Source organism: Saccopteryx bilineata, chromosome 1 (assembly GCF_036850765.1).
Source record: "Saccopteryx bilineata isolate mSacBil1 chromosome 1, mSacBil1_pri_phased_curated, whole genome shotgun sequence".
NCBI classification, from domain to species: domain Eukaryota; kingdom Metazoa; phylum Chordata; class Mammalia; order Chiroptera; family Emballonuridae; genus Saccopteryx; species Saccopteryx bilineata.
The window spans coordinates 141,746,358-142,030,678 of NC_089490.1; the positions used below are offsets into that span (position 1 = coordinate 141,746,358).

The window sequence follows — 284,321 nt, forward strand, 5'->3', positions numbered from 1 at the left end:
AAATCCATACAACAGGCCCTGGCTGGATGACTCCATGTATAGAGTGTCATCCCGGTGTGCCAAGGTCGCAGGTTTGATCCCCAGGGCACACGTGAGAAGCAGCCAATGAGTGCACAGCTAAGTGGGGCAATGAGCTTCTTTTCCTTCCCCCTTTCCCCCCCAACTTCCTGTCTTTCTCTTAAATCAGTGGAAAGTTAAAAAAATTTTTTATACAGCAGAACTGGAGCAAGCAGGCTTTCTAAATTGTCATGCTCATGCTTAAGTCACGGTGTCTTGACCTTGGCACTGTTGAGCTTTGGAACCAGACCATTCTTGGCTGTAGGTCCATCCTGTGCATGGGAGATGTTGAGCTGCATGCCTGGTCTTTACTCTCCAGATGCCAGCAGCTCTCCCCCACTAAAATGTGTCTAGACCTTGTCCGGGGACCGTGGGTGTTAGAATTGACCCCCAGGTGAGAACCCCTGTGATGCTTCAGGCCCATCTCTGGCTCCTGCCTCAGCCCCTCAGCCACTCCATCTTTCTCAGCTTCATTCATTGACTTCAACCCAATTTCTGGAGAAGGGGCTAGAATGCAGCTCTGTGTGGCTGCTTTCTCAACCATGCCTGGGCTGAGATTTAGTACCAACTGACAAAGAACCCAGGGTTGGCAAACAGACCTCAAGCCAAATCCAGCCTGTTTCCTATGTGTGTATATCGGTATACTGCCACACCCAGTCATGTACATGTGTTTGACTTCTTTCATGCTGCAAATGACAGAGTTGAATCTGGAGACTATTTCCTGCAAAGCCTAAAATCCTTACCATCCGGCTCAGAAGAGGTTTGCTAACCCTTGATCTGAACAATGAAGTCAGAAATCTAACTTGTAAGATAATATATTTAATATTTTCTTATGGGACTCAAAGCTGTCATCACTTTGAACAAGGGAGTGTGGGCTGAGAAACAGTTTTGCTCTTTGTGAATTGTACTGATGCCAAAGAAGAGCTGGGAGGTGGGCACGCAAGGCCCGGAGGAAGTGCTGCACTGGCAGGAGGCTTCATAGACTTAGAGTGGAACACGGACTAGTAAGGAGCACCAAATACACCAGCAGTGATGGTCTGAGTGGCAGAGTGTGGTAGCTTGCCCCCTCCCTTACATTTTCCTTTTTTTTTTCTTTTTTGGAGAATTTTTATGAGTTTATTTGAGCGAAACTGGCAACATATGCTGGGTGCAAGATCTCAAACACTCCCCACTTTCTTTTTTTTTTTTGTATTGAACAAATGTCACATCCACAATCAAAAAACTACTGTTTTCATGTCAGTTTGGTGACAGCTTCCAGGACAGGTTTGGGGAAGGCCACCACACAGGCCTTCCCCAAATGATGAGAAGATGCAACCAAGACTGCTTAGATCCTCCCTGAGATTCAGTGAGGAAACAGTCAAGACAGAACTGACGCCAAAAGGCAGTGCCATCACAGGTGACAGCTTTTGTCTGGAGCATGCGAGGAAGGAAGTTACCTGCTCTGTGTGGGCAGGTATTATAACCTTCTCCCCCTTTCCCACTATCCTCCCTCACACCCTGACACTCAAAATCTGCCATCACACCATGCCTGCCAACTCTCCTAACTCTCCCAATGAGAACGGAGTTGTAACCTCACACACCTGAACAAAATTTACCACCACACTCATTACTCACGAAATCAGAGCTGTTAGTGCCCTCTGTCATTATACCGTTGCAATTAATGACTAAGCATATTCCCAAAAGAATTGAAAACAGGTTGTCCTAGTCTATTCAGACTGCTCTAACCCAATTCCATAGACTGGATGGCTTATGAGGAGCAGAAACTTCTTACAGTTTTGGAGATGGGAAGGCCAAGAGCAAGGCATTGGCAGATTTGGTGTCTGATAAGAGCCTGGTTAATAGATGATCATTTCCTCAGTATTCTCACATGGCAGAAGAGGTGAGGAAGTGGTCTGGGGTCTCTTATATCGGCACTAAGCCCATTCATTAGGGCTCCACCATCATGACCTAATCCCCCAATGGCCCCACTTCCCAGTACATCACCTTGGAGGTTAGGGTTTTAACATGAGTTCTGTGAGGACACAAACGTTCAATTTATAGCCTAGGAACTCAAAAAGTTACGTGCAAGTGATTATAGCAGCACTATTTACAGTAGTCAAAAGGTAGAAACAATCCAAATGTCTATCGACAGAGGAGTAGATAAACAAAATGTGTTGTATCCACACAATGGAATGTTACCGGGCAGTAAATGTTATTGGAATGTAAATGGATTGGAATGTAAAGGAAATGTTATTGGGCCACAGCAAGGATGAAAAGTGTTGAGTGAAAGAAGCCAGACACTAAAGGACAAGTGTTGACTGTATGCTTCCACTTATATGAGGTCCCTAGGATAGGCGGATTTATGGAGACAGAAAGTAGAATAGAGGTTTCCAGGGGCTGACAGAGGGAGGGAAGTTACTGCTTAATGTTTCTGTTTGGGGTGAAGAGAACTTCTGGAACTAGAAAATGGTGATCGTGGCGGAAGGTCATAAATGAATTAAATGTCACTGAACTGTACAGTTAAAAAAAGGTTAAAGTGATAAATGTCACATATTTCTCAAAAATGCATAAAATATTAAGAGAGGTGTAGCCCTGGCCAGTTTTCTCGGTGGTAGAGCATCAGCCCAGTGTGTGAATGTCCTGGGACCGATTCCTGGCCAGGGCACACAGGAGAAGCGCTCATCTGCTTCTCCACCTTTCCCCCTCTCCTTTCTCTCTATCTCTCTCTTCCCTTCCTGCTGCTAAGGCTCCACTGGAACAAAGTTGGCCTGGGCACTGAGGATAGCTCCATGGCCTCCGCCTCAGGCACTAGAATGGATCAGGTTGCAACAGAGCAACGCCCCAGACGGGCAGAGCATCGCCCCCTAGTGGGTGTGCTGGTTGGATCCTGGTTGGGTGTATGCAGGAGTCTATCTGCCTCCCTGCTTCTCACTTCAGAAAAATACAACAGCCAAAAAAAAGGTGTGAGCAGTTAGCAGGGAACCCAGAACAGGCCCTGCAGGGCAGACTCGCACACAGGGACATGTTGAAAGGGCCGAGAAGCAGAGGGGGAAGGGAGGCAAGTGGAGGTACGTAGAGTTGGAGCCCAGCAGCCCTTTCTTGCCACTGCTGTGCAACCACCATGCCCTGGAACTCCTGCCACTGCTTTGGACACAGATAGGGTTTGAATGTCACCATAGTCTTTGGTTGTCAGCTTTCGCTGGGTCCGCTAGCAGAAACAGCGAAGAGTGGCTTCTCTCTCCCTTCTGCCTCCATTCACCTGCCTGTGCCTCCTGGGATCCTGCTGGAATGGGGGAAGGATCAGAGCTTCCAGACTCCTGCAGTGGGAGGAGCCAGAGGGGAACAGACGAGAAGGAATGTAGGTCAAGGCGAGGAGCCCTGGGCCTTTGCCCCTGGACTCTGCTGTCAGATGCCCATCTCTCCTGCTCTCCTACAAGAAACACAGCTCACCCGCTGTTCAAAGAAACATTTTTTTTTTTAAATTTATACAGGCAGCAGGCCTCAAAGCACAGGTTTATTAAGACCAGACCTGAAGAAGAACAGTGGCTCTGCTACCAGGAACAAGGGGTGTATGGTACACAGTGCTTCATTGTAAGTTTGACCTTCCCTTTAGGAGGTCATATCCACCACCTGAAACTTGATAAGATATTTCCATGATAGATGCAGGTCAAGGTCACACAGTCAAATCTGCCCAAACCGGCTTTTTGCTGAATCTGGGAGTCCCTAATCGAAGTGACTCTCGGGAAGATAGATCCCTGCTGGCCCTCTTCAGGGTAGCAGAATCAGGGCAGCACCATCGGAGCTACTAACTTCAGTGCCTGCACCCAGAAAGCAGGGCAGGACAACTGGCACGCTCCACTCAGGCTTCTAGTTGCTGTGAAAGGAAATCTTTCTTCTTGATTCCTAAATGTGAAAAAAAAAACAAGATCCTGTAGTTTGTGGTCTAACGGAGAAAACGTAGTAAATGCTGTAAGAGCTGCCACCTGGACCGTGTGAAGAACGCATAGATTTGCTGTGCTACTGGGCTCCAGTTCTTGGACGGAAGCATTACTTAGTTGCTGGATACTTGGGAACTTCTGAAGCAGAAGGGGAGCTTTGACTTTCCCAACTCCTGGGAACTGTTGCACAATTCAAAGTAGGGTCGCCTCAGAGATCACAGCCTGTTTCTTCCTGAGGAAAGGGTTCTTACTGGGCTTTTGGGTTTGTTCTTGAACTAACTGGATAATGAGGCAGGATGCTTCCACCTGGCTGGCCACTGGTAGCAGCACCATCCCAAGGTCCAGCACAGTAAACTTCTGTATGGCTGGGAAGTACTGTTCACTTGTCTGTGTTTTTTCAACTGCTACAATTCCTTGAAGATTCCTGGAGTTCCTAACGCGAACAGGTTTCTTTAGGTAGCTATTTCCTGCCACCAAATCAGCTTCCTTGATATAAAGAATGCAGGATCTGACAGACAAGTAAAAATCTACAGGTGCCAGGCCATCCTCAAAACAAGTGTAATTTTCCCTTGCATGCCCTGTGCCAGCAGCGACCCACGCCATTTCCCATTGGCAACAATGCGCCCAAAAGGCACGTGTGCAGGGCCTGCACCATCGGGGGGTTCCTTTCCATGGTGGCCTAAATCTGCAGAGGGAAATGCAAAACGGCATTTGAGCAGGCCGTTCTTCCTGCACACGGCCCAACATTCCACTCGAAGCTGGGCTTCTTGGCAGAAGCCGGTCTGCAGTGTCCTCTAAAAGTCTGAATGATTTATCAAAGTCTAAGAATGAGGAGATTTAGTCCCCTCATTTTCGTCACCTGCCGGTTCTGCCCCGTAGCTCCTCCTGTTCAAAGAAACTTATCAGTAAAGTCAAAAGTGGACATCCAGGGCTGACATCAGGGGTTCAGTTAAATAAGTCCACACCCTGAGCTGTGCAGCCTACAAGCTGCTCTTCCCACCCTGTTTCCAGGATGCCAGAAGTCAGCTTTCTGTCCTAATCTGAGGCTTCATTGTGGAGCATTTTTCCCTTGAGAAACTGACTCCAAAGTAGTCGTGACATGGGGCACTCTCACTGAGAATACCCATAAGCTCCATCGTGCCAAGCACCATCACCCTGCTTCGTGCCCGCACACACTCACATAGTATTTCATGTCTCATTCTCAAATATGGACTAACTGCCTCGGATTTCTGGGCATCTAAAAGCCCCATGAAAGTCAAATAGGGAATGGGAACAAAACTACTCTTAGAGACAGGAATGAATAAATGTTTGCATTTATAAAATAAGAACGAGGTACTATGAAAAAAATAGGACATCTTGGAAAGTAGAAAAAATATGATCCAAACAAAAAATCCAATAGTAGGGTTGGAAGATAAAACAGTAAAAAATCTTCCAGAAAGCAGAATAAAAAAGACATAAATGGAAAATAGAAGAGAGATTTTTTTAAAAATTAAGATTTCACCCAAGAGGTTCCTTATCTGATAAGTGGATGGGAAACAGAGGAGGAAAGTATAAAAGAAATAATAGTAAATTGCAGAGGACTGACCCACTGAGGGCACAGCCCAAAAAGTAAGGAAAGGCCCACATGGGGATGTATTAGCTAGTTATTACCACTTAACAAATTACCCCAAAATGTAGCAGAGCAAAACAATATACATTTATTACAGCCAGTGAGTCAGGAATCTGGGTGCAGCTCAGCTGGGTCTTTTTCTTCAGGGTCTCACGAAGCTGCAGTTAAGAAGCCCACCAGGGTCTTATCCAAAGGCTCGACTGGAATCATCTGTTTCCGAGCTCACCTGACTTCTTGTTGGGATTCAGTTCCTCCTTGAGGGCTGTTCCACTGAGGGCCACTGTCTTGCTCGTTGTTGCCAATGATATCCCTAGCTGGACATTATCCAAGGTTCTGTGCAAACATCTCCAACACTGAAGCTTATTTAATTAAAGTCAGTAGGAGATGGAGTCATATAGCAAGATGGAGTGACCATCTTTAGGACTCTGGTCACAAAAGTGACATCCCTTCACAAAGTGGCCATATTCTGTTACTTAGAAGACAGGAACTCCAGGAGAGGGGATAACACAAGGGTATGAGGACCAGAAAGTGGAATCAATGGGTGCTGCATTAGAAGCTGCCTGTCCTACGGGACAGATCAGCATACATTTCAGAACACTAGGAATGAAAGATTTTCAAACTTGCTGAAAAAAATAACAGAGGTGTTTGAATTCCCATCAGCGTCATTGGAGCTGGAAGGCGGTGGAACCAAGCTGTATGTGGGCAGTGCTCAGGTTTTTCAAAATCATAAAAATATTGTGAGGGTTCCCCAGACAGGTGCTGGAACTGACAGAAACACAAAAAACAACAACAAAATAACAGGACAATTGTCACACACAAACTTATGGTTACTTTTTTAGAAAGGAAGTTTCAGTGAGGGAGCAGCTGACTCCTTAATTTGGGTGGTGGGCATACAATAGTGGGTTTATTATTGCCTTTTGACCTTTACCTATGTGACAGTCCCAGGGGTCAGAGGGGTCCTCCGGTCTTTTGAGAGGTGAACAAGGGGACCAAAGTGGACAGTGCCTCTAACTGTAGCGGAGGGTGGGGGAGGAAAGCATCACTGAGAAACGACTGCTGGGCCAGATCTTCCAGGAGGAGATGAGGAAGGGGGGCTTTTAGAAATCAGGGCACTGCACAGAGGAGGTTTACCAGCACTTCTGTCTGGCTTTAAAGGGTCCATCTTCCCATCTCTGGTCCTGGTGCTGGGGATTCTCCTGAAGGCCTGTAGGGGGGCAGCAAAGTCCCCCGGCTCAAATTGTTCGTGTCTGCATAATTAAAAAAATAAAGTATAATTACTTATAGATTAAATTAGTGTTTTAATATTTCTTTTTTTTTTTTTTTTTTTGTATTTTTCTGAAGCTGGAAACGGGGAGAGACAGTCAGACAGACTCCTGCATGCACCCGACCGGGATCCACCTGGCACGCCCACCAGGGGCGATGCTCTGCCCACCAGGGGGCGATGCTCTGCCCCTCTGGGGCGTGGCTCTGCTGCGACCAGAGCCACTCTAGCGCCTGGGGCAGAGGCCAAGGAGCCATCCCCAGCGCTCGGGCCTGGGCCATCTTTGCTCCAATGGAGCCTTGGCTGCGGGAGGGGAAGAGAGAGACAGAGAGGAAGGGGGGGGGTGGAGAAGCAAATGGGCGCTTCTCCTATGTGCCCTGGCCGGGAATCGAACCTGGGTCCCCCGCACGCCAGGCTGACGCTCTACCGCTGAGCCAACCGGCCAGGGCTTAATATTTCTTTATTATATCTTGGCTCACTTCTTTTTACCAGTTCATTGTAGAAATTTGAGATAATCACAGGAGAGTTACAAATCATCCGGAACGGTTACCACTGAGCGATTGGTATGATTTGCACTTTGGAGCATTTTAATTCTAATAGAATTTCAGAAAAAGTGGACTGGAATTGTACATTTGTAACCTGACTCTTTTTCATCTTCAGTATTGTAGGCATCTTTTTGAGTCAAGTGTCCTAGAATGTCAAAGCTTCTAATGACTTAACACAATTGGTTTCATATTTAGGTGCTGGTCCAGCATCACCCGGGGCTGAGTGTGGGGCTCAACTCTCTCCAGGGGCTGCTCAGCTCGACACTCTGGACTGCCGCCCAGCCTTGTTAAGAATGCCCAGCTATGTCATGTAGAACATTTAAGCATCTGTTATCTGCGGTGGGGGCTACGATTCTGAGGTTGTTGGTCTTCCAAGAGAATTCCGCATCATGAGAAGGTTAGGTCTGCTTGGGGCGCTATCTGGACAGGAGATAAAGAAGACATGGTTTGCCCAGAGAACTGACAAGGTTCAGCCCAGCCTTCAAAGAGAATGTGCTTGGGTACTGTACCGGAGTGAATGGTGCCCCCTCTCCACACCACACACACAAGTTATAGCCATATGGAACTTGGACCTCTGGAACCTGTGACTGTAACCTTATTTGGAAAAGGGTCTTTGCAGATGTAATTACATAAAGGATTTTGAGATGAGCTCATCCTGAGTTATCTGATGGGCTCTAAATCCCATGACAAGTAGTCTTATAAGAGAAAGGCAGAGGAAGATTTGAGACAGAGAAGAGGAAAAGGCCAACTAAAGATAGTGGCAGAGATTGGGGTGATGTGGACACAAGTCAAGAAATGCTGGGAGCCCCCAGTAGCAGGAAGAGGAAGACAGGATCCTCCCCTAAAGCCTTCAGAGGGAGTGTGGCACTGTTGACACCTTGACTTCAGACGCCCAGCTTCCAGAACTGAGAGAATAAATTTCTGTTGTTTAAAGCTATTTGTTGCAGTTGCCTTAGGAAACTAATACAGTGTCCAATCAGAGACACAAACAGACTTCCCTGGGAAAAAGAGGGTGCTATGGCTTTGGTTTCAGGGACCACCCCTGCCTCCTAGATTGATTGCTCACTGCACAGATGGGGAGTTTCTTCTGGCCTAAGATTGTTTAGTAGGTTTGGACAAGAAGCAGCTTTCAAACTCCTCCCAGGCTGCCTTAATTCTAGGCAGGAGCCATGGCCACCATGTGCAGGTACGAGGACGATTTAGGGAAGACAGGACCCTACGTGTAAGAATGCCTTAACATGACCAGTGATAGCGGATCGGGCCACCATCAGAACAAGGTAGAAGGGATGATCTGGATAGACCATGTCACCTCCCATAAACTCAGGTTCAGACACATCTGGAGCACCTGCCACAGCAAGGGGACCAGGATAGGTACGTGCCAGCAAATCACAGACTCCACTTGACCCTGAGGAATGACTGTGAAGGTGGGTGGTGGTGAAGGACTGTGGCTCAAAACACTCCAGGTGACTGTAGATAAATGGCACAATCTTCCTGGACTGCACATCCATCACCTACAAACAGGGACAGTGACAACCACTTCCAAAGAAGCTGGTTTCTATACCGAAGTGCCAGTTTGTATTTTCATTTTCTTTTCCATTAAAAAAAATGCAATATGGCCCTGGTTGGGTAGCTCACATACAAGAATCAACCAATGAATGCATAAATAGGCAGAAAGCAAATTAATGTTTCTTTCTCTCTCTAATCAATAATTTAAAGAAATTTCTTTAAAGACTTTATTTATTGATTTTACAAGGAGAGGAGAAAGAGAGAGGGATGAGGTGTAGGAAGTTTCAACTCATAGTTGCTTTACTTTATTTGCTCATTGTTTGTTGTATGTGCCTTGACTGGGCAAGCTCAAGGTTTTAAACTGGCGAACTTAGCATTAGAGGTCGACCCTTTATCCCACAGGCCAGGCAATAATTAAAATTAAAAAAAAAGAATTCAGTATGATAGATTCTATACATAATATCATTCTTACCATTTCTAAGTGTTCAATATGTGGCATTAAATGTATTCACAGTGTTACGTAATGATCACCATCTGTACCCAAAGTTTTCACCATTCTCAACATAAACTTTCTATTCCTTAACACTAACTCCCTATTATTTCCCTCCTCAGACCACGGTAACCTCTGTTTCGCTTTCTGTCTCTGTGGATTTGCCTATTCTAGGAGCCTCATATGAGTGAAATCATGCAGTATTTGTCCTTCTTTCTCTGTCTGACCTACTGAAACATAGCTTTTGAATGATGCAATTAATTATAAAGGGTGGTATTGCTAAATCATGGCAGTTCTCACTGACCATGCGGCTGGGGATCCCTCTCTGCCTCCCAGTGCCCTGTTTCCATGGGACAGCCCAGGCTGGGCTTCCTCTCCTCTCCCCTCCCTGCTCCAGCCCCAGCTCATATTCCTGCCTTTTAGCTAATTGGAACTGATTGGGTTCTAGGCAGTTCCTGAAGTCTCTCCTTGGTGATTGCAGAGACCCCTGATGTTTGAAGATTAGTTCAGTGAACCCCTGACCCTGAACAATTTAGAGCAGGCGTCCTCAAACTACAGCCTGCGGGCTGGCCACATGCGGCCCCCTGAGGCCATTTATCCGGCAGGGGCACCTCTTTCATTGGTGGTCAGTGAGAGGAGCACTGTATGTGGCGGCCCTCCAACTGTCTGAGGGACAGTGAACTGGCCCCCTGTGTAAAAAGTGTGGGGACCCCTGATTTAGAGCATTTGTGGGCGCCGTGAGCACTGCCACTGTGCTGGGAAGGCAGGCCTGGGCACCCTTGCTGAGGGGTCAGACTGGATGTGGCTGTGCGTGCCAATGCCTGTGTTCAACTCATTCCATCACGAGACACCCACGCCCACCTTCATCTTTCCTCTCCCTTTGTGATCCCCCCCCATTGCCGAATGGCAAGGTTCTGGTGGGAAACCTCTAGGAGAGGGTCGTTTAGTTTTCCTCTCACTGTTAACATTTGGACAAAATAAGACACCTTGAGAATGCCACCTTCTCCCCGACAGCAGCTCCCCGAACAGCACTCTCCCTGCTCCATAGTCTTGCTTTCCGAGGTTTCAGTTTTCCCTGGTGTAATGCCAGTGGCTGAGGCCAGGCAGGGTCACACTGGATTGGGCAGTGGAGGGCAGTTGTGTTAGGCTTGTTTGTGTTAGGCTTGTTTGTGCTAGGCTTGTTTAATCAATCACTTTGCTTGATTAGTGTGTGAGCACATGGCAGAGGCACGTGTGCATAACCTGTATAAGGATATGAGTGTTTGTACTCGAGGGAGAGAGATGAGAGACTGGGGATTGCGGATGAGCCGATACGTGGATGCGTGGATTGCCTGCCGGCCACTGTGAGGGGCCATTTTGCTGCTTGCCTGAGATGCAGTTTCCCCTGCTTGTGTGCTTGTCCGCCATTATGAGACTTTATTAAATGGAATGGCCCAGCCCTTTCTGGCTCCGCAGTTTTTCTACCGTCTGCTTAAATCCAGTGTGAACCTGCCTGGCCTTGGCCACTGGCCTTACAGGCAGACGGTAGAAAAACTGCAGAGCCGGAAAGCATTGGGTCATACCCGTTTATTGGAGGCTCACAAGGACAGGTGAGCAAATAAACAACAAAAGGGAAAGAGCTAATAAACAAAGAAAAACCTGCTACTAGCAGTAAGGGCAAGGGAGCAAGGAGAACCACACCTCATGGTGGCAGGAGAGCGATCTGGGAGAATCAAGCCCAGGGGAAGCACCCATAGCCTTATACAGGCCTCGCACACGTGCCTCTGCCACGGGCTCATGCACTAATCAAGCACAGTGCTTGCAGCTGGTAACCTGTGAGCAAACCTAACACAGCTGCCCCACATTCCACCCCTTTAGGGTTGCTCACCTCACAATCTATGCAACAGGCTTCTTCCGCGATGGTCCCTGTGTGAGGAGTGAGGTACAGTACAAAAACCAAAGCAGTATAGTCTACAGCAAAGCACAGCTATGGGTGAAATGATAAAGTGGTCAGCGGCACCAAGCTCATCCTGGAGCTTTTGACCTCAGGCTGCCTCTTTCACAGAGCTCTCGGCTTCCTCTCACAGGGCTGTAAAAAACACCCAGCCTCTGGCCCCCAAAAAGGACAGCCATGGGAACCACACCCTGGAGAACAGTGACCACTCCTATGTCACCAGCCATCCCTTGTCACCTGGCATCTCCAATGGATTTTAGCTCCAGGGGACAGAACTCAGGGGTCACCCCCTGCTTCCTCTACCACTGCTTCCTTTCTTCCTTCTTCTCTCCCTCCCTCCCTCTTTCCCTTCCTTCTTCCTTCCTTCCTTCCTTCCTTCCTTCCTTCCTTCCTTCCTTCCTTCCTTCCTTCCTTCCTTTCCTTCCTTTCCTTCCTTCCTTCCTTCCTTCCTTCCTTCCTTCCTTCCTTCCTTCCTTCCTTCTTCCCTTCCCTTCCCTTTCTTTTCCTCCCTTCTTTCCTTCCTTCTCTCCTTCCCTTTTTTCAACTTTCTTTCTTTTTTAAAATAATTTTATCAAGATAAAATTTACTTCCTATGAAGCTCACTCACTTAAAATATACAATTCAACAGTTTTGCAATCATCACCATAACCTAATTCTAGAACATTTCTATCATCCCCAGAGGAGACCCTGTCCCCATTAGCAGTCACTCTCCATCCTCCTCCCCCAGCCCTGGCAACCATTAATCCACTTTCTGTCTCTAAGGATCTGTCTGTGCCTGGCATTTTGTAGAGATGGAATCTTGCATCATGTGGGCTTTGGGGACTGGCTTCTTTCACTCAGCATGACCTTTCAAGGTTCATTCCAGAGGCACTCTTCCCAGCTTATCAAACTTGGTGTAGAAAACCAACCGTGTTTCTGCTGAGGACAGGGGAAGGCCTCAAAGTCCCTGCCTGATGTGAAAAAGACTAACAACAACAGCATCAATAATAATAACAGTTGGCCTTTACAGAGTGAGCACCTTGAGCAAGGACAACTGTTGTCCCCAGTTCTCAGGACACTCACTGGCTACCCAGTGACAAAGCTGTGATCTCATTACCTCCTCACCCTCCCTCCCTATTTTCTGCCCCTGGCTTTGCACTGTCAGCCTGGAAAGCTATTCCCAGCAGCCTTTGCATGGCCCATTCCTTCCTGATGGGGTTGTGGCTAGCAGCCCCTCTGTACCTGTGGGTGGGAGAAGATTGCCCAAAATGGCAGCTTTGGGACTGGGCACCTGGCAAAGAATTTGGCCCCATCGTAAATGTTCTTATTCCTTGTGGAGCAGCTGTGTTAGGTTTGCTCACAGGTTACCAGCTGCAAGCACTTTGCCTGATTAGTGCATCAGCACGTGGCAGAGGCACATGTGCGTAGCCTATGTAAGGCTATGGGTGCTTGTGCTTGAGAAAGATGAGAGATGGGAATTACGGACGTGTAGATTGCCTGCCTGCCACTGTGAGGGGCCATTTTGCTGATTGTTTGCCTGAGAGGTGGTTTCCCCTGCCTGTGTGCTTGTCTACTATTGTGAGACTTTATTAAATGGAATGGCCCTTTCTGGCTCCACAGTTTTCTACCATCTATCCAAATCCAATGTGGATCTGCCTGGCCTTGGCCACTAGCATTAATACCACCCTTCTCCTCACCAAAAAAAAAAAAAAAAAAAAAAAGAAAGAAAGAAAGAAAAAGGTAAATAAGGCATAGTTTTTTCAGTCTGATTAATCTTTTTTTTTTAATTGTTTGATTTTAGTGAGAGAGGAAGGGAGAGAGAGAGAGAAATACTGATGTATTTCTGTATGTGCTCTGACCAGGGATCAAACTGCATTTTAGGATGATGCTCTAACGAGCTGAGTTATCTGACCAGGGCCTGATATATTAAGCTTTAAAAAAATTTTTTAATCTTATATTGGTATTATTGTACAAACTAAACTTTGCATTTCATATCATAATTTTTTTTTTTTTGCATTTTTCTAAAGCTGGAAACAGGGAGAGACAGACAGACTCCCGCATGCGCCTGACCGGGATCCACCTGGCACGCCCACCATGGGGCGACGCTCTGCCCACCAGGGGGCGATGCTCTGCCCATCCTGGGCGTCGCCATGTTGTGACCAGAGCCACTCTAGCGCCTGAGGCAGAGGCCACAGAGCCATCCCCAGCGCCCGGGCCATCTTTGCTCCAATGGAGCCTTGGCTGCGGGAGAGGAAGAGAGAGACAGTGAGGAAGGCGTGGCGGAGGGGTGGAGAAGCAAATGGGTGCTTCTCCTGTGTGCCCTGGCCGGGAATCGAACCCCGGTCCTCCGCACGCTAGGCCGATGCTCTACCGCTGAGCCAACCAGCCAGGGCTCATATCATAATTTAAGTCATCCACTGACTGTTTATTATGCCAGAATAGTACAACTGAGTTCTCAATTTAAATCTACACCCCTATTAAGAACCAAATCTCTAAGAATAAAAGTCTCTTCTTTACCGTTAAAAAGTCACAAATGATCTGTTTTATAATACTGAGATTAATTTGCTGTTATAAAGAATTTGTCAGTAAAAAATTAAGTGCTGTTAAAATTGGAGGAGGAGAGGTTGGCTTTTGTCATGAGCCGAAGTGTGTCTCTCCTCCCCCCTCAGATTTATGTCCAAGTCTTAATCCCTGTCTTGGAACCTGTGAATGTGACCTTAGTTGGAAATCGAGTCTTCAGCTCCCCCAGGCTTGTGGCTTCCTGGATGACACACTGTCACTGGCAACATGGGAGACGTGAGATGACAGGACACTGGGGGGCGGGGGTGGAGACAGATTGCAGGAAAGAGCTCAGAATGAGCATTCCCAAAATCACCCCTCAGTGTGTCTTCCCCCAGCGACAGGAGCACAGGCACTTAGAAAGCCCCATGTAAAGGTTTGTGTCTCTCTATTGAAGGAACACCATGGCATGTCACAAGTCATTTTGCATAAAACACCTTCAGAAATCTTTTTTTTTGAAAGTCTGCTTCATAATTGCAGGATAACTGTGAAGTGCTTTTGCTCGGCCACTGCCTGGGTCCGCCTCGGAACTGCACCTATCTACCCCCCCACCCTGAAGCCAATCTGTGGACAGTATTCCCTGCAGCCTCGTGTCCCCATGTCCCTTGAGGCAGCTCTGGGAGGGTGGTGCAGATGCTGCTGTGTGACTGCATGAATCGCCGGCCCACAGCCAGGTCAGATCTGGACCCAGAGGCCACAGGCTTCTAACTCTTCAGGGGAAAAGTGCAGTGCCGACAGGAAAATATGTGTTTGGTTTGTAAGTTGAGCTAACTCGCTGTGGAAGCGATTGAAGAGACAGTAAAATGGAAACCCATGTGGTCAGGATTTTGGCTATGCTCCTGATTTGGCTTTGCTTGACAGCAAGGCGGGCGCAGTCCTAGGGAGCTCTGCAGAGAGCTGACGGACGAACCTGCGACCCTTTCGCCTTCTGAAATCATCAAGCATCTGCTGAGTGAGCTGTTTAGGAATGGGTCCTGGGCCAAGGTCGTGGAGGGAGCTGGGCATGGAATGGGGGGCAGATAAGGCCCTTAACAACAGAAACACACGAGTCATTTTTAACCAATCAAAAAGAGGGAGACAGGCCAAATGCAGTTAATGAACGCTTGCACACCATGCTGTGAGAAACAGTTTTAGAAGTCAGGCTGGGCCACAGTGAAGCCTTAGAGACAACTGAAACATCCATCAGGAGAATGGTCCAGTAAACAAGGTAACCTTGGCATGAGGGACATCAGGCAGCTGACAGTAAAGGTGAAGGAGACACATATGCTGATGTGGAAAGATATATGATAGATTACATATGAAAGAAACTGTTGTAAAAACAGTATTAGTTTCCTATGGCTGCTGCAATAAATTATCATGAAACTTCTGGCTCAAAACAACAAAAATTATTCTTATATTTCTGGAAGCCAGAAATATGAAATCAGTATTACTGGGCTAAAATCAAGGTGTCAGCAGGGCTGGTTCCTTCTGGAGGCTCCAGAGGAGAATCCACATCCTTGCCTTTTCCAGCGTCTGAGAGGCCTCCTGAGTTCCTTGGCTCGTGACCCCTTCCTTCCTGCATCACTCCAACCTCTTGCTTCCATTGTCACACCTGCAACTTCTGTGGAAAACTGCCCTCTGCTTCCTTCTCATAAAGACACCTGGGATTACATTTAGGACCTACCTGCAAATACAGAATAATCTCCCCATCATATCAAGATCCTGAATATAATGATGTCTGCAAAGTCCCCTTTCCCATAACCATAACATTTGCAAGTTGATCTGATAACTGAGGCAGCTACTAAGTGACTACTGGTCAAGGAGCAGAAACAGTATGGAAACACTGAACTAAGGGACTACTCACATCCCAGGTGGGACAGAGCAGGATGATGCAAGATTTCATCATGCTACTCAGAGTGATATGCAATTGGGAACTTATTCGTTGTTTATTTTTTGAATTTTCTATCTAACATTTTCAAACCATGGTTGACCAGGTAGGTGTGGGTCAGTTTTGTTATGTTTGCTCGCGGGGTTACCAGCTGCAAGCATTTTGCCTGATTGGTGTATGGTTGCGTAGCAGTGCCACGTGTGCACAGCCTATGTAAGGCTATGGGTGCTTGCGCTAGAGAGAGATGGGGGATTGCGGATGGCAGATTGCCTGCCCACCACTGTGAGGGGCCATTCTTGCTGTTTGTTTGCCTGAGAAGCAGTTTTCTCCTGCCTGTGTGCTTGTCTGCTGTTGTGAGACTTTATTAAATGGAATGGCCCACCCCCCTTCTCTCTCTCTGTCTCTCCTCTCTCTCTCTCTCTGTCTCTCCCTCTCCTCTCTAAAAAAAAAAAAAAAAAAATGAATAAATAAATAAAAAAAATAAATAAAAATGTTCTCCACACTAAATGGAATGGCCCAGAGCTTTCTGGCTCTGCAGTTTTTCTACCATCTGCTCGAATCCAATGTGAACCTGCCTGGCCTTGACCACCAGCATTACACCTGGCGTAGTGGGCAGGGTTCAGAACAGATGGGTATGGAGCCGCTGACAGCCTTGAAGGGTGGGGCAGAGGAGTGGTTGCTGTTCTCCAGTGTGTGGTTCCCCGTGGCTGTCCTTTTGGGGGCCATAGGCTGGGTGTTTTTAAAGCCCTGTGAGAGTAAACTGAGAGCTCTGTGCGAGAGGTGGCCTGAGGTTGGAAACTCCAGGATGAGCTGTGGGCCAAATGGCAACAATGGCACAAGCTGGAACAGTCACTAGAGAAAAATCTGCAGATCCAAGAACTGCAAGTCAGACTGCAGGCTGAGAACCAGCCACAGTGTGAGTTGAAGCAAGCGCTGAAGAAGGAGGCCAAACGGGTTGGTGAGTTGCAGTTTCCCTGGAAGTTGAACGTTGGTAGTGGCAGCTGTTAGAGGAACAACTGTGGGTTCAACTTCAGGCTGAGAGACAGCAGCCACAGCAGTTGAAGATGGCTGTGCCAGTGGAGTGGCTCTGAGTTGGTGGGAGCAGGTGTTTCCAGCTCCTCTTTTGAGGATGAGGAGGCTCAGGCTGAAGCTGCCAACCACACACTCAGAGCTTGGCCAGAGGTTGTCCAGAAGGTAAAAACCCAGCAGCAAAGAGTACCTACTGAGCCCCTGGTAAGCTTGCTGTGACTGGGACACAAGGGTGGATGGCATCATCCTCTCTGGAGCAGAGTTGTAGAGGTTGGCCACTGTTGCCACTTGTTCCTCCTTGGGGCAGCATCTTCAGAGCTGCCATGATGGTAGGGATGAGGGGGGAGGCCTGAGGCCCCATGTGAACCTAGTTGCCTGTAATGGACCATTACCTTGGTGATTTGCAGACAGCTGGGTTGTCTATCGTGGACTGACTCTTGGACTGAGACCAAGGGGAGCACTGGCTCCCTTACTGGATGGACATGCCACTTGTGGACAGTACTCTGGATTTTGAATGAGAGACCTCAACAGGGGTGCCCAGCTTCAGTGGAGGCCCTCCTGCATCAGGCAGCTGCTCCCATCCAGTTGCAGATATGCACCAAGGACTCTGCTCAAGCCAGTCTTTGGGCTGCAGGGCAATGTGCTTTTGCCTACCCCCACAGCCCTCCTTAAAGGCCAACGGCTGCAATGGACATGGCTCCTGACTGTACAAGCCACCCATCTATGATGAGTGGCTTTGTTGGCACCATAGGGTAGGGGGATGGAGATGTACCTCCAGTTAACTCCCTGAACAACCAGCACCTAGCTGCCTAAGGTAGAAGTGTATTATCTCTCGAGTGTTCAGGGAGACAGCATTATGAAGGGCACCTTTGTAATTTCTTTATGGCCCATAATGACTTCTCCCATTTTGCTGCACATTGAACCAGCAGATCCTGGTGTGCAGGCCAATAAGGTTTGGTCTTCCCACCCTAGGCGGCCTCTGGTACTTGCTACTGTGCTGCCTGCAGACAGAACTCTGGCTTGTGTTCTGCCAGAAGGGAAAGATTTGCCTCTTTTGGTGCCAACCAGCCAAATATGCTTTTTGTTTCTGTTGAATCATGGGCACTTGCTGTGAACCAGCACAGCTAGTAATTCCAGGTCCTGTGGGAGAAGGATGTGGAATGAAGAAAATAGGCTTAAAGAGAAATAGGATGGGATCAGGAGGCCTTTGCAAGCTGATGGCAAGGCGGAACGAAATAGCTCCCAGTTTGCTTTCTTATACAGCCATGTGGCAATAAGGAAGCCTTTGATACAAAGTCACACATCTGAGGCAAAAACAGGAATTCTTTTAAGGCATAAACAGGAATCCATTTAAGGTGTAAACAGCAATCCCTCCCCCCAACATGCATAAGTGAAATCAGCCAACATCTGAACAAACAAAGGGTGAGAGGAAGGGCATGTAAATTGCTTCTAGCAACTTAAGCAAGCAAATGAAGTGGGGGCTATGGGATGAGTGCAAATACTCAGCTTCATAGCCAATATGGAGGAGTTGGGGGAGCACTTAGCCTTTTGCTAAGCCTTGAACTTACAAAGGCTTTTTGCCACTTGCAGTCTCCCACATATCCCCCTTTTCTTTTTTCTTTTTCATTTGTGTGCTGAGATTTGCACTCATCTGATTTCCTAGTTTCCCAGATTCTAATTCGAAGGCAGACTGAAACAATACAGATTAAACACAAAATTAGTATAGCCAATGCTAACAGATGTCCAAACAAGTATCCTATTAAAGGGATTAAAGCAAATTCTTAGTCAATACAGCAGGATCTATAATAGAGTCTTTGCTGTTTTGAATGTCCTTAGTATGTTAATGTATTTCACTAGGTCCATGCTGACACCGTCACCATTCCATATTCTCTGTAGATGCAACCCAACCCCACCCACTTCAGTCCCATTGAGAATTGTCACAAAGAGCAGGAAAAGTCCACATGGCACTGGAACTGTTGTCACTCTCTGCAGCTGGTTTCCAAGTTCTATGACCACTGCTTTCAGCACATGAAGCTTTTTTACCTTAAGCTTAATGGGCATTCTGGATCTCTGGAACCAGGTTGCTTTCTAGGGGCTTATGTCAATCTATGACGAGGCTTCATGTTCCTTGTTCCTCACTGCCATTCAAAGAGGGCCTGTTGATGGAACATACTCTCGCCCCTAAGTTAGTAATTTGATTCAATTTTGCCACTTAGGGCCAGTTACTATATTCTGGTATAACATGAGAGACTTAGGCCGTTGCTCAGCTGGTATAAAATGCCTCTCAGTTGCCTCAAGTCCTGAGGAGGGAATAATCAAAAAAAGTAATTGCTCTTGTGCAGTGAGTCTCTCCTCTTATTTCTTGCTCTCAAATCTTGTAATAGCCTCCAGTTTCCTGATTTCCTTTAATGACAGATATAGGCATATTCCATGGGCTATTAGAAGCTTCAGTATGCCCAAGCTGTAACTGCTCTTATACCAATCAAGCAGCTGCCTTAAGTTTCTCCTGAGAAAGAGGCCATTGGTCTACCCATACAAGATTATCTGATTTCCAAGTAATTGGGTCTGCACAATGCATTATTGGGGTAGCAGGAGCTACCAAGGCCCCTCTGCTAAATTTTGATACCCTAATCTATGCCTTCTGTTATTGGGTGTCACTTCTATGGGGGTGAGAATCCCCCGTGGTTCTTTCCCTGATCCCTTAGTGGGCAAAGATCCCTGATCAAGCATTTGAGCACTGACTAAATCATTAGGACTGATAAATAATGCTCCCATATTTTTCAAAACATCTTTACCCCACAAATTAACAGGCAATCCAAGGAGCACATAAGGCTGAAAAAGTCCAGTATGACCTTCTTTCTCTTCCTACTGTAAGAAACTTAAGAGCTTTGTTGGGGGGACTTACTTTTCCCTATGCCTTGCAGCTCAATGACTGCTGCATATGTGGACCAAGAAGAAGGCCAATGTTGCCTCTGAATTTACACATTTGTATTGTTCCATTTCAGGATATTAGAGGAGCCAAATTCTTGATTTCTTCAGGGCCTCTTTTGCAGGATGTGGCCTGACAAGTAGTCAACTGCCTGAAGTAGCTTAAGACAAATCCTTGAAATGACTTATCAGGGCCCTGCTTAATTTTGCTTAATTCCTTTGTTTCCTAGATCTGAGTAAAGCTTTACATACAAACAAGACAATTACAGTTCAGAAACACAAGTATAACACATAAATCTGATTAATATTTAAATCTAAATGAGTGCTCCTTACAAGTTCCAATTTTAAAGCAAAAATCTAAGGATGAAACTATTTTATTTTTTCAATATTTAAGCCAGCATTTCCAATTTTTGCATGCAAGAACTTAATTCAGGCCTTAAAAGTCTCATTTTAGACAACATCAAACAAAGACTAAACAGAAACTAGAATTAGACAAACCAGAGAGAAACCTGGGATTTCAAAGCACAATCAAACTAGAAAGATGCCTGCTTGATCTCAGTCAGGGCATTTTCTGACAGAGTGACTGATGATGGATGGGACTAAATAAAATTTCCCCAAGAAAATTTTCTTGGCAGCTGCTGGGATATTTTCTATAGTCAGATCCAACACAGGTCCCCTGCCTCAATTTCCAGGCAGAGAATAAGAAACAAAATGGTAATTCAGAAGATTGTAGTTAAAACATTAAAGAAAATCAGACCATAACAGGAAAAGCTGTAATTTTCCTAATACCTGAGTCTCCTATCCATTCTCAAATTCTATAGTTGCTGTAACCGGCAGTTCAGGTTGACTATGCTGAGATTTCAACTTCAGCTGAGCGGCAGACTAAGCAGCTGGAGAGAATCAGAGGCAGCCACACTGTCCTACATTCCTCAGCCCCCAAGCCGCAAAGTACAGCTCCAACTGCCAGAGAGACTGCTACTTTTATTCCTCCTACCATAGTCTCCTCACACCACTGCCTTCTCAGAACTTTACGTACTTGCTCCCCTGTAGCAGAAATAACCGTTCCCTCCTCCAGGAACCAGGGGCACACATCTTGAACATATCGCAAAAAGCATTCTAGCTGCATAACTATTGTTACAAAAAGGTCCCTAGCTTTTGACCTTAACTGTCCCATAATTTATTACTCCCGACTATACTCTCCCCAAAAACTTTACTTACTGTGCACACTTGGGGAATTCCATCATCTGCCTTTAGTTTTCTCATACTCAAGTCCCTGTTTGGGCACCACTTTCCATGAACCAGTATGGCTAGTAATTCCAGGTCCTGAGGGAGAATGATGCAGAATGAAGAAAATAGGTTTAAAGAGAAATAGGATGGGATCAGGAGGCCTTTGCAAGCTGATGGCAAGACAGAACAAAATAGCCCCCGATTTGCTTTATTATATAGCCATGTGGCAATAAGGAAGCCTTTGATAAGTCACACATCTGAGGCAAAAACAGGAATTCTTTTAAGGCATAAAAAGGAATCCATGTAAGGCGTAAACAGGAATCTCCCCACCATGCATAAGTGAAATCAGCCAAAGTCTGAACAAACAAAGGGTGAGAGGAAGGGCATGTAAATTGCTTCTAGCAACTTAAACAAGCAAGTGAAGTGGGGGGGTATGGGTGAGTGCAAATACTCAGCTTCATAGTCAATATGGAGGAGTTGGGGGAGAACAGCCTTTTGCTAAGCCTTGAACTTACAAAGGCTTTTTGCCAATTGTAGTCTGGCACAGACACTCTTTATATACACTGGATAGTAATCCCTCACTAGATACAGGACTTGCAAATATTTTGTTCCATCCTGTGAGTAGTCTAAAGTCCTATTGTTCAAGCCACCCAATTTATGATAATTTGTTACAGCAGGCACAGGAAATTCATCCTATGCTCTTCTTTCCATGCTCCTACCAGACTGGGAATGCACGTATGGTGTATACGTGCGCACACACACACACACACACACACGCACGCGTGCGCAAGATATTACAGCTATTGTTGGAGGAGAGCAAACATCACATGCATCAGTGAGAGTGCTGGGGAGATCCCTGCGTGGATTTTTCTCCGTCTGTAAAGGTGCCCTGGAAGGCACTTCTTGCCCCTAGGAGATTCCCAGCAGCCTTTGCACCTTTCTTCCAAGTGACATTTCCTGCTGGCTGTTGCTCTTTTCTGGATACATTGAAGTCCTTGAGAAGACATTGATGCTGGCTCCCTGGACCATTTGGGTTTGGGGAAAACCCAAAGCCTACCTACCTTCTGTGCTCTTTTCTGAGGTCAGGTAAAGCCAGAGGAGGATCCTCTCTCAAAGCCCACCCTGGACCCTAGGCCCTGGGAATGGGCTCATGCTGGCTGTGTGCAGAGGTCTGCTCCTCCATGGAGTCAGTAACCCTGGTCCTCACATGCTGGGCCAAGGGGACACAGCACACAGGAAGACCCCTGCAGTCCCCAGCCACCTGCTCCCTCAGCACCTGGACATGCCCCCAGGCAGAAGGAGATAGACTCCCTTGGGTCTTGTTTCAAATTACCTCCTTGCATTCTTCTTCCTTCTGTCCACCCTGCTTCCCACCCCCTGCACCTCACTCCCTGCTTTGAGGGGATTACACATGGCATCTGTTTCATCTGTTTGTCCCTTGTCCTGTGGATGGTCATGCAGGCTGCTTCTGGTTATTCACTGCCCCTAATGATGCAGCTGCTTGGCAATCACCTTGGTTACATCCCTTTCCTTTTGTGCTGGCTCAGAGGTCACATAAATTTTTAGCTTCATTAGTGTCACTGCTGATCCCAAGTGATATGGTAGCTGTGCCCTCTTGGGCAGTGAGCATCACACCCCACAGCTGTTTCTGCACACAGGTATGCACTGTTTCCTGTCTTTGAGGTATCTGGAGGGGCTGGGCTGGGTAGGGCAGATGTGAACTATGAGGGCTTTACTAGAAGATTCTGCTTGGTGACCCTGTGGACTATGCTTGTAGGCTGGCACTTCTCCCTGGTCTCTCAGCACTGCCTCTGCTGTCCCCACATCTACTCCAGTTCCCGTATTGCCCCTCCAGCATCTGCTATGGCAGATCCTCTGTGTCCTTAAGTCCCTACTGCCTGCCCAGGGCTTGGTCTAAAGCCTATGGGGAAGGCTGATGGAGGACACTGCCTAGAAAGCCCATGTGCCTGGGAGCAGAGAGGGCTGCAGGGAGGCTTCTGGAAGGAGCGAGTTGGGCAGGCACAGGAGGAAGGTGGAGGGGCAGAGCTTGAACAAAGGCAGGCACTGGGGTCAGCATGGGTTGCAGGAGGAACTAGGCCGAGGCTGGGCCATCAAGGCAGCCTCAGGGCAGCCCCAAGCTTGGACTTGGTTCCAATAAACACTAAAGAATCTCAGGCCAGTTGATGGGGGTTGATCCTGGAGGAGGACTTGAACATGACATTGAAAAGAGGTGCCCCCCTCAGAGGCAACTACAACAGGGGGGAAATCTTTGAGCTGGAGACAGTGGAAGGGGCTGGAGGGGACACCCTGCATTCAGGAAAGAAAGGGGTGCTAGTTCACTCCTGCTTTTTGCCAGAGGGGAATGGAGGCTCAAAGAACGGATACCTGAGGCCAGGCTATAAGGGGCCTGGAGGCGCTGTGGGTCTGAAAGGCTGGCCCACTAGCCAGTCTTAGCTTCTTCACAGGGCTCTGCTATTCAGGCTTCGTGCACTGCACCAGTCTCCAGGACCGGGGCCACGGTTGGGGTGTGTGTGGACACAGCGGACCCTGCATGGTGGGGAATGAAGAGGACCTGGAGACGCAGCACCCCTGTGCAGGGGCGGGATAGGTCCATGGAGGCGCTGTGGGTGGGCGGCTGGGAGGTGGACAGGCGGGATGGATGGAGGGACAGTACAGGGAGGGGATGGATTTGGAGAGGATAGTGGGCCAGGCTGGGAAAACAGAGGGGGCAGGTCAGGTTGATGTGGGGAAGCGGTTGGGTTGGGCCGAATCTGGGGGTGCATCCGGGCAAGGGGCGAGTCCTGGGAGGGAGTCGATGGAGGGGATGAGTTCAGTGGCGGAGCCCAAGCAGATCCGTGGATGGGGCGGGTCCCGCTGCCCCAATCTGGCTGCACGTGGAGTGGGGCGCACGGTGTGGGGGCTGTGAACAAAGGGCCCCCCGAAAGCGCAGCGAGGACACAGCCTCCGCGTTGGGTGGGACCTAGATTTTCGTCCCCCAATATTTGTGAGTTGGATTGGAGAAGGGGGCACTCTGAGGCTTCAGAAGTGGCCCCGTGGAGGAACGGGGACTCCCAGAGCTCAGGCTGCGAGTCCACCTACCCCAAGTCTCCTTCTTGGGCGACCGGGGCTGTCGTCCTGGTGATGATTTAAAGTTATCCGTGGCATCAAGGTAAGAGGTGCGCGTTTTGGCTGAGAAATGGGCAAGAGTTCGTTTTCCTAGAAAGGAGGTGTGTGTGTGTGTATGTGTGTGTGTGTGTGTGTGTGTGTGTGTGTGTGTGTTTGTCTTCCACATTTTTCTTGAAGTTTGCTTACAGAACTTCTGGTGGGTTGACAGTGAGAAGATGAATTAACTAGTTTCTAAGGAGAGTTTCCCGTGAGCTGGCTTCATAGGGAATTTTTCCAGACTTGCCAAGTTCTGGTGAGCCCTGCAAAGCGGTGGGTTCAGGGGGCTGCCTCCAACTGCCCAAGCTCAGCTGTTCAGTCTGGCTCAGCCTTTATGAGGTTGCTTGTTCACGCAGCCCTTATTTGGAAGTTCCCAGAAAACCAGTGGGACTGGATGGGCAGTGGCTCCTCCAGCCATAGCACTCCTTTGGCATTACAACTTGAAAAGTAAGATACCACACTATGTTTTGAGCAATGGGATTTTCCTCCCCTTGGTCTTGTGAAGCTGAAACCCAGAAAACTTGTTCTGATGGGACACCTTCTCAGCCAGGGGGCAATTTTTGTCCCCTTGGGGTCATTCAGCAGTGTCCACAGGCGTTTTGGGATTATAATATCCAGGGGGAGGCAATGCTACTGGAATCTGCTGGGTAGAGGCCAGGGATGCTGCTAAACATCCTACCACACACAGATTAGCTCCCAACACACAGTATGACACGACCCTAAATGACAGACCCTGCCTTATAAGGATCAAGTTCAGAATCCCTTTGTTGAAGAGTTTTAAACAGAGTGTTTGACTATGAAACTACCATGCTGGGAGACACAATGACTGATTTTAGGGTTCAAGATTAGCTGGCCTCTGGTCCTCAGTCCACCAGCCTGAAGGATCTCATTTTAGGAAAAGCCCTATATTGTGCCCTTGTGGTTTTTCATAAGAAATCCTGGCCGCAGAAAGCAACATGGATTTGCACACTGTTTCAGACCAACATGGTCTACACTTTACCAACACTAACTACCCTTTTCAGGTCCAAAGGATGAGAAGCCAGTGTCAGCCGAAATGCCAGGGTTGACAGTGATTGACTGGTGAGCCTACCACCAGCTGCAGCTCCTGAACCACGGGGAAAGTTTATCTGGTTCCAATGGGTCCTCTGGGATTTTGGGTGAAGATGCTAACTCAGACATGGGTAAGGGCTTTAAAGGCAACCAGGGAATGCAAACACATGGATTGTCTATTCCCCAGATGGTATTCTTCACTCAGCACATACTACTAGGTGGGAGGCCTCAGGGACAATTGGGAGCTGGATGGAAAGACTCTGTCCTAAATGAGATCACATTCCAGTGCAGCAATGAGACAGGCCACATAAGAGCTCAGGGTCACCGTACACCCAGGTTGGTACTTGAGTTAGATAGTAACAACACATCCCTAAGGTGACTGTGCTCTTGACAGAGTACTCAGAATCACTTCTGAGGCTAGCACTGCCTGCACAAGGGAGCTGACACTACACATCACATATGAAACAAAGTTCTTCTCATGCTCAAGATGGTACATGTACATTCCTAGCATTACTGCATGTTCGGTTGGATGCTGGAGTCAGAGAGGGCACATAGGATCCAGGGTCAGTGTACATTCTGGTCAGTTCTGGATCTGGACATCCACAAAATCCAGGGTCATTGCATGCTCCAGAATGTATAGTTACATTCTCAGTATCAGTGAATGCTCTTTGCATGGCTGGGGCCAAACACAGTGCATAGGAACCCAGTTTGTAGGCACTCAGTGCTGAAGTTGGAACATGGAACCCCAGGGTCACTACTCATTCCAGTCATTGTTGGATCTGCCCTGGGCACCTTTGAAATTAGGGTCTTTACTCACTCTCATTAGTGCTGGAGTCATATAGTAGATGGTCAGTCCCCGAGATCTTTGCAGGCTCTGGTCAGTCCACCATTTGGACAGTGCACGTAGGAATGCAGGGTGTGTGAACTCTGGTCATTTTGCATGCCAGACAGAGCACAGTGGACTCCCAGGGTCAGTGCTGCAGCCAGATTGTACTCAACAGAAACCTATTGTATCTTTTGAAATGCCAAACTTTTCATTAAGTTTTAATGAAATCTAGTTTATTAGTGATAAGTATCTTATTCATGGAATCTCTAACAAAAGTTCACAAAGCTTTTCTCCTATGTGCTTTTATAGTTTTACATTTAGATTGCTGACCCACATTGAATTGAGCTGAGTGTTCAATGTACAATAATGGACTGAATTCCACATAAAGTGCCCTGGACCTCCCCACCTGTTGTGGACTATAAATGGCAAAAGGCCATTTTAGATTCGATGCTTAGCAAAAGGTTAAGTTCTCCCCTCTCCATCTCCATATTTGGCTATGATGCTGAGTATTTGCACCCACTCTACTTGCTTCCTTGGGTTGCTGGAAGCAATATACATGCCCTTCCTCTGACTCTTTGTCTGTTTCAGATGTTGGTAGATTTCACTAATGTATCCTGTTTTTGCCTTGGGAGAGTTCCTGCCTTAGCCTTGGATGTGCAATTTTGTATCAAGGTCCTTGATTTGCATATGTCTATATAATAAAGCGAACTGGGGCTATGGGGCACTTGGATACTGCCAGGCATTTTGAAGAGTCCTCCCAGTCCCATCGTTTTTGTTTTGGTAAGTGTGTTTCCTTAATTCTGCACCGTTATTAGTAGCCCCGCTGGTCTGCGGCAAGTGGTGCCCGAACAGACAACTTGAGTACGAGGAAACTAAAACTGAAGGAAGGTGACGGAACTCCCCAAAGTGAAGTGCGCACAGTGAGTAAAGAAAGTTTTTGGGGAAAGTGTAGTCGGGAGTAAAAGATTATGGGACAGATAGGGTAAAAAATAAGGGACCTTTATGTAGAAATGTTTTCGTATGAAGACAAATCATTGAAGAGTATCAAGGTGAGCTGGAAACAGAGGGATGTGAATACGAGGATAACTTGGAGTCTGAGGATGACTCGGGGGATGAAAAATCCGTGGCTATGGCTGCCTTAGCCGTGGGGCCTCCACTGCCCTCAGCTCCTTCCTACATTCAACCCTCTGCTCCTCTATTCCCTTATCAGGCTGATTGCGGAGTCTATAGCTCAAAATCTGGGAAATCCCCTCTCCAACAATCTATAGACCAGGCTCAAAATGTAGGGGAAACAATAAATGGCTTTACCCATTTTTCTGTTGTAGAATGACAGGGTAGCCCTGGCCGGTTGGCTCAGCGGTAGAGCGTCGGCCTAGCGTGAGGAGGACCAGGGTTCGATTCCCGGCCAGGGCACATAGGAGAAGCGCCCATTTGCTTCTCCACCTCTCCGCCATGCCTTCCTCTCTGTCTCTCTCTTCCCCTCCCACAGCCAAGGCTCCATTGGAGCAAAGATGGCCCGGGCGCTGGGGATGGCTCTGTGGCCTCTGCCTCAGGCGCTAGAGTGGCTCTGGTCGCAACATGGCAACGCCCAGGATGGGCAGAGCATCGCCCCCTGGTGGGCAGAGTGTCGCCCCCTGGTGGGCGTGCCAGGTGGATCCCGGTCGGGCGCATGCGGGAGTCTGTCTGACTGTCTCTCCCTGTTTCCAGCTTCAGAAAAATGCAAAAAGAAAAAAAAAAAAAAAAAAAGACAGGATAAAACAGGGAGACTAGTGTGAGAACATGAACCTGTACCTTTTAGAACTCTGAAAGAGCTTAAACTTGTTTGTGTTCAGTATGGGCCTACTGCCCCTTTTTCACTTGGTTTATTAGATACTATTAGGGCAAAGGTTCTTCCCCCAAATGACTGGAAGGCGATTGCCTGTGCTTGTCTCTCCGGAGGTGATTATTTGCTGTGGAAGTTGGACTTTCATGAAGGGGCTGTTGAGATAGGGGAGAAATCTCAGCATAGTCAACCTGAGCCGCCAGTTACAGCAACTATAGAATTTGAGAATGGATAGGAGATTCAGGTATTAGGAAAGTTACAGCTTTTCCAGTCATGATCTGATTTTCTTTAATGTTTTAACTATGATCTTCTGAACTATCATTTTGTTTCTTTCTTATTCTTTGCATGGAAATTGAGGCAGGGACCTGTGTTGGATCTGACTATAGAAAATATCCCAGCAGCTGCCGAGAGCAAATTTTCTCGGGGAGATTTTGTTTAGTCACATCCTTCAGTCCCTCTGTCAGAAAATGCCCTGACTAATATCAGGCAGGCATCTTTCTAATCTGGATGTGCTCTGAAGTCCCGGGTTTCTCTCTGGTTTGTCTGGTTCGTCTAATTCTTGTTTCTGTTTAGTCTTTGTTTAATGTTGTCAAAATGTGTCTGTTTTTAAGGCCTGAATTAAGGGGGTTTTTTTGCATGCAAAAATTGGAAATGCTGGCTCTAATATTTAGAAAAAATAAAATGTTTTTAGAACTTGTAAGGAGTGCTCATTTAAATTTAAATAGAATAGAATGTAGATCCTTAAGACTTACTGATTTTGTTAGTGCATTGTGAGGTGTGTTCAGAGTTAGGAGCCAAATAGCAATTTAAGTATTAATCAAAGTTATATGTTATACTTGTGTTTTTTGTGCATAAATTGTCTTGTTTATGTGTAAGGTTATACTCAGGCAAAACAAAGGAATTGAGCAAAATTAACCTGGGCCCTAATAAGTCATTTCAAGAATTTGTCTCACGGCTAATTCAGGCACTTAGAAGTATAAGGATGCTAATTCTTCTCAGGCTACATCTTGCAAAGGAGGCTCCAAGGAAACTGGTGATTTGGCTTCTCTGATTTTGCCAATTGGATTAAAAAAAATAGGTCAGGAACGCCCTGAAATGGAACTAACAAAACAAGGACATAAATTTAAAGGACTATTAGATACTAAAGCTGATGTATCTGTTGTTGCTAAGCTACATTGGCCTCCTTCCTGGCCCACTCATGCAGTAGCCACAGAATTACAAGGTATAGGGCAGAGTAAATTCCCTCAACAAAGTTCTAGTTTTTTACAATGGGAAGATAAAGAAGGTCATTCTGGATTTTTTCAGCCTTATGTGCTCCTGGATTGCCAGTTAATTTGTGGGGTAGAGATGTTTTGAAAAATATGGGAGTGTGGCTTGTTAGTCCTAATAGTTTAGTTAGCACTCAAATGCTTGATCAGGGATTTTTTCCCCACTAAAGGTCTAGGGAAAAGAACAGCGGGGAATTCTCACCCTCATAGAAGTGGCATCCAATACCAGAAGGCATGGATTAGGATATCAAAATTTAGCATAGGGGCCTTGGTAGCCCCTGCTACCCCAATAATGCATTGTGCAGACCCAGTTACTTGGAAATCAGATAATTCTGTCTTGGTAGACCAATGGCCCCTTTCTCAGGAGAAACTTAAGGCAGCTGCTCAATTGGTACAAGAGCAGTTACAGCTTGGGCACATTGAACCATCTAATAGTCCATGGAATACGCCTATATTTGTCATTAAAAAGAAATCAAGGAAACTGGAGACTATTACAAGATTTGAGAGCAATAAATAAGACTGGAAATTATGGGTCCTCTTCTGCTAGGATTTCCTTCTACTGCCATTCCATGAAATTATCACCTTGTAATTATTGATTTGAAAGATTGCTTTTTTACTATTCCTTTAAGGCTTGCCCTCATGATTGCAAGCGTTTTGCATTCAGTGTTCCTTTACTTAATTTCCAGGCTCCCATGGAGCAATACCAGTGGAGAGTTTTGCCTCAAGGTCTGGCTAACAGTCCTACCTTGTGCCAAAAATACGTTTCTCAAGCTATCTCTCCAGTATGAAGGCAGCACCCTAAGATGTACATAATTCATTATATGGATAATATTCTTATTACTCATTCAGATAAAGACACTGTGTTGACCATTTTGCAACAATTAGAACATTCTCTGAAAGAATTAGGACTTTATATAGCTCCTGAAAAGGTACAGCAATCTTTACCTTTTTCTTATTTAGGACAAATTATTGAGGGACAACAAATTCGCCCACAGAAAATAGAAATCAGGACAGATCATTTGTGAACTTTAAACGATTTCCAGAAACTGTTAGGAGACATTAATTGGCTTAGACCTTCCTTGAAATTAACTACTGGAGAACTGAAGCCGCTTTTTGATATTCTTAGAGGCTCAGCTGAACCAGCTTCTCCTCGGCTACTTATACCTGCGGGACAACAAGCTTTAAAACTTGTAGAAAAAGCCTTGCAACAAGCACAACTAAAATGCATAAATCCTGAAGAATCAATTGCCTTACTAATTTGTTCCTCAAGTTACACTCCAGCGGAACTATTGTGGCAAGCTTCACATCCTATTGAATGGATTCATTTAGCTGTTCTCCATATTTTGATCTTGTCACCTCCTTGATTATCAAGGGATATAGGCGACCCTTACAGCTTATAAGTTTTAAGCCTCAAAGTTATTGTTGTTTCTTTTTTCAAAGGATCAACAACAATGGCTCTGGGAAACTTCCACTAAATGGCAAATTGCTTTTGCAAATTTTGCAGGCCAAATTGATTCTCACTATTTACTAATGGTTGTTTCCACTATAGAGACTGCTGTTTTAGGGACAACTGCTGATGAACTATTTCAGCAATTTCTCCTTCTTCAAAGACTTGTACGTCAACATAGAGCTCCGTGTTTTATAGGACATACTCGAGCTCACTCTATGCTCCCTGGAGCTTTAGCACAAGGGAATGCCCTTGTTGATCAAACTACCCAAAAGAGAATTATTGGAGCAACCATGACAGATCAAGCAATTCAGTCTCATACTATTTATCACCAAAACGCTGCAGCCCTACATAAATAGTTTCAACTTTCTCGGGAAGCAGCACAGCAGATTGGTAAATCCTGTCCGAGGTGTCCTATACTACAATCTGTCCCTTCATTTGGAGTTAACCCTCAAGGACTCCTACCAGGACAACTTTGGCAAATGGATGTTACTCATACATCTTCATTTGGCAAACAGTCCGTTGTCCATGTTACAGTGAATACCTATTCAGGATTTATAGTAACCTCTACTAGAATAGGAGAGGCTGCTATGCATGTTATAGCTCATTGTCTGTATGCATTTTCTATTATTGGACTTCCTGATGTGATTAAAGCTGACAATGCTCCTGAATATGTAGCAAAAGCATTTACTGTATTTTGTCAAACCTTTCAAATTACGGGTATTTCTTAAAATCTTTAAAGTCAAGGTATTATTAAAGTGTACCCAGCAAATGTTTAAGGTCAATTTTAAAAAAAATATAAAAGGGGGAGTCATATCCTGGAACTCCTGCAAATCTACCTTATCTTTAAAAAAAATTTTTTTTGAATGCTGATGAACAGGAGATGCCAAATCTTTTTCTCCTGCAAACTTCTACCCTCTTTTATTTGATCCAGCTAATAATACTGTTTTGTGTTTTTCCAAATAGCTCCAGATATACGGAAAAGGTTTATATAGGCGGATGGGGATCCTCAAACCCCTCAGCAAGATCTTCTGAGCATGGCTTTTAAGGTACCAAGAGGCAGAAAAAGCCCAAAAGAGATCAGGTGAAATACTAGCTCTTGGCATACACCCTCAAAAGGCTCCAATGCCCCAACGGGGCCTCATAGGACTCCATCTGGGCCCTGCTTTAATAGTGGAAAGGATGGTCATTTAAGCCAAAGCCTGCTAGGCTTACATGCCTTTGCTGTGAGGAAAAAGGGACACTGGAAGGTAAGCTGCCCCCTCACTCCTCTAAGGGAAGGTTCAGTCTCTTCCAGCCCTGCTCCAGCCACCTGTGACCTAACCTTGCCCAGAATGCTGGGGTTTGCCACTGAAAGCTAAAGGTGCCCAGGGCCGTTGGCCCCATCTATGACACTGTGGATGAGCCTAGGGTCTTTCTTCCAAGTAGCAGGTAAACTGATCTCATTTACAGAAGGGCCACTTAACTATGTCTTGCCTGAATATTCAGGTTTTTTATTCTTCCCTCGAAGATCTCTGTTGTGGGTGTTGATAGTCCTATTTTCTGCTGCTTTGTTTAATATATAGTGTTTCCTTTATTCCTCCTACCTCAATGCCCTACTCATATTTTAGGCTGGGACCTACTCCTAATTTAGAGCTCCTTTTTTCCTTTTTGCCAACTTACAAATTTACCTCTGCCACTCAGCTTAGTGTATCCCAAGGTTCTCCTTACCACCCCATGGCTGTAAAGCTCCAGTATAAGGCTCCCTGGATTCATCTTTCCAGTTTAAAGAAAACGGAAGCTCCGTCTTCATGTGTGCTGCGGATGGCTTTTCCAGTCTACCTGGGTCATTACCAGCTAGAAGCAGCGGTCTTTGGGACTTGGACACGAGCTGCAAAGTATAGAAGTGTGACAGCAATTCCAGTGCCATGTGGACTTTTCCTGGACTCCTGCTCCTGTGACAGCTTTTGATGGACTGAACTGGGGTTGGGTTGCATTTGCAGAAATTTGGAATGGTGTTGGTGCCAACTTGGACTTGGTGAACATGTTAAGGACACTACTCTTTTATGGATTCTTGTTGTATTGGCCAAGAGTTTGCTTAAAGGCTTTAATCACTGTAATGTATTAGAATGTTTGTTTGGGTATCTGTTAGCATTGACTATACTAATTTTGTGTTTGTTCTGTATTTTTTCAGTCTGCCTCCAAATTAGAATCTGGGAAACCAGGAAATCAGATGAGTGCAAATCTCAGCACACAAATTAAAAATAAAAAAGAAAAGGGGGATATGTTGTGGACCAAAATGGCAAAAAGCCATTTTAGATTTGGGGCTTAGCAAAAGGCTAAGTTCTCCCCCCTTCACCTCCATATTGGCTATGATGCTGAGTATTTGCACCCACGCCACTTGCTTCCTTGGGCGTGAGCTTCCTCTGACTGTTTGTTTCAGATGTTGGTAGATTTCACTAATGTATCCTGTTTTTGCCTTGGGAGAATTCCTGTCTTAGCCTTGGATGTGCAACTTTGTATCAAGGTCCTTGATTTGCATATGTCTATATAATAAAGCGAACTGGGGCTATGGGGCCCTTGGATACTGCCAGGCATTTTGAAGAGTCCTTCCGGTCCCATCGTTTTTGTTTTGATAAGTGTGTTTCCTTAATTCCGCACCGTTATTAGGAGCCGCACCGATCCGCGGCACCCACCCCAGCAAATGTACCAGCCTTAGATGTCAACAGTTGGGAAACCCTTAATAAATACAATAGAGTTGCCCTTGGCGGTTTCCTCTGAGCAGATCTACTTCCTTGTAATCAAAAAGCGGGCTGCCCAGGACAGGGGCTAAGATGTGCTGTCCTCAGCCATCACACACAAGAAAGCACTCTTCCCAGAATGGCTGCTGTCAGTCTGTATAGGAGACCAAGAAAGGTCTATATAATTCTGGGAGAAAGAGCTAACAGACCTTAACCTACTGGATGCCAGTAGCACCCTCATCACCAGCTATGACAACTGCCAGTGTCCCCGGGGTGGGGAAGGATTCTGCCCCCTCCACTTAACCCAAGTTGAGAAATGCTCATTTAGAGCTATTATATGTGTTCAGGATCCAAAACCCTTTGGGGAAGTCTCTAGTCTGTTGGGCAGCATCCCTGGCCTCCACCCACTAGATGCCCTTCAACCAGCTGTGACACCCAAAAATGTCTCCAGAAACTGGCAAGTATCCCCTGGGGGACACAGTCACTCTGGGATAACACCCACCCTAGACCTCCACACTACTTTCCCAACAGCTAGGTCCCTTCCAGAGTGACACTCCATTTCCAATGGTCCATGCTCTGCTGGCAGGTACCCACAGGTCTCTGGGCCAGGCCCTCCTGAAGGTGTGGGGCCAAAGCCAGTGGACAGAAGAGGGCCCCGTCTTCCACGACCAGACCTCAGTGACTGTGGTTGCCTGGGGAGCCTCAGTGTTCATCCAGACGGACAAGCCTGTGTACAGGCCCCAGCCCCGAGGTGGGTGGCCGGTGTGGGCTGGGGGAAGGGCTGGCCATGGCCTGCAGCTGCTACACGCCCTTCTCCTTTCTTCCATTGCTCATGAGCGTCATCATCATCACCCCAGACCTGAGGCCCATCAATGAGAAGGTGAGATTTGCTTCTCACCTAAATTGTGTTCCTAGAACACATCCACCTAAGACACCATGGCCATGGCCATCATCAGCAACTGGCCTTTCTCTCCTGTCCTCTTACAACTCCTGTCTGCAATACTGGTTCCTTTCTGGGGCTCCACTTTTCCTAGAAGGCCCAGGAGGAGGTCTGTGTGACAGAAATAGCCAAGAACGCTGGTTGAGTGCCCTGTTTTTCAGTAAGGGAACACCAGTGGTCCCAGAAGTGGCCAATGCTCTTCTGGGAAGGCTTAGGAAGGATTTAAGTAGCTATGTACTACCATTGGAAATTTTAGTAGCTCTGGGTTTATTTAACGTGTATTAGAAAGAAATATAACTGCACACCAAACCCGTCATTTCTCTTTTGAGATAAACATAGTCACAGAAAGAAGGCATTGATTTCTTTTAACCGTTTATTTGTAAATAACTACAAGCATACAAAAAAGGTGAAAGAACAGCACAGAGAGGTCCCATATGCTCTTCATTCAGCCCAGGGATTGGCAAAGGGCCAATTTCTTTAAAGGGCCAGGTAGTAAATATGTTTGGGTATGTGGGCCAGAAAGATTCTGGCACAACTCAGATCTGCTGCTGTCACACAAATTCAGCCACAGATGTAGGTGGATGAATGGATATGACTGGGTGTCAGTAAAGCTTTACACAAATAGGCAGTGAGCTGGGGCTGTAGTTGACCAAGTCCTTATCTAGAGCAGTGGTTCTCAAATTTGAATGTGTATCAGATTGCCCTGGGGAGCTTGTTATATTGCTGAGCCCTCCCCAAGTTATTGATTCAGCTGTTTCTCTGGAGGTGCTTGACGATCTGTATTTCTTTTTTTCTCTAAAAAAATTTTGATTTTAGAAAGAGAGAAGAGAGACAGAAACATCGATTTGTTGTTCCACTTATTTATGCATTCACTAGTGGATTCTTGTATGTGCCCTGACTGGGGATCAAACCTGCAACCCTGGTGTATGGGGATGATGCTCTAAAGGTTAGAGTCTAACCAACTGAGTTACCAGGCCAGGCTGGATCTGTGTTTCTAACAGGTTTCCAGTTGGTGCTGCTGCTGGGCTAGGGAACAGACTTTGAGAGCCATGATCTTGACTTACCAATTACAAACATTTTGCCACATTTCTGTGCTTTCACTCTCTTTCTATATATACACATATATACATGTATACTTATAAAATTATTTTAATGATAAATCATTTGAGAATAATTTGCAGTTATCACCCCTGAACACCTTTAGGACAAGAACATTCTTTTATACAACCAAAGTACAACCATCATATTTAGAATGTTTGACATAGATGCAATAGTGTTATCGAATATAGAATCCACATCGTTCCAATAATATCCTTTATAGCATATTACTTTGCTGGTCCAGCATATAACCCTGGACCACATGTTGGGCTTAATCATTGTGTCTCCTGGCATCCTTTAATCTGATTCAGTTCCTTAGCCTCTCTGTGTCTTTCATAATGTTGACATTTTGCGGGGGAGTCTCAGGAGTTGTTTCTTAGAATGCCCCCAGTGGGCTGGCCTGCTGGTTCTCTGTGACCAGGATGTGCATCTTGGGGCAGAATCAGCACGAAGGATGCTGGCCCTCCCTGTTTCATCATATTGGGAGGCACCTGACATTGGTTTGTCTCATTGCTGGTGGTGTTAAGTGCAGCCAGTGCTTCAGGTTGAGTCTGCTGTGCTGCTCCCACCAAAAGTCTGTACTTCACATTTGCAGTCAATGAATAATCTGTGGGGGACACTTGAGATTCTGTGCATACCCTGTTACCCATCAGAATCTCAGCTATCAGTTCAGCATTCAAAGATAATTCCAAAATTACGTGAAACAAAACTTTCTATGATGATTGCAAAGTGGTGATTTTTCCAGCTCCGTTATTTCCTCTGCATTTCTCAACTGGCATTCTGCTGCAAGGAGGATCTTTCAGAACAGCACTGATTGTGAAGAAAGAGAGTTAAAGACACTGCACAGGAACATAACAAAGATGCAAACATGGTCTGCAGGCGACCACGCAGGGTTTAGGGAACCCTGAGGGGACATGTTTAAGGCATGCGGGACACGCATGTTCTTGAGTATTGAGTGCATCACTGAGCCGAGCAGACCCCACCCCCACAGGGCTCTCATTCTGGAAAGTACTGCTGCAAAGTTCCTAGGGGTGGTGGCCAGCCCAGAAGAGGAGTCCTGTGGGTGCACACAGTTTTGCCTTAACTTCCAGCACCCCAAGTTTCTCCATTTTTCATTTAATATTCTAATGCACTTGCACATGTTTTGGAGGCAGCCTTGTAAATTCACCTCAGTGCCTGCATTCCTTCTGCCAAGGAAGGCTCTGTACCTAAACCCCTTCCTGGAGGATATTTGCTTGTTTCCACATTTTGGCCTTGATCAGAATTGCCGTCAGAGTTCTTTATGTGTGAACCTTCTTTTCCCCTGGTGCGTCCCTCAGGCTCTGCTGGACCCCAGGAGTGGGATTCTCAGGCCCCAGATGTGTATATTTTGTGCTTTCTGAGTGGGCAGTGCCAAACTCCTGTACCCAGATATCTGAGGGGACATGTGCCCACAGCTTTCCCTGGGGAGCGCTGGGGCTCGCTCACCTGTTAGCTCCTGCCCATGTGCAGTTCTAGCCAGGAAGGGCTTGACACACACCATAGAAGGGAAGAGCCCTGGCTGTGTGCGGCTGCCCGTTTTCCTCTGGAGGTTGGTCAAGGGCCCAAGCTGGCTGAGGTCCAAGGAGAAAAAATCACAAGAGATTGAATCTAAAGTGCAAAGTTTCCAGGTGTCTCTGGGCTCAACTAGGACACCCCTGGACACAATGGCAGCTCTGAGCCTATGGGAATGAGTCCACACGCCCAGGGTCAGCCCCACATGGGGATCAGGCGGGGCACACTGCCGTGGTCTGGAAACATAGCTGTGTAAGCCACGACCCCACCGGAGAGTTCTGTGTCTTGGTCAGAGTTGGCATCAACTGTTCAGATTAGCATTGATGTGCACCAGCTTGCTGCCAGGCTCCAGGCAGGTGCTCGGTGTTCCGACATGAATGCATATGTCCTGGGTATTCCAGGAAACTGGCAGAAGCTGCTTGAGAAAATCCATCAGTGTCAGTCTGTATGGGCTCCCTGGGCGAGCCAACCCTGATTAGAGGTGGAAGAAAATCTGGAAAGGAGGGCAGGACTGTGATGCGACAAAGGGAGCACAGAAAGCCCTGAGACAGGACTTGGTCACCCACTCTCATTGCTAATGGCAACTGTACAGGTTTGCTAGGGCAGCTGTAACTGAGATTGTAAATCGGGTGTCTTAACACAAGTTTATTCTCTTTCAGTTCTGGACGCTGGAAGGCCAAGATCAAGGTGTCAGCAGGGAAGGCTCTGTTCCAGGCCTCTGGCTGTCTTCTCCTCCTGTCTCCACATTGTCTTCCTTCTATGCCAGCAATTTGCAACCTTTTCATCTCCTGGCACACATAAACTAATTAGTAAAATTCTGCGGCACACCAAAAAACGTATGTTTTGCCTATCTGATAAAAAAAAGATTATTTTGATTTATCCACACTGGATGGCTATGTGTGTTGGCTGTTGTCAGTTTTCTATTTGGCAATCTAAGGGAAAAGAAGTCAGTGCCTCTGACTGAATAGTCAGGTATTACATGTTTTCGAATTTCTTGAGGCATACCAGTTGAAAATCGCTGCTCTATGCATGTCTGTGTCCAAATCACCACTTCTTATAAGGACACCTTATATGATTAGGACCCATTCTAATGACCTCATTTTAAGTTGATTATCTCTATGAAGAACTATCTCCAAATACAGTCACATTCTGAGTTTCTAAGAATCTAAGGATATCAACCTATGAATTTGGTGGGCTGAGGAGGCACAGTTCAATCCATAACAGTGGTTGTGCATATCCAAAGGGAACCGGGCCATGCATGGACAAACAGGCAACGTGCACAGAACCTGAGGTATTTTGGGGAGTGGGGATGATTTGCTCACTGCCTCTGTTGCAGTTGGAAGCCTACATCCTGGTGAGTGGCCTACCCTCCTCAGCTTTGGCTCAGCTTGGTTAGCCTATTCTCAGCAAGATCTGGTTTGTCTTCGCCCACTGCCCAGCCACTGCTCCCCCCACCCGGTGCCTCACAAGGATGGGACCTGATCCATCCCAGCTCCTGGGTCTACTGCGGCACAAGCCAGGCGTGTGTCTGCCTGTCTCTTGGTAGATTGCACAGATTCCTAAATGGTAGGAAGGCCCAGCTTGGCCCCTTTTACCCCCTTGTCTTCATATCCTGAGGACATGTCCCTGTCTTCTATACCTTGAGCTATTGTTTGCTCCCATGTAAACGGCTAATATGGGGGCCTGCCCTCCATGCTTGTTCTGCCCTAGAGGGCTCAGAGGGTCAACACACACCTGGGGCACCTGCCTTGAGCTCACTGTGTGTGTTCCCACACAGGACCCCGGGGGCTCCAGGATGATGGAGTGGAAACACTTGGAGCCGGTCTGCTGTGGTGATTCTTTCCCCATCCTCCCCCCTTCCTCCTTCTGTGGTTTGGGGACTGCACCTTAGGGTGGCAGACGTGATAAACCTTCAGGAAAACAGACTGTGCTCTCTCCGGGGACCCCTCTGCCTGTGTTTCTCTGTGCCTGGGATCCAGCTGGGGCACCTGCATGTAACTGAGGAGCTTTCCAGAACATCGGGACCTCATTTGTTGGCATCCCCCAGTGTCCACCCCCACCCATCACGGGATATCTCTTCCCCAGCTAAGAGGCAGAGGCTTTGCTTTGGCTGAGCAGCTGGCATTTTCTCCTCTATGACAATAAGGGCTGTGTAACTGATATCTCCCTTTTAGCTTTGACCCTAAGGGAAGTGGAGCCTCGGGAGATGGGTGATAGATGGGATTGGGGAGAGCAAGGAAAGCTGTGCACCCCCAGCCTGGAAAATGCACACATGTGACCAACCTTTTCAGGGGGCTCCTGGAACCCGTGAGCCAGACGTGGAGTGCGTGGTCTCTAGCAGGTGCATAGGCCATGGTGATTTATGCAATGTCATGCCTACTAGTCCCCTGGACTGGCCTTGACCCCTCCCCATGTCCACTCTTCTCTGCCTGATTCTGAGGGCTGCTGAGTAGGGACAGTGCATGTACAGTCTCCCTAAACAAAGGAACGCCTTGGGTGGGGAGCAGAGTGGACGAGCTGGGTGTCCTGTTTCCCTGACTTACCCAGCTCACAACCTGCAGCTCACCTTGGCTACAGGGTTCTTTCGGGATCCCAAGGTACCATCTCTCCCCGCTCTCCACCCCTTCCCCCAGCCTGCAGGAGTGATTCTTCTGCCTGGACCCCCAGCTTTGGTGAGTTTCAGGCTTCCTTGAGGGTCCACTTAGGGTAGGGGGAGACCCCTCTACCGTGCCCCCCCACACTGCTGGACGCAGGGCCCAGCCGGCTTTCTGCACACACACTTGCCCCAGGATGAGGGGGTGTCTTTCTTGACATAGGCATTATCAACGTGACCTTCCCATTGTCTGACCAGCTGGAGCTAGGAGAGTGGTTCGTTTTTGTTGAAATGCAAGGCCATGTATACAACAAATCCTTTGAAGTTCAGAAGTATGGTAAGTTGGAGAATCTAGGATCCTGGGATTTCAGATCTGAGAGAAGTCACCAATTCAGGGATGATGCAGATGATGAGGGGGAGGATGGCAGGAGCCGATACATTGAGGGCTTGGTATGACCAGGCACAGTGTGGGCGACTGGCCTTTGTCCCATCTTTTCTAAAAAAATGGTGGTAAAATATAAGTAACATAAAATGGCCACCTTAACCATTTCTAAGGAGACAATTTAGTGGGATTAAGTACATTCACATTGTGGTGCAGCCATCACTACCATTCATCTCCAGAACTTTCTTTCTTTCTTTTTTACATTCAGTGAGAATAGGGGAGGCAGAGACAGACTCCTGCATGTGCCCCTACTGGGATCCACCCGGTAAGTCCAACAGGGGGTGATGTTCTGCCCATCTGGGGCATTGCTCCATTGCTCAGCAACTGGGCTCTTCTTTTTTTTTTTAATAAATAAATTTTTATTTTAATGGGGTGACATCAATAAATCAGGGTACATATATTCAAACAAAACATGTCCAGGTTATCTTTTCATTCAATTCTGTTGCATACCCATCACCTAAAGAGAGATTGTCCTCCGTCACCTTCTATCTAGTTTTTTTTGTACCCCTCCCCCTCCCCCTCTCCCTCCTTCCCTCCCCCCGCTCCCCGTAACCACCACACTCTTGTCCATGTCTCTTAGTTTCTTTTTTATGTCCCACCAGTGTATGGAATCCTGCAGTTCTTGTTTTTTTTCTGGTTTATTTATTTCACTCCGTATAATGTTATCAAGATCCCACAGTTTTGTTGTAAGTGATCCAATGTCATCATGGCTGAATAGTATACCATGGTGTATATGTGCCACATCTTCTTTATCTAGTCTTCTATTTTTTTACAGTAATTAAAGCCTTTAAGCAAACTCTTGGTCAATATAGCAAGAATCTATAAAAGAGTAATGTCCTTAACATGTTCACCAAGTCCAAGTTGACCCAACACCATGCCAAATCCCTGAAAAATGCCACCCAACTCCAGTTCAGTCTGTTAGGAGCTGTTACAAAGAGCAGGAGTCCAGGAAAAGTCCACATCTAAGAAAAGTCCACATGGCACTGGTATTGTTGTCACAATTCTATACTTTGCAGCTCACGTCCAAGTCCCAATGACTGCTGCTTCTAGCTGGTAATGATTCAGGTAGACTGGAAAAGCCATCTGCAGCATGTGTGGATATGGAGCTTCTGTTCTCCTCTGCCTGGAGAGATGAGACCAGGTTGCTTTTCCCTGGAGCTCTGTGTCTGTGACTTAGTAAAGAGAACCTTGGGATACACTAAGCTGGGTGACAAAGGTAGATTCATAATAGAAGTTGGCAAAAGGGGGAAAGAGAGCTCTAAATTAGGAGTAGGTCCCAGCCTGAAATATGAGTGGGACATTGAGGTAGGAAGAATAAAGGAAACACTATATATTAAACAAAGCAGCAGAAAATAGGACTATCAACACCCACAACAGAGATCTTCGAGGGAAGAATAAAAAACCTGACTATTCCGGCAAGGCATAGTTAATTGGCCCTTGTGCAAATGAGATCAGTTTACCTGCTTCTTGGAAGAGATACCCTAGGCTCGTCCACAGTGTCATAGATGGGGCCAACGGCCCTGGGCACCTTCAGCCTTCAGTGGCAAACCCCAGCATTCTGGGCAAGGTTAGGTCACAGGTGGCTGGAGCAGGGCTGGAAGAGACTGAACCCTCCCTTAGAGGAGCGAGGGGGAAACCTACCTTCCAGTGTCCCTGTTTCCTCACAGCAGAGGCATGTAAGGCTTTAGCTCAATGACCTTCCTTTCCACTATTGAAGCAGGACCCAGATGACATCTTATGAGACCCCTTTGGGGCGTTGGAGCCTTTAAGGGCGTATCCTAAAAGCTGGTAGTTCCCCTGATCTCTATTGGGCTTTTTCTGCCTCTACGTATCTTAAAAGCCATGCTCAGAAGATCTCGCTGAGGGTTTTGAGGATCCCCATCTGCTCATATAAATCTTTTTTATATATCTGGAGCTATTTGGAAAAAGACAAAACAGTGTTATTAGCTGGATCAAATAAAGAAGGTAGTAGTTTGCAGGCAAAAAAGATTTGGCGTGTCCTCTTCATCAGCATTCAAAAGAAATTTAAATTTTTTTTTTTTTTTTTTTTTTTCTGAAGCTGGAAACAGGGAGAGACAGTCAGACAGACTCCCGCATGCGCCCGACCGGGATCCACCCGGCACGCCCACCATGGGGCGAGGCTCTTCCCACCAGGGGGCGATGCTCTGCCCATCCTGGGCGTCGCCATGTTGCGACTAGAGCCACTCTAGCGCCTGAGGCAGAGGCCACAGAGCCATCCCCAGCGCCCGGGCCATCTTTGCTCCAGTGGAGCCTTGGCTGCGGGAGGGGAAGAGAGAGACAGAGAGGAAAGTGCGGCGGAGGGGTGGAGAAGCAAATGGGCGCTTCTCCTGTGTGCCCTGGCCGGGAATCGAACCCTAAATTTTTTTTTTTAAGTAAAAAGCATGATATGGTAGACCCGTAGGAGTTTCAGGATATGACTACCCCCTTTTAAATTTTTTTAAATTGACCTTAAAATATTTGCTGGGTACACTTTAATAATACCTTAACTTTAAAGATGATAAGAATGACAAAATACAGTAAATGCTTTTGCTCCATATGCAGGAGCATTGTCAGTTTAACCAGTTTAGGAAATCCAATAATAGAACAATGCATACAGACAATGAGCTATAACATGCTTAGCAGCCTCTGCTGTTCTTACAGAGGTTACTATAAATCCAGAATATGTATCCACTGTAACGTGGACATGGGACTGTTTGCCAAATGAAGGTATATGAGTAACATCCATTTGCCAAAGTTGTCCTGGTAGGGGTCCTTGAGTTTTAACTCCAAATGAAGGGACAGATTGTAGTATAGGACCCCTTGGACAGGGTTTCCCAATCTGCCGTGCAACCAGGCTCTTCTTAGTGCCTGAGGTGGAGGCCATGGAACTATTCTCAGTGCCAGGGGCCAACTCGTTCCAATCATGCAGTGGCTGGACTGTCACTGTCTGGTACCTCTGGTACTCTTCTAAGTCCAACCTGTGGTAACATCCACCTGCCTCCTCCTCTGTGCTCTCTCCCTTTAGTGATGCTGAAGTTTGAGCTCTTTATCAACCCACCCTGCTATATCCAGGATGTGAATGCCTGTGAGACTGGCACCATGCAGGCCAGGTGAGAAGGGGGACCCCTACCCACCACAGGTGTGCCCCTCTCACCATGAGCCTCCCATGGGATGCCCCTCCTCCTTTGGGCATGCCCCACCTTTCAAGAGCATGCCCCTCTCCCTGCATACACCCTCCTCTCCTGTTACAGTCCCCTTCCCCCACAGGCGTGTTCCTCCCCCCTAGGGCATGCTCCTCCCCTGAGGGGGGCACCCTTCCCCAAACTAGACCCATCTCCATAGGCAGCATCATAGGATTTCTAGAGGGGTTTGCCCCACTAATGACTAGGCCTTTGACCAAGGCTGTAGTGCAGGGTGAATGAGAGGTTGTCAAGAGACGCTGCCCCTTTCTGGGGTTGCTGGAAGAGCCCTTTGAGGCCCTTACTCCCACCCCAGCTCTGCTGCCTGATGGAGGTTGTGGCTTGGCTGAGGCTGCTTCCCAGCCTGATTCCCCTCCAGCTGTCTTGTATGAAAATACAAGGATATCCTGGATACACACATGTTTTCTAGCCTAGAAAATATGGTTGAAATGCCCAGTTATTTTTTTATTCACTACAATCTTCCATTTTGTCTGTGCCCCGGTAAGCAAGTGTTGCCTCTGTATCGGGCATGACACAAATTCACATTTCACCAACATCCCTGAGATGACAGTTCATTCCGTTCTCTGGGTGCGGAATCAGGAGCTCAGAGAAGTCAGTCCCTGGTTCGAAGCTGAACCTCTTAGGGCAGATAGGACCAGGCATTCCTTGTACTCCAGGGCTGTCACCAGCCCCAGTGGTTGTCTCAGACATCCTGGTCCAGAGTTATTCTTTGACTCTGTCTCTTACTGTTAAATATGAGGCCTGGTACAGAGAATTGCAGGGCCCTGATGTTATCTGTCCTGACTCGGGCTGCAGGAAGGGCTCTAAGGTTGGAGTGTAGGCTGGGGTAGTGTCCCTGTGGGAAGGACATGATCCTGACAGACATCCTTGAGCACTTCCTGGTAATAGTCACTAGGAAGCCTTGGGCAACTCCACCTTCCTCCAGTGACCACACTTCTGCTTGTGAAATTAACCACCTTCGTCATTTTGTTCCAGGTATACCTTTGGGAAACCTGTCTCTGGAACCTTAACGATCAACATGACCGTGAATGGTGTGGGATACTACAGCCAGGAGGTGGGACGCCCCATCCTCAGAACCATGAAGGTGAGGAGCAGGAATCATGCTGTTGATCCAGTGGGACCCTTCCCGCAGGGTCTTCCCTCAGCTCCAGCTCTGTTATCATCCATTTTAGTTTAATTGCTAAACTAAAACTAGAAGGTGGGGATTTTCCTGATGATAAAATTCTTGTGGGCTGAACATAGAGACTTTAGAATATTTTCAAAAAGGAAAAAAATAAAGATGGCTTGTCCACTATTGATATTTTGATGTGTTTCCTACCAGTATATTGTATGTAAAGTTTTTAAAAATATGTTTTTTATTGAGATGTGATTGACATATCACACCATTTGAACACCCATATAGAGTGTACAATTCAGTGGCTTTTAGTGTAGTCACAGAGTTGTGCCCCCATCACCACTGGCTAGTTTTAGAATAGTTCCCCCATCCCCCCAGTCTCTCATGTCCTTCTGCAGTTAACCTCTGTTTCCATCTCCAGCCCCTGGCAGCCACTACTCTGCTTTCTATGTCTGTGGATATGCCTGTTTTGGACATTTCATAGAAATGGAATGATTGACTCTGCTGCCTTTTGTGTCTGGTTTCTCTCATTCCCTGTCACTTTTTCACGGTTCATCCATGTTGCAGAGTATCAGTGCCTCATTCCTTTTTAATGGCTGAATAATATTCCACTGAAAGGATGGACCACATTGTGTTTATCCATTATTTCACTGATGGACTTTGGGTGATTTTTTTTTTCTTTTGTATTTTTCTGAAGCCGGAAACAGGGAGAGACAGTCAGACAGACTCCCTCATGCGCACGACCGGGATCCACCCGGCACGCCCACCAGGGGGCGACACTCTGCCCACCAGGGGGTGATGCTCTGCCCCTCCGGGGCATCGCTCTGTTGCGACCAGAGCCACTCTAGCGCCTGGGGCAGAGGCCGAGGAGCCATCCCCAGCACCCGGGCCATCTTTGCTCCAGTGGAGCCTCGGCTGTGGGAGGGGAAGAGAGAGACAGAGAGGAAGGAGAGGGGAGGGGTGGAGAAGCAGATGGGTGCTTCTCCTGTGTGCCCTGGCCGGGAATCGAACCCAGGACTTCTGCACGCCAGGCCGACGCTCTACCACTGAGCCAACCGGCCAGGGCCGACTTTGGGTGATTTTTGACTAGTGCTGCTCTGAACCTGCTCTGATCTTTCATGTACAAGTTTTTTTGGGTAGCCAGATGTTTTCATTTCTCTTGGATATGGCATTCCTGGGTCCAGTGGTGTGCAATTAAATGAAACCCACCTAAATAAGAATGAACAAAGTTTGCTATAGCCAGGGAATCAGCCGTCCGTTGGCAGAGACTCAATGGCAGGTGGAGATTTACAGGAAATCTTTACAGTGAAAACAAGAGGTGCAGCTTCAGGTGTGCCCCATTGGAGGCTGGTGACCTGGAGAAGCTGTGAGCAGCTGACTAGACGCAGGCATCCAGTACAATGGGTTAGGGATGCACATTTGGCTTCCAAGTTGGTCCTAAATTGGAAGTGGGATTAAAAATCAGGGAAATTGTCAGTTATTAATCAAGTTCTGGCCTCTGGGGGCCAATTGTTACAGGTTATTGTTTAGTTGCTAGTGATAGGGGTCTGACTTCATGTAAGTCTGATCTGTAAAAGATGGGTTGGCTTCTTGTGCCAGTGACTACCAACTGTGGGTCAGTGTTCTTTTTTCCTACATGATCTGGCCGTGGCCCATTTGTCTATTCAGTCTCTCAATGGTGGCTCTGTGTTTAGCCACTTGAGAAACCCCAGACTTTTTCAAAGCAGCTGCAAGACTTCACATTCCTGTGTATGTCAAGTTTTTAATCTGGTTTTTGTTTTTCTTTACATTATGAGTGTGCTACAGTGTCCCTGCACACATATTCTGGAGAGTCCGTGCCTCTGTAGGGTCCTCGACCATTGAACCCTGCCGGCACTGGCTTCCCCTCAACCACCCATCCAAAACTTCTGTCACTTCTGTTCTCCCTGCTGCTGGTGGCCTCTCTCTTAGTTCTATCATTTACTGAATAATTTACTCCACAAATGTTTCTAGATGTGAATTTTCCAGGCACTGATGGGGTGGAGGGTTCTGTGCCCTGGGAGCAGGAGGGGAGTAAGTGCACCAGAGTGACGCTGACCAGATTCCAATCCCTGCCCTGCCATCTGGCTGGAAGGGAACTGTCTCACTTTCTGCCCAACAGTGCAGACAGAGACATGCATATCCAGCAGGGTCCATCCCCATGCAGGGATCCACAGCATGGACTGGGTATGTCACCGAATGTCCCCTGGCCCTCCCGGTGTCTGGAGAGTACCAGACTTGCCAGGTGTGTTTGCTAGCCCTTCCTCGAAGCCACTTCAATCCCCCAATGAGCACAGCTTATTGTCTCCTGCCTCTAGATTCATGGCTCCCAGGACTTTAACATCTGCGTGAGGGACATGATCCCAGCCTACATCCCTGAGCACTTCTGGGGCACAGTCAGCATCTGGGCCATGGTGACCATCATGGATTGGAACCAGCAAGTGGCTTTTGATGATTCCACCCCCATCCAGAAGGAGCTGGTGGATGTTCGGTACTCCAAGGTCACCAGGAAGCAGTTCAAGCCGCGTCTGTCTTATGTGGGGATGGTAAGCACTGAGGCCTCTGCCCATCAGGGGCTGTCTGAAGTCACAGCTCTGCGTTGCTATCCATCCCAGATCCTGCCTGAGGGCCACTGAAAAACCACTACAGTAGGGTCTCAATTGCAGCTGGGATGGGCGGAGCCAGCAGAGCCTGGTGTCACCTCAGGGGGAAGCTGGACACGCCCCTTAACCCCTGCCTCTCCCTACCACACACACCCCTGGCCCTCTTGCCTTCTATGGGTCACCCACAGGATTATGGTGGTCTGTCCTCACACTGTGTCCTTCTCTTGCTCCACTTTGGGACCTCCCTTCTCTCTTCATGCCAGGATCTCAGCCACCACTGTCCCATGCGTGGAGACATAGTTCACTGTCCCTTGATTTTAGGGTCCCAGCTGGCGTAGAAGCTAAAGTCCCACATGCAAGGTCAGGACATGTATGAAGAAGTGGCTTGGGACTTTCGATTCAGTGAAAGGGGAACATTTTGTGTGTATCTGAGGAGTCACCCATTGTCCACATTAAAGAACAGAACTGTTCAGGGGAATCAATAGGCTGAAGCCCCTGAAACCCCATCACCAAAAATCTGCACATTTTTAGGGCTGCTGCAGGGTCCTACAGGGCCCACTGACTATATATTTTTTCACAACACTCATGTTTTCTGAACCCCTCATTCTGACCATGTGTTCTACCCACCTGAACAAGTGAGGTCTAAAAGTCATGAGGAGCTATTGATTACACTGCATACGCCATTCATACTCTGGCACGGCATGAGGCTAACGACAGGCATGTGTTCATTTGTACATTGAGACTATTTTGTCAAGTCCAAAGTCCTGAGGGTTTTTTCCTGTTTTCTTCTAAGCATTTTATAGTTTTAGCTCTTACATTTAGGTCTGTGATCCATTTTGAGTAAATTTTTATATATGGTGTGAGTTAGGGGTCCTACTTCATTTTTTGCATGTGGAGATCCAATGGTCCCAGAACAATCTGTTGAAGAAACTATACTTTCCACCACTGAACAGTCTTGGGCACCCTTGTTGAAGATCAGTTGGCCATAAATATGTGGGTTTATTTATGGACTCTCAATTCTATCCCACTGCTCACAGTGTCTACCCTTATGCCAAAACGCACTGTCTTAGGTACTATAGCTTTGTAGTGTCTTTTGAATTGCAACAAGTGAATTTCTTTTGTTCTCTTTTTCAGGATTGCTTTGGCTACTTGAAGCCTTTTGTAATTCCTTGTGAATTTTTTCTCTTTCTGTAAAGAAGCTGGCTGGGGTTCCAATGGAAATCAGGTAGAGTCTAGATCATTTTAGGGAGTGTTGCCACCCTAGCCACCCTAACCATGTTGAATCCTTGATCACCTCTTCCAGGTGGAGTTGTTCTACTCAGATGGCAGCCCAGCCAATGGGGTGACAGTCCAGATCAGGGCAGAGCTAACACCGAAGGACAACATCCACACCACTGAATCTGTATCCCGGGAAGGGCTTGTGGGGTTTGAAATCCCCTCCATCCCCAAATCAGTTCAGCATGTGTGGCTGAAGGTGGGTGAGTCACCTGGACCATTGTCACTCAGCTAGCAGGCACGAACTTTTCCTCCTCTAAGGAAGTTCACAGTCTGATAGGGGAGCCTCCCAGGGGAACAGATAACTCAGCTATTCTAGGGCAAGGCTGGAGGGTGCTTTTGGGAGGGTGGAACAGAATGTGCAGAGGCCCATGATCATAGTGCAGTTTGGTCCTGCAAGTACCTAGCCGGGCTGAGCCATTTCAGGAAGATATGGAAGAGGGAGCCAGTGGGCTAACCCCCACCTCCCAGAGATGCTTGGAGTTTACCCAGAAGGTAGTGTCAGGGGACAGAGTGATTTGAATTTTGACACCTAGCAACTGCTCCAGTGCCCATAGTTGGTGGAGGGTAACTGGGGGACCACAGGTGGGCACACAGGAGATGATGATGGAGGGGACACCAAGCCTGGAGCTATTGAGGTAGAATTAGTAGGACTTGGTGTCTGATGTTAGGGGAAGGAGGAGCAGAAGTGATAGAAGAGGGGGTCCCAGCTCTGTGAGGAGCCCATGAACACTGGGATGGTGAGGACATGGGCAGCTGAGAATAATTATGTAGGTGGGAGCTGAGGACACTTGTGGTCTCTGTGTCCCCTGTGGGCAGCATGTCCTTAAAGATTTGTATCCACCAAAGCCATAAGCTTGGGGGTCCCAGCCCACTCACATTTTTTACCAACTGGCTACAAAACAAAACTGAGTGTTCCTGCTCCCCACTCTCTTATAACTAAAGTTTTTTTTTTTTAATGATTGAAAGACATTCTTTTATTTTCGTTAATCCTTTAGCAATTAAGTAGCAGCAAAGCCCCAAAATGACTCTAATATCATAATTAGCTGAATAATTTTCTCTGTTATAGATATATGTTTAAAAATTCGCTTTTTCCAAAAAGATGTCACTTTAATGCAGGGGTCTCAAACTCGCGGCCCGCCGGACAATTTTGTGCGGCCCGCAGACTAATTCCCTAGGCTTACTTAATTTTATCCAAAATATTTTGAACTTCGTGGATTAGTCTGCGGGCCGCACAAAATTGTTCGGCGGGCCGCATGCGGCCCGCAGGCCGCAAGTTTGAGACCCCTGCTTTAATGGAAAGATATTCTATTTCTATTACCAAATGCTGCTTAGGAAAAAATCTTTAATTTTTTTAAAAAAAGCAGAACCAATTTTAAACATTATCTAATTATTGTTTATTGAGATATAATTGACAAATAACATTATATTAGTTTCTGATGTGTAATCATGAAATGATTACTACAGTAAGTCTAGTTAACATTCATCACCATACTACGTACTTTCAGTTTTTTTCTTGTGATGAAAACTTTAAAAATTTTTTTTATTAATTTCAGTGAGAGAAGGGGTGAGAAAGAGAAGGAGAGAGAGAAAGAGGGGAACATTGAGTTGTTCCTATATGTAACCTGACTGGGGATCAAACCAGCATTCTCTGCCTAGGGACAATGCTCTAACCAACTGAGCTATCTGGCCAGGGTGTGATGAGAACCTTTAAAAAAAAATTTTTTTTAAGAGGAGGGGACATAGTGAGATAGACTTCTGCATGTGCCCCAACCGAGATCCACTTGGCAACCCCATCTGGGGCCAGTGCTTGAATCAACTGAGCTATTTTTAGTGCCTGAGGCTGACCTGCTATGACTAACTGAGCTATTCTCAGTTCTGGTGGCCCATGCTTGAACTAATGGAGCCACTGGCTGTGGGAGGGGAAGGGGGAGAGAAGAGGGAGAAGAAGGTGAGGGAGAGAAGCAGATGGTTGCTTTTCTTATGTGCTCTGGCTGGGAATCAACCCGGGGTGTCCATATGCCAGGCCGATGCTCTATCCACTGAGCCAACTGGCCAGAGCTGAGAACTTTTAAGATCTACTCTCTTAGCAACTTTTAAGTATATAATACACTATTATTAACTATAGTCACTATGCTATATATTAAATACCTAGGACTTATTATATAGCCAGAGTCATACATTTTGCAATTACAGGTTTTTTTTATTAATTTTAATGGGGTGACATTGATAAATCAGGGTACATATGTTCAGAGAAAACATCTCCAGGTAATTTTGACATTTGATTATGCTGCATTCCCATCACCCAAAGTCCAATTGTCTTCTGTCACCTTCTAACTGGTTTTCTTTGTGCCTCTCCCCTCCCCCAACACCTTCCCTCTTCTCCCCCAACCCTGTAACCCCCACACTCTTGTCCATGTCTCTGAGTCTCATTTTTATGTCCCACTATATATGGGATCATATAGTTCTTAGTTTTTTCTGATTTACTTATTTCGCTCAGTATAATGTTCTCAAGGTCCATCCATGTTGTTGTAAATGATCCGATGTCATCATTTCTTATGGCTGAGTAGTATTCCATAGTATATATGTACCAAAGCTTTTTAATCTACTCGTTTACTGATGGACACTTGGGCTATTTTCACATCTTCGCTATTGTGAACAATGCTGCCATAAACATGGGGGTGCATTTCTTCTTTTCAAACAGTGCTATGGTGTTCTTGGGGTATATTCCTAAAAGTGGGATGGCTGGGTCAAAAGGCAGTTCGATTTTTAATTTCTTGAGGAATCTCCATACTGGTTTCCACAGTGGCTGCACCAGTCTGCATTCCCACCAGCAGTGCAGGAGGGTTCCCTTTTCTCCACATCCTCGCCAGCACTTATTCTGTGTTGTTTTGTTGATGAGCGCCATTCTGACTGGTGTGAGGTGATATCTCATTGTGGTTTTAATTTGCATTTCTCTAATGATTAGTGATGTTGAGCATTTTTTCATATGCCTATTGGCCATCTGTATGTCCTCTTTGGAGAAGTGTCTACATTTCTTTCGCCCATTTTTTGATTGGATTTTTTGTCTTCCTGGTATTGAGTTTTACAAGTTCTTTATAAATTTTGGTTATTAACCCCTTATCAGACGTATTGTCGAATATGTTCTCCCATTGTGTAGTTTGTCTTTTTATTCTGTTCTTATTGTCTTTAGCTGTACAAAAGCTTTTTTTTTTTTTTTGTATTTTTCTGAAGCTGGAAACGGGGAGAGACAGTCAGACAGACTCCCGCATGCGCCCGACCGAGATCCACCCGGCACGCCCACCAGGGGGCGATGCTCTGCCTCTCTGGGGCGTCGCTCTGTTGTGACCAGAGCCACTCTAGCGCCTGGGGCAGAGGCCAAGGAGCCATCCCCAGCGCCCAGGCCATCTTTGCTCCAATGGAGCCTCGCTGCGGGAGGGGAAGAGAGAGACAGAGAGGAAGGAGAGGGGGAGGGGTGGAGAAGCAGATGGGCGCTTCTCCTGTGTGCCCTGGACGTGTGCAAAAGCTTTTTAGTTTTATAGTCCCATTTGTTTATCCTGTCTTTTATTTCACTTGCCCGTGGAGATAAATCGGCAAATATATTGCTGCGAGAGATGTCAGAGAGCTTACTGCCTACGTTTTCTTATAAGATGCTTATGGTTTTACGGTTTACATTTAAGTCTTTTATCTATTTTGAGTTTATTTTTGTGAATGGTGTAAGTTGGTGGTCTAGTTTCATTTTTTTGCAGGTAGCTGTCCAATTTTCCCAACACCATTTGTTGAAGAGGCTGTCTTTACTCCAATGTATGCTCTTACTTCCTTTGTCAAATATCAGTTGTCCATAAAAGTGTGGGTTTATTTCTGGGTTCTCAGTTCTGTTCCATTGATCTATATGCCTGTTCTTATGCCAGTACCAGGCTGTTTTCAGTACAATAGCCTTGTAGTATAACTTGATATCCAGAAGTGTGATACCTCCCACTTTATTCTTCCTTTTCAAGATTGCTGAGGCTATTCGTGTTCTCTTTTGATTCCATATAAATTTTTGGAATATGTGTTCTATATCTTTGAAGTAAGTCATTGGTATTTTATTTTTATTTTTTTTGTATTTTTCTGAAGTTGGTAATGGGGAGGCAGTCAGACAGACTCCCGCATGTGCCCAACCGGGATCCACCTTGAATGCCCACCAGGGGGCGATGCTATGCCCATCTGGGACATTGCTCTGTTGCAACCAGAGCCATTCTAGCGCCTGAGGCAGAGGCCATAGAGCCATCCTCAGCGTCTGGGCCAACTTTGCTCCAGTGGAGCCTTGGCTGCAGGAGGGGAAGAGAGAGACAGAGAGGAAGGAGAGGGGGAGGGGTGGAGAAGCAGATGGGCACTTCTCCTGTGTGCCCTGGCCGGGAATTGAACCTGGGACTCCTGCACACCAGGCTGATGCTCTACCACTGAGCCAACCAGCCAGGGCCAAGTCATTAGTATTTTAATCAGTATTGCATTGAATTTATAAATTGCTTTGAGTAATATAGACATTTTAATGATGTTTATTCTTCCTAATCATGAGCACGGTATCTGCTTCCACTTGTTTGTATCTTCCCTGATTTCTTTTATCAATGTTTTATAATTTTTTGAGTACAAGTCTTTAATCTCCCTGGTTAAATTTATTCCTAGGTACTTTATGTTTTTGGTTGCAATGGTGAAGGGAATTGCTTCCTTAATTTCTCTTTCTGACAGTTCATTATTAGTGTGTAAAAATGCCTCTGATTTCTGAGTATTCATTTTATATCCTGCCACCTTGCTGAATTCATTTATCAGGTCCAGTATATTTTTGACTGAGACTTTAGGGTTTTCTATATACAATATCATATCATCTGAAAATAATGATAGTTTTACTTCTTCTTTTCCAATTTGGATGCCTTTTATTTCTTTTTCTTGTCTGATTGCTGTGGCTAGGATTTCCAGAACTATTTTGAATAAGAGTGGTGAAAGGGGCACCCCTGCCTTCTTCCTGATCTTAAGGGGATTACTTTTAATTGAGTATGCTGTTGGCTGTGAGTTTGTCATAGATGGCCTTTATCATGTTGAGGTATGTTCCCTGTATTCCACTTTGCTTAGAGTTTGATCATGAATGGGTGCTGGATTTTATCAAATGCTTTTTCTGCATCTATTGAAATTATCATGTGGATTTTCTCCTTCTTTTTTTTATGTGATGAATCACATTGATTGATTTGTAAATATTGTACCAGCCTTGCCTCCCAAGAATAAAACCCACCTGATCATGGTGTATGATTTGTTTCATATATTGCTGGATTCGGTTTGATAATATTTTGTTGAGAATTTTAGCATCTAAATTCATCAGGGATATTGGCCTATAATTTTCTTTCTTTGTGTTATCTTTGCCTGATTTTGAAATCAGGATTATACTTGTCTCATAAAAGGAGCTTGGAAGTCTTCCTTCCTCATGAATTTTTTGAAATAGCTTGAGAAGGATAGGAGTTAGTTCTTCTTTGAATATTTGGTAGAATTCACTTGTGAAGCCATCAGGCCCAGGACTTTTCTTTTTGGGGAGTTTTTTGATAACTGTTTCAATCTCATTTGTTGTAATTGGTCTGTTTAGGTTTTCTGATTCTTCCAGATTAATTTTTGGAAGATTATATGTTTCAAGGAATTTGTCCATTTCATCTAGGTTGTGTAGTTTTCTGACATACAGTTTTCCATAGTATTTTCTTACAATATTTTGTATTTCTGTTGTGTCAGTTGTTATTTCTCCACTTTCATTTCTAATTTTATTTATTTGAGTCCTCTCTCTTTTTTTCTTGGTGAGTCTGGTTAAAGGTTCATCGATCTTGTTTACCTTTTCAAAGAACCAGCTCCTGGTTTCATTGATCCTCTGTATTGTTTCTTTAGCCTCTATGTCATTTATTTTGCTTTGATCTTTATTATTTCCTTCCTTCCACTACCTCTGGGCTTTACTTGCTGTTCTTTTTCTAGTTCTTTTAGATGCAGGGTCAAGTTGTTTATTTGAGCTTTTTCTAGCTTCTTAAGGTATGCCTGTAATGCTATGAACTTTCCTCTCAAGACTGCTTTTGCTGTGTCCCATAAATTTTGAGTTGATGTATGCTCTTTATCATCTGTTTCTAGGAATTTTTAAATTTCTTCTTTGATCTCATTGTTAACCCATTCATTATTTAATAACATACAATTTAGTTTCCAAGTGTTTGAGTATTTTTCAGTTTTTCTGTTGTGGTTGATTTCTAGTTTCATGCCATTGTGATCAGAAAACGTGCTTGATATGATTTCAATCTTCTTTGTTGAGAAGCTTTTGTGCCCTAACATGGTCTATCCTAAAGAATGTACCGTGGGCACTTGAAAAGAATGTATATTGTGCTGCTTTAGGGTGAAAGGTTCTGAAGATATATATCTGTTAAATCAAGTTGATCTAGTGTGTTCTTTAAGTCTACTGTTTCTTTGTTAATTCTCTTCTTTGAAGGTCTAACTATAGTCACCATGCTATACATTAAATACCTAGGACTTAGTTATTATATAACTATGGTTCATACCTTTTGCAATTAAAGTTTTATTATAGTAATATAATCCAAATTAGGACAAAGCAAAGAGAGAGATGATAGGCTAAAGGCTGAGAGTATCTCAAGTTTGAAGCTTCTTATACCATGCCTGTGGAGTCAGAACCCTGGCTCATTGTCGTGTAATAATAGACACACAGAACTGCCAACCAGGGATGCTCACTCATGCTCTCTCTGGTGCCCACAGATTTTATTGGGCTTCATCACATAGGTGCCATTGATTAAATCATGGGCCCTAAGACTGAACTAGGTCTCCAGCTACCTCCCCTCCCTGGAGCTAGGCTGATACAACATGGCTCAGATCCCCAACCCTTTAGTCACATGCTTGGTCTTTCCAGTGTGTCTGCTCCCAACCTGAGTCATCTCTTTTTCAGGACCCACCATGAATAACAAATGCACTGTCTTCATCTGGGAAATTCCAGGGCTTTAGAAGCTAACTCTTAGGAGCTGGACCAAAGCCCAGCCAACATCTTTTTTTTTTTATTTTTTTAATTCATTTTAGAGTGGAGAGGGAGAGACAGAGAGAGAGAGAGAGAGAGAGAGAGGGAGGAGAGAGAGAGAGAGAGAAGGGGGGGAGGAGCTGGAAGCATCAACTCCCATATGTGCCTTGACCAGGCAAGCCCAGGGTTTCAAACTGGCGACCTCAGCATTTCCAGGTCGACACTTTATCCACTGCGCCATCACAGGTCAGACATGGTCCAACATCTTTATACTTTACCACCCATAGGTCTTAGTCTGTCCCCTCTGATGTCTTCCCTTATGTCAGCTACATTCTTTTGGCAGCAAGTAAAGGCAACAAGTTAAAACCGTCAAAGGAGTGAAAGTAGTGTAACCACCAGGACCTAGGGCGTGCAGGAGGAGGGCCATGAGCTCCAGGCAGGTTTGAGTCCAGAGCCCCTGGGAGGCTCTCCTGCACAATTACTCCCTCTCCTACTGCCGTCTCCCCCATGTTCACTTCCCATGCAGATTATTCCCTTTGAGAAGTCACCTGGGCTATTGGCATGACTGGGAGAAGGGGGTGGGGATGTGCACAGAGGAGAAAGGTTTTCCCTAATATGTGATAGAACTGTCTCTCCCTGGCCATCTGGGCAGCCTGTCCCTCCCTAGCCAATCCAGACATCCTGTGACTAGTCTTGGACACTTGTTTCCCACTCTGCTGGGAAGAATAGCTAACCACACTGACTCTCACTGTCTGAGAATTGAGGGGGGTGCCCCAAAGGGAAATTAGATCCTGAGAGGGTCTTACTGCAAGGCAGGGCAGGCAGAAATATTTCCAAGTCCCGCTTCTTACACTAGATACCCAGGCCTTAACCAAGTACACTCTCTTTTTCAGACCAAGGTGACGGCTCTCAATGGAAAGCCTGCGGGAGCTCAGTACCTGCCAAGCTACCTGTCTCTCAGTAGCTGGTCCTCCTCGAGCCAGTGCTACCTGCAGCTGCAGCCACCCTCCTGCCCTCTGCAGGTAAGCCTTCTAGGTATGCCCATTCCCAGGCAAGATGGGGCCCAGGAAGCAGTGCACCCCCCTCCAGGGGACCTGAATGTTCTCCACCAGGCTGATGCTGATGCTGGAGCCCCATCCCTCCAGCAAGGGCGTATTCCTTGGAATGAATGCTTGTATTTTATTTGTGATGAATATTAAGGTCATGGCCTAAATTTACAGTGATAAACATGAGTCCTCCTTTTAGGTTGCTGCTGCTCTCAGGTTTGAGACGGGACCTCTGCTGTTGGTGCCTGTACCCTCCTGTCTGGAAACTTCCACTTCTTGTGCAAAAGCACCAAATGTTTCCCCACCCAGACAATTCCAGATACACTGGATGCAAAGATGAGTCAAACTTAGAGGTGGGTGTCACATTAGTTCTTTCTGAGTTTGTTATTTCATGATCCCAGTTAGGATGCACGGAGTGAGATGTGAACAGGATTTGTAAAACTAAGCAGAAGGGGCGGCTCTCTCTATGGAGCACACTGTACCATTCCCACCCCCCTTTTTTTCTCAGACGCGTTTTTCTTCTTGCCTAAGTTCTAAGGGTCCTTCTGCCTCTGTAGCTTGTTCCCTGAGCCCACGCAGCCCAGCTGGCTCACCTTTCCAACCTCTGTGTGACTTTCTAAATAAACTCCATCATGTGGCATGGATGACCTGTGATTTGTTAGTCCCTCACCTATTGAGTGACATATAGCTGTATGTTTATAAAGTGCTGCGTTCAGCCCTTCAACTAGAGCATTGAGGACTGAGCCTGGCTGCCATGGGTGGTGGCAAGCTCACCAGCATTGCTCCTAATGCAAACTCCTATCCATGAGCTCCCAGACCTTACCAGTCTCGTAAGCTTCTGTCAGTCCTGCCCAGATCCGAGGCTGCAAGGGGCCCCTGCGATGCAGCTCAGAGGAATCTTAGTGCTGTGTCTGTCTCCCAGGGTTGGTGGCCCTCTGTGGGGATTATGAGAATGAGAAACTCAGACAAGAGCTTGGCTGAACACACTGTTCTTGTCGTAATGCCGTTCAACCAGTGGTATGCTGTGGGTCCACTGGCGTTGGCCGCCTCCTAATGGGGGCAGAAAGGAGCCCTGTGTCCCCAGCTACCAGTACTGCTGTTCCCTGTAGGTGAGGACTTGGTTGAGTCACTCAGACTTTCCTCTTGGAGGGAACTCAGGCAGGACATCTCCATCCTGCCTGATTGGGATCCGCAGGCTCCAGCTCCCCTGCACCCCTAGACTGTCATCAAGGGATCCTGGGTGCAACTTCAGGGCATCAAGGCAAGAGTGGTCGAGCCTGGGCTCTGGTTCAGGGCTCTTTCCCCTTCCTCCACAGTGAGTCACATGCAAGGAAGAGCTGCTCTGTATATGCAGAATATCACCTCAGTCTTTTTAGGGTTGATGTGATGCCGCAGGGTTAGTGCAGGAGAAGAGGAGATAGCTGCGTGCTCTTTCCTACTTTCTATGCAGCTCTCAGACAGAAGGGGACTTATTTGGGTGTCTTTTTGTAAGGGAAGGGGGATAGTTATATATTTAGAGAAAAATATTTCAAGTATAATAAACAACCATATGCCTTTCACCTTGATTTATGAATTAATGTTTTGCTTCTATCCATCCATCCATCCATCCATCCATCCATCCATCCATCCATCCATCCATCCATCCATCCATCCATCCATCTATCCATCTATCTGCCCACCCACCCACCCACCCACTCACCCATCCGTCTATTTCTCTACACTTTTTTGGGAGGGGCTGCAGCATTTGAACGTAAGTTACACATGTCACGATGCTTCACTCTTAAATACTTGAGTATAATATATCCTAGAAATAAGGACATTCAACATGACCTCACGGCCATTGTCACATCTAAGAAAATGGCAGTATCTCAGTCAGATTGTTTAAATCTTAGGCAATATTCAGATTTTCAGAGGTGAGTCCTTAAGATATAACGATATTGTATGTAGTGTGTGTGTGCACAGTCGTGTTCACATGTGTGCACGAACCTTTTATTCAGGATTCATTTACATGTTGCATTTGGCCCTTCTGTGTTCATAGTCATTCATGATCTGGGACAGCTCGCTGCCTTTTTATCCCCAGAACTTCTGTGAAGAACACAGGCCTGTGGTTCCTATATTCTCACCTGAGCTATCCCACCAGGGCCTTAAATTGTTTTGTTTTTTATTATTGATTTTAGTGAGAGAGGGAATGAGAGAGAGATAGATAGATAGATAGATAGATAGAGAGAGAGAGAGAGAGAGAGAGAGAGAGAGAAAGAGGATAGGAACAATGATCCATTCTTGTATGTGCTGTGACCAGGGATCAAACCGGCAACCTCTGCACTTTGGGGCAATGCTCTAACCAGCCCTATATATCCGTTATCCAACTTCTAGTGCTTTTTTAAATTTTTTATTTTACTAGGATGACATCAATAAATCAGGGTACATATGTTTAAAGAAAACATGTCCAGGTTATCTTGTCGTTCAATTATGTTGCATACCCATCACTCAAAGTCAGATTGTCCTCCGTCACCTTCTATCTAGTTTTCTTTGTACCCTTCCCTCTCCCCCTTTCCCTCTCCCTCCCCCTACCCCGTAACCACTACACTCTTGTCAATGTCTCTTAGTCTTGTTTTTTATGTCCCACCTATGTATGGAATAATGCAGTTCTTGGTTTTTTCTGATTTACTTATTTCACTCCATATAATGTTATCAAGATCCCACCATTTTGTTGTAAATGATCCAATGTCATCATTTCTTATGGCTGAGTAGTATTCCATAGTGTATATGTGCCACATCTTCTTTATCTAGTCTTCTATTGAAGGGCTTTTTGGTTGTTTCCATGTCTTGGCCACTGTGAACAATGCTGCAATGAACATGGGGCTGCATGTGTCTTTACATATCAATGTTTCTGAGTTTTGGGGGTATATACCCAGTAGAGGGATTGCTGGGTCATAAGGTAGTTCTATTTTCAGTTTTTTGAGGAACCACCATACTTTCTTCCATAATGGTTGTACTACTTTACATTCTGACCAACAGTGAATGAGGTTCCTTTTTCTCCACAGCCTCTCCAACACTTGTTATTACCTGTCTTGTTAATAATCTTTATTATATGTGGCTTAAGTGTCTGTTTGTCGCCGATAGCTTATTGGTTGCTTGTGTAACTGTACTAGCCAATGGGGTGAAGTTGCCACGGCATTCAAATAGTCCCGCTTTCTGGCATGCCACCTCACAAATTGAGGTTAAAGATTGGAGCAATTATTATGCTGTTAAGAAATCTTAACACCAAAAGGGGTCTTTGCAATGGTACAAGACTAGAGGTTCTCCAATCGAAAAATAATGTCATAATAGCTAAGTCTTTGACTGGCTCCTCTAAAGGTGAAATACATATCATTCCAAGAATTGATTTGGCTCCATCTCAAACAGGGTTGCCGTTTCAATTGAGACGTAGACAATTTCCTGTAAAACTTGCCTTTGCTATGACCATCAATAAGTCTCAGGGCCAAACGCTTAAGCGTGTTGGCATTTTTTTACCTGAGCCTGCATTTGGACATGGTCAACTTTATGTTGCCTGTTCAAGAGTTCATGAAAGAACGGACATAAAATTAAAAATAATTGATGGTCCTCTGCAAGGCGAGCTTAAAAATGATGAAAAGATCTACACAAGAAATGTTGTGTACAAAGAGATCTTTGACATGTGAATTAACATTTTATTATTTAAATCACCTGTATTTATTGAGCTAGCGTTGGCTCTTAAGAAATGTACCGCCAGTGGTTTCCTTCATTGCACTCTACTTTAAGCAATTAAGCAAGTAGAAGGGGAAAACCCCATGGGGCAGTAAGCAAAGGGGCGTCCTCACTGCCTGCCCTGGGTAATTCAGTTTGAATTAGAAGATACCTTTGCACAAATCATTTTAATTACAATTTAAAATATCTAGAACAGCGGTCATTTCGTATGACCGCCAGGCTAATATAACAGGTGTGAGGTGGTATCTCATTGCAGTTTTGATTTGCATTTCTCTAATAACTAATGAAGATGAGCATCTTTTCATATATCTGTTGGCCATTTGTATTTCTTCCTGGGAGAAGTGTCTGTTCATATCTTCTTCCCATTTTTTTATTGGATTGTTTGTTTGTTTGTTGTTGAGTTTTATGAGTTCTTTGTATATTTTGGATATTAGGCCCTTATCTGAGCTGTTGTTTGAAAATATCATTTCCCATTTAGTTGGTTGTCTGTTTATTTTGTTGTCAGTTTCTCTTGCTGAGCAAAAACTTCTTAGTCTGATGTAGTCCCATTCATTTATCTTTGCCTTCATTTCCATTGCCTTTGGAGTCAAATTCATAAAATGCTCTTTAAAATCAAGGTCCATGAGTTTAGAACCTATGTCTTCTTCTATGTACTTTATTGTTTCAGGTCTTATATTTAGGTCTTTGATTCATTTTGAATTAATTTTAGTATAAGGGGACAAACTGTAGTCGAGTTTAATTCTTTTGCATGTGCTTTTCCAGTTTTCCCAGCATCATTTGTTGAAGAGGCTTTCTTTTCTCCATTGTGAGTTGTTGACCCCTTTATCAAAAATTATTTGACCATATATATGTGGTTTTATTTCTGGACTTTCTATTCTGCTCCATTGGTCTGAGTGTCTATTTTTTTTTTTTTTTTTTTTACCAATACCATGCTGTTTTGATTGTCGTGGCTCTATAATATAGTTTGAAGTCAGGTATTGTAATGCCCCAGCTTTGTTCTTTTTCTTTAGGATTGCTTTGACTATTCAGGGATTTTTATAGTTCCATATAAATCTGATAATTTTTTGTTCCATTTCTTTAAAAAATGAAATTGGAATTTTGATGGGAATTGCATTAAATTTGTATATTGCTTTGGGTAATATGGCCATCTTGATTATATTTATTCTTCCTATCCAAGAACAAGGAATATTTTTCCATCTCATTGTATCTTTTTTGATTTCCCTTAACAATGCTTTGCAGTTTTCATTATATAGGTCCTTTACATTCTTTGTTATGTTTATTCCTAGGTATTTTATTTTTTTTGTTGCAATCGTGAAGGGGATTATATTTTTGAGTTCATTCTCAAATGTTTTATTGTTGGCATATAGAAAGGCTATGGACTTTTGTATGTTAATTTTGTATCCTGCGACTTTACTATATTGGCTTATTGTTTTTAGTAGTCTTTTTGTAGATTCTTTGGGGTTTTTGATGTATAGGATCATATCATCTGCAAAAAGTGATACCTTTACTTCTTCTTTGCCGATATGGATGCCTTTTATTTCTTTGTCTTGTCTGATTGCTGTGGCAAGAACCTCTAGTACCACATTAAATAAGAGTGGAGAGAGTAGAAAACCCTGTCTTGTTTCTGATTTAAGGGGAAAAACCTTCAGTTTTGTGCTATTTAATATGATGTTAGCTGATGGTTTATCATATATGGCCTTTATCACGTTGAGATATTTTCCTTCTATACCCATTTTGTTGAGAGTCTTAAACATAAAATGATGTTGTATTTTATTGAATGCCTTTTCTGCATCTATTGATAAGATCATGTGGGTTTTTTTCTTTGTTTTGTTGATATGGTGTATTACGTTAACTGTTTTACGTATGTTGAACCATCCTTGAGATTCTGGGATGAATCCTACTTGATCATGATGTATTATTTTTTTGATATGTTGTTGTATTTGATTTGCTAGTATTTTATTTAGTATTTTAGCATCTGTATTCATTAGAGATATTGGTTTGTAGTTTTCTTTTTTTGTGTTGTCCTTGCCCGGTTTCGGTATGAGGGTTATGTTGGCCTCATAAAATGTGTTTAGAAGTATTGCTTCTTCTTCAATTTCTTGGAAGACTTTGAGTAGAATACGAACCAAGTCTTTTTTGAATGTTTGATAGAATTCACTAGTATAACCGTCTGGGCCTGGACTTTTATTTTTGGGGAGGTTTTTAATAGTTTTTTCTATTTCTTCCCTACTAATTGGTCTGTTTAGGCTTTCTGCTTCTTCTTGACTCAGTCTAGGAAGGTTGTATTGTTCTAGAAATTTATCCATTTCTTCTAGATTGTTGAATTTAGTGGCATAAAGTTTGTTATAGTATTCTACAATAATTCTTTGTATATCTATGATATTCGTGGTGATTTCTCCTCTTTCATTTTGGATTTTGTTTATATACGTCCTTTCTCTTTTTTCCTTGGTAAGTCTTGCCAAGGGTTTGTCAATTTTGTTGTTCTTTTCAAAGAACCAGCTCCTTGTTCTATTAATTTTTTCTATAGTTTTTCTGTTCTCTATTTTATTTATTTCTGCTCTGATTTTTATTATCTCCTTTCTTTGGCTGGTTTTGGGTTGTCTTTGTTCTTCTTTTTCCAGTTCCTTAAGGTGTGAAGTTAAGTGGTTCACTTGGGCTCTCTCTTGTTTGTTCATATAGACCTGAAGTGATATGAACTTCCCTCTTATCACTGCTTTTGCTGCATCCCAGAGATTCTGATATGTCGTATTGTCACTTTTATTTGTCTGTCTATATCTTTTGATCTCTGCGCTTATTTCTTTTTTGACCCATTCATTTTTTAAAAGTATGTTGTTTAGTTTCCACATTTTTGTGGTGTTTTTTCCTCTTTTTTGCAGTTGAATTCTAGTTTCAAGGCTTTATGATCAGAAAATATGCTTGGTACAACTTTGATTTTTCTGAATTTGCTGATGTTATTTTTGTGGCCCAACATATGGTCAATTCTTGAGAATGATCCATGTACACTCGAGAAAAATGTATACTCTGTCACTTTGGGATGAAATGTCCTGTAGATGTCTATCATATCCAGGTGCTCTAGTGTTTTGTTTAAGGCCAATATATCTTTATTGATTCTCTGTTTGGATGACTGATCTAGAGCCATTAGCGGTATATTGAGGTCTCCAAGTATGATTGTATTTTTGTCAGTTTTTGGTTTAAGGTCAATAAGTAGCTGTCTTATATATATTGGTGCTCCTTGGTTTGGTGCAAATATATTAAGAATTGTTATGTCCTCTTGATTCAGTGTCCCCTTAATCATTATGAAATGACCATGTTTGTCTCTGAGTACTTTTGCTGTCTTGTAGTCAGCATTATCAGATATGAGTATTGCTACGCCTGCTTTTTTTTGGATGTTATTTGCTTGGAGTATTGTTTTCCAGCCTTTCACTTTGAATTTGTTTTTATCCTTGTTGCTTAGATGAGTTTCTTGTAGGCAGCATACAGTTGGATTTTCTTTTTTAATCCATTCTGCTACTCTGTGCCTTTTTATTGGTGAGTTTAATCTGTTTACATTTAGTGTGATTATTTACACTTGTGGGTTCCCTATTGCCATTTTATACATTGCTTTCTGTTAGTTTTGTGTCTTGTTTGATTCTTCTCTTTCATTTTTCTATCCTTTGTTTTTGTTTCGTTGTATTCCATACATCTTTCCTCTGTTGCTATCTTTTTTAAATCATGTGCTTCTGTGGTGGTTTTTTCAATGGTGGTTACCATTAAGTAATGAAAAGGGTTCCTACCCTGTTCATTGTAGTGCACTATCTTGTCAGTACTTTTGCACTCCGTCGTCCTTTGCTACTGTTAATCTCCGTCCTCTTTCCCCCCTTTTCTTTGTTGTTGTCACAGTTTAAATTTGGTTTTATTGTGTTCTTGGTGGAGCTTTTACTTGTGGTTTTGTTTTTTTTATTCTTTGTATCTGGTTGGAAAACCTCCTTTAGTAATTCCTGGAGTGGGGGTTTTCTGATGCTAAATTTCCTCATCTTTTCTGTATCTGTGAATGTTTTTATTTCTCCTTTGTATTTGAAGGATAGCTTTGATGGGTATAGTATTCTTGGCTGAAAGTTACTCTCTTTCAGGACTTTAAATATTAGGGTCCACTTTCTTCTAGCTTGTAGAGTTTCTGTTGAGAAATCTGATGATAATCTAATGGGCCTTCCTTTATATGTTGTATTCTTCTTTTCCCTGGCTGACTTGAGAAGTTTTTCTTTGTCATTGGTTTGTGCCAATTTCATTATGATGTGCCTTGGAGTAGGTTTGTTGGGGTTAGGAAAACTTGGAGTTCTGTTTGCTTCTTGAATTTGAGGCTTTAGTTCTTTCCACAGGCTTGGGAAGTTCTCGTCTATTATTTGTTTGAATATGTTCTCCATTCCATTTTCTCTCTCTTCTCCCTCTGATATACCTATTATTCTTATGTTATTCTTTTTGATGGAGTCAGACAATTCCTGTAGGGCTTTCTCCTTTTTTTAATTTTTGAGTCTCTTTCTTCTTCTCTCTGTTGTGCCTCAAGTTGCTTGTCTTCTATATCACTAATCCTACCTTCTATCTGACCTGTTCTATTAGCTAAGCTTGTTACCTTGTTTTTCAGCTCATGAATTGAGTTTTTCCATCTCTGTTTGATTTGTTTTTATAGTTTCAATTTCCTTGGTAATATATTCTTTGTGTTCATTGAGTTGTTTTCTGAGCTCCCTAAATTGCCTTTCTGTGTTTTCTTGTATATCTCTGAGTATTTTTAGGATTTCTATTTTAAATTCTCTGTCATTTAGCTCCAAGGTTTCCAATATATTAAATTTTTTCTCCATAGATTTTTCCTCATCTATCTGTGCTACCTCTCTGTCTTTTCTATCTATGATATTTGATTTCCTTTTCCTTAATGGTATCTGAGGGTGGTTTTGTGGATAGTACTAATGAGAGTTAATAAAGAATAAAAAGTTAAAAAAATAAAAATAAAAAATGAAAAAATATTATCCCCCCCTTTTTTCCTCTCCTCTCCTCTCCCCTCCTTCTTGAGAAAATCTTGTGGTGAACTGTGAATTATATTGTGCTAAATAGAACAAAAACTACCTATAATGGAGGGCCTGAGTTGGGGAGAAGTGATAAAAGGGAAAAAAAGGGGGTATGGACTTACAAAATGCAAAAAAGGAAAAAATTTGGGTCAAGAATAAAATGATTTGCTTTTAGGTGATGGTTGACTAAGAGATATAATGAGAAGAATAAGAGGGAAACAGGAAAAAGGGGGAAAAATTTAAAAATTACTATTGTATTTAGTGGAGCAAAAACTAGATAAAATGGAGAACCAGGGTTGGGAGCACTGCTAATGAGTTAAAAAAAAGCAAAGTAAAAAACCCCCAAAGCACCACAAAGACAAATTTGAGTCCCAAATAAAATAATTTGTTTGTGATTGAGGATTGAATGAGAGGAAAAGTAAAGGAGAAAAGAATAAACTAATATAGAGGGAGAAAAAAAGAAAGAGGAAAACACAAAAAGAAGAAAAAAGAACAAAAGGAGAGAGAGAGAGAGAGTTAAGGGTTTTGGAGTGCAACGCTCATAGAGAGAAAGGAAGAAGAAAGGAAAGATAATGGGAGATGTAACACTTATGGGTAGTGTAGTTCCAGGAGAGGAGAGAGTAAGACCAGCAGAGAATTAAATGACCAAATTGGAAGAGGAAGAAAATAATCAAGAAAAGAAGATAAGAACAAACAAACAAATATAATAAAATGGGATAGGTTATAAAGTCTGTGGATTATTTTTGATTTTGAGAGGTTATCTTCTTGCTTTTTCTTTTCTCTCCCTCTTCCTGGTCGGTGACTCTGTACCCCAGGTTCTGCCCCTGTGGCACGCTTAGGTAGAGGTTTGCAGTTGATAAGTCTCTATGGCGATGTCATATATTTGGCTTCAGTCTCATTGGCAGTCGAGGCTCATTAGCATTTGCAGGCTCCAACAATGAGAGAGTCCATTTTCCCGGAGCCTCTCTCCTAGGCTTTCCTTCCTGAATTAGCAGCCTGATTATCCAGCTATGGGGTTGCTGCTGCCTCTTTCTGGAGAGTAAGAGGCTCAAAAAGCTGGCAAATCCCCACTCTATTCCCACTCAGCGCAGGGCTCTGGGTAAGGCTCAATCAGTCAGGGCCACTAGCATAATCAGGCGGGGCTGGGAGCCAATTGTTTTCAAGGTGCCTTTCTATGCACCTCTAGACATGTCTCGAATGCCTCAGCACTCTCTGGGACCACTTTCCCCAGGCTTTTGGCACTTTGTAACCTGTTTTGGCTGGGTAGAAGATGCCCTAGTCACTGTTTGCAAAGCATGAGGACTTACAAGCTGCCAAATCCCTCTTTTTAACATATAGCCCTGAGTATGCAAGTTCTGCCAATCAGAGGTTGCCCCCACCCCTATGTGCATAGCATAACAAGAGGTACCAAAAAATATCTCCCCTCTTGTCTTAGATCGCTGACCTTAGAGAGATCTTGTCAGTTAGGGTTGCATAAGTCAGTTGGGAGGCGAGCAGACTGTGGGTTAAGCTAATCCTTCATGGGTTTGTTAGCTTGTATGGCTGGGTGAGGCGCCCCACCCACCTGGAGAAGTTCAAGCGTAGAGAATCTTTCTTTTGCGCGCCGCTCTTCAGGGCACAGGGGTGACCCTGAGACTCTGGTTTCGGCCCACACAAAGGCCTCTGATTCTGCCCCTCTGTCCGGTAACATGGGCACCCACTCCCGAGGCTCTAGGAGGAATCTCTCGCCCACTATCTGTGCGTTCTGACCAGGAGATTGGGCCCGTGGCTGCCTCACTTGCTTGTCTTTGTCTGGATTTGGCACGAGCATTAGCTTGTGTTGACTGGGTTGCCACAAGCACAGTTTTTCCTCGGCTTAGATGTCCATGCCACAGCCTGGCTTGGACCTTTGTGCCACAGCCTGGTTCTGTTCACACCCTATGCCCACCTTAGTTTCTATACTCTCAATTCCCAGTGAAAGCAGCTCTTATTTAGGTTAGTGAGGAAGGCGGAGTGTTTCTTCCTCTGTCTTATTTCCTTTGGGGTTGATTATATATTTAGTCAATTTTTCACTCAATCATACCTTCGCGTTTAGTGTGGAAGTTCTGGAGGCTCCAAAGATAGATTTTTCTGTTTCTGGTTAAAGATCTCGTTGAATTTTTGGGGAGATTTATCGATATCGCTTCTTACGGCGCCATTTCTCTGACGTCTCTATGCTTTTAATACTTTAAATGCTGTTTGTCTTTTTGCTGTTGAATTGTGAGAGTGCTTTATATATTCCGGACAGTGGACCCTTATCAAGTATATGATTTACAAACATTTTCTTTCGTTCTCTGGGTTCTCTTTTCACCTTGCTGATAGCGTCCTTTGATGCAACTAAAGTGTTTAGTTTTGATGAAGTCCAGTTTATCTCTTCTTTTGTTGCTTCTGTTTCGGTGCCATATCTAAAAGAAACACTGCCTACTCCGATGTCATGAAGATTCACCCTTGTTTTCTTCTAAGAGTTTTATGGTTTTAGCTCTTGCATTTAAGTTTTTTTTTCTTTATCATATTACATTTTGAAGTATTTATTTATTTAGTTACATGTTAATTTTATTGCATTGGTAGGCCAATATACAGTCTTATTCACAAAACTATGTTTTTGTTTTCCATCACCTTTTATTTGGTTTTTTTGTGGCCCTCCCCTCCCCCACCCCCTCCCTCTCCTCCCTTCCCCTCCCCCTGGTAACCACTGCACTTTTGTCCATGTCCATGAGTCTCAATTTTGTGTCCCACCTATGTGTCCAATCATGCAGTTCTTAGTTTTTTCTGATTTACTTATTTCACTCAGTATAACGTTATCACAGTCCATCCATGTTGTAAATGATACTATGTCATCATTTCTTATGGCTGAGCAGTATTTCATAGTACATATGTACCACATCTTTTTTATCCAATCATCTATTAAAGGGCTTTTTGGTTGTTTCCATGTCTTGGCCACCATGAACAATGCTGCAATAAACATGGGGCTGCATGTGTCTTTACGTACCAGTGATTTTCGAGTTTTGGGGGTATATACCCAGTAGAGGTATTGCTGGGTCACATGGTAGTTCTATTCTTAATTTTTTGAGGAACCACCATACTTTCTTCCATAATGGTTGTACTACTTTACATTCTGACCAACAGTGAATGAGGGTTCCTTTTTCTCCACAGCCTCTCCAACACTTGTTATCTGTCTTGTTGATAATAGCTAATCTAACAGGCGAGAGGTAGTATCTCATTGTAGTTTTGATTTGCATTTCTCTAATAGCTAGTGAAGATGAGCACCTTTTCATATATCTATTGGCCGTTTGTATTTCTTTTTGGGAGAAGTGTCTGTTCATGTCCTCTTCCCATTTTTTTTTAAATCAGATTGTTTGCTTGTTTGTTGTTGAGTTTTGTGAGTTCTTTGTGTATTTTGGATATTAGGCCCTTATCTGAGCTGTTGTTTGAAAATATCATCTCCCATTTAGTTGGCTCTCTGTTTTGTTGTCAGTTTCTTTTGCTGTGCAAAAGCTTCTTAGTTTGATGAAGTCCCATTCATTTATCTTTGCTTTCACTTCCCTTGCCTTTGGAGTCAAATTCATAAAATGTTCTTTATGGCCGAGGTCCATGAGGTTAGTACCTATGTTTTCTTCTGTGTAATTTGTTGTTTCAGATATTATATTTAGGTCTTTGATCCCTTTTGAATTAATTTTGGTACAAGGGGACAAACTGTAGTTGAGTTTCATTCTTTTGCACGTGGCTCTCCAGTTTTCCCAGCACCATTTATTGAAGAGGCTTTCTTTTCTCCATTGTGTGTTTTTGGCTCCTCTATCAAAGATTATTTGAACCTATATATGTGGTTTTATTTCTGGGCTCTCTATTCTGTTCCATTGGTCTGAGAGTCTGTTTTTCTGCCAATACCATGCTATTTTGATTATTATGGCTCTGTAGTATAATTTGAAGTCAGGTATTGTAAAGCCCCCAGCTTTTCCTTAGGATTACTTCTTAAGTTCTTTTTCCTTAGGATTACTTTGGCTATTTGGGGTTTTTATAGTTCCATATAAACCTGATGATTTTTTGTTCCATTTCTTTAAAAAATGACATTGGAATTTTGATGGGAATTGCATTAAATTTGTACATTGCTTTGGGTAATATGGTCATTTTAACTATATTTATTCTTCCTATCCAAGAACAAGGAATATTTTTCCATTTCATTCTGTCTTTTTTGATTTTTTTTAACAATGTTTTGTAGTTTTCATTATATAGGTCCTTTACATTCTTTGTTATGTTTATTCCTAGATATTTTTGTTGTTGTTGCAACCGTAAAAGGGATAAATTTTTTTAGTTCATTTTCTGAAGTTTCATTGTTGGCATATAAGAAAGCAATAGACTTCTGTATATTAATTTTGTATCCTGCTACCTTACCGTGTTGGTTTATTGTTTCTAACAGTCTTTCTGTGGAGTCTTTGGGATTTTCTGTGTACAGGATCATGTCATCTGCAAAAAGTGAAACCTTTACTTCTTCTTTCCCAATATGAAAGGCTTTTATTTCTTTCTCTTGTCTGATTGCTCTGGCTAGAACTTCAAGCACTATGTTGAATAGGAGTGGACAGAGTAGGCAACCTTGTCTTGTTCCTGATTTTAGAGGAAAAGTTTTCAGTTTTTTGCCATTTAATATGATGTTAGCTGATGGTTTGTCATAAATGGCCTTTATTATGTTGAGATGTTTTCCTTCTATACCTATTTTTTTGAGTGTTTTAAACATAAAATGATGTCGTATTTTATCGAATGCCTTTTCTCAGGGGTAGTCAACCTTTTTATACCTACTGCCCACTTTTGTATCTTTGTTAGTAGTAAAATTTTCTAACCGCTCACCAGTTCCACAGTAATGGTGATTTATAAAATAGGGAAGTAACTTTATTTTAAAAAATTTATAAAGCAGAATTACAGCAAGTTAAAGCATATAATAATAATTACTTACCAAGTACTTTATGTTGGATTTCTGCTAAGTTTGGCAGAATAAATCTTTATAAAACAACTTACTATAGTTAAATCTATCTTTTTATTTATTTTTTGGTTGCTCTGCTACCACCCACCATGAAAGCTGGAACGCCCACTAGTGGGCGGTAGGGACCAGGTTGACTACCCCTGCCTTTTCTGAATCTATTGATAGGATCATGTGGTTTTTGTCCTTTATTTTATTGATATGGTGTATTATGTTAATTGTTTTACGTATGTTGAACCATCCTTGTGATTCAGGGATGAATCCCACTTGATCATAGTGAATTATTTTTTAATGTGTTGTTGTATGTATTTGATTTGCTAGTATTTTGTTTAGGATTTTTACATCTGTATTCATTAGAGATATTGGTCTGTAGTTTTCTTTTTTTGTGTTGTCCTTGTCAGATTTTGGTATGAGGATTATGTTGGCCTCATAAAATGTGTTTGGAAGTATTGCTTCTTCTTCAATTTTTTGGAAGATTTTGAGTAGAATAGGAACGAAGACTTCTTTGAATGTTTGATAGAATTCACTAGTGTAGCCATCTGGCCCTGAACTTTTATTTTTTGGGAGGTTTTGAGAGTTGTTTCTGTTTCCTCCCTGCTATGGGTTGTTTAGGCTTTCTACTTCTTTGTGATTCAGTCTAAGAAGATTGTATTGTTCTAGCAATTTATCCATTTCTTCTAAATTGTTAAATTTGGTGGCATATAGTTTTTCATAGTATTCTATGATAATTCTTTGTATATCTATGGTATCTGTGGTAATTTCTACTCTTTCATTTTGGATTTTGTTTATATGAGTCCTTTCTCTTTTTTTCTTTAGTGAGTCTTGCCAAGTGTTTGTCAATTTTGTTGATCTTTTTAAAGAACCAGTTTCCTGTTTTATTGATTTTTTCTATAGTTTTCTGTTCTCTATTTCATTTATTTCTGCTCTGATTTTTATTATTTTCTTTTTTCTGCTGGTTTTGGGTTGCCTTTGTTCTTCTTTTTCTAGTTCCTTAAGATGTAATGTTAAGTTGTTTACTAGGGCTCTCTCTTGTTTGTTAATATTGGCCTGTCGTGATATGAACTTCCCACTTATTACTGCTTTTGCTGCATCCCAGAGATTCTGATATGTCATGTTGTCATTTTTGTTTGTCTGTATATATCTTTTGATCTCTGCTGTTATTTCTTCTTTGACCCACTCATTTTTTAGAAGTATGTTATTTAATTTCCACATTTTTGTGGGTTTGTTTACTTCTTTTTTGCAGTTGAATTCTAGTTTTAAAGCTTTATGGTCAGAGAATATGCTTGGTATGATTTCAGTCTTTCTGAATTTGTTGATGTTAGTTTTGTGTCCCAACATATGGTCAATTCTTGAGAATGTTCCATGTACACTGGAGAAAAATGTATACTCTGACGTTTTAGGATGAAATGTCCTGTAGGTGTCTGTCATATCCAATTGTTCTAGTGTTTCATATAAAGGCCAATATTTTTTTATTGAATTTCTGTTTGGAAGAATGATCTAGATAGAGCCGTCAGTGGTGTATTGAGGTCTCCAAGTATGATTGTATTTTGTTGGTTTTAATTTTTAGATCAGTTAGTAGATGTCATATATACTTTGGTGCTCCTTGATTTGGTGAATATATATAAATATTAAGAAGTGTTATGTCTTCTTGATTCAGTGTCCCCTTTATCATTATGAAATGACTATCTTTGTTTCTGATTATCTTTGCTGTCTTATAGTCAGCATTGTTAGATATGAGTATGGCCACATCTGATTTTCTTTGGATATTATTTGCTTGGAGAGTCGTTTTTCAACCTTTCACTTTGAATTTGTTTTTATCCTTGTAGCTTAGATGCATTTCTTAAAGGCAGCATACAGTTGGATTTTCTTTTTTGATCCACTCTGCTACTCTGTGTCTTTTTATTGGTGAGTTCAATCCATTTACATTTAATGTAGTTATTGACACTTGAAGGTTTCCTATTACCATTTTATATATTGCTTTTTGATAGCTCTGTTTCTTATTTGGTTCTTCTTTTTTTTTTGTCATTTGTTTTTGTTTGGTTGTATTCTATACATCTTCCTCTGTTTCTTCTTTTTTTAAGCCATATGTTTCTTTAGTGGTTTTTTCAGAGGTGGTTACCATTAGGTAATTAAAATAATATGTATCATATTCATTGTAGTACATTATCTCATGAGTGCTTCTGCACTTCATCCTCCTTTGTTACTGCTAATCTTTATCCTCTCCCCTTTTTTGTTTTTGTTATCACAGATTATTCTTGTTTTTATTGTGATCTTGTTGGAGCTTTTACTTGTGATTTTGTTTTGTTTTGTTTTTTTGTAACTGATTGGATAACCCCCTTTATTATTTCCTGAAGTGGGAGTTTTCTGGTGATAAATTCCCTCATTGCTATATCTGTGAATGATTTTATTTCCCCTTCATATTTGAAGGATAACTTTGATGCATATAGTATTTTTGACTGGAAGTTCCTCTCTTTCAGTATTTTTAATATTGGGGTCCACTCTCTTCTGGCTTGTAGAGTTTCTGCTGAGAAATCTGATGATAGCATAATGAGCCTTCCTTTATATGTTGTATTCTTCTTTTCCCTGGTTGCCTTGAGGATTTTTTGTCATTGGTTTGTGATCATTTCATTGTGATGTGCCTTGGAGTAGGTCTGTTTGGGTTAAGGTAACTCAGTGTTCTGTTTGCTTCTTGGATTTGAGGCTCTAATTCTTTCCAAGGCTTGGGAAGTTCTCATTGATTATTTGTTTGAATATGTTCTCCATTCCTTTTTCCCTCTCTTCTCCTTATGATATACCCATTATTCTTATGTTGCTCTTTCTGATAGAGTCAGACAGTTCCTGCAGTGCTTTCTCATAATTTTTAATTTGTAAGTCTCTCTCCTATTCTCTCTGTAGTATTTCTAGTTGCCTGTCTTCTATATCACTAATTATCTCATCTGTCTGGCCTGTTCTATTAGCTAAGCTTGTTTTTCATCTCTGTTTGGTTCTTTTTTATAGTTTTAATTTTCTTGGTGAAGTATTTTTGTTCATTAAATTGTTTTTTGAGCTCTCTAAATTGCCTTTCCAAGCTTTCTTGTATTTCACTGAGTATTTTTATGACTTTAATTTTGAATTATCTGTCATTTAACTCCAAGGTTTCCATGTAGTTGAAATTTTTTTCTGGAGATTTTTTCATCATCTATCTGAGCTACATTTCTGTCTTTTGTATCCATGATGTTTGATTTCTTTTTCCTTAAAAAAAGGCATTTGAGAGTGGTATTGTTAATAACACTAATAAGAGATAATTAAAAAATAAAAATTGAAAAATACAGTGAAAAAATGAAAATTCTATAATGATAAGTGTAACAAAAATTATAGAGAACAAGGAGTAGGAACTGAGAAAAAATGACAAAAGAGAGAAAAAAATGAAGTAAAAAACAAGCAAGATGCCACAAAGAAAAATATGAGTCCAAAATATAATAATTTGATGATACATGATTATTGAATGAGAGGGGAAAAAAAGTGAAAAAAGAAGAAAAAAGAGAAGAAATGGGAGGAGAGAAAAAATAGGGAAAAAAAAGTTTTCTGAAATGAAACCCTCACCAAAAACAAAAGTGAAAAATGTAACAACTATGGATAATGAAATTCAAAAGGAAAAGGAAAGAAGATGAAATGACCAAAATGAAAAAAAAAGTTATAAAAATGTAATTTTTTTCCTAGTTTTGAGAAGTAACTTCTTCCTTTTTTTCGGCAGGTGGCGCTGTACTAGAAGTTTTGCTCCTGTGGGGCTCTTAGACAGAGGTCCCTTGGTGTGTCACTGTGGCAATGACATAGGCAGGCCCTCAGTCCCATTGGTAGGTGGGGCTTGTTAGGGCTTTAAGTCTCTAACAATGGCAGTCTCAGTTTTCCAGGTGCCTCTCCCCCATGTCCCTCCCACCTGAGCTAGCCGCCTGGGGACTTAGCTGTGAGGTTCGCCCCATCCACTGTCTGTAGAACAAGAGGTTCTAAGAGCAGCCAGGTCCTTCCTCCAGTACCATTCAAAGCACAGTTCTGGGTAAGGCAGTGGCAACCAGAGCTGCCAGCGAGAGCAGGCAGGGCTGGGAGCCAATTGCAGATCAAGCACCTTCCTATGGGCCCATGGGCAGGTCTAGCACACCTGAGCATGCCACGGGTCTAATCTCCACTGGCTTCTCCCTCATGGACAGTTTGGTAGCCTGCAGTAAGCCATGTGTATGCCCAGCTCCCAGGACTCCAGCAATGCACCTGCCCACTCAGGTGCTCAGCACCTGTGATCTCAGTCAGAGCTGGGAATGCACTGAGAAGCCTGCATCTGCCCTACAGAGGCACCCAGTCCCTGCAGTCTCAGGCCAAAGATTTTGGCCCATGCACGCACCCCGCGCTGGTGATGGTGGAGCGGAGCTGGGAATGCAAAAAGACGCTGGCAACAGCCCAGGCAAGTGCCTATCGCTGATAATCGCAGGCTAAGCCTCCAGCCTGTGTGCATGCATGCGCCCACACCAGTGATGCTAGGTAGAGCCACTTGCATATCGCTGGTGATCGTGGAGCCGGGAATGCACAAGATGCTGGCACTGGCTCATGTGGGCACCCTACACTGGTAATTTTAGGTGGAGCTCGCCACCTGTTTGCGCACCCTGCTTCTGTGATCCCAGGCAGAGCTGGTATATTCTTTCTTCTGTTTGAGCTCCTTCCCCTCTAACTCAGGCTCTCCACCTCGCACGGCTCCAAACAAAAGCACCCTTTCCTCAGATCAGTGAGGAAAGCGAAATATCTATTCTCTTATTTCCTTCAGAGTGGATTATATATTCAGCCAACTTTTTGCCCAATCATACCTTTGTCTGATGTATGTATATTTCAGGTGCTCCTGAGATTTTTTCCCCTCTGTGTTTAGCTGTTGAAATTTAAGGGGAAATATTGAGAGTGTTCCTCATGGTGTCATTTCTCGGACGTCACCCACAAAACTTACATTTAACTTTTTGTATTCTTTCCAGTTAATTTTTGTATATGATGTAAGTTAAGATCCAATTTCAGTTTTTTACATCATTTGTTGGAAAGACTGTTCTTTTCCTGTTGAGTGGCCTCAACACCTTCACTGAAAATCACTAGGGCCCTGGCTGGGTAGCTCAGTTGGTTATAGCATTGTCCCAATACACCAAGGTTACAGGTTCAATCCCCACTCAGGGCACATACAGGAATCAACCAATGAATGCATAAATATAAAGAACAACAAATCAATGTTCTTTCTCCTTTCCTCTCTCTCTCAAATTAATTAAAATTCTTTTAATTAAAAAGAAAAGAAAATCACTAAGCTATGGATATATAGGTTTATTTCTACACTCAGTTCTATCTCATTTATCTATCCATTTATCCTGATGCTATTACCACATTGTCTTGATTACTATAGCTCTGTACTAAGTTTTGAAATCATCAAGTGTGTATCTTCCAACTTTGTTCTTTTCGAGATTGTTTTGGTTGTCCTGGGTCCTTTCCATTTCCACGTGAACATTACAGTCAGCTTTTCCATTTTGGCAAAAAAGGCCATTGGCATTTTGATAGGCTTCCTGCTAATGTTAACATCTTATAAAACCATGATACATTTGTCAAAACTAAAAAATTAACGTTGGACATTATTGTTAACTAAACCAGTGTTTAAACTTTACTTGGATTTCTCTAATTTTTAAAAAAAAATTTTCCAGTTTTTCCATTCATGACCTTTTCTATGTCATTCAGGATCCCACATGTGTCTTGTCTCCTCCTGATGGCTTCTCAGGCTTTCTTCATCTATTTTTTTTAAGTGAGTGGAGGGGAGATAGAGAAATAAACTCCTCCTGCATGCATCTACCAGGAGCCACCTAGAAACCCCTGGGGCCAGTGCTCGAATCAACTAACCTATCCTCACCACCCAGGGCCAACACTCGAACCAATCGAGCCACTGGGTGCAGGAGGGGAAAGGGGAGAGAAGGGGGAGAGGAAGGGGGAGAGGAAGGGGAAGAGAAGCAGATGATCACTTCTCATGTGTTCCCTGAGTGGTGATTGAACCCGGGACACCCACATACTGGGCTGATGCTCTATCCACTGAGAAAACCAGCCAGGGCCTTTCCTTGTCTTTAATGACCTTTACACCTTTGAAGAGTTCACTCTTCTTTTTGCTGCACAAATTTCTCAGATTTGGCCATGGGAGTGCCTTTGGGCCAGCTCCGTAGACAGCCTATTCTCATCTTCAGGGGGAGGTAAAGTGATATTTGTTAACCACTTACAGTGACCAAATGTGGTGAGGAGCATAGCACCATTATTATCTCATTGGATCCTCGGGACTTTCTGTCCAGGAGATATGACCTTATTTTACACATGGGGGAATTGAAGCTCAGAAAGGTTAAATTACTTGCCCAAAGGCCACAATAAGAATGAGACTCACCAGCCAGCACAGGTTTCTCTCCCCTGGGAAATCAGATGTTTGAGGAGACTCATGGACTGCAAAACATGGGCACAGGAGAGAGCCTCTGGGGCAAAGGCCCAAGGGACGACTTCCCACACAGCCTGCGGCTTCAGTATTGGACATGGTTATGCTGCAAGCCACCAGGGAGGTCATAGTACCTGGGCAGTCTCAGCTGTAACACAAGGAAGAAGGGCAACTAGGTGATTAAGCAGGGGGTTCTGACATCAGCCTGCCTGGGTTAGAATCCTGCCCCTACCACCCACTGACACGGGGAAGGGATGGAGCCTCAGTTTCCTCTTCTGGAAACTTGGAGATAATGGGAGAACCCAATGTGTCAAGTGCATATTCAGTGAGAAGGGCTAGCTCACTACCAGCATTGGCACTTGCAAGACTACCATCCCTCCTGACACCAATTGTAGAGTTTGAGGGGCCCCAAACCATCCTCAGGTTTTTTAATTTCAAGGGGAAATTCACAGAATCACTGAAAGCTGTCATACTCACAGTCACAGTTTGTTACAGTAAAAGGTACAGATTAAAATCAGCCTAGGAAAGAAGCAGGGTCCAGGAAAGTTCTGAATGTGAACTTCAGATTGTCCTCTCTCTATGGAGTCATGGACTGTATTACTTTCCCAGCAATTATGTGTGACAGCATGCATGGTGTACTGCCAACTAGGATGCTCATCTGAACCTCAGTGCCAGCGGGGTTTTTTAAAATTATTTTTATTTATTTATTCATTTTAGAGGAGAGAGAGAGAGATTGAGAGAGAGAGAGAGACAGACAGACAGACAGACAGAAGGGGGGAGGAGCAGGAAGCTTCAACTCCCATATGTACCTTGACCAGGCAAGCCCAGGGTTTTGAACCGGCAACCTCAGCATTCCAAGTCAACGCTTTATCCACTGCGCCACCACAGGTCAGGCAGTGCCAGAGTTTTTACTGGGGGTAAGTTACATAGACATAGCTGACCACTACATGGCTGGCCTCAGTCCCAGCCCCTCCAGAGGTCAAACTGATAGAGCATGGCTCATAGCTGCCACCATAAATCATATTGTCACTATCTGGTATAGTCCAAGACCATAGATAAACGAAAGATACTTATTAGGAATGACATTTCAGTGGCTTAGAGATCACCTATTAGGAGCCAGGGGCAAAGGCCAGATCTCTCTCTGAACCACGTTCAATTCTTTACTACACAACACTTCACTGAGAGCTTCCATGATCATTTTTCATGTACAGTTAAACTCCATGTACAGAGCAGCAGCTGAGGCTGCCAAGGGAACCTGGACACAGCCAGGGCAGGACACCAGGTGACATGCCTTGAGGCCAGCACTCCTCCCTGAGCCTTTCCAGACTTCCTGTGGCCCTAAAGTGGCCATCTCTCTCGGTGGGCTGTGGCATTGGTACCAGACAGTGGGTACCAGGAAGGGCCTGCCATGCTGTGTTTTCTGCAGGTTGGGGAAGAAGCTCATTTTTCTGTGAAGTCCACATGTCCCTGCAATTTCACACTGTACTATGAGATGGTTGCACGGGGCACATTGTGCTCTCAGGCCAGCAACCCGCCCACATCACCCAGCAGAGGAGCTCGTGGGTGGCCCTGGAGAAACCGATTCACTTAACACACCTTTCTGAGACAGGTGAGCCAGGCTGCATGCTGAAGGTTCTGCTCTGTCTCTGAACCACTGAAACTGGGACAGGCATCCCAGAAAGGGGAGGTAAGCCAGACACAGCTAAGAAGGGAGCCTGCCTCAGGGCACATATCCCTGGTAAGAAGGGGCTGGGGCCAAGATGGCAGGAGTGACCAGCTGCTTAAGATGGAGAGGTCCTCTCAAGGCTATCCTTACTATGTACCTTCTGGGTACTGGGGCAGGCCAGAAACAGGCTGGGCTCCTGCACTGGCACACACTCTGCTATGTTGCCTTCTGCCAGCCCCTGACCTGCCTTTGCACAGGCTATTCCCCCACCTAGGTGTCCTTTTCCTCAGAGGCAGATTAAGGTCGGTTGAGGCCTAGGAGCAGAAGAAAATATTGGGCCCCTTAAAAAAAAGAGAAATAGGGATAAGAAAAATACATGTTAACCATGTTTTTTCCCATGTTAACCATATTTTAAAATAAATAAAATATTATGTACTATTAATGTTAAAATTGCACATATAAAACCAAACTTGGTGTCATTAGAAAAAAGTTTAAAGTTGGGGTTTTAGCCTGACCTGTGGTGGCGCAGTGGATAAAGTGTTGACCTGGAACAGTGAGGTCACCGGTTTGAAACCCTGGGCTTGCCTGGTCAAGGCACATATGGGAGTTGATGCTTCCTGCTCCTCCCCCCTTCTCTTTCTCTCTCTTTCTGTCTCTCCTCTCTGAAATGAATAAATAAATAAATAAATAAAAAGAGTCTGTGGAAGACCACTCAGTGGTTCTTTCTCAGCCTTATAAAAAATAATAAATAAATAAAATTGGGATTTGTGGGGCCCTTCAGAAGTCGGGACCCAGGGCAAGCGCCCAGTGCACCCACCATTAAATCTGCCTCTGGGGAGAAGACAAGATGGCGATGGAGTAGGTGGACGTACCAACTTCCACCTCCCAGAACCAAGGTGGATTACAAATTAATTTTAAGAATCATCATCTGGATAAACCAATTTTGGACTAAAGTAAGAGGACTCTTCAACCAAGGAACACTGAAGAAGCCACACTGAGACTGGTAGGAAAAGCGGAAACGTGGAGAGGGCTGCCCAGCTCCCCAGCACAAACGGCAGCTGGGAGAGACTCCCGTGGCAGGAAGTGAGTTTAGCAGAAAGAGGAAGGTCCTGAGCCCCAGGAACAAAGCCCCAGCCTGCAGCTCCAGAGCCTGAAGAGGTGTATGGACACTATTTAGCTAGAAACAAGACAGGATACTGTTTGTGAGAAAGATACTGATTTCTCAGACCCAGGATTCTTCTTAAAGGGACAGTGCAGAAAACCTTTCTCACAACCACTCACCTGGGGCTCTAGGGGACGGGGAGAGAGGAGAGGACCAGAGTAGCAGGAAGAGAATGTAATCTAGGAGGCACAGGGAGAAACATTTTGAGAGACAGCCACCCTAACCTCTGGGACGAGTCACTCCCCAAATCTGAAGTGAATATTTCCCCTGGAAACAGCAATACCAGCAAAGGGAAGCAGGACACCAGCCAAACAAGCTCTCCCATGGCACTCAGAGCAGAGTTGCTTAGAAGGAGGGAGCTTTCTGGACTACAGTAGTGAGTGTTAGAGTCTGAGCTGCAGCGCCTCCACCCACACGGCTGAGGGCTCACCCGAGGGTGGGCAGTGGCAGGATGCAGAAGTGCGGTTCTGTCAGCAAGGGCAGAAGCCGGCTGGCCACCACTGAGGCCCAGGTGTGAGCTCAGTCTTGCCCAGCTGAGGAGGAGGAGACATGCAAAGGTGGTCAAGCCCAGCTGTGGGCCACCTGCAACCCAGCCTGCGGGGGAAGGGCAGGAGCCTGGAAAGGGCAGAGACCCACCCTTGAGCAAGGGTGCAGGAGCACAGCCTTGCCCCGCCCATGGAACTGAGGCTTGTGGCCTGACTTGGGAGCTGGCTCAAAGGACCAGAACAGGTGGAGTCCCGCTACTGAGCGTGGGCATGTAGCCCTATCCGGCCTGTGGAGCCAAGGCTTGCAGCTGTCCCAGGGCAGGCTCCTCCTGCAAGGGCGGGGTGAAAGCCCAGAATCAGGTGGAAACCCGCAGCTGAGCAAAGGTGCTCACCCCTGCCCTCAGGGCCAAGCATAATGCCACCCGCAGGGGCGGGGCTAAGGCCAAGGCCACCGAGGCTTGTACACCCGAGCACGTGATCACAGCCACTCCCATGAAGGAGAGGCAGAAACCACAGCAACAGCCCCAGTGGGCAGGCACTAGCAACGCCCATACCTGAACACACTAGACAGCAACAGCAGAGGAGGTGGAGGGCCTGCAGACAGACCACACCTAGGGAATACAGAGACCACACCCAGTGGACTCCAGTGGCCAAACCTTCTTTTACACAGACAAAATAAGGAGGCAAAGAAATGCAACACAAATGAATCAAGAGAGATCCCCAGAAAAGGACCTGAATGAGTCAGATATAACCAAATTACCAGATGCAGAGTTTAAAATGATTGTTAGGATGCTCAAAGATATTAGAACAACAATAGATGGTCATTACAATCACCTAAATAAAGAGATCGCAAATATAAAAAAGGACATTGAAATAATAAAAAAGAATCAGTCAGAAATGACAAATATAATATCAGAAATGAAGAACACAATGGAAGGAATTAAAAGCAGGATGGATGAAGCTGAGAATCGAATCAGCAAGATAGAGGACAAGATAAATAAAGGCACAAAAGCAGAGCAGAAAAAAGAAAAGAGACTCAAAAAGTCTGAGGAATCTCTAAGAGAGCTCTGTGACAACATGAAGAGAAATAACATCTGCATCATAAGGGTTCCTGAAGAAAAAGAGAAAGAACAAGGGATAGAGACTTTGTTCAAACATATCATAGCTGAAAACCTCCCTCAATTAAGGCAAGAAAACATCTCACAAGTTCAAGAAGCACAGAGAACTCCATTAAAGAGAAACCCAAAGAAATCTTACACCAAGACCTATCATAATTACAACACCAAAGCAAAGTGATAAACAGAAAATATTAAAAGCTGCTAGAGGAAAAAAAGACTATCACCTACAAAGGAGCCCCCAGAAGGATGACTTCTGACTTTTCAACAGAAACACTTGAGGCCAGAAGGGAATGGCAAGAAATATTCAAAGTAATGCAGAACAAGAGCCTACAACCAAGACTACTTTATCCAGCAAAGCTATCGTTTAAAATTGAAGGAGAAATAGAAAGCTTTCTAGACAAAAAAAAACCTCAAGGAATTCAATACAACCAAACCAAGGCTGCAAGAAATGCTAAGGGGCCTGTTGTAAACAGATCAAAGGAGAAAAAGAATATAGCAAAAGAGGAATACAGTTTTAAAGAATAAAATGGCAATAAACAACTACATATCAATAATAACCTTAAATGTAAATGGTTTAAATGATCTGATCAAACAGCATAGGGTAGCTGCGTGGATAAGAAAACAGAACCCATACATATGCTGTCTACAGGAGACAGGTTAAAACAAAAGATGCACATAGACTGAAGGTAAAAGGATGGAAAAAAATATTTCACGCAAATAGAAATGAAAAAAAAGCTGGGGTAGCAATACTTATATCAGACAAAATGGACTGTAAAACAAAGTAAGAGATACAGAAGGTCACTACATAATGATAAAGGGAGCAATCCAACAGGAAGATATAACTGTTATAAATATCTATGCACCTAATATAGGAGCACCTAAATATATAAAGCAGACTTTGATGGATTTAAAGGGCGAGATAGCAATACTATAATAGTAGGGGATTTAAATACCCCACTACCATCACTAGATAGATCTTCAAGAAAGAAAATTAGCAAAGAAACAGCAGACTTAAAGAACATATTAGATCAACTCGATTTAATAGATATCTTCAGAACCTTTTACCCTAAAGCAGCAGAATATACATTCTTTTCAAGTGCTCATGGTACATTCTCTAGGATAGACCACATGTTAGGGCATAAAAGCGGTCTCAACAAATTTAAGAAGATTGAAATCATATCGAGCACTTTCTCTGATCACAATGGCATGAAACTAGAAAACAACCACAACAGAAAAACGGAAAAATAAGCAAACACTTGGAAACTAAATAGCATGTTATTAAATAACAAATGGGTTAACAATGAGATAAAAGAAGAGATAAAAAAAATTTCTAGAAACGAATGATAACGAGCATACATCAACTCAAAATTTATGGGACACAGCAAAAGCAGTCCTGAGAGGGAAGTTCATAGCACTACAGGCATACCTTAAGAAGCTAGAAAAAGCTCAAATAAACAACTTGACCGTGCATCTAAAAGAACTAGAAAAAGAAAGCAAGTAAAGCCCAGAGGTAGTAGAAGGAAGGAAATAATAAAGATCAGAGCAGAAATAAATGACATAGAGGCTAAAGAAGCAATACAGAGGATCAATGAAATCAGGAGCTGGTTCTTTGAAAAGGTAAACAAGATTGATGAACCTGTAACCAGACTCACCAAGAAAAAAAGAGAGAGGACTCAAATAAACAAAATTAGAAATGAGAGTGGAGAAATAACAACTGACACAACAGAATTACAAAATATTGTAAGAAAATACTATGAAGAACTGTATGCCAAAAACTAGACAACCTAGATGAAATGGACAAATTCCTTGAAACATATAATCTTCCAAAAATTAATCTGGAAGAATCAGAAAACCTAAACAGATCAACTACAACAAATAAGATTGAAACAGTTATAAAAAAACTCCCCAAAAAGAAAAGTCCGATGGATGACGTCAGAGTAATGGCGGGGTAGGAAGTGATACTGATAAATCTCCCCCAAAACTGAACAAGATCTTCAACCAGAAACAGAAAAACCTATCCTTGGAGCCTCCAGATGTTTCGCAATACACCCGAAGGTATGGTCGAGCAAAAAATTGGCTAAATATATAACCAAACCCCGATGGAAATAGGGAGTCAGAAATGCTCCGCCTTCCTCACTAACCTAAACAGGGCGGCTTTCTCTGGGAACTGTGAATATAGAAACTGAGGCGGGCAAAGGGGCTGAATAGATCCAGGCCGCAGCACAAACGGCCGAACCAGGCTGTGGCACGGAGATCCAAGCCGAGGAAAAACTATTCCTGTGGCAACCTGGGCAATACAAGCTAACACTCGTGCCAAACCCAGACAAAGAAAGACAAGCGGGGCAGCCATTTTACCGGATCTCCTGGTCGGTGCGCGCAGATAGTGGGCAAGAGATTTCTTCTAAAGCCCCGGGAGTGGGTGCCCGTGTTACCTCACAGAGAGGCAGAGTCAGAGGCCTTTGTGTGGGCTGAAAGCGGAATCTCTGGGCAGCCCCAGTGCCCTGGGAAAGCCGCACACGGGAGGGAGCGAGAACTAATTCCAACAGTGGAACTTTTCCATGCTGGTGGGGGTTTCACTGAGAGGGAAACATGGCCGGTCTGATATCCTGGTCTGTGCGCACAGATAGCGAGAGATTCCTCCAAGTGCCTCGGCAGCTCGCACCCGTGTTATCGCTCAGAGGGGCAGAGTCAGGGGCCTTTGTGTGGGCCAAAGCGGAATCTTGGGCCGCCCCAGCACCTTGCAAAAGCCACGCACGGGGACGGAACGAGAGCCAATTCCAACGCTGGAACTTTTCCATGCAGTTGGGGGTTTCACTCAGAGCGTGAGACTGCCGGCCGGATATCCTGGTCTGTGCGCGCAGATAGTGAGCAAGAGTTTCCTCCAAGCGCCCCGGGAGTGAGCGCCCGACTGTGTTACTGGACAGAGTGGCAGAGCCAGAGGTCTTTGAGTGGGCGGAAACCCCACCTGATTATGCTAGCAGCTCTGACTGACTAAGCCTTACCCAGAGCCCTGTGCTGAGTGGAAATAGAGTGGGGAGTTGCCAGCTCTTTGAGCCTCTTACTATCCAGGCAGAGGCAGCAGCAACCCCATAGCTGGATTATCAGGCTACTAATTGAGGAAGGAAAGACTAGGAGAAAGGCTCCAGGAACATGGACTCTCTCACTGTCGGAGCCTATAAATGCTAATGAGCCTCGACTGCCAATGAGACTCATTACATGAGTACAATACATGACATCGCCATAGAGACTTATCAACTGCAAACCTCTACCTGAGCGTGCCAAAGGGGCAGAACCCAGGGTACAGAGTCACCGACCAGGAAGAGGGAGAGAAAAGAAAAAGCAAGAAGATAACCTCTCAAAATCAAGAATAATCTGCAGACTTTATAACCTATCCCATTTTATTATATTTGTTCGTTTGTTTCTCTTATCTTCATTCTTGATATTTTTTTTCCTCCTCCAATTTGGCCGATTAACTCTCTGCCGGTCTTACTCTCTCCTCTCCTTGAACTACACTACCCATAAGTGTTACATCTCCCATTATCTTTTCTTTCCTCTTCCTTTCTCTCTATGAGGGTTGCACTCCAAAACCCTTAACTCTCTCTCTCTCTCTCTCTCCTCTTTTTTCTTTTTTCTTCTTTTAGTGGTTCCCTTTTTTTCTCTCTCTCTCTTTCTTTTCTCCCTCTATATTAGTTTCTTCCTTTCTCCTTTACATCTCCTCTCATTCAAACCTCAATAACAAACAAATTATCTTATCTGGGACTCAAACTTATGTTTGTGGCATTTTGGGGGGTTTTTACTTCACCTTTTTAACTCACTAGCAGTGCTCCCATCCCTGGCTCTCCATTTTATCTAGTTCTTGTTCCACTAAATACAATAGTAATTTTTTAATTTGTCCCCCCATTTTTCTGTTTCCCTCTTATTCCTCTCATCATAACTCTTAGTCAACCAACACCTAAAAGCAAATCATTTTATTCTTGACCCAAATTTTTTCCTTATTTGCTTTTTGTGGGTCTATACCCCCTTCTTTTTTCTTCCTTGCTTTCTTTCTTTTTTTTTTTGCCCCTTTATTACTTTTCCCCAATTCAGGCCCTCCATTACAGGCATTGTTTGTTATAATTCACAGTTCACCACAAGATTTTATCAAGAAAGAGGGGAGAGGAGAGGAGAAGAAAAAGGAGGGGGGGGAATAATTTCCTTTTTTTAAAATTTTGATTTTATTTTATCTTTATTTATTTCATTATTAATTTTTTTTAAAAAACCAACTCTTTTCGATTTTTTATTTTTTTAACTTTTTATTCTTTATTAAATCTCATTAACACTATCAACAAAACCACCCTCAGATGCCATCAAGGAAGAGAAAATCAAATATCATGGATACAAAAGAAAGAGAAGTAACACAGCTAGATAAGGAAAAATCTATGGAGAAAAAATTTAATATATTGGAAACCTTGGAGCTAAATGACAGAGAATTCAAGATAGAAATCCTAAAAATCCTCTGAGATATACAAGAAAACACAGAAAGGCAATTTAGGGAGCTCAGAAAACAACTCAATGAACACAAAGAATATATGTCCAAGGAAATTGAAACTATAAAACAAATCAAACAGAGATGAAAAACTCAATTCACGAGCTAAAAAACGAAGTAACAAGCTTAGCTAATAGAACAGGTCAGATAGAAGAGAGGATTAGTGAAATAGAAGACAAGCAACTTGAGGCACAACAGAGAGAAGAAGAAAGAGACTCAAAAATTAAAAAAATGAGATAGCCCTACAAGAATTATCTGACTCCATCAAAAAGAATAACATAAGAATAATAGGTATATCAGAGGGAGAAGAGAGAGAAAATGGAATGGAGAACATACTCAAACAAATAATAGATGAGAACTTCCCAAGCCTATGGAAAGAACTAAAGCCTCAAATTCAAGAAGCAAACAGAACTCTGAGTTTTCTTAACCCCAACAAACCTACTCCAAGGCATATCATAATGAAATTGGCACAAACCAACAACAACAACAAAAAAAATTCTCAAGGCAGCCAGGGAAAAGAAGAATACAACATATAAAGGAAGGCCCATTAGATTATCATCAGATTTCTCAGCAGAAACTCTACAAGCTAGAAGAGAGTGGACCCCAATATTTAAAGTCCTGAAAGAGAGGAACTTTCAGCCATGAATACTATACCCATCAAAGCTATCCTTCAAATATGAAGGAGAAATAAAAACATTCACAGATACAGAAAAGATGAGGAAATTTAGCATCAGAAAACCCCCACTCCAGGAATTACTAAAGGGGGTTCTCCAATCAGATACAAATAAAAAAAAACAAAGCCACAAGTAAAAGCTCCAAGAAGAACACAACAAAACCAAATTTAAACTGTGACAACAACAAAAAGAAAGGGGGGGAGAAGATGGAGATTAACAGTAGCAAAGGACGATGGAGTGCAAAAGTACTCACAAAATAGTGCGCTACAATGAACAGGGTAGGAACCCTTTTCATTACTTAATGGTAACCACCATTGAAAAAACCACCACAGAAGCACATGAGATAAAAAAGATAGCAACAGAGGAAAGATGTATGGAATACAACTAAATAAATACAAAAGATAGAAAAACGAAAGAGAAGGATCAAACAAGACACAAAACTAACAGAAAGTAAGATATAAAATGGCAATAGGGAACTCATAAGTGTCAATAATTACACTAAATGTAAACAGATTAAACTCACCAATAAAAAGGCACAGAGTAGCAGAATGGATTAAAAAAGAAAATCCAACTGTATGCTGCCTACAGGAAACTCATCTAAGTAACAAGGATAAAAACAAATTCAAAGTGAAAGGCTGGAAAACAGTACTCCAAGCAAATAACATCCAAAAAAAGCAGGTGTAGCAATACTCATATCTGATAATGCTGACTATAAGACAGCAAAAGCACTTAGAGACAAAAATGGCCATTTCATAATGGCTAAGGGGACACTGAATCAAGAAGACATAACAATTCTTAATATATATGCACCAAACCAAGGAGCACCAAAATATATAAGACAGCTACTTATTGACCTTAAAACAAAAACTGACAAAAATACAGTCATACTTGGAGACCTCAATACAACGCTGACGGCTGTAGATCAGTCATCCAAACAGAGAATCAACAAAGACATAGTGGCCTTAAACAAAACACTAGAGTAACGGGATATGATAGACATCTACAGGACATTTCATCCCAAAGTGACTGAGTATACATTTTTCTCGAGTGTACATGGATCATTCTCAACAATTGACCATATGTTGGGCCACAAAAACAACATTAGCAAATTCAGAAAAATCGAAGTTGTACCAAGCATATTTTCTGATCATAAAGCCTTGAAACTAGAATTCAACTGCAAAAAAGAGGAAAATATCCCACAAAAATGTGGAAACTAAACAACATACTTTTAAAAAATGAATGGGTCAAAGAAGAAATAAGTGCAGAGATCAAAAGATATATACAGACTAATGAAAATGACAATACGACATATCAGAATCTATGAGATGCAGCAAAAGCAGTGATAAGAGGGAAGTTCATATCACTTCAGGCCTATATGAACAAACAAGAGAGAGTCCAAGTGAACCACTTAACTTCACACCTTAAGGAACTAGAAAGAGAAGAATAAGGAAAACCCAAAACCAGCCGAAGAAAGGAGATAATAAAAATCAGAGCAGAAATAAATGAATTAGAGAACATAAAAACTATAGAAAAAATTAATAGAACAAGGAGCTGGTTCTTTGAAAAGATCAATAAAATTGACAAACCCTTGGCAAGACTTACCAAGGAAAAAAGAGAAAGAACTCATATAAACTGAAAGCTTTCCCCCTTAAATCAGGAACAAGACAGGGCTGTCCACTCTCTCCACAGTGGTACTAGAGGTTCTAGCCAGAGCAATCAGACAAGACAAAGAAATAAAAGGCATCCATATCAGAAAAGAAGAAGTAAAGGTATCACTTTTTGCAGATGATATGATCCTATACATCGAAAACCCCAAAGAATCCACAAAAAGACTACTAGAAACAATAAGCCAATACAGTAAGGTCGCAGGATACAAAATTAACATACAGAAGTCCATAGCCTTTCTATATGCCAACAATGAAACAATTGAGAACGAACTCAAAAGAATAATCCCCTTCACGATTGCAACAAAAAAAATAAAATACTTAGGAATAAACATAACAAAGAATGTAAAGGACTCATATAATGAAAACTATAAACCATTGTTAAGGGAAATCGAAAAAGATATAATGAGATGGAAGAATATACCTTGTTCTTGGTTAGGAAGAATAAATATAATCAAGATGGCTATATTACCCAAAGCAATATACAAACTTAATGCAATTCCCATCAAACTTCCAATGACATTTTTTAAAGAAATAGAGCAAAAAATCATCAGATTTATATGGAACTATAAAAAACCCCGAATAGCCAAAACAATCCTAAAGAAAAAGAATGAAGCTGGGGGCATTACAATACCTGACTTCAAACTCTATTATAGGGCCACGACAATCAAAACAGCATGGTATTGGCAGAAAAATAGATGCTCAGACCAATGGAACAGAATAGAAAGTCCAGAAATAAAACCACATATATATAGTCAAATAATTTTTGATAAAGGGGCCAACAACACACAATGGAGAAAAGAAAGCCTCTTTAATAAATGGTGCTGGGAAAACTGGAAAGCCACATACAAAAGAATGAAACTGGACTACAGTTTGTCCCCCTGTACTAAAATTAACTCAAAATAGATCAAAGATCTAAACATAAGACCTGAAACAATTAAGAACATAGAAGAAGACATAGGTACTTAACTCATGGACCTGGGTTTTAAAGAGCATTTTATGAATTTGACTCCAATGGCAAGAGAAGTGAAGGCAAAAATTAGTGAATGGGACTACATCAGACTAAGAAGTTTTTGCTCAGCAAGAGAAACTGATAACAAAATAAATAGAGAGCCAACTAAATTGGAAATGATATTTTCAAACAACAGCTCAGATAAGGGCCTAATATCCAAAATATACAAAGAACTCATAAAACTCAACAACAAACACACAAACAATCCAATAAAAATAATGGGAAGAGGATATGAACAGACACTTTTCCCAGGAAGAAATACAAATGGCCAACAGATATATGAAAAGATGCTCATCTTCTTTAGCTATTAGAGAAATGCAAATCAAAACTGCAATGAGATACCACCTCACACCTGTTTGATTAGCTATTATTAGCAAGACAGGTAATAGCAAATGTTGGAGAGGCTGTGGAGAAAAAGGAACCCTCATCCACTGTTGGTGGGAATGTAAAGTAGTACAACCATTATGGAAGAAAGTATGGTGGTTCCTCAAAAAACTGAAAATAGAACTACCTTATGACCCAGCAATCCCTCTACTGGGTATATACCCCCAAAACTCAGAAACATTGATACGTAAAGACACATGCAGCCCCATGTTTATTGCAGCATTGTTTACAGTGGCCAGGACATGGAAACAACCAAAAAGCCTGTCAATAGATGACTGGATAAAGAAGATGTGGCACATATACACCATGGAATACTACTCAGCCATAAGAAATGATGACATCAGATCATTTACAGCAAAATGGTGGGATCTTGATAACATGATACAAAGCGAAATAAGTAAATCAGAAAAAACCAAGAACTGCATTATTCGATACGTAGGTGGGACATAAAAGTGAAACTAAGAGACATTGATAAGAGTGTGGTGGTTATGGAGGGAAGGGGAGAAAGGGAGAGGAAAGGGGGAGGGGGAGGGGCACAAAGAAAACTAGATAGAAGGTGACAGAGGACAATCTGACTTTGAGTGATGGGTATGCAACATAATTGAACGACAAGATAACCTGGACTTGTTATCTTTGAATATATGTATCCTGATTTATTGATGTTGCCCCATTAAAAAAATAAAATTATAAAAAAAAAAAAAAAAAGAAAAGTCCTGGGCCTGATGGCTTCACAAGTGAATTCTACCAAATATTCAAAGAAGAACTAACTCCTATCCTTCTCAAGCTATTTCAAAAAATTCATGAGGAAGGAAGACTTCCAAGCTCCTTTTATGAGACAAGTATAATCCTGATTTCAAAACCAGGCAAAGACAACACAAAGAAAGAAAATTATAGGCCAATATCCCTGATGAATTTAGATGCTAAAATTCTCAACAAAATATTAGCAAACCAGATCCAGCAATATATGAAACAAATCATTCACCATGATCAAGTGGGATTTATTCTTGGGAGGCAAGGCTGGTATAATATTTACAAATCAATCAATATGATTCATCACATAAACAAAAGGAAGGAGAAAAACCACATGATAATTTCAATAGATGCAGAAAAAGCATTTGATAAAATCCAACACCCATTCATGATAAAAACTCTAAGCAAAGTGGGAATACAGGGAACATACCTCAACATGATAAAGGCCATCTATGACAAACTCACAGCCAACAACATACTCAATGGGCTAAAATTAAAAGCAATCTCCTTAATATCAGGAACAAGGCAGGGGTGTCCCCTTTCACCACTCTTATTCAACATAGTTCTGGAAGTCCTAGCCACAGCAATCAGACAAGAAAAAGAAATAAAAGGCATCCAAGTTGGAAAAGAAGAAGTAAAACTATCATTATTTTCAGATGATATGATATTGTATATAGAAAACCCTAAAGTCTCAGTCAGAAAACTCCTGGACCTGATAAATGGATTCAGCAAGGTGGCAGGATATAAAGTGAATACTCAGAAATCAGAGGCATTTTTATACATTAACAATGAACTGTCAGAAAGAGAAATTAAGGAAGCAATCCCCTTCACCATTACAACCAAAAACATAAAGTACCTAGGGATAAATTTAACCAGGGAGATTAAAGACTTGTACTCGGAAAATTATAAAACATTGATAAAAGAAATCGGGAAGATACAAACACGTGGAAGCATATACCGTGCTCATGGTTAGGAAGAATAAACATCATTAAAATGTTTATAATACCCAAAGCAATTTATAAATTCAATGCAATACCGATTAAAATACCAATGACTTACTTCAAAGATATAGAACACATATTCCAAAAATTTATATGGAACCAAAAGAGAACACAAATAGCCTCAGCAATCTTGAAAAGGAAGAATAAAGCGGGAGGTATTACACTTTTGGATATCAAGTTATACTACAAGGCCACTGTACTCAAAACAGCCTGATACTGGCATAAGAACAGGCATATAGATCAATGGAACAGAACAGAGAACCCAGAAATAAACCCACACTTTTATGGACAACTGATATTTGACAAAGGAGGTAAGAACATACATTGGAGTAAAGACAGCCTCTTCAACAAATGGTGTTGGGAAAATTGGACAGCTACCTGCAAAAAAATGAAACTAGACTACCAACTTACACCATTCACAAAAATAAACTCAAAATGGATAAAAGAATTAAATGTAAGCCATGAAACCATAAGCATCTTAGAAGAAAACGTAGGCAGTAAGCTCTCTGACATCTCTTGCAGCAATATATTTGCTGATTTATCTCCACGGGCAAGTGAAATAAAAGACAGGATAAACAAATGGGACTATATCAAACTAAAAAGCTTCTCCACAGCTAAAGACAATAAGAACAGAATAAAAAGACAAACTACACAATGGGAGAATATATTTGACAATACGTCTGATAAGGGGTTAATAACCAAAATTTATAAAGAACTTGTAAAATTCAATACCAGGAAGACAAACAATCCAATCAAAAAATGGACGAAAGAAATTAATAGACACTTCTCCAAAGAGGACATACAGATGGCCAATAGGGTTGCCCTGCCTTCAGGAGTCATTAGAACATAAGTTGCATCTTAGGTGGAGCTTCTCTAAAGTCACCCAGATGGGATTGCATTCATAACACACAGGGAAAAGCGATCAACTATTCTTTGTCCCTTCTGGGCCCCAGACCTAAGGGATACCTCCTATGTCCCCACCAGCAGGCTCAGTCCTGCTCACCCTTTCCCTGGACCCTTTGAAACTGGCTGCAGCATGTCCTCAGTAGCACCCATCTCCCCATCCCTCCTCTCCCATCTGTATAAAATGTTCCAGTTGCATGAACCTAGTTCCTATCATTCTTGTCCTCACCTGGCAAGGTCAGGGTCCTGGCTGAGCTAGCAAAAACCGGCTCTCCTTGGCAGGTGAAGAGGGGTGGGTGGGTGGTTTTGGAGGGTTTGACCAATTCCTGATTTCTCTGCTGTGTTTGGGTCCAGGTTTCACTGACATATTCAGTGAGTGAGACCCAACCCGGGAGTTGTTGACCTGCGGGTCAGGGCTGCAAGGGACAGCTGCGTGTGTGTCGCCTTGGTTGATAAGCATGTCTACATATTGAGGTCTGGTTTTCGGCTGACTCCTGCCCAGGTGAGTGGGGCCCTCGGGTGCCGTGTTTCAATATCTCTACAGGGTCTCTTGCTTTTTTTTTCTTTCTTTTTTTTTTTTACAGGGACAGAGAGAGAGTCAGAGAGAGGGATAGATAGGGACAGACAAACAGGAACAGAGAGAGATGAGAAGCATCAATCATCAGTTTTTTGTTGTGACACCTTAGTTCACTGTTTCCCAACCTTTTTTGTGCCATGCCCCACCTTAACCTTTCTAAAATTTTTATGTCCCCCCCTATGTAACATATATAATTTTTCACATTAAAAATTGATTTGTTCACTTAATAAACATAAATGATAGGTTCTAGGAAGAAATCACTATGAAATTGTTAACAAAACACAGTAAGTAAAATTTCAAAACATATAATGAAAAACAGAAATTTAAATTCCAAATAATTTTAATACAGATTTTTCTATATTAATTTATTATTTTAATTTAGTGTGATCCTTGCGCTTGATGCTTGCTGCACAGAGATTTTATATTAGGTTCCAATTTGGTTAGCTTTAGTCTCAAGTCTCCACGTTGTGTTATATCCAGCCGATTTCTTTTTTTTACCAGTAAATCATTTATAGCACTAAATCCACATTCAGCTAAAAATGAAGATGGAAACAGTAGCAATAGTTTTCTTGCACATTTGGTTGAATTTGGGTATTTGATTTCTGTTTCCTCACAAAGCCATGCCATTGCTCCTTTGATATTAAATAAAGCTTTAACTGACTCATCATTTTGCAATTCTGCGAGTTCTTCTTGATACTGCATATTTGATATATCAGACAAATCCACTAACATTGGCTGCATCATCCATGTTGGGAAATCAATTTGTTTTAAATCAGAAAATTTTTCTTTTAAATCAGCCGATAGAATATTCAAATGATTGACAATAACAAGTAAAGCGGTATCAGTTACTTCACATTTTTGGAGCCAATGAAACTGTTTAAAGTTTTTGTTGTTAATATGTTTCTGACATAACTCAATATTGGTAATGAAACCAAATATCTTTGCTTTTGCATCGACAAGAGTTTTATTTGTTCCTTGAAGTTGCTTATTTAGTATATTTAGTTTTTCAAAGATATCGGCTAAATAACTCACAAATGCTTTACCATCTATTGTTAACAGATACTTCATTTCAGGTTTGTCGCTTAAAAAATCACTAAGAGTATCAAACAGTTCCATAAATCTTTTCAGTTTCCTTTAGACAGTCATCTTACTTCAGTATGAAGTAAAAGTCTCACATGGTCTTCATTTTGTTCTTCACAAAATAGCTTGAAAAGACGCTCACATTTGGCACTAGCTTTAATAGCATTAACACACTTTATTACTGTATGTAATACTTCATTCAGAATAGGCGAGATGTTTTTAGCTACCAAGTTTTCCCTATGAATAACACAATGCACAAGAATCATTTCTGGATTCGCATCTTTCATCAATTTTAAGCAGCCATTTTTCTTGCCCATCATATTGGGAGCACCATCTGCAGCACAAGATGTTATATTTTTCATTGGTATATCATTGACATCTAAGTAGTTTTTTAGCTTATTATATATATCTTTGGAGGTAGTGGTGCTTTCTAATCTTTTACAGAACAACATTTCTTCAGCAAAATGTCCTTTATCAATATATCTTATGTAAGTTATCAATACTGCCTCACTGTCTCTCAAAGTTGATTCATCCATTTGCAAGGAGAATTTTCTTGTTTTCAGCTTTTCAATAAGTTGTTTTTCAATATCCTCACTCATTTCGTCTATTCTTCTGCTAACAGTATTGTCACTGAGTGGCATAGCTTTTACATCTTTGTCATCTTTTTCAAGAACCATTTTAAGAAATGCTGATATTGACGGTGTTATTAAATTCTCTCCTATAGTGTGATTTTCTCCAGTTTTAGCGATGAATAAAGAAATTTGATAACTAGCCTCAAGAAGACGATTATTAGTTGAAGTATGAGCAGTAAATAGAGACTTTAATGTTGTTCTTTTTTCAAAATTTTTCTTTAAAGTTTTAAAGTAACTCAAATCTGAATTAATATGAGCACTATGTTTCACCTTCAAATGCGCCTCAAGATGACCTCATTTCATTGATTTGTTGGTCAAGCATTGCTGGCATAAAAGACAAAAAGGAATCCGCTCATCGTGAACAGCAGGTATGAACCCAAATTTTAAATATTCCTCCAAATATTGATGAGTTTTTTTCTTGCTTGTACCACTCATTTTACTATGGGCTATAAGAAATAAAAATAAGATCAATTAAAAACTAATATTAAAATATGTGTTAAAATATATTCAATGTGACATAGAGTAAACGTATACTAAAAATTCATACTTATTTAAATGTATATAACACATTTACTACACTACCACCGCAAATCAAAAGGTATCTATATTTTTTCCACTTGACAAAATTTTCTGGAAAGTTATGCTTCTAAAATTAAAATTGTCATGCATGCACTATTATAGCCCCAATAATATTTATAAAATATTAGTGCTTTCTAGCCCCGATGCAAGAACTACTTAATAAAGAGTTTAATATTGATAAAAATAAAATCAAATACTTACCAATTATATCTATACAATATATATATGTATATTTATTAAATCAACGAGCTTTTACAACAGTTTTGACTGACACTTATTTCAAATTAACACCAACTGAATGATGTGAAACACTACAGAAGTTGCAATGGGCCAATTAGGTGAGAATAACTGCGTTGTTTAGCGAGTTTTTAAAACGTCCGGGGTTCCCCGCGGCAGATGGCACGCTCTGCGGTGAACCCAGGACGAAGTTTACTTGACAACGCCAGTCACCCAGTTGATATTTTGGTCTCGTCAAACAAAATTATACTTAATAATTATTTACCACAATTATTTAAGAATTGCATTTTTTGTTATTTTTTTTTTAATTTTATTTATTTATTTATTCATTTTTAGAGAGGGAGAGAGAGGAGAGAGAGACAGAGAGAGAGAAGGGAGGGAGGAGCTGGAAGCATCAACTCCCACATGTGCCTTGACCAGGCAAGCCCAGGGTTTCCTGCTTGCCCTTGACCAGGCAAGCATTGGGTTTATTTCTCAGTGAACCCTCTCCTTGTCGCTACTTTCGTGCACTTGGAGAAAGAGTAGTGGGCTTGGAGTCAAATTCAGAAGACCTTTGCAGCATGACTTTGTCTAGGTCCCACCTCTCCAGCTTCAGAACCGGCGACCTCAGCATTTCCAGGTCGATGCTTTATCCACTGCACCACCACAGGTCAGGCTGCATTTTTTGTTAAATTTGGCACCGATATCTAGCATTGCATTTAAATGGCCCGGGGCGAAAGAGTTAAAGTCGTGTCGAGTCCATTTTCAAATTACCCCCCTTAACTATCGAATTGCCCCCCTGTGGGGCGTGGGCCCCATGTTGGGAAACACCGCCTTAGTTGTTCATTGATTGCTTTCCTCACATGTGTCTTGACCATGGGCCTTCAGCAGACTGAGTAACTCCTTATTCAAGCCAATGACCTTGAGTCCAAGCTGATGAGTTTTTTGCTCAAACCAGATGAGCCCACGCTCAAGCTGGCGACCTTGGGGTCTCGAACCTGAGTCCTCCGCATCCCAGTCCAACGCTCTATCCACTGCGCCACTGCCTGGTCAGGCGTCTCTTGCTTTTCAACAAGTGATGAGCCTGGTGTGAATCCAGATACTCTCCCTCCATTGGGTTTATTTCTCAGTGAACCCTCTCCTTGTCGCTACTTTCGTGCACTTGGAGAAAGAGTAGTGGGCTTGGAGTCAAATTCAGAAGACCTTTGCAGCATGACTTTGTCTAGGTCCCACCTCTCCAGCTTCAGTCTTCCCGTATTCAAAATGGGATAATGCCACTGCTGACCTAAAAATGAAAGGAATTTCAAAATGAGAGGCAACAAGCATTTATTTGAGATAAATGAGAATAGCTATTTGGGATGTATTGATTCAGATGGAAGCCCACATAGTGTCCGATTAGGAGACAGAGGCAAAGGGTAATAATAAGGCGAGGAAGGGGAACAATGACATCAATAGAAAGAAGGCATTTCTGTTGGTGCAGATAACATGGTGATGCTAATTCTAAACAGTTTAAAAAATAAATTCAGTCTAGTAGTCATCAGTCTGGTAGTTATAATTGCTTTCTTGTTATCTTTGCAAACAGTTCTTTGGGGCACAGTGCTGCTCTAGGCCCAGTCCAAGGGTCATTGTGCCCTGTTTTAACGTTGCAAAGGTTTGAGGTGTAAGATGTGGAAGGCCATTCCTCTGACGTGGCAGCTCTGGCTCTGTTTATATTATTGTTAATACCACCAATGCCTGTCTCTTAAGGTTGTCTCCCAGTGATGTACGTGAAAGGAAGTTGAGTCAGGAGCATGCCCAACCCATAAGAGCCAGTTTGGGCTGAAAAGAAATCTCTAGCTGACTGATCCCCACTCCCTTCTTGCCTGTAGGTTTTCCAGGAATTGGAAGATTAGGATGTTTCTGATGCCTTCAGGGTGTCATGGGAGGATGGACCATTCTGGTGGGCTGGGCTGACCTCCTGAGGCTGGAGGTCTTCCTGTGGCCCTGGGGCATCACCAAGGACTCTGAGTTTGCCTTCACCATGAGGAGAGGTGGTCTTGGAGCCCACTACCCACTTCCACATTCCTCTCATTTTGAAACGAAGGCTGTCGGGATACAGAGATGGGTGAGGGTGGAAGCTTGCACACTTTGATTGCTGAAGAACTTGTTTTCGATTCTCCTCAATGAAAGTTCATAAGCGCACCCTCCCAAGGTGCAAAGCAAATGAGAATAGAGTGTTAGCAGCGTGGACTGACGACTTGAACCTGATAGGGAGCAGTGATGCTCAGGTGCTTTGCTGGCAGAAAACCCTTCACACTGGGAGCAGGTGGCTATGTTCCCAAGTGGCAGGTTCACTTGCTGTGACACTTTAGCTCCTGGCTGTCCCTGTCCTTCCTAGTTACAAGGGCAGGAGATTGTGCCAGCAGCTGCACATGCTCAGGTGTCAGTCTCAGCCATGCTGGGAGCCTGCATCTGCGTGCTGATGGTCTCCACTCAAGTGCATGGTCCTGCTAAACGTGCTTTCCATCCCCGTTTAAAATCATTTAAAAGACACCCCCCCCTCCCTGTTTTTACTGTGGCATTTTTTCACAGATATAGAAAAGTTGAACAAATTTATAAACACCTTTATCTACCACCTAGATCTCATAATTAACATTTTGCTATATTAGCTTAAAATAGAATATGTATATAAAACATACAGTATGTATTTGAACAAATGGCTTATTTTGCTATATTAGCTAAAAATATATTTACTACATATCTATATCTATATATCTATATTGGCTCAAAGGATGCTTCAGTTACGTGTTTATTGAACACCTGGCGATTTAAACCCCTGAATCCTTCCGGCTTTTGGAATTAAGAGATACTGTTTCTGAGTCAAAGTAACTTCGCTTAAATTCCTATTCACAAAGCAGTCAGCCAGTCTAGGATGGGGCTGCTTCTCAATCCACTTGTTCCCAATAATTAGCAGAATGATGAAGATGATTTTAAGAGTAATCAGGGCAGCCCACAGTCATGGGCCCTTGGTCTGGCTCAGGCACTGCAACAATTGATTTTTTAAAAAATTAGGTGAAATTCACACAACAGAAAATTAACCCATTTTAAAATAAACAATTCAGTGGCATTTAGTATAATTACAATATTGTGCAACCACCACCTCTGTCTAGTTCCAAAACATTCCCATCACCCCAAAAGGAAAGCCATCCCATTAGCAGTCACTCTCCATTCCTCTGGTCCCTTCCCCCAGTCTCTTCCCCCAGCCTCATTCCTCCAGTCCCTTCCTCCAATCACCTGTTCGCTTTTTGTCTCTATGGATTTGCCTGTTCTGGACATTTCATAAAAATGGAATCATACAACATGTGGCCTTTTGTGTCTGAGCCACAAATGTATTGGCTTTCCCTCTAGTCTGCCGTGGATGGTCACTGGGTGCTATGACCCCCTCAGTCTCTGTCACCAGACCCGCAGCAGAACCATCACTGTTGGACCAGTGATGTCAGGGTGATGAGAACTGTTGGGGACATCATAGCCACTTCCCCACCGTAGGTCTGGATGTTGTCTGCTGCCTAGGAAACAGGACTGGTGGTGATGACTGATCTGGTGAGTCTGAACCACCGGCAAGATAGCTGCCTATACACTGATGAGACTGTCCCTGCATTCCAGCCTCACACGGGGAGCCTGGTGGCAGTGGCATCCTCTGCCACCAGTGGTAATTCCAGGTAATTGCTGCTGCCTCAAGCAGGGTTTTCTAACTTCACCCTGTTGACATCTAAAGCTGGGGCCAGAGCATTCTCTGAGTCTGTCCTATGTACTGTAGGGTGTCAAACAGCATCCCTGGCCTCCACTCATCAAATGACAATAGCACCAATTTCCCCCTATATGACAAAAATGTCTTTAGACATTACTCAATGGGGACAAAATCATAGCTGACTAATGGGCTGGGGTACTGAGCACTAAGCCCCACCCTCCTAGCTCTTAGCCCTGCCTCGGTGCATAGGTTGGGGGTGTAGAGAGAGGAAGGTCCATCAAGGAGCAGATCCGCCTAGCAGCAGGGGGACCAGGGCAGGGAGGGAAGCTGGGGCTTGATCCTCCAGCTCCCAGAGACTCTGCTTAGAAAATTCTGTTACCTTTTTTCTTTCCTCCTGCTTTTCTTTCTGTCTTCCTCCTTCTCCTCCAACTCTCTGCCTTATCAAGTTGGACACCAATAATTACTTTCAGTCTTTCTTATTTTAACCCTGAATGTTTAAGCCTTTGAAGGCTGTGCATTTCTCTTAGAGCACTGCTTTGGCTGCACCTGAGTTGCACTGTGAAATGTTTCCATTATAGCTCAGGATATTCCCCTTCTGAGCTGTGACTTGTCTAGAAGTGTTCTAAAATTTCAGTGCTTTTTAAATGTGCTTTGTAATTTTGTTTCAAATGTGCTTTGTATCCAATGAGCATGGTCTCTTATTTTGGAGATTAACTATATGGCCAGTGTTTGTAAATGCTCATGTCTATTTGAACATCCAAACCCTCAGCATTGGGTACAGGGGTCTCTATGCATACTTTTGGTCAAGCCTACTGACGGTGGTACCCAGATCCTCCGTATCTTTACTCATTTTTTTTTAGTCAGTGAGAGGAAAGGAGGCAGAGAGACAGACTCCCTCATGCACCCTGACCGGGATCCACCCAGCAGGACCCCTACCAGGCAATGCTCTGCCCATCTGGGGCATTGCTTGGTTGCTCTGCAACCAAGCTCTTCTTAGCACCTGAGGCAGAGGCCATGGAGCCATCCTCAGCACCCAAGGCCAACTCACTCCAATTGAGCCATAACTGCAGGGGGGAGGAGAGAAAGAGAAGTGCCTTGTCTGGGAATCGAACCGGGGACATCCACACACCAGGCCTACCACTGAGCCAACTGGCCAGGGCCATCCTTACTCATTTTTGTTTGCTAACTTATCAACTACTGAGAGAGAAGTGTTCACATCTCCCCTTCAGAGTTGTGGCTTTGTCTCTGGATTCATGGAAACCTTTGTTTCACAGGAAGTGATGCTTTTGCCTCTCTCCGGTTTCTCCCTGTGTCCCCTCCCTTCTGCTCTCCTATTGCCTACCTTTTTTTCTCCCATAATTTTTATGTCTCTGCCTCTGCTACTAGCTTCTCAATCCCAGGGTTCAGCCAGCCAGCTTGGGAAGGGGAAGGGTGCTCTGGATTTAAGGCCATGTGATTTGGGACAGGGGAGGCCAGCCTTGGATGTCTTCTTTCCCACCTGCTCCTCTGAGAGAGCGCACAGAACCAAGGGGGGTGGGAATGGGGTCACTGTGGTTAGCAGTTCCTCAGTATCTGGGTCTTACAGACCTTGAGATGGGACCCAGACTTCTCAGTCTTTGCTCTGAACCAGAAGTGGCCCAGAGGACCTTCCACCCTTGTGGACCTGTCCATGACAGCCCTCTTCATCTTTCAAGCTTTCTCTGCCCAGAGTGAGAGCCTTCCCAAGCCCCCAGCCCCTCTGCAGTGGTTCCTGGGCACCTGCGTTCCCTGGGTTCTTCTTGCCTGGACCACACACTTAACAGGAATAGGGCAGGACCACCTGGGTCTTAATTTTCAAACTCCAAATCAGAGCGTGGGCAGGCCAAGCTCCTCCTATGGTAGTAGCACACAGAGGCATTTCAAGGATGTGGTTGGGTGAGGAAGGCAGCCACTGCCCCAGGAGCCTGGAGTGGGCACAGAACCCCAAAACCAGAAAGGCAACTGTAAAGCAATGCCTTAAAAAGCAGGTGTCTGTGCCCTTTTGTAATTGGATAACATCCTTATTCTGAGGACAAGATGTTTTTCTTAACTGTGTGCATATGGTTAAAATTTTTTCAAACAGTATGAAAGGTTATATAATGAAATAGAAGTCTCCCACCTCCAGAGCCTTCCTTTCCTTCTTAGAGGCAATTATGGTCAATAATTTCTTAGGTATCCTAGAAATTTTTTGGTGCATATATAAGAATTCTTACTTTTTTGTGTGCATTTACAAGGATTTTTTAAAAACATAAATGGGAGAAGACTATAATACTGTTTTGTACCTCCATTTTTTAAAGTCAACAATAAGTCCTGGAGGTATTCCATATCAGCACATATGGCATATGCCTACCTCACTCTTTTTCACTGATATATAATATTCCAGCATATGAATGTACTATCTTGGGATTAACTACTAATGGAGATCTTGGCTGTTTGCTAATTCTCCCAAGGCTGTCATGAACTACACCGTCTGTCTTTGAATAGGTGTCTGTGGGTATTTCCAGGAGAGGTGTTACAGGTTGAAAGAATGTGACCATTTTTAGTCTTGAGAAGTTTCACTAAATTTTGAGTTGGGCTTATTATTTTTTTAAGTCAAGGGACAGTCTCTAAGGAAGGTGGACTGTGAGGCTTCTGCGGATGGACCAAGAATGAAAGGCACCCCTTAGGGAATGGGAGGGGGTGGTGAAGAGCTCAAGGTAATGGTTCAGAAAAGCATGGCAAACCCAGGGAGGGAAATTAGCAAAGGGGAGTATGTGGGGCTGTCCCTGTGGCCCTTCTTACCTACTAAACTCAGGATATGAAACACCACTATCCTTTTAAGGTGACTCTGCCAAGCCTTTGATGCCTCAGTTCTAGCCCTAATCAAGTAGAATGTTAACCCTGCCAAGTAAAAGAATTAGCATGTTATATCCCAGTTGAGCCTGACCTGTGGTGGCGCAGTGGATAAAGCGTTGACCTGGAATGCTGAGGTCGCCGGTTTAAAACCCTAGAATTACCTGGTCAAGGCACATATGGGAGTTGATGCTTCCTGCTCCTCCCCTCTTCTCTCTCTCTCTCTCTCTCTCTCTCTCTCTCCTTCTCTCCTCTCTAAAATGAATAAATAAAGTCTTTAAAAAAATATCCCAGTTGAGTAGAATATTAACTGACAAGTGAATTAACATGTTATATCCTAATTAAGTAGAATGTTAACCTGCCAGGTAACAGAATTGTTATGTCAATAAAACTTTAATAATCACTTAAAAATTTTTTTTTTTAATTTTCCATAGAGCAGAGATGAGGAAAAGGACCTTCTTCCCAGAAACATGGATTTGGCACTGCCTCGACATCAGTTGCAGTAAGACTCCTTTCCTTTGCCATCTCTGTGAACTAACTCGGAGGCACACATGTAAGTCCGGATTGTTCCCAGTGGATTTGCCTGCAGATCCGACACCCACATCTGAGGAAGACACCGGACACTTTTTTCTAACACATAACACTCAAAGCTGTGAAGTCAATCCTGAATCCCACTGCAACTTCAGACATCCGCCAATGAAATATAAAATGCATGGGCTTTATGCCTCTTATGACTCCCTCTAGGGGTAACTCTTTCCATGGTGTTTGCATAACAAGCTCATTAAAACAATTACAGTTTGCCTGACCAGGCGGTGGCCCAGTGTATAGAGCGTTGGACTGGGATGTGGAGGACCCAGGTTCAAGACACCGAGGTCGCCAGCTTGAGCGTGGGCTCATCTGGTTTGAGCAAAAGCTCACCAGCTTGGACCCAAGGTCGCTGGCTTGAGCAAGGGATTACTCAGTCTGCTGTAGCCCCACGGTCAAGGCACATATGAGAAAGCAATCAATGAACAACTAAGGAACCGCAACGAAGAATTGATGTTTCTCATCTCTCTCCCTTCATGTCTGTCTGTCCCCATGAACTCAACCTCATCTACCTCCTCCTCACTCCTCAGGGGACTTGGACTCCTGCCCGAATACCAGGCTGCTTTTATCAGCACATTTCCTTCCCACATTTTTTCTCCTCTTAGCTCTCCTTGAAGCAGCAGTGTCCTGCCAAATTCCTGCCAGGCGCAGCTGGCTTTTTCTTTTGATGCTCAGGGTGAGAACACCAGTGGGAGCAGTAGAAAGAGGGGTGGCCTGCGCTGGGAAACCAGTGAGGCACGAAAGTTCTGACCCCCCGAACCAGGTCCCCCTTCAAGGCACGCGGTGCCACAGGGTACACAGCATGTGCTCAGCACAGAATGGAGCACACCGCTGGGGGTTCCTCAGGCGGCTTCACAGATGTGTGTGCCCACATTATGGGAAGGCTGAACCCCTGGTCACAAGAGATCCAGATGATTGCATTTTGCTCTGGACCCAGATTTAAAATGGCCTATCTGGCCATCATCATTCAAATGTATCTGCTTTCTGGGTGCCAGGTGATGGTTTTGGTGCAGGATGGTGTCTTGAATAAGGTGTGCAGGGTCCCCTGATTCACAGAATTTATGATTTATGCCCTAAGAAGTGTCATGGGGTTGGTGTTCTCATGGGGGGCCAGGCAAAGGGTGCGAGAAGCAGAAGAAGAACCCTTTGGACAAGCTAGGGGTCTCCCAGGGCAGATGGAGCCCAAGCTGAGCCCCACAAGGTGGATAAACAAGAAAGGGAAGGACATCCAGGTAGAAGAACCAGGATGGGCAAGAGCGGGAGCTGGGCGAGGCTGGTGGGTTTCCACAAGGTTGCAGTGAGCTGGCCAGGGCCGAGAAGAGGGTGTAGGGGTGTGAAGGCCCATGGCTGTGGTGGGGGTGTAGAGAGCCACAGAGGTCTGCAACCACGGATTTGAGACCTAATATTGGAGATGTCCCCTCCCTATCTGTTGACCGTGACCATATGAAACCATGAAAGTTCTGCCAAATGGGAAGAGGCTGAGCTTGAGCTGTAGAGGGGGTGGCAGCGTGTGACCCTCCCAGAGGGGACAACAGACACCACAGGCAATGTGGGGCCTGACAGGCAGTTTGGTCTCGGCATGCTGTAGCCCGTGGTGTCTGGCTGCCCAGGGGACAGAGGCGGAGCAGGCAGGTGAGGGGCAGCAGCCTGGCTCCCTGCCAGGTCAGGTGCGGTTCCAGCTTCGATTCTGGGGCTTCTCCTCAGGCTGAGGGTGTTTTTTAAATTTTTATTTATTGACTTTAGAGAGAGAGGAAGGGAAAGAGAAAGGAACAGAAACATTGATCTACTCCTGTCTGTGCCCTGACTGGGGATCAAACCGGCAACGTCTGTGGTTTGAGGGATGCTCTAACCAACCAAGCTGTCTAGCCAGGGCCGGGTTGTAGGTTTTATTTTCCAGTGATCATTTTTGCACCAAATACTAAGACAAATCTCAAAAAGAGATCCTGGAAATGCAAAGGAGACCACAGAGTTTGTCCCCAGAGCCAATCTAGAGGGATCGATGTGCCATTGGTGGGGGCAGGGAGAATCTGGTGTGCGTCTTTGTGTCATTTCAGATTTCCTAGTGTGATGTCAACAAAGGTAAACAGAAACAGGTGGAGTTCATTTGAATTATAATTTATGTGTGTCCAAAATATTGTTGTTTCATGTAATCAACTTAAGTTATGGATAGGACATTTTAGGGTTTTTTGGGGGGGGGTACTATAGCAATTTCCTCGGCCTGCCGTAACAAAATAGCACAACCTGGGAGACTTAAAATAATAGAAATCTATTTTCTCATGGTTACAGAGGCCAAAGTCCAAGGTCAAGGTGTGGGCGGAGTTGGCTCTTCTAGAAACTCTGAGGTAGAGTCTGATCCATGGCTCTCTGGCTTCTGGAGGTTGCTGACAACTCCTGGTATCCCCTTTGCTTGAGGCTGTGTTGCTCCTATTTCTGCCTCTGTTTTCATGTGGCCACTTTCCCTCTGAATGTCTGTGTCCAAAGTTTCTCTTACAAGGAAGGACCTTGTCATATTGGATTATGGTCTACCCTAAGACTTCATTGTAACTTGATGACTTTATTTCCAAATGTGTAAGGTCACATCTACAGGTAGTGGGGGTTAGAACTTCAACATTATCTTTGGGGGGACACAGCTCAACCCATAACAGCTCCCTTGGAGGAGGATGGCCCTGGAGGCTGGGTGGATTTCTCAGACCTGGTAATAGGGAGGGACGGTGGTTGAGGTGGAAGGACCCGTGAAGACCAAGATCAGGTGGGGCACAAGGAGGAAGCGGTGTTTGGGGGGCTGTGCTTTGGTGCAGCTTAGGGAGACCAGGGGCACCCATCCTCCATTACTTTTGTCATCTTTGAGCCCTATCTCAACCTGGATGTCAGCTGGTGGGTGAGAAGAAGGAAGAGGAGGGCTCCCCATGGTTCAAGGCAGTCCCCAGGGGCAGGGATTACAAATTGCGGCCGGGGCAGAGAGGTCAATGGGGCGCAGGGTCAGCGGTCCAGCAAGGAGCAAGCCGGCTGCTCTCTGCAGGTTGGCCCAGAGTGCCAGCCACAGGTCTCAGCCTCACTGTGGCCCGGCTGGGCACTGAGGTCACAGCTGTCCTCCTTCTAGCCCTGTCCACGTGCACAGGGACTCCCAAGGCCTCTGGCTTATTTCACACAGAGGACAGAAGATGTGAGCTGCAGCCCCAAACCAGAGAACTGTGGAAACCAAGGCATGGCTGAGGGTAGGTGGGGCAGCAGGTTAGGACCATCTTGAAGGACAACACAGAAGATGGGGAAGCAGGCCAGTGGGAATGGTCAAGAGATAGGCGAAGGCAGCTGCTAAGGGTGGGGCCTTACCTGCGATCGCCCGCTTCTTTTTTTTTTTTTTTATTTATTCATTTTTAGAGAGGAGAGAGAGGGGGAGAGAGAGAAACAGAGAGAGAGAAGTGGGGAGGATCTGGAAGCATCAACTCCCATATGTGCCTTGACCAGGCAAGCCCAGGGTTTCGAACCGGCGACCTCAGCATTTCCAGGTCGACACTTTATCCACTGCGCCACCACAGGTCAGGCGTTCGCCCGCTTCTTAAGGTGCCAAACCAATGTAGTACACACATGCACACACAAATGCACATGTACACACATGCACAGCATGCAAACATCACACATGCATGGATGTGTACACATGCACACCTGGTTCTAGGGGGCAGAACAGCTCCCTGTTCGGAGAGCAGCACCGAGCACTCAAATCTCTGCAGCCAAAGTCCTACCTTATGGAGAAACCAGCTGCTGCCAGGATGAGAAGTCTCTCAAACATGCAGAGGAGAATTACGTTGACAGAAGGGTCCTCACTGGGAGGGATCACATCAGGCGCAGCGTGATTGTTGAGATAAGCCCATGCCCCCACCCAGGGTACTTGGTCAGGGCTTGCTTCCCTAAGGAACTTCCAGTTTCTTTCAACGGTGGCCCAGCCTGAGTGTGTGGTCCCTGCCCAAGCCAGGGTCAGGGCAGCCCCCATGAGTCCCTTTGGGGCTTGGGGCAGATGAGGGGACTTCTTTGTCAGAGACTGCAGCATGCAGGCCATCTCCGTGGTGCAGAGCAGGCTGTAGTGCAGGGGTTGGGAAGATATGGCTCGCAAGCCAGATGTGGCTCTTTTGATGGCTGCATCTGGCTCACAGATAAATCTTTAATAAAAAAATAATAACTTTAAAAATATAAAACACTCTCGGCCCTGGCCGGTTGGCTCAGTGGTAGAGCTTCGGCCTGGTGTGCGGAAGTCCCGGATTTGATTCCCCGCCAGGGCACACAAGAGAGGCGCCCATCTGCTTCTCCACCCCTCCCCCTCTCCTTCTTCTCTGTCTCTCTCTTCCCCTCCCGCAGCCGAGGCTCCATTGGAGCAAAAAGATGGCCCGGGCACTGGGGATGGCTCCTTGGCCTCTGCCCCAGGCGCTAGAGTGGCTCTGGTTGCGACAGAGCGAAGCCCCGGATGGGCAGAGCATCGCCCCCTGGTGGGCGTGCCGGGTGGATCCCAGTCGGGCGTATGCGGGAGTCTGTCTGACTGCCTCCCCGTTTCCAGCTTCAGAAAAATGCAAAAAATAAAAATAAAATAAAATAAAATAAAGTAAAATAAATAAATAAATATAAAACACTCTCATGTATTACAATCCATTCATTTCCTACTGCTCATGTTCATGGTTGTGGGTGGCTGGAACCAATCACAGCTGTCCTCCGGGACAACACCAAATTTTTATTGGATAATGCATAACGTACACAGGTCGTTGTATGGCTTTCACGGAATTACATTTTAAAATATGTGGCGTTCATGGCTCGCTCAGACAAAAAGTTTCCCGACCCCTGCTGTAGTGCATCGGCCTGGGATTCTTGAGGACTGTAAGACACATGGCCCCAACTTACTAGTTTGCTGATATAAAGGAGATATTGAAAGTTGAGAGCCCCTCGGGGTTGTGCTGGTCACACCAAACTCTGAGAGACATATTAGGTTCCATTCTGGACACTTCTTTTTGTATTTTTCTGAAGTTAGAAGCAGGGAGGCAATCAGACAGACTCCCGCATGTGCCCAACCGGGATCCACCCGGCATGCCCACCAGGGGGCGATGCTCTGCCTATCTGGGGCGTTGCTCTGTCTGCCGGAGCCATTCTATCTAGCGCTTGAGGTGGAGGCCATTGAGCCATCCTCAGTGCCTGGGCCAACTTTGCTCCAATGGAGCAAAGCCTTCACTGCGGGAGGGGAAGAGAGAGACAGAGAGGAAGGAGAGGGGGAGGAGTGGAGAAGCAGATGGGTGCCTCTCCTGTGTGCCCTGGCCGGGAATCGAACCCAAGTCTTCCACACACCGGGGTGACACTCTACAGCTGAGCCAAATGGCCAGGGCTGAAACTTCCTTTTTTTTTTTTTTTTTTTTTTTTGTATTTTTCTGAAGCTGGAAATGGGGAGAGACAGTCAGACAGACTCCTGCATGCGCCCACCAGGGGCGAAGCTCTGCCCACCAGGGGGCCATGCTCTGCCCCTCCGGGGCGTCGCTCCGCCGCGACCAGAGCCACTCTAGCGCCTGGGGCAGAGGCCAAGGAGCCATCCCCAGCGCCCGGGCCATCTTTGCTCCAATGGAGCCTTGGCTGCGGGAGGGGAAGAGAGAGACAGAGAGGAAGGAGAGGGGAAGGGGTGGAGAAGCAAATGGACGCTTCTCCTATGTGCCCTGGCCGGGAATCGAACCCGAGTCCCCCGCACGCCGATGCTCTACCACTGAGCCAACCGGCCAGGGCCATGAAACTTCCTTTTAAGATAACAAGCCATCTGCCTTCTATTACTTAGGGCAGGGGTCCCCAAACTACGGCCCACGGGCCACATGCGGCCCCCTGAGGCCATTTATCCGGCCCCCGCCGCACTTCCAGAAGGGGCACCTCTTTCATTGGTGGTCAGTAAGAGGAGCACATTGACCATCTCATTAGCCCAAAAGCAGGCCCATAGTTCCCATTGAAATACTGGTCAGTTTGTTGATTTAAATTTACTTGTTCTAAGACAGGGTTGTCCACTCTCTCCACTCTTATTTAATGTGGTACTAGAGGTTCTTGCCACAGCAATCAGACAAGACAAAGAAATAAAAGGCATCCATATCGGAAAAGAAGAAGTAAAGGTATCACTTTTTGCAGATGATATGATCCTATACATCGAAAACCCCAAAGAATCCACAAAAAGACTTCTAGAAAAAATAAGCCAATACAGTAAGGTCGCAGGATACAAAATTAACATACAGAAGTCAATAGCCTTTCTATATGCCAACAATGAAACATCTGAGAATGAACTCAAAAGAATAATCCCCTTCACGATTGCAACAAAAAAAATAAAATACCTAGGAATAAACATAACAAAGAATGTAAAGGACTTATACAATGAAAACTATAAACCATTGTTAAGGGAAATTGAAAAAGACATTACAAGATGGAAGAATATACCTTGTTCTTGGTTAGGTAGAATAAATATAATCAAGATGGCCATATTACCCAAAGCTATATACAAATTTAATGCAATTCCCATCAAAATTCCAATGACATTTTTTAAAGAAATGGAGCAAAAAATAATCAGATTTATATGGAACTATAAAAAGCCCCGAATAGCCTGACCTGTGGTGGCGCAGTGGATAAGGCATCAACCTAGAAATGCTGAGGTCGCCGGTTCGAAACCCTGGGCTTGCCTGGTCAAGGCGCATATGGGAGTTGATGCTTCCAGCTCCTCCCCACCTTCTCTCTCTGTCTCTCTCTCCTCTCTGTCTCCCTCTCTGTCTCTCTCTCTCTCCCTTTCTCTCTCCTCTCTAAAATGAATAAATAAATAAATTTTAAAAAAAAATTAAAAAAAAAAAAAAAAAAAGCCCCGAATAGCCAAAGCAATCCTAAAGAAAAGGAATGAAGCTGGGGGCATTACAATACCTGACTTCAAACTCTATTATAGGGCCACGACAATCAAAACAACATGGTATTGGCAGAAAAATAGACACTCAGACCAATGGAACAGAATAGAAAGCCCAGAAATAAAACCACATATATATAGTCAAATAATTTTTGATAAAGGGGCCAACAACACTCAATGGAGAAAAGAAAGCCTCTTCAACAAATGGTGCTGGGAAAACTGGAAAGCCACATGCAAAAGAATGAAGCTGGACTACAGTTTGTCCCCCTGTACTAAAATTAACTCAAAATAGATCAAAGATCTAAACATAAGACCTGAAACAATAAAGTACATAGAAGAAGACATAGGTACCAAACTCATGGACCTGGGCTTTAAAGAGCATTTTATGAATTTGACTCCACAGGCAAGAGAAGTGAAAGCAAAAATTAATGAATGGGACTACATCAGACTAAGAAGTTTTTGTTCAGCAAGAGAAATTGATAACAAGATAAACAGACAGCCAACTAATTGGGAAATGATATTTTTAAACACCTGCTCAGATAAGGGCCTAATATCCAAAATATACAAAGAACTCATAAAACTCAACGACAAACAAACAAACAATCCAATAAAAAAATGGGAAGAAGATATGAACAGACACTTCTCCCAGGAAGAAATACAAATGGCCAACAGATATATGAAAAGATGCTCATCTTCTTTAGTTATTAGAGAAATGCAAATCAAAACTGCAATGAGATACCACCTCACACCTGTTAGACTAGCTATTATTAACAAGACAGGTAATAGCAAATGTTGGAGAGGTTGTGAAGAAAAAGGAACCCTCATCCACTGTTGGTGGGAATGTAAAGTAGTACAACCATTATGGAAGAAAGTATGGTGGTTCCTCAAAAAACTGAAAATAGAACTACCTTATGACCCAGCAATCCCTCTACTGGGTATAGACCCCCAAAACTCAGAAACATTGACTTGTAAAGACACATGCAGCCCCATGTTCATTGCAGCATTGTTCACAGTGGCCAGGACATGGAAACAACCAAAAAGCCCATCAATAGATGACTGGATAAAGAAGATGTGGCACATATACACTATGGAATACTACTCAGCCATAAGAAATGATGACATCGGATCATTTATAGCAAAATGGTGGGATCTTGACAACATTATACGTAGTGAAATAAGTAAATCAGAAAAAACCAGGAACTGCATTTTTCCATACGTAGATGGGACATAAAAGTGAGACCAAGAGACATTGATAAGAGTGTGGTGGTTACGGGGGGAGGGGGGAGAGGGAGAGGGAAGGGGGCGGGGGAGGGGCACAAAGAGAACTAGATAGAGGGTGACAGGACAATCTGACTTTGGGTGATGGGTATGCAACATAATTGAACTTTAAGATAACCTGGACATATTATCTTTGAATATATGTATCTTGATTTACTGATGTCACCCCATTAAAAATAAATACAATAAAACAATAAAATAAATAAATAAATAAATAAATAAAATAAAAGATTTAAAAAATAAATAAATAAATAAATAAATTTACTTGTTCTTTATTTTAAATATTGTATTTGTTCCTGTTTTGTTTTTTTACTTTAAAATAAAATATGTGCAGTGTGTATAGGGATTTGTTCATAGTTTTTTTTTATAGTCCGGCCCTCCAACGGTCTGAGAGACAGTGAACTGGCCCCCTGTGTAAGAAGTTTGGGGACCCCTGACTTAGGGGATGCTTGTGGAAGGGGCAGAAACAAGAACATGGATAGAAGAGATAGGAGACAAAGGATGCTTGGGACAGACAGTGGGATGGAGGACCTGTCCTTGGCAGACCCAAGCATCCTCTTCTTGGTGCTAAAGGACATCAGATGGAGCCTTAGGTCATAGCAGCCTTCATGTCATAGTGTTTCCTGCCCAGTGAGGGAAGCCCAGCCAGAGAAAGAGGGTGACTTGGGGGGAGGGGGTGTGTGGGGAACATGACAAGTCCAGAAGTGGTTGGTGAATTCATTTGACTGGAGTCTAGGGATGGGGAAAGGAGCCTCAGTTTTCCCACCTTAACCTGGGAAGTGGGCAACTCAGTCCTTTTCTATGTGCCTGTGAAGTTGCTATCACCTGCTATGTCCAGAGCTGGAGCCCCTGCCAAGGGAGGGTGGCCACCCCCTGTACTGACTGCCCCTTAAATTCAGTTTTTCCCATTTCTCTGTTTTAGTCCGAAGGCACCCCCTGCACGTACACCCACAGTGCTTTCTTCTACCCCAATGGGAGTCTCCAGGCCCACCCTGAGAATGTGCTCCTTACCCCTCAGTGTTTCAACTCTCCAGCCACTAAGTGGACACCCACCCTCCCTGGAGGCTGAGGACCCAGAAGCAGAGAGCTGAGATATTCTGCTTGGGGACAACCATGAGCCAGAGCGAGGGCTGGGCATCTGTCACACAGAAAGTGGAGACACACAATTGCAGAGAGTGGTCAGGAGTAGAGCTGTTGTCAGACCCTGGGGTGAGGAGGTCCAGGGAAGGGAAGACTTAGGGTGACATCAGGGGAATGAGGGAGACCCTGGCACAGCAGGAAGGAATGGGGAATTAAAGTGAGTTCCAGAAGGTGTGGGACCCTGGGTCTACTTTGACCCTCCCTTAAATGAACATTATACCTGCACATTGGTCCATGAGCAGAAAATGAGTACAGAGAGTGCCCCACGGTAGAGTAGTCAGAGAAGGGTCATCTCTCCTCTCCCCATCCAGATCCTGCCTGAGAAGCCATTCAGCTTAGAGCTTGGGCCAGGCTGGGCACTAGGCAGTCACCTGGGGACTTTGCCAGGAGGCAGAGCTGAGGACCTCGAATCCTTGGGTGATGTCCACCTTTCAGGTGAACCACCTCCCCATTGCCAAGGCATTTAGCGTGAATGTGTATTCTGAATACTACTCCTTAATTAGACTGGTGTTTTACAAAAACGTTTCTCCTAGGCAGTGGCTTGTCTTTTCATTCTCTTAATAGTGTCTTTCAAAGAGCAGAAGTTCTTTATTTTGATGGAGTCCAATTTATCAATTTTCCCTTTTATGAATTATTTTTTGTTGTATCTAAGAAATCTTTGCCAAATCTTCTCAAAGTTTAACAGTTTAGGTTTCACATTTATTGTATAAAATAGCTATGAGCCTTTTGGGTTAATCTTTGGAGACCATGCAAAGTATAGATCAAAGCTCATTTTTCTGCATTTAGATTCTCAGTGGTTCCAGCACCACTTCTTGAAAAGAGTTCTCTTTCTCTGTGGAATCGCCTTCACAGCTTGGTTGAAAGTCAGTGTTCACACATGTGTGGGTCCCTCTCTGGACTCCCTGCTCTGTTCCATTGAGTATTTGTCTATGTTGACACTAAAACTACACCATGTGATTCCTGTATCTTTAGAGTAAGTCTCAGTGTCAGATGGGGTATGTCCTCAACTTGACTCTTACCAAAGTTGTTTCTTCTAGGTCCTTGGCATTTCTAGGTAAATTTTAGAATCAGCTTTGCCATTTCTCCCAAGACCCTACTTGGATTTTGTTGGGGTTGTATCACATCCATAGATTAATATCTTGGCAATATTGTCTTCAGATCCAAAAACAGTCTGGCTCTCTACTGACTTAGGTCTTCCTTAGTTTCAGCAGCATTTTGCAGTTTCCAGGTCTTCTGCATCGTTCATAGGAATTATCCCTGTGAGCGTTTCATCTTTTCTGTGCTACTGGAAAAGTGTTGTTAAGCCAGCAGTTGTTAAGATGGAGGTGGACGAGAGCCACAGAGAGGCCTTCACCCTGGGGGTCTCGCACAGTGCCCTGGGGGTCTTCCTGCATTGCTGGCTGAGCCACAGTGAGACCCACTCACCATTGTCCCAACTCTGCTCCAGGAACAGGCACAGGGAGGTGGGTGCCTTCAGTTGCCCCACAATGCCCGTCTTCCTTTCTCCTGTCCAGAGAGAGTTCATATCTCCACGCCCAACAAGTATGAGTTCCAGGACGTGCAGCGGCCACAGCTCCTCACTTGTTTTGACCTGGCTGTGCAAGCCCACATTGATGCCCACATGGCCTTCCCCCAGGTCCCAAGACACAGCAGGGATGATTGCGATTGTCCTGGGGGGACACCAGAACACCAGGTCCTGGATATCCACCAGCTAGATGGGCGAGCCCATGGCCAGCACACACACGGCCAAGATCCTCTCCTGGGATGAGTTCAGAACATTTTGGATCAACTGGCATGGCAGACTTATCCAGGCACAGCTGGGCTGGCCTGGGCAGGCATGGGAACCTTGCGTTTCTCTGACATCTGCTGCTTCCTGCTCTGTGTCTGACTCTTGTGCGGGATGGGGAGGAGGGAGGGTGAACACAGGGTACCACCTCAAGTAGCTCACAGTCTTCTTGGAGTTGCTTACAAAAAAACCATGGTGAGACCTACGGCAGAGGACACACCTAGGGATCTGGGAGTTGAGGGGTGGGAAGGAGGTTAGAGAGAAAGGAAGTGCATATGAGCAGGTAAAATGGGGACTGGGGGCATTTTCTGAGCCAAGCAGAGGGGACATACTGAAGGAACAGCTAACACGACTTCCTAAGAGAGGGACATAGCCAGACTGGGCAAACCAGAGCAAAGGATGTTCCAGGCAAAGGGAACGACATATACAAAGGCCCAGAGGTTCCAGGGAGCCTGAACACTTTGGAACTGTACACACCATGTTTGTGTTTCTGTTGGCCATTTAATGGGTAGGGTGACCTTTAGTTTCTCTGACCATGGCCCTGTCGCCAGTGTCACTGCTGCCTGAGCACCACTGCATACTTCCAGTAGCCTTGACCTCTTTTTCTCCAGGTTGGTGATGGTCCGAACCATCCAATGAGAGTGTCATTGTGACCTGGGTCCTCCCCAAGGCACCAGAGGTCCAGTTCATTGGCTTCTCCATTGGCTGGGGATCCATGGGCAAGTTCCGCGTCTAGAGGAAGATGGAGGTGGATGAGAGCCACAGCGAGGCCTTCACTCTGGGGGTCTCGCACAGTGCCGTCCCTGGGTCTGCTTCCATCATAGGTGTGTCTGCTCCACAGCCTGGCTTGGGAGGACAGGGGCAAGTCCCAGAAGGCAAAGTGGTTACTTCAGGCTCAGTCGCACACTGGGAGTAGCTGGGAACCTGTGTCCCTGGGGCCCTTCGCAACACCACTCACCTGACAAGCAGTTTCTAGTGCCTCCATGCTGGGCTTTAGGGGAAGACTCAGAGATGACCCCAACCCTGCCCTTGAGGAGGACCCTGGCTAAGAAGTCAGGTCCCCAACTACTCAGTCATGGGGTGACCCCAAGGGGCAGGTGGTACACTCCAGGATCAAGGGGTCCAGGGCGATATGTAAAGAAGGCCAAAGGCCAGGAGGAGCCAGGTTAGTACAAGGCGGGAAGTGGAGGTCCTGGAGTTCCCAGTGAGAAGGGCAGACATTCAGAACATCGGTTAAGCAGGGTAAGAGGCTGTGACCAGCGGTCTCTTGGCCCTGGGCTGTCCTTCATAGCCTAGGCATGCGAGTGGAAAGTGAGGACTGTGGGATCAATCTAATGCTGGGAGTTAGAAGGGCAGAGAGAGGGTAAGAGGCCAGGAGGGGGCATATAGACCTGAATGAGGTCTCGGGTCTTTCTGATATCTGAAAGAGGGATCATGGGGCTCAGACAGGTTGGTGGTTGTGGCTGGTCAGAAGATATCGGAGGTTATGATTTCTGAAACATGAGGTCAAGCCGTGGTGGTTGAGATGTGAGTGGCCCAGAAGGAGGTGAGGGGCGTCTGTGTGGAGGCATACGACAGAGACGGAAAGGAGGTGAAGGCTGGACCGTGGGCCAGTGCCTTCAGCATAGCAGGGTGGAAGGGCGGAGAAGAAGCTGGGAAACCCAGAGGAAGTTGATGAGAAAGAAGCCATGGGAGGAGGCTGCAGGAGCAATGGCAGCCTCAGTGGGAAAGGCCAGAGAAGGAAAAGGAACAGTGGGGTTTCCAGAGGGCCCATCAGCAATTTGGGGGGCAGACAGAGTGCTGAAGGGATGGGAATACAGGAGACCAGAAACAAAAGAAAAAAAAGAACTTTAAAATGTACCAACGAACTACACAAGAATGAAAACTTTTATTAAAAATCTAAATACTTATGATTAAGGGGAAAATTGTATTTTGTATTAGAAGTTAGAAAAAATATTTAGAGTAATTTAGAATATAATGACTATTGATGCATTAATATTTGTGAGATGCAGCAAAGTCATACTTACAGGGAAATTCATATCCTTGAATGCACCTGTTTAAAAAGCCAGAAAGAGGCCTGACCTGTGGTGGCACAGTGGATTAAGTGTTGACCTAGACTGCTGAGGTCGCTGGTTTGAAACCCTGGGCTTGCCTGGTCAAGGCACATATGGGAGTTGATGCTTCGTGCTCCTCCCTCATCCTCTCCCTCTCTCTTCCCTCTCCTAAAATAAATAAAATGTAAAAAAATAAAAATAAAAGCCAGAAAGAAAAAAGCATTTAGCCTAATGAAGAGGCAGAGAGAGAGAGAGCCCCTGAGTTAAAACTAAGGCACACAGAGGGAGGTGTGCCGGAGATGGCCCCCAGAGCAAGGAGCCCCCAGAGCTGGAAGTCTGAGTGGGCTGAGTGGACATGGATGCAGTCCAGTCTCAAAGGGCAGCACTAGCAGTCAGAGGTGGGGTGGCCAGTGTTCAGCTGCAGATGGGCTCCCACCTCTGAGGAAAACTGTGCTCAGCCAGCCAGGGCAACAGGCAAGGCCAGCTCCCAGCTCAGCCTTCTTCTCCTTCTCACCAGGAGACATCGTGGGGCCCACCCTGAACCACCTCAGCGTCCTCCTGCACTGCCCTTTGGCTGTGGAGAGCAAAACATGGTCCACTTTGCACCCGGTGTCTTTGTCCTGAAGTACCTTCAGAAAACCCAGCCGCTCAGCCCCGAAGTGGAAAGAGAGACCACTGATTACCTGGTACAAGGTACTGGGGGAGCTGCCTAGGTTGAGGTGTGGGGAGGAAGGCAGCCACGACTGTTCTGGGAACAGCCTGCACTGGGTGGATAGGCTGGAGGGCAGGAAGTGCAGGAACGAGGCCTCCCTGGACATTGTCAGCGGAGCCTGGCATCCATAGCTATTAGGACAAGGCTCTGAGTGCTGGTAACCAGCCATGGGGAAAGGAACAGCAATTGTTTTTAAATGTTGATTTTTTTTAACAAGAGCAATTAAAATAACATTATAAGAAACATTCAGGATAGAAAAAAACTTGCCTATAATGCCCCCTGTCGGGCTTGGATCTGGGTTTGCTTTCCTGCCCCCAGCAGCACAGGTTGGGGGGGGAGGGTGCTTGGTATCACAGCATCCACAATGTGTCCCTGCCCTGTGCTGTGTGTGAGCTTCCCCTGGGGGAAGCTGTGGTTCTTTCTGTGCGTGTTGCTGTGTAGAGGGACCACAATCAGCGTGTCTGTTGACAGGCCCTGGAGCAGTTTCCAGGTCAGGACTTTTAGAATGATGCTGCTATGAATTGTCCCGTTTGTGGGCTAGGTAAAGACACATCTGAGTATCACTGGCATAGGTTTCAGGGTCTCAGGATCTGTTCAGTTTGTAATCACTTTTGAGGCTTACGCAGCCCATGCTCCCTGCTGCCCTCACAGTAAGACTGAAGTCCAGCTTGGGGCCCCAGTGGTTGCCTGGTTTCCCTCCCACCCTCCCGTCCCTCCTTGCTCTCCTGCTCTGGCTACTCTGGCGCCCTCTGTTCTCCTAGCACACCAAGCTCCGGCTCCATTGGGTAGAACAGTCCCCTCCCCACCCAACGGTGTCACCTTGAAATAGTGTACCTCACTGACTACCAGGCATGACTGGGGGCTGGTGTGTGACCAGGAGTCATAGAGGGGTGATGTCAGGAAAACCAAGAGAAATAAAGCAGACGTTTCAGCTACTTCTGAGGTGACATGGGACAGTTTCAGGGATCTCAGATGTGGCTGTGGCATTGTTCGAGGGTCCCGGAGCTGGGCATTGGCTGGTCTGAGCCGGGCCACTCAGCAGGATGTTGTCACCTGTGCTCATCCACAGGCTGCCAGCGGCAGCTGACCTGTAAACACGAGGATGGCTCCTGCAGTGCCTTCGGGGAGCGGGACACATCAGTGAGCATGTGGTGAGTCCCCTGTCAGAACTGCCGCAGAGGCTCCTCCCTCTGCAGCCCTGGCCTCGCATCCGGCACAGCCAGGTCAGGACACTCAGGGCGTGATTCCCTAGGTGACAGGGAGCCAGTCTGGGAAATGGAGACGGCATGGTCCCAGTTACAGAGTTCAGAGGGATGAATGCGGGAGGCTCTGCCTGACCTTGTGTGCGATGGGAGTGGTGGTGACAATTACTGTTACTCTTTTGGCTGTTGTCATTGTTGCCATAGCACCTGGACACTCTGGGCCTCCTCAGACAACAGGGATGACCCCCGAACATAAAGGGATGGGCTGGGAGAGGCCAGACCAGTGATTTTCAACCTTTGTTTCTCACGTACTCATAAACTAATTACTAAAGAAAAAGGGGCCCTGACCTCTTCTTCTTTAGTAACTAATTTATTTGTGCCATAAGATGAAAATGGTTGTATTCAGTCAGGGGCACTGACCTTAGTAATTAGTGTGTGTTTGTGCCATGAAAAAAAATGGTTGAAAATCACTGGGCCAGACCACACTGCCTTGAGGCCTGGGTCAGGATGTGCGGGAGGTGTGGCCTGGGATCCTGTTTCCCTTAAAAGCCGCTCCCTTGGACTTTTAGAGTGATTAGGGCAGGGAGAGCCCAGTGAGGAGCTGGACACACCTACGTCTTGTTTCCTGGGATCTGTGGACCATGACAGTTTGTGGCATCATCCTGTATTTGCTTCAGCTACTTTGGGGTTTACAGAGACTGTGGGGCACCCCCAACTGTCCCCAGGGGCCCTCCCTCTCCCAAAGCGCCAACCGGGAAGCACCTGCAGCAGCTGTGGGCGTGGAGACTGCCCTGTCCTTAAGCCAACGGTGTCCATTGCCAGCACAGTGCCTGGGACTGGAGGAGTGGGGACACACCTGGTTGAGCCCTGAAGTATGCAGCGTCACTCACTTGGCTCCCAGTTTTGGTCCCAGGTCCTACCTTGTTGACAGACCTTGATTCAAGACCACAGTAATACCCTGGCAAGCAGAGACCCCCTGCCTGGCACTGGATGGCCAAAGCCACTGACTCATTCTTTGAAAGCTGGCCGAGCTCCAGCAGCCCCTAGAGGCCTCCACAGTTAGAAACACTGGGGATACGCACACAGTATGAGCAAGATCAATTTCACCGTGGTTATGAAGATGTAACACCCTGAAGCTTCTCCCACTCCCCACCCCTTGTGAAAGGTCCCTTTATTGGGGTCCCCAAACTTTTTACACAGGGGGCCAGTTCACTGTCCCACAGACCGTTGGAGGGCCACCACATACAGTGCTCCTCTCACTGACCACCAATGAAAGAGGTGCCCCTTCCAGAAGTGCAGCGGGGGCCCGGATAAATGGCCTCAGGGAGCCACGTGCGGCCCGCGGGCCGTAGTTTGGGGATGTGGCTACAGAAAGCACAGGCAGTAGCAGCAGCGTCCACCCTGGAGCTGCGAAAAGCAGGTTGTGTCTCTTCTCAGTTGAGTGGCCTTAGATTACATGCCAAACTCTCTGAGCTTGTTTCCTTACCATACATCCCTCTCAAGACTGGGATTCAAGAAGCAATGGGATAAGGATGTGGGCATGCTCAGTGCAGTGCCAGGTATCCGTTAAGGTGGACACCCTGTTAGTGCCTCTACCTAAATACTTGGCTGGGAAGATCCAGCTTTGAAGCCTTAAAACTCAGCATCTGTTACAGATGGTTTCCCGTGCATCCAATGTTGATTTATTCACTCATTTGTTCATTCAACAAGTGCTGTGTGCCAGACCACACTCTTAGTTTTACAATTGATGGACCAATGTTCCTAGAGTTCACATTCAGGTTCACTCTTGGTGTTTTTGTACATTCTGTGGGTTTGGACAAATGTACAATGTCACAGAACTACCGTTACACGGTCGTTGGCAGTACTTCCACTGCTCCCGACATCCCCTGTGCTCTGCCTGTTTGTCCCTGCTGCTCCTGCCACCCCAGCCCTGGCAGCCACTGATCTTTTGACTATCTCCATAGTTTTGCCTTTTCCAGGATGTCATAGAGTTGGAACCAGACAGTCTGTGCCCTTTTCAGACTTGCTTCGTTTGCTTAGCAATATATATTCTGCCGTGTCGTCTCATGGCTCAATAGCTCATTTCTTTATGTTCCCTTATAGGGATGTACCAGCTTGTTCATCCCTGACTGTTTTAAAAGCGGAAAAGTAAAGAGAACCATGTAGCAGAATGTGGGAATTCCACAGATCTCAGCACGTGGGCAGCTGAATTCTGTCTTGGCCCCCATCCCTGCCGCTCACACGGATTTGGAACTTCCCTCTGGTGGCTGCATGCACTGCAAGCCGTGGGACAGGGCAGGGCAGAGCAGGCCTGGGAGATGGGAGCCAGGGAATGACCTAAAGCTAAGGAGAGATAACAGTGACAAAGGCAGGGCTGTAGAGGGTCCAGTAGGAATCCTGGAGGTCCAGAGGCACTCATCCCAGAGTGGGGTGTCTGGAAGGTTTACTTTGAGGAGAAACCCTGTGCTGAGCATTCAGAGACAAGGGGGACCTCATTCTGTGAGGAGGGATGGGGCATTCAGGGCTTGGATGGAGTAACTGAAGCTACTGGGTTGGTGGGTTGTTTTCGGTTGTAAGCAACAGAAAACTGGCTGAAAAGCAATTTTTTTTTAATCTTTATTAAAAAAATTTTATTGATTGATTTTAGCCAGAGAGGAAGGGAGAGAGAGAGAGACAGAGACAGAGACAGAGATAGGAACATCAAATTCTTCCTGTATGTGCCCTGACCAGGGATCAAACTGGTAACCTCTGCACTTTGGGTCGATACTCTAACAAATGGAACTATCCAGGCAGGGCAAAAAGCAATTCTGAATGTCAGTTTACCTCTCAGCACTGAGGAGGCTCCAGGGCTGGCCAGCCCCACAATGCGTCAGGACCCCTGGTTTTTCCTTCAGTTCCTGTGGACTCCTTCAGCATGGCAGCTGCTCCCTCGTGGTAGCAAAATGGCTGTAGCTGCTCCCAGCATCACTTCATGTGCCTGTTCCAAAACCATTAGCAGGCCTGGGGACTGGAATGTCCGTAAGCATGGCTGGATAGGTATCCAGCATCTAAGGCACCTGGCTGCCAGTTTCTAAGCAAGACCAGGGATCTCTTGGCAACACTGGGGATCTCTTGGGGAAAGGTTTTGGAGGTATAACAAGGAAGGTCTCCTGCACATGGCATGGGGAGGTGGGACTGGGCCAGTTCACAGAAAGGCCCGAGTGCCAGGCAAGGAGCAGACCTTGGTGCTGCTCGGGTGGGAGGGCCCAGTAAGGAGACTAGGCTCCCATCACTGGGCCAGCAGGGTGCCCACACACTTCCACCCAGTGTGCTCGACAGCCCTGCGAGGGCAGACTGGACCCACCTGTCTAACATGAGGAAGTGGAGGCCCAGGGAGATTTGAAGAGCATGCCACAGTCCCTCTGGGGGCATGTGGGAGATGACCCCAGCCCCTCTTGGTTCTGTTCCAGGCTCACAGCCTTTGTCCTGAAGTCCTTTGCCCAGGCACACAACTTCATCTTCACTGACCCATGGGAGCTGGCAGCTGCCAAGGGTTGGATTGTTAGACAGCAGCAGGCAGACGGCCCCTTCCCAGCTGTAGGCAAGATTTTAAATGAGGACATCCAGGTGAGTGACTTCTCAGGCCCCCATTTGCTGCCTTGGGCCTGCCCTGCCTGCTTCTGGTGCTGCCTGGGGCCTGTGCAGTGGGGGCTGTCCCCTCTGGCTTTGGGTAAAGCCTGTGAATCCTTTTGCAGGGTGGGATCCGCGGCATAGTCCCACTGACGGCCTGCGTGGCAGCTGCACTTCCGGAGGTGAACGTGGTCTCAGAGGTGAGCAGTGGGGCTGGGCGATCAGGCCTAAGAATTGAGCACATGATTTCCCCTGCAGGCCTTGTGTGGGTCAGGCCTAGAGTCTGGTTCGCCTGCTGTGTTGTCCCTGGACGTGCCCCAGGAGGGACATCTTGACACCACACCTTTGTAGCCGTTCCCATGCTTTGTCCTGGTCTAGAGGTGGAAAGCTGTGGGAGAGCCTGCTTTCTGCAGTTTTCATGACACCAAAGCAGAGTCATCTTAAGTCCTTGGCTCCACCGGTGCCCGCAGGAACACCATTGCTGCTCATTTGCTAAATTCATTAATGCTCCAATCACTCATTTTTTCCATTTAACCATTAGTATTGGGCAGTTTCCCTGAACCTAGCTCATCACTGGACAATGTTCTGGGTTTCTTCCCTCCAGCAGTTCACATTGCGCTGGGGTGAGTGTGAGCAGGGTTGGTGGACTTTCTGGAGGAGGCAGCAATGGAGTTGAGACCTTGAAGATGAGAAAAGCCTGAGTGGTGGGTCTTAGAAGCCAGCTTGGTGATAATGTGGGGTGGGGTGAGGCAGCCAGGGCTCTGCCTGTTTTGCCCAGAGCTTCTCTGGGTTGATCTGCTATGCTCAGACTTCATTTGGAAAAGGTTGATTCCAACATAAAAGAACGGAAGTGAGTTTTGAAAACTGGGGCTGCATATGACCAGAACTCCAGAAAGATGAAAGCAAGGGCTGGGAGCCATTCAGCATTCTCCTTCAGCACGCCAGGGAACCTACAGGCAGGGTGGTGGGCGGGGTGGGGGCAGAGTGGCCTCCCAGGGCTCTACTTTCCACCCACCCCCCAGGAGGAGGGGGCTGCCCTTGCCAGAGTGCAGCACTTCCTGGAGTTGAGTGTAGCCCTGACCTTGGACCCTTACAGCAGTGTTCTGACTGCCTACGTGCCTACGTGCTGACCCTGCTCCGCAGCCCAGCAGCCCCTGTGGCCCTGCAGTAGGTGTCTGTTCCCCCCCCCCCCCCCCGCCCTGCCCCTCGCCACCACTCTGTGGCCACAACGTGGGGCCTAGCCATTATGGGCCCCAGGAAGCAGTTCATGAACACATGTATGGAGTAAGGAGACATCTTTTGCTCTCTTTATTTTGTTTATTATATTATTCATTATTGCATCTCCTAGTGGCTTCATTTGATGACATGGTTTGAGCCTGAGTGTCACTTTCTTCCCCAACGAGATAAGGAACACTGATGCCACCAGCACCAGGGAAAACAGTGCTCAGGGATTCCCCAGCAGAGGGTCCTCCAGCCTTCCTTAAGCCATCCCTGGCAGGGTGCTGGGAGGCCTGGGAGGGCCGCTGCTGGTCCTCACCCTGCCCTGCCCCCATCACTGGGTGAGTTTCAGGAAGCCTTCCTGTCTTCAGGGTGTCCATCTCCCCAACTACAAAATGACTACCTATTGTGTTCAAGGAGCCCAGTCACAGAGGTGTGACTTCTCCGAATGCCCCAAGCGGAGCCCCGCCCCTGCCTTCCTACGCCACCTTAGACTTCCCCCATATCCCCAGCGGCTGCCCTGGGGCTGAGCTTCCATTCTGGCTTTTTTGTTTAAGACATCACCTAAAAAGTTGTTTTTACTACTTAAGGAAAGAAAAAGTTAAAAAGCAAAACTGAAACAACCAACCGGAGGGCGGTGTCTATTTGGGACTAAATGCTAGGGATGAAGAGTGGGGGTGGCTGGTTTTCTCCGAGTTTGAGGGCCTTTCACAGCTCACATGAGCTTTGCAAGTGGAGAGTGACTTCATGGGTGCTGAGTGGGGACACCGGGGACGTATCAGGGCTTAGCCGGGAGTGAGGCCATTGATAAGTGGTGTCTGCTAAGGATACAGGGAAGGCTGGTTCTGTCATGTAGTTGCAGATCTGAAACAGCCCTGAGGCCCTAGCCATCTCCACCTGGCATACTCCTCCCGCTGGGGCCCAGTCTGAGAGTTCCTTCTTTTTTATTTATTTATTTTTACTGATTGATTTTAGAGAGTTAGAGAGAGAAACATCAATTTGTTGTTCCACTCATTTATGCATTCATTAGTTGATTCTTATATGTGCCCTGACCGGGGATTAAACCTGGAACCTTAATATCTCAGGATGATGCTCCAGCCAATTGAGCTACCCAGCCAGGGGCGTGGGGTCTCTTCTTGAGACTTCGTGCTCCGATGCACACCATAGGATGCCAGGCTAAATAGTGAGGGCTGTGGCCCTCATGTCTCCTGGCCTTGCAGATGGGGTCACTCACTGGAGCTTGACGGATGTCCCAAGGACAACATACTGAGCTTCAATGACAGAGTCTCACAAGCAGGTATTGCCAGCCCTACCCCCACTGCCTGCCTTGGGCGCTGGGTTTTGAGTCCTGGTGTCAAAAGGGCCCCGGCCGCCTCTTTCGTTGCAAGTGGTCTCAGTGGAGGTGGAAATGATGCCTACTCCCTGCTGACCTACACTCTCCAAGGTGATGTGGCCACTGCCCTGCCTGTGGTGAAGTGGCTGTCCTAGCAGCGAATGCACTCGGGGGCTTTGCCTCCACTCAGGAGAGTTGGGCAGGGCCAGAGGGAAGGGCTGGGGTCTAAGCAGGGTCACTACTGTCCAGGCTCAGGGATCAGAGCTGGCCAGAAAGCTACTGATGCTTTAAGTCTCAGGAAGGTTCCTTGCCTGCAGTCCTTGGGGACATGGAGTCCAAGAGAAGGCCTGGGGGACAAATGTACTTGGCTGTGGGCCTTGGCTCTTGGCTCTGCTCTTGAGGATGCTCACTGTGCACGTTGTCTAGGTCCCCAGCTCCATGGGTGCCTGCACGAGATCCACTCTCCTCCATTCCAGGTGCTTGAGTCCCTGGCCGTCAGAGAGAATCCCCGGTGCCTCTAATTTGGGCCAGACCTCCCGGGATGGAGGGCAGAGGGACTGCTGGCCAACCTGGTCTTAGTGCTGAGGGCAGCCTCCTCTTCTGTCCCCAGGACACCTGTGTGGCTCTGCAGGCCTTGGCAGAGTATGCCACCTTGTTCTACGCTGGAGACGTCAACCTCACTGTTTCACTGACCTCCGCCAACCTGGCCTACCAGGAGACCTTCGAGCTGCACAGGGCCAACCCCATGTGTGTCTGCAGGGCATCGTGACGTCTTCTCTCCTCAGACCCCCAGCCTCCCCATGGGGCTGTTTGTGAGTGCCAAGGGTGAAGGCTGCTGCTTGGTGCAGGTGAGGTTGCAGGGAGAATGGGCACTCACAGTGGCATCTGGAACCCGGGACCCTGGGAGGGGCGGGAGGGGTGGGTTGGGGCTCTGAGCTCAGCATGCGGATGGATATGAGTGCTTGAGAGACCCCAGGACAGGCTGTCAGCATCCCATATGCAGCCCACTCTGCCCAAGGCAGGCTCAATGAAGGGGACCACGTGTTCCCTTGGGTGTGGGGTCCGTCCAGGAAGATCCATTTGACTGGCTTCAACCTGGCTCTACCTGTAGCCCCTGTGTCATCAGGTCCTGAGGTTTAGCTGAGCTCTGGGCCGGAGTAGGGCGGCCTCATGGGCTCTGGCGGATGGTGAAGGGCAAGTATGCCTGAAGACCTTTGCAGCCTCAGCCTTCCCATCTCTAGAGTGGGTGCCCAGATGGCATGGTGGGTAAAAGAGAGAGTCCTAGAAGTGGACAGACCTGGACTTGAGATGTGTGAAAATGGGCTGATGGTCTGCCTAACCAGCTTTGGCTCTTTCAGAGGTAAATGGTATGACAGTAGTCTCTGGAGCTGTTGCTGATGTCACTGTCACAGCCATTGGCCATCCCCTGCCTGGACCTGCCTTGCCTTCTCTTCCACCCTCAGGGCCCCTAAGACTCAGTCCTCCCACACTCCCCACATTGACATCACCTACGATGTGCCAGACCCAGTGGCCACGCCGTCCTTCCAGCTGCTTGTGAGCTTCTGGGAGCCCAAGGTGGAGTAGCCCTGGCACCCAGCACCAGCACCCCAACCAATGATGATGACCCAGCTACCGACCAGGAGTGCCAGGTGCCCTGGAAGTGTGCACCAGGTGAGGCCATCTTCCCTGTGCTCAGGGATGGTGTTTTGTGTCAGTCCCAGCCTATCAGGAGTGATGGTATTGGCTACAACCCCGTGGGGTGCTCACCTGGGCCCCCAACTACTTGCTGCCGGACCCCAGACATTTCTTCTGACAGGAGCCAATGCTGTGGTTCCACTGGTCCTTGTGGTTCTTTTTGTGACTGTAGGATGCACCTCAGCCATAACTGTCAGGAAACAATAAACAAAGTTCATTGCTCATAGGTCCTAGAGCAGGGGTCCCCAAACTTTTTACACAGGGGGCCGGTTCACTGTCCCTCAGACCATTGGAGGGCCTGACTATAAAAAAAAACTATGAACAAATCCCTATGCACACTGCACATATCTTATTTTAAAGTAAAGAAACAAAACGGAAACAAATACAATATTTAAAATAAAGAACAAGTAAATTTAAATCAACAAACTGACCAGTATTTCAATGGGAACAATGCTCCTCTCACTGACCACCAATGAAAGAGGTGCCCCTTCTGGAAGTGCGGCAGGGGCCGGATAAATGGCCTCAGGGGGCCACATGTGGCCTGCGGGCCGTAGTTTGGGGGCCCCTGTCCTAGAGGGTCCATGGCACACCCAGGACACACAGCAAAACTGCGGGTAGAAAGAAAGAGAGAAGCAAGGGGCTCTGCCTTCGTTGGGGTCCAAGGGTTGGGCATCTAAGGTTTCATAGATTCACTATTGGTAAATTTAAAATATGAGTAGGAATTAAGATGCAGAAAGGGAGAATTGGGGCCACTCAAGCAGTCAGTTATCTAGGTCAACCAAAGCTTTCTGCAAGGGGACCTTTTTGGGTGGGGCGGCTTAGCTTTTTACCTAGTTGTCTCTTTAGTAGCTCTGTCATACAGCTCATTTGAGAGCAATGTTTTTGAAATAGATGCCTCCACAATCAAAAACTTAGTCAGCCTCTTATGTGACAATCAAAAAGCTTAATGTTAGTCCGTCACACTACAGATGGGCTTTGAAATGAATGAAAGAAATGGATGCTTCTGAATGGATATAGCAGACCCAGTGACAGGCTGTGGGTGGGACGGCTATTTGCGGCCCATGCACAATGCACCCACTCTAGCCTTTAGGTTTCCCCCGGGTGGCCCCAGGATTGAGCCACAGTGGGTCCTCAGGAGGGTACATGCTTCTGCTCATGAGGATGCTCATTGCCATGGCAATGATTTGTGAGCCCTTTCAAGCACCTGCCCTGGACTTAACCCTTAGCCTGCTGGTGTTAGAATAAAATCTACTGTGTGTGCCACCTGGGTATGGGCTCACTCAGGCCTCCCCCAGCAGGAAGCCCCTCACCCACCCACCCTAGAGGCTGTGGCCACCTATCCCCTTGGGCCCACATTCCTTTCTGAATGTCATCCTCCCTCCTGTAACCAGGATCCAGCACAGGGAGGGCCTGGCATGTAGCAGGCCCCAGAAGCCAATTATCACATCCCATGTCAAAGAAGGGGAAACTGAGGTCTACCACTAGGGAGACTTGGTTTTCCTAGTCACCTGGCCTCCCATGCTGGGGGCACAGTGCGGGATTCAGGACAAAATGCAGCCCAGAGGCCATAGACCTGGCTCAGGCCCAGAACCCTCAGTAAGGCCCTGTCCTTACGACCTGTGTCTCAGCTGTGAAATGGGCTGACCATTGACCAGCCAGCTGTGGAACCGGAACTGTAGAGTGTGCAACCTTCTGAGATTGGCTTTCTCACTCAGTGGAGTTCCCTTTCTGTTCATCCTGTGGTTTTGTATATCACCAGTTCTTCCCTTTTCATAGTTAAGTTGAGGTCCACAGATAGTTTTTGATTTGTTTAATGGTCCCACACAGGTTACTCACCTCTTTACAGAAGTGCACATCTAATCTTTGTGGCCCAGTAGGTTTGGCCCCCCAGGCGAGGTTCTGCCGGCTCCGTGGGCTCAATGGGCTGGAGCAGCTAGGCTGAACCACACAGAGGCAGGCCCAAGGAAGAGTGCACAGGGGCCCATCAGCACCAGGCAGCCCCCAACATTCTTGTCCTTCTCTCCCCATCAGTCAGAGTGGCTTCTCTTCCTAATGCTCCAAGCAGGACTGGGTCTGGCTGCTTCCTGTTCCTATCTGCTTCATGGAGAGAGGCCACTGACTGTATTGCTCCCTAACTTCCGGGTGGACCCCACCCCAGGTGACCCCCACTTCCAAATGAACCTTACAAACAGAGACCGCAGAAACTTGCCCCGCCCCGATGGATGACTGGTGTCCTAGGAGCCAGCCCAGCCCCCACCTCCACAGGAGGGGATACTGTGGGGGTGGCTGCAGGCCCTTCCTCCCCACCCCCAACTCCCCAGCTACAGCCGGAGCTCTAGGCATCCCAGCCCCTATCCAATGCTGGTGTCCACTTTCTGTGGAGCAGCTCCCTGAGCTGGGCGTTCTGCGTCAGAGTGAAGGGATGTTTCTGGGAAGAACTCCAGGCCTGAGGGCTGTTTCTGAGAGGACATGACCCTGGACAAATCAAGGACAGCATCCATGCCTTGTCAGTACTTCCAAATGAAACAGGCCACCTTTTTCCAAAATGCAAAGCCCCAGTCTCTATTTTGGAGAAACGGGGCCAATGAGCATCCCCCCAGACCCCAAATTGTCCCAGGACTATTGCAGCCCCCACACACTCTGCCCCAGTCTTGCCCCAGGGGTGCCTGAATGTTTAGTCTTGGGAAGATGCACCTGTTCTTACTGCTGTCAAGGCCCCACCCCCTGAAACCCTGTTTCCCCAGCACCCCACCTAGAAGACCACCTCCCTCTGCAGCCCCATGGTGGGTGCCCCAGCTCCACAACTCACTGAAGCCACAAGTGCGGACCTGCTTTCTGCCAGGACCCTCCACCTATGATCTGGTTCCTTTTTGTAAACCTCACAGCTGCCTGTGTCCCCATCGCCACCCCCACCTCTGTGTGGTATTGATTTCAGACCAACACTGGGAGCAGCACAGAGACCCCTCTCCGAGGCCTGAGGTGGCCACCCTGACCCATGCGTGTGGTCTCTGTGGTACAGTGCCAGCCGTTTCCCATGCTCTACTCCTGCCAGTCAGTGAGGGATGAAGGAGGCCCCATCTTACAATCACTAGAGGCTGCTCGTATAATAAAAGCTCGTTTCTACAGAGTCACTGGCGTGCTTTGGCCTTGGAGAAGAGCAGCCCCACAAGTTACAGCCCCGTTCCCATCTGGCCCGCAGGCCTCTGCTCTTCATCCACAGCCCAAGCTTCCAGAACAGGGTGGGGAGGAGGGTGTTGCTTACCTGCACACTAAGAGAATCAGGTTCCTGTGCATTTGTAAGAAATGACACCAACACAGAGAGGTCCCAGAACCTCCCCCAGACTCCCCTAGTGGTAACGTTTTAGAAAACCAGTACATCATCACACCAGGGTACTAGCATTGAAACACTTCACTGATCTTACAGATCTTACACTTCCTCAGGTGTGTGTGTGTCCCAGGCCTGTCCACTCACCAGCTCATTTGTCCTCAGACCACAGACATGGACCCAATGTGGAGTCCGGTAATGACCCCCATTCCCCTCTGCCTCGGGAAGCTTGCTGACTCCCACAGTTGATGCCGCAGTGGGTCTTGACCAGCCATGCTGCTCTCTGAGGGGGCAGCTGCCTCTTCCCCACGCAGTGTCCCTCTCCCACTCAGTTCACAGCTGGGGTAGGGGGCAGAGACAGAACCTTCCCGCCCCCAGGCACAGAGCGTTTTCCCTTTATTTCCCCTCCCATCTGATCCTGGTGGTGGGGAGTTAACATCAAATGAGAAGAGATATCAAGCCAGGTTAAAGAAAAGGTGATATCTTGCAGCCAGAGGACAGCAGGAGACTGAGCCCTGTGGCTCCCAATGATGTTTTGCAGAGTGTTTGGGGGAGCAGAGTGGGGGTTTCCATAGTGATTGCTCAGGAGACACCCCGAACCCTGGAGTCAGAGCTGGGCATCTGAGGAGAACCACTGATCCAGTCCCCACTGCCTGGGCCACCTATGGGTGGGGGGCCCACGCCTTCTCCTGGGTGGGGTTCTCCAGTGGGCCATCTCATTCACTTCATCTCATCCTTACCTTGGGCACAAGGAAACTGGATGGGCCTGGGAATCTGCATGCAACCCCTCTCTTGGTTTTCCTGGGGCTACTGAAACCAAGCACCATAAGCCAAGTGACAAAACAAATTTACTGTCTCAATTCTGGAGATGAGAAGTCTAACATCAGGGTGTAGGTAAGGTAGTATCTTTCCGGAGGGCCTGAGGCAGAGGCCCTCCCAGGCTGCTCTCCCGGCTTCTGGTGGCTGCCAGCAACCCTGGTGTTCTTAGCTTGTGGCCATGATCTCTGACTCCATGGTTACATGGCCTTTTTCCTTGTGTCTCTGTTTCTTGTTATAAGGACATCAGTCATAGAAGGTTTAGGGCCGACCCTACCCCAATGTGACCTCATCTTAACTAATTACTCCTTCAAAGATCCTGTTTCTGAACAATCTCATTGGAAGTTCCTGATGGACATGAATTTGGGGAGGAGACCCTATTCAACCCAGCACAACCCCCTTTGTTCCCCTGCCTCCTCCTGAGGGGCCATCACACAAGTGATGAGCACAAGACGACTGTCCCCGGGCTGCCCCCCTCCCTGGAGGAGGAAGTGGAACCTGGCATCCGGCAGAGCAGCCCCTCTCGCACTTTGTCCCTGAATTCAGTCGACACGTAGTAGTAGACAAAGGGATCCACGCAGCTGTTGAGGGTGCTGAGCGCCAGGCTGGGCACATAGGCAGCATACAGGTTCCCCCAGGCCTCAGGGCTTGGGTCTGAGTAATGCAGAAGCAGCAGCACATTGCTGGGCATGAAGAAGGCCAGGGCCGAGGCCAGCACCAGCGCAGTCAGCCTCAGCGCGTGGGCGTAGCGCCGGCCTCCAGTGGCCAGCGAACACAGGGTGGCCCCACAGCAGAGCAGCATGGCCAGGAGGGGCAGGAGGCAGCCGAACACAGCCAGGCAGAGGAAGGTGGGTCTCCAGTAGGAGGCCTGCGTGCCCATGGGCAGCACATCATGACAGAGCACATGGTCTGAGCGTGACAGCTGGAAGGTCTGTCGCTGCAGCCCCAGGGGCAGGGCCAGGATGGCTGCCACCAGCCAGGCCACAGCACAGAGCCCAGTGGCGAGACGCTGGCCGCGCAGGGCGCGGGACCTGAGTGGGTGCACCACGGCCAGGTAGCGGTCCAGGCTGATGGCAGCCAGCAGCAGCACGGAGCAGTACATGTGGCCATAGAGTGCGGTCGTGTCCAGGCGACAGGCGGCTTCGCCAAAGGGCCAGCGCTGACCCCGAAGATGGTAGACAATGCGGGGTGGCAAGGTCAGGGCCAGTAGCAGGTCAGCAGCCGCTAGGTTCATGAGCAGCACTGTGGATGGCAGCCGAGGCACCCGTGTGGCCAGCACCCACAGTGCCAGGCTGTTGGTAGGCAGTCCCACCACGAGAGCCAGTCCGTAGAGAGCGGGCACCAGTCTCGTGGGCACCCAGCCCAGCAGCAGCACCCGAGAGCTGTCCCAAAGCTCCAGGGTATCGCTGTTGTTGGCACAGAACCAGCTGGGGAAGCTGCGGGGCCTGGGTGGGCAAAGGGTCACCATTTGGGACTTGGTCCAAGGTTCCAGCACGCCATCTAGGGGAAGGAAGGGGAAAGGAGGTGCTGAGAACTCAGGGGTCTACCCCCACCCTTCAATCAGTTCCTCCTGCTGGATGGTGTGCCCACCCAGGGGCTGCAGTCCAAGCCTCCAGGTCTCAAGATCCCCAGGTTGGTGGGACAGAGCTGGACATGGAAACCTTCAGCTCTGTGGGCTCAGGGCTGGGCTGGAGGGTTCCCAGCCCCCTGTGTCCTCTTATTCACCTATGATGCCCTCCTCCTGGTCCCAAGGCAGTGCCTAGAGTAACTCACCATCTCCTTCCCCGGTGCTCCCGCCCTCGTCATAGACACTGGGGGTCTGGGTGCCACTCTCAAGGCTGAACCCCAGTGCCAGGGGCCACAGCAGCAGGAGTGCCCACATGTTATCAGGGCTGGGTGCCGGCTGCTCTGGGTTTTGGTCAACTGGCCTCAGGCTTCCTGTCTGCTGGACTCCCACCCCCAGCTTCCTGAGTACAGGCGGAGGAGCATACAGGGCCCCGTGAGATAAACCAGCCCCTGCCCCCAGCTAGCCCATGGGAGGCCCATGGATGACCTAAGGTAGCCTGGTGACAGGGGCCACTTTGTCTGGCAGAGGGGTCCAAGTGCTGTGCCAGTAAGATAGGGGAGGAAGTCCCAGGCTGCAGTGCCCCCCACTAGCCCCTCTCCAACCCAGGGAGCCTCTGTGGGTCAAGTGGCTACATCCTGCTGGCCAGTCACAGTTCCCGTTCCCATAGCAGCTCAGTCCTCCACGTCACATCTCTCCACAGGAGCTCTTCCTGAAACCCCCCTCCCCGCACACACACACTTCTTGTCTCTTTCTGGCGGGTAAGACTAAGGTGCTGCCTTCCGGGTCATAGGTCAGCGTAGGTGAACTCCCCCAACCCTTGCAAGGCACCCAAGCCCCAGTGGGTCCTGTGTGAGGGTGGCCCTGCCTTCTCACTGCCTCTCCTGTGGCCCTGCGCAGGCACAAAGGGAGGTGCGGCGAGGGGAAGGTGCCTTGTGAGTCAGCTGGGGATAGCTGAGGAGGTATGGGCCTTAGCCAGAGCTTCTGATGCTGACCACGTGTGCCCGGAGTGCCTGAGGGGAGCCTGGCACAGCCTCTCTGGGAGGTATCTGCCCTCTGCTCCTGCCCCCACCTCAACCTGGGGCCCTAGGTATGACTGGCAGAGATGGCCACAGCCATATCTGACCCCAAGGGAGGCAGGCAGACCAGCGCAGGTCAGAAGGCCACCTGGACCACCTCCCTGGGAGCCCACCTTCCTCTAGCCCCTCCACATTCCCACGTTCTGTTGGGGGACCACTGGGCAGATGAAGAAATTGAGGCTCAGAGGGAGCATAGTCCCCTCTCCTACACACATTCGCCCAATTTCCCTTCAGGGTCTAGAGAAGCCTCCAACAGTACTGCCCTGGGGAACCGTGAACTGGGGGTTCTTGGCCCTGTGTGGTCAGCGCTGGGTCACGGTGGTGGGGGCGTGTGTGTATCTAGGAGCAGGAGGACCCCAAGGGGGCAATGAGAGTCAAGGAAGAGAAAATGAACTAGGGGTGGGAGAGGGGGTCAGATGTGGTGTGTCTTGGCACAGCAAACCCTAATCTAGTCACACTCAGAAACACAGGGACCAGCAGGAAGTGACTGAGCAGTTTGGACAGTGTAGCCAGAGGCTGAGATGCTGAGGTCCTTGCTCCCAACCCCAGGGTGAGGGGGACTGAGGCCTAAAGCACTCCCACAGGAGTTTTTTATTTTTATTTATTTATTTTACTTATTTATTTTTTAGCATGCACACGTGAGATGGACAGAGACACAGACAAGAAGGGAGATGAGAAGCATCATCTAAGCAGCACCTTAGTTGTTCATTGATTGCTTTCTCATATGTGCCTTGACCAGGGGGCTATAGCTAAGCCAATGACCCCTTACTCAAGCCAGCAACCTTGGGCTCAAGACAGTGACCTTGGGCTTCAAACCAGCAACTATTGGGCTCAAGCCAGTGACTGTGGGGTCATGTCCATGATCTCACATTCAAGCTGGTGACCCTGGGCTCAATCAAGTTGGTGAGCCCGCATTCTGGGCAGTCTCCATCAGGAACAAATTCAGTCCATGCCATGTATCTGGGCAACGTGTTCCCAGTGATACCCTCAGCACAGGAAAACCAGGAGAGGGACCCCGACATCTTCCAGGAAACCTGTACAGGAAAGCTGGGGGCTGGTGACACCAGGCCTGGGCAGATTGGAGCCCCCCAGCAGGGCAGTTTGACTCAGGGGTTGAGTATAGTTTATGGCAGACATACACGTGCAGAAAGGCATCTGTGCAGGGGACATTACCAGCAATATGGGGCAGTGGATGCCACCATGGAGACCACCTTGTGCCTGCAGAACGAGGGACCCCAGCCAGGGCAGGTGGAGGTGGGGGCTGCTGTCCTGTCCCAACTGGATGACAAGCCTTGCAGAGTGTACCTCCTCTGGGGACACTGGGGCAGCTACTTTTGGGGAGAGGGACTTGGGTCCCTACTTTTCTCCGTGTTTATACTATTGAAAATTTCTGCACGTGTCCCTTTCTGTAAAAATGCTTTTTAGAAAGTAGCAAGGTAGCTTCAAATAGGGAATTCTGACATCTGCTACATGGATGACCCTGGAAGACATCATACTGAGTGAAATACGCCAGTCACCGGACAAATACTGTGTGATTCCTTACTTGAAGTCCCCAGAGGATTCAGGTCCACAGAGACAGAAAGTAGATGGTGAGTGCCAGGGGCTGAAGGAGGGGGAGTTAATGTATAAAGGGGGCAGAAATTCAGTTTTGTAAGATGGAAAAAAAAGTTCCAGTGATGGATAGTGGTGATAGCTCAACCGTGTGAACGCACCTACTGCCACTTAAACTGGTGCGGCTGGAGGGTGCAGCCAGGTCCTCTGGGGAAGAGCAGGAGGTGCCAACTAAGAGGTCCCTGTGGGCTCCTCCGTTCTGTGCAGGTGGTGGGAGCAGCCCAGGGGGAGGGGGTCCTAGCAATGTTCAGAGGACACAGTGATGAGAAAGAGGCAGGAGGTAAAAGGGTTGGCCCCCCAGGGGGAAGATTTCAGAGGGTAGTTTTGCGGGGCTGCAGAACGAACCACCCCTGCCATCTCCCGTGGGCCTCAGGACCTGGCATTAGATACATCAGGGCAGAGAAAGCTCACAGCAAACATCATGTCTTAAAATTGGGTTTTGCATGCATACTAGAATGAAACACCTTGTATTTCTATCGAATATAAGAGCTGAGTTGGGAATGAACATTCTAGGAAATGCTCTAGTATGGGAGAAAGTGCCACCCATGGGAAATGAACTTCACTACGCAAAATCATGGAGCCTGTGAAGGACCCCCAGAGAGGTCTGAGGACCACTAGGTGTGTGAGCACAGACCCTCCCTCGGAGTCCACCCTGGTTTTCATTCACAGGAAATAACGGATGTAATCACACAGGTTCAGATCAACATTTAACTTTTTACTTTAATGTGCAAATAAATAGAAAAGGAAACTACATTCAAAACAGCTGCAAAGGAAGTCCAAGCCCCAGAACAGAAATTCTTCCAAACGAGAGCGCGCTCCCTAGAAGCATGCAGGGCGGGGGTTCAGGGATTTGGTGGACACCCCAGACCCCACTGAGGCCCAGAGGGGCTGGGTCAGGAATTCCGTTCAGTTCCCTTCTTACAAAACAAGGATTTGGACAAAGTGCCTGGATTACACTTGAGAAAACATGGGCAGGGTAACCCAAGAGGGACATGTTGGCCTTGGCACTAGAGTCAAAGGCTTCACAAACCTTGAGTTAAACAGGTACTTCTAGAAACATGTCCCCACTTCCAGGAAGCATGGGTTTGGCACAGCTCAGTGGCAGGAGGGCAAGGGCTGTGGATGGCAGAGGAGGCTGCTGAGGGAGTGTTTCGCACCCACCTTAGGTTGGGCCCACCTCTCTGTGGATCCAGGGACCCAGCTAGGGCTTTTCATTGTGCAGAAGTTTAAAGAGCCGGTCCCCAGCTGAACAGCTTGGCGTTCTTCGCATAGAAAGCATTGGATGCCTCTGTGGGACAGTCGCCTCAGTTCCTCACACACATGCCCTCCCCAGATGGCAGCTGCAGAACAGCAGTGCCAGGGTGGGTATGAGGTGGGCTCTCACTCCCCAAGAAGTCTCCGGATTTGGTTGTTGCAAAAGTTACAACCACTAAAAGAGTGTAAAGGAATAAATATGTATGCATCTATGTATTTCTAGAATGTCCATCTTAGGTACACAATTCTGCTGTAGGGCCCTCCTAACATGGGCCACTCAAGCTTGGTGGGAGTGCTGGGCTGAGTGAGCCCTGTCCCTCACAGACCCAGAGTCTGGCTGCTGGATTAACACTGAGTTCGGTGATCTTTTTCCAGAGCGGGGTCTTCCAGGCCATTCAGGTGCCCCCTGCCCACCCTACGCCCAACGGTTTGGCTGAAAGGGCTCTTACTGTTTATAAAATAATGAGGATCCGAGCATCGGCTGGTCCAAGCTGATGCTCACACTGCCAGATCTGGGTGTTGCCCACCTTGAGAAATGTTTCTGGAAGTTCTCAGAACCACTCGGGAAGGACACACTTTTCAAGCAGGTTCCCGGCCCAACCCCTCGTATGCTGAGGTCTTTCAAATGCTGATTCCTCCCAAATGTGTACCCTCACACGGCTTGTCACTGACTTTTCCAGATGCCCTGTGCACAAAATGACCAGCATGGCCCTACCCAGAGATTTGGCACATGTGATATAAGCGCCTGGCAGGTGTGTGAGCACAACTGCTTGTTCCTCAGGCAGCAAATGGACCCTCCCCTTTCTGCCGGGGAGTGGGCCCCAAGTTCAAGTGCAAGGGGGTTCAGGTTTGGCACAGGACCAGCCCAAAGGAAGCTAGGGAGCTGAGAGTGATGGCAGAATGGAACCGCAAGCCAACAAAACCCCCATCTCTAGAGCTGGCAGCCTGTAGCAGCAAGGCTGAGGGACGTTCTCCTTCCTTCAGTGGGTTCATGAAAACAGCCTTGACTCGACACCTAGGCCAAGGAAGTGACCACACCAAACTGCGTGTTATGATGGCTGCACAGGTGCATCAGGGGGAGGCAAGGCGGCGGCTGTATTGCACGCGGTAGCGGGTCACAGGCAGACCATGCACATGGGCTGTCTCACAGAGTGTCTTGCAGGGCACCATGTCCTCATCCTCCTCACCCATCAGCCAGTCCTGCACCAGGCTGGCTGCCTCCACGGTCACGTTGTCTTCCAACCAGCGGCTATGCCACTCCTCAAAATGCTGGTGGTGCCGCAGCAGAACGAGGGGCTGCACCTGCAGGGGTGGGTAGGTGGAAAGTCAAGAGACCCAGGTGCCTCCAGCTGACTGTGAGCTGGACCCAGGTTCCCAGGATGGGAGCCCAGGCAGCCCTAGATGGCTGTGGACTGGATCTCAGGGGCCCAGGCATCCCAGCTGGCCATGGGCTAAACCCAGGTGCCCAGGACAGGGTGGGAAGGGCACCTGTTTGGCTCGGCAAAGGGTCCCCCGGCGGTACATGTAGTCCTCGGAGTTGACAATAAACATCATCTTGTGGGAGCTGAGCTTGAAGCGGCAGTCCACATTGCATGCGCTCTCCACCCCCACCAGACGCTTCCAGGAGCTCTTGGCCTCACCACGCAGGGCTCGCACCTGTTCACACTGCCACCTGTGGAACTTCTTGAGATTCCTGGGGTTCAGAGAAGGATTTGAAGACCAAGAAATCTTTGGCTGGATTCCTCAGGGGTCAGGGAGATCCAAATCAAAGTATAACACCACCACCCAAACCATCATTCCAGTAAAAACCAGCCCTAGTCACACAGGGTGTTGGTAACCCTTGGAGGGGCCGCAAGGCCAGCCCTGCTGGCTCCTCTCATTTGCTTTCTATGTCCCTCCAACCAACAAGAAAGCCCCCTCATCCAGGATCCCCCTTCCTGCCTCCACTCTCCCAGATCCAGTCCCACCACCCTCCCATCAGTGGGCCTGGGACCCCACTCCCAGGCTTGTCCCCATCTGGCAAGGGGGTCCCCACTCAAATCTAAACACCAACAGCCCCCACTGATTTTACACTTCCCTGTCTCAGCCTGTCCTAAGATGAGCTCTGGCTCTGCCTGGCCCCAAGTCCAGAGTCCAGTGAGGCTGACACTCCTGGCCTGATGGCTGCCATGTCCAGTAACTTCTCCCTCTGGGCCCTCGGGCCCTCCTCCCCTCCTCCCAGACCCTCTGCTCTCTTAGGGCAGTCTCCTTGTACCTTTCTTGTCCTGGGATTACTGCTCTGCTCACCCCAGACCTCAGGAGGGCGGGGCCACACCTCACACACATCAGGCACTCAATAAGTGTTTCCAGACAGAGAAAACTTGTTCAGCCTCAAGTAAAGACATAGGGCATCCCTGCAGTAACCCTCACCTCTGGAGGAACACCGGCTTCAGGAGGAAGCCCTCGGTGGGCGAGCTGGACGCACCCTCGGTCCCCACATACTGCTCCACGTACCGAGCCAGGTGCTGGGGGCAGAGGGAGACACGGCCATGACTTTCTATGTAATGGGCCTCTCAGGATTCCTGGGGATGCTGTCCTCACCCTACCCAAAGCTTTAGGGGGACGGCAGCTGTTGAAGACTCCGATGGGTGGCAGACACCACCAGACTGCATGCAGCTGGAGTGGGACATGCATACCCAGCTACAATTACACGGTTTACGGCATTCTGTGGTAAAGTGGAAAAATCCCTGCAGCATAACAACCTCTTATTGCGTGGCTAAGTTCACACAGGGAAACGGGGCCCTCACATGGAGAGTGGGCTCAGGGATGGACATCAGGACATATACAACAGTAGAAAGAGAAAAGACCAGGTCAAAGGTGGGAATGGATCAAAGGAGGGTTGGCACAGGCCACCAAGGTCCAGGGTGGACATGGCTGGTAGTATCTAGTGACCCTTCATTCACTCACTGCTCTGCTAAAGCCAGAGGCTCCCCTAGACATGACCTTAACAAAACCACATTTGCTGGAAACTTCCAGAAGGAGCAGGGTATGCAGGCCTTCACCCTCACTTGTCTTGGAACGAGTTTCCTGTGTGGGGAGCCCCTGCAGCTGTAGCGAGCTGGGCCACCCTGTTCGCAGTGGTGCGAGGGCACCATGTCACTGCACCTTCCTGCTTCCCGGACAGAACTGAGCGGACAGGATGCTCCAGAGCTCCTGGTCCACAGATCCTGGCTGTCTGACTCAGGCTCAAAATGCAGCAACGGAAACCATACTTGTTGATGTCCTTACTTATTTGGTTACATACTGCTTGACTCCACAGAAGGTTTGGATGTAGCTGTCAGGAACCAACAGATGGTTTGTCTGAGAATGAATACATCCTGGGGTGTGGAAATTTTGGTGATAAAACCAGGAATATCCCAGGTAAATTAGGATAAGCTATTCACTATTGTGGGTTGAAATGTGTCCTGGAAAAGATATGTCTAAGTCCTAACCCCTGGCACCTATTAGTGTGACCTCATTTGGGAAACAGTCTTTTTAACCCTTTGAGTAGTATGAACGTTCATGTACGTCCTCGTGCTTCCTGACCATCCAGAGTACGATCGTACAAAAATTTTTATTTTAAAAATGTGCAAGGCAACATTAAAAAAAGGCAAATGTATGTTCTTGTTTCCATAAACTGGTTACCAAACATGATTTTAAGTTAATAAAACTATAACTGGAACTAATTTCATTTTTTGATAAAAAAACTCACTCGTGGGGTCAGCGAGCATGAAAAACTTCACTACTCAAAGGGTTAAGGATGTCAAGCTAAGGTGAAGTCACACTGAAGAAAGGTGGACCCTAAATCCAGTGCCTGATACCCTTCTAAGAACAGAAAATAGACACAGGGGAAAATATCTAATCTAGTGGAACTGGGACTCTGAGTGTGGGCCGGGTGATGCTCTCCTGATGATTAAGGCTAGGGACCAGAGCATGGAGCTTTATGTGCAAGGAGTGCAGAGGTCACACAGCGTGGGGTGAGTGACCAAGCAGGCCACAGGCTCGCTGGGATGTCTCAATGTCTACAGCTGGTGGCAGGAGTCAGAAGCCATGGTCTGCAGGAGCGTGCTCTGGCCTTCCTGCCCTGGGACACACCCTAGACTACTGAGTGGTTGTCTGCAGCTCCAGACCCCTCTCAGGTTTCCATTTAGAGCAGGGGTCCCCAAACTTTTTACACAGGGGGCCAGTTCACTGTCCTTCAGACCATTGGAGGGCTGCCACATACAGTGCTCCTCTCACTGACCACCAATGAAAGAGGTGCTCCTTCCAGAAGTGTGGCGGGGGCCAGATAAATGGCCTCAGGGTGGACGCATGCAGCCCGCGGGCCGTAGTTTGGGGACGCCTGAAGAGCATGTGGCCTGTGTTGGTGTGTGGAGCTCTTGGGGTGGGAGCACCATGCTGCTGATCATGGATTCCCCTGGCCCTATCTGCACAGGCACAGAGCACAAGGGTGTGGTACTCACCTGGACCTCCACAGGGTCCTCTGACTGGGCTTCTTCGGTGTCCAGGAGCTCAATGGTCATAATAACCTGTCCTTTGCGCTGGAGGAACATTACCTGGGGAAGGTGGGGGACAAAGCCTGAAGCCATGGGAATAGCCTAAGCCGACACAGGATGAGGTCAAAAGGTCATCAATGCAACCACCTTTGCAAGTCTCTGCGCCTAGATATTTCCTCCAGGGACCATATGCTGGGTGCCCAGCTCAGGGGCCCTGCCGGGTGGCACCCTCTGAGGCCAGGGCTAACATCCAGAGGCCCAGTCAAAGAAATGCATGTTATCAGACTGGTCCACAGCAGTCACAGTGCAGTCCAATCCTGCCCCCCAGGCCCGAGCACAACGGCCAGGCCCCACCCCGTGTTGAGCATTCCTCTTGCACCTCCAGCCTCATATGCGGCTGAGCACAGTGGGCTTCTCACCTTGAAGCAGTTCTCATCAGCCATGCACCGCTCAGCCTTCCACTGGTAGCTGGTCTCCCTAGCAGCGCGGACACAGCGGGAGGACAGGTTCCCACCGGCGGCACCCCGCTTCTTCTCATTCAGGTAGAGCTCCACCACCTTCAGACAGACGTCATCACTCACAAGGTGGTGCAGCTGGTGGAAGGGGAGAGTCAGTGGGTGCCTGTGCCCCAGAAGGGGTGAGCACAACTGCCAAGCACACCTCCTGCTGGAGTCCCTGGGCCTCATCCAAAGAGAATGTGGTCAAGTCCATAATATGAGGATGAAGACCAGGGATGGGCCATGGAGAGTGACTGACAGCACAGGGTGCAGAGCCGACTAGAGTAGACAAGAGCAAACCAGTCCAGAGCAAAGCAGACTCGTCCAAATTAGACCAGACCGGCAAACCTTGCTTGGGTTTGAGAAACGTACAGAATAAAATACCAAGGAAACTGTTCCAAATTGGGGGTGGTAATTATCTGAAAGTGGTGAGATAAAGGATGGCTATTATCCCTAAATTTTCAGCTACAAACATTTAAAAATATAGGGTTAAAGAAACGAGTAACAGAAACAGCTGAGGCACAGGGTCAGATGGAGCCAGTGACTCGGCCTGCCATCACTAACTGCAGCAGAACAAGCAATTAGACTCAGCCTGGGCTTCTTGCCTGAATATCACACTGTTGAGTACAGTAACACCCAGATCTCATACAGTGCCTGGTTCATGGCAGGTTCCCAAAAGGACTGGCCGCTGGTGGGTATGATACCTCCAAGGCAGGTTACAGATGTCAGCTGGAGGGGCCCTGAGCATCTGACCCAGGGCATTTCTAGGGGCGTTTGGTGGAGCCACAGAGCTGTGGCCCACTGGGGGCAGACTAAACTCCAGCCCTGGGGTGCAGTTTTCAGCCCTGTGGCATCCCGAGTCACTGTCTCCTGGAGCTGTGTGCAAGGGGCCTCACGTGAACTTCCCCACCACTGGGCCACAGTGGCCATGACCATGGATGGTGATATGGAGGGACATGTGCCCAGCCCAGTACGCAGAGGAACAAGAAGGCACTGAGACAAGAGAGTTAGGTGTCAGAACAGAGAGAAAGAGAAACAGATAGACAAGGAGAAGAATCAACCTTTAATTGTGGCACTTTAGTTGTTTATTGATTGCTTCTCATATATGCCTTAACCTGGGGGGCTCTAGCCGAGCCAGTGACCTTGTGGTTTTTAACTTGGGACCTTAGTGCCCCAGGTCAATGCTCTATCATTATGCCACCACTGGACAGGTCAAAGATGTTGATTTTGCTGTGTCCTTGTGGCCAGAAGACTTGAAGTCTAGTCATCAATGAGGAAAACTGGCAAACGATGTGGATGGGCTTTCCACAAACTAGGACATACAAACAGTTCCAGAGGGATGAGAAGGTGCCAACTTCATGAGCCATCAGGGAAATGCAATTTAAACAATGAGACCACCCTACCCCCTCAAGCTCAGGAGAGATAAAAGAGACCACCAATGCCCAACTCTGGGCAGGAAAGAGTACCCACTGGGAAACTGGAAGCTTCCACTGCAGCTGGTGGGCCTGCCTATGCCCCACCCAAGGGAGTATAGGAACCTCACAGATGGCCACCAGGAGACATGAAGCATTGCTCCAAGGACCCAAATGGGAGCTTGTTTCCTAGAATAGGCCAGGATGAAGGAGCCATGGACATCTCAACAAAAGAAATGCCACAGACTCACACTGCCTAATAAAGCCAGACGGTTGGTATACTTCCATTTACACACAGCTCAAGACCTGTGACTCAATCAATCTCAGCATCAGAAATGAGGGCAGAGGGTGTCCCTGGTAAGGAATGGCTGGAAGAGGTTATGGGTGAAGGCATCCATATGTGAAGAGCCACCAAACCACATACATAGGATTTGGACACCTTTCTGTATGTGTGTTCTACTTCAATAAGAAGTTTCTCAAACCTACAAGGAAATGCCTTTTTGAGAATGTTCCCAGTGACTGTATCTGGGTGGGAGAGTAATAACATTATTCTCTTCCTGGTTTCTCTTCCACTTTAAGTGAAAAGCCTTAGTTGATAATCAGGAAACAAGTCAAGCTGAAGTATTCCGCCAGCAGCACCCATGTCCCAGGACCACACCCGATCTGTCTGGGGCTTTGCTGTTTATGTTTATGTGACTAGTTTCCTCTCCTTGACACTGGACTGTGGGCAGTGTTTTGCTACTATAAATGACGCTGATTGCTGAGGAATGTCACTGATATTCGCCCACTTCCCCAGATTTGGGTTAAGGTTCTTCACACATTGCTAAATTACCCTCACAAAAGTTCCATCAGCAGGGACTCAAATCCACATTCACAGCTGCATTATCCACAATTGCCAAAAGGTGACAGCAGCCCAGGTGCCCAACCATGGATAAATGGATGAACACAGTGTGGTCCATCCATCCAATAAAATACTCCTCAGCCGTAAAGAATGAAGCACTGTCACAACACAACGTGGATGAATCTTAAAAACATCATGGCAAGTGAGAGAAGCCAGACATAAAAGACCACATGGTAAATGAGTCCATGTTTATGAAGTGCTCAGAACAGGCAAACCCACAGACAGAAAGCAGGATGGTGGTTGCTGGGCTGGAGGAAGGGAACGGGGAATGACTAATAAGGACTGGGTCTCTTTTTGGGGTGATACAAAAGTACTGGGACTTGACAGAGTTGATGATTGTGTAACACTGAATGTAAGAAATGCCACTGAACTTTGATCACTTTAAAATGGTTATGTTATGTTAATATCATGTTACGTGAATTCTACCTTAATTAAAAAAAAAAAAAGGAAAGATGCTGACATGGGGCCACCCACACAGCATAACAGTGACAGGAGAGCCAGTCTGCAAAGCTGAGGACTGGCAGGGAGTCTCGGGAAGGTGCTACTGTCCTGTATGTCAGGCCTCCAGCCACCTGGCTGGCTGCCCGTCCCACACCCGCTCACCTGCCGCGCGATGCTCTGCACCAGCTTATCCATGGTGAAGCCGACATAGGCATGGATGGTGAACATCTCGCGCAGAGTGTCCTCATACTGCGTGGGGTCGATGCTGCCGTCCAACAGGCTGCGCACCATATCCAGGAAGGCGGGGTAGTACTCTTCCAGCTCCACTTCACCTGAGGGTGGGCGGAGACCAGGTGACCCAGGGCTATACCCACAAGGCCCTGACCAGGGTGAATCAGGAATCTCCACAGAACCAGGCAGCCCATGTTCTCTGCCTCCCACCACAGGTTGGGCCCATGACTCCAGGATGGAAGCTCTGCCTGGGCAGCAGTAGCTCCACACATCCCAGCTTGAGGGAAAGCACCAGAGCTTTGTGCCTGGGGAGGAAAGGCAGGAAGCAGCCATGGCTGTGGTTGGGCAATGGCGGTTTTCTGGTCCTACCAGGGCACTACAGCCAGAAGTGGTGCTACCGCTAAGGAAGGGTATTCAAGACTATTTTCACTTCTCATCTGAGATGCCATAATTATTTTAAAATGAAAAGACAGAAAAAACACAAGGGAACATATTTCTAATCATGAGCTATGATCTGAAACCCTTGGGGCCCACTTGGGCTGCCGCCCGTCTCCCAGTGCCTGCATGTCACCCCTGGGCTCTGGCACAGTCTGGGGAGCTCACTAGGCTGCTTCAGCCGCAGCTCCATGGCGGGGTCACTGCCCTTCTCCCGGCGTCCCTCACAGAGCAGTTTCTCCCTCTCCTTCTCAGTCCGATACTCCAGGAGCTGCTTCTGAGCCTGGCGATAAATCTTCAGGAGCCGGGAGCACAGGGTCTGGTGAAGACGCAGGAAGAAGTACCAGTTGTTGTTGGCGAAGAAGAGGCTGTAGACGTCATCCATGGGCTTGTGTGGTGGCGGTGGCGGTGGGGGTGGGGGTGGTGGCGGCGGTTGCTGCTGCTGCTGCTGCTCAGGGGTGGAACCCTCTCCAGAGGCCCCCTTCTCCTCTGAGGGGCTGCTCTGTGGCCCAGGCACCGGCTTCTTCCGGTCGCCAGGGTCCACATTCTGCCCCTGGGGGCTCCCCCGGCCCTCATCAGCAGAGTCCTCAGACGCCCCTAGGTCCAGCTGCTGGGAGAAGAAGAGGCTGGGCACAAACTGGTGTACCAGCTGGTGGATGGTGCCCTGGTCCTCCTTCTGGATGGCTGGCTGCCGCTTCACGTAGTAGCTGACGAGTGCAGCCGCATCCTCCAGGATCTGCCTATCCTCATATACGAAGATAAGGTGCGGCTCACTGGAGGGGGCGGTCCGGCCCTCTGAGTGCTGTTCCTGGTGCTGGGGGACAGAGTGCATGTCAAGCAGGAAAGGACCCGCTGGGAGAACCCCAACTGGGACCCAAGGGCCAAGGGGTTCTCACATTGTCACATTCCTCAGCATGAGGACCAGATCAGGGCCAACCTCCCTACAGCAGTGCCCAGAGGCCAAGGGACATGAGGGGAACAGTGCCTTGGTCACCAAATTCCAGCAGACCCAAGCTGCCCAGTCCAAGCTCTCTTTAGGGATGAGGAAGGCAGACCCTGGGCCTCTCTGCTCACCATCATTCATACATGGATGCATGGACTTGGGACTGCTTACAAGTTAACCCTCTCCTCCCTCAGCCCTTCACACCTAACCTTATACTGCCTCTGTGCACCCCCACCAGCCCCTCCACGGTCTTCCTATATCACCCTATAGAGGCCTCCTACCTGCCTGTTTCCATTCACCTGCACACTCAAACCACTGTCCTGAGTGTAGAGCAAGTTGGCTGACACAAGCACAGCCAGCTCTATCACCGTGCCCCAGGCCCGGCCCTCCCACACTGCTCAGCAGAGGACTCTGGCCCCTGGTATGCTGTCCTGTAGCCTCCCCAGCCCCATAGCATCCAGTGCTCCTCCTCCAATGCTTCAGGGGTGCTCTGTTCTGCTGTGCACAGGACTTCTGCATGAGTCTGTTTGCTCTTTCTCCCTGAGGAACTATGTCCCTGGGTTCACCCCTCCCCTTGGTCTTCAGCTAATATTTCTTCTAGAAAACCTGAAGACAATGACTACATCCTCCAGACTGTCCGAGCATGTGTGTGTGGAGGGCACAGTGAGTGTGGATGCCACCCCTGTAAGGTAGGACCATCTGAGGGCAAGGCAGGGGAAGAAGAGGTACAGTCTGTTCCTCAGAAAGAACTAGGGATTGGCAGGAAATAGAGATGGGGCCTCCCATGCTGTACCCTGTCCCCCATCAGCCAAACACTCCTTTCTCTGCTGCCGCCAGGAAAACAGACAAGGAACTCAGTGGTCAGTGGTGGGTCTGATAGGCTACACCAGTGGTCGGCAAACTCATTAGTCAACAAAGCCAAATATCAACAGTACAATGACTGAAATTTCTTTTGAGAGCCAAATTTTTTAAACTTAAACGATATAGTTAGGTACACTGTTATTAACTTAATTAGGGTACTCCTAAGCTGGTCTTTGCTAAACACTCAAGGGGCCAAAGAACTGCATGTGGCTCGCGAGCCGCAGTTTGCTAACCAAGGGGTTAAACCGTTGCCCCAATTTGACAATGTACCAGACCACATGGGGGTGGGTCTCAGGCTTCAAAGTCACACCTGAGGAATCAGATGAGGAGGTCAGACAGGCTGAAAGGTAGAGTTGGGAGCCAAGGGGTGGGCCCTGCAGGGGTGAAGCTGGGGGCAGAGAAGCTGGAGGGAAGGCTGTCAGGGCCATGGCCCTGGGTGGTCTCTACAGCCACATGGAAGAGCATTCACTCTAGGCAGACACACCACCACAGCAGCCTGACTCCCCTGCCTTCCACTTCTGTACCATTATAAGAGGAGATACGACCATTTGCTACTCACATGTAAGCGGAATAAGTGACCCTACCCAGGCAAGTGTTAGTCACTGGTGCTGCTCTGCCTATCTCCCGGCACAGCCTGGGAGCAGCAGCCCTTCCTTTGTCACTCCGTGGAGCTCCGGTCAACCTCCCTGACAGCCACCCCAGTGGCCTCCAGCTCTCTGCCAAACCTCCCCCTGCATGCATTTTTCAAAGGTCCAGATTCTCAGAGCCAAGAGCCCACCCCTGCTTCAGTTATGTGGATCAGGGCCCATGAGCCTAGACGTTACAAGACTAGCAAGAGGGCATGGTGTAGCTGCTGGAGGTGGAAGCCCAGGTCTTCTATGATTGGCCCTGGCAACTGGCCATCTCTTGTGCCTCAGTTTCCTCACTGCTAAAATTTGAATAATGGTACTGCATTATCCAAGGTCTATAAGCAAGGGTTATAAGAGATGGCCCTTTATGGGGTTTCTAACGCTGCCCAGCATACACTGGAAGTTGAGGAAGGAAAGCTGCTAGGATCAGGCATCCGATGGAAGGTCCATCAAGGCCCCACTGGCAGAGAGGGAGGAAGAGGAAGAGCCCCATCGAACAACAGCAGAACTGCTGCAGTCCTCCCCCTGACCAGCCCTAGTCTGTGTCCTACAGATACATTCATCTTCACCCTTACGCAGCCCTGTAAGTGACACCACCAACCTCACCTAACCACTGGGAAACAGGCCCAGAGGCCCAGAGCAGAGGAGGGTCTCACCTCATCGTAGACACTCTCAATCTCGTTGAGCAAGCTCTTGGAGCGAAGGGCCTTGGTGTCGTTCTGCTTGAAGTTCACAGCCTGGTGGTCAAGAGACTTGAGGTATGCCTTCTCGTACTGCTCCCGCCAAATCTTGTTGAAGCCCTGTTGGGCCTCTCGCCACTCTTCCTCCTTGGCCTTTAGCCTGCAGGGGCCAGAGGGACTCAGCACAGGGAGAGTGTGGGGATAGCCCAGGATACCCGCCTGAGTCATCCCTGCATTAGACCAGCCTGTCTTCCATTTGGACCAGTCACTGCACTGAAAACTTGGGACAGCCAGCTCCAGGCCTGTCTATGTTGAATAAAAGAGGGAAAGAGGAAGCCATGGCCCTGAGGGAAGAAACGTGGCTGGTTTTATGCCTCCTCAAATATTGCTGCCATGGAACCAACCTCCTCCCTGTCCCAGTTCTAGCCACTGACCATATTCTGTGTAGCTGTTGGCTCAGCTATGAACACCATGAAGGAAAAGACTCTACAACCCCAGGGCCAACCACAGCACCCAACTGAGGGCAGCTACTCAATCAATACCTGTTCACCATCATGGAAAAGCTCCTAAGACACATTACTATATAAAAGGCAAGCTGTGATGTAGGCCCCAGTCTTCATGTTTAGCTCTAATTATTTGTTGGTAGCTGAAGGACAGTTGTTAACCATGCTTTCCTCTCAGGAGGGGAATGGGAAGATGAAGACTGGAAAACCCAGTAAGCCAGCCTGAGGCCCCAGGGAACCCCCCCCCCAACCCTTGTGATGACATTTGTGATCAACAACACTAATCAGTTCCCTGGGGGACAGAAGCCAAAGAAACCTTTTGAGGACGACAGGGACAGCAGTGACAGGATTTTTCTTGAGGCTCTCGATGATCTCAGGAGCCTTGTCACCATAAATGCGATGGATGGCGCGACGCTGGATCACCTCTGACGTGCCCCCCAAACAGTCGTCCAGCCGGAACTTATCCTGGTCTTCTGGTGCCATCCGGGAGAGTTTCTTCTGCACACTTTCCAACACCCGAATTGTGGCCAGGTTGGTCTCCAGGACAACGTCTAACTATGGAGAGGAAGGCGAGCGAGAAGGGGGTCAGTGGGGCCCTGGTGAGGAGCCTGGACTGGCAGAAGGGATGCTTGGACAGAGCTAACGAACTCCACATCTGGGGCGATTTGACAGGCATTAGGAGGCGGGCGGCTGAGCAAGCATTGCTGAATACTGGGCTGGAGTCCAGCCAGGGGAGGCACAAATACAGGACTCAGAGCTGAGGGACTGAGAGCCATGGGCTGCTCACTGCTGGCTGACCACGTTCACAGGCACAGAAAGCAAGTTTTGCTTGGCAAAAAAGGAAAGGGACCCATGGTGCACTTAGCCCCTGGATGACTCTCAAGGCATATGCAGGGACAGCCAATCCCCAAAAAGTATATACTGTCTGATGCCGTTTATGATACAGTGAGAGAGACGAAGGGACAGGTCAGCATTGCTGGGTGGGGCAAGGCGAGGCAGGGCTGGGCTGGGAGGGAAGTGCTCAGATATGAAGGGCAGTACAAGGGGTCCTAGTTAAGGATTCATTCATGATCTTAGCTGTGGTGGATACATGAACAACACTGAATATATGTGGGAAAATTGCGCCAAGCTAAAAACATGTGCACACACAATACAACATACTACACACCACATTAGGAAACACAGGCACACACAGATTCAGTCCAACTAGGTAGATGGGCCAGTGTCACTGACCCAGCTGTGACATTGTGACAGGGATTTATAAGCTGTTACCACTGGGGGAGGGGAACCTGGATTACAGTAGTATTTCTTTTCCTTTTTAAATTTATTGATTTTATAAGAGAGGAAGGGAAAGAGAGAGGGAGGGAGGGAAAGAGAGAGGGATTGATTTGTTGTTCCATTTATTTCTGCACTCATTGATTCTCCTATGTGCCCTGACCTGAGATCAAATCCACAATCTTGGTGTATGGGGACGACCATCTAAGCAACTGAGCTCCTGAGTTATTTCTTATATTGCATGTGAATCTACAATGATTTCAGCAAAATTTTCAAAAAATTAACTTAAGCTAACTTCACTTTAATTAAAGTAATTAAATTCAAATACATTGCCTAGCCACCCCAAAAGAAAGCAAGGCAGAAAAGAGACCTGTAAGGAGCTGTCCCTGTTGAAAAGTGCTGGCACCCCCGAGACGCGAGACTAGAGGGTTAAGGAGGGTTAGGATACGTCCCAGGATAGAAAGGGGCACAAGCAGGAAAGAGTGAGAGGGCAGTGCCACTGAGGAGGGGGGACAGGCACACACCCCAGGTCACTCCCATCCTGGCTAGAACCCTGGCTGCTCGGAGAGGCCTGCAGCACCAGCATATGCACCTCAAAACGTTCATCCTCACAGCGGTGCAGTTGCTCCTCATAGGGTGTTTTCTTGGAGCTGACAAAGGTGGAGTCCTCTGACCAGGAAGGGAAGGAGACCCAGGTGTCATTCAGCACCTGCACCAAGATGAAATGCTGTTACTCAGGTGACAAGCTGTGGCAGCTGGAACTGTTTACTGTGTTATCCAGTGTAGAAAATACAAGAAGCAATATCATTCTGATTTTATAGAAACTTCCTTATTCTACAAATAGTAAAATTAATTTTAAAGCAGTCTTAAGAGACAACATGACTCTGATAAAGTGAATAAATCATACCATTTCAGAGGTCAGCAAACTTTCTCTGTAAAAAGCCAAATAATAAATAGTTCAGGTTTTGTGGGCCATGCAGTCTGTTGGGACTACTCAACTCTGCCATAGTCCTGCAATATGCAAAGCAATGGGAATGGCTGTGTGCCAATAAAACTTTATTGACAAACACAACCAGTGGGCCAGCTTTGGCCTGGGATTTGGCTGTTCTCTGCTAACCCCTGGACTATACCCTGGAATCCAGCAGGTACTCTTAAATTCTGGATATACAGTAAAAGTATGTTCTCTAACCCTGAAGAAGTGTTCAATTTGTCAAGCTAACTGGAAATATACTGAGGGCAGTGAGCCCAGGACAGGGCAGCTCACAGCAAAAATTAAGTCAAAATAACAGAGGAATGTGCCAAACCCTACAGTGCTGAGGGCCCTGCGGCTTACCAAAACTGTTAGTAGGGTAAGAAACTAACATCCCTGCTCAGATATTTTGTTCTGCCACATCCCAGCACCAACCATTATTCAACATGGGGGTTAACTCAGTCTTTCATCTGACACAAAGGAGTGATGGGTGTTTTTGCAGGGTTTGTGTTTTGCATGCATCACACAAGCTGATGTGAGCCCCAGGGAGTTACCTCCTTGCAGATGGCCGTCCTCCCACTACACTTGGGCTGCTGGTAGGTTTTAGGGAGGGCCCGGTAGCTGGATCCAATGCGCTTGCAAGATGAGTAGTCTATTTCCCGGCTTATTCCATCCCCAGATCTGTCGCTCATGGGCGGGGCGAATGACAGCTCTTTCACCCCCAGGAAGGACTTGAATTGTGCAAAGAGTTCTGGAAATTTCCTTCAGAAATAAAGACAAATGGTAATTCAGCAGCCCTGGGGCTTTCAAGAAATGATCTAGAGATTTCAGGATGGCTCCATATAGACACCATGGTTAAAAATGGTCAGAATGCAAGGTCAGGGAGGAGGCAAGAGGCAGAAACTCACATCAGATGTGCGTAGGTCCCCACTTGGAAGTGAATCTGCCCCCCAAAACTGTCACCAGCCAGGCCCTGCCACTTGCAGGATGGCCTTGAAACACACTGGAAAAGACAACCGCAACTGGCAGAAGCCAGGTCAGCAATGTTCTTTGACTAGAAGAGGCTAGGTTTAGCCAACATGCCCACACCTTTCTTTGTAAATAAAGTTTTACTGGCACAGTGATGTCCATTCCTGACACATTGCTGTGGCTTCTTTTGTACAACTCTCGAGTTGATAGTCCTAGCCCTTTGCCCTTGACAGGTTAGTCTGCCAAGCTCTACTTCAGAATTCTCCTCCCCCATAGGAGACCCTTTTGGGAACACCCTCTTTGAACACATTCTCATGAGTCATACTGTAATAGCCGTACATGTTGATGGGAAGGTTTTCATGCAATCTACCCCAATGTCATCTTGATTTATATTTAAATGAATATCAAACCGTACTGCAAGTGTATAGTTACTTTGACAGCTGGCATGGTGATCCTGCCATGACAGCCACGCAGTCTCCTCCCCTGGGGTTACCTTGGGGGCTAAATAGGTCACACATACAGTTATGTATAATGCATGCTCACCACAGTCCAGATTCTATTTTGGAGGTCTTTCGTACAGAGGTTAAATGGAGCTTTCCAAAACTGAGGTCAGACTGCCTATGGAACTCACCCAACATGACAGGGCTGGTGAAGGGGAAGCAATGCTGGGACCTGGCCAACCCGCTTGCCTGAAGCTCACTGAAGTGTGTGCATGCATTTACCTCCCGCAACATCCCCACTTTCCCCATGGTGCCCTGGCCTGGGTCTGCCCACACAATGCAGTGCATACACTACAACGGCATGTGCTGGAAGCTGGTCGCTAACAGTCTGTCCCTTTGGGGCCTGGGATGCTAGGAAGTCCTTCAGTGTTGCCATTTCTGTTAGAATTTTAAAAGCCTACATTAAGAGAATCTCCAGGATTTTATGCCAGGTGGAAAAAACTGATTTGAAAGGTTATGGCATGATTCCATTTATGTAACACTTCTGTGACGTAAGTGTTAGAGATGGAGCACAGAGGAGTGGCTGCAGGGACTTGGCGAAGGGACCTGGGGTAGAAAGCAGGAGGGACACAGGCCTGGGTATCAAAGGTCAGCACAAGGATTCTTGTGGTTCTGGAGTCAGTAAGTATCTTGACTGTGGTGGTGGACCAAGCCCTTTCCCCAGCAATTGAGCTCCCCACAGAAACACACAAACATCTGCGGGCACGCACACACAGGGTTACTAGAAACAGGGAAACTGCAAAGGTAGGTAGGTTGCTCAAGGATCACCACCCTGGTTGTGGTGCTGACTTCAGACGTTACCATCAGGGAATTAGCCCCAAGATCTGTGTTCTTTCTTACAACTGCCAGTGAATCTGTAACAATCTCCACACCAATTTCCATTTAAAGACAACATTGTAAAAAGCACCTAACGTTTTTCAAAAACAATACAGCCCAAATAAGGGTGGACAGAGTTTACAGAAACCAAACTCGTGTGGATTGCTCACCCTAAAAATGGGCTGACGAGTTGGAGAAGCTCGGAGCCAGACACGAGCTCCTGGTTGAAGAGTGCAATGCAACGAAGAAAGTTCTCATAGACCTCCTGGCTCTTCAGGACCCTGCGTACCTGTACGAAGAGCAAGTGAAGAGGTCTTGTGGGCTGGGTGCAAGCCTGGCTCCCACGCCCACTTGGTTTAGACATCACTAGGTACATGAAGTCACCTACATGGGCATGCTCTAAAGTGACTGGCAGTGGTCTGTGGGGCAAAGCTCTCATTGTAGTAATCGCAGTTCAGATAGCATGGACAATTTCATCGGCTTATCCCACCAAACCTGGGTGGGAGCCCCAGCAGATTCTTTCCTTTAAGAAAGTCTCAGCCGGCCCTGGCTGGCTGGCTCAGCAGTAGAGCGTCGGCCTGGCGTGCGGGGGACCCGGGTTCGATTCCTGGCCAGAGCACACAGGAGAAGTGCCCATTTGCTTCTCCACCCCCACCCCCTCCTTCCTCTCTGTCTCTCTCTTCCCCTCCCGCAGCCAAGGCTCCATTGGAGCAAAGATGGCCCGGGCCCTGGGGATGGCTCCTTTGCCTCTGCCCCAGGCGCTAGAGTGGCTCTGGTCGCGGCAGAGCCACCCCCCGGAGGGGCAGAGCATCCCCCTCTGGTGGGCAGAGCGTCGCCCCTGGTGGCGTGCTGGGTGGATCCCGGTCGGGCGCATGCGGGAGTCTGTCTGACTGTCTCTCCCCGTTTCCAGCTTCAGAAAAATACCAAAAAAAAAAAAAAAAAAGTCTCAGCCCTGGCTCAGTGGTAGAGCGTCAGCCTAGCGTGCAGGAGTCCCGGGTTTGATTCCCGGCCAGGGCACACAGGAGAAACGCCCATCTGCTTCTCCACCCCTCCCCCTCTCCTTCCTCTCTGTCTCTCTCTTCCCCTCCCGCAGCCGAGGCTCCATTGGAGCAAAGTTGGCCCGGGTGCTGAGGATGGCTCTGTGGCCTCTGCCTCAGGCACTAGAATGGCTCTGGTTGCAACCGAGCAACGCCCCAGATGGGCAGAGCATCGCCCCCCTAGTGGGTATGCCGCATGCGGGAGTCTGTCTGACTGCCTCCCTGTTTCCAACTTCAGAAAAATACAAAAAAAAAAAAAAGAAAGTCATAGCTGGGAGCAGCAGGGACGTGTCCTCAAACCCGGCTCAAACCCTGAGCTCTGTGCTTCTGGCCCACCATCTGCCATCTGTTCAATAATGGCTCATACTCCTTCCACCGTGAAAGCTGGAGCCAGCCCCTCCTCCCAGGCCCACCCAGGAGGTCCCCTCCCAGGAGCTCTCCCTTGCACATCTGAGCCCCACCAAGCACCTTGTCAAAGAAGGAGAACTCCTGCAGAGTCCCATACTTCCCAACGGCAGCGATAGACAGGTCTTTGGTACCACGCAGTTTCATTTTCTTCTGTAGAGAAAAATTCATGCTCTCAGTGCTCTCTGCACTCCATGGGCAGCCCCTCTGTCCATCTTTGTCAGAGACAATACCGTCAGCACTGAGTGCTTCTGACAGACACCGTCACAGGTGCTGAGGAAGGTCTTCCCCTGACTGCTGTGGATGAACATCGCAGGACCACCCACCTCCACTTGTGACCTAGTGAAAAGTCAAGATCATTCAACTGCCCCGCCCACAACCTAGATCTAAGTATTGACAGTTTGGGACCCTTGCTATCAGACAGGAACATTATAAAGTTGGAATGACAACAGAGCTGTGTCCCTGAATATCAGAAATCTTTCCCCTGCCCATCTTGTCCTGTGAGCTGCGACAGTGATGGGAAGGGAACAGGAAGAGGACAGCACTCGTGGGATCCTAGAGAAGTCTGGGTTTTAAATCCCTGTGAAGACTTTTTCTCTAAACTAGACTAGGACCTGAACCTGGTTGTACTGCTAAGGCTCAAAACCATCTCTCAAGTGCCCGAAGAATGATGGAAATGTGTCAAGAGGACACAGGAGCCAACCCAGAAGAGCCCCATTAGCCGATTTTGAGACAGTTTGGGCATCAAGATAAACTAATAGTCACAGATTATAATGTTGACATAAATTACTAAATAAATGGAGATAAAGAGAAAGCCCTTTCTTACAGAAGAAAGTCACTGAGTAAATGCACAAGGAATGATGGAATTAGAAAATCACTACCAGCCCTGACCGGCTGGCTCAGTGGTCAAGCGGCCTGGCGTGTGGATGTCCCAGGTTTGATTCCTGGTCAGGGCACACAGGAGAAGTGCCCACCTGCTTCTCCACCCATCCCTCTCCTCTTTCCCTCTCCCTCCCGCAGCCATGATGATGGCTTTGAGCACACAGGCCCTGGGTGCTAAGGATGGCTCTGTGGAGCCTCCACCTCATGCACTAAAAATAGCTCGGTTGTGAGCATGGCTCCAGATGGGCAGAGCATCGGCCCCAGATGGAGGTTACTGGGTGGATCCTGGTTGGGCAGCATGTGGGAGTCTGTCTTTCTATCTCCTCTCTTTTCACTTGGAAAAAGAAGAAAATAAATAAATAAAAAGAAAATCACTATAATGGGTGATAAGTGCAACAGGAGCCCCTTATCCCTGAGTGCGCCACCTGGTGCAGCGACCAACCTGACAACTGTACACGGGCCTGCCCATGAAAGAGTTGTGAAAGTGAAAAGAAGCATATGGAGCAATTACATCAGGTTTCTCGAGGAGGAGGGAACAGTCCTCACAACAATCTTGTGAGCCAGGGAACAGATAAACAGCTACCTTGGAGGTGAGCTGATTGCCCAAGTTCCCACAGCTGGTGCATTTCGAGCCAGACCAGGGTCCAGATTCAGCCTCCTTCCCCAGGCCTATTGCTTGGGACCTGCAAATGCTGCTCCCGAGATTATTTACAGAGAAGGCCAGGCTGCTAGATGTCCACACAGACATATACTCACACGGCTGACACTTACCTTGGCTGGTGCTGACACGACACGGAGAAGAGAAGGCCGGGAGCGCTTTTTGCTGTGTTCTAGGTTCTTCTCGTGCTCAGTCTTCTGGGCACTGTTCATTTCACAGGGCCCATTTCCTGTGAACTAAGGATACAGACACAGGAGGTGGTCAGCATTGCAGAGACATGGCCAGGCCCACCAGTGCTAGTTCTTCATTTGTCTGAGTTCACGGAACCACTTCAACTCGGCCCCCAGCCCGAGAGCACTGTCTGCCATGGGCCAGGGGCTCTGCCCACATGTGAGGTGACCCCAGCTCTTGAGATACTCTCATTTACCGGGGGGGTGGGGAGGGACGTGTGTACCCGGATCATGACAGTGTAATGAACGCCATGGGGCTAGGAGAAGGCTCACAGAAGGCTGTGATGGAGGATGGGTCCTGACAGGCAAGGGATGCCTCAGGGTGAAACACCAGAGGTGGGCCCTGGTATGCGGGGCTCACTCAGTGGACCACTGATAATGAGGGTCTAGTGTTCAAGTGCACCACAGAAAAGAAAAACATTCCAGACAAGATGACTGGCAGGCACAAAGCCCCAGCAGCAGGAGGAAGCGGCTGACGGATGCCAAGTCACTTGGGGTTGGGGGGCCTCCCAGCCAACTTTGTATTTGTTTCTATGAACGAGCAGTGTCATCACTGGGTGGGAGCTCATCGCTGGTCCTCTCAAGTTCTCTTTTTTTTACAAAGACAGAGAGAGAGTCAGAGAGGGATAGATAGGGACAGACAGGAACGGAGAGAGATGAGAAGCATCAATCATCAGTTTTTCGTTGCGACACCTTACTTGTTCATTGATTGCTTTCTCATATGTACCTTGACCGTGGGCCTTCAGCAGACCGAGTAACCCCTTGCTCAAGCCAGTGACCTTGGGTCCAAGCTGGTGAGCTTTGCTCAAACCAGATGAGCCCGCGCTCAAGCTGGTGACCTTGGGGTCTCGAACCTGGGTCCTCCGCATCCCAGTCCGACGGTCTATCCACTGCGCCACCGCCTGGTCAGGCTGGTCCTCTCAGGTTCTATCTATACCAGTCATCAATTAATAGGTTAATGATGCTTCTCCCAAGTGGGATTTCTACAGGGTGTCAACAATATTTACAAAAAACAGCTCTGGAAGAATCTAGTTAGAATTTGCCCCTATGCGAATGTGTCAGAAAGCTGGAGTGGGTCAGAAAAAGTGAATAGACTGCAGCTTTTCTGCAGGATGTGGGCAGGGCCAGGTAGGCACAACAAAATCACCCTACCATGGGATTTGGATGCAGAGACACCACACAAAGGATGTGCAATAGGCCCAAAGTGTGAGCCGGGTGGCCGGGTGAACACGCGGTGCTGCATCTATCAGATAAGAGTGAGCTCTGTGTGTGCACAGGAACAGGTGTACTTTGATACATTGTTACGTGAGAGAAAAACCCTAGAAGCAGAATAAACAGGATGTCATTTAAAAAAAAAAGATAAACATTTGTTTACACATGCAGTAGAAATTTCTAGAAGAACACATAATATCAGACACTAGGGGTGCTTAATTCTGAGGACAGAGACTGAGAAACTGAGGAAAGGAAGGGAAACTTACTTTTCATATTTGACGCTCTTACTGACACTTGATTTTTTCATGAGCTCAAACTATTTTATAATAATTATACTGACCTACAGGCCCCACTTGTCCCTTAGGGGATAAACTTCTCTGGAGAATTATTATCTGAAGATTCAGTTACTCCAAAAACCTTAAGTGAAAAATTCTCAATTTTTGTAGATGCCAACAGGTACAAACACCAATTCCTAAAGGAGGTGGGCAGGCAACACTGTGACGCATACTCAGTTGGGATGGGGTCGGAGGCTAAAGGGGGAAAGCCACTGCTTGCCCTGCCAAGTGGGGCCAGCTGGAAGGACAACACTAGTTAAAAACATCAGTTAACAGTTCCAATATGTGATCATTTGAGCTAAACGGGTTCCAAAGCCGATTTGGCTGGGGGCTGGCATATTCACCAAGTTTGGCCTGCTTCTGTAAATAAAGCTTTAGTGACACACAGGCACACCCATTCCACATACAGCCCAAGGCAGCTTTCCCCGACAGAATGGCAAGACTGAGTCTTCGTGACAGAGGCTGCCTGTCTACAAATCCTGAGATACTTACAATCTGGTCCCTCATAGAAAAGCATCTGCCAACTCTGAACTATAGGCCAAACAGTCGAGTTTAATTAGGACAACATCAAATTTCATCTTTGGTTTATTTTTCCTGAAGTTTTAATAGAAATCCAAAAATTAACATCAAGAATCGCGAATATATTTTATTTTGGTATTTTTCCAAAGTTAGAAGTGGGGAGGCCCTGGCCGGTTGACTCAGTGGTAGAGCGTCGGCCTGGCGTGCGGGGGACCCAGGTTTAATTCCCGGCCAGGGCACATAGGAGAAGCGCCCATTTGCTTCTCCATCCCCACCCCCTCCTTCCTCTCTGTCTCTCTCTTCCCCTCCCGCAGCCAAGGCTCCATTGGAGCAAAGATGGCCCGGGCGCTGGGGATGGCTCCTTGGCTTCTGCCCCAGGCGCTAGAGTGGCTCTGGTCTCGGCAGAGCGACGCCCCGGAGGGGCAGAGCATCGCCCCTGGTGGGCGTGCCGGGTGGATCCCGGTCGGGCGCATGCGGGAGTCTGTCTGACTGTCTCTCCCCGTTTCCAGCTTCAGAAAAATACAAAAAAAAAAAAAAAAAGAAGTGGGGAGGCAGTCAGACAGGCTCCTGCATGCGCCCGACCGGGATCCAACTGGCATGCCCACCAGGGGGTGATGCTCTGCCCATCTGGGCTGTTGCTCCATTGTGCCTGGAGCAATTCTAGCACCTGAGGCGGAGGCCATGGAGCCATCCTCAGCACCCAGGCCAACTTTGCTCCAATGGAGCCTTGGCTGCGGGAGGGGAAGAGAGAGACAGAGAGGAAGGAGAGGGGGAGGGGTGAAGAAGCAGATGAGCGTTTCTCCTGTGTGTCCTGGCCAGGAATCAAACCCAGGACTTCCACACGCCAGGCCGATGCTCTACCGTAAAGGTCACTTTATATAACAGATTATATGTGGGTGCTTTCAATAATTGAAAAATTAATTCAATCTTTCTATATAATGTAATGTAAGGTAGGTCTAATCATCCAATATACGTACACTAAAAAATGTTGCTGAACTGACAACAAATGCCATTTTAAAAAACTGTGGGCAGGCAGCTATCTCTAAGCAGGGATGCCACCAGGTAACATTTCCTGATTCCAAGTCAGACAGGCTCTGTGCCTATCCATGGGGCACATTTCTGAGGGAAATGATTATTTGGCAGGGGCAGGTTTTGTCTGTGTCTAATTTTGTAAATTCCCAGTTGTGCCCACCAGAGGGCACTGCGACCACAGCCATCAGAGGTAAGAGACTCCACTCACTGACCACCCAACCACTCAGGGCTTGAAGAATCATCATCAAGATTAACTTTCATGGTACTAAGACCATCCTTGCCAAAATATTGCTAAGAGTTGGAAAAAGCAGTGTGGACAGTTTTATCAAAAACCTAGTGTCTGGGCCCTGGCCGGTTGGCTCAGCGGTAGAGCGTCGGCCTGGCGTGCGGGGAACCGGGTTCGATTCCCGGCCAGGGCACATAGGAGAAGCGCCCATTTGCTTCTCCACCCCCCCCCCCTTCCTCTCTGTCTCTCTCTTCCCCTCCTGCAGCCAAGGCTCCATTGGAGCAAAGATGGCCCGGGCGCTGGGGATGGCTCCTTGGCCTCTGCCCCAGGCGCTAGAGTGGCTCTGGTCGCGGCAGAGCGATGCCCCGGAGGGGCAGAGCATCGCCCCCTGGTGGGCAGAGCGTCGCCCCCTAGTGGGCGTGCCGGGTGGATCCCGGTCGGGCGCATGCGGGAGTCTGTCTGACTGTCTCTTCCCGTTCCCAGCTTCAGAAAAATCCAAAAAAAAAAAAAAAACTTAGTGTCTGGGGTGCCATGCCCCCCATAACCCCAATGGACAGAGCTCTCCACCCACTACATTGATGCCAAGGGTGGTTTGGCAGCATAGATCAGCAAAGGCAGAGCTCCTAGCAAAGCCCAGGGCTCACCCTGGCCAGGCACTTCCTTAAGAAATCTTCAACTGGCCGAGGGGGAGAGGTCCCCATTGCTACTTTCTAGGTGAAGGAACTGAAGCTTGTGCAAGTGACCTGTTAGGCTCCCATAGTGAGAATGTGACAAAATGAGACAAGAACCAGGTGCGCAATCATGAGCCCTTGCTCCAGGCGCTGTACCCACTATCTATGGTCAAGGAGGGGCTGCTCTCCAGCCTTACAGGGTATGTAGAAAGGACACATCCCTAGGCTCTTGACCTCCACCAAAGTAGTAAGAGCAGGTTGGGGACCTGGACCACTCAGTACATATGGCGATGGTGATGGCTCTGGGAAGGCCAGTTGGAGAGCCACTGTGTACCCATCTCCCTGTGAGGACTGAATTCAAGGAAAGAGCTGCCAAGGCCAAGGTCAGAGCTGAGATGTGAGACCCAGATCCAAAAGGATGAGACACAAAGACTACCAAGCCTACAAGGGTGCAATAAGGGGCTTCACAGAGTGTGATAGGATGCAGTGTGAGCTAGCAGGGATGCAGAAGGAGGCGAGGCGACTTCTGCCTTGTAGAGAAGGAAGATGGAGCACTGAGCATGTGCTGGGCCCTGGAGAAGGCACCCGAAGAACAACAGCTTGCTGAGTCCCCATCTGAGCAGGAAGGCTGCTGAATCTCGTATAAGAGGCCCAGGAGGTGATGTGGCGGGCGCAAGGTCACCTATAGTGCCCGAGGAGGGAGGGAGTGCATGGACCAGGCTGTGTTCTCACAGGGCTCTGCCTAGCCCCTCAGCCCCCTGAGGATGCTTAAGGTTCCAGCATTTAACATCAGCCCCATGGATAGGCACAGAGACTGTCTGACTTGAGTCAGGAAATGTTTCCTGGTGGCATCCCTGCTTAGAGATAGCACTGAGTAGCACAGAGACAGTGACATGGAGGGGTGAGAGGTGGAGAGGAGAGGGGCATGCAGGACAAGCCCCAGCTCACGCACTGGAAGTCTACCTGACTGGACCAAGAGTCTTCAGGGCAAACCCAGACTGTTGCCCAAGACTCCCACCCTGGCCTGGTCCCTACAGCATCTTCATTCAGAAGCAGGAACAGGGAGAGGTAGTGATGATGCAATAAGGGGGGAAAACTTCCCATGTGCTCACACTCCAAGCTGTCATCAAGGACGGAGAGGGAGAAGAATGAAAAGAGGAAAGAGAAGTCAACAAAATAGGAAGAGAAGGGAGATTCCTCAATCTGACAGTGTTTATGAAAAACCTACAGCCCAAGCACACTCAGTGGTGATTTAAATCTTTTCCTAGAAGATCAAGAACAAGACAAGGATGCCTGCTCCCACCACAGTACTGGTGGTTTCACCAGGGCAATTAAGCCCCCCCTTAAATAATAATAATAATATTAAAAACATAAAAAAAAAGGGCATCAAAATTAGAAAGGAAGAAGAGATACCATTAGGTACCAAAACAAAGCTAAAAACAAAGCTAATAAACAAATTCAGCAAAATTGCAGGTTATAAAATCACACACAGAAAGTAGTGGTGTTTCTATATGCTAGCAGTGAATGATCATAAAATGCAATTTAAAAAACAATTCTGTTTCCAATATCATTAAAAAAAATACTTAAGAACAAATTTAATCAACTTAGGGTAACATGTGAACACTGAAAACTATAAGACATGGCTGAAAGAAATTAAAGAAAATTTAAATAAAGGGAAAGATGCTACATGTTCATGGATTGGAAGGCTTAATATTGTTAAGATGGCAATCCTCCCCCAAACCGTTGAAAGGGTCGATGCAATCCGAATCATAATGGCCTTTTTCACAGAACCAGAAAAGCTGATCTTCAAATTCATATGGAATTGCAAAGGGCCCTGACTAGCTACAACAATCTTGGAAAAAATAAAATAAAAATAAAGTTGGAGGACTTACACTTCTGGCTTTCAAACTTACTACAAAGCTAAAGTAATCAGACAGTGTGGTACTGGCATAAGGGCAAACATGGAGATTAATGGAATAGATTGGAGAGTCCAGAAATAAACTCATACAACCACGGCCAACTGGTTTTCAACAAGAGTGTCAAGACCATCCAATGGGCCTGACCAGGCGGTGGCGCAGTGGATAGAGCGTTGGACTGGGATGTGGAGGACCCAGGTTCGAGACTCTGAGGTCGCCAGCTTGAGCACGGGCTCATCTGGCTTGAGCAAGGCCCACCAGCTTGAGCCCAAGGTTGCTGGCTCGAGCAAGGGGTCACTCAGTCTGCTATAGCCCCCCCCCATCAAGGCACACATGAGAAATCAATCAATGAACAACTAAGGAACTACAACAAAGAATTGATGTTTCTCATCTCTCTCCCTTCCTGTCTGTCTGTCCCTATCTGTCCCTCTCTCTGACTCTCCCTGTCTCTGCCACACACACACAAAAGACCATTCAATGGGAACACACAGTTTCCTTAACAAATGGTGCTGGGATGACTGGATTGCCACAAGCAAAAGAATGATATTGGACTCTTACCTTACACAATATACAAATACTAACTCTAAAGGGGTCAATGACCTAAATTTAACAACTAAAACTATAAAACTATTAGAAGAAAACATAGGGAGAAACTTTCCTGACTTCAGAAGATTTAGCAACTGACAGATTTGACACTGAAAGCATGAGCAACAAAAGAAAAAATAGGTAACTCAAAGAATACTACAAGAAAGTGAAATACAACCTGCAGAATGAAAGAAATATAAGATATATAAATGGACAATAAATATATGAAAAAATGTTCACTATCATTAGCCATCAAAGAAATACAAATAAAAATCACAATGAAATACCACTTCATATCAACCATTAAAGCTATAATTAAAAAAAAAGAAAGAAAAACATCAAGTGTTGGTGATGAAGAAAATCTACTAGTGAGAACAGAAAATGGTGCAGCCACTATGAAAAATAGAAAAGTTTGGCAGTTCCTCAAAAATTTAAACGAGTTATAACATGACTCAGCTATTGCACTCTTAGGTACAGACCCTAAGGAATTGATAACAAATCCTTATACACACACGTGCATACCAGCACTACTCACAATCACCACAAAATGGAAATGTCTCAAATGCACACTAATGGCCCTGGCCGGCTGGCTCAGTGGTAGAGCATTGGCCCAGAGTGTGGAAGTCCCAGGTTCCATTCTGGGTCAGGGCACACAGGAGAATTGACCATCTGCTTCTCTACCCCTCTCCCTTCCTCCTCCTCCCTTCTCTCTCCCTTTTCCCCTCCTGCAGCCATGGTTTGATGGGTTCAAGTTGAGTTGGCCCTGGGTGCTGAAGATGGCTCTGTAACCTCCACCTCAGGCCCTAAGGCTCAGTTGCCAAGCAATGGAACAATAAAGCAACTGCCTCAGATGGGCAGAGCCTCGCCCCATAGGGGGGGGCTTGCTGGGTGGATCTCGGTTGGGGCACATGTGGGAGTCTGTCTCTCTGCCTCCACTCCTCTCACTTGATAAAAAAAAAGCCCACTAACTCATAAACAGAATATGGTCCATCCCCACAATGGACTATTACTCAGCCATAAAAAGGAGTGAAACACTGATACACACTACAATATGGATGAACCTCAAACATATGCTGAGTGAAAGGAGTCAGACACAAAAGGTCACATGCTGTATAATTCCATTTATATGAAATGTCCAAAACAGGCAAATCAAGAAAGACGCAGATAGGTGGTTGTCAGGGGCGGGGGAGGAGGATGGGGAGTGACTGGGTCTAATGGGGACTAATGGGGACTGGGTCTCGTTCTGGGGTAATGGAAATGTTCCAGAATGAGATAGAGGTAGGGCTTGCACAATATGTAAATACATTAAATGCCACTAAATTGTATGCTTTAAAATGGTGAATTTGACTTCAATTAAAAAACACAAAAATGAAAAGGCAGTCTTATGTTTATGGAAAAGAGGGACTAGAAAGGGCAGCCCAGCAAACCTCAGGCCACAACAGAAGAAAGACGGACAGTGCAGTAAGTACCCTCACAGTCCCTGTCCCAGGTTCCTCCTTTGCTCTCTGCCCCTCAGTTACTGCCAAGTCTCAGCCCACCCCCACTGGTCCCTTCAGAGGGGGAGGTGATAGGCCTATCTCTCCTGCACCTGTCCACAGGGTCCTGATTAAAATGCAGGTGGTTCTGCAGTCCTGGGCCACAGGTCAAGAGGAATACAAAATCCCTTCCCCTCATCTCCACCTCCCAAACTAGCCCTTGCCATCTGGCGCAGTCCATACTGGGAAGCCCTCCTCAGGAACTACTCCAGCTTGAGGTGCATGCAGCCTGTGATGGTAGCCAGCACTGGGGTCCTCTGAGTGTCTGTATCCTATGTGGCTTCTGGGGAAACCCAGCATGTCCTCGGAGTTGGACAAGCCTGGCCTGGCTCTGGGGGCTGCACTGAGGCATGGGGTCCTGCTGAGAAGGTGACCCTCGGGCTTGGTGGCTGCTCTATACTCACCAGGGACCGCTTGGCTTCAGGCAGGAACTGTCCGAACTCTGAGAGCAGGTCCTCCTGGCCCCGGAAGAGGTTTGCCACCTCGGTGAACACCTCCTCCTCAGACATGCCTCGGAAGGGCCGGCCCTTCGTGTTCAGCTGCTCTTTCTACCGATTGTTGGAAAGAGGAAAACGAGTTGTTAGTCAAGGAACCAGGTACTCAGGCTGCAGCATTCAGGCATCCCACTGTGAAGGAGACAGAAAGACTGCTACTGGGAGAAAGGGGCCCATCTGCCGCCTTGGGGTACCCTGTGCTGGGCTTCCTTGTCTGGAGAAGAGGAAGTGTATCTTTCTGTGTATCTCAACCCTGTTCCATAACACTGCCTGAGCGGTGGCCCTGGACAGGGCCTGTGCTAGTAGTCTGGGACACGGTCGTGGAAGGACATGGTCCCAGCCCTCCCAAGGGCAAGGGAGCATGTTTTGCTGGGCAGGGGAGTGTGGAGCTAGTGCCAGGTCTTAAAGGGAAGAGGGTAAAGAGGAAGGGAAGGCATTTCCAGGCCAATGAAGCTGTTTGCCCAGTCACCAAGACCTGAGGGTTGAAGAAAGAGCCTGACCTGGAACCCAAAGCAACAAGATGAAGACTGGAGGGGACCTGAGTTGGGAGGTCCCAACTCAAGGTGGATATTAGAAATAAGTCCCCGTCAACTCTGAAGACAGTTGGCAGAGCTAAGATCTGAACCAAGGCCCAAAAGAGATCAAAACCCTGTAACATGTGGCTAAATTTACCCAGAGCTGCTTGCTTTGAGCCTTACAGTCTTTAAAAAAATCCAAGCCAATGCTATAAAATCAAGATAATTGACACAAAAACTCAAGACTTCTAGCTCCTCTTGAAAAAATGAATGGCCTGAGGTCTGGGTCTTCAAGGGGCTTGTTTAAAATGCTGATGCTGGGCCAGACCTAAGGATTCACAACTCTGCATTTCCAACCAACTCCCAGTGGCTCTGGTTGGGAGGGTGCCAAGCTGTATCATCTCCACTGAGTCTTCTCTGAATGAGTCTGTGGCCCGTCAACATGACCTTAGACAAATAAGTCTAACTTCTCTGCCTAAACAGATAGAATGGATACTTCAGTCTTCTCTCTAATGATACTTCCAGCCCCTAAACTGTAATAACCCCATGGAATCTATGAAAGATCCATAAGCTCCTATGATCCCAAACATCACTGCCCCTTCATCTTACCCCCAGACTGAATGTTCATAGCTGCCACTGCAATTGCTTATCTGTGAGAAGCAAGTTCTCACTGCTGTGCAAGCACTGCACACAAACTAGTCGTAAGTCTGATGGGGCCAAACACACTGTCAACACCACCAATAGGAAAAGTTTGTTGAATCAAAACAGCTCCCCTGGACCCTGGCCGGTGACTCAGTGGATAGAGAGTGTGGTCCTGGAGTATGGACATCCCGAGTTTGATTCCTGGTCAGGGCACACAGGAGAAGTGATCATCTGCTTCTCCCCTCCTCCCTCTCCCTCTTCTCTGCTTCTCTCTTTCCCACAGCCAGTGACTTTTGAGAGTGGCCCCAGGCACCGCAGATAGCTCCGTTGGCGCACATCAGCCCCAGATGGTGCTGCTGGGTGGATCCCAGTTGGGGCGCATGCAGGAGTCTGCCTATTGTCCCCTCTCCTCTCACCTAAAAACAACAACAACAATAAAAACAGTTCCACTGGGTTTACAGGGAGCAAATGCTATCAATCTGGCCTTATACATTTATGCTAGAGAACCTCTTCTTTATTTCACTTATCAAGGTTATGCAAAAGACTTCATTTTTAAAAGTGGGTTCTGCTGCTTAGAAGAAGAAAAGGCGCCATGAACTCCATGTCTGGAGGAGGATATCCAAGCTCCTTGCATGACAGATGTCCCTCATCAGTGTCCTGCCCATACTTCCTGTCAAGTCCCTTCTATCCCCTGGTTCTTTGCACCACAGTCCACCCTTTATCTGCATTTGTCCACATGATGGTTCTGAGCCATCTGTCAAGATTCAAACTGAACATCTTCTCTCTGACTCCCTGCACAGTTAGCAACCATTAACCCTGACATACCTTTTGCATTTCCCTTCTTTTCACCCCAGTCATCTTTAAGTTAATCCCACCTCTAGACTGAATTCCTGAGCAGCAGCAACTATTCATCTCTGTTGCCCCAGTACCTGCACAGGGCCCAATTGTACTCAGTAGAAATAAAGGAAGCTGTGTGGTCTAAACAATAACAAAGTCATCTTATAAAGAGTTTCCCCTTAGGTTCTTTTTTTTTTTTTTTTTTTTGTATTTTTCCAAGGTAAGAAGCGGAGGGAAGCAGACAGACTCCCACATGCTCCTGATTGGGATCCCACTGGCATGCCCACCATGGGGTGATGCTCAGTGCCTCTGGGGCATTGCTCCGCTGCAATCAGAACCATTTAGCACCTGAGGCTGAAGCCATGGAGCCATCTTCAGCGCCCAGGCCAACTTTGCTCCAATGGAGCCTTGGCTGTGGGAGGGGAAAAGAGAGACAGAGAGGAAGGAGAGGGGGAGGGGTGGAGAAGCAGATGGGCGCTTCTCCTGTGTGCCCTGGCCGGTAATCAAACTTGAGACTCCTGCACGCCAGGCCAACGCTCTACCACTGGGCCAACCGGCTAGGGCTCCCCTCAGGTTCTTTTTTAATCCCTCTGAGGCATGTTTCCCTGGGCGAAGAGCTGCCTCAAAGAGTAAATTAAAATCAAAACCAAACAGAAATCCAACAGATACTTGTACACTCATGTTCACAGCAGGCAAAACGTGAAAGCAATCCAAGTGTCCATCAACAGATGAATGGATAAACAAAATGTGGTCCATCCACAATTCAGCCTTAAAAAGGAAATTCTGCCTGACCAGGTGGTGGTGCAGTGGATAGAGCGTCGGACTGGGATGCGGAGGACCCAGGTTCAAGACCCTGAGGTCGCCAGCTTGAGTGCAGGCTTATCTGGTTTGAGTCAAGTTCACCAACTTGAACCCAAGGTTGCTGGCTCGAGCAAGGGGTTACTCGGTCTGCTGAAGGCCCACGGTCAAGGCACATATGAGATAGCAATCATTGAACAACTAAGGTGTCCCAATGAAAAACTAATGATTGATGCTTCTCATCTCTCTCCATTCCTGTCTGTCTGTCCCTGGTCTATCCCTCTTTCTGACTCTCACTCTGTCTCTGTAAAAAAAAAAGGAAATTCTGAAAACTGCTATATGTGCTGAGTGAAATAAGCCAGTCAAAAAATGACAAATACTGTATAATACTGTATGGTCCTACTTATGTGAAGTCCTTAGAGGAGTCAAAAAATTCACTTAGAAAGCTAGAAAGCAAAACAGTGGGTGCCAGTGGCTGGGGGAAGGGGGTGGGGGGCCAGTGTTTAATAGGAACAGAGTTTCAGTTGTGCAAGAGGAGTTTTGGAGATGGATAGTGAAGATATGGCTGCGCAACAAAGTGAATGTACTTAACACCACTGAACCGGACACTTAAAAATGGTTAAAATATTAAGTTTTCCATTATCTATATTTTACCAGGGTAAAAAATTAATGCATATGCGCACGCGCGCGCGCACACACACACACACACACACACACAAAGCGCTTATAAGAATTTTTAAAATCCTGCCCCAAAGCTTATCAGATTTTTATAGGATTCATGATTCAGACAAGAAAATGCTTCCAATGTATTCTGACACTGGATGATGCCAAGAAGAGCCACAGAGGCCTCTTACCTGGTAGGTGTGCAGTATCTCCAGGAATGACCTGTAGATCTCAGGGTGGTCCAGAAAGCGGGTCTTTATCTTATTCACATAGCTGATGGCATTGTTGAATTCCACAGAATCTGACTCCAAGGGCACCTGGGGTTTGTCCCCCTTGTACAGCAGCTGTTGTTTGAAGTTCTCAGCACAGTCATTGTGGTTGTGCGAATTCTCCTGACAACACGACAGTGAGTTACTGTCAGCCCAATACCAGGAACAGTCTGTGACAAACGCCAGACCAAGCCACTATCTGTATGAAAACAGGCAAAACCTAGCACAGAGCCAAGTGTTTCAATTAGATGCAGAAAAATATTACTTCTGGGGGCCTGGAGGTAGGAATGCAGCTGGGGGGACCCACAGAACAAGCAGATGGCTCTTGGTGGGTCTGTGCACTCGTGGGTAAGTCTCATGAACTTGCCTCTGCCTGATCCTTCCCAAATAATTCAGAGAACACAAAGGTTTGAGAAACACTCTACCCCACAAAAATGAGCATTTGTGAGAAATGTACAAAATGTGGATTGTTTAATCTGTTTTGAAGTGGCATTTTGGTCTCTATAAAAGAAGCCTTCCCACAATTTTGCCACCCAACTTCAGCAAGATTGTTTTCTGTTGTAAAAGCACCTGCTCTCAGCAGGTATAAAACTGAGAACCCACAGGTGAGGCAGGCCCACAGTTCAGGCTATCCAGGCTGCCCAGGCCTGGGGAGTTTTGGTGATAAGCCCAGGGCAAGTCACCTGAGAAAAGAGGGGCCCTAACACCTCAAGTATGACCTTCATTCATCTGTAGGCTTTTGCATCAATACAAATAAACACACACATATCTGCCCCCTGTGCACTCAGAATCCTAATTCTTGTTGGGACAAGTTACATCCCCAAAATAACATTTGTTTCTGAACTGGAATTTTGCATGTGCTTCTGATGACAGCCTCCCTCTGCCACTGACACCAGTTGGGCCATCAGTGACCCTGGCATCCCACAGATCCCCAAAAAGCAGGGGCTGGTACTCAGGCAGTCTTCCAGAACCATCCTGTGCCAAATCAAAATGACCCTGTCTCCAAGTGCTCTGAGCCTCTTTCTTGCTGTTCTTCTACATGTAACACATTGTACTTATTTTGTTGTCTGTCTACCCTGACCAGATTGCAAACACCATGAGGACAGAGATTCTACTTTGTCCAAAACTGTATCCCCAGTGCCTGGAACAGAGCTTGGGACACAGCTGGCTTCCTCCACTGCCGGGGAATGATCTGATGAACAGGTGAAGGAACAACTTGAGCGTACTGTTTCCATCACCCAGGCACCCAGAACCCCTCTGCACTAACTGCTGACCAAAACGCTCTGGTGAAACAGGGACTGCTGGGCACACTGGCTATCACCTGGGTGGGTGTACTAATCTGCTGGGGACACCATAACAAAATACCACAGACGGGGCAGCTTCAACAACAGATACTTATTTTCTCACAGTTCTGGAAACTAGAAATTCCGGAGGCTGGTTTCTCCTGAGGCCTCTTGGCTCACAGAGAGCCCCTTTCCATAGTGTCCTCACAGGGTTGTCTCTCTGTGTGTACATCCTTGGGTTTATGTATCCAAATTTCCTCAGGACACCAGTCAGACTGGATTACGGGTCACGCTAAAGACCTTATTTTACCTGAATTACCTCTGTAAAAACCCTAACTCCAAATATAGTCACATTCTAACATACTGAAGGTTAGGACTTCCATGTAAGAATTTGGGGTGGGGTGAAGAGATAGAATTCAGCCCATAACAGCAGGTGTAAAAGCAACTCAAGAAAGTCTAAGCTGAGGAAAACAGAGACACTAGACATCTAGATCAGTCACAATTCTAAATGCCATTTCTCCCTGGCAGTGGAATTAACTCTAAGACATTCTGGGGACACTCTTGCTGGTTAGCCATGCAGTGGAAGAGGTAGAAGAAGCAGTCTTGGGGGAAGGGTTTGCTTCAGAGGCAGCTGTGCACTCACCAAAGTTCCCCACTACTCTGAGGGGGCATTTTCAAGCACCAAACCATACGCCCATTCCAACCCCCTGGAGTAAGTTACTGTGACATGACTGAGAACTATCCCTAGAGACCATGACTCTACAAAATGGGCCAGAGTGTAATGGTGCAGCAGCTAAAGCAGACAGTCTGGTGTTTCTTTAATAAGTTAAACATAGTTACATGTGACCCAGTAATCCCACTCCCATTTATCATTCCAAAAGAACTGAAAGCAGGTATTCAAACAAATCCTTGAATATGCATATTCAAAGTGGCACTAGTCAAAATCACCAATAGGTGGAAACAACCCAACTGTCCATCAGCTGATGAAGGAACAAAATGTGGTCCATCCACTCACTGGAATATTATTCAGCCATTAAAAAGGAAGTCCCGGGTTTGATTCCCGGCCAGGGTACACAGGAGAAGTGCCCATCTGCTTCTCCACTCTTCCCCATCTCCTTTCTCTCTTTCTCTCTCTTCCCCTCCCGCAGCCAAGGCTCCCCTGGAGCAAAGTTGGCCCGGGTGCTGAGGATGGCTCCATGGCCTCTACCTCAGGGGCTAGAATGGCTCCAGTTGCAGTGGAGCAAGGCCCCAGATGGGCAGAGCATTGCCCCTAGTTGGCATACCGGGTGGATCCTGGTCAGGCGCATGCGGGAGTCTGTCTCTCTGCCTCCCCACTTCTCTCATCAGAAAAAAATTTAAAATAAAAATAAATAATTAAAAATAAAAAAGGAATGATGCTCTGATTCATGGAAGCTCTAATACAACATGAATGAACCTTGAAAACTCCATGATGAGTGAAGCAGCCAGACACAAAAGGTTATATAGTGTATGATCCCATTTACATGAAATGTCTCAAACAGGCAAATCTAGAGACAGAAAAGCAGATTAGTGGTTGCATAGGGAGAATTGGGAGGCACAGTATCATTTTGGGGTGACAGAAATGTTCAGGAATTGGTGGCAGTTGCACAATATTTTAAATATACCAAAAACCACTGGGCACTTCAAAATGGTTACAATGATGAATTTTGTTCTGTAAATATTGCCACAATTAAAAAAAATTTTTTAAATCTAATCTTTGGAAAATGTAAAAACCACTAGCCATACAAAAACAAGCTGGCTTTGGCCCATGGGTCAGTTTGCCATTTCCTGGTCTGAACCTTCTAGAACAACCCAGTCCTTTTTCAGCCTGCCCTGGCAAAGTTAGAAGTGCCTCCTAGACACGAGCCACTCCTCACGGCCAACTAGTCTATCTGAGCATCCGTACACAGCCCTGCCTAGATATCACCGGGGAACAAATTTTTTTTTTTTTTCATTTTCTGTTGCGTGAGGTTTTAGAACTGTTTCTATATATTTCTATATCGCTGATTCCAAATATGAAATCCATTTTTTGGTGCATGCTCTAGTTTTTATGCAATTTTAATTTCTTTTTGTTACAGTTAATGGCATGCACTGGTTTTTAAATTGGAGTTTAAGTGCAACGACTCTTGGATTGAACATAACCACAAGGCAATTAATGTTTTACAAACATCACTTTTACATAATTGTAGTTGTTTTTAAATGTAAAAAATTATTATCTGATAAAAACACCCTCTTATTTAGTTTTAAGATTGAATCATGGCTTCTTCGAGTAGGCGTAAATGTAAGAATAGTCCGACACCTTCTGTTATATATGTGGCTGTTACACACTTCAACGTCAAAAGTGCAATATTTCATCATTTGTGACACGTGCATATATTGCCTATTTTCAAGTTCCCCTTGGCGATCAAGACAAGAATTGGACTCCTCATATTGTGTGTCATAATTGTGAGGAAATGCTTCGTGACTGGACAAAAGGAAAATGCAAAGGAATGCCTTTTGGTATTCCCATGGTTTGGCATGAACCTAAGGACCACAGCAGTGACTGTTAATTCTGTCTGATCCATACAAAGGGCATCAGTAAGAAAAAAAGGCATATGATTGCATATCCTAATATTCCTTCAGCAATATGACCTATCCCACACTCTGAGACACTCCTGGTTCCAGTTTTCAATGGTTTTATTTCTTCTAAGGACGAAGAAAGTGAACATGGTGATCAAGTGTATTTTGGTAAATGCATGAGAAAATGGTTATAGAATCTGAAGGGTCTTCTTCTGATGCCAAGCAGTCATTAACCCCTCAGCAGTTTAGCCAACCCAAATTGAATGACTTAGTAAGGATGACATAAAAATTGTCCTCGACTTTCTGAAGTATGAGGAGCATAACTGGATCATTTGTGTGGATCTTAAAATGGTAAATTTCCTGATAAGACAACAGAGAGGTTTCACGAAGTATCCTTGCTTTCTGTGTTTGTGGGACAGCCGAGCTCGGGAGAAACACTGGACACAGAAGGAGTGACTGAAACGTGAAACTCTGGAAGTAGGGATGCAAAATATTGTGAATAAACCTGTAGTTAATCAAGACAGGATCATTTCCGCCCCCGCTTCACATCAAACTTGGCTTAATGAAGCAGTTTGTTCAGGCTTTGAATAGAGAAAGTGAATGCTTTCAACATATTATTTCTGCTTTTCCTGCCTTGTCTTTCAAGAAGATAAAAGCAGGTGTATTTGATGGACCTCAGATTCAAACCCTCATACGTGATGAAGAATTTGCCAGGAAGATGGATAAGGAGGAGAAAGCAGCATGGCAGTCTTTTGTGGCAGTTACAAAGAACTTCCTTGGCAAGAAAAAAGCAGAAAACTATGAACTTCTGGTTCAAAGGATGCTGTTGGCTTTCCGCGACACTGGATGTAACATGAGCTAAAGTTAAGATTCACTTCCTAAACAGTCACCTTGATAAGTTTCCCGAAAATCTTGGAGCTGTTAGTGATGAGCAGGGAGAGCACTTTCATCAAGATCTGAAGATGATGGAAGAGCATTATCAGGAGTGATGGGACACTAATATGATGAGCAGACTACTGCTGGAGCATCAAACGAGATTGTCCTCAACAAGTACACAAACGGAAGAGCTACAAACGCAAATTTTTGCCTGAATAGAATTTAAATAAGTTTTGTGCAAATTTTATGATTGTTTTAATACGTTCTATTTTGAAATTGTAGACAAATTCTGATGCAATCATATCTTTTAGTGTATTAGTGTATTTACTGCATTATATAAATTATTATATTTTCACAAAGATGATGCCCAAGAAGACATTCTACTTCATTATGTTAAATTAAATGTTGAAAATTTTACAATAAGATGAAAACCTAAAATCTTGAATTGCAAAAAAAACTGTAGCTTACAGAGAAAAACTAATGTCAGATTTGAAATCAACACACTCAAATTAGGCAAGAACAAGTGTTTTTGTGGATGCAGCAAAAATTTTGTTCCCCAGACTCTGTTCAAATATATGTTAAATAAAATGTATTTAACAGATGCTCAGCAAACAGAGCAGCAGCACCCTACTCTTCCCTGGCCTTGCTCATCTCAGCAGGGGCCTCAACCTTTTCCCAGAGGCTCAGGCATCCAGGATCATCCTGGACTTTTCTCTTTCACTGATATACACCCCTGGTCCACATCACCATCCACTGTCTGGATCACAATGGACCCCGCCTTGGCCTCACAGAACTTCTCTGCCCCTCACTCCACAGGTGGCACAGTCAAACTGGCTTTTCCAGAACTCTCCAACTTCCCACACTCCCGGCTCTCTATCCCACCATCTACCCTTCGTGTCCCAACCCCAACAGCTTCTTAGCTATTTCTCAAGCACATCCCCTCATTTCTACCTCAGGCCTTTACCCCCACCACCAGGATGACCCCTCTCCCCCACCCCAGACACAGGCATGGCTCCAGTTGCCTTCCTCAGGCCCTAAACCTGCCATCTTTTGCTTACAGTGCTGAATTCCCTCACGTTATTTCATATCTGTCTATCTTTATCTCATGAGTTCCCGCAACTGTGCGAGAACCCCAGCCCCAGGGCCTGATGCAGGAGATGGTCTACACTCACTCTGTGGGTGACTCAGGCACAGAGATAACCTACCAGGGACTGAATAAATTTTCAATGACCCTTCCCAGAGTAGACAGTAGGCCTTCTTTTGAATACAAGGGGGCCACTTATCTTATAAGCTGTACCTAAACGTTTATCTTTTGACTCTGTTCAAGCTGGCTATTGTCCCAGCCAAACATAAAAAAGTCAGCTCCCAGATGGCAGGGTCTGCCCTCAAGTGGACCCACTGACATCTAGCATCTCACTCTGCCAATATGTGCCCAAGGGGGTAAACAGCCATAACCAAGACAGACAAGGGTCTTTCCTGATCTGGAGGAGTCCCAGTTTTCCAGGAAAGGCAAATTAGCAAGAAACAGTGGATTTAAAACTTTTTCCCTGACTTTGCTATTTTGAAATATACAAAAAGGTGTGATGTGAAAATGACTTGGAGGTGGGAATGGGGGACTCTCCACAGAGATAACAACTGAAGCCAAGATGACCACATCCAAAATGGCACCGACTCAGGAGGCTGAGGTCTCAACAAGGGGACGTTCTTTCCACCATGGCCCCCTGGCCCTCCTTTGGCCATGCTTCCCTCGTCATGGTACATGTCTGTCAGCCTTCCCTTTTAGACTAGTGCTCTCAGCTGGGATGCTTCTGCCCCACAAACACCTGGCAATGTCTGGAGACATCTTTAAGCTGCCATACTGGAGGAGGGAGTGCTACTGTTATCACGTGGGTGAAGAAGAGATGCTGTTCCATGCCTTATGGTGCACAGGACAGCCCATGAGAAAATCCTCCAGCCCCAACGGTCTTGGTGCCAAGTCTGAGAAACCCTGCATAAAGGGCTCCACAAATGCTAGGATACCTTTATTTCTCTTCCTCGGCATCTTAGAGCTATTCCTTCCTTGTCTATAGTTGACAGGATTCATGATGAGGTGAGAAATTAAAAGAACAAAGCTGTACTTCAAAACAGTGAAGCTGGAAAAACCAATTCAAAAGAAAAAAATCACAAGGGCAGGGGATGTATGGGGAGCCCTGTAAAGAGCTCCAGCTATTGGAGCATCAAAGGACTCCAGGAAGCCAGGAAGGCATCTCATTAGTGCCTGACATTGAGGACTTTTGAGAAAGGAGGTTGAACACCCTGCTGGTCCTTAGCATTGACTGAGGCTGAGTGGGCTGGTGTGTTCCTAAATGCACCTCTCCAGCTGCAAGAGCAGGCACTGGATGTGCCTTCTTGCACTACAGCAAGACTATATAAGCCCTGTTAAGTAGCTGTTAACTGAGTATCTTTCTTCAAGTTAATGGACCTTTGTCACCTAAGCCAGCCAGGGGAGACAAGACTGGTCTGGTCTGTTATCTCTAGAAAAGCCCACTGTAGAGTATTCATTATAGCAGGGGCCTGTGGCTATCCCCAGAGCAGAATGAGAAAGGCCATGTCCCCACAGGGAGCAGATCTTAGATTCTGCTCTTTCTCAGAAAGTGATGGCAATGACATCCCAAGTTTATAGGGCACTTCAGAAACACAAAGTGCTCCATGCAAGCTGTTGCCAATGAGCTTGGTTTCCTCCCCTGGCCGTGATGTTTCAAAGATTAATCCTGCCAATGCTTTAATGTCTGGAGGCATGAGCTCCACATCTGGATCCTAGAACTCTATTCGCAAGTATGAAATAGAAGTTCTTTGGAATTCAGCAGCCCCAGGCTTCCAAGTTGCCTTTTATTTTTTATTTATTTTTTTTTTTTTCTTTTTCATTTTTCTGAAGCTGGAAACGGGGAAAGACAGTCAGACAGACTCCCACATGCACCCGACCGGGATCCACCCGGCACGCCCACCAGGGGCGACGCTCTGCCCACCAGGGGGCGATGCTCTGCCCATCCTGGGTGTCGCCATGTTGCGACCAGAGCCACTCTAGCGCCTGGGGCAGAGGCCACAGAGCCATCCCCAGCGCCCGGGCCTTCTTTGCTCCAATGGAGCCTCGGCTGCGGGAGGGGAAGAGAGAGACAGAGAGGAAAGCGCGGCAGAGGGGTGGAGAAGCAAATGGGCGCTTCTCCTGTGTGCCCTGGCCGGGAATCGAACCCGGGTCCTCCGCACGCTAGGCCGACGCTCTACCGCTGAGCCAACCGGCCAGGGCCCAAGTTGCCTTTTAAAATTGAGATGTGGATGCTGGCTGACTGGCTCAGTGGCAGAGTGTCAGCCCAGCGTGAGGATGTCCCAGGTTCAACTGCTGATCAGGGCACACAGGAGAAGCAACTATCTGCTTCTCCACTCCTCCCCCTCTCCTTCTCTCTCTTCCCCTTCTGCAGCCATGGCTCAGATAGTTCAAGCAAGATGGTCCCAGGTGCTGAGGATAGGTCCATGGCTTCACCTCAGGTGCTAAAAATAGCTCAGTTGCCAAGCAATGGAGTAACATCCCCAGGTGGGCAGAATATGGCCCAGTAAGGGGCTTGCTGGGTGGATCCCGGTTGGGAGCATGCAGGAGTCTGTCCCTCTGCTTCCCTAACTCTCACTTAATAATAACAAAAAGTGAGATGTATACTTCAGCTTTAATAAGACAATACCCTGAAAGTAGGGCTTGCCTTGCATAGGCCTCTCACCTTCCTACTTCCAAATCTGACACCTTCATTTGATAGGACACTCCTTCATCAGAGAATAAACCTGCAAAATGCTTCCTGCAATAGATTTTTTCCTTCCCCACTAAAACCCCTGGGGCAGAGATGGAGGAGGTTGAAAGAGTGGGTTCACTTAACCAGTGAGCAAAGATGACCCAGTGGTTCTCATCAGGGGTGATTTTACTCCCAGGAGACACCTGGCAATGCTTGGTGTTATTTTTGTCTCCACTGGGTGAGAGCCACTGGCTAGAGTCAGGGACACTACTAAACACCTCCCAATACTCTGGACACCCCCCGTTTCCCAAAGCAAAACACTATACCTTAAATGGAAACAGGGCTGAGGTGGAAAAAAACTATAACAACCTTATAAAAGTAAAGCTCAAATAGGCCTTTGGACTGTAGAGAGAGAAGTCAGCAAGCTGTCACCAAAAGAGAAGAGACCAAAGCCACAAGCCTGAGCTGGGCCAGTGACCCTGCAGGCAATTATAAAAATGGCCATTCACACCACATCCCAACTGCTTCGTTTTGTAGGTGGCACCAAGGGTGATCCAAGCAACCACATGCCCAAGTATAAATGCGGCCTGCCTAGTGCACTCACAGGGAAGGCCTCAGGCTGAGACCTTGGCCCCCGAGGATGCAGTTATTTTGAATGGACATAAAACTGTTAGGAGAATGCCTCCCTGATTGATATGCACAAACATCCATTCCTGATTTAAACCCTCCAAACGGATCAATTTGGGAAGCAGCGGCTACCTGTATAGGTGTTTTGATCTATTTTAACTTTTGCCAGGAACAATTAGCACATCTACAAAAAGACTGGATTGATACTGGGTTTTCAGCAATAGACAAGACATACTGAAAATCGTGTGGGCCGTGTTAAGGCCAAGGTTACTCAAACCCTGTACAGCAGCATACCTGGCTGAACAGAGGTGACTGTATGTTTAACTTGCCATTCTTGGGAATGTCGATTCTGTACCCAAGGGGAAGGAAAGCGTTGAATCCAACAATGAGGTCAGGATGTTCATGGAAGAGCTGTGAGACTCGTCGGATGACTCCAGGAGTATCGATACTAGAATAAAGAACATGAATGTGCAAAAGCATCTAGGCGTAGAAATGAAAAGTGAAATCTACTCCAGCCTCCCATGACAGCGCCATGTAGCTAGCTTCTCACTGACAATGAAGTGCCCGAAAATGTGACTGGGGTAATTCTGCTGACAGTGATCTACTTCCACAGAAGCCAGCCTTGAGCTCCCTGTGCCCCTGGTGAGAAGAGAATAGTCACACGGCACAGCTTCCCAAGGCACTCCAAGCACATGTACTCAGTGCTGAAAATGTCAGGAGAGCAACTGTAAGTTCAGGGGTCTCAAACTCAACTCAGCATGTGGGCCGCAGAGCAAGACCATAGCCGTTTGGCGGGCCGCACTAGGTCTACAAAAGGCAACTGTTATGCAACACTTTTCTCACTGCAGTTGAAAACAAAAAAAAAATCAGTACAACAAGCACAATCGTACATGCAGTTTACTCAGTGTCACAAAACGACCAGAAACTGTAGTTCGCATCACAACTGCTGTTAACTAAGCTAATATCTAGCTAGGATGCTAGAGAAATGAAAAATACAAGTAGGCCCCTAGGCTTACTTAATTTTATCCAAAATATTTTGAACTTCGTGGATTAGTCTGCGGGCCGCACAAAATTGTTCGGCAGGCCGCATGCAGCCCGCGGGCCGCGAGTTTGAGACCCCTGTGTAAGCTGCAGGATGCCAAAGGCTTCTAAATGATGGGCTGAGATAAATTCCCTCATTTTATATAAATTAGGAATCAACTCTGACACAGGAGTCGATCCCAGCAACTGATCACAATGCATAAATACCAAAGGCCCTACAAATATGGGAATTGCTTAAGAATTCAAGGGGAGGGCCCTGGCCGGTTGGCTCAGCGGTAGAGTGTCGGCCTGGCGTGCGGGGGACCCGGGTTCGATTCCCGGCCAGGGCACACAGGAGAAGCGCCCATTTGCTTCTCCACCCCCCCCTCCTTCCTCTCTATCTCTCTCTTCCCCTCCCGCAGCCAAGGCTCCATTGGAGCAAAGATGACCCAGGCGCTGGGGATGGCTCCTTGGCCTCTGCCCCAGGCGCTAGAGTGGCTCTGGTTGCGGCAGAGCGACGCCCGGGGAGGGACAGAGCATCGCCCCCTGGTGGGCAGAGCTTCGCCCCTGGTGGGCACATGTGGGAGTCTGTCTCTCCCCGTTTCCAGCTTCAGAAAAATACAAAAAAAAAAAAAAGAATTCAAGGGGAGGAATGGGGTCTCTCTCATGACTGTAGTCAGGGACAAGGCCTTAGAATTGCACTTGTAGAAGGAAACCAGGCCAACCTGTTATATTTCCTCAGAGGGAGAAGCAGCATGGTGGGGATGTGAGAGTCTAGAACTAAGAGTAGAGGACCCAAGTTCTAGTCCTGACTCGGTCCCCTAAACCACATTAAGCCACCTATCACAGAAAGGCATGATTGTGAGGTCCCCTATGGATTGCTAATCCTCAATTCTGTGCCTACACAAACACCTAATGTGTTTTATATGCCTTCTAAAATGCCAGGTCCCTAAGCATTTTATGTGGGTAACTTCCTAGCAGGCCTAGCTAGGGTGAGGTGAATGAGGGCAGTGAGGCACTCACCTTGGGGACAAGACATAAGGGAGAGAGGGGTGCCAAAACATTCAACAATCAAGATAACATTTTAATGCAGTGCTTTGAAAAATAATTTTTAAAAGTCTTTAATGGAAAAAATTCATATAATAGTCAACATTCTGAAGAAAGACTCTTGGCTTGTCAGACTAGCCTCTCTCACCTCATCCCCGCATCTGCCCTCCTTCCAGGAATCCCCATAAACACTTCCACAAGGGGGACGCTACATTCGCTTTTTCAGACGGAGGAACTGAAGCTCCCAGAGATTCGACGGCCTGGGCAAGGTCATCCAGCTGGGGGGCTCCCACCTCGCTCAGCCCGAAGACGGCCCCCCGGAAGGAGAGGAGCCCCACGGTACCTTTGGCTTTTGAACTCCTTCATAATCTCCAGGAAGCCGTTGTAAGTGGCAGGATCGCTGCCGAAGCGGATTTTCACCTGGTCCAGGTAGGTGAGGGCGTCCTCCACCTGAGGGGCAGGGGAGAGGGAGGATCTCGATGGGCCGGGGTCACCGGTCAACGGAGGGAACTGGGGTAGGGGGTCTCTGGCGGGGATGGGGAAGGGCCGGTCTCCGACAGGGCCGAGGTGAGAGGTGCGAGATCGGAGGTCGGGGGTCTGAGGTCGGGCCGCACGGAGGAGAGTCTGAGGTGGGGCCAGGCGGGGCCCGGGTTGGGGGCGCAGAACTGTGGGGATCGGATGACACGGTCCCCGAAGGAGGGCTGGGGCGCCACTCACGTGCACCGGCAGCTTCTCGTGGCCCCCGGAGCCCGAGCGACCCCACCGGGGGCCGCTCATCCCCCGGCCCGCGAAGCCTCCGCCACCGCCACCGCCACCGCCGATGCCAGCGTGCGCCATGTTGGAAGTCCAGGCGCCGTCTGCCCCGCCCCCGCCCGCAGGTAGGACGCGCATGCGCCGGCTCCGCCCTGGGGGCGTGGCCTGGTGATGTCTGCGACAGTGATCCTCCTTGAGGGCCTTGTAGTTTATCTCTCACGCTGAAACTGGAATACTGAGTACTGTAATACCTTTTATAGTACAGAGATGGATAAACCAATCCCTGCCGCCTTATTGCCCTACTTAGCAAGCAAGTTCAGAATGGTTTTAACATTTTGTAAAAATTGGAATAAATCCAAAAGAGAAGACTATTGGTGACACGTGAAAATTCTGAAATTAAAATTACGTGTCTGACGTGCAGCCCCATGTTCATCGCAGCATTGTTCATGGTGGCCAAGACATGGAAGCAACCAAAAAGCCCTTCAATAGATGATTGGATAAAGAAGATGTGGTACCTATACTATGGAATACTACTCAGCCATAAGAAATGATGACATAGGATCATTTACAACAACATGGATGGACCTTGATAACATTATACTGAGTGAAATAAGTAAATCAGAAAAAAACTAAGAACTATATGATTCCATACATAGGTGGGACACAAAAATGAGACTCAGGGACATGGGACAAGAGTGTGGTGGTTACCAGGGGGAGGAGAAGGGAGGGGGAGGGAGTAGAGGGAGGGGTGGGGGGAGGAGAGGGGCACAAAGAAAACCAGATAGAAGGTAATGGAAGACAATTTGACTTTGGATGATGGGTATACAACATAATCAAATGTCAAAATAACCTGGAGATGTTTTCTCTGAATCTATGTACCCTAATTAATCAATATCACCCCATTAAAAATAATAAAATAATTTCGGTGTCTGTAAAATAAAGTTTTATTGAAACATCCATACTTTCCATCATCTCTGGCTGCTTTTGTGCTACAACAGCAGGGTGAGTAGATGAAATCCTGAGGTCTGCAGAGCCTGATGTATTAACTAAAAAAGATGTTGGCTTTCCAGGGTTGTTGTGACTTTTAACATAGTCCGTCTCCTCCTACTTTCACTTTCCTAGTCTTGATCCCATCGTTTCCCCCCTGGACCAGTTCAGGAGACACTTAACCATTTTTTCCAGCCCTGGTGCTATCAAGAACTGGAATCATTCCGCAGCTGCTTCCAAACCAACAAAACCTTCCTGTTTTTTGTGAGTTGAAATTTAAGCATCTACATGCAGCATTGAAGGCAATCAGAATCTGGCCCTTACAAACCTTTTCTTGCAGAATTTTACACCAGCCCCTCTATCTGTGCAGAACCTCCTGCCAATGCCTGTCCAGTGTGGCTGCTTCATGGTCCCATGCATTGGACCATACCATTTTTCTTGCTAGAAGCTCTGTTCTATCTCTTCGTTACACAGAAAACACCTATGCATCATTCAAAGCACAGCACAACCCAAATGGCCCCTCCTCTGCCCTTCCACAGTCCCTTCTACATCATCTTTTTTTTTTTTTTATGGGAGACAGAGACAGAAAGATGGAGAGAGGGACAGATAAGGACAGACAGACAGAAAGGGAGGGGGATGAAAGCATCAATTCTTTGTTTTGGCACCTTAGTTTTTCATTGATTGCTTTCTCATATGTGCCATCACCAGGGGCTACAGGCAAGCCAGTGACCTCTTGCTCAAACCAATGACCTTGGGCTTCAAGACAGCGACCTTTGGGCTTAAGGCAGCAACATTGGGGTCATGTTTATGATCCCACTTTCAAGCCAGCGACTTCGCACTCAAGCTGGTGAGCCCGCGCTCAAGCCAGTGACCTCAAGGTTTCAAACCTGGGTCCTCAGCATCCCAGGCTGATGCTTTATCCATTGGTCTATCTGCAGGCGGTAACCTGCACCACTGCCTGGTCAGGCTATACATCATCTTTTCGTGCTTCATCACAAATTCCTGACACAGAGCCACATCAGTGAGCATTTATCAAATGAATGAACATACTTTCAATGACCAAATAACATTTCTTTCTATATGTGAAGAGGTACGGGAAAGCTAAGAATACACTGGCAATGAATGCATCATTTACCAGGCACTATGTGAGGTGTCAGGAATAGAATAGTGAACAAAACTGGCAAGGCTTTTACTCCCCTAGAGCTTTTAGTTTTTCAAGAAGGATAGGAATCAAATAATCACACACACACAAATGAAATGTTTCAACTATTACAGATACTCCAAAGAGAAGGTACAAATGTGACCATTACTATCTTCCAGTTACTATGGCTGTGTAACAAACCACCCCAAGAGTTAAAGACTTAGAATGACAACATTTATTTTGTTCTCCAATATGCAATTTTGGCTTGGCAGAAATGGCTCATCCACAGCCCCTGGGTGTCAGATGGGTAGCTGGGAGGCTGGAGCTGGAATCCTCTAACAGTTTCTCATTCACCTGTTCTGCTGCTGTAGGCTGAGACCTGCATTGGGGCTGCTGCCAGGAACACCTACATGTTACCTCTGCATGTAGCCAGAGCTCTCACACATGGCAGCTGGGTTCCAAGAACAGTCCTTCTATGAGACAAGTGACTGAGCCAGGTGGAAGCCATATATCGCTTTTTCTGATCCAGCCTCTCAAGTCACACAGAATAATTTCCATTGCAGTTTTTTTCATAGTGCCCATGACAAAGTCCCTCCCAAAGTCAAGAAAAGGGCACACAGATTCCAGAAGCTGGGGAGTGGCCAGGGTCTGGAATAGCATGGGGGACAGAAAATATTGCCATGACCATTTGGGGAAAATATCCTCTGCCACCGTGGGGACTTAACCCAGTCTAGTAGGGGATGAAGAAGGCTTCCCAGAGGAAGTGGCATGCTAGCTGAGTTCTGAAGGATGTATAGGCATTTAGGAGGAAGGTTAGGGGAACAGCTGTGCAAAGGGCCTGCAATGGGAAGGAATTTGACACATTTAAACTAAAAAAGAAAAAGAAAAATACTAGCATTTGGGGACTGCAGGATAACTGTGGAGAAGCCAGAGAGAGCAGACTAGTTATCCTGATGAGATGAGTTAAGAATTTTGGTCTTGGCATTTCACGCTGGTAGAAATTGCGCATAGATTTTACTCAAGGAGGTACCTGGGCAGCTTTAAATTTGGAAGCGAATTTCTCTGACTGTTCCGCAGGGAAGTGATTGGAGGGATCCAGGGGTGAGTGCAGGAAGGCTGTTTCATACTTCAGGCAAAGGACAGTGGTGAGTTAGGATGGGAATGGTGAAGGTAGAGAGGAGGGATGGAAGGGAGCAATATTTAGAAGTAAAACAGAGAGGATAAGGTACTGGGTGGAAGTTGGTGTGAGGACAAATGAAGCAATGAGGATTCATGACTTCCAGCCTAGAAAAGAATTCTGCAGTTTCGTTGCATTCCTGTTAGAACAGCAGCGAAGGCAGATTGAGGCCACCAGATGTCTGGACAGTCCTTTTCACACCTATGCCATCTGGCAATCTATTAGTCATTGTCCTGGAGAACCAACAGCATGTGTAGGTTTCTGACACACCAACAGAGTTCTCTCACACAACACTCCCTGTCTCCAAGGAGTGTGATTCTATTCAAAATTTAAACATCACTTTTAGTTTTTCATTCTTTTTATAGATCTCATAAGGTCAGAGGAAGCCCTCACTCATTTGGAGAACAGGCAAACCTCAGGCCAATTCCACCCTAAGGGTGTGTGTGTGTGTTTGTGCATGCATACATCCATCAGAACTCAGCTAGAATGTCACCTCCTCTAAGAAGCCTTCCTCAATCCCTGCTACACTAGGGTTAGTGCCCTGGGCAGCAGGAGGCATATTTCCATAATGGTCACAGCAATATTTCCTGTCCCCACTGCTGTTCCAGAACCTATATGTGAATGTTTATGTATATGTGTCAACATGTGGACAATGATCCACATACATCTTGTCATTTTTATTTTTATAAAGCATAAAACATTTGACCCTGGCTAGCTGGCTCAGTGGTAGAGTGTCAGCCCAACATGTGGATGTCCCAGGCTCGATTTCCAGTCAGGGCACACAGAAATGACCATCTTCTTCTCCACCACTCCCCTTCCTCCTTCTCTCTCTTCCTCTCTCTCTCTCTCTCTCTCTCTCTCTCCCTCCCTCCCTCCCCTCTCACAGCCATGGCTCAATTGGTTTGAGTGCATTGGCCTGGGAGCTGAGGGAGGCTCTGTAGAACCTCTGCCTCAGGTTCCAAAGATAGCTCGGTCTCAGCATGGCCCCAGGTGGACAGAGCATCGGCCTCAGATGGGGGTTGCCGGATGGATCCCGGTCAGGGCTCATGTCGGAATCTATCTCCCTCCCTCTCACTTGGAAAAAGAAGAAAAAAAGAAAGCATAAAATGTTTGTAAGCTAAATCTTTTTTCTTTACTATTGTCATCTACGCCAATTAAGTTGAAAATATTAGAGTTGACAGTTTAGATAGAGTAGCTTTGGAACACAAATTTCTATACCATTTGTCAAATGTAACATTAAGGTAAGATTCTTAAGTAGGTCTTTTGTTGGACAGTATTTTGGCAAGGTTAAGAAGAGAAGATCAAAAGATTCTGTTTTAATCTAGGTCTTCCCAGGTGGCAAACTTTATGACCAAAATCTCTAAAGTCCAGAATCATGTGTTGTGGCAGAATTTCAAAATGGACACTGAGATTCTCAGTCCTGGTGTGTGTGCACTGTCTAATCTCCCATCCTGAAGTTTGGGTAGGACCTGGGAGTATAATACATGCCATTCCTGCAATTAGGTTAGACTACATGGCAAAAGTGAAGAGATTTTGCAGGTGTATTTACAGTCCCAAATGAGTTGATGGTGAGTTCATCGGAAGGAATATTATTCTGGGTGGGTCTGACCTAATCAGGGAACCCTTTAAAAGACAGTCTAGAGGTCAGAGTCTTTAAGCAGCAAACAGATGTAATCTTGCTGGCCTTGAAGGAGGAACCTGCTTTGTTATGAACTGCCTAGAAAGAGAGGTAGCCTCTAGGAGCTGAGGTCCCATGTCTTACAGCTACAAAAAGCTCAAGCCTGCCAACAACCTGAATGAGTGTGGAAGAGAGCTCTGGCTTCTCAATGATTTCCCAGTCCAGCTGACATCTTGTGGAGACCTGTACAGAGAAATCAGCCATGATGTGCCTGGATTCCTGACCACAGAAACTGTGAGATAATAAATGGTTGTTATTTTCAGTTGCCAAATTTGTGGTAATTGGTTACACAGCTATAGGTAACTAATATACCTATGAGGTAGCCTTGTCAAAATGTTTACCCCTGGCCCTGGCCGGTTGGCTCAGCGGTAGTGTCAGCCTGGTGTGTGGAAGTCCCAGATTCGATTCCCAGTCAGGGCACACAGGAGAAGCGACCATCTGCTTCTCCACCCCTCCCCCTTCTCTCTCTCTCTTTCTCTCTCTTTTCTCCTCCCACAGCCATGGCTCAAATGGTTCAATCAAGTTGGCCCCAGGCACTGAGTATGGCTCCAGGGCCTCACTTCAGGCACTGAAATAGCTTCGTTGCCGAGCAATGAAGCAGGAGCCCCAGATGGGCAGAGCATCCCCCTATAGGGGGATTGCCTGGTGGATCCCAGTCAGGATGCATGCGGGAGTCTGTCTCTCTGCCTCCCTGACTCTCACTTAACATTAAAAAAAAGTTTACCCTGTGATAATGATAAGTTGTCACCAATATACCACTCTGGTGTGGGATGTTGATGATGGGGGAAATTATGCATTTGTGGGGGTGGGGCATATAGGAAATCTCTGTACCTTCCAATCAATTTTGCTGTGAATCTAAAACTGCTCTAAAATATAAAGTCTATTTTAAAAATGTTTACCCTGAATCTAATCAAGCCTTAAGTCCAAGCTTGACATACTTTTCTGAAAAGGGCCAAAGGCAGTGGTGGAATTCAGCTGGTTTGCACTGATACGGCAGAACCGGTACCTAATTTTTTGTTGAGTTCGGCGAACCAGTTATTAAAATGGCACTTGTAATCAGGGTTCTCTTTAAGGTGGGCGCCTGGGTAGCCACCCAATGTGGAAATCACAAATTACACTCCTTACTCATTTTTAACATTCATCTGTGCAACAGTGTATTCTAAGCACCCATAGTAATGTTCATTCTGTCCATAGGTGAAAAAATATTGCAAGTGAGGATGCCAATCAAGGAGCAATATGGAAATATCTTAAATAACAGTTTTATTGTTTTCTGTCAGGTATTATTTAATATTTTTTCATTAATATTTTAAAACTCTTTCTTATACCATAAGTAGTTTTGTGTACTTCTTTTATTGTTCTTATTTAAGTATTAAATGCATGAAATAATAAACTACCTCTTGGTATATCGTTTTTTTATACTTCAGTCATTAGGGCAAAGAACCAGTTGGTAAATTATTTGAATCCCACTGCTGGCCAAAGGGTAAATATTTTTTACTTTGGGGTCATATGTTCTCTATCACTGTAGCATAAAAGCCACTACAGGCAACATGTAAATGATGCACTTGGCTCTGTTCCAATAAAACTTTATTTATAAGAAGAGGCAGCAGGATCACAGGCTGTGGTTTGCTGACTCCAGCTCTAGAATACGAGACTAAACAGACAAAACAACTAAATACAATGCATGAACTAATCTTGGTTGGGTCCCAGTTGGAAAGAAAGAGTTATAAAAGATGTTTTAGGACTATTTGGGAAATTGGAGTGCCTACTAAAAGATATCAAATAACAATTATTAGTTTTCATAGGTGTGTCTGGTTATATAGGAGAATGACCTTATTCCCAAGAGACTTGTCCTGAAGTATTTATAGATAAGGTGTCTTGATGTCACCAGGGCTGGAATTAGTATGAGGCGAGTGAGGCAAGTTTGTGCAAATGCAGGTTCAAGTTCCATTTTTATTTAAATTGTTGATATTTTGCTCATAATGCATTTTTTATATTTTTTGATATTTTTAAAATACGGTAATAAAATATTATTTCTCTTGCTTGCTGAAGTATTTTGGTGCCATCTTAAACTTTGTGTCTCAGATGCATGCCTCACTCTCATCACCCTCATTCTAGGCCTCATTGAAATGGTTTTAACAGAAGATTGAGAGTAATTGGGAATCACTGGATCTCAGAATGGTGAGTTAATGTGTGTTCATTGTCTATATATTGCAATTATGCTATAAGTCTAAACATTTTCAAGTTGAGATAAGTAAATTGACTTTTAAAATGAAATAATACTAAACTCATAGATACAGAGAACAGAATGGTGGTTTCCAAAAATGAGGAATGAGGGGTGGGTGAAATGGGTAAATGGTCATAAGCTTCCAGTTATAAAATAATTAAGTCTTGGTGATATAATATCTAACATGATGACTATAGTTAATGATGCTGTGTTGTATATTTGAAAGTTGCTAAGAGAATAGATCTTAAAATTTCTCATCACAAAAAGTTTGTTTCAACTTTGTGTGGTAATAGATGTTAGCTAGACTTATTGTGGTGATAGTTTTTCAATATATACACATACAGATCCATCATGTTGCACACCTGAAACTAATGTAATGTTATATGTCAATTATGCCTCAGTAAACAAAACAAAACAAAAACAGTTAAGATAAAGTAGCAACCACAAAATAAATAAGAAGAAAAGTAATTTCAACTGTGTGGTGATGGATAGTAACTAGACATTGTGGTGATCATTTTGTAATATATACACATAATGAATCATACATTGTACACCTGAAACTAATATGTCACTTCTATCTCAATTTTTAAAAAGTATCTAGAATTTAACAAATTAATTCTTGCTATAGCTAGTGGGGCTAAAAATTTTAATTGTCTTGGGATAGTCCAGTTTATTTCAGTAGTCTAGGAGTAATTGTTAAAAGCATCCATTTTTATTCACAAAACGTGCCCCTATTTGGATGATATGTTATGGTTCTACTTAGCATAAGAGAGCAAGCTGAGGATTTTGATAATCACCCTCGCATCCTGTCTCTGCCATAGCTGGGAGACCTTAGGCAAGACACTCTTCCAAGTACAGGGCTTGTCAAACATTCATAGCAACCAAATTCTAACTCAAGTGAAAACTCACTGCAAAGCTTCCAATATAAGCAACAATTTGGAGTAGCATTTTATTAGTAACAATTTATTTTCTATGTTCAATTTAATATTTGCCCACAAAGCAATTGATTCTCACTAAGGCTGTTAAGATGGGCACACACATTTTAGAGAGAACAGAGAAAGAGAGAGAGAGGAAGAGAGAGAAAAGGGAGGAGGAGCAGGAAGCATCAACTCCCATATGTGCCTTGACCAGGCAAGCCCAGGGGTTTGAACTGGCGACCTCAGTGTTCCAGGTCAATGCTTTATCCCCTGTGCCACCACAGGTCATGGACACACACATTTTAAACCAGAAATTTCATTTTTTTGCAACATTCACTTTGTTCCCTAACTCACAAAGAACTGGTGGCAAAGAGTAACAATGTTTTCAAGGGTTCCCCTTGTAATCTAACTTAAATGCAATAGCAGGAGATTCCTAAGTTAATTATCTACAACAGTGATTTTCAACCTTTTTTGAGCTGCGGCACATTTTTTACATTTACAAAATCCTGGGGCACACCACCTACCAAAATGACACAAAATGACAATCTAACACAGTACATATTATACATATAGTTAATAATATAGTTTCTAAATGTATTTATACTCACTTAGTGTGAAACCTGGGCCTGTTTTGATGAACACAAAAGGGATATCCTGGCAGGAATGGTAGAAAGACACACACGAAGCTCTTCCTCAACAGTTCTCAGTCTCTCTCTGTTTTTAGTTTTTATTGCAGTCAAGCTTGAGAAGCTCAGCTCACATAGATATGTGGTTGAAAACGAGAGCAATGTCAAAATAGCTTTGTTGGCCAGAATGGGAAACTCCTTGGCAACAGATAACCAAAAACTGTCCAAAGAAAGATCAGCAAACTTTAGCTTTAAAGTTAGATAACATTGTGATGCATTGTATATCACTCTCTGCGGGGCCTCTTTTAAAAAGAAAAAGGTCAAATATCTATATACACCATCAGGATAGACATAACCAGCTGAGGCTGAGGCTTCATCTGGTGGCAACATTTACCTCCAGTACTGACCAGGATTAGAAATCGGGACCATAGGGAGGAGTAGCAGCTTCAACTACTCGCCGCAACCACTCAATGACAAGTGCGCGGCAGCCCGAGGGGACCTTCCTGGGTGTGGATGAGAGGCGGCCTACTATTGGTTCATCACTAGTGGTTGGGATGAATCCTAGAAGGTGATTGGTCAGTGAGTGTTCCCTGTGCCTCCACTCTTCCTGTCGCTGATAGCTGGAGGGATTGTGAGGGGAATGTTTATGTTTAGATGGAGGCAGCTGGCTGCAGGCCGGATACAGCCCGCGGGCCGTAGTTTGGGGACCCATGTTTAATTTCCCCACGGCACACCTGACCATGTCTCATGGCACACTGGTTGAAAAACACTGATCTACAACACCTTAAAACTTACTACCCAATGCACCTGAGCATGCAATTTATAATTACAGTTTAAAATATTTTTAAAGGGAATTTGACACTATATGCAGAACTGCCAAAGCACTTGTTGGAAACCTGGTTTGGGAAATGACTGAACAAGATAGTAAGGTCAATTCCAGCTCAAAAGTTTCTGTTTTTCTAAGATTACTTTTTCTGAAACTCTGAATATCACCGAAGGGAGAAGGAATAGCACCTTAAAGGTCTGGACTTTCCTATTCTTATAACAAAAGCCCTAGAAACAAATATTTTAGAAGGTTGCGGGCAAAGAACCAAAATCTGTTTAAATGGAATGGAAACAGTTGGACTGTGGAACGTGCAGAGGGCAGAGATGGTCCAAAGGTATGTAAAGGAGATGTCAGCAGCTCTTTCCATCTGCTTCCAAGAGCCTCTGGTATTTAAGATTTTTTAAAAAAACACTAAACTCTAGCCTCTAAGTTCAAGAGCCAGGCAGCAGCGATGGAAGAACTCTAACAAGTTTGTTGTTTTAATGCCAGCTGGGTCATGAAGTCAGCTCCTGAATTGGACGCACTGGCCGGATATACCTGGAGATGTAAATTTGAGCCAATCACCAACCTTTTAAAGTGGGAATAATTTGCCTAAAAGTCTAGATTTCTGGCTTTGCTGAAGACAACAAAAAGCTCTGGGAAAAGTGGGCTGCTTTCCTCATGGAGATCCTGGGGTCGAGTCAAGGTACCCATGCTCACCCTTGACAGAGCTTGTGTCTCATGTTCCCATTGTCTCCATCACTCTTGGCTTCTCACCCAGCTGCCCAATAGTCATCTGAATTTCTCATCAGCCCCTGTGGGCATTTGAGTGTGCCACCTGTGAAATAGATAGTTGTGCTTGTGAAACTAAAATCGGAGTGAGGCGGTCCAAGAAGGATCAGGAGAAAGGCTCTCAGAGCTCTTGCACCTGGGCTGTGACCTTGAGTAAGTCATAGCTACTTCTGCAAGGCTCAGTTACCTCATCTGTAAAGTGGATACAGAAACTCTTGCCCTCCCTGATGTATAAGCTGTGATAAGGATCAGACCATAGCACCTGGTGCTTTATAAACTGTAAAGCACTGTGTTTCGCATCTGTGATTTGGCCAGTCTCACCTCCATTCATCCCCGCTTTGCCTAGGTCCAGCACCCCTGTTTCTCTCCCAGGAATAGCTTCTCCCATTCTCAGTCCTCATAGTTGGTTGGTGGTGACTCCATCCTCAGCTCAGGTGGACAATTGGGTCATTGGGTCAGGCTGGCTTATCACATACTACATTATCCTAGACAGTTGATTGGTTCTATGATAGGCATTTGAGCCAACTGGGGCCAATAGAATCAAGGTGAGGAATTAAGTTCACGCTGTTTGGAAAGGGAAGCTCTCTTTTCTGCTTAATTGGCTGCCATGTTGCTAACCTAGGGATGGCAGGTCTGCGAATGGAGCTCACAAAGAGAAGAGAGGAATGGAAAGATGGTGGGAAGCAAGGTCTGGGTCACATAATCTGAGCCTTGGGTCCAGATATACATCAACGCATAATTACCTTCACACTTCAGCCAGCTTGAATAGGGCTAGCTTATGGAGCCCCATGCCCCCATAGTCAGTTCTGCACTATCAGGCAGACTTGTGAGCATTTGTTGGATTTGCACTAATTTTCCTGGGCACTCCTTAATCTTGAGTCCTGCAGTGCCCCTGAAGCAGAAGCCAGATCTTCTCTCTGCCTTGATTTGACCATCCACACTGCCTTCTTGAAGTTCTTGAGAGGATCCTGTTGTGAGGTTCTTGATGAAGGGCACTGGAATTGTTCACGGATGGGATAACCATGTCTGGTGGGGGCAATGAAGCTATTGGAGGTTGGGATGATTCTGTTCACCATGGCATGGACAAACTGGACAGCAAGTAGGGTGCCTGTGGTGAGGGTGGAGATCAGGACAGCACAAGTGAGAAAACCAGGGCCACAGGGATTCAATTTCACACATTCAAAAGTTGGCTGCATGGGATCAAATATCTGTTATGCCTTTTATTGGGTCAGGCATGACATCTAACCTCTCAGAGTCCCTCTTTCTTCATCTGCAATATGGGAATGAGAACTGAACCTATGTGCTAAGGGGAATTCTGAAGGTTGAAAGATGTCATGTTTGGTGCTTAATATTAATTTCAGCCCAGAGTGAGCTCAGTAAATATTATTATTATTAGAGGGGGAATAGGAAGAGAAGTTGTGAACCTACTTGGGATGGGTTTTTCTTTTTTTTTTTTTTTTTTTTTATTAAATGAGAGGCAGGGAGGCAGATACAGACTCCTGCATGCACCCCGACCAGGATCCACCCAGCAAACCCCCTACCAGGTGATGCTCTGCCTGTCTGGGCCATTGCTCCATTGCTTGGCAACTGAGCCATTTTTAGTGCCTGCAGTGAGGCCAAGGAGCCATCTGCAGTGCCTAGGATCAACTTTGCTCAAACAATTCTAGCTATGGCTGAGGGAGGGGAAGAGAGAAGAGAGGAAAGGGTGGAGAAGCAGATGGTCTCTTCTCCTGTGTGCCCTGACCCAGAATAGAACCCAGGACTTCCACACCCTGGGCCGACACTCTGCCACTGAGCCAATCAGCTGGAGCCCAGGATGGGCTTTTAAGGCCACAATCCACATCCCTCAGTTTTTGAGCCATCTGTGACATTTTGCCAGACATCTTTGTTGCATTGTAATAGATTACAATGTATTAGACTACAGTGCATTAGATTATGATGTATTGGATCACCTGTATTGGATTGCAATGTATTCTATTACAGTGTATTTGACTCTAGCTGATATTCATTTAGTCACTTACTTGCTTTATGATCTTGGGGAAGTCCTTTAACCTCTCTGAACTTTTTGGCTTCTTCATTTGTCAAATGGCAATGGCACTTACCCCCAACCACTGTCTATAGGAAACAGTGTAGGAGAGTGACAAAAGTGAGTGTGGGGACCAGGCAGACCAGCTATAAGCCACAGACTACCAGTTACTCATTCTGTGACCTTGGACAAGTCATCTCATCTCTCAGAGTCTCGGTTTTTGCTCTACTAAACAGGGTTGACTATTGAGAGAATTAAATGTCTTAGGGACAGTACCCAGTACGCAAGAAGTGTTAAGTCTTGTTACTATGCCCTTAGTGCAATATTAAACAGACCAAGAGATGTAGGGTTTTCAAAGTGGTCTTACACAGGCTGCCCCTAACTTTTGTGGGACTTGAAGCAAGAGAATGAATCAAGGCCCATATCCTATAAGACACAATATGTAAATATTGCAAATTCAGCTAATAAACTATTAGATAAAATATTTTTCTAGCCTCCTATCATGATGGATGTACCTTTGGAACCACATGGAAGGTCAGGTTTAGATTGAGAATTCTCAGTTCCCTCAGTTTTGTGCTGGACTGTAGTGATGTGAGAGAGCCAGCCCTCAGATGTTTGTGGCTGTTTGTGGCCCCCTTCTCTTCCCATACCCAGTTCCATCCTCCACCCCTAGGGGCCTCATATATCTGGACATCATGCACACACAGCTACCCATGGCTACCCCTTGAGTGTAGAGGTATGCACAGTGGGGGCATGGTCTACCCTCAGAAGGATGGACCTGGTGAGCAGGTCTGTGCAGGCCCTAAAGAGGGCTCCAGGCCAGATGGGGAGGGTAATCTGGAGTTCCAAGTACCCAGAGCATGGGTCTAGAAGAAGAACAATAGCTCCAGGTGGATGTGTTCCCTTGGCCTGTAGAGGCATGGGAGGGAACCAGCTAGAGGAGGCCACAGCAGGGCGTCTGATGCCCAGGACCCAAAACAGGTCCTTCTTCTCCAGATCTAAGCTCAGTCCTGTTCTCAAAGCAAAATGACTCACTGTCCATCACACTCCAGACAATTATGGAGCGATCCCTCAAGCCCGCATACACATACTTGTCATCCTTAGAGAAGCAAGCACATTGGACTCCTTGACAGTAAGAGTTCTGTTGAAAAAGACAATGTGATCTTCATTTCAGACTGGAAGACATGTAGGAAACAAGCCCCAAGGCATGTGTGTAGGAAGCATGGTTGTAAGCATCCCCTGGGGATGGATCTAGTGAAAACCTGGACAGATATCATCAATATTTCCACCTTCACTAAGACTAGACTGAGAGTCTTAGAGATATTTTATATTAGAAAGCAAGAATTCTAGGATTTAATTCTTTCTTTCTTTCTTTCTTTTTTAATGAGGAAAGAGAGAGAAAGGGATGTCAGGGACAGACAGGAAAGGAGAGAGATGAGAAGTATCAACTCATAGTTGTGTCATTTTAATTGTTCATTGATTGCTTTCTCATATGTACCTTGACTGGGGGGCTTCAGCTGAGCCAGTGACTCTTTGCTCAGGCCAGTGACCTTGGGCTCAAGCCAGCGACCATGGGGTCATGTCTATATGATCCTACACTCAAGCTGGCGACCCTGCACTCAAGCTGGTGAGCCCGCACTCAAGCCAGCAACCTCAGGGGTTTCAAACCTGGGTCCTCAGTGTCTCAGGCTGATGCTCTATCCACTGCACTGCCTCCTGGTCAGGCTAGGATTTAATTCTTCTTTATAAATTATTTTTATTTATTTATTCATTTTATAGAGGAGAGAGAGAGAGAGAAGGGGGGCGGGAAGAGCAATTAAAAGCTCTGTGCTAAATGCAATATGGGATCCTGGATTGGATTCTAGAACAGAAAAAGGGAATTTGTCAAAAATGTACAATCCCAATTAAGTTGATAATTGAGTTAATAATATTGATTCTGCGTTAATTTTTTTTATTTAAGTGAGAGAAGGAGAGATAGAGACAGACTCCTGCATGCACCGCAACCAGGATCTACCCAGCAACCCTCGTCTGAGGCTGATGTTCTGCCCATGTGGGGTCCAGGCCCGCAACCAAGCTATTTTTAGCACCTGAGGTGGAGGCTCCACGGAGCCATCCTCAGTGCCCAAGGCCGATGCACTCGAATCAATTGAGCCATGGCTGCAGGAGGGGAAGAGAGGGAGAGAGAAGTGAGGAGAAGCAGATGGTCATTTCTCCTGTGTACCCTGACCAGGAATTGAACCTGGGACTTCCACAGGCAGGTGGACACTCTACCACTGAGCCAGCCAGGGCTATTACACATTAATATTTTAGTTTTGACAAACACACTCTTGTTACATAAGATATTAACATCAGGGGAAATTGGGTGAGGGGTGAGTAAATGAGAACATTTGTACTATCTGTAAATCTAAATTTTTCTGTAATTCTAAAATCATTCCAAAATTAAGTTTATTTAAAAAACAAACAAACAGAAAGCTAGATGTATTTAACTACAGTGGTGACATTTCCCATCTCTATAAGACTAAACATTACTTACATCCAGTCTTATAGTAGCTTCATAAAAATAAATAAGTCAAGTAAAACAAAGGCTTTTTGAAATGAAACTACTCATACTCTGTTCTCTTAGTACAAGATGACCTCCTTGTGTTTCTTAACAATTTTACATCCTGAGAACTAAGGTACAGCCTTTGTTCCCCATCTGAAAAACTGGAATAAAAACCCTAAGGGTAAAGATTGTTGTGAGGGTTAAATTAGAGAATATTTTAATATGTATATTTTAAGATAATATATATATAGTATGAATATATATAATATGGTTCTTAATAATGTTGATACAAAATTTATAATAACTCTTTGAAATGGGCACTATGAACTCCAAGATAACTTTGTATATAACGGAGTCACCAGTTTTCCTCTTCAGAGCATTTGCAGCTACTATTCCTCCTGCCTAGAATGCTATTCTACAGGACTTTTTTTACCTTAAATAGCAGCCCTTGCTACTCTCTACTCCCTTGACATTGCCCTATTTTTTCAAAGTCCTGTTGTTCCCCAGCCCTTCACACATTTGCTGCTTTATATTTATTTCACAAATACTAATTGAGCCCTGAGAATATGTCAGGAGCTCTCCTAAGGATGGGGGCCATCTCAATGACCAAAACAATAAATTCTGCCCTCACAGAGCTCACAGTGTCTCCCCCACTAGAACATGGCTCCAAGCAGTGGGGCTGGGGCTGTCTGCCTTGGTCACAGCTGCTTCCTCAGTGCTAGAAAGAAGCCCAGCATAGGTTGTGGAGTCAGAACTGGTGACAGAAAGAATGACATAGGATTAAATCAGGGGAGTGAAGTAGGGCAGTGCCAGCACAGGATTTGATTCTGTCTTGATTTAAAATGTTGATATTTTGTTCATTGTGGATCTTTTGCATATGTTGTGATTTTTTTAAACATTGAATTAAAAAATTATTTCTCTTGATTGAGTTTTTGGACACTCCATTAAACTCTGATCTTGAGGCTAGCGCCTCACTTGTTTTATCCTAGTCCTGACCCTGGTCAATAACACATGGTGTGGGCACTTAATAAATGACTCCTGTCATCAGCTTGCTAACAGCAGGACCTAACATGGCCACATACCGTGTATCTCATCTTGAATTTCCACATGTACACCTGCAGGTCCCAGAGATACAACAGGGCTTCTGCAGACCCACTGACTGCCAGCTGCTCCTTTTGGCTGACCTCCACGCAGGTGACCCAGCTTCCATGGCCCTCCAGAGGGAACACTTTGGAATTTGCACATTCATAAAGGAAGAGGTTGCCATTGGTCATGCCATAAATCACGCAGTACTTGGTCAGAATTGCCACGCTGGATACAGTCACAGACAGCTGGGTATAGAAGGTGTAGGTTGGCCCATCGATAACTGGACAGGGATCCCCAGGGTTGATGTCCATCACCAGGACAATGCTGTCATAGGCGATAGCCAGGTGCTCCTCACTCTTACTCAGGGCCATACATTTGACTGCTTTCCGGGCCACTGGAGGGGGGATGCACATCACATCCTGCTTGGAACTCAGAGGGATGACCAGGACGATGCCGGAAACAAGGCCAGTGAAAAGGAGCTTGGCCTGCTCAGCAACTTCCAGACACCTGACCTCATTGGAAGTGTCCAAGGCATCTTGTTCTTCACCTGCCATGAGAAGAAGACTGCATCAAGAATGGGACATAGGGGGCCCTGGCCAGTTGGCTCAGCAGTAGAATGTCAGCCCAGCATGAGGAAGTCCCAGGTTCAATTCCTGGTCAGGGCACACAGGAGAAGCGCCCATCTGCTTTTCTACCCTTCCCCCTCTCCTTCCTCTCTGTCTCTCTTTTCCCCTCCTGCAGCCAAGGCTCCATTGGAGCAAAGTTGGCCTGGCGGCTGCGGACAGCTCCATGGCCTCTGACTCAGGCTCTAGAATGGCTCTGGCCGCAACAGAGCGATATCCCAGATGGGCAGAGCATCGCCTCCTGGTGGGTATGCCAGATGGATCCCGGTTGAGCACATGCTGGAGTCTGTCTGACTGCCTCCCTACTTCTAACTTTGGAAAAATACACACACACACACACACACACACACACACACACACACAAGAATGGGTCATAGGGACAGTCAGTCCACAGTTTTTCTGATTTTTCAATGTTTTCATTACCCATAAGCTTTAACTTGGCTACTATAAGTTTCCCTGATTCCTCTCCTGCCCCCAAACACATCCAAGGTTTTAAAATGAAAAGCCACATCATCTCACTGCCCTGCATACCACACAGTAACTTCCTACTTCTCTCACATGACCTTTCAAGCCTCATCCCAAACATTTCCTTTATAAACTTCAGTAAAGGCTGAAAAGTTACACTTTTGCCTTGCAGAATATATGCTTTCTGTCACAGCCATTGAACCTGCCTTTGTAGCCCCCTAATAGCCACAGACAATATATAAACAAATGGGTCTGTCTGGATTTGGCCCACTGGTCAGAGTCTGCAGACTCCTATCTCATCCCCACCACACTCTGTTTCTTTTCTTCTTGCTTTGCCCTACAACTAGCAGGTAAACACCTTGGGACTCTGTCTTGCTCACATACCAGAGCCTGACACTAAACAAATGTCTGTCAGATGAATGAATGAATGAATGAATGAGCTGGGGAGAATGAATTTCTTTTCTCAAATTATTTTATCATGAACAGGAATTTCTGTATCTCCATTCACCCAGTGGGGATTGTAGCATATACTGTTGGTAACACGCCTAGATCCCCTATACTGGCTGGTTCACCCAGACTCATGGCTGCCCACTGCCCCTGGAGAAGGGAACCCTCATCTGGAAATGCCTGGAGGCTATGCCAACCCCACCCCCAAAGATGGCACCAGGCCAATCAATGACTGCATGATATGGGGTACAAAAGTCTGGTCCCCTTGCTTTAAGATGAGAAAGCTCTGAGGTATAATTTATCCTCTGGAGCTCCTTGTGGGGCCAGGCTGTGCCCCTGCCCATGCTCAATCCTTCCCTAGCCCCAATCCCTTTCCTCATTCCCTCTCAGGCTTCTCTTGGGAGTTTCCCTCTGTATACCACTTGGGAAAATAACCCTATCACATGCCCTGCTTTCTGGGGAACCTGAACTAAAAGAGACAGATAACCAGTTATCAATCACCTTATACCAGAAATTTATGAAATCAAATACTGTTTTCTATTAGCAACTTCCAGTTTGACTGGAGTCATAGGGAAGATATGGACTGAATGTTTGTATCCCCCCAAATTTATATGTCAAAATCCTACCCCCCCATGTGATGGCATTTGTAGATGGGGCTATTGAGAGGTGATTGATTAGGTCATGAGGGTGGAGCCCTCCCGATGGAATGGGTGCCCTTATCAGAGGAGACATGAGAGCTTGTTCTCTCTGCCATGTGAGGCTGCAATGAGAAGATGGTCATCGGCACCCAGGAAGAGAACCCTTGCCCAATACTGGATCTGCTGACACTTGATCTTGGACTCCCAGCCTCCATAACTATAAGAAATAATTGTCTGTTGTTTAAGCCCCCTAGTTGATGGTATTCTGTTACAACAACCTGAATAGACAAAGACAGGGGCTTCAATGCTTACACACACAAATGACCATGCTTGTATCACACAAACCTTCTGCCAAGTCCCAAATGATGACTTTGTTTTTGTCTCCAATTTTGGGGAAGTAAATGTAGCTTCCATTATGTGACACGGCAGTAAGGCCAGTGCGGTCCAGAAATGGGGCAGATGTCCGCAGTTTCTGAGCATAAGTGAGATCCCAGACTTTGAAAGATGAGGACTGCTGGGAAGCAGATGCCACCAAGGCCCCACCCTGTGCCAGCAAGCTCACAGGGGCCCTAACACTTTCCAGGATGTCCAGCAGGGTCCCCTGTCCCGACAGGCTCCACACCTGAGGATGGAGAACAGAGGGGCAAAATTGACATTTTCCTTATGCTGCCATAGCTTTAAAATATGCTTAAGTTCACTTGTCCAGCTAAGGTGAATTCTTAGGTTGAGATTCAAAGGCCTTCATGTCTCCCTACCCCCTAAAACATTCCTACATTTCACCATTCCACCACCATGGCAGGTCTCAAAGTGTGTTCAAGGAAACCCATGGAAGGTACCCTTGCCAGCCTATTCTGCAAAAGCAAAACTATCTTCACAATAATTCTAGGATTTTTATTTGCTTTTTCCATTCTCTTCCTCTCACAAGCAAACTGTGGAGTTTCCCAGAAGTTATGGGACATGTGATATTACAACAGATAGGAGTAGCATGCAGAATCAAATAGGAGAATCCAATAGTCTTGTATTAGGCCAGACATAAAATAAATTTGCCAAAAGCTGAAACAATGACACTCTGCTCATAACATTTTTGTTTCAGAGAATGGAGTTATTTTCATAAAGGTGTGTATTATGTTGACGTGACATGTCTTGTTAATGAATTAATGGAGAAATACTATTGGATTTCCTCATTTTTAAATTTTAATATGGTTATTATCAATCAATACTAAATGCAGTGTGGGATTCTGAATTGGATCCTGGAATAGAAAAGAAGTTCATTTGTGGGAAAGCTAGTGAAATTGAAACAAAACCTGCAGCTTGGTTAAGAGTAGTATTATCCCAGTATTCATATCTTGGTTTTGATAAAGGGACTGAGGTAATATGAAATCTAATGTTAGAGCAAGCTGGGTGAAGAGTAGATACATTTGGAGACTTTTTGTAACTCTTCTGGAAATATTAAAATTATTCCCAAGTCAATCAGTTGTTAAAAATATATAAATCAAGTTGATATAACCCACATAAACAAAAGCTCTTGGGGGGAAGGTGTTTCAGTAATCTTTAAGATTGCAAACACGTCCTGAGACCAGAACATTGGAGAACCAACCTTGAGAACTTTTAGCTCAACAGGAGCTTTCCTCCCCTCCCCTGACTCTGCTCCACCCTAAAGGTCAAAATCCTCCTTGTTGTTCAGGTTTGGTGGGAATGCTATCTCTTTCCTTGAATATTTTGGTAATTACCTCAGGTCTGTGACTGGGTCCTAAGAGACCCACCCTATCCTCCCAATGACCTACCCTGTTTTGCCTGCACTAGTTTTTGTGGGTTTCTATATTTTGAAGTTCAAAGATCCTTAAAAAGATCATACATTTTATTTTTCAGAGGCAGAGGTGAGGATGATAGGCCCTAGGTCTCCCCCTTACCTGAATGAGTGCATCCCAGGACCCAGTGACAATTAGATTGTTCTCAGGACCAAAAACAGCTGTCTCCACTACATCCTCGTGTTCAAGGTCAGTGGCCATGAATCCATGAAAATTCTGTGAGTCAGCCAAGAATATTCACACAGAACTTCCAAAGCCTGAAATGGCAGGAACCGTGTTTATGCTTTTCATTCCTGGAGGAGCTTGAATATTCAATTTAGTCAACAGAGTTTCTTGAACACCTACTATGTGGCAGTGGAAGAAATACAATGGTGAAGAAGATAAACATGGCCCTCATCTTCACAGAGCCAGTCACTGGGGGCATGGGGAGGAATGACAGTGATCAATAATCTCACAGAAAAACAATAAAAATTATTTATTATCAGAAGATTGAGTTTTCTGAGGACTGAGACTGCATGTTTCGACATGATCCCAAGGTTGCTGGCTTGAGCCCAAAGGTCACTGGCTACAGCCCAAGGTCACTGGCTTGAGCAAGGGGTCATGGTTCAGCTTGAGCCCCACAGGCAAGGAGCTTATGAGAAGCAATCAATGAACAAGTGAAGTGAAGCAACTACGAGTTGATGCTTCTCATCTCTCTTCTCCCTCTCTCTCTTTCCCTCTCTCTCAAATCAATAAAGAAAGGAAAAAAGGAAGAAAAAAAGGAAGGAAGGAAGGAAGGAAGGAAGGAAGGAAGGAAGGAGAAAAGAAAGAAAGGAGAGAAAGAAAGAAGAAAGAAAAAAGAAAGAAAGAAACAAAAAAAGAAAAAGGAAGAAAAGAAAGAAGGAAATACAGAAAGAAAAAAGGAAGGAAAGAGAAGGAAATTAGAAAGAAAAAAAGAGATGAAAGGAAGGAAAGAAAGAAAAAAGAAAGAAAGTGAAGGGATGAAAGAAGGAAATACAGAAAGAGAAAAAGAAAGAAGGAAAGAAAGAAGAAAGAAGAAAATATAAAAAGAAAGAAAGAAAAAGAAGGAAAGGAAGAAGGAAGGAAGAAAGAAAGGGAGGGAGGGAGGGAGGGAGGAAGGAAGGAAGGAAGGAAGGAAGGAAGGAAGGAAGGAAGGAAGGAAGGAAGGAAGGAAGGAAAAGAAAAAGGGAGTGAGGGAGGGAAGAGGAAGGAAGAAAAAAATAGTTATAATTTGTGATAAGAGCAATGAAGACAGGGAACTGGGTACCACAATAAAATGGCCCACAGACACACTTAGCAGAGAGGGCAGTGTGAAGACAGAGACAGAGACAGAGACGGCATGTGGCCACAAGTCAAGGAATCACAAGGCAAGAAACTGAAAGAAGCCAAAAGGGATCCTTCCCTACAGCCTGTGGAGGGAGCCAGCTCTGCCAACACTGTGATTTCAGACTTTTGGCTTCTAGAGCAGTGAGAGAAGAAATTCCTGTTGTATTAAGCCACCACATTTGCGCAGTCATTTGTTAAGGCAGCCCCAGGGCATGTGAACTGACTTGAGAGGGATGAGGAGGTGATAGGCCCTGGAAGAAAGGGGACAGCATGAGACAACCAGGAACAGGGAAGGCCTGGGGTGTCCGAGGACCAACACGGAGGCCAGTGCAGGGGAGCACAGTGAAGGAGGGGGAGATGAGGAAGAGAAAGAGTTGTCAGAATTTGCAAGACATCAACAATAGCTGCACACCCAGTTAAATTTGAATTTCAGGTGAGCAATGAAAAATTGTATTAGTATAAGTATATCCCAATATTGCATGGAATATATGGTACATATACTAAAAGTTTGATTTGTTGTTTACCTGAAATTAAACTGGGAGTCCTTTATTTTACCTGGCAACTCTGCCTGAGGGGACTTGCTCACTTACATTCCAAACATGGTCTGGGTGAGTGTTTTGTGTTTTGAAGCCCTAGGAGGGAGGTGGGCAAAAAAGGACTACATCTCCTAATCAGCAAGTTGGTTCTCAAACTGTGGAGGGGGAAACTGTCCAGGCTCCTGCTTCTCATTGGCTGCTGGAAAGAGCCACACATGAATCCAACTGTAGCAAGTTTTTAGGTCACTGAACTCCTCAGTGTCTGTGGCCTCAGTCCTGATTCTATTTTGTGCCTCTAGCTTTGTTTTTCTTTCTTCATTCCTATTTCCTGTGCTACATTTTACACATACTTAAGCCACCTGAAATTCTTTTGGAAAGAGGATAGAGGGTATTTATCAATCCACCACCCATCCTTCAATCTTAGAGGATGTGTTCATCTATCAGTCCTGCCCTCTCCAATAGGGTCACATGTGGTTATTAACGTGACTGGTCTGAACTGAATGAAATAAGCTGTAGGTATAAAATACACACCAGATTTCAAAAGCTTTGCATAAGAATTTAAAAAATAATGTGAAATATACCATTATTGATCTTTTATATTGGTTTCATATTGAATTTTTAAATGTATTTTTAATGAAAGTCACCTGTTGTTGTTTTTTTACCTTTTTAAATAAGGTCATGAGAATGTTTACAATTACAAACATGGCTCACATTTGTGTTTCACATTATTGGACAGTGCTGGTCTAAAGTGTCTTTGACCCCTGGAAATGGCTTTGCAAAAATCAGGCTGATTTTAGGGCAGTAAAAATACTCCGTGTGAGACTATAATGGTAGATACATGTCATTCTAAATTTTTACAAACCCATAGAATGTACAACACCAAGAGTGAAACTTAATGTAAACTGTGGACTTTGGATCATGCATCAATGTAGGATTATTAATTATCAATATGAATCACTCTGGTGGGAGATGTTGATAATGTGGGAGATTATGCATGAGTTGGAGGAGGCAGGTATATGGGAAATCTTTGTACCTTCTGTTCAATTTGGCTGTGAACCTAAACTGATCTAAAAAAAAAAAATAGTCATTAAAAAAATTCAGACCCTGACTGGAGGGTCAGTAGATAGAGTGTCAGCCCAGTGTATGGATGTCCTGGGTTCGATTCCCAGTCAGGGTACACAGGAGAAGCGACTATCTGCTTCTTGCCCCCCTCTCTCTCCCCTTCTCTTCCTTCTTCCCCTCCTGCAGCCAGTGGCTCAATTGGTTTGAGCATGGCCCTGGGCACTGAGGATAGCTCATCCTCAGATGTTGGAGTGCATCAGCCTCAGGTGCTAAAAATATCTTGGTACTCGAGCATCGGCCCTCGGCCCCAGATGGGGTTGCCGGGTGGATCCTGATTGGGATGCATGTGGGAGTCTGCCTCACTGTTGCCCCTCCTTTCACCTAAAAAAAAAAATCAGACTCTAGAGCATATGTTAGTCACCTCTACTAGGAAGCCTTACCTGACTGCTTCAGACTAAAGAAGGAAACCCTGTCACACACTTTCTTGTGCCTACCTATGTGTCCATCTTTCCTGCTACCCTGGAAGTCCCTAAAGCAGGGGTAGTGTGGGCTGGCTCACCCTTGAGTGTACTCCATTGCCTTACCCAGCCCCGCTCTATCCCTGTGACTATCTAACCACTCCCATTTCAAAGATAATGAACCAGAAACCTAGAAAGGTTTGGAGATTTGCCCAGAACAAGGGTTGGCAAACAATAGCCCATGGATCAGAACCGGCCGGCCACTTATTTTTTTGCATGATACATGAGCTAAGACTAGTTTTTACATTTTTCAATGGTTGAAAAAATTCAAAATAAGGTATTCATGATACACAAAAATAATATGAAATTCACGTTTCAGCATACATAAAGGTTTATTGGCACATTGCCGCACCCACTTGAAATATCATTTGGGTGGCTTTTGCATTACAAGGGCAGGGTTCAGTAGTTGTAACAAAGACCATAGGTCCAAAAAGCCAAAATAATATGTACTATGTGGCCCTTGCAGAGAAGTTTGCTGATGTTGGTCTAAGACTCTGCCTTTTCCACAAGCACCTCTCCACCTCCAGCCAAATCCAGAGAGAGCTTCCCCCTCATGACTGCCCCGTGTGTGAAATGCTGCCTGCGGCGAGAAGGGACTTGTCTTCAGAGACCACTAGGAACCCCACAGCTTCTGGAAGCTTCTCCAGTAGGCTGTCTCCTTCGGCAGAAATCTGCAGAAAGTCAAAGATACCCATCAAGCATTTCCATAGGGTTAAGGATTCAGGATCAAGAGCTTGATGTACTGCTCTGTCACTCACCAATAATGTGATCCTAAGCAATTTCCTTAACCCCTGGGTGCCTTAGTTTCCTCATCTGTTAAAGGGGTGATGATACCAGGACTGCCTCACAGGACTATCATGGGCTAAGAAGTGTGTCCTTCCCTTACCCCCAAGCACATGATCTGCCCTAGCAAAGTGGCAGTTATTATTACTATTGACATTGTTGTTGTAACCAATTCAGGGGCCCAGAGAACATTGCAGCATTTGTTTTCTGCCCCCAGAGGAGGTCTGGAGATGTTAAAATCAAAACATGAAGTGGAGCCAGAGGAAGGCAGCACTGTTCTTCCTATTCCTGAGTTGCAGAAATGAACCGATTTTGTTTGAATCTAAGAGGAAGATGCATTCATTAACCCTGATCCTCAGCCTGAGTCCAGCTACTGAGTTTTGAGTACCTGACTGCTTGCCACCAGACCATGTGGCAAAAGTGTTTGTTCATTATCTGTTGGGGAGGGGGCATGTGGGCAGGCCAGGAAAGTGAGTCTTTACATAAATTCAAGCCAGAATTTTAAAAATATTTGTTCAATGTTTATTTAGCAGGCACAGGAGAAACTGAATTTCTTTATGGATTTTTGTGGTGATGTTTTTTAAACATCGGATTCTTTTAAAACTTAAAAAATTAGCCTGACCAGGCAGTGGTGCAGTGGATAAAGCGTCCCACTGGGAAGCGGAGGACCCAGGTTCGAGACTCTGAGGTTGCCAGCTTGAGTGTGGCGGTCTCATCTGGTTTGAGCAAGGCTCACCAGCCCAAGGTCACTGGCTCAAGCAAGGGGTCACTCACTCTGCTGTAGCCACCACCACCACCACCCCATCAAGACACATATGAGAAAGCAATTGGTGAACAACTAAGGTGCCACAACAAAGAACTGATGTTTCTCATCTCTCTCCCTTCCTGTCTGTCTGTCCCTATCTGTCCTTCTCTCTGACTCTCTCTGTCTCTGTCACAGAAAAAAAAACTTTAAAAATTAAATAATAATACTTTATAAAATAGTTTTTTAAAAAGAAATATCCATTGCATATCATGAACATCTTTTCACCTTCCCTGTTATTCTTCCTTCTGCCCAGAATGAACTATTGTCCATTTGCATAGATAAATATTTACAAGAGCATTCTTTGTTGCACAATCCATCACAGATGTTTTGCAAGTTGCTTTTTTATTTAATGTGTCTTGAGCAGTGATTCTCAACTGGGGAGGGGGCAATTTTGCTTCCCCGAGGTCACTGGGCAAGGTCTGGAGAAGTTTTTGTTTGTTAACATCAGAAAGATACTCCATATCTAGTTGGTGGGGACCAGGGATGCTGCTAAATATCCTGCCACACACAACGCAGCCCCCCACAGCAGAGAAGGACCTGACCTCAAATGTCAATTGTGCTGGGGTTGGGGTAAGCATAGCAGTTAAGAGCATGAATCCTAGAGCTACACTGTTTGAGTTCAGATCTTATCTGTGACACACTCTGTGCCTCAGTTTACCTATCTGTAACAAAAAAATGGCAGCAGCTACATTTTGGCATTGATTTGAGGCTTAAATAAATGAACAAATATGAAGTGCTTGGAATCATGCTTAGTACGCAGCAAGCATGACCTAAACATTGTTGTCATTTCCGTGAAAGTAGCTCTAGCCCTGGAGTTGGCAAACCTTTCCTGTAATGGGCTAGAGTCACAGTAACTATTTCAGACTTTGTGGCCATATGGTCTCAACTTTGCCATTATAGCCATAGATAATATATAAACAAATAAACAAATGGATGTGGTATGCCAATAAAACTTCATTTATGGACACTGAAATATGGATTCCACAGAATTTTCATGTCACAAGCTATTTGAATAAAAAATTTTTTCAACTACTAAAATTAGTTTTGTGTGGCTTGTGGGCTGCACAAAAACAGGCCATGGGCCTAGCCAGTTAGCTCAGTCAGTTAAGAGCGTCATCCTGGATGTGAGGGCGATCTGGCTGCGACATCTGTCACCCCATTGATCGCCGGGGTTGAAGAGCGCCATCCCAAAATGACATGGTTGCAGGTGCTATCCCCGGTCAAGGCACACATGAGAAGCAACCAAGGAATGCACAACTGAGTGGAGCAGCAAATGAATGCTTCCTTCTCTCTCCCTTCCTCTCTCTGTCTCTCTAAAAATCAATAAAAACTAAGCCCTGTCCGGATAGCTCCATTGGTTAGAGCTTCGTCCCAAAGCGCAAAGGTGGCCAGTTCGATTCCCCGATCAGGGCACATACAGGAAGTTTGATGTTCCTGTCTCTCTCTCTCCCTGCTTCTCTTCCAAAAAAAAAACCCCCAAAACAGGCCACAGTTTGCTGACTACTGCTCAAGACTATCTGATGTTTTTTATAGCTACATATCTTCCATAGTATAGATATTCCTAAATTCTTTTAACCACTTTTCTATAGATGGACTTTTGAGATCATGTCAATGTTTCCTATTATATAGAATAGTAATTCTATGTAAATACAGTAATACAGTAATTCTACTAATACAGTAAATGGTCTCTTAAAAATGGTCTCATTTTTAAAAGAATGTACTTGTTTATGGGAAATACATACTGAGATATTTAGGAGTAATAGGGCATTATGTCTGAAACATTCTCCTCTTTTTTTCTTTCTTTCTTAGCAAAGCTTTTTAGCAAAGCTTAGTTGTTCATTGATTGCTTTCTCATATGTGCCTTGACCATGGGGCTACAGCAGACCGAGTAACCCCTCATTCAAGCCAGCGACCTTGGGTCCAAGCTGGTGAGCTTTGCTAAGAAAGAAAGAAAGAAAGAAAGAAAGAAAGAAAGAAAGAAAGAAAGAAAGAAAGAAAGAAAGAAAGAAAGAAAGAAAGAAAGAAAGAAAGAAAGGGAGGAGAGAGATGAGAAACATCAACTTGTAGATGCTTTCACTTTAGTTATTCATTGATCACTTATCATATGAGCCTTGACCACGGCAGAGGCAAAGGGAGGCTCCAGCCGAGCCAGTGACCCCTTTGCTCAAGCCAGCAACCTTGGGCTCAAGCCAACATCTATGGGATCACGTCAGTAATCCCACGCTTAAGCCAGCAACCCTGCACTCACGCTGGGTTTGTTTTTGTTTTTTTGACAGGGACAGATAAGAACAGACAGGAAGGGAGAGAGATGAGAATCAACTCATAGTTGCGCACTTTAGTTGTTCATTGATTGCTTTCTCATATGTGCCTGGCCCGGGGGCTACAGCAGAGTGAGTGACTCCTTGCTCAAGCCAATGACCTTAGGCTCAAGCCAACAACCTTGGGCTTCAAGCCAGCGACCTTGGACTCAAGCCAGCAACCATGGGATCATGACTCTGATCCCACGTCCAAGCAGCAACCCTGTACTCAAGCTGGATGAACCTATGCTCAAGCCAGCAACCTCGGGTTTTGAACCTGGGTCCTCTGCATCCAGTCCAATGCTCTATACAATGCCCCACCACCTGGTCAGGCAGGCTGGTCCCATTTTTTTTTTCTTTACAGAGACAGGGAGAGAGTCAGAGAGAGGAACAGATAGGGACAGACAGACAGGAACGGAGAGAGATGAGAAGCATCAATCATTAGTTTTTCGTTGCGACACCTTAGTTGTTCATTGATTGCTTTATCAAATGTGCCTTGACCGTGGGGCTACAGCAGACCGAGTAACCCCTCGCTCAAGACAGCGACCTTGGGTCCAAGCTGGTGAGCTTTGCTCAAGCCAGATGAGCCGGTACTCAAGCTGGCGACCTTGGGGTCTCGGACCTGGGTCCTTCGCATCCCAGTCCGATGCTCTATCCACTGTGCCACCGCCTGGTCAGGCCAGGCTGGTCTCATTTTTAAGTGAAGGGTAATATTCCTGAAACTCTTAGATAATATAAAACACACTGAATTTGCAAAGGATTTCCCCCTAGGATCCATAAAGGATAGTAGATGTTTCTGTCTACCTGGTGTTGATATTGACATGAGTTAGACATAGTCTACCATTCATGAAATGCTGAACAAATTTTAAAATGCTTTTGCATTTTCCCTATTTCAAATTTGCTCATAAAATGAGACTGAATACTTTTATAATCTTATTTCAAATTTACCTAAATCAAACTTACATAAAATGTAGCCTCACTGTGTTTACCTTCATGCACACACGTGCAAGAATGGATTGATTCCTGGAAGCAGAATTGTTGGGTTCAGCGCAAATCCTTTTTAATCTTGAGAGACACTGCAAGATTGCTTTCCCAAGGGTTCCCCAATTTATATCCCCACAAAGAAGGTGAAATAGTGCCCAAGAAATGGATTTTATTTTCATAAAAATATATTTTTTATGTTCAAAATAAGAGCTCTGTTACATATACTTTGCTGAACCACAGAAATCTTGGGAGGTGATTTTTAAAAACATCAACATTTAATAAAATAAAGCTCCCATTCCTGGTATAAGCATCACTCTATGCAGAAGTCAGTTTCAAAGCTTTGTTGAATTGCAATGACCAAAGGCAGGTCACAGCTGGCTCAGTGTTAGTGCCTTTGTCTGGAGTTGCCCTGTGCAACTGGCGTGCAACCTTACAGTTGTGCTCATAAGTGTGTGTGTTTGCTTCTGTTAGAGTAGGATGGGGTCCTACTTACACTTTTAAAATCCTTGCTTAAAGTTTTATGTTATTTCAATACCACACTCTTGGTTGACATATGCATGATCTTCATTTCCTTGCCTGCAGGTCTAGTGGCTCTGCACCTTGAGTTCCGCTTGGACTTAAATATTTCAGGGTTGCTTTGATCAAGAGTGACGCTCAGGTACTACTCAGGAACATTGGTGCAAGCAGACTGCTTTTCACAGGGCCAAATAGTTCCAGTCTTTTCGTACCTGCTTGTTCAGGTTCCTTCACTGTGCTCTGACATTCCTAGGACACAGACAGCTTTGAGTTGAGCTTTCTCTTCTAATTATTTTTTCATTTTTAAAATTTTTTTAAAAATATTTTATTTATTGATTTTAGATAGAGGAGAGAGAACGGTGATGAGGGAGGTGTGGGAAGCATCAACTTGTACTAATTGCTTCTTTTCATATGTGCCTTGACTAGGCAAGCTCGAGGCTTCAAACTGGAGACTTCAGCATTCCAGGTTGATGCTTTACCCACTGTGCCATCACAGGTCAGGCTAGTAACTTTTTCTGATGCTGATCCTTCATTACGTCTCTATCTGGTATTATATCCCTTCAACCTGGATAATTTCTTTTGAGTATCTCTTACATAATGCAGATTTGTTGGACAAATTGTCTCAGCTTTTGCTTATCTAAAAATGTCTTTATTTTGCCTTCTGTGTTCAAGGACATTTTCAATGGATATAGAAATCTAGGTTGAGAGGTATTTTTCTTTTATCAAGTTACAGATGTCTTCTGTACTCGTTTCTGGTGAGAAATCAAATGTCATTCTTATTGTCTTCCATTAAATGTAATTATTTCTTTTTTTTACTATGAATATTTTAAGATTTTTCTCCTTATCTTTGATTTTCAGCAATTTGATTATGATTGCTCTAAAATCAATAAAATAAACATTAAAAAAATTTTAAAAAGAGAGAGTTCTGAGTTATCTCAATAACTGACCACTTGAGTGATCCCAGGTCTCCCTTTAAATGGAGCGAACCTACAAAAGCTTAGATCCCACCCTTGAACCCTAATAAATGCAGAGCCCCAGGTTCCCTCTCTAAAACCTCTCTCTCTCTCTCTCTTTTTCTCTTCAACCCCACTGTGTGTCCTTTGGGTGTGCTGAGTGCCATACACTCTCTAGGAGTCATAAGTAGTAAATCTTTTTCCTCCAAGTTCTCTGATGCTTTCTTGCTAAAGTGTATCCTATGATCGTAACAAGAACCACAAGAGTTTCCCCAGCTATAAATAGGGCCTTGGACAGGGGCATGTTGTGCAGCTCCCTACAAGTGATGTGTGTCCAGGTGAGAACCACAGGCTTTCCTAACCAAGGGAACCAACATCAATAAGTAGGCTTGGGACTAACAGAACAGTAGCCTTCAGGAATAGAAGAATAGCTTTCAGAATTGAGAGGATGGGCACCAATGGTGAGTTATATAGGGAGAAATCTGAGTTTAACGAGCACCATATTTCCAATTGATTCCAGCGATATCTTACTGGTTGGAAGTCTGAGCAGGTGCCCACTTAGCCATCCCTTCCTGGCTCTGGATGCAGGTACCATTTCTGCCCCCACACATTTTACAAATGAGGAAACTGAGACTCAAAGAAGGGGCTGAGCTTGCCCAAGAATACAACTAGTTAAAGGCAGAAATGGGATTTTCAAACCTAGTTAGCCCTGGCCGGTTGGCTCTGTGGTAGAGCGTTGGCCTGGCGTGCAGAAGTCCCGGGTTCGATTCCCGGCCAGGGCACACAGGAGAAGCACCCATCTGCTTCTCCACCCCTCCCCCTCTCCTTCCTCTCTGTCTCTCTCTTCCCCTCCTGCAGCCGAGGCTCCACTGGAGCAAAGATGGCCCAGGCGCTAGGGATGGCTCCTCGGCCTCTGCCCCAGGCGCTAGAGTGGCTCTGGTCGCGACAGAGCGATGCCCCGGAGGGGCAGAGCATCGCCCCCTGGTGGGCAGAGCATCGCCCCTGGTGGGCGTGCCGGGTGGATCCCAGTTGGGAGCATGCAGGAGTCTGTTTGACTGTCTCTCCCCATTTCCGGCTTCAGAAAAATACAGAAAGAAAAAAACAAACAAACAAACAAACAAACAAAAAAACCCTAGTTGTATCTAATCCCCAAGTTCGAGTTTCTTTCTAGGCTGAAGGATATTACTAAAGATAATCAGTAAGTGGAGAAATAACATAAACACCCAAGAGATCTGATAAAAGAATCAAGATTCTATTTCATTATTGTGCTTGCTGCCTTGATTGCTCAGGGAGGCTAGGCCATGAAGTCCACAAGTATGGAGCTTTGGGATGATTCTCTAGTGGCCATATTCCTCCCCTACTTAAACGCTCACCTCCTCGGCAGAGCACACAAGACCTTCTGTGACCTGTTTCTATGACACTTCTCTTTTTCTTTAAATGCCAAGCATGTCCTACCTTCCCACAATGATATCCCCTGTTCCCTCTATCTTTCCCTTTCCATCTCGGAAATCTTTCTTGTCCCAAGCATGCCTCCTTAGGGGAACCTTCCCAGACTGCCTCTTCTAGAAGTATTTGCCCCTTCTCCCAACCAAGAACACACTACCTTTACCTCTACTGAAAACCTAGTCTGTTTCTCTTAGTGTGACGATATGTCATTGGCGAGCTCATCTCCCTCCCTAAGTTGAGTTACTGAGGGTACAGTTGGACTCCTGTACCTTCTACAGCCCCTCCAGTGGCTGCTGTGGTGCCCTTGTTTCTCCACCTATGACTTCATATATAACTTGTTGTTAGTGCCCTATCTATAGCCCCTCAAGGTTCTTTTCTATTCCTGAAGGTTGCTTACAGCACATCTGCAACTCTGCATCTGAGTTGGTATTTTTTCTGACTCCCTGACCCCTACCCCACCATCACTCATGGCCCCTTGTGAATGTTCCTGGGAGCATCCAACTACTGAATGAGCTGTAGATAGTACCCCGGCTCCTGGCTGCTCAGTGAGGACAGCTCTAAAGCACATCCTTACACTGTCTCTCACAGCATCTCAGCAGGACTGAGTGCTAAAAGTGCCCACATTGGCCAGCCCCCAGGAGACAGGAATAGAGGTTTCCTGAACTACTCTGAACTGTGAATCTCTAGGATTAGGAGTCCAATTGTCATTAATAAAAGATCAAAGGTTAGATGGTTTCTCCCAATTTCTAGGACATCTGAGCACTTTGGAGCTGAGTGAATGTTGGCATCATATTAAATAAAGTTGCTTACCGCAGAGATGGAGCCTTTGCTGAACCCAATAACCATCTGTCCTGTTTTCTGGACTGAGACCCCACAGGCAGGTGTTTCTTCTTTGATGCTGGACAAGTGTTGCTTTCCCTGTGCTTTTCCCGTGACTGAGCTCCACAGACTGACCACCCTGTCCTCAGACACTGTCAACAGTGTGGCCCGGGATGCCAGTGCTGCCGTGCATATCCAGGGGTCTGAGGCATTTCCCAGGATATGGAAAATCAGCTCTGCAGTTTCCAGATTCCAAGCACTGACCTAACAGAAGGACAAAAGGAGGAGAAAACTCAGCAGGAGACCTAGGCTGCAAGTGTTCCAGAATCGAACACAAGATTTGTTCTTTTTTATAGTTCATGTATTTTATTTTTAACTCTCTGCTAGTTCCAAATGTAAAGGGATCAGAGAGAGGTATCCTGAATAGTATCCTGGAAGAGCAAAAGGACATTTGTGGAAAAATTGATGAAACCCAAATAAAGTCTGGAATTAAGTTGATAAAAATGATCAATAGTAATGTCTTAGTTTTGACAAATGTAGGCAAGATTTTGACATTAGAGCAGGCTGGATCAAGGGCATGTGGGAACTCTTTATAATATCTATAACTTTTGCATAAATCTAAAATTGCTGCAAAATAAAAAGTTTTAAAAATAGGAAAAAAGCCAGCCATACCATATGCACTGACATATATGTCCATTTCAAGTAATTATTAATTAAAGCAATTTTTCTGTTTAACCTCACAAAAAAAAAAGTATCCTTTTGTCAGCAGAAACCATTTAAAAAGTAAACATTTGCCCATTAATTTTATTTCTGGGGTTTATTTTATTTTATGTATTGTATTGTATTGTATTTTTCCAAAGTTAGAAGCAGGGAAGCAGTCAGACTACCACATGTGCCTGACTGGGATCCACCCAGCATGCCCACCAGGGGGCGATACCCGGCCCATCTGGGGTGTTGGTGCGTTGTGGCTGGAGCCATTCTAGTGCCTGAAGTGGAGGCCATGGAGCCATCCTCAGCACCCCGGCCAAATTTGCTCCAATGGAGCCTTGGCTGCAGGAGGGGAAGAGAGAGACAGAGAGGAAGGAGAGGGGGAAGGGTGAAGAAGCAGATGGATGCTTCTCCTGTGTGCCCTGACCTGGAATCAAACCCAGGACTTCCACATGTCAGGCCAATGCTCTACCACTGAGCCAACTGGCCAGGGCCCTGTGGGGTTTATTTTAAAAAAATAAAGAGAGGCTCTGGCCAGTGACTCAGTGGGTAGAGTGTCAGGCTTGTGTATGGACATCCTGGGTTTGATTCCCAGTCAAGGCACATAGGAGAAATGACCGTCTGCTTCTCTCCCCTTCCTTCTCCCCCTTTTCTCCCTCTTCCTCTCCCACAGCCAGTTGCTCAATTGGTTTGAGCGTGGCCCTGGGCACTGAGGATAGCTCTGTTGGTGGTTGGTCCATGTGCATCAGCCTCAGGAGCTGAGGATAGCTTGGTACTTGAGCACTGGCCCCAGGCAGGGTTGCCAAGTGGATCCCAATCCGGGCGCATGTGGGATTCTGTCTCACTATCTCCCCTCCTTTCACCTAAAAAATGAAATAAAAAGAAGAAGTATGCATAAGGAAAGTTATCTCAGTTATTTGAAAGCTCAAAGAACTAGACACAACCTATATGTCCAATAGTAAGGGATTATTTCAATAAACTGTAGTGGAGCCATGCAGTAGCATCTTATGAAATCACTAAGTATACTCTTTTTGAAGAATGTTTAAGATCATGAACCAATAAAAACAGCTTTATAAAACTGCATCTATGGTTTTTATCCCAATTTTGTTTTACACACACACACACACACACATACACACACAGACACATCACATAAAGCAAAATCATGTAAATTATAACAGTGGCTATCTTTGAAGTTATCTATTAAAATTCATTATTTCTTTATTGTTGTTTCCAAACTTTTATGGAAAACAAAGATGATTTCTACAATCAGTTTTGAATTCAACCAACACTTCTCTAATATTTAAGCCTGCAACTGCCTAATAAAAATATACTGCAAGCCACATGCAACTAAATGTTTATTAGCCACCTTTGTTACCTTTGAGCTAGATGCTGAATACACAACCTTCTTTGCTTCATCCACATGAAGGCTCCAGATCTGAGGTTTGGTGGGATCTTCGGAGCCTCCATCCTCAATGGTGAACTTCTCCTGGCCAGAGAGAAAGTTCCACAAGCACAGTGTGGTCCCTGGCGGCAGAGATGGCCTGCGTCCCTTTAGCGAACACTTTTACACACCTCAGCTCTCCTGCAGCGGGCCAGGGTGGGGGAGAGTATATTAGCTAGGCATATTTTGACCTTTCAACTACCAAAGTGCCTATTGGTTTGGAAATTCCTTGGTTTGCCAAAGAAAGAATGAATGGATTTGAACATCTCCAAATTAGGAATAATGCAATGTTTATAGCAACATGTTAAGAAAAATATATGGACAGTGTACATACTTAGTTTGCAATGACATGACAATTTACAAATAAAATTCACACATTGAATGAACAATGGTACGATTCACTGTATGCTCACAGAGTTGATCAACCATCACCACAGGCTAAGTTTGGAATATTTTCATAACATCACAAAGCTAACACTCCCTCCCCTTTCTCTCCTTATTAGTTTAGCCATTGTAAAGTGTCTAATTCAGTGGTACCTAGTACAATTACAATGTTGTCTATCACCTTTATGTAATTCCAGAATATTTCCATTACCCCAAGAGGAGACCACTGTTCCTCATTAGTAGTCACTCCCCTTTCCTCCCTCTCACACTAGCAACTGTTAATCTGCTTCCTGTCTCTCTGGATTTGCCTGTTCTGGACATTTCATATAGATGGAATCACACACTTACGTGGCCTTTTGTGCCTGGCTTCTTTTATTTGATATAATTCCCTGAGCTCCAGCCTCATGGTTTCCTTGCTGTAAACGTGCCAGCTTCCTCCCCATCTTGGTGCCTTTGCACTGGCTGTTTCCCATGCCTAGATGCTCATCCCACCCCCCAGCCCTTTGCACACCTCTTCCTTCACACCCTTTGTGTCTTGGCTGAAATGTCCCTGCTTAGAGGAATGCCTTCCCTAACACCTTAAGTTGGTCACTTTGGGTACTGTAGCTCAGGGCATGCTGTTTTCCTCATTACACTTATCACAGTGTGTAATGGCTCACCCTCCCAAACATGTAAGTCTGACTCGGGCCAGGATTTGGGTGAGGCAAGTGAGGCACTCTTCTGGTGCAAAATTTAATGACACACCAAATCACTGAGTTTCTTTTATTGCCTCTGATTCCAATATGGCTTGGCACAGTACTACTGTTGATCCTGTCTTTATTTAAGACAAATTTATATTTATTCATTGTGGTTGTTTTGCATTTATTTCCATTTTTAAAGAACATTGTTGAAATATTATTTATCTTGATGACTAAGGTTTGATTAACTTTGGGAGCAGCCCTTTAAATTGTGCACCCAAGGCGTGCGCCTTACTACCCTCACCCTATTCTCATCCCTGGTCTGTTTCTCTTTAGCCTCTAGAACAGGACTGGTACACAGCAGGGACTCAAAAACTGAACAAATAAAATGAACCATGGTAGTGATGGACTCTACAGAAATGTAAACTCTAGTGTGCTAGATAAATTGCATAGATGACCACACTTTACCTTCCTTGAAATATACCTTCTGCATTATGGCTCTAAGACTCTATATTCACCAAGATATAAAGTCTATTTCCCTGCTCATTGATTTTAGGCTGTTCTTGTGATTTCCTTTGGCCAATAGAATGTGACAGGGTGCCAGTTCCAGGCCTAAAGAGACCCTGTACATTTCTGCTTGCCCTCTAAAAACTCTGCCTCTGCTCCAGCTAGCCTGCTAGAGGATTAAAGATCATGTGGAGCACAGTTGAGTTTCTCAGCTGAGAACATCCTAGGCCAATCAGCTCCCAGATGCCTCACTAACTGATCTCAGGTGTATGAGCAAGACTGCTGAGTCCAGAACTGCCCAGCTCAGTCTGGCCTGAATTGCCAATCCACAGACAGTGAGCTAAGTAAACAGGTATTGTCTGAAGCTACAATGTTTGGAGGTGTTTTATTATGCAGCAATAGCTAGCTGATGCAGGATCAAAGCCAGGATTTTGATACAGAGAAGTGAATTGGTAGTGAAGAGATTCTGGGGATTGAGTGATTGATGTGGGACACTAGGAAGAAGGTGATCATAAACCACGTCCTGAGCCTCACCTGTGTATCCAGTTAGGATGGGAATCACCTGCTGCTCTTCCATGTCCCACACAGCCACGATGCCATCCTGGGTGCCCACCACCAGCAGCTTCTCTTCCAGGCTCCATGCCATGGCTGTGATGCCTGTGGCCCACGAGAGACAACAGTGAGGTCATCAGCTCCCATATATCAGTGCTCAGACATGAGGTCCTCTGATGGGCCCCCACTTCACTGATAGAGCCACTGAGGCATGGACAGATTCAGCCCCTGTCCAGAGCCACACACTTAGGAAATAGCAGAGCCAAGATTTCAAAGCAAGAGCTGTCAAACACCAGATTCAGATCTTGGCTGTAAGGTTTATGTTGCTCTTAGGGACTAAAGCTTGGTCCTAAGTGTCTCTCCAGTTGAGTGGTTCTCACTCAGGAGCAATTCTGCTCCTTGGGGGATACTGGACTGTTATATTTTTCATTAAACCAGATTCAGTCTCAGAAGCCTTCTCAAAACAGCATTGGTCTGAGCATGTCAGCCTCAGGCACTAAAACTGGCTCAGTTGATTCAAGCATCGGCCCCAGATGGGGTTGCTGAGTGGATCCCAGTCGAGGCACATGCCAGAATCTGTCTCACTATCTCCTCTCCTTTCACATAAAAAAAAAAAAAACAACCTGGTGAGAATTGTATGATAAAAACCATTCTGGCCTGACCTGTGGTGGCACAGTGGATAAAGCATCGACCTGGAAATGCTGAGGTCGCCGGTTCGAAACCCTGGGCTTGCCTGGTCAAGGCACATATGGGAGTTGATGCTTCCAGCTCCTCCCCCCTTCTCTCTTTCTCTGTCTCTCCCTCTCCTCTCTAAAATGAATAAATAAAAAATTAAAAAAAAAACAAAAAACCATTCTGCCTACATCACACTCATTAGAATGCGTTTTAAAAAAATCTGAATTGCCTGACCAGGCAGTGCACAGTGGATAGAGCGTCAGACTGGGATGCAGAGAACCCACACTTGAAACCCTAAGGTCACCAGCTTGAGCATAGGCTCATCAGCTTGAGTGCAGGGTCACTGGCTTGAGCATAGAATCATAGACATGACCCTGTGGTTGCTGGCTTGAGCCCAAAGGCCACTGTCTTGATGCTCAAGGACTCTGGCTTGAGCAAGGGATCACTCACTCTGCTGGAGTCCCCTGGTCAAGGCACATACGAGAAAGCAATCAATGACCAACTATGGTGCTGCAACAAAGAATTGATGCTTCTCATCTCTCTCCCTTCCTGTCTATCTGTCTGTCCCTATGTGTCCCTCTCTCTGACTCTCTGTTTCTGTCAAAAAATATCTGAATATAACTAGTGTTGGTGAGGATACAGAGAAATAGAAAGAAACCTTTGAGCACTGTTGGTGGGATTGCAAAATGGTGCAGCTGAAAAACAGTATGGAAGTTTCTCAAAAAGTAAAACAGAGACCCTAGCAGGAGAGCTCAGTTGTTTAGAGTGTTGTCCCAGTATGCCAAGGTTGTGGGTTCGATCCCTGGTCAGAACCTTTATAAGAATCAACCAATAAATGCATAAATAAATGAAACCACGAATCAATGTTTCTCTTTCTCTCCCTCCTCTCTTCTCTCTCTCTCTCTCTAAAATCAATCAATAAATAAAATTTGGAAAAAAGTTAAACATAAAATTACTATATGACTCAGAAATCCCACTTTTGGGTATACATACCAAAAGAATTAATAGTCTAGCCTGACCAGGCGGAGGCGCAATGGATAGAGCGTCAGACTGGGATGCGGAAGATCCAGGTTCAAGACCCCAAGGTCGCCAGCTTGAGCGCGGGCTCATCTGGTTTGAGCAAAAAATCTCACCAGCTTGGACCCAAAGTCACTGGCTCGAGCAAGGGGTTACTCAGTCTGCTGAAGGCCCGCAGTCAAGGCACATATGAGAAAGCAATCAATGAACAACTAAGGTGTCGCAACGAAAAACTGATGATTGATGCTTCTCATCTCTCTCTGTTCCTGTCTAACTCTCTCTCTGTCCCTGTAAAAAAAAAAAAGAAAAGAAAAAGAATTAATAGTCTTAAAGATATTTGTACAGCCATGTTCACAGCAGTATTGCTTACAACAAAAGTATTTATCAATGGGTGAATGGATAAACAAAATGTGGTCTATCTATACCAGTGGTCCTCAACCTTTTTTGGGCCATGGACTGGTTTAATGTCAGAAAATATTTTCATGGACCAGCCTTTAGGGTGGGATGGATAAATGCACAAAATAAAATTATGCAACTAGCATAAAAACTGTGATATTTTTAAATATAATTGTCGAACTTACAGTATTTATTGGGCTAAGTTAAAGGAGAAACGAGCATGTCCTCATTATTCAGGCTGTATTTAAATTCGTTATTCTGACAATGTTTCATGTTATTTATTTTTTCTCTGCGGACCAGTACCAAATGGCCCACAGACCAGTACTGGTCTACAGCCCGGGGGTTGGGGACCACTAATCTATACAGTGAAATATCATTCAACACTAAAAAAGAAGGAATTCTGACATATGCTATGACATGGATGAACCTTAAGGACATTATGTTGATTGAAATAAGTCACACACAAAAGGGCAAATACTGTATGATTCTACTTATATGACGTCCCTACATTAATCAATTCATAGAGACAGAAAGTGGAAGAATGGGGGCCAGGGGCTGGGGGAGGGGACTTAGTATTCAATGGGGCAAGAGTTTCAGTTTGGGAAGAAGAAAAGTTCTGGAGTTGGATGGTAGAGATGGTTACAGAACAATGTGATTGACTTAATGCCACTGAACAGTGTGTTTAAAAATCATTATGATTGGCAACTTTATGTTACATGTATGTTACCCCAATTTAATAAACAAAAACAAATAAAATACTATCCTGGACTAAGCATCAGTATTAGAGGAAAGCCAAAGCACCAAGTGACTTTCTGTTCCCATCCTGAGGAAGTGAAGGTCAAGACCAAGCACACATGACTGAAGGCAGTCACGTCCAGGGAGGGCCCAAGGACCTGGATGCTTGGCCCTGCTGGAGCTTTCTGCAGGTCAGGAATCAGACAGCAGATAGTGTGGTGTTATGTCTCAGAAAGGGCAAGAGCAATCTAATCAATTTTTCAAAACTAAATAATAAAATTGTACACTGTATTCTGCTTGTTAGTTTCTCATGCATGATGTCATGTTTCTGCTTAATGAATTGGATAGCTGATCTCTCCAAGGCACCTCAATCCTGGAGAGATTGGGGCCCTCCACTTGCAGTATTGTTGCTGCCTCATTCCTTTCTGGCTCCTCTTCATGAGACCCTGAATACCAACAACACATTAGACTCAGAAATTCTTCAATCTATAGGGCAGCCCAATGACTTGCCCAGAGAGCTAAGAATGATTTTTACAGATCAATGTTTGCAATCTATGGGATGATAAGAAACACCAACTTCGAAATACAATTAAGCAAAATGTTATTCCTCAGAATGAGAATCCCCTTTTTCTTTCTCATTAGTAGACCTGAATTACCAAAAAAGTCATGCTCAATTATTATATTTTGAATTTCATCAGTAAAAAAATCTGTGGGAATATGTTTTCTCTCTTGTTATATTAAGTATTGACATAATTTCCTTGATTTTATCTGAAATATCACCTATCTGGTTCTTGTCTAGAAACAGGTGCTGGGTCAGGGTGGAGGAATAGGCACTGCTTTGGTAATTTTCACTTCAAAGCCCTTCCTGGTTCAACTTAAAGTTCTAGAGGCTGGACTGGGAGAAACCCCAAAGATGTAGACAGGAAAGGTGTGTGAACTAATAAAAAAAATCCAGCTACTGGATCAGTGAGGGGAGTGGGCTTCTAGTGCTCAGTATAGAGAGACCCCCACCAGGCCAACCCGACTCACCCATGCCCTGGAGCTCCATGGCTGGGCGGCACAGCTGGAAGACTTCTCGGACCAGGCCCACCTCGGGACAGTCCACATAAGGGGCGCACAAGTTGAAGTCATCCAACAGGCTCTCAATGCCCTCAGAGACACCCCGGCAGGAAATCCAGTTCATGTTGTCTGCAGGGAGAAAGGGGTTAATGGGGAGTACAGACTCCCTCCAGTTCATCCTGGGAGGAGGGCTCTTACCTCTCCAGTTCTCCCAGAGGTTCTCACTCTTAGCACTGCTGACATTGGGACCAGATTATTCTGTGGTGGGTAGTCCTGTGCATTGCAGGGTATTGTGCAGGATCCTTGGTCTCCACCCACCAGATGCCATTAGTACCCCTCAAAGTCACAATAATCAAAAACATGAACTTTGCCAAGAATCACTCCTGATCACCTCAGGTTGAGAATCACAGGAATGAATGAATGATAGATGATAGATAGATAGATAGATAGATAGATAGATAGATAGATAGATAGATAGATCAAATAGATTAGACAGGCAGATGGATAGACAGAAAGATGTCTGAATAGATAGATGATGGATGGATAAACATAAAGGTGACTGCTATAGATGACAGAGAGAGACAGAAATGATAGCTAGATAGACAAACAGATGGTAGAGACAGAGATGATGGATAGACAAAAAGAAAGATGGGTGAATAGACAATAGATGGATAGATATAAAGATGATAGAAATATACAGATGAGAGAGATAGAAATGACAGAAAGACAGGTAGATATGATAGATATAGATGGGGGATAAATAGAGATAGAGACAATTGATGATATATTGATAGACAAATAGAAAAAGGATCTCTCTTGTTCTAAGGCTGACTTTCTGATCCTTTGCACGATCAACTAGTACTCAATGCCAGTTGCACCCCTTCCCCAAGTCTTGACACCAAAATATCTCCAGACACTGCCAAGTGTCCCCTGGGAAGGGGGTGCAGAACCATACCAGGTGAGACCCAGTGCCCGAAAAAGAACCAAGGATATTGACTTTTGCCCTTTGCTCTTCCCAGGCTCTGGAAAGGACAAGCATAGCGGAGGATCAAGATCTGCTTAACCTGCTCCAAGGTGGGGCGGAAGGGCTCACCCAGCACCTCTTGCTTCAGCTCCTTGATGCGGCCTGAGTGGAGCAGATGATAGGGCAACTCCTTCAGCTTCTGCAGGTTTGCAACAGTGTCTGAGAACCACAGGGGCTAGGGGGCCACCTGAAGAGGAGGAGATGGCAGTCAGGTTACCACGTGAGCTCATTCATTCACTCCACAAACATAGGCCAGGCTAGGTACCATGTGATATTGGAGGGAGTAAGAACACAATTTCGGACAGAGATACCCTATACCTACCACAAGTTGGGTTGGGGAAGGGGGAAGGATGTGGGGATCAGGGAATCTAAGGGGCACCTGAGCAGAACCTCAGAGGTAAGCAGGAGTCTGTCTGGTGAAATGTGTCAGAAAATAATAGGATTTCTGGGTAAGGAAATGGCTTGTGCAAAGGTTCAGAGGCAGGAGAGAACGTGATGAGAGTTTTAGGAGAGCTGAATTATAAGACAGAGTGGATAATTATGGTGGGGAGTGAGACTAGGGAGTTTGTAGGCAAAAGATCTTGAATATCAGGTTGAGGAGGTTGGACAGGACACGGAGGGCACTGGGGAGGCATGGGAGGTGTTAGACGAGAGGCATGGTCAGACTGCATTGTCAGAAACGTTTCTTTGGAGGATGGACTAAAGCAAGAGGTCCTGAGGCTGGGAGGCCTGGAAGGAGTACAGACCACGACCCAGGAGGAAAGGATGAGACTGAGCCTACAAGGGCTGTGGGTACAGGGAGAACTGTGAGTCATCAGAGAGAAGAAAAGGAAGCACCAAGAAGCAATCAGGCCTGGCCCTGGCTCTGGCCTCACCTGTCCATCTGGGGAGAAAAGAAAAAAGAAAAATCTAATGACAACACAAGACTTACAAGTCTATTTGCTAGTTGTAATCAATGTGCTACACAGTTATGGAGGACAGTCACCTCGGGAAATTGACAGAAGAGTCCATGGGAACTCTCTGTACTCGATTTGAAACTCTTCTGTAAATCTAAAATAATTTCAAAGCTAAAAGTTTTTTAATAACTTATACGTTTTATCTCAGAGAGAGGGGAACACGAAGAACAAGTAATCAAGATGGAAGAAAAACCTGGAAGGCTTCCTGAAGGAACAGGCATTTGAGCTAGGACTTGAGGTTTTTGAAAGACAAAAAATAAGGGGCAGCACACCAGCTAAGGAGGCCAAGTCTTAGAGTTCCTGGGCATAAAAGAAGAAAGACTGGAAGGAAATGTGTGAATAGTGCTTGGTCTTCTTCACACAACATGGTGGAGGTTGAAGGTGGGGAATAGGAGTGAAGACACCTCACCTTGCGGTCCAAGTTCAAGGGCTTCCCCACCAGTGGCAGGGTGATGAGTTTCTTGGTGCCCTGGCTCCAGGCCCCCAAGAAGTCAGCCAAGATTCCCTGCCTCTTGGCATTCCCGGGCTCTGACAAGTAGCGCTCTCGGACCACCTTGGCCAGCCTTCTGCAGAGAGAGGACATGGACTAGTGGACCTGGGGGACCAGGCAAGCTCAGAGTCGGCCATGGCCTTCCATGAAGCAGTTCCCAAATGAAGGTCCACCCTAAACCACCATCTGGATGCTCGCTAAGTCTGCTGACCACCTGTCCTATTTGTTACCTAACATTTATCTCTAAATTGGCCCTCCCCCACCCCAAATACATTTACTTTACAAAGGAGCCTTTGGGCTCCTCATGTTAAACAAATATAAGTCACTGTATGATACAGCAATTCTACTCCTGGAATTGTATACAGTATATATATCTACTCTGAATATATACCAAAAGAATTGAAAACCTTGTGCACGCAAGTTCATAGCGGCACTACTCACACTCACCAAAAGGTGGAAACAGCCTAAAGGTCCATCAGTGGATGAATGAATAACAAAATAGTGATACATTCATACATTTATATTTATTTATTTATTTATTTATTTATTTATTTATTTATTTATTTATTTATTTATTTAGTATTTTTCTGAAGCTGGAAACCGGGAGAGACAGTCAGACAGACTCCCGCATGTGCCCGACCGGGATCCACCCGGCACGCCCACCAGGGGCGAAGCTCTGCCCACCAGGGGGCGATGCTCTGCCCCTCCGGGGCATCGCTCTGTCGCGACCAGAGCCACTCTAGCGCCTGGGGCAGAGGCCAAGGAGCCATCCCCAGCGCCCGGGCCATCTTTGCTCCAATGGAGCCTTGGCTGTGGGAGGGGAAGAGAGAGACAGAGAGGAAGGGGGGGTGGAGAAGCAAATGGGCGTTTCTCCTATGTGCCCTGGCCGGGAATCGAACCCGGGTCCCCTGCACGCCAGGCTGATGCTCTACCGCTGAGCCAACCGGCCAAGGCCCATTCATACATTTATAAAAAGGAATGGAGCTTTGACACATACTACAAGGTGGATGAATCTTGAAAATATGATGCTGAATGAGAGAAACCAGACACAAAAGACCACGTGTTGTATGATTCCATCTATATGAAATGCCCAGGACAGGCAAACACACAGAGACAGAAAGTGGTTAGTGGTTGCCAGGGGCTATAGGGGGATGGGGAGTGACTAATAATAGGGATGGGGTCTCCTTTGAGATGATAAAAATATTCTAGAACTACTTAGAGGTGATGGTTGCACAACATGGTGATTGCACTAAGTGCCACTGAATTGTACACTTTAAAACAGTGAATTTTATATTCTGTGAATTTCTCCTCAACTTAAAAAATAAGTTAGTTGTGTTGGAGTTGGTGCATGGACACCCTCGAATGCTGTGCTGAGTGGACCTGATTCTCTGGGAATGGGGGGAGTAGAGGATCTGGATCAAGGGGGAGCCTGACCGGTGAGTTCTTGCTCTTGGGCACTCTGACAGCATGACCTCTGCAGTGGACCTCCCTGTGGGCGATGGTCAGGAGTGTGAAGCCATCCACGGGTCTCCTGGCCAAGCAGTTTCCCAGGTCACGGCGAAGCCTCACCCAGAGCAGGGGTGGGAAATGCAGCAGCTCCTTGCTGGGTGGGGCCCAGTCCTGGTACACAGCCTGCGGGACCTCATCATCCCTGGACAGGATGTCCTTCAGCGCTGCCTCTGAGAGCCCGTGCCCGGAGGAAGGAGGGAAACATGGCTGTGTCTCCTGCAGGTAAAAGACACGGTCACCAAGGGAGGGAGGGACATGGCCAGCTGCATAGTGTCCTGCCTGTCACAAAAGGGTTTACCCTGAGGATCAGCATTTGGACAGTGCCCAGGCCCAGTGGCACTGATGCCTGGTTCCAGCTGTATACCCAACTGGTGAGACTTTCCTGATCTTTCATTCTGTATCCACACAGTTACAGAACCTCGAACCATCTCCTCCCTGGGTGAGAAGAGGGAGGGAGAGAGGAGGTAACTTAGGAAAATAACGCAGGAACCAACAGTACCTTCCCCGACCCACCTCATGTCTCCTGGCCTGAGAAAGGGTGGAGTGAGAGAAAGGGAGTGGCTTTAAATAGGACGATTGACTGACATTTTGGTGCTGAACTGAATGGGCTTTCTGCAAGCATGAAATGGGAAAACTGTGGATTTGCCTGTAATTGATAGCATTGTAGGGATGGAGAATATCTGAGTTCATTTCAGAGCAGGGAGAGAGGAAGGCTGGCTTCTGTTTGCACTCCACTGGGTAGAAACAGCTTGTGTAAATTTTTAAAAATTCTCTGATGTTGAGAAAAGTCCTCATTTTGATCAAGACATTTGCCACATTCTTCACATATACAGAATATCTGCTCATTAGAATTTTTTTTATTATTCAGTGAGAGGAAGGGAGGCAGAGAGACAGACTCCCACGTATGCCCTGACCCAGGATCCACCAGGCAAGCCCATTAGGGGGCGATGCTCTGCCCATCTGGGGCATTGCTCCATTGCTCAGTACTTGAGCTCTTCTTAGCTCCTGAGGTGGAGGCCATGGAGCCATCCTCAGCGCCTGGGGCCAACTTACTCCAATCGAGCCATGACTGCAGTATGGGAAGAGAGAGAGAAAGAGAGAGAGAAAGAGACAGATGGGCACTTCTCCTGTGTGCCCTGACTGGGAATTGAACCTGGGACATCCACATGATGCTGGGTCAATGCTCTACCACTGAGCCAACTGGCCAGGGTCTAGAATTTTGTGCTGTATGACAAAGTGGGTATCAACATCAGAGAGAGAGAGAGAGAGAGAGAGAGAGAGAGAGAGAGGCAGATGGGCACTTCTCCTGTGTGCCCTGACTGGGAATTGAACCTGGGACATCCACATGATGCTGGGTCAATGCTCTACCACTGAGCCAACTGGCCAGGGTCTAGAATTTTGTGCTGTATGACAAAGTGGGTATCAACATCAGAGAGAGAGAGAGAGAGAGAGAGAGAGAGAGAGAGAGAGAGAGGCAGCGGACAGGGTCTCTCAGGTTAAGGCAGACTTCCTCACACTCAGCACTGCTGACCCTGGGACTCAGTCATTCTCTATAGGACTGTCCTGTGCACTGCAGGGTGTTGAGTCACATCCCTGCTCTCCACCCATTAGATATCAGTAGAAGCCTCCCACCCCGAGTTATGACAAAGAAAATGTCTCTAGACATCATCAAGTGTTCCCTGGGTGGAGGAAGAAGAATCTCCCCAGCTGAGAACCACTAGAACTCAGATCTGCTTCGAGGGCCAGGGGCTCGACCATCACACCACACCAACTCTATCTGCAAACATATTTTCATTGAATTGAGGCACTGAAATCACCTCTCCTATAGATACCATCCTTAACCTGCTTTCCCCACCTGGAGGAGGGGTATTCCTATACTTTGTGATGCCCCCTACCTTACTAATTGGATCAGAATTGGGCCAAAAAGGTCAATGGATTTCTGTGTCCCCAGATTTTACAATTAGGACTCAAGAAGGAGTCATTGGTGGAGTCAGGTCCCCGAAATGGAAGCTCAGGATGCCAACAGAAGCTTGAGGCAAGCTGAACTTCTGGGGAGGAGGAAGGAAGAATCTAGATCAAAAGCTAGTGTGTGGACAGAATCCAGAGGGAGAGAGGTTGAGAAACTGCCCTGATTTCTGTGGCTTGCCAGTTTCCATGACAACTCTGCTTCCTCCATAAAGACAGCATCAGAGTGGCCTCATGGCCCAACCCCCTTCTTCTGGAATATTTCCCGGTCTGTCTTTGTCAAGTCCTTGCCAGGCCCCCACTCTGGGGCACCATTGGCAAAATCTGGGGTATGCTCCCTGGAGTTGGCTATACGGGGCCCTGGGTTCCTGAGCTCCTCCCTTGATCTTGGCATAAAGCTCTTATTTCTTATGTGTTAGTGTGAGTGAGATTCTGTTCCTGGCAAACAAACCAACCAACCAACAAACAAACAGAAGCCCGTCTCACTGATCTCTGGCCATCTTGTCTCACTTGCAGTGAAAGACTAAGATCAGAAAGAGGAAAACTGCCTGACCAGGTGGTGGCACAGTGGATAGAGCGTTGGACTGGGATGTGGAGGACCCAAGTTTGAGACTCTGAGGGTTGCCAGCTTGAGTGCGGGCTCATCTGGTTTGAGCAAAGCTCATCAGCTTGAGCCCAAGGTCGCTGGCTCGAGCAAGGGGTCACTCGGTCTGCTGTAGCCCCATGGTCAAGGCACATATGAGAAAGCAATCAATGAACAGCTAAGGTGTCGCAACGAAAAACTAATGATTGATACTTCTCATCTCTCTCCGTTCCTGTCTGTCTGTCCCTATCTATCCCTCTCTCTGACTCTCTCTCTCTTTCTGTCTCTGTCAAACAAAAAAAGAGGAAGACTGCTCCCAAAACTGCAAAATTGCATCATCAAGCATTTCTGAGGATGGGCTCTAGTGGTCCTGATGGCTGTTTTTATTAAGGGAAAGCTCTATTGTCTGATGTGCCTGCAAATTGGAACTGGCCTTGATTCACCCTCCCAGGAGCAGGAGCTCGGCCACGAGTGCATCTGATGAGCACACTCCCCTCTCCTGCTGTATTTCGGACTCACTGTCCATACCTAGCACCTCTGGCTCATCAGAGTTTGAAGCCCGGAAACTTTCTCTGGGCTGAGTAACCTCATTTCAGCCTTCATTCCCTTAAACTCTATAAACACACTGGAATTGGATTTTCCTGTTCGAGTTTTGCTGACCCCCAGGCTACAAGCCTGAAATTAGATGTAGACATAAGCTTGAGGTTTGTTTCTTCAGAAAAGTTTTGCTTTAAGGAGATTTATTTTTTGAGATCTCCCCACATATTGTTTATGAATTACAAAGGGGAACGTTGCAAATTTATAGTGGGAAAAAAAATTGGTGCCCGATAAGGGTTGAGCATCACACAAGTTTAACCTGCATGTGATCACAAGGAAACATCAGACCAAACCAGGCGGACAGAACTACAATCTTCTCCCCTCCCAGTAGGTGTGCTCCCTGGACCAGCAGTCTCACTTGGGAGAAACACTGGGTCCCAGGCCCCACCCCAGACCTGCTGACCTAGAGGTCAAAACTGGATCATGCATGGTACATTACCCATTAAAAATTGAGGAATGTGGCCCGTACTTTTCAAAAGGACAAAGACAGCAGAATGTTCCAGATTATAAGAGACCAAAGAGACAACAACTAAATGCAATATATGATCCTGAATTAGCAGATATAAAGGACATTTTTGAGACAATTGTCAAATTTTGACTATAAACTATGAATTAAATAATATTATGTCAGTGATACATTTGCTGAGTTTTATAATTGTCTTGTGAAGTTCTGCTTGTCCTAGTTCTTGGGAAATATATGACATATTTAAGGGTAAAGAGGACTGACACCTGTGATGAATTCTCAAGGGTTTAGGGAAAAAGTGTGTGTGTGTGTGTGTGTGTGTGTGTGTGTGTACATAGGTTAATATAGAGACAGAGATTAGATAGATAAATAAAAAGAAAGCAAGATAGAATATAAATAAAAAGGATTTTAAATAAAAAGAAAAATAGCTAGCTAGAGAAATAGATGATACATCAGTAAAAAAATATATAGAAAGAAAGAAAAATGATAGATGATAGATAGATAGATAGATAGATAGATAGATAGATAGATAGATAGGAAAATGGAAGGAGGGAATGAAGAAAAAGATTGATAAATGAGAGGGAGAAAGTGGAAGAGAGGGAGAAACAAAGCTAATGTGGCAAATTGGTGATTCTAGAAGAAGTGCATCTGGCAGCATGTCTCAACAAGAGCCTATTCTGCAGACAAGGGACACTTGGCAACGCCCTGAGACATTTTTGGTTGTCGTTATGGGGACTGGTGCTCCTGCTACCTTGTGGGTGGAAGCAAGGGATGCTGTTCACCATCCTACCATGCACAGGAAACCCACACACACTGCAAAGAATGATCTGGCCCCAAGTGTCAGTAGTGCCAAGACTGAGAAAACCTGATGTGCTGATGTGTGGGAATTCTTTGCACTATATTTTGCACTATGGGAGTCCTTCCCATATATATAATTTGAAAGTACTTCAAAGTAAAAATTTTACAAAATATTCTATTTCTGTCTCCATAGAAACAGAAAGCAAAGTAATGGGTGTCAAGAACTGGGGAGCAAGAATAGGGAGGGACTGCTAACATGGATGGGGTCTCCTTTGGGGGTGATGAAATGTTCTAGAGATGGATGGTGGTGGTTGCTCAACACTGGGACTGTACACAATGCCACTGAAATGTACACTTTAAAAGAATGAACTTAATTTTTTAAAGCTTTTTTAAAAAATTATTGATTTGAGATAGAGAGAGAGACAGGTAGGGAGAGAGATGAGAAGCATCAACTCATAATTGCAGCACCTTAGTTGTTCATTGATTGCTTCTCATACGTGCCTTGACTAGGGGCTCAAGCCAAGCCAGTGACCCATTAGTCAAGCCAGTGACCTTCGGCTCAAGCCAGAGACCATGGGATCATGTTGATGATCCAGGATCAAGCCAACAATCCTGCACTCAAGCTGACAAGCCCACACTAAAGCCAGTGACATCAGGGTTTCAAACCAGAAACCTCAGTGTCCCAGGTCAACGCTCTATCCACTGCACCACCGCTGGTCAGGCAAGAATGAACTTCATAGTATATGAATTGTTGTGGGTTGAATAGTGTTTCCCACAAATTAACGTCCACCTGAAACCTGTGAATGGGACTTTATTTGGAAACAAACTTTGCCCTGACCAGGTGGTTCAGTGGATAAAGTGTCATCCCAGAGTGCCAAGTTGTAGGTTTGATCCCTGATCAAGGAATGTCCAAGAAGCAATCAATGAGTACACAACTAAATGGAACATCTCTCTCTCTCTCTCTCTCTCTCTTCATCTTTCTTTCCCTTCACTACTCCCTCTCTCAAGTCAATGGAAAAAACAAATAAATGAAAAATACTTTGGTGAATTGATCAAGTTAAAATGAAGTCATCTTGGATTAAGGTTGGCCCTAATCCAGTGAGCAGTGTCCTTACAAGAAGAAGGAAATTCAGACAGAGGTACATAGAGGGAGAGGCCACGAGATGACAAAGACAGATTGGAGTGATGCCTTTAAAAGCTAAGGAACACCAAGAAAAGCCTAGAACAGACTTTTCTGGCACCTGAGCATGTCCATCAGGGAATGAATGAATAAAGAAGATATAGATATAGATATAGATAGATATAATAGATATAGATATAGATAGATATAATAGACATAGATAGATATATAGATATAGATATAGATATAATATATAAAATAATATTACTCTGCCATGAAAAAGAATGAAATATTGCCATTTGTGACAACGTAAATGAACCTAGGTGATAGAATACTAAGTGAAATAAGTCAGAGAACAACAACTACCATATGATTTAACTTATATGTGGAATCTAAAACACAAAACAAAAAATACGCAAAACAAAACAGAAACAGACCCATAGATACAAAGAACAGCTGATGGCTGACAAAGGGGAGGAGAATGGGGGATGACTGGAAAAGAAAAAATATATGATCTAGAACAAGGCTAAATTGAAAACAATAATAACAAAGGTCAGATTAATATTATAAACTATTATCAGACTCTCTCAGATCTGTAAAACGTTTTCACCTGAGATTTCTGAGAATTTCCTTGTTTGTTCTCAAAAAAGTAGAATTTTATCTGTAGAAATTAGGACAGAAAGCACCTTTCAAAAAAAATGCATTGCAACTAATTCTTCTCAGTAAAATGTATTAAAACATATGAGTTGTATATTAGATTACAACTTAGTCTATTAAATCATTTGTTTTTAAAAGAGTGACTTTTGTGTAATATGTTTTATATTGTTCTTGTACATGAGCTCTACTTACTAGCATAAAATATAAAATTAATTCAGAATTTTTTTTAAATGAGTGAGAAAACAGAGACTTACCGGGAAGACGCAATGTAGCCCAGCACTCGGGCCACCAGGAGCTGCCCATGGGTCTGCTCCAGACGGGCACACAGCTGGTGCATCATCTCCTTAGCAGTGGAGGCCAGAGGGGCGGGCACAGAAAAGGAGGCCCATTTCCAGGCCTCCTCAAAGGCCAGCCTCAGCTGCCCTGGGTGCCCGCACTCTGGGAGGCTGGCCCAGAGCAGATTCCTCTGACCGACAGCAGGAGCTGGACCATCTCTTGCCCTTGGTTGCTGGAGAGCGGTTTCACCTCCCAGTAGGATTCAGGGTTCATGAGTGTCTGCTGCAGGGTGCCTAAGACTCCCGGCTGTCCTGAGCAGGCCGAGAGGATGAGATGGACCCTCGGGGGACACTTGGGAGGCAGTCAAGGGGCCCTCCGAAAATGGTGGATGAAGTCCACATCATCCAGAGAGTCTAGCAGGATCATTAGGGACTCAAAGTTTCGGCAGGAGACAGTGTGCAGGAGGGTGTGGAAAAACTGGACCACCCTGGTGTGGGCCTCCAGGATCCAGGCAGGAGGCAGGGGCAGCCCGTAGGCCAGGCACACCCGGAAGCAGATGCTCTGGAGCAGGCTGCGGGTATCAGAGCTCATCTGTGATGTCCCCAGGAGCCGCAGGACAGTCACCATCTTGCAGCCCAGCAGCCCCAGCATTTGCTCAGCCAGCTTGCACATCAGAGCTGTCTTTCCAATGCCTGGGGGGTCCGAAAAGCACCAGGAGCGTGTGGGGGTGGCCGTCACTCTGCCGGAGTCACTGTCCCACCTGGGCTAGGAGATCTTGGCACCCACAGAAGGTCCTTGTGGCCTTAGCACTCAGCCCCAAGTGGTGGCGGATCTCCTGGTAGAGCCATGCCAATCCCTGCCGACCTGCTTCCAGTTCCCAGAGGCGCTCGAGGACCTGGTGGTTAGCCCTGGCCACAAACTGCTCCCCTAGCTCCTTCAGGTACCGAGCATGAGCCTTATTTTTGGGGTTCACAAGGTCACAGCTCCATGACAGGTGGTGGGCGGCCTTGAGGACTCCGGGCTGCCTGTCAGCGATGCATCCCTTGAGGCTGCTAAGAAGGTTCTGGGCCTCCGTGTCCAGGCAGCCATCTGCAAGCCGGTCCACCATCTTTAGGGTACAGTCTTCCAGGACGCGTTTGTTAAGGTCTTGGATCTCTCTCAAGAAGACAGTGGCCCTTTTCCAGTCTACCTGAATCATTACCAGCTAGAAGCAGCGGTCATTGGGACTTGGATGTGAGCTGCAAAGTATAGAATTGTGACAACAATTCCAGTGCCATGCGGACTTTTCCTGGATGTGGACTTTTCCTGGACTCCTGCTCCTTGTGACAGCTCCTAACAGACTGAACTGGGGTTGGGTTGCATTTTTCAGGGATCTGGCATGGTGTTGGGGCCAACTTGGACTTGGTGAACATGTTAAGGACACTACTCTTTTATGGATTCTTGCTGTATTGGCCAAGAGTTTGTTTAAAGGCTTTAATCACTGTAAAAAAAAAAAAATAGAAGACTAGATAAGGAAGATGTGGCACATATACACCATGGTATACTATTCAGCCATAAGAAATGATGTCATCGGATCACTTACAACAAAATGGTGGGATCTTGATAACATTATACGGAGTGAAATAAGTAAATCAGAAAAAAACAAGAACTTCAGGATTCCATACATTGGTGGGACATAAAAACGAGACTAAGAGACATGGACAAGAGTGTGGTGGTTACGGGGGGTGGGGGGGAGGGAAGGAGAGAGAGGGGGAGGGGTACAAAGAAAACTAATAGAAGGTGACGGAGGACAATCTCTCTTTGGGTGATGGGTATGCAACAGAATTGAATGACAAGATAACCTGGACATGTTTTCTTTGAATATATGTACCCTGATTTATTGATGTCACCCCATTAAAATAAAATTTTATTTATAAAAAAAAAAAAAGAAGACAGTGGCCCTCTGGTCCCCATCTGTCAAACTCAGCAGGCCCTGTTCTATCTCCCACTCAACGACTGCAAAAATGGAAAAGGAAGGAAGAGAGTGCGATCATCATTGTGTCATCAACTGGTCTGAGTGGGTACACTTGGAAGACGCAGTTGGGAGGTGGGGATTGGTCCTGAAGCTCAACATGTACCAGAATGACATGGAATAACCATAGACAACATGCAAATGAATGCTCTTGAGTATGTTCCAATAAAACTTTATTTATGTCTGACCAGGTGGTGGCGCAATGGATAGAGCGTCGGACTGGGATGCGGAGGACCCAGGTTCGAGACCCCGAGGTTGCCGGCTTGAGCACAGGCTCATCTGGTTTGAGCAAAGCTCACCAGCTTGGACCCAAGGTCACTGGCTCGAGCAAGGGGTTACTTGGTCTGCTTGTAGCCCCATGGTCAAGGCACATATGGGAAAGCAATCAATGAACAACTAAGGTGTCGCAATGAAAAACCGATGATTGATGCTTCTCATCCCTCCGTTCCTGTCTGTCCCTATCTATCCCTCTCTCTGACTCTCTCTCTGTCTCTGTAAAAAAAAAAAACACAAAAAAAACCCAAAACTTTATTTACAAAAATAAATAGTGGGCTAGATTTGGCCCTCAGGCCATCCTTTGCCAGACCCTTGTCTCAGAGTGTGTTGTAGCTGCCCTGACAACCTGTATTTTCCAGAACCAAAGGCCCACACTGACTTCTTGGAGGCCATTGTTTAGAAATAGCAGTCACTTTTAAACATATGTACCCTGACTTATTAATGTCACTCCATTAAAATTAATAAAAAAAATAGCAGTCAGACCCAAGAAGTTATTTTTGAAGCTTCCCTGCACTCAGCAAAGGCTCCTAGCTCTTTGCAGCTATGTGAGCCAGGCCCTTAGAGACAGAACTTAGTCTCTAAGCCAAAGACAAGAGCCACTTGAAAGTCCTCCATGGAGTGACCACACACCCACTTCAGCCTTCTGAATAAAGGTCAGAGGTATAGAGGCAACTAACAGTCCCAAAAAAGGACCCTTCTTGGACATGAACCAATCCAAGACTATCCTCAAGCTGTGTGTCCTTGTACAAATCACTGCACCTCTCTGATCTGTTTTCTTTCCTGTAACATGGATATACTAGTCCATCTTGAAGAGCTACTATGAGGATTTCCTATGAACGAATACTTGTGAAAAGCTGACTGTCATGCTGAAGGAACACACATAGGCACACACACACAAACACAAATGTGTGCCTGTAAAAGTGAAGATCTCTCTAGATTGTAACAATGTCCACTTCTTGGTTGTAATATTGTACTCTAGTGTTTTTTTTTATTCATTTTTTTTTTAGAGAGGAGAGGGAGAGACAGGGAGAGATAGGAGAGACAGAGAGAGAAGGGGGGGAGGAGGAGGTGGAAGCATCAACTCCCATATGTGCCTTGATCAGGCAAGCCCAGGGTTTTGAACCGGCAACCTTAGCATTTCTAGGTCGACGTTTTATCCACTGTGCCACCACAGGTCAGGCAATATTGTACTCTAGTTTTGCAAGCTGTTACCTTTTGGGGGGTGGACTGGGTAAAGGATACATGGTTGGTAGTCACAAAATAAGTCACAGGGATGTCAAGTACAGCATAGGGAATGTAGTCAATTATATTGTAATAATTATGAATGGTGCCAGATGGGTACTAGACTTATCAGGAGGATTACCAAGTAAATTATATAAATGCCTAACTACCTTGCTGTACACCTGAAACTAATATAAAATAATATTGAATGTCAAAATAAATAAATAAAAAGTAGGTCCCACCCAAAAAAAAGTAGATCCCCAGGCTCTCCCACCCCCTCCTCTCTCTCTCCCTCCACCTTGCTGAGTAGCCCCTGGCCTGCCTCGACCACTCCAGGGCCTGTAAATAATAAACTCTTTTTTCTTTAAAATAAAAAAAATAAAAAAGGATACATGGAATCTCTTCCTACTATTTTGGCAGCTTACTGTGAATCTCTATTTCAAAATAATAAGTTTTATTAAAAAGTGAGCTGAGCAAGGTACCTAGACAACCAGGTGTCCCAAGATGCCATTGTTGATATGCCCTGTGCTTTCTGCTACTTTCAAGGCGTTTCTATCTGTTCTTTCATGTGGGATATCCTAATGGACTAGATCTGACATTGCTGCTTAGAGCTCAAATGAGGTTATAGCTGAAATAAGACCCTTTAAATGCCACAATGTCTCCATGATGTACTAACTCTGACTAGTTTCATTTTACAGATGAGAAAACTCATGCTCTAAGACTGCCAGAAATCAATACAGTTGGAGAGGGGCTGGCTGAGCTATAAATCCAGCCCCATCCCAAAGCACAGACCCCAGACACTGATTGTGGCCTTGAGGGCAGACATATCATGAAAGCAATTAGTATATTTAGCTTTGTGTCATAGAGTAAACAATAGCAACATAGTAAGTGTTCAAATAAGCAGTAGTCATGAATATTATTCACATAAACAGTATATTCAAAATTGATATGTCATTCCTATTTTAACCAAAGGACCAAGGTTAGCATCACCTGTGATGTTGGGTGGGCATCAGGAACCCCTGATAGGGTGGGATGGAAAGGGAATGTCACCTTTGTGATCTTCCTCTCAGAAATCTAGAACCCCAGTCTAACCACAAGAATACACCAGACAAGCCCAGAGTGAAGGACATTTTATAAACCTCCTGGCCAGTACTCCTCAAAAACGGTCAAGGTCATGGAAAACAAGAGAAGACTGAGAAATTGTCACAGACCAGAGAAGCCTAAGGAGACATGTCAACTAAACACAATGTGGGACACTGGATAGGGTCCTGGGACATAAAGAGAATGTTAATGAAAAAACTGAGGAAATCTGAATGGAGTCTGCAGTCTAATTAATCTTCATGTGCTGATGTTAAGTACCAGTGTTAATTTATCACCTCCCGCAAATATATTGTGATCACATAAGATGTTAACTTATCTGAGCAAAGAATATACAAGAAGTCTGAACTATCTAACTTTATCACTTTCCTGTTAATCTAAAATGATCCCCCCAAAAGTTTATTTTTTTAAATAGATATGTCTTTACTAGAATCAATATACATCTAGCCTGACCTATGGTGGCACAGTGGATAAAAGCATCCACCTGGAATGCTGAGGTAACCAGTTCAAAACTCTGTACTTGCCTGGTCAAGGCTTATATGGGAGTTGATGCTTCCTGCTCCTCCCCTCTTCCCTGTCTCTTCTCTAAAAAAAATGAATAAATAAAAAAATATACATCTAATAGATAACAGTTGATATATTAAAAAAGTATTAATAATTGATAAATTAAAATAGAATTAATATAAGTTACATTTAATATCCTTAAATAAAACAATAGATTTAATTTATCCACATAGTTAATATGCTCATAATCTAAATTCATATATTTAATGTTGATAAATTCATACATTAATTTTAGTAATATATAATATATGATTGAGATATTTTAATAAAATTAAATTTATATATTTAATATGTTTATAAATGAATTTATACATTTAACATTTTAGTAATAAATAATGTAATTAATATATTTTAATAAAATTAAAATACTATTAATATAAATTACTACATTCAATATGTTTAAATAAATCAGTACATTTAATGTTTATAATAGAATATAAATCCACATATTTAATATGTTCATAATATATTCATACATTTACTAAGTAGATAAATAAATATAGTTAATATTTTTAATAATATAAATTCATATGTTTAATAATTTGGGTAACATAAATTTCTATATTTAATATGCTTGGTAATATAAGTTGACACACTAATAACCCACAAACTGATGTGTTACTAACCCATGAGCAGTAATAAGAACCCAAGTAGCAGGAAGTGGTGGAGAAACGCTGCATTTTCAGAAAAGTCTTTCTGGTATCTGGAATGGAGGGGCCCTGGCTGGTTGGCTCAGTGGTAGAGCATTGGCCTGGCATGTGGAAGTCCCAGGTTCAATTCCCAGTCAGGGCACACAGGAGAAGCGACCATCTGCTTCTTCACCTTCCCTCTCCCCCTTCTCTCTCTCTCTCTCTTTCTCTCTCTTTTCTTCTCCCATAGCCATGGCTCGATTGGTTCAAGCAAGTTGGCCCCAGGTGCTGAGGATGGCTCTTTGGCCTTGCCTCGGGCACTAAAATAGCTTGGTTGCTGATCAACGGAGAAGTGGCCCCAGATGAGCAGAGCATCAACCGGTAGGGGGCTTGCTGGGTGGATCCCAGTCTGGGTGCATGCAGGAGTCTCTTTGCCTCTCTGTTTCTCATTTAATTTTTAAAATGATGATAAAAAAGTAAAAATAAAAAGAATAGAGGATGACCTAGGTGGAGGGTGGGGTGAGAACCAAGGGACCAAGTGGGAGCTGAGTGATAGCCTCAATAGTCACAGGGACTAATCCCTACTCTCACCTTTGGGCAGATGAGACCCCACCTTCCTGGGCCTCAGTTTCCACCTCTGAGGCAGGTGCAGCAGGACCAGACAATTGAATTCTCAACAGGGGCTAACTTGGACTAACACAGGGGGAACCACTCATCCAGCTTTCCAAAACTGTCCTGGGTTTGGCCCTAACAGTACAGTTCTGCATCTCTCGAGTCTCCTGGTCCAAGGCAAACAGGAGGTTGTCTTAGACAACCAAAACCAGGACTCTTCCTGAGAGAAGGGATGGAGCCAGAGGTGGAGAAGAGAATCGTCAGAAACCAAGACTTAACTGCAACAGGGCTAAACTGTTTTCAATCATCTGTAAAATGACCTTCTCAGAACCAGGAGTCTGGAAGCTAGGTTGGCTTGGCATTTATAGAAATGTGGACTGTGGCATTTAGACAACACTAGATGTCTATTCTGAACACATGGGCGTTTCCCATGGATCTTGAAGAAAGTCTCACTACCTCACCTGACTGGTGGTAGCGATGCCACTGCTCCTGGGTGATGAGACCCAGCCTTCTAGCTTCCTGGGCTCCACAGCACAGCACAGAATTCAGGGTGGCCTCCTCAGGCCCGTGGGTCTCCCTGGAGCCCAAGGCCTGCAGTACATAGGTGGGGGGCACGGCGTTCTCATCCCTCTGGAAGTGGTGATCCACCAGCTCCAGGTGGATAGCTGGGCCTTCAGTGCCTCCCACTCCTTCTCCTCAATCAGTGTGGGGACTGGACAGGGGCCATACAGGTCACCTAGGAGAGCCTGGAAGAGAGAGGGTAGAGAGGGCACACAGGTTCTAATCTTGGCTCTGGCACTTTGCTCAGTGACCCTTGGTGAGGCACACAGAGCTCCTAAAAATGAGTCCAGTTATAGTGCCATGGCGATAATTACATTAAGGAGTGCAGGCAGAGACAGCACCTGCCTATGGAGGTACCTGAGAGCATGAGACAGGAGAATCTGATCAAGGACTAAGCATCATAGAATCTTTTGCTTGGGAAACCCTCTGTGGTAATTGAATAGTGTCCCCCAAAGATATCTGATCTCAATCCCTGGGCCCTGTGAATCTACCTTTAACAATTAAAAAAAAAAAAAGGTTATGCGATTGTGCCCTGGCCAAATAGCTCAGTTGGTTAAGAGCATTGTCCCAAAGTGCAGAGGCTGTTAGTTCAATACCCAGTGAGGGCAAAGACAGGAACAGATTGATGTTCCTGTCTTTCTCTCCCTCTCTCCCTCCCTTTCTCTAAAAATCAATTTAAAAAAAATAAACATTAAAAAAAAAGATTGTGCCTGACCAGGTGGTGGTGCAGTGGATAGAATGTCGGACTGGGATGCAGAGGACCCAGGTTTGAGACCCCAAGGTCGCCAGCTTGAGCGCGGGCTCATCTGGTTTGAGCAAAGCTCACCAGCTTGGACCCAAGGTCGCTGGCTTGAGCAAGGGGTCACTCGGTCTGCTGTAGCCCCACGGTTAAGGCACATATGAGAAAGCAATCAATGAACAACTAAGGTGTCGCAACGAAAAACTGATGATTGATGCTTCTCATCTCTCTCCGTTCCTGTCTGTCTGTCCCTGTCTATCCCTCTCTCTGACTCTCTCTGTCTCTGTAAAAAATAAAAAAATAAAAATAAAAAGATTGTGATGATTAACTTTTTTTATGTGTGTGTGACAGAAACTGAGAGAGGGACAGATAGGGACAGACAGGAAGGGAGAGAGAGATGAGAAGCATTAATTCTTTGTTGTGGCATCTTTGTTGTTCATTGATTGCTTTCTCGTATGTGCCTTGACCAGAGGGCTACAGCAGAGTGAGTGACCCCTTGCTTAAGCCAGTGACTTTGGGCTCCAGCTGGTGAGCCTTGCTCAAACCAGATGAGCCCATGCTCAAGCCAGCGACCTCAGGATTTCGAACCCGGGTCCTCTGTGTCCCAGTCCAACACTCTGTCCACTGCGCCACCACCTGGTCAGGCTGTGATGGTTAATTTTATGTGTCAACTTGACTGAGCTAAGAAATGCCCAGATAGCTGGTCAATATGATTTCTGGGTGTGCCTGTGTTGGTGTCTCTGGAAGAGATTAGCATTTGAATTGGTGGACTGTGTAAAGTAGGTGGTCCTCATCCAATACATCAAACCTGGTAGAACAAAAAGAAGGAGGAAGGGCAAATTTTCTCTCTGCTTGAGCTGAGAGACCTGTCTTCTGTCATTGGAAATGGCTCTCAGGTATTCAGACCCAGACTGGGACTTATACCATCAGCACCCTGATTCTCAGGCCTTGACACAGGCTGAATTATACCCCCACGTTTCCTTGATCTCCAGCTTGCAGATGGCATGTGGTGGGACTTCTTGGCCTCCATAACATGTGAGTCAATTCCTTTAACAAATTTCCTCTTCTCTATATCTATCTATCTATCTATCTATCTATCTATCTATCATCATCTATCTATTCCATTGGTTCTGGTTCTGGTTCTCTGGAGACTTCTGACTAATATAAGGTTCTTTGCTAATGTGATTAAACTAAGAATCTTGAGATGGGGAGATTATCCTGGATTATCCAGATGGACTCTAATTACAATCCTGGGAGTCTTTAATAAGAGACAGGGAGAGGGAGACTTGACACAAACAAAAGAGAAGATAATATGACAATGAAGCCGGAGCTTGGAGTGATGCAGCCACAAGCCAAGGAACACCTGGAACCCGTAGGAACTGGAAGAAACAAGGAAAAGTTCTCCCTGAGAAATTTAGGCAGGAATGTGGCCCTGTTGACATCTTGATTTCAGCCTTCTGGCCTCCAGGCCACAGAGAATAAATGCTGTTGTTAATAAGCCACAGATTCTACTGTGGTCATTTGTTGCAACTCCCCAGGACACTCATATTCCCCTTCATTGTACATAAGAGAAAACTGTAGCTCCTCCTATGTAGGTACTGGGTTGTTCTAGGAATAGAGCTGGGACAAGAGCTACAGCTTCCACTGGCTCTGCCCAAGTCTCATGCTATGAGGATTGCCGCCAACAGCAGCCAGGGAGCAGGGCCCAATGAGAGGAAGGTAAATGTAGGTCTCAAAAGTGCAGGAAGGGCCCTGGTCAGTTGGCTCAGTGGATAGAGTGCTGGCCTGGTATGCGGATGTCCCAGGTTCAATCCCCGGTCAGAGTACACAAGAGAAGTGATCATCTGCTTCTTTCCCCTCCCTCCTCTCTCTCTTATCCCCTATCACAGCCAGTGGTTCAGTTGGTCTAAGTGTCAGCCTGGGCACTAAGAATAGCTCAGTGGATTCAAGCATTGGCCCCAGATGGGGCTTGCCAGGTGGATCCCGCTCAGGGCACATGTGGGAGTCTGTCTCTCTATCTTCCCTCCTCTCACTTAAAAAATAAAAAAATGCAGGAAGAATTTTGTCTTTATTTAGAATTTTGATATTTTGTTCCTCATGGATTTTTTGGATCAATTTTGATACCTTTTTAGAAAACATTCCATTAAAATATTTATTTTGATAAGTAAGATTTTTGATGACCGCTTAAATTTTGTGCTGGAAGCAGATGTCTCACTCTTTTCTTAGCCTCTCCAGGGAGCATTAGAGCTGAAGCTTCAAAAAACCCAAAGTCCTGCTCCCTCCTATTAGATGTGGAAACTGAGGCCCCAGGGAAGGTGCCAAATTGGAATTGGTCTGAGATCATGGGTTTAAAAGGGCCTACTAGGAAGGAGTTAGGTCTTAGTGTATGGGACCTCTGAGTTCTGAACACAGTCATTCCCCAAATATTTATTGGGCCAAGCCCATGACAGCTGCTCAAGAGACAGCAGTGGCCAAGATGGTCTTAGTTCTGGCCTTCCTGGGCCTTGGAGTCCTAACAGGATAATTAGGTATCAGTCTGAGAATGACACCAATGTCAAAGTGCAGCTGACCTAGTGCTAGGACAAAAGGATAAACAGGGGTTACATGTAGGCTGCGGAGTCAGGAAAACTCCCCTGGGGAGGTGAGGATTGGGCTGCAAAGTAAGATATGAGAAGAGTCCACTGGGCAGATGTCAGAAACCGATCTACGACTGCTGGCTGACAAGGTCACAGCAGAGAAGATCTACAACTGCTGGCTGACAAGGTCACAGCAGAGAAGATCTACAACTGCTGGCTGACAAGGTCACAGCAGAGAAGACCAACGGCTGCTGGTTGACAAAGTCACCACAGAGAAAAGGCACAACGATACTTCCCCATTTGACCTTTTGAATTAATTTGGCCTTATATCCCTTTTTCTGGGTGTGTGTGCTATCATTTATGGCACAGGCATAATAGCACCGGGCTTTCCCTGTAGATTCATAGTAATTTCTTTGGAAATGAGATAGAGGGTGTGAGTTCCACAGAAAAGCCTGTAAGCCCCTTTGCCTGGGCTCATAGACATAAGAGGCTGGCTATGACACCCTTCGAAAAGGGTTAAGTTTATAGGAGAATTTCTTCCTATTAATAATGTTAGAAAAATAGATTGTGACTTATGAATAGGTAGGAAACAGTGACTATACACAGAAGCACCTTTCAACTTTCACTTAATTCATTACTTCCCTCCCTAGCCTTTTCATGTGGTAGAGTAGAGAAACTTTCCTTTCTTCTTGCATACCTGACCTGCAGGTGGTGGAACACTCTGAGAAAAATAAGTTAGTACTTAACTAGTGTATAATTAGTAGACAAATAAAATTTGACTAGACAATAGGACATTAGGTAAGGTAGAGTTATTAATCAATACTTTTAGAAGTTTGCGCCAATATTGTTATTGCTGCTCAAGTTATTGTATAACTATGCTTAGAATGACTTACCACCTGATTTATAGCTTATAGAAATGAATTAACTGTTGCCTAGAAATATGTAACCATAGTGAAACAAAAACAATTATTAATCAATGTATTCTGAATACCATGTGATTGTAACTTAGTGTGTGTGTATAAAAATAAAGCTAGACCAGCAATTGGCAGAGATGCCTGGCAGTGAATGCTAAAAAAAATCGGCTCTCTCACTCAATTTGCGCTGACGCCGTCTCTTCCTGTGGGACCCCTGGATTCCCCCCCGGGGCTGGACCCCGGCAGGCAGAGAGCCTGGCAAGCAGCGAAGACAGTATGTGCAAAGGCCCTGTGGCAAGAAGTGCAGGCATGAGCAAGCAAACGAGGAAACAGTATGTTCTGGTGCAGGAAAGCCAAGGGTATTGAAAGTCCAACAAAGACAGAGCAGTGGAGGGAGATAAGGCCACCCTGTGGACAAGATTTTGTAGGATGTGGTAAGGCTTAAAGATTTTGGTCCTGGTGCTAAGAACACTAGGAGGTCCTCTGTCTCAACACTTTTAGTAAAAGTGCAACTTGGAATGCAAGAGAATTAGTCCTAGGACATTGAGATCAAAGTTATGAGTCTCCTCATAAAATAGAAGCATGCACCCCTCCCATCTTCATTGGGTTATTCCAGAATATTCCAGGAGTGTGCACCCAGGAAACTTGGGTAAATAGAATCTGTGATGACAGGATGTTGAAGAGGACGCTGTTCTCCCAGGGCCTTCCCAGAAGCGACAGCCTCGGAAGAACAAGGGAAGCTGGAAAAGGTTTCACTAGCCAACCACAGACCAGAGATCTTAGGAAGGAGACAGATGGCTAAAAACAAAAACACTGCTTGGGTCTTTGGTACCACAGCAAGGGGAGCGGGAAGAGCTACAAGAAGAGAATTAAGGAGCCATCAGAAGCAACTGTTTGGAGACTTGGAAGCTTCTGGTCCCCCAAAAAACTCAGAACCTTGAGAAGGAAGTGCCTGGGGAGAGGTCCCCTGCCACGCTGCCTAATGACTTATTTACCAAAGAGAAGCCTCTCCAAGGGCACCTGGCACAGCTCTGATTATCATGGAAAGCCCCCCAAATCAGAGTCGCTCAAGGGGAATGAAGCCATGAACCTCAGGCAACAGAGGGCAGATACCTGGTACAGGAGAAACGCAGGACGTGGGTAGAGATCACCCATCCGGTCCACCCAAAGATCCCTTCTGGAAGGACTTGCAAGGTCCCTGGGCTGGTGGGGCCTGGGGGAAGCTCAGCGATCATCCTCCAGTCCCTATGTCACCTGGAAGCTGTGTTGTGCTTTTCACTGCCTGCAATTTGGGTTGCAAAATTGAATTCCCCCTGGAGTTCTTTTTCTCTTCGTCTCCTTTTTTCCTTTAAGAATTTTTTCTTTTCTTTGAAATGTAACAAAATGATCCATCCTCAGGCTCATTTGGAAAACTAAGTGAGAAGACTAGGGGTGAAAATCATGTGTCAGAGAGATACAAAAGCAAGAGTACAGAGCCTTCCAAATGTTAGGATGTTGTTTAAAGCAACAATAACTAAAACAGAGATGTTCAAAAGATACAAACTTCCAGTTACAAGATAAATAAGTCCTGGGGATGCAACATACAACACAACAGGAAGGTAGTGAACACTACTGCAGGGGACATTCTAAAGTTGATCCCAAGAGTTCTCATTTCAAAAATATCCTTGTCTTTTTCTTTCTTTTCTTTCTTCTTTCTTCCTTCCTTCTTTCTTTCTTTCTTTCTTTCTTTCTTTCTTTCTTTCTTTCCTTTTTGTATTTATCTGAAATAATGGATGTTAACTAAATTTATTGTAGTAATCATTTCACAGTATATGTAAGTAATGCCATGTACTTTAAACATATACAGTGCTTTTGTCAGATATATCTCAATAAAGCTGGAGGAAAATGAGGAAAGGGGGAAAAAAGAGTAGTGCCAACATACCAAGAAAAGTATAGAGTACAAGAATGAACACAGGCCCTGGCTGACCGGCTCAGTGGTAGAGTGTTGGCCTGGCATATGGACGTCCCGGGTACGACTCCCAGTCAGAGCACACAGAAGAAGAAACAGTCTGCTTCTCCACCCCTCCTCCTTTGACTTCTCTCTCTCTCTTCCCCTCCCGCAGCCATGACTCAGTTGAAGCAAGTTGGCCCTAGGTGCTGAGGATGGCTTCATGGCCTCACCTGAGGCACTAAAAATAGCTTGGTTGCCAAGCAATGGAGCAATGGCCCCAGATGGGCAGAGCATCACCCGGTAGGGGCCTTGCCAGGTGGATCCTGTTACATCCCAGGAGACAGACCACAGCAAACCCAAAGTGAATTTTATAAGTTTTATTGCAAACCTGTGCAGGGACTGTAGGCAACCCACCCAAGGGAACACTGCAGCCCCGAGCTTCTAAAATGGCTCCTTTTTATAGGGTAGCTATCTAGGCTGAGCAAGCAAGCAACGTTTACAAGGGTGGGAGAGGTGCGATTAGCTGACCTTGTTCTTGGCTAAGTCTCTAGGGTAGGGTTTCCTTGCTGCTGGGTACATAGAGTTCAGTGGAAAATATTGCTACATTTCTAATGGTTGTTTATCTTTTTTCCTCCAGCCATGTACTGGATGTACTCAGTTTTCATGGCTGGTGACCTGCACCGCTTGTCCTAAGATGTCACATTCCCCCGTTTTCTTCTTACTAGTTCAAATCATTGAACTTTGGTATTGCTCATCCGAACTGGGTATAAACTGGTAGGGCTGAGCTAAGACTTTAAGTCTTACAGTATCTATTCTTTCTCGAACAAATGCTACTAAACGATTGACAATGATTGGTCCACAGGTGAGGACGAGTAGCAGTATTAAAACTGGCCCAGCAAATGCAGTAAGTAAGGTTGTTAACCAAGGGGACCAATTAAAAAGATTTTGATACCAGTTATTGTCTTGTTGTAATTCCTTTTCCCTATCTTGGAGCCTTTTTCTTAAAACTTGGATACTTTCTCTAATTATTCCTGAATGGTTAGCATAAAAGCAACAATCTTCTCCTAGAGCAGCACATAATCCTCCTTGTTTTAAGAAGAGTAAATTTAGCCCTCTCCTGTTTTGAAGAGCTACCTCTGCTAAAGAATCTACAGCATGCCTGACCTGTGGTGGCGCAGTGGATAAAGCATTGACCTGGAAATGCTGAGGTTGTCGGTTCGAAACCCTGGGCTTGCCTGGTCAAGGCACATATGGGAGTTGATGCTTCCAGCTCCTCCCCCCTTCTCTCTCTGTTTCTCTCTCTCCCTCTCTCTCTCCTCTCTAAAAATGAATAAATAAAATTTAAAAAAAAAAAAAAAAAAAGAATCTACAGCATATTCAAGGTATGACATCTGAGTTTGTAAAATAGATATATCCTTTGAAAAGGTCGAAGATAATTGTTTAATTCTAGTTTCTAGGGTGATGTGAGCAGATGCTCCTGTAGCTATGGCTCCAGTGATCCCTAAGGTTGCTATGATAGGTAAAAGTAGGGGTACAGCTCTTTTAGCTCTGTACCTGACGTCGGGTTGGAGAAAGAATTCAGAGTTTCCCCCGTATAGGTAAACCTGAGGTACAATATAGGTAGATATACAAAAATCATCAGAGGTGCTAGGTAAGATACATTTGCTGACTCGAGATAAACAAGAAACCCAAGTTCCTTCTGGTGCTTTTAGTACCCATGGTCTTCCGGCTGCCGGTGGACTGATGTGAGTCATGGAGAGACAAGAGTTCTGATATCCAACGGTGGTGGGGTTTGTCAGTTCTCCTAAGGTTAAGCAATGTCCTTTTCCTTGGAATCCGGCCAGAGAGATGCGTCCTTCCTGTTCGCACTCAACAAGGGAGTCTGAGTCATTTACGGTGATATTCTGAAAAGAAACATTAGCTCCTAATCTAATATAGTAGGGAGGTTGAGGATCTAGGCAGAGCCAACAACTCAGTAGCTTCGGGTTGGGAGCTATTTAGGACTGGAAAAACAGAGTCTAGAAGTGTGAAGATAGAAGAACTCTGTTCTAATGTGGGGTCAGGAGGTGCTAAGGTGTTAGCTAATAGGGGTAGCTTTTGTGGGTGATACGGTTTCCGGACTATGCGAAACAGTAAAATTGGGATTTAATTCTACTTTAGGTGAGTCGGCCTTAGGGTGCTTAAAGGCTTTAGGTAAGGTATGAGTTAATCCCCTCAAGAGAGGCTTGCGAGTCTCGGGGGTAACTTCTTGATGGTGAAGAAGGTTCCTGGGTCTGAACCTGTGACATATAATCGTCGGCCCCATGATTTCCCTGTATTCTAACTTGGGCCTTGGGGTTTCTTAATAGTAATGATGGCGGGGTTACAGTTATCTTTAGCACAATTATCATCCCATCCATCATTTGGTCTTTTTCCCCCTGGTCTCGTTCCTAATCTGAGAAGGTTTATGTCTGGGTCATGTTTAGGAGGACTCCACTGGAATTCACTAACAAGAGTCTCACAACCCCACCTTTTACAATAATAATCAGTGATAGACCCACAAGTACAGCGCTGCCCAGAAGGGGGTTCAGGACAAGCATCATGAGGAGTATACCGTAAGGCTCTATTTTTAACGTGGGGAGAGCATTTGCTACCTATGGTATATGAACTAGGCCAGTCATCTAGGAGGGGGCTCCTTGCTGAATCAGAGTGCCTCCAAGCCGCTGGTGAGTCACAGAATTTCTCGTCAAAGAGTTTAGAAAAATCTACTGACAAGGTGACAGCTGAAGTAACCCAAGTTTGATTCCTGGCAATTACAGACCCATCTTGAGTTCTAATGAGGACCCATTCACTGTGGCTAGGGGTTCCTGCTTGAGTGAAAGTCAGTGTAAATAGGATTACTCCGGTGATGATGTAAACCAGAGCTTTAAGGGGTCCATAGGGTCCTTTTGTTTGTCCTTAGTGGATATGTGGTCAGGATGTGCTCGCTTTACCTGGCTGTAATGAATCCAATGTTTGTGGTTCGCTACCTTAACTGCTGTTGGAGTAGCCAGGATAACAAGGTGAGGTCCCTCCTAAGTGGACTGAAGGTTCCCACGATGGAGCTGCTTGACCCAAACCCACTGTCCAGGCTCGATGAGAGGCTCGCTGGAATGCGGGTGCTGGTTAGGTATTCTTTGGGTGTGGGAGTTGGCTTCTGCTTGCACTGCCTCGATGGCCTGTAAGGACTTAAGGAACTGTGAGTTATCAAAGGGGGCTAACATGCTTGAACTTTAACTTGGGCAGGATAGGAGGAGGTCTTCCGAAAAGAATTTCAAAAGGGGTTAAGCCTTTATAGTAGGGAGAACACCTAGTACGGAGAAGGGCAAAGGGCAGGAGGCCTACCCAATCATCATTTATTTCCTCTCTTAATTTAGTTAAAGTTTCTTTTAGGGTTCTATTTGTTCTCTCTACTTGTCCTGAACTCTGTGGCCTATTATATATGCAATGAAGTTTCCAGTTAATACCTAGAGCTGGTCGAGGGTGTGGAGCAAGTCTCTGGTAGCTTCTTTGCAGGTTTCCTCAGAGTCTGCTGCAAGGAGAAGGTCATCTACATATTGGAGTAGTGTAACCTGTGGATGTGATTCCCGAAAAGGTTGTAAATCCTTGCTTAATGCCTCATCAAATAATGTTGGGGAGTTTTTAAAGTGAGGCAATCTTGTCCATGTTAGCTGTCCAGAAAATCCCCCTTCTGGATCAATCCATTCAAAAGCAAAAATAGGCTGACTCCTTTCAGCTAAAGGGATGGAGAAAAAAGCATCTTTTAAGTCGAGGACCGTATAGTAAGTGCGGCCCGAAGGTAGAAGACTCAGAAGAGTGTAGGGGTTCGGAACTGTCGGGTGAATTGTTTCAACCCGGAGATTGACTTCTCGGAGGTCCTGGACCGGTCTATAGTCCTCTGTCCCTGGCTTTTTGACAGGGAGTAATGGAGTATTCCAAGGAGAGTGACACGGCCTTAGAATGCCTGCTTTTAAGAGTCTATTTATATGCTTTGAAATCCCTTTTTTAGCTTTCTGCGGGATTGATTGGGTATTACCGGGCTCGTATGGGCAGTGCCGTGCTTGCTAGCTGAATGTGGACAGGAGGCTGATGACTAGCTAGTCCAGGTGAATTTGTTTCTGCCCAAATACCTAGTACTTCTGCGAGTAATTCCTCTAAAAAGCTAGAGGGAACTGCTTGGATGGTTCCTCTATTAACAAGTATTCCTCTGACAAGGGTACTGTTACTAATATGGACAGGGTTGAAGCTGGATCTAAAGTTAATGCAGTTGCCTCCCCATGGAAGGAGATGGTAGCATGTAGTTTGTGTAGGAGGTCTCTTCCAAGGAGAGGATAAGGACACTCTGGCATTACTAGGAACGAATGAGAGATAGTTCCCTTCCTAAGGTCAGTGATCCTTACCTTCGTCCATGAGTATGACTTAGCTTTTTCCGTTGCTCCAACAATGGCGGTCTTCTTTGAAGAGAGTGGTCCTGTAGCTTCTTGTACTACTGAATAAGTGCCCCCCGTGTCCACAAGGAATTTGTTGGGCTTCCCATCAATGGACAGTGTTACCATGGGTTCCTGGGGGCCTAACGGTATAGAACCCTGGCCCCTTCAGTCTTGATCCTTGAAGAGGACCTTAGCTTTCTGTCCCTTCTTCTCCTTTAGCTTAGGACACTCATTTTTCCAATGCCCGGTCTCCTTGCAATAAGCACATTGATTCTTATCTAGAGGCGGTCTACTATTCTGCCCTTTCCTTTGTGGCTTTCCTTTAGCGCAGCGGTTCTCAACCTGTGGGTCGCGACCCCGGCGGGGGTGGAACGACCAAAACACAGGGGTCGCCTAAAGCCATCAAAAAATACATATTTCTGATGGCTTTAGCCACTGAGAAGCCGCACTACCGTCTGCAGCAGCGCAATTCAGCTTGAACGCACGCAGTTATGGACGTGTGTTCCAAACTGAATGCCTGCGGTCATGTACAGACGTGATTGCATCATCCCTCCAGGGCCTAAGGGGTGGGGGAAGGCGGGGAATGCTCCACAGTCCATAGCAGCCATTACGTGTGTCCAGCGCTTGCTGACGTTATCAGTGGGTGGGTGCAGCAAGCGCCGGAGGACAGAAGCCTAGGAGGTGGAGAGGCAATGAGAATACATAATGCATATCAGGTATTTACATTCCGAATCATAACTGTAGCAAAATTACAGTTATGAAGTAGCCACCAAAATTATTTTTTGGTTTGGGGTCACCGCAACATGAGGAACTGTATTGCAGGGTCACAGCATTAGAAAGGTTGAGAACCACTGCTTTAGCGGGTTTCTTTTGTTGAGCTGCGATTAGTATTTTTGCCACCTTTTCCGCACCTCATATCTCTGGATCCTCCCTGTTCATATAAACTTTCTGACTAACTTCTAAAAGCTTGCTTCTATTTTCTCCTTCAAATCCTTCTAACTTTTGTAACTTCTTTCTAATGTCTGGGGCCGCTTGGGAGACAAAGGCTACATTTATGAGCCTCCTATTCTCTGGGGCATCCAGGTCTAATGGATATATGTTCTATAGGCTTCTAAAAGCCTTTCAAGGAAAGCCGAAGGAGATTCATCTTTTCCCTGGATGATTTCGCTGACTTTACTAAAATTAGTTGGCTTCCTTGCTGCTGCCCGGAGACCCCTGAGCAGGAAATCATGATACTTGTGTAAAGCCTCCTGTTCCCTAGAAGTGTTGGGGTCCCAGTCAGGGTGGGTCGAAGGGAGAACTTCCTCTAATTCTTGCCTTCCACTAAGGGCTATATAGATCTCTATCTCCTAATGCTGCTTTAGCAGCCTCTTAGTAGATTCTTTCTCTTTCCTCAGAAGTGAAGAGAGTATAAAGAACCTGTTGACAACCATCCCAAGTAGGACGATGAGTACGGAAAATGGTTTCAAGAAGAGAAATTAGCCCTGGCCGGTTGGCTCAGCGGTAGAGCGTTGGCCTAGCGTGCGGAGGACCCGGGGTTCGATTCCCGGCCAGGGCACACAGGAGAAGCGCCCATTTGCTTCTCCACCCCTCCGCCGCGCCTTCCTCTCTGTCTCTCTCTTCCCCTCCCGCAGCCAAGGCTCCATTGGAGCAAAAATGGCCCGGGCGCTGGGGATGGCTCTGTGGCCTCTGCCTCAGGCGCTGGAGTGTCTCTGGTCGCAACATGGCGACGCCCAGGATGGGCAGAGCATCGCCCCCTGGTGGGCAGAGCCTCGCCCCATGGTGGGCGTGCCAGGTGGATCCCGGTCGGGCGCATGCGGGAGTCTGTCTGACTGTCTCTCCCTGTTTCCAGCTTCAGAAAAATGCAAAAAAAAAAAAAAAAAAAAAAAAAGAAGAAGAAGAGAAATTTGACTCTGGGGTTTCTCTGAAAACGAGGGGTTCTGATGTTTCCAATTATATGAATCACTAGTAGAGAAGGGGACATAAATTAATCTAGCTGGAACCCCTAGGATCCCCCCCTGCAGCTTCTCGGAGGGGAAGCAAAGGTTCCGGCTTTGGAGCTGGTGGCATACTAGGATAACCATAATTGGCCCCTGTACAGATATAGGGTGGGCTTTCCCAAGAGGGGGCCAGTCCAGGTTGTGGGTTTGCTACGGGGGGTAGCCCCACGGCTTTAGGCGGGTCCTCAGCTTGCTCTGGATACGGAGGAGGAATGGGATCTAGTAAGGACTCAGTGGCCCCTGGATCTTCTGGTATTACTGGATAAAGTCTGCGGGCAGGCTGTGGCTGTTCTCTCAAAGTTTCTTGTTTTGGGGAGGGAAGCCTCTCTTTGCCTTCGTTTGGGGTTGCCAATAGGACAGCTTTTCCTCCTGCCCAGACTTTATCTCCCTTAATATAGTTCTTAAAAAATTTCTTAACATAACCTGGTCTTCCCGTGGCTATGTCAATCCACACATCTATATATGGCATCAGGTCAGGGTGCGGGACCCGATAGACATTTGCCCTGACAGCAAAGAGTATGAGTAAATTGAAGGTGCCCTCCGAGGGCCACCCTACACCAAAGGTTGGCCATTCTAGTTCACAAAGAGTCCACAACGTGGCGGAATCAACAGGAATCCCATAGTCTCGTGCCCTGCGAGAGAAATCAGAAAAATTATCAAGCAAGCACTGAAGAGGCATTAGGGCAGATTGCCCCTGACCCATGGCCCTTGACTCTCAAAGGAATCCTGTGAGGAAGCAATGGGTGAAGCAGACAAACAAACCAAATATGCACACAAAGCAAACAAAATTTCTAAACCGAAACCAAAAGGGAGAAGGCAGCGTCCTGTGTTCCCCTACCGACCAGGTGGGGAGAAATCAGGTGGCGTCCCACCTGCTCCACTACACCCTTTTCTAACCAGAGCTGTTTCCAAATATTCAAAGAGGAAGCTTCCCAAACAGTCTCGAGACTCCAAATGTTTCGAATCAACCAAATTCAGTTTCCAAACGGCAACTGCCGGAGGCTGGCCAGCTACCAACGTCTGCTGCAGCCCACTCCGTGAGGAGGGGTCTTACACAGCCAATCTCACTGGGGCCTCCATATGTTACATCCCAGGAGACAGACCACAGCAAACCCAAAGTGAATTTTATAAGTTTTATTGCAAACCTGTGCAGGGACTGCAGGCAACCCACCCAAGGGAACACTGCAGCCCCGAGCTTCTAAAATGGCTTTTTATAGGGTGGCTATCTAGGCTGAGCAAGCAAGCAACGTTTACAAGGGCATTTGGAGAGGTGCAATTAGCTGACCTTGTTCTTAGCTAAGTCTCTAGGGTAGGGCTTCCTTGCTGCTGGGTACACAGAGTTCAGTGGAAAATATTGCTACATTTCTAATGGTTGTTTATCTTTTTTCCTCCAGCCATGTACTGGATGTACTCAGTTTTCATGGCTGGTGGCCTGCACTGCTTGTCCTAAGATGTCACAGATCCCAATCAGGGCACATGCAGGAGCCTGTCTGTCTGTGTCCCTGCTTCTCACTTAAGGAAAAGAAAAAAAAAGAATGAACGCTAGCCCATCATAGAGCTAAAACAAATATAATAAAGAAAGCTTCTCACACACCTTGAACTTTGTTTCTTTTTGGGGAACCCTAATCTCTTAGGAAAGCATTTCAGCACTGCCGGAATTGTTCTCATCTGTGCTGTCCATATGGTGGTTCCTTGCCATTGCAATGTGTGTAGTAGAATCAAGGAATTAAAATTTTAATTCCACTTGATTTTAGTTTATTTAACTTTAAATTGCCCCCATGTGGTTCATGGCTACTGTGCTGCACAGGCAATTCTAAGGCCAAAGAGGCCTCACCTTGTTTCTCTTCATTTTCCCCAAAAAGAGCTTTATAATGGGTCCTACATTTTACAGTCTTATATCTCCAGGAGAGGTCCAGAGGACTTTTCTTTTTTTTTTTTTTTCATTTTTCTGAAGCTGGAAACAGGGAGAGACAGTCAGACAGACTCCCGCATGCGCCCGACCGGGATCCACCCGGCACGCCCACTAGGGGCGACGCTCTGCCCACCAGGGGGCGATGCTCTGCCCATCCTGGGCGTCGCCATGTCGCGACCAGAGCCACTCTAGCGCCTGGGGCAGAGGCCACAGAGCCATCCCCAGCGCCCGGGCCATCTTTGCTCCAATGGAGCCTCGGCTGCGGGAGGGGAGGAGAGAGACAGAGAGGAAAGCGCGGCGGAGGGGTGGAGAAGCAAATGGGCGCTTCTCCTGTGTGCCCTGGCCGGGAATCGAACCCGGGTCCTCCGCACGCTAGGCCGACGCTCTACCGCTGAGCCAACCGGCCAGGGCCGAGGACTTTTCTTTATATTAGTAGATGCTCAAAGCCTCTTTGTGATTAAGATGTGTTGAGCACAGATACTTTCTTGGCTCCCCACCCCACCCAACCACCTTTATTTTCTAGGATGTGAGTCAGCAAACATTTTCTGTCGAGGGCCAGATAGCCAGTATTTTCAGCTTTTTAGGCCAGACAGCCTCTGACCCAGCCACTCAGTAGCTAGAAAGCAATAGCTAGAAAGCAGCCATGGACCATATATAAATGAGGGATGTGGCTATGTGCCAATAAAGTTTTATTTATGAAAAAAGGTAGTGGGCCAGATTTGTCCGATGAGCTGTAGTTTGCTGACCACTGCTCTGGGATTTCTGAGCCAAAATGTCACACTTGTTGGATGTATTTGGAAAGCTGGCAGTATAATAAATCAGAACTGTACTATCCTTTGCTGATCATAGCCCAATCCATTAACTGCCAGCTGAGAGTTGTTTTGGTAATGGGGGTGTGTGGTTGGGAGGGGAGGAAAGAAGACCCTGTAAAAATTGACCTCGCCTAGGATCTGATAACGTCTGGCTTTGACGCAGGCTGCAGGTGTGCCGCAGAGCCTGCTCCCAACACTCTGGGGCACTGTGAGACAAAAAAAATCCTGAAGTTCCAGAATAAAGTGAGTGAGGTGGGAAAGGTGGTGGAAGGGACAGAGCCAGTTCTAAGATCCCTTTGGATTTCAACACTCTGCTCTCCAACTTACCTGTTGTTTCCATTTGATTGCTAATGTCTGAATCTCAGCTAGCTCTGCAGAAAAAGTGCTGTGAACTATTAGCAATGTCTGTCACAGACAGGCTATAAAGATTGGGTGTGATAGCAGAAATGCCAACCACACCTCTCCACGCCTGGGTTTGGCTAGGAAGCAGAGGCCATATTCTGGGGCTAGAGGAGAAGTAACAGTGACCCCATCCTTCCCAAGAGACTCACAACAAAAGCTGGCCCCCGGGATGTTTCCTGACATGGTGGAGCTCCTCCTGGCAGAGTTCTGTGGTCATGTGGTCAGTGGCCTCGCTGTGCCGAATACCCCACCTCAGATCAACGACCTGGAAATTACAAGTATGGGTTTGTCGGGGACATAGCAGGATGGGTGATTTTTTTCAATTCTCTTTGGCAAAGGCATAAAGTTTTAATGATTTTTGACAGCCTCTCCTCAATGGGGGATATCTGGATTAAAAGAATCTGTAGGAATCCAATAACCCCAGAGTAATCATAAGAAAAATATCAGGCAGATCCAGATTAGGGGCATCCTGCAGGACGCCAGGCCACTCCTCCCAAGACTGCCAAGGTCATGAGCAACAAGGAAAGACCAAGGAGCCCTCCCAGACTACAGAAGACTGGGGAGGCATAACAACTAAATGCCCCTGGGGTTCCCTGGGCAGGTTTTTAGACCAGAGAGAACTGGGGACATCTGGATACTGTCAGGAGGTTGGTTAATAACAATGTACCAGTGTCAATCTTTTAGGTATACAAATGTACCTGATAATGTGAGATGTTCACATTCTGGAAAAAACTGGGTGCAGGGTATATGGAAACTGTACCATATGCAAGTTTCCTGTAAATCCGAATTTCAAAATAAAAGTTTACTTAAAAACATTTTTTTAAATTTTAGATCTTGGGCTTTTTTTTAACTGTTTCATTTAAAGCAAGGACATGTCCACACTGGTTTGCAGAGCTTTCTTTGCAAAGGAGGGTGTTTAGTTTGGCAAAATCAGATGTGGCAAAGTCTCCTTGGCAACCGCACGCTTGTGGTCCATTTTTGCCTGCTAGCTGGAGGGGGGCCTGGCAGAATAGCTCAATTCAAGTAGCGAGGCTGACCCTATGAAAGGCTGGGATGAGGAAGGAGGGAGAATGGGATTCAGAATAGTCCCTACCTCCCTAAATTTTTTTGCCCAGAGGGACAGACACATCCATTTCTAATGAACTACAGCATAGGGTAAAAAGACTGCAGTACTGAATGTAAATGGAGTAAGAAAGGGAGAAGGAAACAGGGTCAGCCATCAGCACTGGGCAAGAACCTTCCTCTCTCTGGGCTACTGTGTCCCCATCTGTGAGTGAGGATGTTTACAGTACGTGTGGCATAGTTAGAACCCATGTGGACATTAAAAAAGGAGCATTAGCGTTTCATCAATTCTCAGCATGGAGGTTTTCCCTTTTAGTGCCTCTGCCATAAAGCTATATCTCAAGCTCAACAGCAAGCAGAGTAGAATTTCCAGCACTGCTTTTTTCTTAGTAATATATCAATGACGGTACATTTTATTATCCAGGGACCTTCAAGGTGCTGAATCACTGTCCTAAATGGCAAGGGGGTAGCGCCCACTGAAGCTGAGAATCCACAGATGGTTAGTTGGTTTCTGCATCAAATATGCAGGTAATGACATCCCCACTGAGGTTGGCGTGAGTGGTAGGAGGAGCCATTGTCAACTGTGCCCAGCAGGTACACTATTAGCATTCCAGAAAAAAGTACAACCCACCTCAGCACTTGCCCTGCATAGCTCATAGCCCTCTTAGACTGCCCACTGCAGGGAGGGTCAGGAGGGCAGGGAAAAAAAGAAAACAACATAAAAGTGACATACATGTCCAAGGAGCAGATCTCAAGGTGTCCAGTCCTAACACTGTGCCATACCACCTGTACTAACCGCAGTGCTCACAGTCATAATCCCTCCACCTGCTCTTTCAAAGGACTTTTATCTCCCAGCCCATTCTGAGAACTAGTTACAGAATTTGCAGAATCTGCGGCAAAAAGAAAATGTGGGCCCTTGCCGGTGGCTCAGTGGGTAGAGCATTGGCCCAGTGTATGGATGTCCCAGGTTCAATTGCTGGTCAGGGCACACAGGAGAAACAACCATCTGCTTCTACCCCCTTCCTTCTCTCCCTTCTCTCCATCTTCCCCTCCCACAGCCACTGGCTCAATTGTTCGATTGTGGCCCGGGGTGCTGAGAATAACTCCGTTGGAGTGCATCAGCCTCAGGCACTAAAAATAACTCAGTACTTGAACATCAGCCCCTGATGGTATTACTGGTGGATCCTGGTCAGGGCGCATGTGGGAGTCTGCTTCACTATCTCCCCTCCTCTCACCTAAAAAAGAAAAAAGAAAAAAAATGTGTATCTTGCCGGGGTCCAGCCCCTGGGGGGATCCAGGGGTCCCACAGGAGGAGACAGCGTCGGCGAAATCGAGTGAGAGAGCCGAATTCTTTTCTTTCTCTTTATTCTCTAGTTAGCATTTACTGCCAGGCATCTCTGCCAAATGCTAGTACAGCTCCTTTTTTATACACACATACCAAGTTACAATTACATGGTATTAATCATTGCTTCTGTTTCACTATGTTTACATGTTTCCAGATAACAGTTAATTTATATCTATAAACTACAAATCAGGTGGCAAATCATTCAAAGTACAATTAAAAAATAACTTGAATAGCGATAACATCGGTAAAAGTTTTTAAAGGATTAGTACTAACTAATAACTTTACTGTTGTTGTGAGTCAAGGGGCAGAGAGAGATCAACAGACAAAATCATTAGGGAGTAGCAAAGGACCACCACTTGCTCAGGCAAATGGCCTTGAGTTTATGCAGTGTCCTAACTTTTCTCACAAGACTTCAAAAGGCTTGCTTATTAAGAAATTGTCATAACATCAAGAGTAACTTTTGCTTAAAGATATATAGAGTGCACCTGCAAGATAGCTTAGTAGCAACATAATATCAGAAGACATTAATTGCTATTGCTTCTATGGATGCCCCCCCATACCTCTCATTATCTGAAGAAAGAAATTTGGGAAAGTATATAAATCTCATGAGAGTGTCTCACTGAGAAAGCCCAGCAACTGCCTTCAGTCATAAAACAATTCTCTTAGCAAAACATTCTTTTCTTGCTGACTGCATTCCCATCCCAGGCCATGCAACAGGCCATTCCATAACACCTTACCTAAGATTCTATTGTCTAGTCAAATTTTATTTATTTACTATATTCACACACTAGTTAAGTTCTAACTATATTCTTCTTAGAGTGTACCACTACCTGCAGATCAAATAAGCAAGAAGAAAGGAAAGTTTCTCTACTCTATCACATGAAAAGGCTAGGGAGGAAAAATGATGAATTAAGTGAAGGCCGAAAGGTGCTTTGCGCACAGCCACTGCCTTCTACCCATTCACAAGTCACAATCTATTCTTTCTAACATGATTAAGAAGAAATTCTCCTACAAACTTAACCCTTTACGAGGGATATCATAGCCAGCCTCTTATATCTATGAGCCCAGTTCAAGGGGCTTACAGGCTTTTCTGTGAAACCTACACCTTCTGTCTCATTTCCAAAGAAATTACTACAAATCTACAGGGAAAGCACGGTACTATTATCCCTGTGCCACAAATAATAGCACACACCCAGAAAAAGAGGGAATATAAGGCCAGATTAATTCAAAAGATTAAAGGGGGAAGTATCGTTGTGCCTTTCCTCTGCGGTGACTTTGTCAACCCGCAGCTGTTGGTCTTTACTGCAGTGACTCTATCTTCTTTTGCTGTGACTTTGTCAACCAGCAGTTGTGGATCTTCTCCTGCTGTGACTTAGTTAGCCAGCATTAGTGGATCGGCTCCCGACAGTATCTCTTTGTCAAAAACCATTATGAATTTCAAGACTCAACCCAAAAGCATTAAACTGAGCACAGAACCCTCTGTGACTGCCCAGCTGGCACAACCTCGTCCCTGAATCTCCAGGCAGAGGAAACTGAGGCACCAATGAGTAGGCAAGTGATTACCTCAAACATCAGGCAGAAGGTCTGAACTTTGGGGAATGCGATGCTCTGCAGAGCTTTTCTCTCCGCATCCATATCTGCAAGGAATGAAATGGAAGGTATAGATGGAAGAACCCAGAACTCTTCCCTGGTCCATGGCTCTGCTTTTAGCTTCATTCCCCCCAAACTCAGGCTGGGGCCCTTCAGAGCAAGTCAAAAGATACAAAAACATGAGGTAAACCTAAGGAGACCAAACACACCTGGATTGCCTAGGGCTTTTCAGGTGTTAGCACTAAAAATCCCGCATCCTGGGAAACCCGTTGCTCCCAGCTAACTGGGCTGGTTGGTTGCCCTGAGTCAGGGTTGCCAGGTAAAACACAGGATTCTCACTAGAATTTGCATTTCAGATAAACAGTGAATAACTGGGTAGCATAAGTATATCCCATTCCACACACTATTTGGATACATGTCCATTTCTAATAAACCCTGTTCGATTTGCACTTCAGATAAACAACAACAAATAGTTTGCTTGCGTAAGTATGTCCTGTTCCATGCAATATTTGGCTACCTCTGCATGTGAGATAAACAACAAATCGTATGTTACCATCAGTATGTTCCTTTGGTACACTATTTGGAATATAATTACAGGAGAGGATTCTTTGTTGTTTTTCTGAAATGAAATTTAACTGGATGCCCTGGTTTTGTTGTTGTTTTGTTTTTTGCCAAATCTGGCAGCCCTACACAGGGTTGGATTCTAAGACCTTCACCACTAACTTCACTGTGTGGCAAGGGTCAGGCTAGCCTCAGTTTTATCTTCTGTAAAATGGGGAGATACATCTGCTCTGCAGGGCTATAAGCTCCCCAAAGTAAAAGACCTCTTCTCCTCTCAGCCATTACTGATTTCTCAGCACTTAACACAGGCGCTCAACAAATGTTGGTAAAGTCACTGAATCTTATGAGTAAAAGTACCTGGTGTGCCCTAGCCAGGTAGCTCAGTTGGTTAGAGCATTGTCCCAATATGCCAAGGCTGTAGGTTCGATCCCAGATCAGGACACATACAAGAATCAACCAGGGAATGCATAAATAAATGGAACAACAAATTAATGTCCCCCTCTCTCATTTTTTCTCTTTCCCTTCCTCTTTTTCTCTAAAATTATTCAACCAATCAATCAATTAAAATGTTTTTTATTTTATTTTATTTTTGTATTTTTCTGAAGCTGGAAACCAGGAGAGACAGTCAGACAGACTCCCGCATGCACCCGACCAGGATCCACCCAGCACACCCACCAGGGGGCGATGCTCTGCCCACCAGGGGGCGATGCTCTGCCCCCCCCCCCCGGGGCGTCGCTCTGTTGCGACCAGAGCCACTCCAGCCCCTGGGGCAGAGGCCGAGGAGCCATCCCCAGCGCCCGGGCCATCTTTGCTCCAATGGAGCCTCGGCTGCAGAAGGGGAAGAGAGAGACAGAGAGGAAGCAGATGGGCGCTTCTCCTGTGTGCCCTGGCCGGGAATCGAACCCGGGACTTCTGCACACCAGGCCAACGCTCTACCACTGAGCCAACTGGCCAGGGCAAAATGTTTTTTAAAAGTGCCTGATATAATGTAGGTTTTGAAGAAGCATTTCTTTTCTCCACATGGCCAGAGGGAGGTGAAGTTAGTGTCCTTGAAAGGACTCCCAAAGCCACTGGTACAAAGAAGTTGCCCAGCTCCTGCCACAGAAGCTGACCTGGATGCCAATTTGGGATCTATCCCAACCCACGTCCCTTCTTATGTCTGTTTTATAAATCCCACAGGTTATTTACATTTGTTCCTAAAATATCAACTGGGAAGTTTCTTTACATCTAGATCAAGGGCATAATAGCAAATAAAACAAAAATAATGCAGTGTGCCAGAATTGGCCCCTACTGGCTTGGGAGAGCTGATGGCTAAATCTCCAGGAATTTTGTGAGCCCATCATTAACACAGCCATTATGAAATTTTAAATGATCTGAATTTACAATGGAATGCACTATAGCAAAAGCTATAGGACTGGGATGTGGAGGACCCAGGTTCAAGACCCCAAGGTCGCCAGTTTGAGTGCGGGTTCATCTGGTTTGAGCAAAGCTCACCAGCTTGAGCCCAAGGTCGCTGGTTCAAGCAAGGGGTCACTCATTCGGCTATAGCCCCCCGGTCAAGGCACATATGAGAAATCAATCAATGAACAACTAAGGAGCCACAACAAAGAATTGATGTTTCTCATCTCTCTCCCTTCCTGTCTGTCTGTCCCTCTCTCTGACTCTCTCTGTCTGCCAAAAAAACAAACAAACTCAAAACTCATCACTTCCAAATAGTTTTATCTCATTTGGCCATGAGCTCTGCTTTTGAGTTTGTTTACTGCTATTGCTTTTGTAGCAGGAAAATATTAGAGGAGGGTGGGCCACTGCACAGGTCTCCCCCATTCCATGTTTATAAAGTCAAATTGGCAGGCTGAAATTGACCCTGGTGGGAAGACTTACACCATGAAAATTGGCAGACAGTACAAATCAGATGTTTTAAATTTTAGGGTTTTTTACTTTAAATTTTTTGAAGAACAGGTTATTAAACACTTGCCAGCACACGTACATAGTTTTTGCCCTCAGGAAACTTACAACTTGGTGGGAGGTGCCAGGCATTAAACAAACACATAAACTAACTACATATTTTGGTGTCTAGGATTTCATGTGTTCCAGGATCCGCTGTAGTCCAGTGTGGCTACAATATGAGTGAGGAGAGGATTGTCTGAGATAAAGTTGGGGATGTGAGCAGTCCAGTGGTGCAGGGTCTTATAACTGTGGGAAGATTCTGGCACTTTTTAAGCCTAACGCATAGTGCATTCATCATAAATGTCAGTTGCAGTATTGTTTGCTACTCGCAGCAACTCTATCAAGTCAGGCTCTCAGCCTGGATTATCAAAAAAGAAACAGAGAGTCTGGGATGCTCCCTTTTACCACTTCTTATGGGGGTCACTGGTATGTGGCTGCATTCACATTCAGAGGACAATGTGAGCCGTGCCATTACCCTGGCACCACTCCCAAGAATGCCCACTTGCCTCTAAAACCCAAGCCCTGCCTTGCCCCTTATGTGAGACAGTGGAGCTGATGGCCACACTGCTGGAAGAAGGTTCTGGGAGGGGGCCTGCCTGACCCTGAAGGAGCTGCCCTTAGTTATTGGCATCTAGTGGGAGGAGCCCAGGAATGTTGCTGAACATCCTACACACATCCCATCACAGAGAATTAAATATCTGTCTCCAAATGTGAGCAGCTGGGGATATTGAGAAACCAGCTTTAAGTAAACTCTAGTCAGATCCCTTGCCTGCAGGAGGCCTAGAACCTGAGGCCAGCTCTCTTTGATGAGAAGGGAGATTAGCAAGTCTCCAGGGGCAGTTAGAAACCTACGCACATCAAACTGAGATAAGCTCTCTGAAATAAGCAAAAAAATTCCACTTGCATGGATAGACCTTGAGGGCATTATGCTAAGTGAAATAAGTCAGACAGAAAAAGACAAATAACTATATGATTTCACTTGTATGGAGAATCTAAAAAAGCCAAACTCATAGAAACAAAGACTAGAATGGTGGTTACCAGAGACTGGAGGGTGGGGAGGTCAGGGAAATGGGAGATGTTGGTTGAAAGTTATGAATTTCCAATTATAAGATGAATAAGTTCTGGAGATCTAAGGGATGGCAATCATAGTTAACAATACTGTATCATATACTTGAAACTTGCTAAGAGAGTAGATCTTAAATGTTCTTACCACACACACAAAAAAATGGTAATTATGTAACATTATGGAGGTATTACTATGGTGGTAATCATTTTGCAATATATAAATGTATCAAATCAATATGTTGTGCACTTTAAACTTACACAATATTACATGTTGATTATATTGCAATAAAGCTGGGGAAAATAATTTTTAATTAATTTTAATGGGGTAACATTGATAAATCAGGGTACATATGTTCAGAGAAAACATCTCTAGGTTATTTTGACATTTGATTATGCTGCATTCCCATCACCCAAAGTCCAATTGTCTTCCGTCACCTTCTAACTGGTTTTCTTTGTGCCCCTCCCCTCCCCCAAAGCCCTCCCTCTCCCCCCCCCCCCGCACCCTGTAACCCCCACACTCTTATCCATGTCTCTGAGTCTCATTTTTATGTCCCACCTATGTATGGAATCATATAGTTCTGTTTTTTCTGATTTACTTATTTTGCTCAGTATAATGTTCTCAAGGTCCATCCATGTTGTTGTAAATGATCCGATGTCACCATTTCTTATGGCTGAGTAGTATTCCATAGTGTATATGTACCAAAGCTTTTTAATCCACTCGTCCACTGGCGGACACTTGGGCTGTTTCCAGATCTTCGCTATTGTGAACAATGCTGCCATAAACCTGGGGGTGCATTTATTCTTTTCAAACAGTGCTATGGTGTTCTTGGGGTATATTCCTAACAGTGGGATAGCTGGGTCAAAAGGCAGTTTGATTTTTAATTTTTTGAGGAATCTCCATACTGGTTTCCACAGTGGCTGCACCAGTCTGCATTCCCACCAGCAGTGCAGGAGGGTTCCCTTTTCTCCACATCCTCGCCAGCACTTATTCTGTGTTGTTTTGTTGATGAGCGCCATTCTGACTGGTGTGAGGTGATATCTCATTGTGGTTTTAATTTGCATTTCTCTAATGATTAGTGATGTTGAGCAATTTTTCATATGCCTATTGGCCATCTGTATGTCCTCTTTGGAGAAGTGTCTATTCATTTATTTAACCAATTTTTTTATTGGATTGTCTTCTGGTATTGAGTTTTACAAGTTCTTTATAAATTCTGGTTATTAACCCCTTATCAGACGTATTGTCAAATATATTCTCCCATTGTGTAGTTTGTCTTTTTATTCTGTTCTTATTGTCTTTAGCTGTGCAAAAGCTTTTTAGTTGTTTTTTTGTTGTTGTTTTTTGGGGGGTTTTTTTTGTATTTTTCTGAAGCTGGAAATGGGGAGAGACAGTAAGACAGACTCCCGCATGCGCCCGACCGGGATCCACCCGGCACGCCCACCAGGGGCGATGCTCTGCCCACCAGGGGGCGATGCTCTGCCCCTCCAGGGTGTCGCTCTGCTGAGACCAGAGCCACTCTAGCGCCTGGGGCAGAGGCCAAGGAGCCATCCCCAGCGCCCGGGCCATATTTGCTCCAATGGAGCCTTGGCTGCGGGAGGGGAAGAGAGAGACAGAGAGGAAGGAGGGGGTGGGGGTGGAGAAGCAAATGGGCGCTTCTCCTATGTGCCCTGGCCGGGAATTGAACCCGGGTCCCCCAGCACGCCAGGCCGACGCTCTACTGCTGAGCCAACCAGCCAGGGCCAAAAGCTTTTTAGTTTTATAGACCCATTTGTTTATCCTGTCTTTTATTTCACTTGGCCGTGGAGATAAATCAGCAAATATATTGCTGTGAGAGATGTCAGAGAGCTTACTGCCTATGTTTTCTTCTAAGATGCTTATGGTTTCACAGCTTACATTTAAGTCTTTTATCCATTTTGAGTTTATTTTTGTGAATGGTGTAAGTTGGTGGTCTAGTTTCATTTTTTTTGCAGGTAGCTGTCCAATTCTCCCAACACCATTTGTTGAAGAGGCTGTCTTTACTCCAATGTATGGTCTTACCTCCTTTGTCAAATATCAGTTGTCCATAAAAGTGTGGGTTTATTTCTGGGTTCTCTGTTCTGTTCCATTGATCTATATGCCTGTTCTTATGCCAGTACCAGACTGTTCTGAGTACAATGGTCTTATAGTATAACTTGATATCCAGAAGTGTGATACCTCCCACTTTATTCTTCCTTTTCAAGATTGCTGAGGCTATTCGTTTTCTCTTTTGGTTCCATATAAATTTTTGGAATATGTGTTCTATATCTTTGAAGTAAGTCATTGGTATTTTAATTGGTATTGCATTGAATTTATAAATTGCTTTGGGTAATATAGACATTTTAATGATGTTTATTCTTCCTAACCATGAGCATGGTATATGCTTCCACTTGTTTGTATCTTCCCTGATTTCTTTTATCAATGTTTTATAATTTTCTGAGTACAAGTCTTTACTCTCCCTGGTTAAATTTATTCCTAGGTACTTTATGTTTTTGGTTGCAATAGTGAAGGGGATTGCTTCCTTAATTTCTCTTTCTGACAGTTCATTGTTAGTGTATTAAAATGCCTCTGATTTCTGAGTATTAATTGAAAGGTGTTTCTGTGTATAGTTACTGTTTCCTACCTATTCATAAGTCACAATCTATTTTTTCTAACATGATTAATAAGAAGAAATTCTCCTACAAACTTAACCCTTTTTGAGGGATATCATAGCCAGCCTCTTATGTCTATGAGCCCAGGCAAAGGGGCTTACAGGCTTTTCTGTGAAACTCACACCCTCTGTCTCATTTCCAAAGAAATTACTACGAATCTACAGGGAAAGCCCGGTGCTATTATCCCTGTGCCATCAATGATAGCACAGACCCAGAAAAGGGGGGATATAAGGCCAAATTAATTCAAAAGGTCAAATGGGGAAATATCGTTGTGCCTTTTCTCTGTGGTGACTTTGTCAACCAGCAGCCATTGGTCTTCTCTGCTGTGACTTTGTCAATCAGCAGTTGTGGACCTTCTTCTGCTGTGACCTTGTCAGCCAGCAGTTGTGGATTGGCTTCCGACACTTGCTGAATTCATTTATCAGGTCCAGTAGTTTTTTGACTGAGACTTTAGGATTTTCTATATACAATATCATATCACCTGCAAATAATGATAGTTTTACTTCTTCTTTTCCAATTTGGATGCCTTTTCTTTTTCTTGCCTGATTGCTGTGGCTAGGACTTCCAGAACTATGTTGAATAAGAGTGGTGAAAGGGGGCACCCCTGCCTTGTTCCTGATCTTAAGGGGATTGCTTTTAATTTTTGCCCATTGAGTATGATGTTGGCTGTGGGTTTGTCATAGATGGCCTTTATCATGTTGAGGTATGTTCCCTGTATTCCCACTTTGCTGAGAGTTTTGATCATGAATGGGTGCTGGATTTTATCAAATGCTTTTTCTGCATCTATTGAAATTATCATGTGGTTTTTCCCCTTCCTTTTGTTTATGTGATGAATCACATTGATTGATTTGTAAATATTGTACCAGCCTTGCCTCCCAAGAATAAACCCTACTTGATCATGGTGTATGATTTGTTTCATATATTGCTGGATCTGGTTTGTTAATATTTTGTTGAGAATTTTAGCATCTAAATTCATCAGAGATATTGGCCTATAATTTTCTTTCTTTGTGTTGTCTTTGCCTGGTTTTGAAATCAGAATTATACTCGCCTCATAAAAGGAGCTTGGAAGTCTTCCTTCCTCTTAAATTTTTTGAAATAGCTTGAGAAGGATAGGAGTTAGTTCTTTGAATATTTGGTAGAATTCACTTGTGAAGCCATCAGGCCCAGGACTTTTCTTTTTTGGGAGTTTTTTGATAACTGTTTCAATCTCATTTGTTGTAATTGGTCTGTTTAGGTTTTCTGATTCTTCCAGATTAATTTTTAGAAGATTATATGTTTCAAGGAATTTGTCCATTTCATCTAGGTTGTCCAGTTTTTTGGCGTACAGTTCTTCATAGTATTTTCTTACAATATTTTGTATTTCTGTTGTGTCGGTTGTTATTTCTCCACTCTCATTTCTAATTTTATTTATTTGAGTCCTCTCTCTTTTTTTCTTGGTGAGTCTGGTTAAAGGTTCTTCAATCTTGTTTACCTTTTCAAAGAACTAGCTCCTGGTTTCATTGATCCTCTGTATTGTTTCTTTAGCCTCTATGTCATTTATTTCTGCTCTGACCTTTATTTTTTTTATTTTATTTTTTTTGTATTTTTCTGAAGCTGGAAACGGGGAGAGACAGTCAGACAGACTCCCGCATGCGCCTGACCGGGATCCACCCGGCACGCCCACCAGGGGCGACGCTCTGCCCACCAGGGGACGTCGCTCTGCCGAGACCAGAGCCACTCTAGCACCTGGGGCAGAGGCCAAGGAGCCATCCCCAGCGCCCGGGCCATATTTGCTCCAATGGAGCCTTGGCTGCGGGAGGGGAAGAGAGAGACAGAGAGGAAGGAGGGGGTGGGGGTGGAGAAGCAAATGGGCGCTTCTCCTATGTGCCCTGGCCGGGAATCGAACCCGGGTCCCCCACACGCCAGTCCGACGCTCTACCGCTGAGCCAACCGGCCAGGGCCTCTGATCTTTATTATTTTCTTCCTTCTACTACCTTTGGGCTTTACTTGCTGTTCTTTTTCTAGTTCTTTTAGATGCAGGATCAAGTTGTTTATTTGAGCTTTTCTAGCTTCTTAAGGTATGCCTTTAATGCTATGAACTTCCCTCTCAGGACTGTTTTTGCTGTGTCCCATAAATGTTGAGTTGATGTATGCGCGTTATCGTTCATTTCTAGGAATTTTTTTATTTCTTCTTTGATCTTATTGTTAACCCATTTGTTATTTAATAACATGCTATTTAGTTTCCAAGTGTTTGAGTATTTTTCCGTTTTTCTGTTGTGGTTGATTTCTAGTTTCATGCCATTGTGATCAGAGAAAGTGCTCGATATGATTTCAATCTTCTTAAATTTGTTAAGACCACTTTTGTGCCCTAACATGTGGTCTATCCTAGAGAATGTACCATGAGCACTTGAAAAGAATGTATATTCTGCTGCTTTAGGGTGAAAGTTTCTGAAGATATCTATTAAATTGAGTTGATCTAGTATATCCTTTAAGTCTACTGTTTCTTTGTTAATTTTCTTTCTTGAGGATCTATTTGGTGATGTTAGTGGGGTATTGAAATCCCCTACTATTATAGTATTGCTGTTCATCTCGCCCTTTAAATCCATCAAAGTCTGCTTTATATATTTAGGTGCTCCTATATTAGGTGCATAGATATTTATAACAGTTATATCTTCCTGTTGGATTGCTCCCTTTATCATTATGTAATGACCTTCTTTATCTCTTACTATAGCTTTTGTTTTAAAGTCCATTTTGTCTGATTTAAGTATTGCTACCCCAGCTTTTTTTTCATTTCCATTTGCTTGAAATATTTTTTTCCATCCATTTATCTTCAGTCTATGTGCATCTTTTGTTTTAAGGTGTGTCTCTTGTAGACAGCATATGTACAGGTCCTGTTTTCTTATCCACGCAGCTACCCTATGTCTTTTGATTGGATCATTTAATCCATTTACATTTAAGGTTATTATTGATATGTAGTTGTTTATTGCCATTTTATTCTTTATTTATTTATTTATTTTTAACAGAGACAGAGAGAGAGTCAGAGAGAGGGATAGACAGGGACAGACAGACAGGAATGGAGAGATGAGAAGCATCAATCATTAGTTTTTTGTTGCCATTGAGACACCTTAGTTGTTCATTGATTGCTTTCTCATATGTGCCTTGACCGTGGGCCTTCAGCAGACCAAGTAACCCCTTGCTCGAGCCAGCAACCTTGGGTTCAAGTTGGTGAGCTTTTGCTCAAACCAGATGAGCCCATGTTCAAGCTGGCAACCTCGGGGTCTCGAACCTGGGTCCTCGGCATTCCAGTCTGACGCTCTATCCACTGCGCCACAGCCTGGTCAGGCTGCCATTTTATTCTTTAAAACTGTATTCCTCCTAGCCAGACCTGTGGTGGTGCAGTGGATAAAGCGTTGACCTGGAAATGCTTAGGTCGCCGGTTCGAAACCCTGGGCTTGCCTGGTCAAGGCACATATGGGAGTTGATGCTTCCAGCTCCTCCCCCCCTTCAGTCTCTCCTCTGTCTCTCCCTCTGCTCTCTAAAATAAATTTAAAAAATAAAAAATAAAACTGTATTCCTCTTTTGCTATATTCTTTTTCTCCTTTGATCTGTTTACAACAGGCCCCTTAGCATTTCTTGCAGCATTGGTTTGGTTGTAGTGAATTCCTTGAGGGTTTTTTTTTGTTTTTTTTTTTTTGGCCTGGAAAGCTTTTTATTTCTCCTTCAATTTTAAATGATAGCCTTGCTGGATAAAGTAGTCTTGGTTGTAGGCTCTTGTTCTGCATTACTTTGAATATTTCTTGCCATTCCCTTCTGGCCTCAAGTGTTTCTGTTGAGAAGTCAGAAGTCATCCTTATGGGGGTTCCTTTGTAGATGATAGTCTTTTCTTTTCTAGCAGCTTTTAATATTTTCTCTTTATCACTTAGCTTTGGTATTTTAATTATGATGGGTCTTGGTGTAGATTTCTTTGGGTTTCTCTTTAATGGAGTTCTCTGTGCTTCTTGAACTTGTGAGACATTTTCCTGCTTTAATTGAGGGAAGTTTTCAGCTATGATATGTTTGAACAAAGTCTCTATCCCTTGTTCTTTCTCTTTTTCTTCAGGAACCCCTATGATGTGGATGTTATTTCTTTTCATGTTGTCACAGAGCTCTCTTAGAGTTTCCTCAAACTTTTTGAGTTTCTTTTCTTTTTTCTACTCTGCTTCTGTGCCTTCATTTATCTTGTCCTCTAACTTGCTGATTCGATTCTCAGCTTCATCCATCCTGCTTTAATTCCTTCCATTGTGTTCTTCATTTCTGATATTGTATTTGTCATTTCTGACTGATTCTTTTTTATTATTTCAATGTCCATTTTTATATTTGCAATTTCTTTATTTAGGTGATTGTAATGACCATCTATTGTTGTTCTAATATCTTTGAGCATCCTAACAATCGTTATTTTAAACTCTGCATCTGGTAATTTGGTTATATCAGACTCATGCAGGTCCTTTTCTGGGGATTTCTCTTGATTCTTCTGTGTTGCATTTCTCTGCCTTCTCATTTCATCTGTGTAAAATAAGGTTTTGGCCACTGGAGTCCACTGGGTGTGGCCTCTGTGTTCTCTAGGTTGGTCTGTCTGCAGGCCCGCCACCCCCTCTACTGTTGCTGCCTAGGGAGTTCAGGTATGAGCGTTTCCAGTGCCTGCCCACTGGGGCTGTTGCTGTGGTTTCTGCCTCTCCTTCACAGGAGTGGCTGTGATCATGTGCTCGGGTATATAAGCCTTGGTGGCCTTGGCCTTAACCCCACCCACATGGGTGGCATTATGCTTGGCCCCGAGGGCAAGGATGAGCACCTTTGCTCAGCTGTGGGTCTCTGCCTGATTCCGGGCTTTTGCCCTGCCCCTGCAGGAGGAGCCCGCTGGTGGGACGGCTACAAGCCTTGACTCCATAGGTGGGGCAGGGCTGCATGCCGACTCCACCTGTTCTGGGGTTTGGCTCCACCCCCGCAGGAGATACCAGCTCCTAAGTCAAGCCTCAAGCCTAGGTTCCGCAGGCGGGGCAAGGCTGCGCTCCTGCGCCCTTGCTCAAGGGCAGGTCTCCACCCCTTCCAGGGTTCTCCACCCCTTCCAGGCCCCCCCCACAGGCTAGATTGCAAGCGGCCTGCAGCTGGGCTTGACCACTTTTACATGTCCCCTCCTCCCCAGCCAGGCAAGACTGAGCTCACACCTGGGTCTCAGTGGTGGCCAGCCGGTCTCCGCCCTTGCCGATAGAACTGCGCTTTCACGTCCCACTGCAGCCCGCCCTCAGGCGAGCCCTCAGCTGTGTGGGTGGGGGCGCTGCAGCTCAGACTCTAACACTCACTACTGTAGTCCAGAAAGCTCCCTCCTTCTAAGTGACTCTGCTCTGAGTGCCGTGGGAGAGCTTGTTTGGCTGGTGTCCTGCTTCCCTTTGCTGGTATTGCTGTTTCCAGGGGAAATATTCACTTCAGATTTGAGGAGGGACTCATCCCAGGGGTTAGGGTGGCTGTCTCTCAAAATGTTTCTCCCTGTGCCTCCTAGATTACACTCTCTTCCTGCTACTCCAGTCCTCTCCTCTCTCCCCATCCCCTGGAGTGAGAGAGGTTTTCTGTGTGGTCCCTTTAAGAAGAATCCTGGGTCTGAGAAATCAGTCTCTTTCTCACAAACAATATCCTGTCTTGTTTCCAGCTAAATACTATCCATAAGCCTCTTCTAGGCTCTGGGGCTGCAGGCTGGGGCTTTGTTCCTGGGACTCAGGACCCTCCCCTGTCTGCTAAACTCACTTCCCACCATGTGAGCCTCTCCTGGCTGCCGTTCGCTCCGGGGAGCTGGGCAGCCCTCTCCGCATTTCTGCTTTTCCTACCAGTCTCAGTGTGGCTTCTTCAGTGTTCCTTGGTTGAAGAGTCCTCTTAGTTTAGTCCAAAATTGGTTTTTCCAGATGATGGTTCTTAAAATTAGTTTGTAATCCACTTTGGTTCTGGGAGGTGGAAGTTGGTACGTCCGCCTGCTCCATCGCCATCTTGTTTCGGGAAAATAATTTTTAAAAACATGAACTGTACAACCAGGAAAAGACCTTCTCATGATTAGATCTTCTTGAAAATGCCCGGGAGATCTAAGTTCTGCCCACCCACCTGTCAATATTAATAAACCACAGACAGAAGGGAGTTATACCTTAATGTCCATGGACCTGGTAGTAATGCCATCTCCTCCATCGCCTTCCTGGAGGATTCAAGCAAGTGGCCTCTCTCTCGGAACCTCAGCTGCATCATCTATGAAATGTGAATGACAATCACTCAGGAGTGGGCTGGGATGAGCAAAGTGAGGTACTCACCTTGGATGCAACACATCAGGACACATAATGTGCTTAAAAATCAAGGTGAATTCCAAAATGTCCATGACCAACAAAATGCATGCAGGAGAGACAGGTACACTGGCAGATAGGTATGTAGTTCCCCACTTTACATGTGAGCACTCAATAAAAAGTGGTATCAGTTCAATGAAATATATAGTTTGAGCTTTTTCATACCTTTTTCTTCTCTGCTTCAACATTCCTTCCCTCCACGTCCATTCAGGAAGGATCCTCCTGTTCAGGGATCCTCAAGACCACCCTCAGTTTCAAAAGTTCACTAGAAGGTGCCTGACCTGTGGTGGCGCAGTGGATAAAGCATCGACCTGGAAATGCTAAGGTCACCAGTTCAAAACCCTGGGTTTGCCTGGTCAAGGCACATATGGGAGTTGATGCTTCCAGCTCCTCCCCCATTCTCTCTCTCTCTCTCTGTCTCTCTCTCTTCTCTGTCTCTCTCTCTCTCCTCTCTAAAAATAAATAAATAAAATTTAAAAAAGGAAAATGAAAATTATTAAAAAAAAAGTTCACTAGAAGGATTCACAGGATTCAGAGAAGCTATTCTATTCACAATTATGGTTTGTTACAGTGAAAGGCTCCAGATTAACAGTGGTTGGCTTGGGGCAGAAAATTTTGAGGCCTTGATTGCAAGGGAAACTTACTTTTCATTATACAGATGCTTCTTGACTTACAATAGTGTTAAATCCCGGAAAAAAAAAACATTTTAAATTGAAAATAGTTTAAGTCAAAAATGCACTTAACTGCCTGACCAGTGGTGGCACAGTGGATAGAGAATCAACCTAGAATGCTGAGGTCCCAGGTTCTAACTCCAAGGTTGCTGGCTTGAGCAAGGGGTCACTGGCTTCCAGTCAAGGCATGTATGAAAACCAGTCAATGAACAAAAAAAGTCCCTCTCATCTCTCCTTTCTATTCCTGTCTGTCTCTTTCTCAAAAATAAAAATAAAAAAAGCACTTAATACCACACTAGAGTATCTGCTGTCTACTCCTGTGATTACATGGCTGACTGGGAGCTGGGCCTTCTGCCTCTGTCTAATATTGCAAGAGAGTTTCATACCACATATCACTTGCCTGGGAAAAGATCAAAATTCAGAATTCAAAGTACAGTTCCTACTAAATGCATATCACTTTCACACACTTGTAAAGTCAGAAAATTGTTAAGTCAACCCATTATAAGTCAGAAATTGTCTGCATAAGTTTCTTCCTTTCTTTTTTTAATTCAGTGAGAGGAGGGGAGGCAGAGACAGACTCCCACATGCGTCCTGACCAGGATCCACCTGGCAAGCTCACTAGGGGGCGATGCACTACCCATCTGGGGCATTGCTCAGCAACTGAGCTCTTTTTAGCACCTGAGGCAGAGGCCATGAAACCATCCTCAGCACCTGAGACCAACTTGGTCCAATTGAGCCGTGGCTGCAAGAGGAGGAGAGAGGGGTGGGAGGGGTGGAGAAGCAGATAGGCACTTCTCCTGTGTGCCCTAACTGGGAATTGAATGTGAAACATCCACATGCCAGGCCGATGCTCTACCACTGAGCCAACCAGCCAGGGCCTACATAAGTTTTTATACAACTTAATGTTGACCATTTAAAATAATTGATTTTTGTTTAAATACTCATAAGTAACAGAAAGGATGTGTTCCTGGTAGTCTTTCAGAACACCAAATGCCTCTTCTAAATAAAACAGCTATACTCAATGTCTCTTTGATGCCCTCTTTCTTTTATAAATGTTTTATTGTTAAAACAGAGTGAGTTGAAACCTTAAGTCTTAGATTACTCCAACACTGGTTTCATGAAAGAGATTAACAAGCAGGTTCTGCTTGACATTGGGTAGTTTGTTAGGGCCTCTTTGAGAGAGTCTCCCTACCACATACACACACACAAAGGATATAGATTAAAATGAGCCAAGGAAAGAGGTGCATGAGGTGGCATCCAGAAAAGACCAAGTCTGAGCTTCCAATTGTCCCCTCCCAGTGGAGTCATGTGGACAGTGTTTAATTCTCACAGCAACAATGTTTAACAACATGCATGGCATACTGCCAACCAGGGAGGCTAGCCCAAACCTCGGTGTCCAGGGTTTTTACTGGGTGTTGGTCATATAGACACTGCTGATCTGTCTTCAACCCCCTAGAGGTCCAGTTGATTCCACATGGCCCAATGCCCCTGTTAAAAGTCACAGTGTTAGCATAGATTATCTGGCATATCCCAAGGTCCCCAAGTTAACAAAGACTCTCTTATCAGGCAGGTCATTTCCAGGGCTTAAGGGATACCTCCCAGGAGCTGGGCAAAGGCCATAACTTTCATGTGCAGGGTCTGGAAAAACCAGGCTTTGTGAGTTAGTCCTTTCCTGCACAGACCTGATAAATATATAAATATTATGATATAGAATTGACTGTCACCATTTGATGGATGAGGAAACAAACTCAGAGTGAGAACTTTATCACTAGCCTAGAAGCACAGAGTCGGGGAGCAAATACTTATCTCCCTCTCCTCCAAGGACACCCCCCCTAAGCCAGCCTGGTCATCCAGCTACCTTCTTACAATCTAGAGACCCTCTGGCTTAACCACATCCTGCTGACCTCACCTGGGCCCCAGCTCCAGACCCTGTCATCTGTCTAAGCCTTATCATAGCCCCTCTACATCAGTCTTCTGACTTTTTTAAATTTCATTTTTAGAGAGAGAGAAGTGGGGGAGGAACAGGAAGCATCAACTCCCCTATGTGCTTTGACCAGGCAAGCTTGGGGTTTCAAACTGCTGACCTCAGCTTCCCAAGTCGACACTTTATTTACTGTACCACCACAGGTCAGGCAGTCTTCTGACTTTGAATTTGTCTCCCTTGAAATCTCTGTTCCATTTCCCATGTCCCTGGGTCCCCAATATGCCTCTTATATGTGACCCACTTCAGTGTATGACCACATTCCCTTGGTTACCACCACGTGATGGTCACAGGAGGATTGGAAGGTTGATTTTTGTTTTGTTTTGCTTTTGTGACAGAGACAGAGGGCAGGACAGATAGGGACAGACAGACAGGAAGGGAGAAAGATGAGAAGCATCAATTATTCATTACTGCATCATAGTTGTTCATTGATTGCTTTCTCATATGTGCCTTGACTAGGGGACTACAACAGAGCGAGTGACCCCTTGCTCAAGCCTCTGACCTTGGGCTTCAAGCCAGCAACCTTTGGGCTCAAGCCAGCAACCATGGGGTCATGTCTACGATCCCACGCTCAAGCCAGTAACCCCCCACTTAAGCTGGTGAGCCCGTGCTCAAGCTGGTGACCTTGGGGTTTCGAACCTGGGTCCTCTGTGTCCCAGTCCGATCCTCTATTCACTGCGCCACCACCCGGTCAGGGCAAAGGTTTTAACCTTAACACTCATATTAGGCTTTCTTTCTGCCCCTCTAGTCCAGACTTTTCCAATCACAGCATGACTGACATTTGGGACTGGATCATTCTTTGCAGTGAAGGCTGTCCTGTGCACTATATGACCCTGGGTTTAACCCACTGGATTCCAGTAGCAAGACCTTATGCCCCACCCCAAATTGTGACAGTCAAAATTATCTTCAGACATTGCCAATTTTTACTAGGGAAGGCAGAATAGTGCCTGGTTAAGAACTTCTGGCCCTGGCCAGTTGGCTCAGCGGTAGAGCGTCGGCCTAGCGTGCGGAGGACCCGGGTTTGATTCCCGGCCAGGGCACACAGGAGAAGCGCCCATTTGCTTCTCCACCCCTCCACCGCGCTTTCCTCTCTGTCTCTCTCTTCCCCTCCCGCAGCCAAGGCTCCATTGGAGCAAAAATGGCCCGGGCGCTGGGGATGGCTCTGTGGCCTCCGCCTCAGGCGCTAGAGTGGCTCTGGTCGCAACATGGCGACGCCCAGGATGGGCAGAGCATCGCCCCCTGGTGGGCAGAGCTTCGCCCCTGGTGGGCGTGCCGGGTGGATCCCGGTCGGGCGCATGCGGGAGTCTGTCTGACTGTCTCTCCCTGTTTCCAGCTTCAGAAAAAAAAAAAAAGGAAAAATGGAAAGAACTTCTGGTCTAGCCCTGGCCAGTTGGCTCAGTGGTAGAGCGTCGGCCTGGCGTGCAGGAGTCCCGGTTCGATTCCCAGCCAGGGCACACAGGAGAAGTGCCCATTTGCTTCTCCACCCCTCCCCCTCTCCTTCCTCTCTGTCTCTCTCTTCCCCTCCCACAGCTGAGGCTCCATTGGAGCAAAGATGGCCCCGGGCGCTGGGGATGGCTCCTTGGCCTCTGCCCCAGGCACTGGAGTGGCTCTGGTCGCGACAGAGCGACGCCCGGGAGGGGCAGAGCATCGCCCCCTGGTGGGCAGAGCGTCGCCCCCTGGTGGGCGTGCTGGGTGGATCCCGGTCGGGCGTATGCGGGAGTCTGTCTGACTGTCTCTCCCCGTTTCCAGCTTCAGAAAAATACAAAAAAAAAAAAAAAAGACTTCTGATCTAACATGAAATGTAGTAACACCATATCCCTGACTATAGAACGAGTTTTACAAGATTTGCAGATGAGTAAATGAAAAGAGTTCTGTAAAGGCCATAAATGTTCCTTGATGTCTAGATTCTGGAAATGCCCTCAGGATGCTGCCTTAACAACCTCTGTAAAAGGCCAAGATAACCAAGCACATTCTTTTGCTTTTTTCTTTTTTTTTGTATTTTTCTGAAGCTGGAAATGGGGAGGCAGTCAGACAGACTCCTGCATGTGCCCGACCGGGATCCACCCAGCATGCCCACCAGGGGGCGATGCTCTGCCCATCTGGGGTGTCGCTCTGTTGCAACCAGAGCCACTCTAGCACCTGGGGCAGAAGCCACAGAGCCATCCTCAGTGCCCGGGCCAACTTTGCTCCAATGGAGCCTTGGCTGTGGGAGGGGAAGAGAGAGACAGAGAGGAAGAAGAGGGGGAAGGGTGGAGAAGCAGATGGGCGCTTCTCCTATGTGACCTGGCCAGGAATCGAACCCGGGACTCCTGCACACCAGGCCGACACTCTACCACTGAGCCAACCGGCCAGGGCCTCTTTTGCTTTTTGTAAAATGCTTTGCTGAGCACTGTCTCCCTAGATTGTTCCAGCAATAACCGAAAGCCTGTTTTGCTTCTGTAAAACTGCTTTGGCTGGGGGTGCTCGCCCCCTCTCCTGGCTTCTTTTTGCCTTTAAAAGCAAACTTCTGAGTTCGTTCGGGGCTGCATGATTTGGTAACTATAGTCCCTGCGTGGTCGCCGGCATTTAAATTAAAGACTCCTTAATTTGGCTACTTAATTGTGTGGCAAAACGTTTGTTTCCCCGCTGTCCATATATAACAACATAGCCCATTTATTTTAGCCTCAGGGTCTTTGCACTTGCCATGAATGTTCTATTCTTCATCCTTTCATATTTTTCACATTTCAGTTTTACATTTCATTACTCAATGACCACCCACGTCACTCTGATGACATCACCCTATTTTAATTCTCTGAATTGTACTTACCACCACTTGATGTCTCTTCTCTGCTTGTTTACTGGTTGTCTCTCCTGGGAGAATGTGACTTCCACAAATGAAGGCTCTTGCTGCCAAGGCTGGTGTGCCTGGCACACGGTAGGTGCTCAGTAAATAATTGTTACAACAGGCTACTTGTGGGCCACAAGTATCCATCTTTCTCAAATCCTGTTTGCCACTGCAGACAATTAAGCAGGACTGCACTTACCTGGGGAGGACTCAGGCCCTTTGTAGTATCTGCTTTATGATTTTCCTTGGGGGATCCAGCCTCCCTGTCACTCCTGTTGGTGGGGAAAGGGCCAATTTAGAATCCTTTAGGAAAATTAGTTGGAGAAGAAAGTTTTTGGGGGCTTAGCACTGGCCAGAAGGCAAGTCCCAGGCATCCTAGTAACTTTTGTTTTAGGTACTTCACAGGTCTCTCCCTGCCAATTTCCCCAGCAACTGGGATAATGAAATGAATTGAGTGGTTCTCAGGCCCTGGTCTAGCTGGGCACTTAGCCAGACTTGGCAGTTAACCATTGTGTGCCAGGCTAATACAGTTAACATAACAGATGCCATTTGTTGAGGGTCCATGAGGTGCCAGCTGCTTGGCCTTCGGCATCGGCAGTTCACATACAACCTGAAAGGCAGATATTATGATCCTGTACTGTGGATGAAGAAATGAGGCCCAGAGGGATGAGACCCCCTTGTGTGGGCCACTTTGAACTCAAGTTTTCTCAAAACCTCCTGAGTTGGTAAGAGAATGAAATGCACATGTATAGTGAGCCAAGCACCACCCTTGGGTCATGCAAAGACCTACAAAATGTTGGCCATGATCACAGTGAATAGAGTGTCGGACTGGGATGCAAAGGACCCAGGTTCAAAACCCCATTGTCGCCAGCTTGAGCTCATCAGCTTAAGTGGGGAGTTGCTGGCTTGAACGTGGGATCATAGACATGACCCCATGGTTGCTGGCTTGAGCCCAAAGGTTGCTGGCTTGAAGCCCAAGGTTGCTGGCTTGAAGGCCAACGTCACTGGCTTAAGCAAGGGTTCACTCACTCTGCTGTAGCCCCCTGGTCAAGGCACATATGAGAAAGTAATCAATGAAAAACTACAGTGCAGCAATAAATAATTGATGCTTCTCATCTCTCTCCCTTTCTGTCTATCTGTCCATCTCTCTCTCTCTCTCTCTCTCTCTCTCTCTGTCAAAAACAATATATTAGCCTGACCTCTGGTGGTGCAGTAGATAAAGTGTCGACCTGGTAATACTGAGGTTGCCGGTTGAAAACCCTGCACTAGTCTGGTCAAGGTATATATGGGAGTTGATGCTTCCTGCTCCTCCCCCCTTTCTCTCTCTCTCTCTCTCTCTCTCTCTCTCTCTCCCCCCCCTCCCTCCTCTCTAAAATGAATAAATAAAATAATATATATATATTGGCCATGATTAATTACTAGTATTACCAGGTTCACTCAACAAGTGGCACAGTCAGGAATAAACACCTCCAGTATCCATGATCAACAGCATTAATAAAATCTAAGTCTCCAGAGCAGGGTTTCCCCTCCTTGGCACTGCTGACATTTGAGGCTGGATCATCCTCTGGGGTGGGGCATCCTGTGCGCTGGAGAATGTAGAGCAGTGCCCCTGACCTCTCCCCTCTAGAAGCATGTAGCACCGCCACTCCCAACATTGCCCCCATTCTCTGGGAAGCAGAGGGCCCACCTACACTCTCTGCTCTATCACGTCTTATATTCATGTTACTATAATCATGTTGCTATATATTGAGTAACTCTTAAGTTTCAGGTGCAAATATACATACTGCTTCCAATATTCTCAGTGACTTGGGAACTTCAGTTTGCTACCCTGGTTTACCAATAATGAAAATCACCTTCAGAGAAATTCAGTAAGTTTCTCAAGCTGATCTGAGAGTCAAACACCTTGGAATCTACAGGTATTAAAGAATTCCTGACAAAGTTAAAAGGGTGATAATGGTATTGTTAAGTTTTTAAAGAGTCTTTGTCTTTTGGACACACATAATAAAAATATTTATAGAATGATAAGATATATGAGACGACTGGGGTTTGCTTGGAAATAATAACCCCAGATGGCGAGGAGGATAGAGTAAGGTTAGCTATGGGGTGATGGCAGCTGGGACTGAGGGGTTTATTATATGATTCTGCCTACGTTTGTGTTTGAAATACTCCACAGTAAAAGTGTAAAATATTCTTCTATCTGTGCTCTTAGGGAATAATCACGATTATTTTGTGTTGTGTAGATGCTGAGACCAAGGCCAGTGAATTTCCATACTTCTTCTGCCATCCCCAAATGCCTAACGTTATCATCCTCACCTTACTTACATTAAGAGAAATCCAGTCTGGGAGACGTTAATAAACTCAGATTGGAAGGAGATGCCCGCACTGAGCATGAGCGGGAAAACAGCACCCCCTGGAGGTCAGCCTGATTAGATGGGTGGTGATATTAAAGAATGTGACACAGATATCACTGGGGAACAAAACTTTTTGTTGCATCCACAAAATCACTTGTTCTTACCTAATTCGAGTGTGCTGATCTCAAACCTGACATTAGTTTTTCTCTGTAAGCTACAGTGTTTTTGCAATTCAAGATTTTAGGTTTACATCTTATTGTAAAATTTTCAACATTTAGTTTAACATAATGAAGTAGAATTATGGGCATCTTCTTGGGCATCATCTTTGTGAAAATATAATAATTTATATAATGCAGTATATACATTAATATGCTAAAAGATATGATTGCATCGGAATTTGTCTACAATTTCAAAATAGAACATATTAAAACACTTATTTTAATCATAAAATTTGCGCAAAACTTATTTAAATTCTATTCAGGCAAAAATTTGTGTTTGTAGCTCTTGCGTTTGTGTACTTGTTGAGGACAATCTCATTTGATGCTCCAGCAGTAGTCTGCCATCATATTACTGTCCTATCACTCCTGATAATGCTCTTCCATTGTCTTCACTAACAGCTCCAAGATTTTCGGGAAACTTATCAAGGTGACTGCTCAGAAAGTGAATCTTAACGCTCATGTTACATCCAATGTCATGGAAAGCCAACAGCATCCTTTGAACCAGAAGTTCATAGTTTTTGCTTTTTTGTTGCCAAGGAAGTTCTTTGTAACTGCCACAAAAGACTGCCATGCTGCTTTCTCCTCCTTATCCATCTTCCTGGCAAATTCTTTGTCACAGATGAGGGTTCGATTTTGAGGTCCATCGAATACACCTGCTTTTATCTTCTCGAAAGACAAGGCAGGAAAAGCAGAAATAATATGTTGAAAGCATTCACTTTCTCTACTCAAAGCCTGAACAAACTGCTTCATTAAGCCAAGTTTGATGTGAAGCGGGGGCGGAAATGATTCTGTCTCAATTAACTACAGATTCATTCACAATATTTTGCATCCCTACTTCCAGAGCTTCACGTTTCAGCCACTCCTTCTGTGTCCAGTATTTCTCCCGAGCTCAGCTGTCCCACAAACACAGAAAGCAAGGATACTTCGTGAAACCTCTCTGCTGTCCTAACAGGAAATTTACCATTTTAAGATCCACACAAATGATCCAGTTATGTTCCTTATACTTCAGAAAGTAGAGGACAATTTTTATGTCATCATAATCTTCTTGTAGATGAGTTGAATAACCAATTGGAACTGCTGCATAAACATTACCATTGTGTAGGAGAACACATTTCAGACTCCGTTTAGAGCTGTCAAGAAATAGCCACCATTCTGTTGGACTGTAAGTGGTAACACCTAGCTGGCTGAGAAGACTAGTGATATCATGACAGTAAACAAAGTGTTTGTTTTTGGAAAAAAAAGTCCACAAATATTTGTTCATGCTTCCTGAAATGGGATACTTTAGCTGACCGGTGAAGTACATTCTTTTCTTGAAGCCTGGAGGCTAATAACTCAGCTGCTTTCTTTGATAGGCCCAAATCTCTTACTAAGTCATTCAATTCAGGTTGGCTAAACTGCTGAGGGGTTAATGACTGCTTGGCATCAGAAGAAGACCCTTCAGATTCTACAACCATTTCCTCATGCATCTTATCAAAATATACTTGATCGGCCCTGGCTGGTTGGTTCAGTGGTAGAGCGTCGACCTGGCGTGCAGGAGTCCCGGGTTCAATTCCCAACCAGGGCACACAGGAGAGGTGCCCATCTGCTTCTCCACCCTTCCCCCTCTCCTTCTTCTCTGTCTCTCTCTTCCCCTCCCACAGCCAAGGCTCCATTGGAGCAAAGTTGGCCTGAGTGCTGAGGATGGCTCCATGGCCTCTGTCTCAGGCGCTAGAATGGCTCTGGTTGCAACAGAGCAACGCCCCAGATGGGCGGAGCATCGCCCCCTGGTGGGCATGCCGGCTGGATCCCAGTCAGGCTCATGTGGGAGTCTGTCTGACTGCCTTCCTGTTTCCGGCTTCAGAGAAAAAAAAATACACTTGATCACCATGTTCACTTTCTTCATCCTTAGAAGAAATAAAACCATTGAAAACTGGAACCAGGAGTGTCTCAGAGTATGGGATAGGTCATATTATTCAGTGGTCCCCAACCTTTTTTGGGCCACAGACCGGTTTAATGTCAGAAAATATTTTCACGGACCTGCCTTTAGGGTGGGATGGATAAATGTATCACGTGACTAAAACAAGCATCAAGAGTGAGTCTTAGATGGATGTAACAGAGGGAATCTGGTCATTTTTTTTTTAAATAAAACATCGTTCAGACTTAAATATAAATAAAACGGAAATAATGTAAGTTATTTATTCTTTCTCTGCGGACCAGTACCAAATGGTCCATGAACTGGTACTGGTCCTCAGCCTGGAGGTTGGGGACCACTGGTATTACTGAAGGAATATTAGGATATGCGATCATATGCCGTTTTTTCTTGCTGATGCCCTTTGTATGGATCAGACAGAAATAACAGTCATTGCTGTGGTCCTTAGGTTCATGCCAAACCATGGGAATACCAAAAGGCATTCCTTTGCATTTTTCTTTTGTCCAGTCATGAAGCATTTCCTCACAATTATGACACATAATATGAGGAGCCCAATTCTTGCCTTGATCGCCAAGGGGAACTTGAAAATAGGCAATATATGCACGTGTCACAAATGATGAAATATTGCACCTTTGACATTGAAGTGTGTAACAGCCACATATATATATAACAGAAGGTGTCAGGACTATTCTTACATTTACGCCTACTCGAAGAAGCCATGATTCAATCGTAAAACTAAATAAGAGGGTGTTTTTATCAGATAATAATTTTTTACATTTAAAAACAAGTACAATTATGTAAAAGTGATGTTTGTAAAGCATTAATTGCCTTGTGGTTATGTTCAATCCAAGAGTTGTTGCCCTTTAACTCCAATTTAAAAACCAATGTATGCCATTAACTGTAACAAAAAGAAATTAAAATTGCATAAAAACTAGAGCATGCACCAAAAACCAAATTCCAGATTTGGAATCAGCGATGCAGAAATATATAGAAACAGTTCTAAAACCTCATGCAACAGAAAATGAAAAAAATTATTCCCCAGTGTATTTAATGATGAAATGCAACAACCTCTGCATAAATCAGTGAATTAATATTTTCCAAATGACCGATGCACAATGTTACAACCATTGTAGGGGGTCCATTCAGAGTGCAAGACAGACCAACAAATATTTTTTGTTTTCAAATGTCCCTCTTTTGCTTTCCTTTCCTTTTCGTCCATTTTCCTAATTGAATGTATTGGGGTGACATTGATTAATAAAATTATATAGGCAAACCAATAGATTTTAATGAAATCAAGTGTAGTATGTTGAGTAGGGGCTGCTAAAATGATATGTCTATGTCCTAACCCTCAGAACCTGTGAATGTGACCTTACTTGAAAAATGTCTTATGCCTGACCAGGTGGTGGCGCAGTGGATAGAGCATTAGTCTGGGACACTGAGGGCCCAGGTTGGAACCCCAAGGTCACCGGCTTGAGTGCGGGCTCATCAGCTTGAGCTTGTGGGCTCACCAGTTTGAGCATGGGTTGCTTGCTTGAGTGTGAAATCACAGGTATGGCTCCATGGTCCCTGGCTTGAGCCCAAAGGTCGCTGGCTTGAGTCCAAGTTTGCTAGCTTGAGCAAGAGGTTCCTGGCTTGGCTGAAGCTCCCCGTCCCCCTGAACTCATATACTACTCAGCAAGTAATATATGAGAAAACAATCAGTGAACAACTAAAGTGCTGCAACGATAAGTTGATGCTTTTCATCTCTGTCTCTGTCTCACAAAAAAAAAAGGGGGGGGGATAGAGTTCAGAGAGAGAAAGAGAAGGGTGTAGGAATGGAAAGAATCAACTAACAGTTGCTTTTTGCATGTGCCATGGCTGGGCAAAGCCTGGTTACAAACCGGTCACCTCAGCATTCCAGATGGACACTTTATCTTTTTTTTTTTTTTTTTAACAGAGACAGCGAGAGGGATAGACAGACAGGAACGAAGAGATGAGGAGCATCAATCATTAGTTTTTTGTTGCACATTGCAACACCTTAATTGTTCATTGATTGCTTTCTCATACGTGCCTTGACCGTGGGCCAGCAGCAAACTGAGTAACCCCTTGCTGAGTAACCCCTTACTGGAGCCAGCGACCTTGGGCTTAAGCTGGTGAGCTTTTGCTCAAACCAGATGAGCCCATGCTCAAGCTGGCGACCTCAGGGTCTCGAACCTGGGTCTCCCGCATCCCAGTCCGACGCTCTATCCACTGCGCCACTGCCCGGTCAGGCCAGATGGACACTTTATCTACTGTGCCACCACAGATAAGGCACAAACTTTTTCTATAAAGGACCAGACAGTAAATATTTTCAGCTTTTCAGATCAGTGTCCAGCTCAATTATTCAGCTCTCACTTTGGCACAAAACCAGCCACAGAAAATGCATAAACAATGCTGGGTAGGTTGGTTGGTTGAAGCCTCCTCCTGATATGCCCCTGTTGCAGGTTCGATCCACAGTCAGGGCACATGCAATAAACAACCAATGCATGCATAAGTAAGTGGAAAAACAAATTGATGGTTCTTTCTCTGCCCTCTCCTTCCTTTGTCTCTAACATCAATGGCGGTGGCGTAGTAGATAGAGCGTCGGACTGGAATGTGGAGGATCCAGGTTCAAGACTCCGAGGTCGCCAGCTTGAGCACCGGCTCATCTGGTTTGAGCAAGGCTCACCAGCTGGGCCCCAAGGTTGCTGGCTCGAGCAAGGGGTTACTCGGTCTGCTGAAGGCCCACAGTCAAGGCACATATGAGAAAGCAATCAATGAACAACTAAGGTGTCACAATGCGCAACGAAAAACTGATGATTGATGCTTCTCCTCTCTCTCCATTCCTGTCTGTCTGTCCCTATCTATCCCTCTCTCTGACTCTCACTCAGTCCTTGAAAAAAATAAAATAAAATAAAATAAAAATACATAAGCAAATGGGTGTGAATATGTACCAATACCACTGAATCTGAATCTAACATCTGAATTTCATATAATTTTCATGTGTTATGAAACAGGCTTCCTCTTTTAATTTTTTCTGCCAAATATTAAAAAAATGTGAAATTCATTCTTAGCTCACGGGTCATACAAAACCAGGTGATTCTGATCTAGCTTAAGAAATAGAACATTTCCAATACTTAAAAGCTCTATGCAACCCACCCAGTTATGTCTCCCTTCATCTCCCTACAGAGGACAGCCATGATCTTGCACTTTGTGTTCATCATTCTTTTGGTTTGTTTGATGGTTTTACTATATGTCCACTTGTCTTCACAGTTACAGTTTCACCCCCTTCTTATCAACAGTTCTGTTACTTGGAACATCAAATTGAAGGGGGACTTCATCCATATTTGAACTCTATAAAAATACCATATTTCCCCATGTATAAGACACACCTTTTTATAAAAAAAAAATTGGTGTCTAAAAACTGGGTGCATCTTTTTTTTTAATTTAATTTTTTTTTTTTTTTTTTGTATTTTTCTGAAGTTGGAAATGGGGAGGCAGTCAGACAGACTCTCTCATGAGCCCGGCCAGGATCCACCCGGCATGCCCACCAGGGGGCGATGCTCTGTTGCAACCAGAGCCATTCTAGCGCCTGAGGCAGAGGCCATAGAGCCATCCTCAGCGCCCGGGCCAACTTTGCTCCAATGGAGCCTTGGCTGCAAGAGGGGAAGAGAGAGACAGAGAGGAAGAAGAGGGAGAGAGGTGCAGAAGCAGATGGGCGCTTCTCTTGTGTGCCCTGGCCGGGAATCAAACCCGGGACTCCTGCACACCAGGCCGACACTCTACCACTGAGCCATCTGGCCAGGGCCTTATTTATTTATTTATTTATTTATTTACAGAGACAGAGAGAGAGTCAGAGAGAGGGATAGATAGGGACAGACAGACAAACGGAGAGAGATGAGAAGCATCAATCATCAGTTTTTCGTTGTGACTCCTTAGTTGTTCATTGATTGCTTTCTCATATGTGCCTTGACCGTGGGCCTTCAACAGACTGAGTAACCCCTTGCTCAAGCCAGCGACCTTGAGTCCAAGCTGGTGAGCTCTTTGCTCAAGCCAGATGAGCCCACACTCAAGCTGGCAACCTTGGAGTCTCGAACCTGTGTCCTCTGCATCCCAGTTTGATGCTCTATCCACTGCACCACCGCCTGGTCAGGCAAACTGGATGCATCTTATACAGTGGTTGTAGATTTTTTTACTTGCATTTCTTGCTTTTTCATGCTTGTTGTTGCGCTCATTGTTGTAGATTTTTTAATTCGCATTTCCTGCTTTTTCGTGCTTGTTGTCTTTGTGCTCACTGTTTTGCACTTGTTACCAGTATGTTACAGTAGGTTACGCCTTGCCACATTCTGCCCAGAAATGGCTCAGAAAATATTTTTGTACAGTGCTCAAGTTAAGTGATCCAGTTTGCAAAAGTGAATGGAAATCGTGCTGCTGAATGTAAGTCTGGTCCTTCTCCAACTGAGAAATCAATCTGAGACTGGCTACAGGAAGAAGAAATCCTGCTGAAAACACCAGGACAGAAAATGCCATGAGAGGTAAGTCAGCAAAATGGCCTAATTTAGAAAGGGAATTGAAGATATGGATTAAAGAGCAAAGGGCAATTGGAAATCCTGTGTCCACAAAGATGGTTCAATGTAAGGCAAGAAGAATTACTGCCTGAGCAGGTGGTGGCACAGTGGATAGAGCATCGGACTGGGATGCCAGGGACCCAGGTTCAAGACCCCGAAGTCGCTAGCTTGATCACAGGCTCATCTGGTTTGAGCAAAAGTTCACCAGCTTGGACCCAAGGTTGCTGCTTGAGCAAGGGGTTACTCGGTCTGCTGAAGGCCCTCGGTCAAGGCACATATGAGAAAGCAATCAATGAACAACTAAGGTGTTGCAATGTGCAACGAAAAACTAATGATTGATGCTTCTCATCTCTCCGTTCCTGTCTGTCTGTCCCTGTCTATCCCTCTCTCTGACTCTCTCTCTCTGTCTCTGTAAAAAAAAGAAAAGAAAAAAGAAGAATTGCTGATGAAAAAGAAGTTACTGATTTCAAAGGAGGACAGAATTGGTGCTGCAGGGTCATGAAACGGAATGGACTAAAACATGCTTACATGCACCAGACTTGCCCAAAAGATGCCTGAAAGCTATGGGCAGAAGGTCCTTGAATTTCATCACTTTGTCATTCAATATCAGAAGACACATCAGTTTGAGTTGTTACAGATTGCAAATATGCACAAAGCCCCTTCAATTTGACATCCCAAGTAACAGAACTGTTGATAAGAAGGGGGTGAAAACTGTAACTGTGAAGACAAGTGGACATGAAAAAAGCCATTATACAGTTGTTCTAGCTTGTTGTGCTGATGGAACCAAGCTGCCTCCTACGCTGATTTTCAAATGCAAAACAATGCCAAAAGAAGACATTCCTCAAGGAGTGATTATCACATTCATGACAAGGGCTGGATGGATCCGGATGGGATAAAGATCTGGTTTGAGAAAGTTTGGAGAAGAAGACCAGGTGGGCTCTTATGCAAACCTGCCCTATTGGTGCTTGATCAGTTCAGGGTACACATAACAAAAAACACAAAGCAAAAAACAAAACTTGCCATCATACCTGCTCCAACCATTCAATGTCAGCATTAGCAAACCTTTCAAAGCTGCTGTGAGAGATGAATGGAACCAATGGATGAAGTCTTCTAGGGACAATTTGACACCAAGATGTGTGAAGAAACCAACTATAGGAGAAGTTTGTACCTGGGTGAAAAAATCCTGGGATAATATTAAGATTGAGATCGTTGTCAAGTCATTTAAGAAATGTAGCATTTCATTTCTTACATGGAACCGAGGACGAGGCAATATATGAAGACAGTGACTCATCATCAGACACAGATGAGAACAAGCTAATAGATGGGAGTTTTGACTGTGATGAGGAATTGTATGAATTTTGTGATGAATAAAACTTGAGTTCAATAACTTTATATAATACTTTTTTTTTTCAAATTTTGGGCCCCACCATGAAAAAGAAGAAAATCTTACCTTTTGCGACAACATGGATGGACCTGAAAACCATTATGTTGCC

The 284,321-nt window shown here is 45.6% G+C and overlaps 4 protein-coding genes and 1 pseudogene across 4 annotated transcripts; 1 reads left to right on the plus strand and 4 right to left on the minus strand.

The window, feature by feature from the left end:
• Positions 1-3,979: 3,979 nt before the first annotated feature.
• LOC136319345 (Fanconi anemia core complex-associated protein 24 pseudogene) lies at positions 3,980-5,110 on the minus strand (annotated as a pseudogene).
• Positions 5,111-15,817: 10,707 nt separating this feature from the next.
• Positions 15,818-126,736, plus strand: CPAMD8 (C3 and PZP like alpha-2-macroglobulin domain containing 8). The gene is given in 45 exon segments (XM_066252643.1): positions 15,818-15,829; positions 16,528-16,681; positions 33,789-33,953; positions 34,030-34,082; positions 38,110-38,127; positions 38,551-38,605; positions 39,590-39,703; positions 42,834-42,918; positions 43,984-44,092; positions 46,459-46,686; positions 48,047-48,217; positions 55,930-56,058; positions 77,715-77,793; positions 77,796-77,897; positions 91,915-91,928; positions 91,987-92,024; positions 92,026-92,134; positions 96,585-96,672; positions 96,675-96,735; positions 98,265-98,414; positions 101,728-101,795; positions 105,583-105,735; positions 110,966-111,022; positions 112,700-112,811; positions 112,813-112,982; positions 113,094-113,120; positions 113,595-113,795; positions 115,543-115,584; positions 115,587-115,718; positions 116,807-116,888; positions 120,389-120,545; positions 120,674-120,748; positions 121,571-121,657; positions 121,660-121,715; positions 122,362-122,366; positions 122,951-123,013; positions 123,016-123,063; positions 123,128-123,175; positions 123,178-123,255; positions 123,258-123,298; positions 123,710-123,850; positions 123,885-123,947; positions 124,579-124,702; positions 124,705-124,770; positions 126,672-126,736. Coding segments are annotated over 45 exon segments (4,095 nt in total).
• A 2,220-nt stretch (positions 126,737-128,956) lies between these two features.
• F2RL3 (F2R like thrombin or trypsin receptor 3) lies at positions 128,957-130,856 on the minus strand. Its single transcript, XM_066253298.1, has 2 exons — positions 130,709-130,856; positions 128,957-130,435 (listed from the first exon to the last, which is right to left on the minus strand). The coding sequence occupies exons 1-2, from the start codon at positions 130,815-130,817 to the stop codon at positions 129,366-129,368; spliced, it is 1,179 nt and encodes a 392-aa protein (XP_066109395.1). The 5' UTR covers positions 130,818-130,856; the 3' UTR covers positions 128,957-129,365.
• Positions 130,857-133,883: 3,027 nt separating this feature from the next.
• On the minus strand, positions 133,884-178,511 carry SIN3B (SIN3 transcription regulator family member B). Its single transcript, XM_066270705.1, has 19 exons — positions 178,384-178,511; positions 178,010-178,116; positions 175,894-176,047; positions 166,404-166,604; positions 162,668-162,811; positions 154,116-154,238; positions 152,526-152,615; positions 151,191-151,309; positions 149,290-149,497; positions 148,358-148,474; positions 146,807-147,045; positions 145,964-146,147; positions 143,043-143,688; positions 142,371-142,540; positions 139,377-139,550; positions 138,925-139,017; positions 136,853-136,947; positions 135,932-136,136; positions 133,884-135,745 (listed from the first exon to the last, which is right to left on the minus strand). The coding sequence occupies exons 1-19, from the start codon at positions 178,501-178,503 to the stop codon at positions 135,515-135,517; spliced, it is 3,420 nt and encodes a 1,139-aa protein (XP_066126802.1). The 5' UTR covers positions 178,504-178,511; the 3' UTR covers positions 133,884-135,514.
• Positions 178,512-189,566: 11,055 nt separating this feature from the next.
• NWD1 (NACHT and WD repeat domain containing 1) lies at positions 189,567-230,227 on the minus strand. The gene is given in 17 exon segments (XM_066252644.1): positions 189,567-189,874; positions 191,828-191,933; positions 194,417-194,967; positions 196,939-197,215; positions 198,504-198,658; positions 202,424-202,514; positions 210,438-210,710; positions 212,533-212,677; positions 212,679-212,739; positions 214,701-214,823; positions 218,571-218,729; positions 219,694-219,811; positions 220,990-221,166; positions 222,556-222,761; positions 229,015-229,236; positions 229,239-229,737; positions 229,739-230,227. Coding segments are annotated over 17 exon segments (3,879 nt in total). The 5' UTR covers positions 230,147-230,227.
• Positions 230,228-284,321: the final 54,094 nt, after the last annotated feature.

Excerpts from the sequence above, each read along its gene's own strand:
- F2RL3 (XM_066253298.1), bottom strand. The coding sequence starts at position 130,817 with ATGTGGGCACTCCTGCTGCTGTGGCCCCTGGCACTGGGGTTCAGCCTT. Across the intron at positions 130,436-130,708 it reads GAGCACCGGGGAAGGAGATG|ATGGCGTGCTGGAACCTTGG; the intron begins GTGAGTTACTCT and ends TCCTTCCCCTAG.
- SIN3B (XM_066270705.1), bottom strand. The coding sequence starts at position 178,503 with ATGGCGCACGCTGGCATCGGCGGTGGCGGTGGCGGTGGCGGAGGCTTC. Across the intron at positions 178,117-178,383 it reads ACGAGAAGCTGCCGGTGCAC|GTGGAGGACGCCCTCACCTA; the intron begins GTGAGTGGCGCC and ends CCTGCCCCTCAG. Across the intron at positions 151,310-152,525 it reads AGTTCTCCTTCTTTGACAAG|GTACGCAGGGTCCTGAAGAG; the intron begins GTGCTTGGTGGG and ends CTCTTCGTACAG.